The sequence below is a fragment of the Vulpes lagopus genome, chromosome 4, assembly GCF_018345385.1.
Source record: "Vulpes lagopus strain Blue_001 chromosome 4, ASM1834538v1, whole genome shotgun sequence".
Classification (NCBI taxonomy): domain Eukaryota; kingdom Metazoa; phylum Chordata; class Mammalia; order Carnivora; family Canidae; genus Vulpes; species Vulpes lagopus.
The window spans coordinates 61,327,898-61,616,255 of NC_054827.1; the positions used below are offsets into that span (position 1 = coordinate 61,327,898).

At 37.7% G+C, this 288,358-nt stretch overlaps 3 protein-coding genes across 14 annotated transcripts; 1 reads left to right on the forward strand and 2 right to left on the reverse strand.

The window, feature by feature from the left end:
- Positions 1-97,813: 97,813 nt before the first annotated feature.
- On the reverse strand, positions 97,814-120,626 carry SLC25A46 (solute carrier family 25 member 46). The gene is made up of 8 exons (XM_041751996.1): positions 120,209-120,626; positions 116,933-116,975; positions 115,570-115,627; positions 113,159-113,236; positions 112,603-112,703; positions 105,383-105,439; positions 104,029-104,086; positions 97,814-101,757 (listed from the first exon to the last, which is right to left on the reverse strand). Exons 1-8 carry the CDS (start codon positions 120,495-120,497, stop codon positions 101,179-101,181), a joined length of 1,263 nt encoding a protein of 420 aa, XP_041607930.1. The 5' UTR covers positions 120,498-120,626; the 3' UTR covers positions 97,814-101,178.
- A 73-nt stretch (positions 120,627-120,699) lies between these two features.
- Positions 120,700-231,923, forward strand: TMEM232 (transmembrane protein 232). 12 transcript variants are annotated; one of them, XM_041751984.1, is made up of 18 exons: positions 120,700-120,813; positions 122,472-122,711; positions 123,918-124,100; positions 124,624-124,748; positions 126,565-126,645; positions 129,266-129,429; positions 143,370-143,505; positions 156,921-157,032; positions 158,439-158,544; positions 160,956-161,113; positions 165,362-165,461; positions 169,095-169,261; positions 176,884-177,038; positions 187,180-187,303; positions 188,454-188,706; positions 214,544-214,722; positions 220,002-220,079; positions 231,573-231,923. In XM_041751984.1, the coding sequence occupies exons 7-18, from the start codon at positions 143,387-143,389 to the stop codon at positions 231,819-231,821; spliced, it is 1,800 nt and encodes a 599-aa protein (XP_041607918.1). In that variant the 5' UTR covers positions 120,700-120,813; positions 122,472-122,711; positions 123,918-124,100; positions 124,624-124,748; positions 126,565-126,645; positions 129,266-129,429; positions 143,370-143,386; the 3' UTR covers positions 231,822-231,923. The 12 variants fall into 12 exon arrangements, with proteins under 12 accessions (XP_041607918.1, XP_041607919.1, XP_041607921.1 ...); XM_041751985.1 differs by lacking the exon at positions 120,700-120,813 and having other exon boundaries at positions 121,921-122,711; positions 129,225-129,429; XM_041751987.1 differs by lacking the exon at positions 120,700-120,813 and having other exon boundaries at positions 121,921-122,711; positions 129,269-129,429.
- Positions 231,924-255,845: 23,922 nt separating this feature from the next.
- On the reverse strand, positions 255,846-258,789 carry LOC121489235 (protein SDA1 homolog). The gene has a single exon (XM_041751982.1). It carries the CDS (start codon positions 258,705-258,707, stop codon positions 256,644-256,646), a length of 2,064 nt encoding a protein of 687 aa, XP_041607916.1. The 5' UTR covers positions 258,708-258,789; the 3' UTR covers positions 255,846-256,643.
- Positions 258,790-288,358: the final 29,569 nt, after the last annotated feature.

The following is a 288,358-nucleotide window of genomic DNA, read 5'->3' on the forward strand; positions in this document are numbered from 1 at the left end:
TGGGTACCATTTTGGAGGGTGTGGTGAGAACATTTAAGATCTACTTTCTTAGCCAATTTCAAGTACAGAATAGACTATTAGTAACTATATTCACTGTACTGTACATTAGATTCCTAGAATTTATTCATCCTATAGCTGAAGCTTTGTACCCTTTGACCACTATCTCCATTTCCCCCACCCCCTAGCCCCAGGCAGCTGCTATTCTATCCTCCGGTTCTGGGTTGAAGATCTTAAATTCCACATATAAGCGAGACCACACAGTATGTATCTTACTCTGTCTGGCTTATTTCGCTTGGCATAGCTTCTTAAAGATTTATTCATGTTGTCACAAATGAAAGGATTTATTTCTCTCTCTCTCTTTTTAAATATTTATTTATTTGAGAGAGAGTGAGCACAAGTGGGAGGAGGGGCAGAGGGTGAGAGACAAGCAGGCTCCCCACTGAGTGGAGAGCCCAATGTGGAGCCCAATCCCAGGATCTTGAGATCAAGAACTGAACCAAAGTCACCTGGGTGCCACAGGATTGCTTTTTTCTTAATGACTTAGTAATTTCCCTGTGTTTGTGTGTATGCGTGTGTGCATGTATATATTTAAATACAATTACGAATTTATATACACATATAAATATGCCACATTTTCTTTATCCATCTTCTGATGGATAAACTTGGGTCATTTCTGTATCTTGGCTATCGTGAATAATACTGCAGTGGACATGGCACTGCAGACATATCTGAGATCCTGATTTCATTTTCTTTGGATATATATCCACTAGTGGGACAGCTGGATTATATGGTAATTCCATTTTTAACTTTTTGAGTAAGTTCCATACTGTTTTCCATACTGGCTGTACTAATTTGTATTCCCACCAACAGTATACAGGGGCTTGCTTTTCTCCACATCCTACCCAACACTTATTGCTTATCTTTTTGATAATAGCTATCCTAACAGTTATGAGGTGATATCTCATTGTTATTTTGGTTAGCATTTCCCTGATGATTAATGATAATGAGCACCTTTTCATGTACCTGTTGGCCCTTTGTATGTCTTCTTTGAAAAAATGTCTATTCAGACCCTTTGTCCATGTTTTGATCAGGTTTTCAGGCCCTTTGTCCATGTTTTGATCAGGTTATAGTCTTTTCCTATAAAGTTGTAAGAATTCCTTATATTTTTTGAATATTAACCCCTTATCAGATATATTCTTTGTAGATATTTTCTCTTATTCCATTGGTTGCCTTTTCATTTTGTTGATCGTTTACTTTGCTGTACATATTTGTTTATTTATTGCTTTATTTATTTTTAAGTAGGCTCCATGCCCAAGATGAGGTTCAAACTCACAACTGTGAGATGAAGACCTGAGCTGAGATTAAGAGTCTGATGCTTAACTGACTGAGCCACCCAGGCACATGTGTATGAAAATACCCATGGAATTTTAATAAGGATTGCACGGAATTTTTAGATAAGTTTGGGTAGTATGGACACTTTCACAATATTAATTCTTCTAATCCAAGAGTTTTTATTTATTTATTTGTGTCTTTAGTTTTTTTCTCACTGTATTATAATTTTCACTGTATGGATTTTCACCAGCTTGGTTAAATTTATTCTTTTGTTTGTTGGTTGTTTTTTTAAAAATATTTATTTATTTATTTGAGAGAGAGAGAGAAATAGAGGGAGAGCAGTGGGGAGGGGCAGAGGGAGAGGGAGAGAAAGTCCCAGGCAGATTCAGCGCACAGAGCCTGACATGGGGCTCCATATTAAGACCCTAAGATCACAACCTGAGCTGAAACCCAGAGTTGGTTGCTTAACTGACTGAGCCACCAGGTGCCTTTTGGTTAAACAGATTCTTAAGTTATTTAATTCTTTTCGATGCTATTATTGTTAATGTATAGAAATGCAAATGACTTCTGTACTTTGATTTTGTATCCTACAACTTCACTGAATTCATTTATTAGTTTGAACAGTTTCTTGGTGGAATCTTTAGGGCTTCCTATGTATAAGGTTATGTCAGCTTGAAACAGAGAAAATTTAACTTCTTTCTTTTCCACTTTTTTTTTCTTTTAGATTTTATTTCCTTTTCTTGCTTAATTGCTCTGGCCAGGCCTGCCTGCACTATGTTGAATAAAAGTGTTATGAGCAGTCACTTTTGTCTTATTCCTGACCTTAGAAGTAAAACTCACATTTTCACCATTCAGGATGATAATAGCTGTGAACTTATCATATATGGCCTTTATTATGTTGGGATACATTCCTTCTACTTATGATTTATTAGAATTTTTATCATGAGTTATGTTGAATTTTGCCAAATGCATCTTCTGCATTTATTGAACTGATCATATAATTTTTTTAAAAAAAGTTTTTATTTAGTCATGAGAGACACAGAGAGAGAGGCAGAGACACAAGCAGAGGGAGAATCAGGCTCCCTGTGGGGAGCCCAATGTGGGACTCGATCTCAGGACACTGGGATCACGACGTGAGCTGAAGGCACACTCAACCACTGAGCCGCCCAGGCATCCTTGATCATGTAATTTTTATCCTTCATTTTGTTAAAGTGTTGTGTTGTATTTATTGATTTGCATATGTCAAATCATCTTTACATCCCAGAAATAAATCCCAATTAGTCATGATTTATACACCTTTCAACATGTTTTTGAATGTGTCTTATTAGTATTTTCTTGTGGATTTTGCACCAAAGATAATGGCCTGTAATTTTTTTTCTTGTAGGACCCTTATCTGGCTTTGGTGTAAGGCCTTGGCTGGCCCTGTAAAATAAGTTTAGAAATATTCCTTCCTCTTCAATTTTTTGGAAGAGTTTGAAAGGAAGCAGGATTAATTCTTTAAATGTTTGGTAGCTTTTACTTATGAACCCATTTGGTCTGAGGCTTTTTGTTGTTGTTGGGAGGTTTTGATTACTGCTTTAATTTTTTTACTCATTATTTTTTCAGATTTTCTATTTCCTTGTGATTCAGTCTTTGTAGGCTCTATGTTTCTAGGAATTTATTCGTTGCTTCTAGATTATCCAATTTGTTGGCTTATATTTGTTCATAGTAGACTCTAATAATCTTTTGTTCGACTTTGCCAAAATGCTAGTTATTCAAATAGACAAGTCATACATATTCAACTACTCATTTGAAAAAAAAAATCACTGTGTTGTCCACAGGGGTTAACACTGGCATGCATGCAGAGTGATTTGGGTTCAAATCCCACTTGTGCTCTCTACTAGTTATAAGCCTAGATAAATTATTTTACTACTCTGAGCCTCGTTTTATTGAGAAAAGTAGTAAGAATTCTTTTTAAAGCGTATGCAGACAAATACCAAAAATGTAATTGTTAGTTAAAAAGCCTTGGAGTTAGATCCTACATAAACTCATTATTTAATTTGGTCACTGTGGAAATTTCAAATGGAGAAAAGTGGGCAAAGGAGGAGGAATGCCATTGTTGAGAAGCAAGAATTCCTGTCTCCTTCAAGGTCCTTCCAGCTGGACTGAGAATTAAATGAACATGACACAGATTAACAGGAGAAAATTAAATTTAATGGTATTTATGTACAGGGAATCCACAAAGACTTGGAAATTTCAAAGACGGTCAGGAAAATGAAGTGTGTAAGTCACGCTGAATGAAGGGGAAGGGTGCAGCGGTCTGAGAAATTGAAGAGAAGGAATGCAATTCACAGGGCAGGAAGAAGAAGAGCAGATGTTTGGTAATTAGACTGTTGCCTCGCCAAACATGCATGATTCAGGTGAAATTAATCTCTGGTAATAATCTTTATTCTGGAAAGACCCCTAATTAGATTCTTCTGTGTGGTGACGGGAGAGGCAGAAGTTTCTCTTGACCCCTCTGGGTCTCAATTACCTTCATCTCAACATCATCTTCAAGCCAAATGGCCCATCTTGGGGCAGCCCGCTCTTGGCCCCCACACTATCACTTCCACGGAGGCATGCCAGAGGGTGACCAGGAGTCTTGCGAGAATGTTGTAGTTTTACCTTGGAGCTCACTCTCCTCTAGGACTTTAGGGCTTTTAGGCACAGACAGTGAACTTTATAGGAGCATCCCATGAAGAACAGGCTAAAGCAGCTCACAGGAGACTGATCCTTTACAATATTTAAAAAAGATTTATACTTGGTAATGCATATTCTTTTCCAGAGTCTGGAATGCTTACATTAACATAAGGTATTTCTCTTAAAAGGTTCAAAGTTTTAATCTTGGCATCCATCTCTTAAAGGCAAGTACAGTGTTATGTGATTCCTTCAAGGAATTTATTGAATATCTCCAGGAACTCCACAGGGAAAGCAACTCATGCAGCAGCATATGCCTGTACCTGCCTCCTCAGACCCACTTTAAACAGTTGCTCTTTCCTCTATAATTTATACATGGCTTGGGTGAACCCACGTAGTCATGTATGACTTTGTCCAAACTGAGATAAGTCTAAATTCCTTAGAATCTTCTTTCACAGGGCCTAGAGCACTGCAGCTACTCATGGCATAGAACAGAGGTGGGTAGATTTAATTAAGGGGGAGGGGGCAGTGTTCACATACCTTCGTTTATTTAGAGCAGATGAGCTCCCTCCAAAGTCAGTATAGGAGAAAGCCAATTTCAGAGGCATTTGCATGGTTGCATCACTACAAAACACTTTTCAAGCAGAGTCTCTTGATTCAGTCTGAATGTAGGAACTTTTCAGTATTTGTATTTCATATATTAAGTATTCCTGAGTCAGATCCATACATTACCCAAATATCTTAACTATATGTTTCTGATGGACAAGTACTATTATGGGAAGTCTAACCCTCGTAGATATAATAGTTTAAAATATTTTTTCTCTTGTACGTATCATTTATGTAAAAATGATAATGGATAGCTAATCCCTCCAAGAACAAGTCTTTTTCAGATGTTTACAGACTGTTATTCAAAAGTTAAGAATTCTTAATTCAAGTGGAGTCACATACATTAATAGTCTTCATGTTTGACAGCAACATAGGCAAGGTGAGTGAGTGGAGAGAGGAGAAAAGCCAAGGGAAAATCAGATCTGAGACTCTAATTTGAGAACAGCTGCTCCTGGGAAACAGTTAAAGTTTCAAAAATTAAAAATTTATCTAATATGTAAATTCATCTGACGGTCCAGGATAAATGAACAGACGCCCTATCTCTCTAATTTTGAGGTCCATTCAGAGCTTCCTTAAGTAGATTTTTGACTCTACTCAGCTTGAGTAGACTGACCCACAGGGTCGCATATGGTAAGAAGATTAGGAAAGAAGGCAGATACTGTATGTATTAAGGGGCTAATGATGTTAGTTCTTTTGCTCTTGTCTCAGCTCATACATAGAGGGGGAAAACTGAATGCACACAATGTACGAGACCTGGAGACAATTACTAAATAAAACCACTGGGTCTTATTAATTAATTAACTGGCTCATTCCTAAATGAAGTCTTTCCTAAAAGTGGCCCATTCTAAGAGATGATTTAATATGTGGCTGATGATATGAGGGTGTCTCTTGCCTTTAATCTAAAATACAAACTATTGCCAAAAGCTTTAAAAAAATGATCACAGCTACTTCAGTAGTAAACAATTACAACAGAGCCCCAGAATTATGCAGGAGACAACATCTCTGAGTAACTAGTGTTTATTTTTTATGCCTCTTGTCAGACATATTTTTGTGATGGAGCTGACTTTATGCCTTGTTATTCTATCCCATGATCACCCAGTTCTCACTTTTCCAATTTAACAAGCAACCTAGGAAAGAAAATAAACTAATAGGCCAGCAAAAGCCTTTCAGGATTCTACCTTTTTGTGTGTGTGTGTGTGTGTGACTGTCTAGATTCACATTCTAGTCTATCAATCATTCACTCACACCACAAATATCTACCAAAGGCTATCTAATAAATAAGCCAGGCACTTTCTAGGTCTTAAAGATGGTACCAAAGGTGAAAGACAGTATCTTTCCTTTAGGAAGCTCAAACTTTATCCAAAATAGTACTACACAAAACAATATGCTGTGAAGGGCCATGGGAACACAAAGAGCAAGGAAAAAAAGTGAATTCACTTTGAAAAGTGCTGAAAGATTCCATAGGAGGTGAAACCTAATTGGGTTTTGAAGGATAAATATTTGCAAAGAGAGAAGAATGGGGGAGAAAGCCATAGAGGAGAAGCCAGGTTGTCTGTGTGGGTGATGGGTATGAGTTTTGTGTGGTCAGTTAGGTGTGTTTGTGAAATACATGGGTTTGGCTGGAAGTGTCAGTAAGTCATATATGTGCCATGGTAAGGAGATTGGGGATCTTCCTGATGGCAAACTAGCATGAATTTTTAATTGAGAAAGAAATATTATCCGATTTAGATTTTTTTCTTAAAAGATTTTACTTATTTATTCATGAGAGACACAGAGAGAGGGGCAGGGTCACGGACAGAGGAAGAAGTAGGCTCCCTGCGGGGAGCCTGATATGGGACTCGATCCCAGAACCCTGGGATCACACCCTGAGCCAAAGGCAGACGCTCAATCCGTGAGCCACCCGGGTGTCCCAGATTCGGATTTTAAAAAGATTAAGTTTGGAGAATACGTAGACAGGTTTCCAGTTAGGAGACACTTGCCTGAGGGAAGCCAGTTAGGAAATTATTTTAATAGTTTAGTTGAGAGGTAAGGAGTTGAATCAAAGGAATAAGAATAAGGAAACAAAGGAGAATTAAGGAGTTTGGATTTATGAATCACTTCCTTAGAGCTCAGTCAGACAGAATTTGTAAAGTTGATAACAATCAAAATTGTTGTTTATGGTGATTCCCTTAGTATATACAAACAAATAATGTCCTGTTCGGCAGTTTGCATTCTCCACTGTGCAGATAAATAAGAACAAGCCTAAAACAATCTTTTAAATTGAATCTTAGTTTATTTTCAAGCAAATTTGGCCATTATTCCTAAAAAGTGTTTTGTTGGTTTGTTTGATGTTTTTTCATTTAAATTCAACTAATTAACATGTATTATTGGTTTCAGAGGTAGAGGTTGGTGATTTATCATTTTTTTTTTAGATTTTTATTTGTTTATTCATGAGAGACAGAGAGAGAGAGAGAGAGAGAGAGAGAGAGAGAGAGAGAGAGAAACACAGGCAGAAAGAGAAGTAGGCTTCATGCAGTGACCCCGATGTGGGACTCGATCCCAGGCCCCTGGGATCACGCCCTGGGTGGAAGGGAGATGCTCAACCCCTGAGCCACCCAGGCATCCCTCATCAGTCTTATATAACACCCAGTGCTCATCACATCACATGCCCTCCATAATGTCCATCCCCCAGTTACCCCATCCCTCCCACCCCTCCAGTGACCCTCAGTTTGTTTCCTAGAGTTAAGAATCTCTTATGGTTTGTCTCCCTCTCTGATTTTCTCTTCATTTATTTTTTCCTCTCTTCCCCTAGGATTTCCTGTTTTGTTTCTTAATATCCACATATAAGTGAAATCATATGATAACTACTTTTCTCTGATTGACTCATTTGGCTTAGCATGTGAAGTGTTTTTGTTTCCTTGTTTTTCTGTTTACTCTTGTAAGCATGCTTGCTACTCTAGAGCTCTGTGAGGTTTAAGCTACTGGTAAAACTGTGTCCAAGAAAAAGGCTGGAGCTATTAGAATATATGTTTTTTAAATGGTTAGCTGTACACAAAAGAAAATTTTTAGTATGCTGGAACTGATCTATATGGTACTCTAAGCATTTGTCATATAGGGAAGGATACATTTTCCCTTTTTTTTTGTGTAGGTTCTTTGGCTGGCCTGATAATTAAATTGACATAAGACAGATTAACAGGAGAAAAATCATTTAATTCTGTACATATGGGAGCCCATAACAATGTGAGACTTGAAAAAGTTTAACCAACACAAACAAAGCAGGCAGCTTTTAAATCTTTTAGACAAAGAAACAACAAATTTGTGAAGAATTGATAAGACAAAGAGATTTGGGCTTGGGGTAGTAAATTAGTGAAGTATCAAGTTTTGTTTATATAGCCTTTTTGGCCCTAAATACCCTGTCTCTGGTGGTAAGGATGTCTTCAACCATCTTGGAACAGAGAGGGTACATTTCATGTGGGAGATTTATTTCCTACTTTCAGAGAACAAAGGAAGTCAGAGTATTTCTTGCATAGGCTGTTTCTTAAGAAACTTTAACTCAAAATAATCAGTATGCCTAAATGGCATATTCTGGGGAGGTGTATTCTGCTCCCCTTTAGTCCCACTTTTGAAATTTTAAGAAGTTTCATAATTTAGAAGCTGAACTGGTAGTGGTGCCTGGCTGAATCTGTGGAGCTTGTAGCTCTTGAACTCTTGAGTTCTGTGTTCGAGCTCCACATCGGGTGTAGAGATTATCTAAATAGATAAATTCATTAAAACAAACAAAACTAATTGTTTTCTTTTAAAAGAAGCTGATTTGGTAGATTGATCCATTATTTCACAGATTTAATCTCTTAGTCATGAAAATGAAGTTTTATTAAACAGCTGTATCTCATTTTAGGAGGTGGTGATGCACCTGGGATCCCAAAGTTAGATCTATATTGTATAAGAAGTCAGGTACCCTAAAAAAAAAAAAAAAAAAAAGAAGTCAGGTACCCAAAAGAAAAACAATGGTTAACGATTGAAGCAAATTACAAACCAGTTTCTGAGCCCAGGTGGCAACTAATCAAGAAGATTTCTAGGTGTTAGGGTCAAAGCATCTTTTGCAGTCCGAACATCTCTAATGATGCCACTGAGTGTTCAGGTAAACTTTCTGAGTAGCAACAGGCACAAACATCATCTAAACACAAGTTATTGTGGTGATTTCCCTAAAGGTTATATAAAGTCATTCACACTCAGTTTGCAGGGCTTCTGGGAAAAGGGCAGTTTTTGTTCTTAGTGATTTCAAGTCAAAGCGGCAGAAAATTGGAAATGTTAGTTTGGGAAAGTTGTAGCCAAATATTGGAGGAAGTTACAAGAATTCAGGATATGTTAGTTTTCAGGTAGGAAATAAAAACTCAAAGACAATTAACAGCACTAGAATCTGATAACCAAAAGAGTATGCTATAGGTTTCTTTTGAAACAAAATTTCTCTCTACGTTTACCACCATTTCTATCAGAAATAATCAAAGCAAGACTAATTTGTTTGCAAAATAAGTCTAATCTTGCTCAACTTGGCCTGGTTATTTACATAGGTTATATTTACATATACTATACAATGGTTATTTACATTGCACTTACAATCGCAAGAATAGCAATTGGCAATGTAGGCTCTTTTATATTTGCTTTGCTGGAATTTTTCATAACGAATCTCAGGCTGAACTTTTAAAAGACACTTGAGGCTAGGAAACCAAGCCAAGGACTTACCATCAGACTTTGCCTGCAATACTTAGAGATTTGGGTAAATTGCTCTCCTCTTGAGATTCCCCAAATAGCTTGGGGTTTTTGAGTTTGTCAGGAAGTGATCTTCCTTGCTCACCTGGTAAGGTTGTCTGGAACCCTGTAAACTAGGGGCTTTATCTGTTCCATAAAGTCAACCTTAGTTATTCTTCTTTTTTTTAACCTTAGTTCTTTAAAGCTGTCTAGTTATATCTGATTCCTGCACATCATTCTCAAATACGACATTACAGTCAAAGCCTTGGTAATATAACTAATGTTTCAATTGTGTCCTGTTAAAAGGAGAACAGGTTCTTATTGAGTTCATGCAAATAACTACAGTGTCATGAAGATAAGAATATTCACTAAGAGTTTCTGAATTCTGAAAGGATCAGGCAAGGACAAAAAGATAAATGTTTCTTTTTTTGTTCACAAAAGTTTATTTTACCAAATTTCTGATAGCTTAAGAGAACTTGGAAAAGCAAAGCATGAAAGAACCAGTTATGTTTCAAATAAAAATACCATAAAAATTACTATTATCCTAGTCAGTTCCTTTAGTACCAGGTAATTAATTTTTGTTATTTTTATTTTATGAAACCATCAGTTTCTCCATTAGAGTTCTGTAAATTCTTACTCAGTTAAGATCATGGTATGATCTGGAAGTTACTAGAAACTTGTGCTTGTTAGGGTCCTTTCCTTGAATCTCTCGTGATGAAATACTTTTGCAAAAGCATCAGAATAAAATAATAACTTCCATAAATTGCAAAAAGGCTTAAAACTGGTTGTGGTTAAAGATCTGACTAGAGTTCATTATTAACAAAGAAATTTAGTTGTTTCTATGACACTGTAATTACAACTGATAACATTTTACCAGGATATTTCAGAATTTTTTGTAATTATTACAACATATATTAATAACATGTATCCACACAAATATAATCTAAAAAGGTTTAGTATTACTTCTTTGACAATACTTCCTTGTAATTTAACATATCAAATAAGCCAAATTAATTTACAATCTCTTTTTATAAGGAGAGAACTAATCTTTTGAGATGCTCCAGGGATGCTCTGAAAAATCCCAAATTTCTTCCAGGTCAAAAAACTTAATTCAGAATTCGATTTTGGAAAATTTGTCAAAAATACCAAAAAGTTTGGACACTAGAATATAGAAGGATTAAAGATCATTACAAACAATCCTTAACTATCTATTTAACCAAAGTAAAAAGGGATTTTAACAACAAATACAGAAGGTTACATAATTTTAAGCAAAGCTTTGCTCAGGCTGTTACGACAATTAAGTAATCAACAACCTGATACAGACAACATGAAGCACAGGAAATTATTATAGTTAAATATAAGGTCTTTGGTTTCTAGGCAGATTACTTAAAAGGTGAGGAAAAACTTTTCATAATATTTCATCAAGAGCAGATCAATAGTCCAAGAAATCTTTTTCTTTTTTAACAGATTTAGCAGAAAATTACATTATCAAACTATTAATATTAAAGCTTATTTTTTAGGACTTTATTCATTTATTTATTTGAGAGAGAGTGAATGAGAGAGAGAACACGAATGGGAGAAGGGGCAGGGGGAGAGGGAGAAGCAGACTCCCTGCCGACCAAGGAGCCTGATATGGGGCTCAATCCCAGGACCCGGGTCATGCTGAGCTAAAGGCAGATGCTTAACTGACTGAGCCACCCAGGGACCCCTATAGCTTATTTTTAAAAACTCTTATAACTATTCAGTGTTTAGCCAACTTGACTGCACAAGGTAAAATTCTCTGTCTTCAGCTTTCTATATATATTTAGTTTGTCCTTCATTTTCTTCCTTCCCATTCTGAAATAATTGCTTTTACTCTAGGACAAATTTATTTTCTTTTCCTTAGCAAAAGCACATCTCCATACCTTTTCTTTTCTTTTTGAACTCAAAAACTCCCATCTTATTGCTAGCAGTTTTAATTACATGTATTAATTAGAATTTTTAAACTTCAGAAACCTTAATTTCTAGTAAAACTAAGAAGTATTTGTGAACTGTTACATTGGCAAATTTATGAATGCAGCTCATAATTTCTAGAAATATAAGCTTCCTCATAATGCAGTCTTTCAGTATAGCACAGGACATGTTTACTGACAGACCCAAATATATTAGGTTCTTGGTAATAAGCCAAAAGCCTATGTTCAATAATTAATGTTTCAGTATTTTGTCTTATCAGGAAATTATCTAGATATTTAATAAATATCCACCATTTAACTTAACTTAGTAAAGGTCTAAGGCCTCAAGTTACAAAAAATATTTGGGAAACATAATTGTTGTTGAAAAGTTTATAAACTTTTATTCCACTTACTGTATTTGTATGCTTGCTTTAAATACATTTACATTATACATGAAAGCTTCATGAGACTTTGGAAAATGTCAGCCACCATCCCAGGCTATTTTTCTTGCTGACAAAGAGAGAACATGAGTTTATTTGATTAGTAACCCCAGGTATTATATTTAATGAATTATATTTAATGCTGATAACTCTGAAGACATGCCTATTTTAATTATTTTTTTAAGAGATTTATTTTTTTAAATTTTTATTTATTTATGATAGTTACACAGAGAGAGGGAGAGAGAGAGAGAGAGAGAGAGAGAGGCAGAGACACAGGCAGAGGGATAAGCAGGCTCCATGCACCGAGAGCCCGACGTGGGATTCGATCCCGGATCTCCAGGATTGGGCCCTGGGCCAAAGAGAGGCACCAAACTGCTGCACCACCCAGGGATCCCATGCCTATTTTAATTAAACCAACAAACTTATTATCATTATTTTTAAAATATGTTATTTATTTATTTATGAGAGCCAGAGAGAGAGAGAGAGAGGCAGAGACACAGGCAGAGGGAGAAGCAGGCTCCATGCAGGGAGCGCAATGTAGGACTCAATATTGGAACCCCTGGGTCATGCCCTGGGCTGAAGGCAGATGTTAAACCTATGAGCCACCCAGGGATCCCAAACCAATAAACTTAAATCAGCTTTTATTTATCACAGATTATCCCAGATCATGTGAACTTGAAAACATCTGAGTTAGTTTGTGTATTTCTGAGTTTTAGGAATACTTTATTCATAAGCACTTACTTTTAAGCCATTTGTATAGAATTCTTTATTAAATTAATTTTGCCAATACCATCTGGAAAATGAAAATGAAAAATATCATATCTGTAATCTACATACATAGACATACAGAAACACACCGACACGGCCAGAATTGTATAGCTCTCATTCTAAAATTTTAGCTGTGAAGCAGTTACAATCATATAAAACTCACTAGTTTATAATAGCTGTTGAATTCAAATTGTATCTCTGTGAGATAGAACAAGTTAAATAAGGTTCCCCCCTCAAATGGCTAAAGATTTTTAGTAATGTTTGTGGAGTAGACTTTTAAGATTTGTATTTGTCCTTGACAAGGAATTTTGTGGAGGGTGTAGCCTCGAGTATGGGCAAGGGAAGTTTATAGATGTTGGGATTTTACAAAGCATCTTTCCTCTTTCTATTTTCTTCAGTCTCAGGTGACTGGGCTATGGTTTAGTTATCTTCTGGATGTTTACGTTTTAAAGACATGGTAAGATTTTCATCCTCAAGAGACAGAGAAAGAATGTAAGTTTTCTCCTAGAAGTTTTGGAATATATTTGTCTGTTATTAGAAGTCTAGGATGATGACTATTTACATTTTTCCTTCTTTTTCTTAAGTGCGGGATGATTATACTTCCAATGTTCTGATTTTTTAAAAATAATGATATCTGCAAATGTCTGAAAGGCAAATAGGAAAGGGTCTGAGTGGACTTTGAGTTGCTTTCATTGTCATGCTTTTATTTCTCTAAAGCTTCAAATTGCAAATCAAGAATTGTTGATTTTTAATGCCCTTTTCTTTCATTTCTGCAGTCTATCTTAAAGAATTGTGTAACTGCTTCCATTATCATGCTTGGAGTTTGACTATCCAAACATACTATTTTGAATTTGCCTTTTTATATCAGGGAGAAAATTTCCCAGCAAGGCAGAAATTAAAAGATTCCTATGTCCTAGATCTCCAGGGTTTAGGGTAATAAGCCTCTGAAAGGTCTGTAAAAGCGTTCAGTAAAGGCCTTCCGATGTTCTCCTTTCTGAGTGCACAGATCAACCTTAGACCAGTTCACCTTAGGGCAGGAAGCCAATATATAGTCTTGCTTCTATTAGCTCCTAAACATCAGTGTCCAAGCTGATTCATTTCCTGACTATTTGGAGGAGAGCCTGCAAGAAATTCTGGTTATCTGTTTCATCTGAGCCATCCAGCTTGTGTGTTAACTACGTCATAACCATTGGTGGGGAGAACATCCCTCAGCAGCCAATCAATATCCCCGTGAGTGGAGTTGTGAAGAGCCTCTAAGATTTTTAATTCCTTTCTCAGTTTGGTAGGATCTTCTGAAAGTGGAGATAAAAGAACTTCATAATTTAAAAGACCTGTTGCTGTTCAAGGGGCATGAATTCTTTGCCGGCGGGAGTAGGTGAGCAGAGAAGGCAGGACACGTTCACAAAGGACATGGCACAGGAAGGCCTGACACTGGCACAGCCTGATTGTAGGGCCTGCGAAGTGAGCCTGGTCGTCCATCCTGGGCGCTTCTGCTACATTCACTTGCTGGCTTTCAGCATTTACACGAATAACTTGTACACCCTGGCCTTAGGGAGCACCCTGGAGTGCTGTCTATGAATCATGTAGGGAAAGGGAGGTTAAAATAGGCAATTGGGTGTTTAAGGCATTTTCTGAAGAAGGTGGAGGAGTTTTTGAAGTTAAAGGAATTTGTTGAGGAGATTGGGCCAGATTTTAAGGAGGGGGATTTATGTTGAACATAGACTTTATTTTTTCTAAGTCTAATTTCTTTCCTTTCATCTTGTGAAGGGAGTCCCTAGGGCTAGCCATTATACTCCTTCGTATCCACTTTTTAATTTTGTCTTTCCATGGGTAGCAATAAGATCATTATTAATTATTTAAGAAGAGAGCTCCATTTTTCCCCCTAAGTATAGAAGATTTTCTGATTCAGAGAATCCTTCTTCTGGTCATTAATGAATAGGATTTTCTGTTCATTTCAGTAGTGACTCAAACTAGTAGGCTCTTCTATGGCTTAACCAAGGATGCAAGGAGTGTCCCCAAAGAGGATGCAAAAGGTAAATCCCTCACAAGATCCAGAGAGTTAGCCCAAGAAAACAAATACCTATAAAGACCTTGAGTGTCACAGGTGGTTAGAATGAAAATGGGCTCTGTGTTTCCCATGGAACCATGAGATGCCTCCAGTCACAGGTGTCTATTTGTGACACAGGCAGGTGCTATTGGAATGGAACTTTCTCAGTACTAACAAGGCAATGAATGTTGAGACATTGAAGGCTCATTATGGACTGGGAACCCCATGACAAATTTCCCTGAGAGCGGGATGCCTGGGTGGCTCAGCTGTTGGGCACCTGCCTTTGGCTCATGTTGTGATCCTGGATTCCTGGATGTGGGAGTCCCACATCGGGCTCCCCACAGGGATCCTGCTTCTCCCTCTGCCACTTCTCTCTCTGCCTCTATCTCTTAGTCTGTGTCTCTCATGAATAAATACATAAATCTTTAAAAAAAATTTTCCCTGAGAACTGCATGGCCAAGCACTGAGAATGCTGTTTGCAGCCTCGTGTCTTAGAATGCCAGTCTATTCACCTAGACACCACACGCAAGCTGGCACTTGCATCTTCTGTCTCTGGACCGGAGAGAATATTTCCATTGGCTACGAAGCTGAGCAAGCTGAGAGGAAAACTTCATTCAGTCTTTACACCGGTGACCCACCGCAAAATTTGTCTAAATAGATGCTGCTCTGTGAGAACTGTGAACTCACCAGTTCGCGAGGCTGGCTTGACTAACAGGCTTATAGGACCCATGCCTATGTTCTACCCTATGGTTTTCCTCTTTATGACAAATGACACAAGAAATAGAGACAAAGGAAAACAATGACCATCTCTGGGAAGAAAGAAATCAATAGAAAACAGGACAGAATTTTTTTTTTTTTTTCTGTGTAGTACAAGCTACATTCTCTGGTCTAGAGATCATGTAAAACTTCTCCCATGGGACACTTTCATGGACTTTTCCAGAATTCACAGCTAAGCTCATTAAATTGCAGTTCCCTTGACCAGGGCAGACAAATTTCATTCTGGGTAGACACGTTCAACTCCTTCCAGATCCCCGAGCTGTTTGGTGTTCACCTCCACCTTCCTAATGCTTGCATCTCTAGGAAGGCATTTTAAACAGGACTCAACTCTAGGCATAAACCTAGCCCAAATGCTAACACTGTGCTGCAGCTTTCTTCTGGAAGGCCCCCATGTACCGTGGGAAACATTCCTTTGCTGCCATTCCATTATCTATTGCTGTGTAACAAATTATGCCAAAATTCAGGGGCTTAAAACAACAACTATTTTATTATACCTCATGATATTTCATACCAGGAGTTTGAGAGAGGCTCAACTGGCCATTTTATGGGCTCCATGTGGCATTGGTGGAAGTCACTTAGTGGTATTTAGCTAGAGGATGGACTGATCCAAGACCTAAGTGTTCGGTGCTTTCATTGGGATTGGTTGGGAAGTTGGTGGTTGTCCAGAGTGGATACCCAGGGCTTCTCCAGCATGGCGGTCTCAGGGTATTTGAACCTATTACGTGGTACTTCAGGGATCCCAGAGAGAATTTTCTAAAAGAGAGAAAGTGGACCAGAAATTGGCATTGAGAGTCATTTCCACTGTATTTTTTTGTCAAAGAGTCACAGAGCTTATCAAAACTCAAGGGGGAAGGAATAGACCCCCTATAAAAAGTCTATTTAAAGAAATTATGATCCTCTTTGGCTGCCATAGCCCCTGACAAATTCTGGGAGTACAGGGCTAAACTCCAGGCTATTAGTTCCATTTTGCCACCAGAGTCCTTTTTAGTTTTCTCTTTCAAGAGCCAGGCACCTGTATGCTACATCTTCCAGCTACACAAGACATATTTCAAAACTCTCTACAGGATCCTACAGAAGCCCCCACCATAGAACTTCAGGTAGGAGTGGGGGCCCAGATAGTAGCTGGCACTAAAAAAGAATCTACTTACCAGTTTTCTTTTTCCACACTCTGGTGTCTCCTCATAGTCTTGATCTGGTCAAGGGTTACAGGAGTTGTGCAATGATTCTGATACATTTCCGTTGCACAGTTTGCATGTGGGGATCTGTCTCATACTGACTTTGAAGTATGACAGGTAATGTGTCAGCACCTTGGTTGAAACTAGGCATGGAGAGTTCCATTCTAACATTTTGTCATACCATATAAAGTTAGAGCAGACTAGGAGGAGTTCAGTGGCCAGAAGAGTTTCTGTTTTGGACAGCCACCTAGACAGAAAGGGATGTTGGCCCAGTTTGCTGCAAGAATGCCAAGAAAGAGAAGCCCTACGGTCCCTAGGACATGGAGGAGGAAGGGACTTGAACCTTCCTCTCTTGTGTCATCTGTGGCTTGAAAGTAGGGTGGTGGAGATATCCTACAGTCCATAGGATAGGGCGGCAGTGGGAGCTTGATCACTGCCTTGACCCGAGAGGTAGATTGAGTCTGGAAAGGCAGTGGTTCTGTGAGTTGTTCGGAATGAAGGTGAGGTGCTGGGGTGGGAATGGGCAGGCTGCTAGGAAGAATGCACACGGGAGCCTCAGCCAAGTGAACTTGGACCTGTTTTAGAAGGGTGTTTGACCATCACTGGAACCACAGCATAACCGGAAAGGTGAGAAAGGATGGAGAGAAAACGGATCTATCTGAAGTCCTTACGGAGAACAGTGTTTATGGTGGAAAGTGATATTTCATACATTGTTTAGGAGTGAGACCCCTAACGACCTGCTCAAGTCACAACAGATGTTTGCTTAGGTGACTTCTAAGTCTTGTGGGCTTAACCTACTGCAGGGTTTTTATATTAGGGAATGAAGTATCCAAATAGGCATCAGAGCTGAATCAAGGAAAGGGTTTCTTCTCTAGAAAATGTTTATGTTCACATAGTGACTTCCTTCCAAAAGAAAAAATATGAAAAGAAGGAGAAAGAGTAATTTTACAGTGAAGAAATCTGACAAATACTATCTCAGCCAGGTGATCATTGATAATGTCACCTAGACAGCGTGTATCTTTGATATAATGTGATGAGAATGGCATTTCATTCTGCCATTCTGTGATCTTACTTCCAAGAACACATGTTCCTGTCTAATCATGAGAAAAACATAAGAAAAACCCCCAAAGGAGGGACATTTTACAAAATAATTGGCCAAATTGTTAAGGTCATTAAAAATAAGTAGTCTGAGAAAATGTCACAGCCTAAGGAGACGTGATGACTAAATGTAATAATGGTATCCTGGACCCTAGAACAGAAAAAAGATCTTAGGTAAAAATAAGGAAAGATGAATATAGTAAGGACTGCAGCTAATAATAATATATCAACATAGTTTATTAGTCATAACAAATGTACCTTCCTGATATTAGATATTAGTAGGAGAAACTGGGTGCAGGGTATATGGGATCCCTCTGTACTATTTTTGAAATGTTTCCATAAATTTCAAAGTGTTTAAAAAATAGTCTATTAAAAATGTGTGCAAGTGTAGCACTTGCAAATATAAATATTAAACAGATATTAAAAGAGACCTAGATTATCAGTCTGCTTCTCACTTGCTTGCACGGATGTCCATGACAATTCTTTTTTTTTTTTTCTTCTCTCTATCCCCTCTTGCAGGCCCTGAATATTTTTCCTGAACTGCTGATCTCCCCTTCTGATTAAAGTCTTTGCCTCTTTTTCTTCTCCTTCCTGATCTTAAACCCAAGAGTCACTTCATAATTTAGTCTTTCTTTAGTAGTCAGTATTCTTGTTTCTATCATTGTTCTCTGTATAAATGATATTCTTCTGGGCATTTAATGACTCTCAGGATCTGGCCTGAAAGTTCTTCCGAGCACATTTCTGTCATTCCGTACATGAACCAATGTGCTAGTTCAATGATTTTCAGGCTTTAAAATATTTTTAGTGAATAATGCCTTGTTTTCTCCAAATAAAATTGTATGTAGAAACTCAAGTTACAAATGGGATAAAGATAATGTCATGGGAGGGCTTAGGTTGAGAGATAACCTATACAGCCCACCTGCCTCAAGATCTCTTGGCGATCATCTGCTTACCCCATTTCTGGGTCAGTGGACTCTCCCTGGTCCTAGGGCACTGAGCACCCCCAGCTTCTTGACTGATTTTACATCCTTGTTTCTGCCGGTGGCACAGCCTCAAAGGTCTTCCCTCTGTCTGATCTTCCATGGTTTGGTCCTGTTAAGATGATTCTCTTTATTCAAATACCACCTCTTCCATTATGACTTCTTGTTTTGCCCAGCCAGAAGTTCTGTGTCACTCCCAGGTTCTTGGCGTGTAATGCATACTGGTCTGTGTCCGATGTACTTGACTATACTGTCTTCCTCATTAGTCTGTAAGCGCCCTAAGGGCAGGACCTGTGGTTTTCTTACCTGTGTATTCCTCACAGCAGGTGGGGAGATGCCTGTGCTTAGTAGACTTGGCTAGTGGTCACTGAACTAGATGAGTGGATAGAATGGATGCCTTTGACTTTGGCTTGGACTCATAGTTCTGCTTTTGAACTTAGCCTGTCCCCCAACTTTGATACGTGTTTGCTCGTTTTCCACTCATGCATCAGACAAGTCAATTTTCCAGCCCCTTATGACTTAGACCTATGGAGAAATGTATATTGAGAATCTTTAGACTGTGTCCCCCCTACTCCTTGTCCCACACTCTTCACCCAAAGCCTTGTCCAGTGCCTGGGACATCATTCAACATATGCTTGTTGAATCATTGAATACCTGTGAATGATTTTAGGAAAAGAACAGTTATTTTTTAAAATCAAAGCTGACTGTGTTCTTCGCCTCTTTTGCTGTAGAGACTCAGCTGCAGCGACTTCACAGCGGTCTGTGGAATGAGATGTCACGGATTCCGAAAGTGATCTATGACACACCCCAGATTCAGATCTGGGGCTGCCTGCTTGGATTTACAACTCAGCATTCCTGTCTGTGCAAACCTCTGTTTACACTGTGTTATTTAGCTTGGTTTTCCCCTTGAATACTATTCTTGAAAATGATTTACAAATATTTATTCTCAATAAAAATATTGGAGAGGAGTACAGAGTGTGACTATTCCCAGACCCTGCAATCCTCTACAGATGGCCCTAAATATAACCAAAGTGCAGATAATAGCAGGTGGCTGAGTGAGTGGTAGATTTTTTAATGGTGATGGCTTGAGAGTAAGGAAGGTTAAGTAACATTTTTGGCTTGAGCAGCTACCTTACAATCAAATAAAGATTACAGCCTGAATTTCCAAACTTTTTTGACCAGTTTTTCCTGTTACAACTTGAAGAACAAAATGCACTATCACACACACCCACACCCCACACACAAACACATTGGAAATACTAATTTCTTGGTTTAAAGTTATAAATACTTTAACTTTAAAATATTCAAATATTGAACAGTATGCAAAATATACTGAAAAAAATGAGAGCATTTGCCTTCTTTTCCCTACCTTTATTTGTGCTCTCATGCTTAATTTTTCTCTCAGGAGGTAGCCACACTTTCAAGTTTGTAGTCACTTTTCAATCAATTTTTAGTAAGTCCCTGAGCTGTTGACTGAGCTTTAGAGTATAGAAATTTGGAGACTATTATTCCAAACCATAAGGTCATTTTAATCAAGTTGAGCTGCCATAACAAAATTCCATAGACTGGGTGGTTTAAACAACAGAACTTTATGTCCTAACAGTTCTGGAGGCTGGAAGTCTGAGATCAGGGTGCCAGCATGGTCAGATTCTAGTAGGAACTCTCTGCGGAGGGCTCTCTTTTTGGTTTGTAGATGGCTTTTATTTTGAGCAGGACAATTTTCTCATAGTACTGAATGTCTTCTCCCTCATTCCACCCATTTGTCTTTTTTCTTTTTTACTGTCTCTAAGCCACAGTTTTATATTTGTTAAATAGGAAAAACAATATATACTTTTCAAAAAAATGTAATTTAAAAGTGAAATGAGAAAACGGATATAAGGTCACTTTATTAACTGCAAAGTATTGCACATTAAGTAACTTAAAGTAACCATAATGGGGGTGCCTGGCGGGCTCAGTTGAGAGAGCACATGACCCTTGATCTCGAGGTTATGAGTTTGAGCCCCATTCTGGGTGTAGAGATTACTTGAAAAAATAAACAAAATCTTTAAAAAAGTATACTGGAGGGGTGCCTGGGTGGCTCAGTTGGTTAAGCATCCGACTCTTGATCTCAGCTCAGGCCTTGATCTCAGGGTCATGAGTTCAAGCTCCACGTTGGGCTCCACACAGGGCACGGAACCTACTTCAAATAAAGTAACCACAATAAAGCAACTATTATATCTATACTTATTGGCTATAATAACAAGTATAATGCAGAAAAGCTAACCAACTATCTTATTTTGAGATCTTCCTAAGTAAACCACATTTCCTTCATTCATTGTGTGTGTTTTAAACGTCTTGCCAAAGTTTAAGTAGGAAGATTTCCTGATGTTGGAGACATGTTTATCTTGGAAAGTTTGTGCCCACAGAAAAAGTGACACAATATTCCTGGCATCATTTTGCCTTCTTCACACTGTGAGCCCAACATGGGGATTAATCGCAGTAAGAAATTGTGAGTCTCACAAGAAACACGGAAAAAAAATCAATAAGGAAAGCAAAAATCTGCTACCTCTGTGCACATACATTGTTAATGCCAAATTCTTGCTTTTGATACTATAATTATGAACAATGGAAATAGTGGGAGAATTGGGTAAAGGTTACATTGCAAATAATTGTGGATCTATAATTATATCAAAACAAAAGGGTAAAATAAAGTTCAATTACCTCAGAAAGGAAAGAGGCTAGAGGAAAAAAAAAGAGCTGGGAAACACATCATTGATAAGTAGCGTAAAAGTAGAGGCAAGGAGGTAATTGGCTGTTGCATTTTTAAAGGACTTGCACCGCCATCAGGGTAAACAGGTGGCATCAGAGAGAGGTGCGGAGAGATGAGCTGTAGTTTGCAAAGCCATTTGGCTCTCACTCACATGTGGGATTCAAGGGGACACTACCAAACAGACTCTTTTTTCTTTTAATAATAAGTTTATTTTTTATTGGTGTTCAATTTGCCAACATACAGAATAACACCCAGTGCTCATTAAGGAAGATTAGGCAAATATCACCGACAGGCGAGGTGGGATCACAAGGTGAAGGTTTGGGTGGAGAACTGATGTCAATACCATTCTCCCTGGAAAGGGCAAAAACGTTGATTCTCTTGGGTTGTGCCTTTTCTTGTTTCCATCTGACTGTTCCTCTCTGTTCCTCTAATCATGCTGAAGCCAAAGAAGAAGCAAAGAGGGAGCAATTAAACTAGCTAGAGGGAAAGTTATCTCCACAGATCATTACTACTGATTTAGGAAGGGCAAGTTCATGTTGATGAAATTCTCAACATCACAGGCTGGAGGCAGCTTTTCCTTTATATTCCCAATGTACCAACTGTCTCTCTGTTTTATGGCCTGAAGAATATTTTGTCTTCTATTCTGGTTATTTTCTATTCTCTCCCCGAGTAAAATATAAACTCTTTAAAGGACTTTTTTTCCCCCAAGACATTTAGAATGCTTTCATCTTTCTGGTTAATACCACTTGTATTAGTAACCACAACAGTGTTATTTTTGGCATCTCACATTAAACTAGTCTGTGAAAATTCATTTCTTAAAGGATCGAAGTGAGACGAGAAGGACAGGAGACACAAGAATATTAGGTTTTAAATATGTTTTATATATAAATATATATGTAATATATATAAATATATTTAAATATATCTAAAAGCTCAAAAATCAAAACTGAACTCTGCTTCTTTGCAGCAAAAGTAGCACAAACTTCAATATTTTGGCTTTGATCCCATGTCTCATCAGCATACTGGGTTGGGAATTGGTGAAGAAAAAGATTTTGTATGTCCAAAGTGCTCTTGCCTTGATAATTCATTTGAGTATTAAGTGATGCGCACATGTCCTCTCATACTGTCATTGAATCCAGGACATATGTGCTAAAGGCATTTCTCCCAACTACGCAGGAGCATTCAGCTTGAGCATCAAACCGTACTCTTGCAGTGACTCAGCTGAGGGTTGCCCGATTGAGCAAAAAAAGGGAAGCTCCTCTGCCAGTGCTCCTGCGTGACCAGTACACCAGACTCACTGGACACTTTCACTAATAGTGGAAGGAATGTACCAGTTGATAACATTAGCGTTTTCAATATCCAGCTCTCTGGCAGTTACTGAAGTATTTAAGAGGACTGGACACTTTCCCATTGAAAATCCCCAAGAGGTTTCTCTTTCTCTTTCTCTCTCTCTCTCTCTATCCCAGATCATCATCAGTAGCAGAAGTTTCTATTTTTTTTCTTGAAAAAAAAAAAGTTGCAATAAAATCTGCTTTCTTCTTAGCTTCAGCAAAGACAATAGTTCTTTCATCACCTACGTTTTACAGAATTTCTGCAAGTTTGCCTCTGTTTTGGTACTAGCTAAGTTGGAGAACGGTCTGCTGATCATCTCTGTGTGCTCTGCCCCAACTTGTGCAGCAGCCACGGATAATTCAACTTTCAAAACTCCCCAGCCAGACTTTGAATTTCCTCTGGAAAAAAAATTGCATAGAGCATAAGGGTTTGATGTTCTTTTAATGGCATTCCAAGGCAGAAGATAAACTTCTTCATTTCTGGTCCAAAATCCATATCTAGCATGCAGACAGTTTCATCTAAAATCAAATATTTCAGTTATCTGAGGCCAAGTTTTTCTTTGTGTTATCCATTAGTCTCTCAGGAGTAGCACATAACACATCATAGCCTTGTAGTATCTGAGAGAAAGGAAGAGGATATCATTCTTGTTTGGGCACTGTAAGGAAACTGATACAGTTTATTTATTTATTTATTTATTTATTTATTTATTTATATTTTATTTATTTATTTATTTATTTATTTATTTATTTATTTATTTATTTATTTTTAATTTATTATTTGAGAGAGAGAGACAGAGAGGAAGAGACCCATGGAAGAAACCCATGCAAGAGACCATGGGTGGAGGAAGGAGCAGAGGGAGGGGATATGCAGACTCTCCACTGGGCAGGGAGGCCAACGTGGGGCTCGATCCCAGGACCCCGAGATCATTACCTGAGCCAAAGGCAGACACTTAACCAACTGAGCCACCCAGGCGCCCTGATAGAATTCTTGGTTTTATCTTTGTACATTCACAGAGATAGGGATTATTACTTTCACTTGTATACAGTGAGACAGAGGCTCAGAGAGGTTAGAAAACTTATAAGTGGGAGAGGCAGGGTTCCAACTGAGCTCTGTTTGATTTAAAAGTTCACATATCTTCCGTTACGCTGAGTCCTCTACATTCTAGAGTTATCTGGGACTTCATTAGTTTGCACAAAAATTTCTTGACTTGATGGAGAGATGAATGAATCGATCATTGAAAGAAACCATCTGAAATTTTATGAACAATGTTAATCTGAGAAATAGAAATGCCACGGCACTCTGCATTTCTAAGTGGCCCCATCTCTTTGCATTTGCTCCAATCTTCCTATGAAGTGAAAAGAGAACCAGTGTGCTCCAGTATATCTACAATTAGGACAGACTTCAGCCAAAATTGGAAGGCAAGTGAAGTGAGACTTAGATGCTCTTCTTTCTCTCCACTTGGTGGCTCCTGCTTAGTACTGTCAATGTAGTCACTCACAGACCGGAGTCTGGGCCAACCTCCAGAATCATCTCTCATTTACTTGGTTCTCCAGTCCTAGCTGCTGATGGAGCTAAGAGGAGTCAGCTTACCGGAGAATTCACATGAGGGAGTTTAGTTCATGGAATTTGGAACCAAATAGACTAGTTTCAAAAATAACATATGTCCTCCACTTATTAGTTCTGTCACTTTGGGTAGGCGACTTAACCAATCAGTCTAAAACTTTTTTAAAAATTGATTTTATTTATTTATTTGAGAGAGAGAAGGAAAAAAAAAAAAAAAGAGAGAGCATGAGCAGGGAAGAGAGGGAGAAAGCAGGATCGTGACCTGAGCCAAAGGTAGACACTTAACCTTCTGAGCCACCTACACACCCCAGTCCAAAAGTTTGGAATACAGAAATTTCCTCATGAGGCTGCTATGAGGATTAGTGATGTAGATAAAAGGTGAGGCTCAGATATCTATCAAGATATAGCTACTTTTCATAGTTTGTAGATGGATTTTTGGTAACTATCAGGCCTTCTCTACCACCACCTTGTAAATAAAGGGCAAGCTCCCATGAACGTGATGAAGTTTTGGAATATAGGTGAGGTCTGGAGCTGATGACCAAGAAAGAATTCTTGAGACATCTTTGGTGCAAAATAGTGGTTTTATTAAAGCACCAGGACAGGACCTGTGGGCAGGGAGAGTGGCTGCCCTGGGCCTTTATGAGAGTGGCTGATTATATACCCAAGAGTTGGGGGAAGTAAACAAAAGGGAGATTTCAAAAGGATTTTCACATGCTAAGGAGGAAGATACTGGAGGCCTTGCCATTGTCAAGTTAAAGATTGTTTTTCCCTCCAGCTTTTGACAGGATGAGCACTGGATGTCTTACTACATGTTGGCAAATTGAACTTCAATTTAAAAAAAAAGGCAACTGGAGGCTTCCTGAAGAATTTCATATTCATCCCACCCTGGGTGGGGTCCTTTGTGGGATATCAGCTGTGCTTTGTCCTCAGCTAGCCCTGCTCCCTCATCAAAAGTGTTGGGACACAGTTCTCCGTGAAACTCTCATGTTTCTGCAAAATTTGCAAGTAGAACTAATCGGTCTTTCATTCTAGATTAACCTTGTACAGATATTTGTAGAGTGAGAGCCTTAGAAGATGGAATTAGCCTTTCCTTGTAGAGCCAAGTAAAGGTTTGCTTGTTTGTTGTCCAGCATAATAAAGATGTTCCCCTCTGGGGCAAACATTGGCAGGTTTGTTCCCAGCTCATGAACAGATTCAGGTTCTCTGGGCTCAGAGTTCTACTCCATGCTCTGCATGCACCCGGGCCCTCTCAGCCTCAACACCATGGGACTCAGGAAGCAAGGAAAACCAACTCGCGGTGCTTGCTGTGCTGTGATTAGCGAAGTCTCTTGTCTCTACTGCAGGATTCTCTCGTCTTCTGCCAACATGAGTGTGTGACAGACTAACTTGTCAGGTGAGAGTAGATAAAAATTCACATCCTTTACAGTTCTTGACAAAAAGCATGTGAAAACACAGAAATGTGCTATTGTCAGCCTAGATGAGCTCAGAAATCTCTTCTGACTGGGGGGGGGGGCAGGGCGGGGGGAGAGGGGTAGGGGGAGGAGGCTGAAGGAAACTACCCTGGAGAGGTGATACCTGATGTTACTTGAAAACGAGTACTTGAAACACGAGTACAAGCTGGATGAGTGAAGAAGGCTAAGAGACGTGACGAATTCCGGGCAAAAGAAATAGGATACAGATGTGCATGTTTGTGGGAAATTGGAATGTTAGAGCTTGGATCGTAAGGGGCTGGACTTGGCTGGAGGATCTACAAAGCAGTTTGGGAATATGCTGAGAAAAGAAGGAAGAAAAACTGATTTCTAGATTTTCTGCTCTACTAAGAGTCTCATGTGAATAGTCTTATTTTACTAATACCACTACTTTCTTGGGTAGGTGTTACCAGCCCTAATAAAGAAATTAAGGCTCTGAGAATTTGAATAATTTCTATAAGATTGAAAAGCTAATAAACACGAGAACAATGGTATAAAACCAATGTTCTTTCCGTACCATCTTCAGTCTGGTGAAGGATTTTTAAATTTTTATTCTGGAGGTAACATCAGGAACCATCAGTCTTTTTACATTTTGTTGTTGTTGTTATTTTCTTTTTCCCTTGGATAAGGATCGTCTGGCAAGTATAAGAGTGGTTATGAGATCATTGTGGTGATCCACTTGAGCATTTTTAAGGGGCCTGAATTGGGTAATGAAAATCATGATGGAGAGGAGAGAATAATTCATGAAGTTTGGAAGTATAGTGTATTATAAAGGTGAAATGATTAAAGAGAAGAGCAGAAGTTTATAGCTTGGATGACTAGATGATTTCAATAAACTGGACTGGTTGATTTGGTGGAGGAACTTTGAGGGACAACATTATGAATTAAATTTATAAAATATATAATATGGCAAAGAGTGAACTTCTGATGGTGAAGTTTCAGGCAGTTTTTGCTTTGTGGAAGTTAAATTTTGAAATTAAAGATGTTCAGTTTTTCATGGAGTTGACAAATTATTTTTTCATTGGCAATTACAACATAATAATTAAAAAATTTAAATTCTACAAATATGAGACAGCATATTGCAGAAATAGTTTCTAGTAAGAAACATGAACACACACAAAAGAATGTTTAAGTATGGGAATGTTAATTTGCCCATTCTACTTTTTACTGTACTTCATTAAGAGTCTTTTTTTCTTTTTAGACTTCTTTATTCATTTAAGGGGGCAGGGAGAGCAAGCAGGAGAGCACAAGCAGTGGGAAAGGGAGAAGGAGAGGGAGGAGCAGACTCCCCAGTGAGCTGGAAGCCTGACCTGAGGCTCGATCCCAGGACCTAGAGATCACGACCTGAGCCAAAGGCAGACGCTCAACCATCTGAGCCACCCAGGTACCTGTAAAAGTCCTATTAGTAATATGGGGCACATGGAATGGTCAGTTGGTTAAGCACCTGACTCTACTTTTGCTCTCTTTCTTAAAAAAGTCATATTAGTAATATTATTTCAGATTTTTACTGAAATAACAGTCTCTCTTCCTGACTAAACAGTTTTGGCTCAAAACAGTTGGCAGAGTCCTCCTTTTCTATACTTTCTGATCAGCTCTTTCTGAGACCCCCTCCAAAAACTGATTCCTTAAAAATATTTGAAGGGTGGCGCATGCCCAGGAAAAAAGACTAAAATTTCTCTAACTTTGGTGGTTGACTTTACTTATTCTTTTCACTAATTTTTAAGAAGAAAGCCTGAATGATTCATACCATCTATGGATTTAAATGGGTTTCTCCTATTACTCAAAAGAGATGTAGCTTTCTTTTGAAAATGAAAAAAAAAAAGAATATTTCCTTTGCAAAACTTTTTGTTGAGCAAAAAGATTGTGTATATGCACACAGCAAGTTTCAGATCATTGTTTAGTCAGAGCTCCAGTTAACTGGCTGATTCACCACCAGCACCAATGCCAGGATCATTTTTCTCTCTTAATGATGAGGACAACCAGCTAAATGTAAACCCGTGTTCATTCATCCAGGTATGAACCTAGTAACATTCATTCTTCTTAAGTTTTTCATGCAGAAGCACACACATGCACAGAAACCAGAGGAGAAGGGTAATAGTAGTGAAAAGGGAGCAGTTATAGGATGGAAATAACTTGAAGGGGTGATCATAGGGTAAGCACGTACCAACTTTCATAAATATAACCAGATAATTCTCCAAAGGGTTTTTATCAACTTATATTCCTGTCATCAAGATATGGGAATCTGTTTCTTCACATACTTACTGATACTTATTATTTGATATGTTAGTTTTTGTAAATTCTGATTGATGTGGAATAGAATTTCAATGTGGTAGTGATTTTTATGACTGTGTTTGAACACTTAAAAAAATCTTCCTTGGTCATTTGGCTTCCCTTTATTGTGAATTATATTCATACACTCTGATCATTTTCTTTAGACTGCTTGCTTTTCATTTTATTTTTTTTAAATGTACTGTAATACTAATTATTTGTTGGTTATATATATTTAAATATCTTGTTATAGTCAATGGCTTGGTTTTTTATTTATTTATTTTTTATTTATTTATGATAGTCATCAGAGAGAGAGAGAGAGGCAGAGACATAGGCAGAGGGAGAAGCAGGCTCCATGCACCGGGAGCCCGACGTGGGATTCGATCCCCCGTCTCCAGGATCGCGCCCTGGGCCAAAGGCAGGCGCCAAACCACTGCGCCACCCAGGGATCCCAATGGCTTGGTTTTTTTGTTTTGTTTCGTTTTCTGTTTTGTATTAGAGAGGGAGAGAAAGAGAGAGGAGTGAGGATGGGCAGAGGGAGGGAGAGAATCTTAAGCAGGCTGACATGAGGCTTAATCTCATGAGCCTGAGCTGAAATCAAAAGTTGGCTGCTTAACCAACTGAGTCCTACCCAGGCATCCCATGGCTTGCTTTTTTGTTTTATTTATGGTATTGTTTGTCATATAGAAATCTCAAATTTTATTGATCTTTTTTATGATTTGGAGATTTTTAAAAAATGGATATATAATTGACATAACAGTGTGTGAGTTTAAGGTGTACAATATGTTGATTTGCTACATTTACATATTACAATATGATTCCCCCCATCACGTTAGCTAACACCTCCATGACATATCAGACATAGTTATTTTTTCTTTTTTGTGGTGAACACATTTAAAATCTAGCCTTTTAGCAACTTCAAACTATAACCACAATGCTGTACATCAGGTCTCCAAACTTATTCAGCTTCTACTACAACATTCCCCCAATTCCTCCACACTTCAGCCCCTGCTAACTACCATCATACTCTCTGTTTCTATGAATTCGGCCTTTTTTAGATTTCACACATAAATGAGATCATTCAGTATTTTTCTTTCTTTGACTTATTTCACTTAGCATAATGCCCTTAAGGTTTATCCTTGTTGCAAATGGCAGGATTTCTTTTTTCCTCGTGGCTAAATAATATTCTCTCTCTCTCTCTCTCTCTCTCACACACACACACACACACACACACACACACACATATAATAGTTTATCCATTCATCCATTGATGGGCACTTAGGTTGTTTCCATATCTCGGCTATTGTGAATAATGCTGCAGTGAATATGGGGGTGCATATATCTTTCTGATAGCCTGTTTTCACTTCCTTTGGGTATATAGCTAGAAGTGGGATTGTGGAATCATATGATCATTCTATTTTTAGTTTTTTAAGAAGCCCCCATACTGTTTTGTATAGTGGCTGTTTTCTGTAGTGGTTCAGTTTACATTCCCCAAATTCAACAGCACATACACCATGACCAAGTGGGATTTATCTCTGCAATGCAAAGATAGTTCAACATATGCAAATCAATAAATGTGATACACTGCATTAATTGAAAGACAAAAATTATATGACCATATCAATAGATGCAGAAAAAGACAAAATATGACATCCTTTCATTATAAAACCTTCAAAAAATTGGGTATAAAAGAATGTGCTTCAACACAGTAAAAGCCTTATATGACAAACCCACAGCTATATTGTACTAATGGTGAAAGGTTGAAAGCTTTTCCTCTGAGATCAGGACAAGAGAGGGGAACCTACTATCACCCCTCATATTCGATATAGTATTGGAAGTCCTAGCTAGATCAATTAGGCAAGTTAGGGAAATAAAAGGGATCCAAATCATAAAGAAAGAAGTAAAATTGTCTTTATTTGCAGATGATATGATCTTCTATGTAGGAAATCCTGAAGGTCAACCAAAAACTGTTGGGACTAATCAACGAATTCAGTAAAGTTTGAGTCTTACTTTTAAAATTCCTACTTATAGTTCCTAAAAATAATCTGATATATTTCCCTTTTTGGTTTTCTTTTTTCTTTTGTTTTTCCCAATGTGAGGCTTGAACTCATGACCCTGACACCAAGACCTGTTCTGAGAACAAGTGTCAGACACTCAACCAAGCCACCAAGGCGCTCCTTTCTTTTTGGTTTTGAATATTCTATTCTTTTTTTTTTTTTTCTTTTTTTTTTTAAATTTTATTTATTTATGATAGGCACACAGTGAGAGAGAGAGAAGCAGAGACATAGGCAGAGGGAGAAGCAGGCTCCATGCACCGGGAGCCCGACGTGGGATTCGATCCCGGGTCTCCAGGATCGCGCCCCGGGCCAAAGGCAGGCGCCAAACCGCTGCGCCACCCAGGGATCCCTGAATATTCTATTCTTTTAATCTATTTTTGTGAATGGTATAAAGTGGGAATCTAATTATTTCCCATAAATTCATGTTATATCTCATTGAACTTCAGTGCTATTTCATTTACAAAATTCTTATATCTATTATAAGAATATTCTTATATACATAATATGTATCTTTCTATTGGCTGTCTATTTTGATCTATTTGTCTACCTTGCATCAAAACTATTTAAATTAATATGACTTTATAATATAACTTGATATCCAATAGGAAACATTATTTTCTTATACTCTTTTTACTCAGAATTGTTCTGATTATTCATGATGCTTAAACCATCCCATATCAAATTTAGAATTATTTTATGTTCTACAAAAATAATATTTGATTAAAATGAAAGATAAATTTAGTGAAAGTTTCTATCATTACGATATTGAGTCTTCTCATTTATAAACATATCTCTCATTTGTTTATTTTATTCTTTTTTTATATTCCAATACATTTTCAGATGCCATATCTACATTTAAATGATTTGCTTCAGTTATTTTCAGTTAGATTTCTCTCATAAGTGTGCTATATATGATTAAGAAGACTATATTATTTAATTGCTGGTTTAGAGGAACCTATTTTTGTACATTGACGTGGTATATAAGAATGTTACTGAGTACATCCTTTAAGTGAAATAGTTTGACTTAGATTCTTTTCTGAGCCATTTTTAATGCTTTTAATAATCTTACTATGTCTTCACAGAGCTTCTATAGTTCTTATTTTAGCAGTTTACAGAGAGAATGTTGACTTTATAAGGAAGTATTTGCATTTTTCACCTACTATGTGTGTATATTTTTATGATTCATACACTTCATTGTCCTTTCCTTTGACATGTGCCTTCTTCCCTTTTCCTTGCTGGTTCCTTTCTTGTTCATAGTCATGTTAAAATGTCATCCATTCTTAATAGATCAATTATCTGTTGAAGGATAGTGTGAAGGAGGTGCTAAAGGATTGAGTAAGTCAACATACTTGAATTTTTTTTAATACTTTTATGGACAGTACTATCTTATGGGTATATCTACACTCTCAAAGATCAGGTATTCTTTCTGGCTGATAGTGAATTCTTATATCTTAAGAGTTCTTCTATGGAGTTTTGCATTTGTTTCTAAAATAATCAGCTGAAGAATGGAATGCATTTCGGTTGCATTCTCAACATTTCCACATTGAAAGTCTACTTTTTGCAAAGATGGCAACACCTTTATGTATATCTTGCTTCTGCCCTTCTTTGGAGTCAAATTGGACTCAACAATGCACTTTCAGGTTTCCTACCCTCCCAAATCTTGACTTTCCAAACAAGAGATAATTAGTCCAGTCCCTTAGAATGTAAAACTTATTTTCAGAGGACTGTGTGCCCAAGGCCTAGAGAGATTAAATTCTCCTTGTTGCTTTCTCTCCAATTTTCACTGCTATCAGCAGCTCTCTGCATAGTTTGATTTCACTAATTTCTTTTGTTTAAGTTAGTCTTGCTTTCTGATTTTTCGTTATAGCTGTTTTTATTAGCATTTAGTGAGGATACTGAGGTGTTAATTTCATTAATAGATAGTTTTTAACTGGAAGTCAGGAATGTTTCCTTTAAGAAATTATGAAGTCGTTATGGAGTTAATATTGTATATATGTCCTTTCTAAGTTGTTACTTTAAGAGGAATATCTTTATATTAGTATAATTAAATACTAAAATTTGCTTCATTTTTCACAAATAATAAGCCTCTATTTTGATGGTGAAATATTTTGGGGGGTTCAGTGTAACTACGTGGTCATTTCCACTATCTATAAATGTATAATACTCTTGCCTCCACATGTATAACTTACTTTTTATAAATTTGAAATATATAAATATTAAGAAAATTGAAGGTGAGGTATAAATCTACTAATGAGAAAAAAATCCTTAGATTGCATTGTGGTAAGCATTTTTAGAAATTTCTATTTGCTCTCTTCTATTTTTTTCTAAGCAAATGGCTCTTTTTATAGATTGAATGATTTTATGTATTTATTTGATACATAGAGAAAGAGAGCATGAGCAGGGGGGAGGGGAAGGGAGAGGGAGAGGGAGAAGCAGATTTCCCACTGAGCAGGGAGCCCAACACGGAGCTCGATCCTAGGACCCTGAGATGACCTGAGCCAAAGGCAGATGCTTAGCTGACTGAGCCACCCAGGTGCCCCATATACTTCCTTTTTTAAAAATTTTCCATTTCAAGCCCAGTTAGTTAATCTACGATGTAATATCAGTTTCAGGTGTACAATTTAGTGATGCAACACTTGCATACAACACCTGTTGCTCATCACAGTAAGTGCCCTCTTAATACCCATAACCTATTTAACCCACTTACCCGCTCCACCACCACCCCCCATCCGTAACTATCAGTTTGTTCTCTATGGTTAAGAGTCTCTTTCCTTGGTTTGCCTCTATTTTTCCCCCCATGATTGTTTTGTTTTGTTTTGTTTTTTGTTTTGTTTTATGTGGAAGCTCAAGTATTGTGCAGCCCTGAAGGAAACTGTTGGGTTGGGGAACAGATTCAGGTGTGGTATGAGGTAGGACTAGGTCTTCTTGTAACCCTGGGCATGTGACATTCTTAGATATTCAGGGACTTCATAACATTTGTAACCTTGGAGATCCTTGTGCTCCCTAATCTCCTTTACCGTGAATAAAATTCAGTTTTTCCTTTCATATAGGTGTATCCTTACGTGGAAGCAATCACCGCAAGAGATTATAGTGATAGCTTATAATTTTTGCGACATTTACTAGGTGCCAAGGACTCTTGCTAAGTGTTTTATGTGCATTTTCTCACTAGGGGAATACAATGAAATATATAACGTAAGTGAACATTTTATTTTCATTTTGCCAGTTAAGAAGCTAGTGCTTAAAGAGGTGAAATAATATGGATAGTAAACAATAGATTTTAAACACCTACCCATTTCAGTCAGTCTAAAAAATACATTTAACCACTTTATTATTTTGCTTTATTTTTATTTTATTTTATATATATATTTTTATTTTGCTTTAATATGAGGGGAAAATGCTGAAGGCAACGTGAGGAAGAAAGCTCTTTTTCTCAGTGCTCATGAAGACATGCCTCAAGCACGTTACCAATTTTTAAAGTGAAGTATCTGATATAGTAATTTAAGAAAACACATTCTTGCATCATTATTATCTGTTGAATGTGTTTATATCATGATACTATGTTCAGTGTGCTATCACCCACTTACTCCTATTGTTGAAAGTAACAGTAAATTGTTGATGATTCAAATAAGCACGTGGCAGGAAATGAAGAATGCACAAAACAAACCATCACAGATACTGTAATTGTGAGTAAAATTTTAAAAACAAAACACTCATTGTAATATTTTTTCTGACTTGATTACGTTGAACAGTTATGTAAAATCTATATCACTCACTATATACTAAGATAAAATTGCTGTGTTTTCAGTTATTCTTTCCTGATCTTTTTTTTTCGTTTTCCTGCCCTACTCATATTAATGAGTAACGTATTTACTCAAAATGAACAGTTACTAAAAAATGAGCCATATTTCAAATTACTGCTTCCTTTTTTTCCATTTCTGATCTGTTTTGCTTTTCTTCACATACTTATGTGTATGAGTAAGCTGACACTGCTGTTTTTTAAGCTGCTGCCTCTTTGTCCTTGTCTACTTTTCAGTTAAAATTCACAGAAATATAGAGGAAAGCAATAATAACTTGGAGGATATTGTGAAACATGGAAATGTGGAGAATTATGTAGTTTATTTCACTTTGTTCCATAATAGATTTAAGAGGACTTTCGGAAATACATGAGGAATATGAACATTAGCGATCAACAACAGAATCAAGAAGACACTATGAAAAATGCTATAATGAGGGAAAAAAATATAGGAAATAGGAGAGGGAGAGCAAAAAACATAGAAGATAAAATATAAAGATCTCATATATATTTAATTGAAGTCCAAGAGGTATAGAAGAAAAGGTATAGAAGAAATGGTATAGAAGAGGCACTATTTAAAGAGATAATGATTGTTGTTGAATTCCTAATAATGATAGAAGATATCAATATGCAAATTCAGAGGCCAAAAATACAAAGCAAAGCAAATAAAAAGAAATCACACCTAGAAATATAATGTGCAATTGCTGAAAGCAAAAAATAGAAAAATCTCATAAACAGCCAGAGAAGTAAGATGGGCTACTTCAAATGAGTAAATGTAACATTAAAGATGGGTTTCACTGTTGACTCAGGTCATCTGCTTTAGAGTGACAAAGAACATGATAAGACAAATAAGTTCCCTCAGCATGGGCTCATTGCCATATTTCAGTTGCTGAATGCTTTCTAGAGTAAATATCCATTCCAATGAGAGCAAGGTACTGTCCCCCCCTCCCTTTTTTTATGATGACAATGATCTGATGTAATTAATCTACTTTGAGTTAGAGTTGGCTACCTGAGAATTTTACACAAAATTTGGAAGACAAAAGTGAAGCAGCAGCCATTACTTTCTGAGGGTCATCAGATCTGGCAGCTAGCCGTGCCTGATTCCCTAAATTCTCTTGCCAGACCCAAATTATCTAATTAAGACAGTTCTTCAGGAGGGTTGACTCAGCTCCTTAATGAGCTTTCTCTGACCCACTAATAGACCTTTCTCCAATCGCCTATGATTGCCTTGGGGAATAAATCATTTATTCTATGATATTCATAGTGGTTTTGTTTTGTGGTTAAAACTTTACTAACACAGAGAAAAGGTACAAATTAGAAATATCATGGGATGCCTGGGTGGCTCAGCAGTTGAGCATCTGCCTTTGGCTCAGGGTGTGACCTCAGAATCCTAGGGTCAAGTTCTACATGGGGCTCCCTGCATGGAGCCTGCTTCTCCCTCTGCCTGTGTCTCTGCCTCTCTCTCTCTCTCTCTTTCTCTCTTTCTCTCTCTCAATCTTTCTCTCTCTCTCTCTGTGTCTCTCATGAATAAATAAATAAAATCTTAAAAAAACAAATTAGAAATATCATGAATAAATAAAGGGATATCACTGCAGAAATTTAAAAAAGGTAATAAATTATATAAACAACTTTCAGCCAAAATATTTGAAAACTAAGATGAATTGGGCATAGTTCTTGAGAAACAACTATGAAAACTGATACAATATGAAATATACAATCTAAATAGCTCTATACCTATTTTTGAAAAATTGAATTCAATGGAGAAGAAAGAAAGTAATTGAATTCAAAACCAATAATCGTACTCAGAAGTAACTTCCAGGTTCAGATAGTTTTACTGGTGAATTCTATCACATAATAACAATTTTATATAAATATTAAGGAAAAAATATTAACAAGCTTACACAAATATAGAGGGAGAAATAACAATTTAAACTCTCAAAAGATAAGCAAGGCTTCAAGACATGTATATTTGATTTTAATATCAATTATTAATAGTTAATATTAATACATATGCACACATATATGTACATGTGTGTAACTATCAATCTAACTATAGATATATGAAACAATCACAACTTTACAGAATAGAAAAGAGAAAAAAGAAGAATTTTTTCCCCTGAATTATTTCAGAGTAAGATGCAGACCCAATGCCTCATTGACACTTCAGGCTGCTGACCAACAAAGTTGGCAATTAAAGGAGACCCCATGCAAGCAGAGGCAATTGACATTGAAATATTGATCCTGAAATAGAAGTACTTTTACACAATGAGAATGAGGAAGAATATGTTTTGTGGCTACATAATCTGCTTGAATTCCTCTTCATACTGTCTTGCCCAATTTTGATGGTAAATGGACTGGTGCCATAGCCATAGCCTGAGAAGGGTATTAAGACCAGAAACTTTGACACCTCAATTAAGATGGATAAGATGAACAGAAACTTTTTCTGATGACTCAAAGAAAGAGCATTTGAAAGGTAAATGAGATAAAATTTGACAATAGAAGTAAGTGCTATTTGTCTCATATAATAAGCAAATGGAATTAATTGATCCAAAAATTACTATAGATAGGAAATACCCATCAACTAAAATGTCTTGATAAATTTAGAAACAGAAGATGTGGCTTCTTAAAAGAATCAAGGATACACCTCTTTAAAAATCGCCATTGAGAAAGACATCCTTGCCTTGGGGATTACTGTTGACCACAGATCATTTGATTTGAATGTCCATTGGATCTGAATCATACTTTAGTTTTTATATTCTTAAGCACTTACATAAAATCAGATTAAATGTTCTAATCAGACAATTTTTACAGTAGTGATGTAATGACTTGGTGCTTAAACCTTTAATTCCAGATGTACTTGTATAATCATCACTCCCTTAATGCCAGTAATTGAAAAGATTTGCCAAGTTTTTCCTTATATGGCATTCTATTCCTTGTACACTGTGAAATTTATGCCAGCTCAACCAAACAATTTATGACATCTTAATTGTGTAGACAGAATTGTTGGAGAGTTTTTCTCACATGCAGCAACAGGTTGTAAGTAGTAGTTTATGTTTTTTGCATGGCAATAATTTGTATTCTTTGGCACTACAAAGCTAAGTGCCAATAAGAAGGTCAAAGGACTTAGGTGCTACAAAGAAGTTTCGGTTACTAGTTAATGATATCATCATGCTGGCAAGATGATAGGATGCTTCCAAGAAACGTTTTTCTGAAGGAAACTTTAGAGTTCTAATGCTATATTTTGTCTGATAGTCTGACATCATTGGAACCTCTTTATGGTACAATTTCTAGCTCATCTGAAGTTTGTTATGAGACATAATTATTAAAAATCATGTCCTAATATGTATTATAGGGAAATAAACTAGAATCTAAGACTGATACTGCATGTCACTGCAACAATTCTGCTTCTAGACCCCCAACACTTGAATATCAGTTAAATTTAAAAGATATCCAAATTTCTAAAACTTTATTAATATACTAAACATTTAGAACTGTAACATTTAGTGAGATTGGTATCATAATCATCCTCATCCTCATCATAATTAGCTGTTATTTATTGTGTACTCATCATATTCTAGGCATTGCTTTAAGTAATTACTTTTTTTACCTCCTACAATCATCTCAATAGATTTATGACTTAGGTATCATCATTATCATCATCATCATCATCATCATCCCCATTTTAAAGATGAGGGTACTGAGGTCGGAGCTGTTAAGTAATTTGCCTAAGGATACACAGCTAGTAATAGCAAAGCTGGAATTCAAAATCAGACATTTTATATATTTGCAAATGACATATCTGATAAAGGGATTGTATCCAAAATATGTAAAGAACTCATAAAACTCAACACCCCAAAACAACCCAATTTAAAAATGGGCAGAAGACATGACCCGACATTTCTCCAAAGAAGACATACAGATGGTCAATAGACACATGAAAAGATGCTCATTGCCACTTATCATCAGGGAAATACAGATCAGAACTACAATGAGGTATCACCTCACACCTGTCCGAATGGCTAACATCAAAAACAACAATAGGTGCTGGCAAAGATGTGGAGAAAAAGGAACACTCCTGTACTGTTGGTGGGAATACAAACTGGTGTAGCCACTATGGAAAACAGTATGGAGGGTCTTCAAAAAGATAAAAGTAGGACTACCCTATGACCCAGCAATAGTACTACTGGGTATTTACTCAAGGAATACAAAGATATTAATATATGCACCCCTATGTTTATAGCAGGATTATTTACAATAGCAAGATATAGAAGCAATAAAAGTGTCCATCGACTGATGAACAGATAAACAGGGTGTGTGTGTGTGTGTGTGTGTGTGTGTGTGTATGGAATGTTATTGGCCATAAAAGAAAATGAAACCTTTCCATTTGCAACAACATGGATGGAGCCAGAGGGTATAATGCTAAGTGAAATAAGCCCCTCAGAGAAACAGAAATACCATATGATTTCACGCACATGTGGAATTTAAGAAACAAAACAAAAGAACAAAGGGGAAAAGAGAGAGACACACCAAGAAAGACTTTTTTTTTTTTTTTAGATTTATTTATTTGAGAGAGAGTGTGGGGAGGGGCAAAGGGAGAGAGTAAGCAGACTCCCTGCTGATGCTGGCTGAATCTCAGGACCCTGAAATCTTGACCTGAGCTGAACCCAAAAGTCAGTTGCTTAACTGACTGAGCCACTCAGGAGCCCCAACAGACTTTTAACTATAGAGAAAACACTGGTGGTTACCAGAAGAAGGTGGGTGGGGCGATGAGTTAGTTAGTGGTCATCACAAGTGCACCAGCTGATGTATGGAAGTGTAGAATCACTATATTGTACACCTGAAACTAATAATTACACTGTAGTTAACTAACTGGAATTTAAATTAAACGTAAAGAAAACAAAGTTAGAAAAACACACCAAAAATCAGACATTTTTAGTATATGGATTCAGGAGCTTTAATAACTCTCAGCAGAACTCACAGTAAAATCTTCATTTTTTAAATTATATTCAGTATTCTTTTCTATTATCACTATTTTTCCATTATATTATTACATGTCATAGTGTTTGACTCTCAATATTAGTTTTTACCTTTGTCTTTACTGTGGAAAAGTTGGAGTCAGGCACTTGTCTTCTTACACGACAAATTGAATTATCCAATTGCTTAAAGATATTATATTTTTGTTGGGGGATACAGCTGTAATTTATGTTTAAAATTAATTTGTTTAAGGAAGAAGGACAGTAAGGATCATTTATAGAACTTTTATGTTATCTTAAGCAAATAAGAGTTGAAATTTCTGAGACTAGGGAGATGTAGCCTGAATTTCATAACTTAGATCAAAATTTATCTAATCAAGTTACTTCATTCCCATATTACTCTTACAGATCAATTTTAAGTCCCTTACAGCTCTTTGAAAGGGCCCAGTTAACTGAAAGATCAACCAATAATTTTAACAAATTTCAGTCAGATTTACTTGGCTGGTATTAAAAAAAAAAGTCCAAATGACTTCTTTTCCATAATCAGGTAAAATAATGCATTTTATACTGTATCCTATTAAGCAATCATATGTTCAATTTTGGTTCAAATCTACACTCCTACTGGTTTCATGCAGAGGACAGTGAAGATCTCTGGGATGATATAGCCATAACACTGAAGGCCCCTACCATGAATGGAGGGAAATCACCTCACATTTGAATGGTATAAGCAAAAAAACTAACTTCTAATTTACTATGCCACTGAATAAAATAATAATTAAAACTATAGGAGTAGGGAAAATTAAGTGAAAATCAGTATAAATGAGCTAAAGTATTCCATCATTCCCAAGAGAAAGTCAATAGATATTGGTTCTTTTTTGAAAGATTTAATTTATTTATTTGACAGAGAGAGAGAGCACAAGCAGGGGGAGCAGGAGACAGAGAAGCAGGTGCCCCACTGTGCAGGGAGCCTGTCTGGAGGCTTCATCCCAGGACCCTGGGATCATGACTTGAGCTGAAAGCAGATGCTTAACCAACTGAGCCAATATCTAGCGCCCCTAGATATTGTTAAAAATTGAATAAATGAAGTAATGGAGGCATAACTATCTAAGGTATAAATTTGATGACAATCACCAGGAAAACAAACTAGAAACAAATGTCCCTAAGACAACAGCACTATCTCCCTGTTCTGAATTTTAGTGCCTTACTCTCTAACTGCCACATTCTAATTCTGTAGTTCACTTCCTTCCAGTAGCTTCACTCTAGAGATTCTTTGACAATCCCTATCTCTAATCAGATGTAAGAAAATGGAGAGTTTTATAACTATCCAATGCACGTGATGTATTCAGCCATTAGAATGAGTCATTCAGGAGTGGTGTTATTTTCTCTATGTCAAGTTTGTTTGAAATTTCTGGAAATTGCCACAGTGTTTTTTTACCTTTCTCCACATATGTCTTAGTCTAACTTAAAAAAGGTAGAGTTGTTAAGCTCCTGTTGGTAAAGTGTAATAAGGCAGATAAAAAATCTATTAATAAACGTGGTTCAACCTAGGGATAAAGGTATTAAACACATACATACACAGACAGTGGATTTACTGCTGGATTTTTGTTTTCATCAGGCCTTATATGATTTCATCTATGTTCTTTCAAAATATAGATATTTCAGATATTTATCATGTTCTTATTTTATAAAAATATCTGAAGCCATATCATTCTATTCCTAAAATGATTAAAAGTGGATATGTCTTGAAAGCAGGACTGAAGACTGATAATATGGTAGGAGTTGAAAATAAAAAATAAGTTTTGTGTCCAATTATACTTCTGACATTTACTACAGGTGTGATTTTAGACAAATTATTTAATATCTCTTAACTGTAGTTTATTGAAAATATAATAACTACCTCATAGCTCTCTAAAATATATTATGTTCTAGGCACATGGGGAATAAAATAAACCCCCATTCATTTTAGAAAAATATGTATTTCAAGCAGTCTAAGCAGAACAGTAATGTCCCATTTGATGAATCACATTTAAAAAAAGACTTTTACTTATTTAATTGAGACAGAAAGAGAGCGCGAGCAAGCAAGCAAGCAAACATGGGGGGCAGCAAAGGGAGAGGGAGAAGCAGACTCCCCACTGAGCAGGGAGCCTCAGGGACTTGAACTCAGGACCCCAGAATCATGACTTGAGTTGAAGGCAGATGCTTAACCCAATGAGCCACCCGCTTGGGTGCCACCCCAATGAATCAAATTTTATAGTTCTATAATATACGTGTGCACAAAATCATTGGTATATATGTACAAATTTATATATAATCATAAAATATCATCTATATTCATACTCTTCTATCTACTTTTCACTACTCTTTAATAATCTTACTCTATTTCAAAACCACTTTGTCTTTAAGTAGAGGAAATCTTTTAATTACTGTTTTTTAAAAATGGAATTTTTAAAGGGGAAACTTACTACTACTTTCCTAAAGACCTGTTTTAATTATGAATAGTAGAAACAAGATTGGAATCATGATTTCCTGACTTCTAACTCAGCACTTTTTATAAAGTTTGTGTATTATTATAAGTATTAGTAATCATGATTTTAGTTTGGCTTTTGCCCAAAAGGTAAATATCACTATGGTGTTGTAATTGAAACCATGATAATGTATGGAAGTACATTTTCAGGGAGAATGTATTAAATGCACTAAAAAGAAGACTTGAATCACGATCCTCAGAAAGACCAGCACTTAAAGGAAAGACAGAACAGGATGCAAATAGAGAAGAAATGGCCAAAGAGAGAGGAAGCAAATCGAGGGAGCGAATGTAATGTCATAGAGGGCAAAGGATAGGAATTTTTTAATTTTATATTATTATTTTATTTTATTTTATTATTTTTTTGAGAGACAGCAGGGGTGGGAGGGAGTAGAGTATACGGAGAGGCAGACAAGGGAATCTTAAGCAGGCTCCACACCCAGCGCAGAGCCTATCACACCGCTCAGTCTCACAACCCTGAGATCATGACTGCCAAAATTAAGAGTCAGACACTTAATTGACTGAGCCACCCAGGTGCCCTAGGAATCTTTCATCTAAACAAACAACCAAAAAAACAAAACAAAACAAAACAAAACAAAACAAAAACGAATAAATAAAGTAATCTAAAGGGTTCGATTACATTAAAAGAAAATGTGCATTGGGATTAGGAACAAAGAAAAATCACTGGTGTTTCAGGCATGAGAAATTTCTATGGGGTGGCAGGACCAGAAGGTAAACTGTCGTGGACTGAAAAGTGATTTTAAGTGGAGGTGGAATCATTGTTGCAGACTTTGATTTGCAAAGAAAGGAGAATGGCGGGGAAGTAGCTGCGGAGGTTGTAGGGCCATGGGGAAATTTGTTTTTTAGCTTTTGGTTTAAGATCATAGAAACTTAAAAATGTTTTTAATATCAATGAGAACAAACCATTGAAGTGGAAAAATTTGAAGATATAGGAAAAAAATAACAGTGTAGACGAAGGAGGTCTCTAAGTGAGGGGGTGTCCAGAATGTCGTTGTCAGTGCACCTAATATAGATGGATAATATTTCCCCAAACAGGAGAGAAGGGAGAAAGGATGGTATGGATGTAACTGTGTAGATTTTGTGGGGGAGGGAGTTTGTATAAGATGGATTTTATTAATTTTGAGAAATATTTGGGAAGTTTAAAGGGATTAAAGATTTGACTCAAACGGAGACCACAGAAAATAGAAACAACAGCAATAATAACTAATAACTGATAAACCTAGGAGAATTCTCAGATAGCATTAAGAATTGAACTATAATTGGAGAATATTAATTTGTAGTGCCATTTAAAACTACACAGTTTTGTATTTTTTTACAGTAGTAATAAACAAATGAGTAGTTGGTATAGAATCAAAATCTTAAAAAAAAAGAAAAGAAAAAGTACAAACTGCCTATTGACATGTGCAAACAGGTATGCAATTCAGATAAATTGTGAGGCTTTCAAAAATACCTCTATACCATCTGGTACGGAAAGTTCACTTAAGCAGCAGGTTTACTCATGTTAGACGTGTTCCAAGCTATCAGAATTTCATTTATATAACCATTCTGAAGAACTGAACTGGAAACTTAAATCTGTCGTTACCAAATTGGTTCCAAAATCACATGAAAACCTGTGAAAAGAAAACCTGTCTTTTCTTCAAATAAGATATGAATTCTGTAAGTGCCCCAATAAAATTCCAATAGCACACTTTGCTTTGCAAACAGAGGTTCCTAAGGCCATGAACCACACAGATTACTCAGGTTTGCTCCTTAATGCTTTGACATATACTACAATGTTCTGAAAGTTTGGCTTAAACACAAATGCTGTTTTCAAAATTTAACACAGCATTTGACACCATTTTAGCATTTTCACGTTTTAACACAATTGATCACTCCCTTTTTGCAACTTTTTCTTTCACTTGCCTTCTCAGGTGACAACCTATCCTGGATTTCCAGTTTAGTTCTTCCCCTTTTCCCTTTCTGTTTGATTCTGCTTATCTTCCTGTCTTCTAAATTCTGAGATTCTTCTCTATATTTAATCCCTAGATGAACTCGCCCAATCTTATGTCTGTAAATATTGTCTATTTGATTACTCCCCAATTTATGCCATTAGCCTAGACTTCTCTTTTGAACTCCAGACTTATATACCCAGTTATCTACTTGACTCTTTGTATATAAATCTGATAGGCACCTAAAACTTCACTAAAAACTAGCTCTTGATTCCTTCATCTAGCACTACCAAAAAAAGCTACTCAAAGTAGCTTTAACCACAGATTTCCTCATCTTAGTAAATAGCAATTTTATTCTTCCAGGTTTCTTGGGCCCCAAGGTCTTTGAGACTTCCAAGGCTGTGTGCTTTGTCTCCCACTCTCATCTCATCAGTCAACACATCCTGATAACTAGGCCCGTGTCATATTCATTCACTTCTTTTTTTTTTAATAATAAATTTATTTTTTATTGGTGTTCAATTTGCCAACATATTCTAACACCCAGTGCTCATCCTGTCAAGTGCCCACCTCAGTGCCCGCCACCCAGTCACCCCAAACCCCCACCCGCCTCCCCTTCCACCACCCCTAGTTCATTTCCCAGAGTTAGGAGTCTCTCATGTTCTGTCTCCCTCTCTGATATTTCCCACTTATTTTTTTCTCCTTTCCCCTTTATTCCCTTTCACTATTATTTATATTCCCCAAACGAATGAGACCATATAATGTTTGTCCTTCTCTGATTGACTTACTTCACTCAGCATAATACCCTCCAGTTCCATCCACGTCGAAGCAAATGGTGGGTATTTGTCGTTTCTAATGGCTGAGGAATATTCCATTGTATACATAAACCACATCTTCTTTATCCATTCATCCTTCGATGGACACTGGGCTCCTTCCACAGTTTGGCTATTGTGGACATTGCTGCTAGAAACATCGGAGTGCAGGTGTCCCAGCGTGTCACTGCATCTGTATCTTTGGGGTAAATCCCCAGCAGTGCAATTGCTGGGTCGTAGGGCAGGTCTATTTTTAACTCTTTGAGGAACCTCCACACAGTTTTCCAGAGTGGCTGCACCAGTTCACATTCCCACCAACAGTGCAAGAGGGTTCCCTTTTCTCCGCATCCTCTCCAACATTTGTTGTTTCCTGCCTTGTTAATTTTCCCCATCCTCACTGGTGTGAGGTGGTATCTCATTGTGATTTTGATTTGTATTTCCCTGATGGCAAGTGATGCGGAGCATTTTCTCATGTGCTTGTTGGCTACGTTTATGTCTTCCTCTGTGAGATTTCTGTTCATGTCTTTTGCCCATTTCATGATTGGATTGTTTGTTTCTTTGCTGTTGAGTTTATTAAGTTCTTTCTAGATCTTGGAAACTTGCCCTTTATCTGATACATCATTTGCAAATATCTTCTCCTGACTGTAGGTTGTCCTTTAGTTTTGTTGACTGTATCCTTTGCTGTGCAAAAGCTGCTTATCCTGATGAAGTCCCAATATTCATTCACTTCTCACTACCTCCACTGATACCATTCAAGCTCAGATCTAAGAGGTTCTTTCCAATCTTTGTTGTTACACATAAAGCTATAATCAGATATTCTTGGACAAATATCTTTGTCTATATTATGATGGTGTTTCTCTAGGGTGGATAGCTAGTAGGGCAAATACTTTATGCTTAGTCATATGGAATGGGTGTTTTATTTAATAGATGTGGTATGATTGCCCTTTAGAGGATTTGTAGCAATTTACATATTTTCCAAGGGAATGTTGAAATCACTTCCTTGTCTTTTGGGATGGGTGAAAGCAGAATAGGTGTTGGGAAGGATTGTTGGAGTGGAACAGAAGACCATTGTTCTTCAGCAAGTAAAAATTACTGGTTATAAAAAATAAAATTATTGTTGTCAGAAATGGAGAAAGGATCTATTTTCAGGTTGTTTAAATCAGAGGTATTTCTAAGATCTATTTAAATTTTAGAAGTATTTGGATATACATTGTTTATTTTTTCAATCTATATCTGATATTGTGGGTTAAAAAAATAACCCAGAAATCATTGGCTCCTTCACTTATGTTTCATTATATAGGCAAGTTTTGTGGCCAAATTGAATGTGCATTTTTTTTCTGTGTATAAATTTAAAATCATTGACAGTACATTGCTAACCTATCTATCAGTAAGGGAAAAAGAGGATGTTAGAAGTTAATTTAGTGTAGGCATAATCATCAGTCATCCTCCTAACCATAAATTTATAACTTACTTATTTTAATTGTTTCCTTACAAAGGTGATATTACCAATGGTCATCTCAACCCCCAGGGAATGTATTTAGTATTGTAAGGGACTTAATATTGTAGGTAATTATATGCAGGAGTATACTCTGAAAAGTTCTGGCTTAGAAGTAAGGATGTGTTTGTGAAGTGAATGTGTTTTTGCTAGTGAGGGAAAATGTTTAGTATGAACATAGAATACCTCAGTCCTCTCAGGAAAATATTATTAATCAGGGAGTAAGCCTTTCAGAAGTGGGGAAACTGAGTATCAAAGACTTCCATCAGATTTAAATAAAGATGACTACAGGGTCAGGCCCATGTACTAAGCTGAGAGTCAACCCAGGCCATCACATCAATAACACAATATATTCTTCTCCTCCTTCAGATTCAATGAGTAGAAATTTTCTGAATAGGTTGCAAAATGTGTAGAGGGGAGCAAATGAGAGATGGCTAAGAAGTGGGTGAGGGGTGTGGGTGGGAATAAAAAGAGCAGTTTGGATTTTTCCAAGTTTCATACATTCCAAATATTTATCATATTATATTATTTCATATCATACTATATTATATGCAGTGGGTGTAGATTTCCATTTGGATCAAATATGAAGACTGCAAAAAACAGACTTTAGGTTGCCCAAGGAGAAGTAACTAGACCACCTCAATTAGCTCTGCACTGGGCAGGGACTTAGCTATGATAAAACAACTTAGAGACTATTGCAAGTTTGAACCAGACTGAAACCAAATGGCAAAAAGGGAACCATGAACCCTTCTATACCACTGTCTCCAGGTACATGAGTTCCAAACCAGTCATGGGGCATTTTATGAAGTGTGATGTCCCAGATAAAGCAAAGCAAAACTCACCTGTATGTAAGCAAATGTAGGTGATTCTGCAGCAGTCTTGTGGTCCTGAAGTTAGGGAGTCCTCCTTGCTTCATAAACCTCTTCTCAGAGCCAAACAGATCCCTAGCCATGCGTTGGATTAATCCAGGGAAATTGCAAACAGGATAGTGCCAAAGGTCTCCGAGAAGAGAAAAAGTAAATGCGTAGAGTATAAAGAATGGATTGCTTCTGGTAGCAAAATGGGCACCACTTCAGGTGCCTCACAGAGCATCTGGAATACTGCACTTAATGAAACTGCTGTTTGCCTGTTCATATCATTGCCAGTATCCTCTCATCTATCCTTTCTACAGTGCAGCTTTCACTTTAGTTTTTAGTTTTTCACTTTAGCTTCACCATGGAGACTAGTTTTCTTTCCTTTCACCAGCAGGAATCACTAAGCAGAGAACCCTGGAAGAGATATGAATCAATCTGTTGGCACTGACTTGAAAAACTAGATGGCTAAAGTAGTATTAATATTAGGTGATTTTTCTGGACAAGTGGACTTCATTCAGAGATATCATATTCCAGACCTTTGACAGGGTTGATGAATCTTACCCACCTCTGTGCATCCACAGGAACTATTTACTGTTGGTGTGCCATTTTTTTTATAATCCACTTTATTTCCTCCTTTAATTTTTTTATCTGATTCTTTCTGTCTATAAATTATAAGCCATGTCTGATTCATCTTTGTATCCAGGATGGAACTGATAGAGTCTTCCTCAGAGATAAGTTGTGCAGCAACCACACAACTAAGCATTCAGATACCCTGGGTTTTTGTATTAATCCTTTATCTAACAAGCCAGTCAGTGTTGGGAAGATATCTCCACTTCTTCATACTATATATATATATATTTTTTTTTTTACCTGTAAGATGAAGAGGTTGGACTATATGATTTAAAATTTTTCTTTCAATTCTGCATTCTAAGATTCAATTCCTGAAAAATAAATGTTTTTGGACCAATTGGTGCTTTACCATGCATTAGGCGACAGTAATTTGTCTGCATCCATATGTGATATTATCCTTTATTCTCCTTCAATGTAATAGAAAATGCTAGTCAAAAATAGAAAGAGATATCATTCAAATAAGTATGAATCATAAAACATTTCTTTAGAAAAAAGGATCTGAGACTTTGAAGAAGACACAGAGAAAATCTCATCTAATATCTTCATGCTACAGATGTGAAAACTGAGTCAAGAGGAAGAAGGTAAAATATCTGAGATTATGCCACTAGAGGATTGTAGAGCCCTGAGAGAACCCAGGAGAACCTACTCTCCATCCATTACTTATTTCATCATCCAATATTTGTGGCGTATTTTTGTAGGCAGCAAGGTTTCTAAAGGATTTTGGAAACAAAGAGTAGCTTATCAGGAATTGCTCTTTTTTTCCCCTGTCTTATTAAATATGACTCCTCCTGCTAAGAAAACCATAAACTGTTCATTTCTCTTATATTGTTTCTCACTGGTTCCCTGGCATACACTTGGCTAGAGATGTGGTTAGTTTAGCAACAGCCTGGATATCAATAATTTGACTGCCAGCAGAGCATTTGTAACAATCTCTTTGAAAAGAGTCTAGTTCTTTCTTCTCTGGAATCAGGAAGGAGCATGACTTCTTGGCAGGAGAATTAATTCAGGTGTGGTGCTGCAAGCTGATGCCTGGTTTGCTCTGGGCCCATTTGGAACTGTCATGATAAGAAAAGTCTTCAACACAGCATTGGGGAGTGCTCAGGGTCAGATGCATCACCTTGCTCTCCACTCCACTCCCTACCTGCCAGAGAATGCCATGATTAGAGCATTGGCAGAATGGAAAGAACCTGGAGGAAAATAATGGAGGAGCTGCTGTGATCCCCTCTTGGCAAGACTGGATATGTAATGATGTGTGGCTCTGATCTTTGTTTCCAAGTGGATTTGGAAGGCATATTTGGATGAGGTGAATCCCAAAGTCTTTGTGGCCCTTGGGCCTTCTGCTGAGAGCTAAGCTGTGCATGCACACAAGACTCCATAAAGTCTAGCAGAATGGCTAATGTTTAGGCAGAGAGCTTAAAGTCATGCAATGCTGATAAAGTCTGAGTATTCAATCAGTCAGAGCAGAGAGACCTCACTAAGTTCATTGAGCATTCAACTGAGACCTTATTAGTCTGCTTGGGCTGTTATAACAAAATAGTACATGCTAGAGGCTTAACCAAAGTAAATTGACTTTCTTACAGTTCTGGAAGCTGAAGTATAAGCTCAGTGTGCCTGCAGCATTGGTTTCTGGTGAAAACTCTTCCTAACTTGTAGATGACTGACCTTTTTTGCTGTATATTCACAAGATCTTTCTTCTGTATGGATGCAACCCTGTGTTTCTCCTTCTTCTTATAATAACACTATACCTATTAGATTAGGGCCTCACCATTATGACCTCATCTAACCTTAATTACCTCCTTAAAGTCTATCTCTCCAAGCCATATTAGGGGCTAGGGCTTTGACATGTAAATTTTGGGGAGGACACAATTCAGTCCACAACAAGATCCCAAAATAGTTGTGCTATAAGAACTACATGCCAAAAGCTGAGATTAATAGAAACAGGATGACTTGCCAATACTTTTACCACTTGCCACATCTAAACCAACACTGTTTATGGAAGAAATCAATCCACACTCCCTATGATGTATTCTCACAGTATGTGTAGTACAATAAAAATTACTGTACATGGCAAGTACCAGGAAAATGGATCCCGTAACCAAGATTAAGTAGATGCAATTAAGATGTCTTTAATGTTGAAATTAGCACACAGAAATTTCAAAAAAGTAATAATGCCTTTAAGAATCTAATATACGAAGTTATGGAATCCTAGCAGAGAAATTATAACAACAAAAAATAAATGGAAAATTTAAAAACAAGAATTATAATATCTAAATGAAACTATCATATCACCCATCTTACTGGGTGGACTTAAAAGAAGTTTACATATTATAGATAAGGATCAGTGAACTTTAAATAAGTCAGTAGAAATTATCTAACCCAAATAGCAAAGAAAAAAAATTAAGAGCCTCAGTGACCTTTTGAAACAATATTAAACTATTTATCTAGGTGTAATTTGAATTACATAAAAAGAAGAGATAGAAAAATAAGGCAAAAAATATTGAAGAAATAATGGCCCCAAAGTTCTCAAATATGCTGACAAACACTAACTTAACAATCCAAGAAACTCAGCAAACACCAACCAGAATAAATGCACCACACTAAAAAACTACAAAACATTATGGAGATAAATCAAAGAGGTTCCAAATAAATGGAAAGATATACCATGTTCATGGAAAGTTCGTTTGTGAAGAGGTCAATTCTTCAAAACCTATCAATCAGTTGAACATAACCCCAATAGAAATCTTATCAATCAGGTTTTTGTGGAAGTTGGCAAGTTGTTTTTAAAATGTGTATGGAAATGCATAGGAATTAGAATAGTCAAATTGATCTTGTGAAAGAATAAGAAATTTTGATGATTTACAATATCTGCAATCAAGAGTTACTATGAAGGTTCAGTAATCAAGACACTGTGATTTTGGCAAAAGAAAAGGTAAAGAGCTCAATGGAATAGAATCCAGAGTCCAGATAAATAGAGTTAATTGACTTTTGGCAGAGATGCCAATGACATTTCATATGGAAAGGAAATCTTTTCAGCACATCATGCTGGAATAACTAGATGACTGTAAAATTTTTTTTAGAAGTTAATATTGACTTCTATTTTATAGCATATTTAAATATTTATTTTGGAAGTATCATGGACCTAAATGTAAAGCCAAAAATGCAGAACTTGTAGCAAAAATAAAGAGTATTTTCACAACTTTAGAGTGGTCAAAGCAGGAGATAAAAAAGAAAAATAGGCGTGCCTAGGTGGCTCAGTTGGTTGAGCACCTGACTCTTGGTTTCAACTCAGGTCATGATCTTGTGGATCATGGGATGGAGCCCTGTGCCAGGCTCCATTCTCAGCAGGGAGTCTACTTGAGGATTCTCTCCCCCTGCCCCTCCAACTTTCTTTCTCTCTCTCAAATAAATAAATAAATAAATAAATAAATAAATAAATAAATCTTTAAAAAAAGAAAAGAAAAATAGATAAAATTTGGCTTCTTCACATTAAAAAAGTATCTCTCATCAAAAGACACTCTTAAGCAAGTGAGAAGTCCTAGGAGAAAGTATTCATAATAAATATATTTGATGAGGGTCTTTTATTCAAACTGCATAAGGTACTGTTACAACTTGTAAAAATAAGACAAACAGCTCAATTTAAAGAATCAGCACAATTCTTTTTTTAAAAAAAGATTTTATTTATTTGTTCATGAGAGACACAGAGGCAGAGACATATGTAGAGGGAGAAGCAGGCTCCCTGCAGGGAGCCCGATGTGAGATTCTATCCCAGGACCCCAGGATCATGATCTGAGCCAAAGGCAGACACTCAACCCTGAGCCACCCAGGTGTTCCCCAAATCAGGAAAATTCTTGAACAGATACTTCATAAAATTGATATTTAAAAAACCAGTAAGTACTTAAAAAGGTTCTTAATAGTCGTCAAGGATATGAAAATTAAAGCCACAATGAGATGCCATTGTATACCCACTAGAATGGCTATAGTGAAAAATGAAAAACAACAAAAGACTTGGCCAAAGAAAAAATTTACCAAATATTGGCAAGAACATAGATCCCTGAAATCCTTATATTATTAGAACCAAACAATTCTTCCTAGGTATTAACTCAAAATAAATATAGGTTTTAAAATATTTGTACAAAAATATTCATAGCAACTTTATTCAAATAGTCCTCACTTGGAGAATGGATAAACTAATTGCACTATAATCATTGTAATAGAATATTCTCCAGCAATAAAAAGAATAAACTAATACATGCAACATGGAAAAGTAATGAAAATGCTATGTTAAGGGAAACACAGAGACACAAAAGAGGACAGAATGTTTCAATCTATATGCTTGCAAAACTATGGTGATAAAAGATTACACTGGTTGCCTCTATAAATTGGAGAATTTGCCTAGAGGAGAGCATGAGAAAACTGTCTGGAATGAAGGAAATGTCATATACCTTTACTAGGATGTTGGTTACTCAGGTGTATATATTTGTTAAAATTCACTGAATTGTAAAATTATGATTATTCCACTACATGAATTTTATCTTAATGAAAATAAAATCATAGGGGGTGCTGCTCATCTCAAAGTTTTGAAAGTATGACTATGCAGGAAAATTTCTTAGTAATATTATTTTGATATCATCAATCCCCAAGGAATAATGTCCTATGACACCTGTCTTTCCCAGTCATATTTTTCTAGTCACTATAGGATTTATCTCACTGTTTCTGCTTTGTTGAGTCAAATCATGGGTGATTCCAAGTGATTCATATATTTGTATTTTTGTAACGACTAGATTTTTCATGATGTACAGCTTGATTGAGATAAGACAACTAGTTTTGATCTGTGTTTTGATCCTACAACTAGTTTTGCAATGAACATTATATTTGGTTTTATTAATTTATACTTTTGTTTCTATAAAATAGATTCCAGACTACTTGCAATATTTTACTTACTTTCCATATTCTTAATACTCATTCAAACTCCTTGAAGGTGGGGGCGCTTGGGTGGTTCAGTCAGTTAAACATCTGACTTCAGCTTAGGTCCTGATCTCAGGGTCCTGGGATAGAGGCCTGTGTTGGGCTCCCCACCAAGCAGGGAGTCTGCTTGCCTCTCCTTCTGCCCCTTCCCCTGCTTGTGCTCTATATCTTAAACAAAATCTTAAAAAGAAAACCAAAAATCTCCTCCATGAAGGTTGACCCATGTCTGTTAGTAAACTGTTGAAACCATAAAGATTTGCACAATACATAGTGCATAGTAGATTCTCATTGTTTCCTGTATGACCGAATAAATGAATAGATTATGTATTTGTGTATTTATTTGGCCACAAGGTTTAAAGCTGATGGGCAGCCCGGGTGACTCAGTGGCTTAGCACCGCCTTCAGCCCAGGACGTGATCCTACAGACCCAGGATCAAGTCCTATGTCAGGCTCCCTGCATGGAGCCTGCCTCTCCCTCTGCCTGTCTCTCTCATGAATAAATAAATAAAATCTTTAAAAAAAATAAATAAGTAGCAGCTGATTAGCTAGCTAGTCCAGTCCATTTAATTTTTTTTACTCAGAAACCTGAGTAAAAGCTGTAGTTTAATCAGTTTAGAGACAGAAGCTAAGCTTTGACTATGTGATTTAAGGGAATTACAATCATCTTAAAATCAGGATTTTGGAGCCTCAGTGTCCATCGAAAGATGAATGGCTAAAGAAGATGTGGTTTATGTATACAATGGAATATTCCTCAGCCATTAGAAATGACAAATACCCACCATTTGCTTCAACATGGATGGAACTGGAGGGTATTATGCTGAATGAAATGAGTCAATCAGAGAAGGACAAACATTATATGGTCTCATTCATTGGGGGAATATAAATAATAGTGAAAGGGAATAGAGGGAAGGGAGAAGAAATGGGTAGGAAATATCAGAAAGGGAGACAGAACATAAAGACTCCTAACTCGGGGAAACGAACTAGGGGTGGTGGAAGGGGAGGAGGGTAGGGGGTGGGGGTGACGGGGTGACGGGCACTGAGGGGGGCACTTGATGGGATGAGCACTGGGTGTTATTCTGTATGTTGGCAAATTGAACACCAATAAAAAATAAATTTATTATTTAAAAAAATCAGGATTTTTTTTCAGTTTAATTCAGTTTTAAAAGGAAGCATCTGAATTCTTGAACAAGGTAGCTTGAACAAACAGGAGAGTGTTTCTTTTTTGTGTGTATAGCTCAACCAGAAATGACAAGGAAGAGATGACTCCTGAAATGTGACAAAGGCGTAACCTCAGGGAAAGTTTAATTCAAGGTACCTTTGGTAGAAGTCGCAATATTCTTGTGAATGTATTTGATTTTCCCTGAAATTTTGTAATCCTGAAGTGTGTGTGCATATGCACACACGTACACATGCCTTCTCCTACTCTGTCAGTAACACCAAGAAAGTAGTGCACACAATTAATATTTTGTTAAATTAAACAATAAGCTGGAGATGGGAGTAGTGGGAAAATCACAAATGCTGGCATGGAAGCTCCTGAAGAGAGAGACAGTGGAGACTCTATGCTCCTCTCTATTAAGGGAATCTTGAATAACTAAAATAAAAAGCCAGGGACAACCAGCCTGTTGGTAAAGATTTAAGACTCAGAATCCACATCTGGGGGCGCCTGGGTGGCTCCATTGGTTAACCGTCTGCCTTCACCTCAGGTCATAATGTTAGGGTCCTGGGGTCAAGCCTGGTGTTGGGGAGTCTGCTTTTTCCTTTCCCTTTTCAGCTTGCCCCTTCCCCCTGCTGTGCTCTCGCTTGCTATGTCTCTCTCAAATGAATAAATACTTAAAAAAAAAAAAAAAGAAAGAAAGAATCCAGATCTGTTGAATGCCAATCAAGGATATGAGCTTCCAAATTTTAAATGATTGAGCCTGATTAATCAAGACTGCAAGTTTGAATATTATGCTATTCACCAACATGTCTTTGTATTCAGTACATTTATTTATTTATTTTTAAAGATTTTATTTATTTACTCATAAGAGGCACACACAGAGAGGCAGAGACACAGGCAGAGAGAGAAGCAGACTCCCCGTGGGGAGCCTGATATGGGACTTGATCCCAGGACCCTGGGGGCACGACCTGAGCCCAAGGCAGACGCTCAACCACTGAGCCATCCAAGTGTCCTGTATTCAGTACATTTTAAGACAATAAAGGGCAACAAAGACTAATTCTATGAGTTGAGAATAGAAGGATGAATATTGATTTGCTTTTCTATTCTCTCCTCTTCCTTAGGAAAAAGAATTCATACTTGCCCTTTAGCACATGACTATCTGCTTGAGTCATAAAATATGGGCTCAAGGCCATTTAGGTAACTTTTCCTGAGGATTTTACCTCACTAGAATGTTGCTGGCTTTTGAGTTATTTTGTTCAATGTTTTTCTTCTGAATATTGGAGATTACTTTTTAATTAAATTCGACTTCTCAACTATAATATAGCATTGGCTTTCTTCATGCGAACCCCAGTGTATTAGTTTGCAAGGGCCACCATATTAAAGTACCACAGACTGGATGATTTAAACAACAAATATATTTTCTTGCAATTCTGGTTGACTAAAAGTCTGAGATCAAGGAGAAACAGGGTTGGTTTCCTCTAAGGCCTCCCTCCTTGGCTTAGAGGCAACAGTCCTCTCCCTGTGTCTTCACATGGTCTAACCTCTATGTGTGTCTGTGTCTTAATCTCCTTGTTTCATGAGGACATTGGTCAGGCTAGAGTAGAGCCCACCTATACGACCTCTTTTTAACTTAGTTACACATTTAAGGACACTGTCTTCAAACACAATCACATTCTGGGGTACTGGGAACTTTAACACAAGAATTTTGGGACAATGTGGGACGCCTGGGTGGCTCAGCAGTTAAGTGTCTGCCTTTGGCTCAGGGTGTGACCCTGGGGTCCCAGGATCGAGTCCCACACTGGGCTCCCTGCAAGAAGCCTGCTTCTCCCTGTGCCTGTGTCTCTGCCTCTCTCTGTGTCTCTCATGAATAAATAAATAAAATCTTAAAAAAATAAAAGAATTTTGGGACAATGCATTTCAACCTATAACAACTAGTGTGTTGTACCACCACCAGCACTGATAACGGTGCAGGTCTTTACTATAGTCTTGATGAAGACTGGCTCACTGTGGACCATGTTGACAGTCTTCTTAGTGTAAGTATAGAAAAACCAGCCAAATCCAGACTCAGAGTTTATATTTTTGTTCCTTTTACTGTATCTTGGGATGGTGAAGGGCAAGGAGAGGAGACAATACTAAAGTTGGAATCAGCTAATGAGTGTTTCAGTCTATACTTTTGTGCTATGATACAACTTCTTCTTATCATTGATCTTATAGTTTTTGGTGTTTTTTTAAAAAGATGTTTGAAAACATGTTTGATGTTGGGTGTTCATTGGAATAAAATACAGATACTTTTTTTTCTTTAAAAATATTCACCTAACAAACAGACCTCTTACTTGCTCCATCTTTCTGCATTTTGCCCATCTTTTATTTTTTAAAGAATTATTTATTTATTTGAGAGGGAGAGCATGAGTGGGGGCGGGCAGAGGGAAAGGGAGAGAGAGAATCTCAAGCAGACTCTCCACTGAGCATGGAGCCCAAGCTGGGGCTTGATCCCACCACCCTGAGATCATGACCTGAGCCGAAATCAGGAGTCAGATGCCTAACTGGCTGAGCCACCCAGGCGCCCCTTTTAAAACTTCCTTAATGAATGAAGGAATGCAGGTGTGACTTGAGTCATTTTCTTGACCAGAGCAAATATAAAGCCATGTTCCGAGATAAGCTTCAAAAGATACAGTATGTCTGCTTTATCATCAGGACAGAAAGAAACCTAAAATACTTATAAACTTTCTTTGTTTAATTTTGTCTCCTCTTCTTGAAACCATCAAGGGAGCAATCTAAAACATTATTATCTAAATGGAATTCCTTCTTGTATGAAGTTACTCTCCTTAATCAGCCTTCCAACTCTGCCAGACTATCCCTGAAGATAATGTTCATTCTTCATAGAAATGCAAGTGGAGTTTTTAGGAGATTGCTCTGAAAGCCAAATTCTAGATCACGTCAAGAGCAATAACACGGTGCCCATAGGTGTTACAGAACATTTGGAAAGGGAGAGATTCACCCATGAATATCAATTAAAGCAAGATTTTGTAGAAGATGTTTGGCTTAAATATACTTTAAAGGATTTGGGTAAATTAATCCCAAAATTTGGAATCCCCCCAAGGTCTGGTTACAACAAAGAATGAGATGTGCATGTGTTATGTCTCCTCAATTTTATTTAGTTAATGTTTGAAATTTGTGGCTTCTCATCTTTAGAGTACTCTGCCCCTTTCAGAGCATGGTCTATGGAGCCAGCTCCTAGTTTTAGTCGTCCCTCTGGCATCCTAAAGTGGAACTGACAGCAACACATGCCTGGTGCGGTTGTTATGAAAGTTAAATGAGTTAATGTGTGGTGATTAGATAGTTGCCTGGCAATATAATAATTATATTATTAATATTATTATTACTTGATAACTCACAAGAATTAGAGTTTTTTTAGTCCTCTGTTCATCTAGTTAACCACTTTTTCCATAATCTAAATCCAATATGACAAAAAGATATGACTTGGTTACTTTCCTTCACTCTGCATTTTTTTGGTTTTACTCTGGTGAAGTTACCTTGTTATGTATTTTGTTCATCTTGTCTTCAAGTCTAGTAGCTTCTAGATCACGCTTGTTCCTACTATCATATATGCCTGCACTGCAAGTGGCTGAAAGATATTTATTCTCAGGATTGGGCTGGCAAATTTAGTCTTATTTCAACTTTAGTAGAGACGATTTCTAAATTTCTAATAATTTCTGTGTGCATATGTGTGTGTACATATCTGTGTGTTTGTTTCATATCTGAACAAGACTAAACCAAAATCTGTTTATCACTAATAATATCCTACCTGGGATTATAAAAAAGATACTCAAAAGAGTAATTGTCTCTCCTGGACCTTGTTTCAAATCATAAGCTCAGTGATTTTTAATAATAATTTGACGAGACTAATTGATCTTCCACATAGATATTTATAGTCTCAAAACTTAATTTATGACAATAAATAGATATTATAATGCTTTTAATAACTAAACTCTCATGTCATCATTAGCACAGTAACATCATTTCCAAAGTGTAATGAGTCACAAATGAGCTTTATGTAAAAAGAGAAATTTAAATTTTATATATCCATCTTTAACTTAAAGCACTTTGGGATGAAAGTGTTCAAGATCTCCATGCAGAAAGTTTCAAAATGTTGCTGAGAGAAGTTCAAGAACACCTAAAAAACTGGAGAACTCTGTCATGATTATGAATTAGATGATTAATATTAAAATGTCAGTTTTTCTTAAAATAATCTACAAATACTGTGGAATTTCAATGAATAATCTCAGGAGCTTTTTTTCTTGGTGGAAATTGATGAACTAATTCTAAATTCATTGTGGAAATACAAAGGACCTAGAATCCAAAAATATCTAAAAAAATAAGAGCAAATTTGAGGACTTAACTGGCAGATGTCAGGTTTTACTATAAATCACAGCAATTAAGACATTGATATAGGAATAAACACAATATCAAAGAAAGCAAAGGGTCTTAAAACAGATCCACACATATACATATATGATCTGATTTATAGCAAAGATACTACTCCTATTCAGGGGGGGAAAGAGTTTTTTGTATTTATTAATTTTTTAAAATGTTATTTATTTATTTGAGAGAGAATAAGAGAGATCACAGAAGGAGAAGGTGAGGGAGAAGCTGACTATCCACTGAATGGAGCACCAAATGCAGGGCTCAGTCCCAGAACCTGAGCTGAAGGCAGATGCTTAACTGACTGAACCACCCAGGCACCCTGAAAAGACAGTTTTTAAAATAATGGTGCTGGATCAATCAGATATCATACAGAAAAAGTTTAACCTTATTTTTATTTAATACCATACATGAAAATTAGTAATTGTTTTAATCAGCTCAGGCTGTCATAATGAAAAAATACAAACTGGGTGATTTAAACAACATTAATTTATTTTCTCACAGTTCTGGAGGCTGGGTAAGATCAGTGAACATGAGCCCTTTGCTGAACTTCTTTTGTAGTGAAGTGAGTTCTTGATCAGAAACAATGCTGTGTGAAATACCATGATGGTGAGTAAGACATTTTATAAGATTATGGATAGTAGTTTTGGCAGAGGCATTGCATGTGGGGAAAGTAAATCCATGTGCGAATGGAAGTGGTCTGGAATAATAACCCTGCCACCAGGTAGCTGGCTCGTCCCCTGTAGAAATGATGTCATATCAGGAACTCAGAGTTGGTTTCTGCTGCTGGCCGATTGGGCACTCTGAGGTGGCCATAGCCAAGTCTTCCTTGGGGAATGGAAGTCCGTGTTGCTGAACCCTGCATAAGCTTCCTCCCTGCCACCATGGCCACTTTATTTATCAGCCCATTGAAAGATGACAGGAGTGGTTGGGTGGTTGGGGAGAGAGGCTGTCTGGCATCTACAGAATGAGTCATTCTATCCACTTGATTATTATTAACTTCCTCTGCTGAGGCCACCTTTTGGTGAACATTCACATGGGACACAGATATCCTCACATTTTCTGTCCATTCAGAGAGGTCTGTAAACATCTATCTTCTCCAAATAGATTGGAAACCAATATTCCAATCATGCTCCTTCCAAGTTTCTGAACATCCAGCTATGAATCAGCATTTAATTGCACATCTGGCCATTTTATGCAAGAAACCCACTTTATATATAAAGACTCAAATAGACTAAAAGAAAAGCTATGGAGAAAAGATGTAACACGCTAATGTTAATCAAAAGAAAGCTGGAGTAGCTAACTTAATTTCAGCGTTCATAGCAGACTTCAGAGCAAGGAAAATTGTCAGTGACCAACAGGTATGTTACATGATGATGTAGGATTTGCTTCTCTAGAAAACACAACAATCTTTAATGTGTATGTGTTTAACAATAGAGCATCAAAATATGTGATCCAACAGCTAATAAAACAACAGGAATGAATAGATCAATGTACTAGCATAATTAGAGACTTCAACATCTCTTTATTATTAGTTACAGAACCAAGGATGCCTGGGGGGCTCAGCAGTTGAACAAGTGCCTTCAGCTCGGATGGTGATCCCGGGGTCCTGGGATCGAGTCTCGTGTCGGGCTCCTTGCAAGGAGCCTGCTTCTCCCTCTGCCCGTGTCTCTGCCTCTCTCTCTCTCTCTCTCTGTGTCTCTCATGAAAAAATAAAGTATGAAAAAAAAATTACAGAACTAGTAGGCAGAAAATCAGTAAGGACATTGTTGAACTAAACAACACCATCAACCGGATCTAATTGATATTTATAGAATACTTCAGAGAACACCAGAAAGATACACAGTTTTCTCAAGCTCAGATGGAATATTCACTGAGGTAGTTCACATTCTGTGCCATAAAACACGTTTTAACAAATTAAAAAGAGTAGCGATCATGTAAAAGGGAGCATTTATTAAACATATAAGGACGTTATTGGGAATTTCAAAATAATCTGGGAATGATCTCTACCCTTGAAAATCTTAAAAGTTTAGCATATTTATGCATTATATGTTTGTATTAGAGATACCTGTTTAATGCCTATTATGTGTTAGGCATTCTTCTAGACCCTGATGATATAATGGTGAACAAGAAAGAAATAGTCTTTCTTACATAGAACTTCCATACTGGGGGATCCCTGGGTGGCGCAGCGGTTTGGCGCCTGCCTTTGGCCTAGGGCGTGATCCTGGAGACCCAGGATCGAATCCCACGTCGGGCTCCTGGTGCATGGAGCCTGCTTCTCCCTCTGCCTGTGTCTCTGAGACTCTCTCTCTCTGTGACTATCATAAATAAATAAAAATTAAAAAAAAATCTTTAAAAAGAACTTCCATACTGGTAGGAAATAAGGGCAAGTAAACGGGCAATAGGATGATACATTTTATAAGGTGAACAGTGATACAAAGGAGAGGCATTTAACTCAAACTAGGGATTCAGAGAAGGCTTCCTGAAAGCAGTGTTATTTAACTTAATATCAGAAGCATGGATATGAGTTTATCTAGGTAAAAAGTAGGAAGAGATGCCAACAATAACCCTGGAAAAGACATATGTCAAAGCTAAGTGGCACATGGTATGTTTGAGGAACTGAAAAATTTTTAAACAGTTGGATCATAGAATTGAAAGTTGATCAGAGATAAAAATGGAGGCAAGCTGGGATGGAACTGTGGAAAGTTTTGTAAACTCTGATAAGACTAAACTTTTTCTTAAGTGCAATGAGAAGCCACTGAAGAATCTGAAGCAGGAGAGAGATATGATCATATTTGTATTCTAGGAAAGATATTCTGGGTGGAATATGAAAGATGGATTAGAGGAAAGTACAATCATGAGCAGGGAGGACATCAGTATTTATGCTTTGGCAATATCTAGTCTTAATGAGAAATGGTCATGGTCTAATCAAGGGAAGTGGGAAAGATAGAAAGCAGTGAACAGATTATGTATAGGAATCCTTGAGTATATAATTTCTAGATTAATAAGGATAATTTGGTTTCTAGCAAATGACTGAATTTCTGTTGGAAGTCACTGGGGGAAAAAAAGAAGTCACTGGGAAAGAGTGATTTTGCATAAGATGGCAAGAATCTTATTTTTTTCTATGTTGAGTTTTACGTGCTTATAGGAAATCCATAAATATTGAGTGGACCATTGAATGAAACCTCGTACTCTTGAATGAAGCTCAGGAAAGAAAAAAGAGGGAGATAAGCCAATTTGGAATCATTAGTCTATTTGGTAGAATAGAAATCATAGAAGTGGATGAGATTATTGAATATAAATGTATAGAAGAAGAGAAGAGGGCTAGTATAGAATCCTTAGGAACACCAACATTTTGCAGAAAATCAGAAGACCTCACAAAAACGATTGAATACAAGATGCCAGAATGGCAGCTAGAAACCAGAAAGAGTTGTATCTTCAGAAGCAAGAGGAGGAAGTCTTCCAAAAGGGAATATGAGGTTAACAGAATCAAATGTAGCAAAGGTCAATATTGAAAAATTACTTGGATTTACTATCAATTTGCTTTATCTGATCATAGCATTTTGGTGGCATTGCAGGGGTTGAAGCCAGACTGTTACAGGTTTCTAAATGGAGGGGGGAAAATAAGTACCTACAGGAAATGTAGGAAGTTTGCTTCTAAAGAGGTAAATTGATGGAGAGGGATAGGCTAGTAGCTGAAGGATGACAGGGAAGCTAGGGAAGTTTTCTGTTTAATAGTTTTAAGATAAGTAACAGAGTATATTTAAATCCTGGTTAGAAGGTGTCTGTAGAGGGAAACAGTGAATTTTAAGAGTGAGAAGTGATCCTCAAGTAGCTGGAAGAGGATGATATCTATAAAACAAATAAACAAGTTAGGTTTAAGCAAGATTAAATAATTCTTTCATTTGAAATGTTAAATGAGCATGAAAATATTTTTTGCAGGTTTCATAACAGAAATTGTTATATTTTTACTTTATAAATTAAATAAGCAGGGTTGTTGGCCCAAGACCTATGAAGATGATAAAGTCAAAGATTGAGTAGGGTAGAGATTTTAAATAGTAACTGTGAAGAATGAGAGGAAAAAATCCTTCAGAGGTAAATTGAGGATTGTGGTTTATGTTAAAGATATGGGTGGGACACCTGGGTGGCTCAGCAGTTGAGCATCTGCCTTCAGCCCAGGGCATGATCCCAGGATCCGGGATCGAGTCCTACATCGGGCTCCAAGTGAGGAGCCTGCTTCTCTTTCTGCCTGTATTTCTGCCTCTCATGAATAAATAAATAAAATCTTAATTTAAAAAAGGTATGGGCAAAGTATATCACATGAATTTATAGTTTTACCTACCTGTATGGTTGTATGGTCATGTATTATGGACTGAATATCTGAGTTTCCCCCCAAGTCCATGTGTTGGAGCCCTATGGGAGATCGGGCCACTAAAGAGGTGATTAAGGTTAAATCATGTCCTCCAAAAAGAGGAAGGGACTCAGAGATCACCCTGTTTGCCATGTGAGAGCACATGAGAAGGTGGCTATCTGCAAGCTAGAAAGAGAGCCCTCATCAGAAATTAGTCCCGCTAGACCTTGATCTAGGACATCCAGCATCCTGAACTGTGAGAAAATTAGTGTTGTTTAAGATACCCAGTCCACAATATTTTGTTAGGTCAGCCTGAATAGACTAGTGCATCTTATGACAATTCTATAAAATTCTGTCCCTTAGATGTAGGAGTGGACAAAGGAGATTCTTACCTGGATCCTGAGCTGTGATGCAGCCTGACTGGTGCAACAAAAAGATATCATAGAGGTATTTGAGATTGTTAGCAAAAAATTTACATGCCATTGAATGTTTAGATTCTCAGCTCTCTGTACTGGCATGAAGATTTTTTTAACCTAAACAATTATAAATGAATCTTACCTAAATTTTTTTGGCTGACAGTATATACCTCTCAAAAAAACAGTTGTCAAAAAAAAAAAAAAAAAAAAAAAACAGTTGTCATAAATGTCCTAGAGAGGAACCTAGTTATTAGTACCAGGATGAGAGACTGCATACATAAACATTTTCACAAGTGGTGATACCTTTCATTTATTCCCCCAAAGCCCAGTTGTTTTTCCTAAATGTCCCTTTTTTTGATTTCCTCTATTAAGCTGGTAAATAAACCCCTAGTTCTAGATGTTCAGAAAACCACTTCTTTTATGCTCTTCTATATGCATATGAATAAATGTTGTCTTTTCTTCTGTTAATCTGTCTCTTGTTAGTTAATTCCCAGGCACCCATCCATTACAACCTAAGGTAGTAAAGGAAAAATTTTCATCTAACAAAAATTATCCTGAAAAGGAAATGAAAGAAAAATGGAAGAAGCAAGTTTGTAGATAGTGAAAAAGTCAGTATATAACATCTAACTCACAAGATTGCTTTGAAAATTAAATTAATTTATGAATTAATTTAAAAATATGTTTTTAAAACATGTAAAGTAGTGCCTGACACGTACTATGTATCCAAGAAATGTTATTAATGTATGGGTCACAGATCTCTAATTCTCTGTGAGTGAGATGCTACTTTTTCCATTCTGTATGTAGATGAGGGAATTAAGGGCCCTAAACACTAACCAGCTTGCACAAAGTTATATGTATTGTAAGTGATAGGGATGGGATTTAGACCAGGAAATCTGGCTCTGGAGACTATGCCATTAACTACTGGTGGTATGCCATCACCCACTCTCTACGGAGAAATAAAAAGTAAAAAACCTGGAGGAATAGGGATTCGCAGTAAGAGGGAGATGTCTGAATTAATGATTTCAAAAATGGAGCAGTTGTCAAAAAGTACAAGGGACGCGGCTAGACCTTGGGATGAGTTCAGCCTCCACCTCTTACCAGTTCTCATACAGCCTTGGGGAAAGGCCCTCTTGTACAGAGCTGCCCTTGAAAGGCAGAAGTAAAAGCTATTCTAGGGAAATTTTTCCCCTTATACTGTGCAAACTCCATTTCCTGTAAGCATTACCATTGATCAACCCTGCTTTTTAGAAGCATCCTCATTTTGTAAGCATGGCTACATTTAATAAAGAAGTTTTATCTAAGAGCATATATTGCTTTGATTGCATTTCCATTCGGGTTATCACTTTACCAAGGCGGCATAGAAAATCCTTATGTTCTCTTCCTGCCCTCATTGCTCTATTTCTGTAGGTACAATGTGAAGCTCCAACTTGTGTTGATGTCTCTCCTGTTTACACGTTTATTGTTGATTTAAAAGTCTGTGCATTTAAATGAGCTCTTTCTTGATTACTAGAAAAATTGCTGACTGAAGTCATGGAAATATTTTTGATTTGAAAGAATTAATTATTGAATAATCATTTACTGAGGGCTTGCATCACTTTTGGCAACGTGGTATGTATTATAAGCAATAAGAGGCAGTCCAAGACATCATTCCAAACCAAATGAGATGTACAACTTGAGGCGACGAGATTGATTTGAAAAATGAGTGAATAGGAATGTAACTCAGCTAATAAAATGCTCAGAAGCACTGTACAAAAATGAAGAGAAACCCTCACATACAACATGTATTTACCTTTCCCTATATGATAGGGACTCTTTGCTCCGTTAAAAATGGTTATAGTTCTCAAAACGTCATACTATGTACCTCCCTAAAGGTTTGTACAAGAGATTGTTCTTGCCTAAAGTGCCTTCTCTAGTCTGTCATCTGGCTTATATTCACCCTTCAAAACCCAGCTGCGTCACTTCTTCCTGAAGCCCTCCTCAGGGTGCTGGGTTGGCTTAGGAACTGCCAACTTTCCTTTGCACATGTTATGTGTACTTTACTTTGTAGTAGTGTGCATTTTCCTCTGAAATAGAGAAGAAGGAAAGAAATATGAACACAGATATGAACATTCGTGGAGAGTGTGTGATAAAATAATGGAGTTAGCAATGAGAAAGCTTTGATTTTCTCTGAGTAGAAGGGAGCTAGTTCATTTATTTAAGGAAAGGGGTCATAACACTTTCTAGGTACAAGAAACTCTTCTAGAAGCTTTCATTCCATTAATACATTTAATCAGTACAATACTCCTATGACTCATACAGTCCCTGTAATGATATTAGTAACTATCACCAACCCTATTCTACAGATGAGGGATTTTATTTTATTTTTTAATTTAATTTTATTTTTTTAGATGAGGGATTTTAGACCGAGTTTATGCGGATGCTCATTGTCAGGGTCACTGAGTTAGTAAGTTCTAGAACCCGGATGCAAATTCAGGAAATAAACCTCCAGAGACCCATACTTTATGACCTGTAAAGCATAGTGAAGACTTAGAACTGTTGCAAAAAGAAAGAGATGAAAGCCTCAGAAGATTGTTGAATGGCTTTAATGTGTGGCTAAGGCCATAAGCAAATAGTGACAGGCTTCATGTTGTCTTCTGAAGACCTTGATTCCCCACGTGTAGTATCAAAGGATGTATATGTCTGGAGATTGGCATGTGCAGTGGAAAAAATAAAGTAAGAGAATGAAGGTGGTAAAAGTGTGGTTAGGAGGGTCATAAGCCAAGCTAAGCAGGCCAGTGCTGAGGACTGAGGGTATCTGGGAAGTGCAACGTGGCAGACGGAATACACTTGTTTATCTCTGCTCCCTCCCACGAACTGCTAACAGAAATAAGAAGATATGACCCTACAGAGATTAAAAGAAGGAGATACAGCTGAAAAGGAAATGCCAAGAATTTTGGAAGATGAAAAATGAGAGTGGACCTGAGCAGAACCGGGTAAAACCATACTTGAACCGTAGGATGGGGAGGAAGCCAACGAGGAGTAAACCCATTCTCACTGCTGGATTCCCTAATTGAGAAGATGGAGGGGGCACTAGTGAACTCTCACATGGTTCTAGATAATAGGATTGTCAGTGATTTTTTTTTTCAAAATTTCTATAATTATCGAGCGTCCAGGCGGCTCAGTCGGTTAAGCATCTGCCTTTCGCTAAGGTCGTGATCTCAGAGTCAGGGAATCGGGCCCCACGTCAGCCTTCTTGCTCAATGGGGAGTCTGCTTCTCCCTCTACCCCTACCCCTGCTCATGCTCTCTCTCTCAAATAAATAAATAAATAAATAAATAAATAAATAAATAAAATCTTTAATAAAATCTCTATAACTATCAATTATTATTGAAGGGAAAAAAATTTCTAAAACAAGATTTCAGGTACAGGACAGTTCTAGAAGGTGGCAAAGTCCAGGTAGTACTGATGAGAGTAGAGTATGGAATAGAGACAAAGCCCCTTATTACTTGACTATATCAGGGAATTTTGACCCCAGGTTATATGATGGATTGTCAACACGCATATTGAAATCGACCAAGATGGTGCTAGAAGTGCAAACTTGGGAGAAAGCAAGCCTGGTGGGTGGAGGAGGGAAAGGCAACTGAGATTTAGGGGAGGGCTGTGGAAACAAAAACACACGAGCCATCACTTGCATTATTTCTGTACTATCTTTACATTTTGCATAATGAAAAATTCACTATTTAACAAAAGGAGCAACGGCATTCCTAAACCCTGTGAAGACCTAGCCTGCAAGCTGTCTCCTTGGCATTTTCTGCAAACACTTATCAAATTTTTTTGAGCATTCAAAATTTTAAGTATTTTTAAGCAAAGAGCCTGAAATGCAGCATTCGACGCTCTATGTGCACCTCAGACTGCCTCATGCTGGCCTTTCCAGGGCAGAAACTCTGAAATGGTGGTTTCATTCCTTTGTTTTGTGATGTTTCATCTTTATCAGGAAAAGTAAAAGCGGGCGGGAAGGTGAAACAGTCAGTTTCTAAGTGTGCAAGCCAACCGTACCCACTCATACACGGAGCTGCAGGACACTTGACTGAGAATAAACATGTTTGTTTTCACTTGATCACTCATCCTTGAGCTTTCGTGGTCTCTGAGCAACTCAAGGAGAAACGCACACCTCCCAAACCTGAGATTCAAGGAACTTGCTTCACCCTGATTGCCTCAGGTTTTACACGTTTTCATCCTTCCACACTCTTACGCCTTCCACTTTCACTAGGGGCACCTCCTCGTTGGGCCCATCGTGACTTACCCCCCTCTCCACTTAGGGGCTTTTAGTGTGAGCCATCTTCTGTGTGTGTCACTGATGCTTTAAGCTATAGTTCAGCTAACAAGAATGTATTAACTATATGCTGTTTTCAGCACCATGCTAGACACTGAGAGGATTGTCAGTTTTAATAATTCAGATAATGCAAAACAAGAGGATGGAGAGGTAAAGAGAAATAGAAATATTTAGAGGTAAAAGCGAATGTCATGCTGCTCATTCTATTAGGGATTAACTGAAATGTTTGGTCTTTCTGCAAGCTACTAAATCAGTAGGGTATTAAAACAAATGATGCGAAGTCTATGCACTTAGTCAATATGTATAGCTTCCTCAACTTGATCTGTTCTCATTCATACATCTATCTCTACTTTCGTCACAGAATGTAACTTTACTTACATTATGAAATATGTGTGGTTGGAATGGCTCTCATTGAATTAGCAGAGAATTTTAGCTTAAAAAAGTGGCTAAGGCAAAACTTCTCTTTTCCCTTTTTATTTTCTTAAATAAGCTAGTTTGTAATTCTGTTACCTTATCTATTGAATAGAGCCATCTGTTATTATTTTTAATTTATTTTGACAGATTGTTTTTGCCTTTTTCCTCAGGTTAGTAATGATGATTACTAATCATTACTAATGATGATTAGTAATTTTGGCATCTACTTGATCAATTGACCCTGAATATGAGGAAACCTCAAGCCAAACTTTTAGGGCCAATGTTTAAGTTTCAGAAATACTGGTAATTCTGAATGGCAGTTTTTTGAAATGTATGCAAAACCTTGTTAAGAGATGTTATGGGGATGTTTGCACAACTATAAAAAGTTACTAAAATGGTTGAAGTCTTAAAAACAAATGTTTCTCTTTAAGCTAGATGGGGCAAGATTCACAGCTTAGGTCCTGTGGGTCAGTGAGCATCATGGTATTTATAAAATCGCTGAAGATTAGGGATCCCTGGGTGGCTTAGTGGTTAAGTGCCTGCCTTCGGCCCAGAGCATGACCCCGGGGTGCTGGGATTGAGTCCCATGACAAGCTCTCTGCATGGAGCCTGCTTCTCCCTCTGCCTGTGTCTCTGCCTCTCTGTGTGTGTGTGTGTCTCTCATGAATAAATACATAAAATCTTTTAAAAAAATTGCTGAAGATTCCATGAGCTTAATCAAAGTGTGCTTTCCCAGTTATACTTTAGCTTTGTTTCAAATCTTTGTCTCATTTCCCTTAGTGTGTAACTGCAAGACATCTCAAGAACTAGAATCTTATACAAAACACTTGATAAAAACTCTTTTTTGCATTAATCCTGAGTGTAAAAATAAAGAATAAAGCAAAACACCTTGAAAGGAAAATAAGAAAAAAAAATAAAGATGTTGTGTATCCATTAAGAAAGCAAAGGGACAATTCCACTCAAGGAAGTATTAAAGGGCAGAAGTTAATGAGCACACAGCCTGAACAGGACTGGGTTGAGAAGGGTCTGGAAGTGAAAAGCAATAATTCAACTTCGGTTGTTGGCTTTTGCAATGAAGTGACATCACTTAAGGGACACGTGAAAATCACCATTTGCTTCAACGTGGATGGAACTGGAGGGTATTATGCTGAGTGAAGTAAGTCAATCGGAGAAGGACAAACATGGTATGTTCTCATTCATTTGGGGAATATAAATAATAGTGAAAGGGAATATAAGGGAAGGGAGAAGAAATGTTGGGAAATATCAGAAAGGGAGACAGAACATAGAGACTCCTAACTCTGGAAAATGAACTAGGGGTGGTGGAAGGGGAGGAGGGCGGGGGGTGGGAGTGAATGGGTGACGGGCACTGGGGGTTATTCTGTATGTTGGTAAATTGAACACCAATAAAAAATAAATTAAAAAAAAAAAGAAAGAAAGTCAGAATGGTCACTTTTTCCTGGGAACTGCATTTTAGCCGACTGGGTAAGTCAGAAATGTGTGCCTATATTCACAGCTGTAATCACTCAGCTGCTCTCCAACGTCACATAAAAGAAAAAACCTCACTTGTTATATCCAGGCTTGTTTTGAGGGTGGGTGATCCCTTGCCGTCTTTGGACAGGACGCCATTATTTGCCCTTTCACTCCGCATTATGAATGTCAGAAGCTCGAATACTTCATAGGAGCTTTAGGGAGACCTATCCGAGGCCCTTAGAATACTCTCGTAGGGCTAGCAGGCAAGAAGGTCATGTCCTTTTAATTTTTCCTTGAAGTTACTCTTGAGCGATTTCTAAGTTTAACAGAATCAGAAATGGAACTTAAATCCGACCTCCTGAATTAGATTCACCCCTCAGCTTATATTCTGGTTTTTTATATACTTTACATATTCTGTGGATTCATCACATTCCCCCTTTTATCATGGTTATCTTTCGCCACAGGAAATGGGGATTGGTGTATGTTTTAAGGCATTTTACTTTGAAATAATTAAGGCTAAATTGAAGTTGTAAAAATAGCAGAGTCTTGTGCATCCTTCCCCCAGCTTCCCCAGGCCTCTTACACAAGTGTGGTACAATATCAAAACTAGGAAGGTAACATTGGTATATCTCTGTTAAATGGACGATAGATCTTACCAATTTTTATCATTTTCTATAACTCCAGTCATTGTGTGTGTTTATGATTATAGTTCTATGCAGTTTTCTTATGCCTCTCTATGCATGTAACTACAGCAATCAAGGTACAGACTGTTCCATTACCACAAAAGGACTCCCTCATGTTTTGCTCTCATCCACCTCCCACCCCTCCAAGTCCCAGTTCCTTGGCAACTACTAAAATGTTTCCCACGTCTATGGTTTGCCTAAAGATATTGATCATTTTTCCTGTGCTTACTTGCCATCCATATTATCCCTTTGATGACATATCCATTCATGTATTTTGTCTACTTCATAATAGGTTATTTGTAGTTCTTTTTTTTCTGTTGAGTTTTGAGAGTATTTTACATAGTCTAGGTATATAAAAATATATTTGGGTATATAGTTTGCAAATATTTCTTCCTGGATCTATCATTTGTCTTTTCATCCTCTTAATAGTCTTTCACAGGGCAAAAGTGTGAGAAAGTGGTTTTGAGAAAATCCAACTTATTATTTTCTATTGGGGATCATGCATTTAATTCATGTCTGACAAATCTCAATCCTCAATCCCAAAGATGTTCTATGTTTTCATCTAAAAGCTTCATAGTTTTACATTTATTTTTATTTTTTCCTAACTTTTTAAAATTTGTTCATTTGAGAGAGAGAGTGTGTGAAGGTAAAAGCACAAGCAAGGGGGAGGGTCAGAGGGAAAGGGAGAAGCAGACTCCCTGATGAATGGGAAGCCTGATGTGGGGCTCTGATCCCAGGATGCCAGGATCATGACCTGAGCCAAAGGCAGATGCTTAACCAACTGAGCCACCTAGGCGCCTCTTCTATTTTTTTTAAAGGTTCTATCTATCTACCTATCATCTATCTATCTATCTATCTATCTATCTATCTATCTATCTATCTATTATTTAGAGATTAAGAGCAGGGGGGAGAGGCAGAGGAAGAGAGGGAGAGAGAACCTTAAGCAGACTGTGCTGTGTGGGGAGCCCTATGCAGAGGAGTTGAATACAATTTTTCTACCCTAAGGTTTTTCAGTATCACAATATTAGTATCTAAATAGACTATGATAAGTTAATAGTGAACACTGTAATCCATACAGAAATTATCCTTAATAATTTATACAAAGATGTTTAATTAACTTGTCACTAGAGGAAACAAAATGGTTCGTAAATAGCAAAAAAGTAACAAAAACCAGATAGTAACAATAGGAAAAAATAGCAATATGGTAAAGTCAAATATATCAATATATGTATTAAATGTAAATATAATTATACTTTACATTTATAAATATTAATGTATTTTATAAATAAAAAGCAGAGATTGACACCAATAAAAAGGCAGAGATTGATAGGCTACATTAAAAAATATCAACAACCAAGTGTATGTTTTCTATAATGTACATACTTTAAATATAATGACACAGAAATGAAAAGCAAAAGTTAAAAAACCATACCACGTAAACAGTAATCATAAATCAGCTGGTACGGCTGTATCTATATCAGTCAAAGAAGACTTCAAAATAAAGGGAATTACTAGAGATAAAAAAAAAATTATAGTGATAAGTGGGTCTCTTAGGAAGACATAAAAATCCTAAGTTAGTAGGAACCTAATAAAAAGCTCCAAAACTAAAAATAGAAGAAAGTTTTTTCAATATGATTGTTGATTTTTTATGAATGTTTAAAAGTAATTCAGTGGAGGAAGGATAGTCTTTTTAATAAATGGTGCTGGAACAATTGGACATCCATAGACAAAAATACCTTCACTTAAATTTAATACATAAACATGAATTCCAAATGGATCATGGATTTAAATTTAAAACATAAGGGCACCTGAGTCGCTCAGGAGGTTAAGTGACTGACTCTTGATTTTGATCAGGTCATGATCTCAGGGTGGTGAGATCCAGCCCAATCCCAATTTTCTATATTATTTAAAAGATGAATGCATAAAATAGTCATTATAGACTGATGCTAAAGGTTTTACAAACCTACGTTAATGGACACACAATGTATAAATATAATTTGTTAACAGTTGAACGGGGGTGGGAGAGGGAGCTGTCTTATTTCCTGATTCTTTCCTGAAAACTAGTCAGCTTACAGTTTATCCTGTATCTTGAGTTTCTTCCCATTACCTTTCACCACAACATCTACTGTTGGGCCTTTAGTCAGAACCTCTCTAAATTCTCTTGCAAATGAAGTTATTTCCTTTCGGAAGAGATTAGGAATTAGCTATTTTATAACCTGCTTCTCCACCCAGAGAAATTTCTTGTATTTCATTTATTTATTTTTTACATTTTTTAATTTGAATTCAATTTGCCAACATATAGTCTAACACCCAGTGCTCATCCCGTCAAGTGTCCCCCTCAGTGCCCATCACCCAGTCACCCCATCCCCCGCCTCCCCTTCCACTACCCTTTGTGTGTTTCCCAGAGTTAGCAGTCTCTCATGGTTTGTCTCCCTCTCTAATTTTCCCCACTCTCTTCCCCTGCTTTGCCCTATAATCCCTTTCACTATTTCTTATATTCCACGTATGAGTGAGACCACATGTCCTTCTGCAATTGACCTAAACTTCACTCAGCATCATACCCGCCAGAGAAATTTCTGAGCCAGAGATCTGGAACTGGGTGTGAGGACAATGGCAGCTTCTTTCTGAGTGACACCCTCACTCTAAGAGCTAAGTGCGTGGTGTTAGGAGAGAAAGCAGCCTCGTGTCATTTTGGTTTGCCTCTCCTGGTGTGGAACCAACACTGCATGAGCTGAAGCAAGGCTAATTGGAGCCCAATTCTCAGGATGCTCTGTCATTGGTAGAGCTTCCATGCCACAGGTGGAGGCAGATGGAAGAAGGGAGCTCCCACCACTCAACTGCCCTCCCCAAGGACTTAGCCTCAGCAACTGGCTGTTCCTGAAAGACAAGTTATTATTTACATAAAATATAAGACTATATTATGGGATTTATATATGAAAAGTAAAAGAAACAAAAACAGCACATAGGGGCACCTGAGTGGCTCAACAGTTGAGCGTCTGCCTCTGGCTCAGAGCCTGATCCCGGGGTCCTGGGATCGAGTCCCACATCAGGCTCCCCGCAGGAAGCCTGCTTCTCCCTCTGCCTGTGTCTCTGCCTCTCTTTCTTAATGAATGAATAAATAAATAAAATCTTAAAATAATATGGAAAATAAAAACAGGTGTTACAAACTGAAGAATATATTAGTACTGGCTTTAAATTGATCTGTGTAGTTGCCTTTATCAATGTTCTTTATGTCCTCATGTGGCTTTAAGTTATTGTCTAGTGATCTTTCATTTCAGATTGAGGGATTTCCTTTAGCATTTCTTGTAGGTCAGGTCTACAAGCAAAGAACTCTCTTAACTTTTGTTTCCGGAGATGCCTTAATTTGTCCTTCATTTTTGAAGGGTAGTTTTTCCAGATATGGAATTCTTCCTTCATGGGTTTTTTTTTTTTTTAATGACTTTAAATAAATCATCTCACTGTCTTTAGCCTTCATGGTTTCTGATGAGAGGTTTGTTGGTAATTCATTAAGAGTGCCTTATACATGACCAGTCACTTCTCTCTTGATAGTTTTGATATTTCCTGTTTTTCTTTCTATTTTTATTTTTATTTTTATTTTTTATTTTTATTTATTTTTATTTTTAAAAATTTTTTTTTATTCAAATAAGTCTCAATTTTAATAAGATCCTCTACATACACATTTGCTACTAAAAATTGAAATAGCACATCAAGAAAATTACAATTTCTGAAAACCAGAAAAATCTACCTTATGCACACCCTCCCCTAATTATACTCTAACCAAACCACCCCAAGTTTTCTGTGTATTCCTTCTGCACAAGTTACTTGGCTTCCGATTTTTTGATGTTAGGTTTTATCTTAATGACTTTAGGCTTCCCAAACACTTAGGTACACTCAACCTAGTAGTGCTTCCTTAGGTCAAATTGAAAAGTGGACATAAACTGAAACCATTCAAATGCAAACTACAGGAACTGAAGTCATTCAAATGAAAACTACAGGAATCCTCACAAACTAATATCGAACTGGAATAGATACAAGACAGTTTATATCATAGATTATTAAAATATTACAATTTGTCTTAACATAGAACAGCTTTCCCGAGCTGCTGCATAATCTCACCAAGAAGATGAGAATAAATACCACTCTCTCAGTTTTTAAAGAATTTATTTATTTTATTTGGGAGAGAGAGACCATGAACAGGAGGAGGGGCAGAGAGCGAGGGAGAAGCAGACTCCCTGATGAGCAGGAAGCCTGATGTGGGGCTCTGATTCCAGTATCCCGGGATCACAACCTGAGCCGAAGGCAGATGCTTAACTAACTGAATAACCCAGGCACCCCACTCTCTCAGTTTTTTGCAGCTTGACTCTGAGCTTGATCACTCCTTTATCACTAAGGTAGCTTAAAACAGCCTTAGCTGTCATCTCCTGGTTGAACAGTGCCTAGAATCTACATGTCTGCCAGAGATGCAAGCCTAGGGTTCTCTCCTGTCTTCTCTGATCATGTGTCTGGTTCTGGATACTACATCTACCCCAGGGAATGAGATGACCATTCTGAACCAGTGTTCCTTAAGCAACTTTATTCTGAGCCCTCCCCCTCCGCCCCCCACATTTTGGATCTGTCTGCTACTAGTCCTGTGCACTGAGTTCCTATTTCTAGATAGGTCTTTAATGACCTTTCCAATCTTTTCTTTCTTCTTTCTTTCTTTCTTTCTTTCTTTCTTTCTTTCTTTCTTTCTTTCTTTCTGTTTTGTTTTTGTTTTTTTCAGAGAGAGAGAGAGAGAGAGAGCATGTGCAGGAGGAGAGACAGAGGGAGAGAGAGAATCTTAAACAGGCTCCACACCCAGCACATAGCCCAATGTGGGGCTCAATCTCACAACCCTGAGACCATAATCTAAACTGAAATTAAGAGGTGGATGCTTAACCAACTGAGCAACCCAGGTTGCCCCTCTAGTCTTTTCTATGAAAATTGGTCTACTCATGTTTTCCACAACTAGAGTTAATTTTATTTATATTTTACCTGGAAAATATATATTTCTTCTTAGGTTTTCAAATTTGTTTCAGTACAGTTGCATGTAGTATTCTCTTAGAATTATTATCTTTCCTGTATCCATAGTTATATCTTCTGATCCCCAATATTGCTTATTTTTGTGCTTTTGTTTGCTCTCTGCTTCTATCCTTTCACCTTCTTTCATTCCCCCTCTTTCCCTCTCTCTTATTTACATGAAAGTTTAAGAGAGGATTTATTTATCTCTTTTTCTCTTTTTTTAAATTTTTATATTTAATACATTTCAGCTTTGTTCTTTTCCTTTATTCCAAGTTTTCAATTGTTTTTATTTTCATATGTTTCTGATTTTTACTGGTATTTCTTAATAAAAGCATTTAAAGACATGTTTTAAACTTTCTTTGGCACAATTTTCATTGTGTCCAAAGATCCTACTATGAAATTTTTTTATTGCTTTCTAGATAGTTTATGATTTTTCTTTTAAAATCCTTTAAGAGTTATCTGGGAATGTGTTTCCAAATTCAGAGGTATTGTTTTTAATATTAGTTTCTAATTTTTAGATTACAGTCAGAGAATGTGAATTTTAAGAATATGTTAAAGTTTCTTTTTGGCCTGTAAAGTACATGTGCAATTTATGTAAATATTCAATTAATTAAAAATCTATAATGTCCCTTAAATCTTATGCATCTGCATATGCATGTATTGCGTATTACATGAGGTTATATAGCTCTCCTGAGACAAGGTCATTGACTGTATGTATTATGCTGTTCCCGTAGTTTGTTTTTTCTTTAAACCAGGAATAAGGGGATTTGCATATTCTAATACACTACATCTATAGTTCAAAGTCTTCCTCTAAAATTTCATTTTTAACATCTCACTTTAAAAGATTTTGTATATTCATATGCTATGTTTTTGAGCCATAGAAGTAATAACTGCTTATCTTTATAAATTGTGTCTTATCATATGATACTCATTTGTATTTTGTTTCATTCTTTTAATATAAATTTTAAATAGTGATTTTTCACTATTGATATTTTCATTCTGGATGGGTTTTTTTGTTTTGCTTGGATTCAACTGGCATTTCTTTGCCTATCCCCTTAATTTCTAACCCATCTTTACCACTGTATTTTATGGGTGTGTGTGTGTTTTATAAAAAACATATAGCTTTTATCTTAGTAGCCAATTTGACTATCTTTTTTTCTCCTGTTTGGGGAAAATGGCCTATTTACCCTCAGTATTAAGGAGTCATGCTTATTCATTCCATCTAATGGATGATATTTTGAATTTATTTCATATTAGTCTTTTCTCTGTTTGCAAGTTCCATTTTTTTGCTAGTTTGATCAAATTGGTTTTTTTTTCATTTATTCCTCATGCTTTTGAAAGTTCTACTTCACTCCTTTGTTCTGCTAATGTCTACTTTCCTTCTCCCCACTCTCATGATCATATTCATTTCTTTAATAGCATTTGAATATAAAATACAGATACATTCTCCCACAACCCAAACTATCCTCCTTCTTTCTTTCTCCTTTTTCTTTTTTTTAAAGATTTTTATCTATTTATGAGAGACACAGAGAGAAAGAGGCAGATAACATAAGCAGAGGGCAGAAGCAGGCTCCATGCAGGGAGCCCAATGTGGGACCCGATCCCTGGACTCCAGGATCAGGCCCTGAGCTGAAGGCAGATGCTCAACCACTGAGCAACCCAGCCATCCTCCCCTTATTTCTTTACAACCTAAATAGGATGAGAGATCTGTAAAATATTTTTACTCTCCACCACTCCTTTACCTTCCCATCCCCACCTCAGTCCACTGAATGTCTTTCTTCTCCCTCCACCCTCATTCTCAATTTCTACATTTTGCCAAAGTAGTTTAGAATTTTTTATTCTAGGCTGTTTGGAGCTACACCAGGATTTTCCTTACATAATTTTTCTTCCAACTCAAGATTCCAAAGCATTTATACCTAACAGTTTATTCTTGTTAGGGTCCTTTTTTGGACCAAAATACCTGTCCACACTAGTCTTTTCACTTAGACTTCAAAGTAGAGGGGAAGTGAGTTTCATTTAAGCCACATATTCTCGGTACCATTATTTGTAAAATGTTTTTAAAATGTATTGTTTCATAGTATATATCCTTTCTATTTTTCTCAGTTCTTACCACTATTTAACATGTTTATATTGAAGTGATTTATCTTACTTATTCACTTTCTCACACTGCTGGAAGGGCTTCATATAAGACCCATTAGGGCAGAGATTTTTGTCTAAATTGTTCACTGCTGTATCCCTAACACCTGCCACCATACCTGGCACATAGTGGGAACTCAATAACTACTGTTTGAATAAATGAATGAAGTAATTGGATGTGTTTCAAAGTGTAGATATAATTTTTTTCTTTTGCTTTTACATGTTGTGTTTTTAAAATAAACATATTAATCTAATTTTGAGAAATAAAAGTAAACTTTTTTCTTCGCTCATCCCCTCTTCCCTCTCTCTCCTTTGTGTTTTCTTTCTTTTTTCCTTCCTTCCTTCCTTCTCCTTTAATGGAATATACCAGGCTTCCAACATCAGATCTAGATCTGAGGCTAGGATTTATTGTTTATTATCTGAATGGTTTTAGGGAAATCACTTAACTTCCCTAAAACTTAATTTTATCTTAAAAAGTAGGGATGATAAAAAGTGCTTTCCCCGTACTACAAGGTGGGAATGCATACCAAATACAATACACATAAAAGACCTTTATAATTAGACAGTGGTCATGCATGCTGCTAAATATCTCATACTGATTGGAAATTTCTTTTGTCACAAGTTGGTGAGAATCATAGGGACAGTCTAAGTATATACTACTTAAGGGATAAAGAAGAGATGTTGGGTTTATGGAGTGATTGGCATTTGCTTTTCCTTCTGCCCAGATTGTTCTTTCCCGGATATTCATAAGGCTCACTCTCTTACTTCAAACTGGACCCTGTTCAAATGTCTCTTCTGAGAGGACTTTCTTGTTTCTTTGTTTGTTTTTGTTTGTTTTTAAGTAGGCTCCCCACACAGCATGGAACCCAACATGGGGTTTGAACTCACAACCCTGAGATTGAGACCTGAGCTGAGATCAAGTTAGATGCTTAACAGACAGTCACCGAGGTGCCCCCAGCAGACTCTTAACACAGACTTTCTTAACACAAAAGTATCTTCTGGTCAATTTCTATCACTTTGCCCTGCTTTCTGATAATACTTACTAAAAATATGTAACCATTTTTTATTGCCTTCTTCATTCACTTTAACATAAACTCCACGACAGCAAATATTTTACTGTTTACTCACTTGTATTCCGAATGCCTACTGCCCAACATGTGGGGACCCCTTAATAATTACTAATCAAATGAGTAAGTTTACCAACTTTCATTTTTGAAAAAACGATCACTAGATAATTAATAAGTTTAATTTCTCTAAGTTATCCAAATAACTTATTTATTTTTGCCAAGATATGTAGGAAAAAGAGAACCAATAATTTTTAAGAAAACAGAATTCCTGGAAAATTGAACTTCCGTGTTAGGAAATTAAAAAAAATAAATGTTTACTGAATGCATATATGCTGCTTTATACATTCATGCACTTTTATTATTTTCAATAGAATCAATTGTCCAAAGTGAAAATTATTTCAAATTTGCATCTTTGTAAGATAGTACATATCTGTATATATTTTGTCATACCACATGTCATGAAGATTAATTGTTTTTCAGATTTTAGCCATTCTCAGATCACGTTTATAATTTTTGGCCATAGCCACATACCTGTCACATGTAATTTTAATTTTCATTAATCCTACTTAAACCACCTCTCTCTACTATTTTTAACTTATTCTCATCTTTAGTACTAATACTTGTGAAATTTCAAGTTTATTATAATTTTTAAACATATAGTAAGCTAAATATATGATTATTAAAATAAAAAGCTCATCTATGTATGCCCAAATTATGCCCAGTGCAGTAGAATTGGTGACAGAGTGACAGAGCATTGGGCAATGGATTATAGCAGCAGGTGAACATCGTGCATCAGTGATACTCTCTAAGGCTTGATTTATTCATGTGAAAAGGGAGAGGATTAAATGGATGAGCTCTCAGTTCTTGGTGTTCCTCTTATAGTCTTTGTACTGAGTGATGACTGGATCCAGGATGACTTCCCAGGAAAGACTGAAGCTTGTTTCCTGGCACCCCAACTCATACATGAGTAAGGAAATGACTCCATGGGCCATTTCTGAACGCTTACATCCTTTATAATGAAAAAGTAGGGGCTTTATTATGGAATTCCAACCGGATCACCCAAGTATGAGGGACATCTGGACATGTAAAATGAAACACAAATACAAAGCAATGAACTGTTATTCCTACAACATACCTCATTTCTCTGGAAATTTTCTTATACTTTTTGGGAAGGTTGAATGATCTGGTTGAGCATTTTCCCTTTTTTTTCCCCTCCATATTGGAACCACCTGATTTTAGTAAAGTGTTCTCAACTAGAATTTTCCTGAGGATCATATCCGTATCCAGCGGCCAACAAAGGGCATTTCACATGCAACAAAAGCTGTGCTAAATGCCATCGGGATGCAGACACTGTTTCTAAGACTTTTTTAAAATTTTTTTTATTTATTTATGATAGTCACAGAGAGAGAGAGAGAGAGAGAGAGGCAGAGACACAGGCAGAGGGAGAAGCAGGCTCCATGCACTGGGAGGCCGACGTGGGGTTCGATCCCGGGTCTCCAGGATCGCGCCCTGGGCCAAAGGCAGGCGCTAAACCACTGCGCCACCCAGGGATCCCTGTTTCTAAGACTTTTGATGTACTAGGGGAGACATGGCCACCCACAAGTACCTCGCAATCATTTCAAAGACCTTGATAGGAATAATAGTATTGAAGCCACATATTTGCATACCCTTTTTATTTGATATATTATGTAAACTGATATATTACTAGTTGATATATATATCTTTCTATTTTTACAAATGCTAATTAATTTTTTGCAACAATTCTGCGTGGAAATGCAGCTATCATTGACCTCTTTTGTAATTTAAGATTTTACAAAGGAATAATGGAAGGCCCAAAATAACTATGGAGAAATTTGGTTCTCATTGCTGCCCTTATGTCCTGTAGACATAATTACCTTTTATTTCTACAAAAACAATAAAATATAAAATATGAAAATAGAACTATATTGATAGGGAAAATAGTAGAGAAGTATTTGAAATAAAACTGTGCTAGGAATCCTAGTTACCTGGTTGTATGGTTGCTACTCAGAGGATGGGCAAGTGAGATTTGTGCTTCCAACAGTCTCTTAGTTTCCTAATCAATTAATTGAGCCATTTTGTTTATGAGTTTCAGAACTCTAATTCAAACTAGTTTATGCAAATAATAAGAATGAAAATAATTTATTAAGTTACATAACAGAGAAGCCCATGGGTAGAGCTGGTCAAGCAGGTTATGTCCTGGCATTCAAATATTATTTTCAGCATTCTCTCTCTCTCTCTCTCTCTCTCTCTCTCTCTCTCTCTCTGTGTGTGTGTGTGTGTGTCTTTCTATTTATTTATCCCTCCCTCTCACACGCACACACACATTCTCATAAATGGGCCATTCCATGTACTGCCACCAGCAGCTAAAGATTACATAGTCCTTTATCTTTAACAAGGCCATCAGAGAGACAGTTAATCTTTTTTAACACCTAGATACATATCCAGATAAAATTCCTGGAATTCCGTTGCTTGGATCAACATAGAATCTGTGCAACATAGAACATAGTGTAACTCCTTGAACAAAAGAGTCGGTAGGTGTCATCTGTCTTCACCTCAGCCACGTGCACTGAAACTAGGGTGAGGGAAGTGTCCCCAAAAGAAGGCTTTCACCAGAAAAAAGGGGAGATGTGTGCTGTCAGGTAAGACCACAAAACATCCTTCTGTCAGTCACGGAGGGTTGGTAGCCTGTCCTCAAGCAGTTCCAACTCCGAAGGGAGATCCCAAACCTCAGGAAGTGCTGAGTAGACCACAGAAAATGACAGAGGCTACACAGCACCATATCCTATAACTTAGAATTCTTATCTTCCTATCTTTGAGCTTAGTTCCACTCTATGAGTGCCCAAGGGGCGCGCTCTGTGCGGATCCTGCTCCAGCCGCCCCTGGAAGTAGGGTAGAGAGAGAGCAGGAAACAGGCACCAAAGGGAACAAGGACAAGTGTCCTTCAAGGTAGAATAAGTTGATGCTGCCCAGAGTTTAGTGATGGAGCTCCCTGGCAGCAGGGACCCTTTAGGGAGGAGCCCTTGCAGATGGGAGCAGCTGTTGGGAGCCGGTGCCAGGAGCCACTGCCAAGAGTGACTGCCAGAAGGGGCTGCTGGGAAGCCGCTGTGGGAGCAGAGAGGATTGGCACTGGTCTCAGCCACTGGAAGGAACCACAGAGGTCTAGCAGGAGAGTGTCTCTTTGTCTAATGACCGCGTGTGCATAGCCCTATCTGTACTGCCGTGTAGGTACAGACCTCAGTAGACTGCGTGTTTCTATGTATTCCATTCCACGTAGGTCAGCTGGGTTCCTTTCATTGCTTATGTAGCTAATACTTATGTATGTCCCTTTCTGCAACAGAAGAAATAAAAAGAAAAAAAATGAACTTTGTACCTCTGTGGTGGTTGCCATCTAGTGGAGCAAAGCAGTGTGTAAATAACTGGAATACCATGGAACAGAAGTAGTTATGCAATAGTGTCTGGGGAGGCCCAGGGGGAAAAGCTGCCTGTGCCTGAAGGACTTAGGTAAGGCCCTACCGAAGAGGAGGCATCTCATGTGGGTCTTACTGAGGAGAAGCCCAGAAATTCTAGCAAGAGTACACACTTGCTGTAAGAAATGGAAACCAGACTTCCCATTTCAAGGTGTCAACTAAGGAAAGATGGTTGTGTATATCACAACTTAAATGAAGAAGTAAAGTAGCTAGCTCTCAAAGGTGTATAGGTTAAGTGCCAGGTGGATATTTTGGAGCATATATTTCATGGAATAAGAGAATATTTCTAATGTCTGACATGTACTTCATATCACACAGTTTCCTTCCAAAGAATATGATCTATTCTTAGATAATATGAATTAAAATTAATAAACATAACTGATTTAATCTTTTACTTTTCTAGACCCTATTCCTTCTCACTCATGATCATTTTTCTAGATTTCTTCTCCAGAAGCAGGAAAAACATGGTCTTACTGCTTGCTGCATTGTTATCATTTAACAAGCTATTATTAAATAGTAAAAGATCTTCAGCATTCGATGAAAATTATGTTATCGGCACTATACTATTGTAACTTACAGCTATTAAGTTATTTTATCCTCTTTAAATACTATAAGGATTGTAGTATTAATAATCCCATCTTATAATAGAGACTGAGGTTTCTCGACTTTCACCAAGTATCATGATGGGCGACCAAGGCTACCACCCTAGTCAGGACCTTTAATTTCAGGTGACTTCAACACTAAAGTCAAACAAATTAAGATCAGGGAAAAACAATTGCTTTAAGGATGTTTGCCTTCAGACCACTATTTTAATCCTTAGCTTGAGAAGAATAATTTCATCCTCCCAAATATGTTTCCTCTTTTATAAAGTGATGTCAAATGCCTCAAAATTATGATGTTTCATGCTTTCTTTAGCCCAAATATCTACAGACAAGACTGCAACTAAGGTTTGTGAAGTAATATTTTTAGTGACTCACAAATCAACATAGATCTCAGATACTCAAATACCAACTTATCCTGCAGCGGAACAGGTGTATTCTTGAATGCGAAAGCCAGGCCATCTTGGTTGTTAGCTTATAAGCTTTTTCAACTGCTTTTTAAATACCAAAAAAACCCTCTGGAAACAAAATCCATCTCAGTCTTAACTGCTTTTATTAACATGTAATAAAATTAAACACCGTACAATCTCACTTACATGTGAGAAATTTAAAAAAAAAAAAAACCCCAAACCTATAGAAAAAGAGATCACATTTGTGGTTACCGGTGGCAGGGGGTGGTAAGAGGGGGAGTCAGATGAAAATGGTCAAAAAGTCCAACCTCTCAGTCATGAGATAAATAAGTACCAGGGATGTCTAGTACAGCATGATGATGATAGTTAACACCACTGTATTGCATTTTTTTTACTGGAGTTCAATTTGCCAACATATAGCATAACACCCGGTGCTCATCCCATCATGTGCCCCCCTCAGTGCCCATCACCCAGTCACCCCCACCCCCTGCCCACCTCCCTTTTTGAAAGTTGTGAAGAGAGTAGATCCTAAGAGTTTTCATCACAAGGACAAAGTCTTTTTCTTCTTTTTCTTTTTTTTGTATCTATATGAGATGATGGGTGTTAACTAAACTTACTTTACCAAGTAGCTGATATATGAAGACCTGACAGGAGGCCTGCCTAAAAGGTTATAGTCTCTACATATTATGACAGTTTATCTGGTTTAATAAAGTATCTCATAAAATAATGGCACAAATGGTGTAACAGCGGGTTGCTCTTATTCCAACTCCCACTCTTGAACTGGGTTTTAGAGCTTAGAGTTAAAGTCTTGAATGCTTTCCAGCTTCCTTATTTAATCAACCCTCAACCAACTGTTGGATAGGAATGGTAAGCTGAGGCAGAGTAGTCTAGCAACAAGGATCGTGGGAGGAGAACTCTGGAAGGTGGAGGTCCTCTCCAGATTTGGCTGACTTGCTGTATGGTATTGTTCAGAGAGTCTCTCTGAAACTATCAGATTCCTACATTACCCCCTGTACCCCAAATGAGTGTGAGACTAAAGTAAGATGATTAAAGTAAAAGGACATTGCAGTTATAAGGTGTTCATTTTTTCTTTTTTCTGAATGGCCATAAGTAACTGCAATTTTCCCTTCTTTCTTGATCAGTGTAGGGTTCTCTAAAAAAGTATTGTAAAATCACTAATGGTATTAATGATCAGTTGCTGTGTAACACATCACCATAACTACAACCGCCTATTATTTCACATCTTTCTCCAGTTATGTTATTAGCAAAGTCCTCAGGTACTGTGTACCTTGATATAGACTAAAGCAAGAGTTATCACAAGTGACTAAGTAGGCCATTACGAACCACGGAAGCCCAAATTAAATGTATCCCCTTGTTTGCCAACCACTGATAAGATAAACAGCAAGGGAGTTAGTACGCTCTGTTATCATTAATTAGGTCTATCCAAGCTCTGCTGCTCATTGGCACCACCTCCAGCCTTTTGCACTTCAGGCTGGTGCACTTGGAGTTGGGAGAGTGTTGGTAGAGAGAAGAATAAACACCTGTAAAACAAACCCACATCTACCTGAAGGATGCCCAAGAGGTGATTTGCTTTTAAGTAAATTATGTTCTTGAACTATATAGAGTTTATCAGTCCAAATCCCAAATTAGAGCTCCAATGAACTCTGACCTCCTGGTGCTCCTAAGGTTGGGTTTCAGAGAAGCCAATTGTACAGTTCTGGCTTCTAAAGCTATTTAAGGAGCTCCTTGTGTCCATACAGCCAAACAGACGTATCTACTGAGACTGGATATGTGAATTCTTTGTAGGAGTCCTTTCTGGCAATTGACCTTTTGATAGCTTGGAAACTTTGTCAGCACATAATAATGAAGTTTCCTTCCTTGACTAAACTGCAAATATGAGGGATCCCTGGGTGGCGCAGTGGTTTGGCGCTTGCCTTTGGCCCAGGGCGCGATCCTGGAGACCCGGGATCGAATCCCACATCAGGCTCCCGGTGCATGGAGCCTGCTTCTCCCTATGCCTATGTCTCTGCCTCTCTCTCTCTCTCTCTGTGACTATCATAAATAAATAAAAATTAAAAAAAATAAAAATAAAAAAAAATAAACTGCAAATATGGGATAGAGCAGATAATGAAGATAAAAATGATAGTGTTCCTATGTACATTTGGAAATCGTGCTTCATTTCCTGTGGGTCAGTCTCTGATAGCAAAGTTCTGTGAGGTTTCATAGTATCTAATAAGTGGAAAATCCTCCAAGATTCTCACAATAAGTTGACTGACAGTGCTAGTTTTGCTGCTTTGAGTTTTCTTTTCCTTTTATTTTTTTCTAGAAGGTATTTCAATAGGAAATTGGGAGAGGCTGCCTTATAAATGTCTTCTTCAATCAGCAAAGCATATTTAAAAGAAGTACCCCTCGAATGACCCCTCTGACCACAGAAACAAAGGTAACTATGAAAGCCTCTGCCTGAGGAGAGAGACCAAAGAAACAAAACCAAACAGACACTTGGAGAAACTAGCAGAGAGAAAATGGCTGCAGGGTGATTTTGCACCTACGACAAGTACTAGCCCATGAGATAATATACACGAATCAGATTTTACTGCCACAGTGCGATGAAGACATGGCTGTAATTGGAGAAGAAAATAAAAAAGGAAACAAGAGACAAGAAGAAGAGAAAAGTCATAATTTTTAGGACCGACAGTCACATCAGCAGGACACAAACTGTAATGAAAACAAAAGGAAATGGACTCATTGACAGCAGAAGGAGGTCATCAAACATTTACAGGTACCCGATGGAGCAAAGAAATGGGCTAAGATGCGGAGGGGTCCAAAACCATCAAGATCTACTTTCTTCTGGCAACTACATTTCATAGAACACTTCCTGTGCGCCACAACCTACACACTCTTCATAAACATTTTCAGCATTTTTGTTTATTTGGTATTATTATTTTCACTTGATCAAAGAGGAAACTGAAGCTCAAAGTGTTTAATATTGTCAAGGACATAACGGTGTTAAAGGATATAGTTGGAATTCAATGAGTAGGTTTAATTCTAAAATCCATTTCCTTTCCAATATACCATGCAAATCCTCAGTCGGGAATCGAACAAGTTACCAATATTACAAGAGGTGATCATGGGAATAGCTGGAAGGAAAGAGGGAAAAAAACTAACATGAATAGGGTACCTTATCACGGGCAACACCAGTGTTAGCATATATGGCTTTTGGTATTATCGTCTCCTTACTGAGGCATCGTCAACAATTGATAGTTGTAATGATCATGCCAAACCATCAGAAACTCAGTTTTGCTTTATCTACTCGAATTCCTTAGAATAAAGTATAAGATACATTTATAACTTCCTATAGAATTTCACTTTCCCACCATCCCACCTACAAACATATCTAAGTTTGTGGCCTTCCCTACTTCTTTTCTCACATATCCAAGGAAAAGTTTCTTTCCACATTAATTAGCTAATTCAATAAATATTTACTGAGTCCATGCTATGGTCTATGCCGGATTCCAGGGAGAAAATGAAGAGAAAGGAAGACAAGATTCCTGTCCATATGGACTCCCATTCTAGGAGGGATTGTTAACAAACAGATTATATATATTATATAATATAAATGATAGAATGTAAATGGTAGTCATATCTATTTTGTGTATATTTTATATATATTTAGATTTAGATTATTATTTATATCACCTGATATTTATGATACTTACATATTTAAATTCTAGTTTAAGTGGAAACAATACATTAAATTAGACTAAGCATTCACTCCTGGGTGAACCAAAGAGCCAGGCCTAGAGGACGAGCAGCGAGAGCTAACACACCAGCCACAGGCACTGAGGCTTTAGCAGTGGTCCTAATGTGCCACCAATGGACACAGACACTGTAGTTTACAGCAGTGCTACTCTTTTGTCATCACTGCTCCTGAAAAGCAGAATGTTTTGGTTATATCCTCACCTAAAGATGGATTTCATGGTAATCTTTCATTTTCTGATCTGACATTTCCCATGGGCACGTTGACTACAAAGTCTAGGTCACACGTATCTGCCTTGGACGCAAGAGATCCTAGAAAGGTGAGTTCTGGTTTCCATCTTGGAGAGATGGGATTCAGAATGTGGGACATTCCACAAATACAAGAAGGCTGTCAGAAGCCAAGAGCACTGTGTAGAAAAATACGCCCAGCTGTGGCAGGCACTCTGAGTGGCCTCCCCAGTTTCCAATCTCCTCCTTTTCCTTAGTAACAGAACTCTTGCTAACTAGACTCAGAGTGTCCGTGTGCCCAACCAACAGTACTTCCTGCTTCCCCAAATTCCTTACAATACGGAGTCACCATTTGACACATTTGGAACCGATGAGTAATAGGGAAAGTCTTTGAGAGATTTTAGGAAAAACATTTCCTTTTTTTTTTTTTTTTTTTTTTTTATACAGATGACGCCTCTGTTCATTTTTCTCTTCTTTTTGAAGCCATGGCCTCAGCTAGACATGGGATCGCTGAGTTACATAGGAAACGCTTATCTATTTTTTGTTAGATACTGACAAATTCTATTCGGAAAGGGTTGTGCCAGTTGGACTATCTACCAGAAATGCACCAGACTGTCTGTTTCCTCATTACACAGCACAAGATGCCACACCTTTTACATTTTCTTTATCTTAAAAAGTTAAGTGAAAAACAGTATCTGTGTAGTTTTATGTATCTGTAACTATGAGTGAAGATGAAAATTTTATCCCATACTTAAAGGCCATTCTTATGTCTTTTTTTGGAAAGATTTTATTTATTTATTTATTTATTTATTTATTTATTTATTTATTTATTTATTTTTAATTTATTTATTTTTATTCATTCATTCATTCATTCATTCATTCATTTGAGAGATTGAGAGAGAAGGAGCCTGTAAGCAGAAGAGTAGAGGGGGAGGAGATAATCTCCAGCAGACTCACCACTGAGCCCCGAGCCCGACTTGGGGCTCGATGGATCTCACAAGCCTCAGACCACAACCTGAACCCAAAGCAAGAGTTGGATGCTTAACCAACTGAACCACCCAGGCGCCCCATTCTTATATCTTTTTAATGCATTTTCTGCACTATATCTTTTGCCATGTTTCTATTAGGTGTTTTTGTTTTTTGCTTTATTCCATCCATATTTTAAAAATATTTTATTTATTGATTTAGAGAAAGAAAGAGAAAGAGCAGGAGCATGGGGAAGGGCAGAGGAGAGGGAGAGAATCTCAAGCAGGCTGCACTGTGTGCACAGGCTGCTGTAGGGCTTAATCTCACCACCTTGAGATAAATGACCTGAGATAAAATCAAGAGTTGGTCACTTAACTGGCTGAGCCACCCCATTTCATCCATTTTTAAGAGTCTTTCATATATTTGAGATAACAACTTTCTGTTGCAAATATTTTCTTCTGGTGTCAGTTGTCTTTTGAATGTGTTTATGGGTTTTTTTTGTTTGTTTGCTATGTAGGTTTAAACTTTTTTATTTAGTCACATTTATTAACCTTAAATTGTATGGTCTGGATTTTCAGTCATAGTTAGAAAGCCTTTCACACACCCAGGTTATAAAGAAATTCACGAATTTTATTTTATTTTATTTTATTTTATTTTATTTTATTTATTTTTTTTTAGTGCTTGTACTATTTGATTTTTCCTTTTTTATATTTCGATTTTTGATTCACTTAGAATTTATTCTTGAGAAGCTTTGAGTTATGTATTTAACTTTGTCTTTTTCCAAGCAGCAAAACTATTGTTCAGCACATTTTATTTAGAGTATCTTCCCCTCCCCCTCGCCATTCCCACCCCACAGTGATTTGTGATGCCGCTTTTATCATGTGCCAATTTTTCATATGTACTTGGATCTATTTCTGGACTTTATATATTCTGTTTGTCTATTACTTCTCTGGTCCTACGTTATTTTAATTACAGAGATATTACAATATATTATAATATATAATTATATATAATTATAATATAAGACAACGTGTCCCTCAGAGTTTTCCAACTCAGTTTTGTCTTGGCCTGCAAATTTGTTTTCTTCACATGAACTCTCGTATTAACTGTCTAGCTCCATAAAATCTTATAGGTATTTTTATTGGGACTGCATCAGCTTTAGAAATCATTTAGGAAGAATTGACATCTTTGCAATGTTGAGTCATCCTATCCAAGAATAGAAAGCTTTCCATTTCTTCAAATATACTTTTGTATCTTTCAGGAGTGGTTTAAAATTTTTCCTTAACCTATATGGATTTTGCATATTTTTTGTTAATTTTGTTCTTAAATATTTAATCTTCTTTGTTGCTATTGAAAGAGGGATTTTTCTCCCTGCCACTGTATCCTATTATTTGAATATATAAAGGTAATTACTTTCTGTATATTAATTTTTATTGAACTGAATACCTAACTAAAATTTTTAAGTTTTATTATTGATATGTTAGGGTTTTCTAGGCAAACAAAAATTTCATCTGCAAATAAGGATAGCTTTAGATCTTTAAAATCAGTTTTTATGTCTCCAATTGATTTCTCTTGGCTATTTGTACTGGCTAATAACAGCAAGCAGTACAAGGTAAAATGGGGTCAAGATTGTGGACATTTGTGCTTTGTTCTTAATTTGAGTGGAAATATGCCTATGGTTTATTTATTAAGTTTAACTTGGGTTTATATATTTAATCATGTTAGAGAATATCTAGCAAGCTCTTTTTTCTTGATTTTTTTTTTGTTAGAAATGGCTGTTGGATTTTTGTCAAAGGATTTTTCAACTTGTATGGAGATAATTGCATGTTTTATTCCTTAGACCTATTAATATGGTGTATTATGTTAATAGTTTTTAATACTGAACAATCCTGCATTCATGTAATAAGTTCCACTTCATCATGGCATGTTACTTCTTTAATGTGATATTGTAGCCTCTGCTAATACTTTATTAAATATTGTGTCAATATTCATAAGGGATATTGGTTTGTAATTTTCTTTGTACTGTAAGATTCAGTTATATCTGCTACATAAAAAAAAAATCAGGGAGTTTTCCTTCACTTTTAGTGCTCTGGAACAATTTATGGGGCATTGTGACTACCTCTGGTCTTTAAGCATTTCTTAGAATTGTCCTGTGAAACCATCTGGCCTGTGCGTCTGTGGGATAGCTTCTTCATAACCTTTTCAATATCTTCTACTAAAATTAGTCTAAGTTTCCATTTTCAAACTGTGCTGCTTTTGTTAATCGGTATTTTGCTAGTTATTCAGTTTAGGTAGGTTTTCAAATATATTTGCATAAAGCTCTGCAAAGTGGCCTCTTCTACTTTCTAAAATTTTCTCCATATCACTGTACTCCTCTTCTTATTTTGTAAATTTGTGCTTCACCTATTGTTTTTTGATCAAATTTTCTTGTGCTTTGTCTATTTTGTTAATCTTTTCAGAATTCTATGTAATCTATTTCTTTTCTCTACCTCACTAATTCTGCTTTATCTAAATTATTATTTCCCTTTAATGCTTTCTTTTTGTTTACTTTTTTTAAAACTTAGGATTTAATTTTAATTCTTTGATTTAATTGATAAAAGTATATGGTACTGTGAATTTTCCTCTGATCACTGTTTTAAGTATATCCCATAGATTTTGATATTTAGTATTTTGTTATCATGATTTCAGATTTTATTTCCTCTTTTACCCGGAGCTAGTAAGTAGATAATTTTATTAAGTTTAGGAGAAATAGTCTTAAAATTTTTAAAAATAATTTCTAGTTTTATTGCATGATGTTTAGAAAATGTTATTAATAATATTTCTACATTATAGAATTTATTGATGTTGACTTTGTAACCTAAATATGATCAATATTTTGTAAACATCCAGTCAATATATTTTGTTCCAATGGTATACGTAGAAGATCTATTCTGTAGTGTTAGGATATAACATTTGATATATATCCATAAAATCTACATAATTGCTTATGTTGTTTAGATCTTTAACATCAGTATTTATAAAAAAACCCCCAAAAAACAAAAAAACATCAGTATTTATTTTTGTCCACTTTATTTGTAGTACACTGAGAATGACGTGTTAAAACTCGATATCATTAGCTTATATCTGTTTTTTTGCATTTTGACTACACTTTTGATTATTTTTTGTTTTTATAAAGGTGATCTCTGTTATTTGTTGCATAAATATTTATAAATGCCATATATTTTTGTGATTTTTGACTCAAAAATTCAATGTGCCCTTCTATGCATGAGTTTATTCTGGTATAAACAGATAAGAAGAAAAAATTACTCTTATAACTTTACAGTTAATAAATTTAAAAAGAAATATAGGGCAGCCTGGGTGGCTTGGCGGTTTAGCGCTGCTTTCAGCCCAGGGTGTGGTCCTGGGGTCCCAGGATCGAGTCCCACATCGAGGTCCCCGCAGGGAGCCTGCTTCTCCCTCTGCCTGTGTCTCTGCCTCCCTCTCTGTGTCTCTCATGAATAAATAAATAGAATCCTTAAAAAAAATAAAAAAAAGGAAATATAGAAACAGAGAATCGCACTGGGCACATATCACAGTACAAATTTTTTCAGGCAGGATACACCAATGAATATTAAAATTAGTGGGTAAAAATTTCAGAGTAAATAGAATTTGCATAGTTTAAAGCTATCGCTTTCAAGATATTTATATTAAATACAAAAGAAATATAGTGACTTTACAGAGGAAAGACTCAGCAGACCCCATCTTGATCGAGTAATTAAGGTTAACATGACCAGTAATAAGACGTGGTGACATAAATCCCTTGATAAGAAGAAAGGCACAGTACCATTTTTATGGGATTCTTGCCTAAAACTCACAACCTCATTTCAATTATGAGAAAACATAAGGCCAGTCCAAATTAATGGACAAGTTAGAAAATAACTGACCAGTACTCTTCAAAAGTGTTAAGATCATGAAAGAAAAAAACAAACAAACAGAATTTTTTACAACTAAATGCATTATGAGACCCTGGAGGATAGTATCCTGGAACAGTGAAAGGACACTAGTGGAAAAAATGGTAGGATTCAAATACAGTCTGTAGTTTAATTAATATCTTTCCAATATTAATTATCTTTGTTAATTTTGCCATGGTCATATAAAATTTTATTATTAAGAGAAAGCATTTTGAGGGATAAAAGGCAACTATTTTTATGTTTTTTTTAATTAAGAGATTTTTAAACAATAGCTTTAGATTTACGAAAAACATGCGCACGTGGTACAAAGTTTCCCCTGCTAAGTTGCACTAGTGTGGTACATTTGTTATAATTAATGAACTGAAATGGATGCATTGCTATTAACTAAAGTCCATCCTTTACATTAACGTTTGTTCTTTGTGTCACACAGCCTGTGGGTGTCGACGAATACGTGCTGTAATACACTCCCCATGACGCTGTCATACAGAATAACTCCACGGCCCTAAAAGTCCCCTGTTCTCACCTATTCATCCCTCCCTCTCTTCTTTATTCCCCATCCCCTGGAAGCCACTGATCCTTCTAGGGTCTCTGCAGTTTTGCCTTTTGAGGATGTCATCGAGTGGCAGTCATAGAGTACGTGGCCTGTCAGACTGGTCTCTTCCACTTATCAATAAACATTTAAGTCTCCTCCTGTCTTTCTGTGTCTCAGTGGCTCCCTTCCCCTTTTGTCACTGAATCATATCCCGCTCTATAGATGCATCTCAGTCTGTTTATCCATTCACTTATTGAACGACCTTTCCATTGCTTCCAATTTTTGGCAATTATAAGTGAAGCCACTATAAACGTTAGTGTGCAGGTATTTGCGCGGACGTGAGTTTTCATCTCAGTTGGATAAACACCTAGCAGCTTGATTCCTCGACTGTATGGCATAAGTGTGTTCAGCTGTGTAAGAAACCTGCCAAACCTTCTTCCGAGTGGCTGTGCCATTTCGCATCCCCACCAGCAATGAATGAGAGTTCCTGTTGCTTTCTATCCTCACCAGCATTTGGTACCGTCAGTGACTTGGATGTTAGCTCTTCTAGTAGTGGCGCAGTACTTACTATCTTTCTGGTTCAGTCTGCAATCTCTAATGACATGTGGTGTTCTGCATCTTTTTATATGCTTTTTTGCCATCCGCATATTTTTTTCTGGTGAGACTTCTATGGATCGGTCCAGATCTTTTGCCCAATTATTAGTTGCTTTTACTGTTTTACTTTTAATTACTTTTAACGGAGTTATTTTCTTTATTATCGAGTTGCCATTGGTGTGCCAATGTTCTTTGTGTATTTTAGAGATACAAGTCATAATCAGATACATGTTTAACATATTTTCTTCTAGTCTGTGGCTTGTTTTTTTATCATGTCTTTTGAAAGTGAATATTGAAATAAAGAGCATAAATGAGTAGAATTATGAAATGCTGCCTTCTTTGGCTGTACTGTGTACATAGATATGTGTCACTGTAAATATTCCAATTTTATTTTAAGTGGGATTTGATATTTTTACAGAACCATCATCAAGAGTATTTTGGTTACCTTTGGAAGGAACTTCATTTAGCTTCAGGGTGTAATTCAAGAAAAGGCTACATCCAAAGTTATATACAGGCAATTTTTCTATTTACTTTCCCCCTTGGTTATAAAAGACTGGGAATGATGTCAATGTTATGGACTTTTCAGTAGCAATTATGGCAAATGTTGAAACTGAGAATGAACCTCTTCTAGTATCCAAAGCTTGATGATGCCAAGTTTCTCTTTCCCACAAAATCCAGGCCATGTTTTCTCTCTGGCTCAGAATGACTTCAGCTAGCCCAAAGCAGTCACCTGCTTACTAGTTGCAGCACATCACAGGTCTATTTTTAAATAAATAAAATGTACTTGGGCCATACATTTCCATTGTTGGATGCAGGAGTCTTGTGACTACATCAGTAATTTAGAGCAGTTGACCTGGGACACCTGGGGGGGTTTAGTGGTTGAGCATCTGCCTTCCTCTCAGGGCGTGACACCAGGGTCCTGGGATGGAGTCCCGCGTCGGGCTCCCCGCAGGGAGCCTGCTTATCCCTCGATCTGTGTCTCTGCCTCTCTCTGGGTCTCTCATGAATAAATAAATACAATCTTTAAAATAAAAAATAAAGCTGTTGACCTATCAAACATGTATTTTCCTTGGGCACTGGGTGCTACAGGGAGGGGTGGGAAGTTTCCCCTCCTCAGTACATCAGATCAGATGAACAAGGTTTCATAACAGCCGAATACAGGCTTTGTTCAGCACTCTTTATACTTTTGTTTAAAGTTGGGTTCCAGTAAATCTGATTTGGGGGTAAAGAAATTCTCTAAGTAGCCTTAAAAGTCAAGGTTTGAGGCTCTGAGCCATTCCTCAAGAGAGATCTGTAGATAGGCTCTAGTCTCAGAGTTTGGACTTCAGGCTGGCAGTTCTCAGAGTCCTGAGCTCATTTCCTAGATAACGAGAATTTGAGATTATCGAAAGGGCGTCTTCTACACTGTAAATTATGAGCTTAATAAGCTACTTGTTTATAGTAAATATAGCTTATATATTTTAATACCTAGGTGTGCCAAGAAATGTTCTAGGTGCTGGCGTGGAATGGAGTGGTGAATTTTTTTCAAATCTTAAGAAGGCCGTTTAGGAGGTAGTATGAGTAAAAGTCTATAATTAGGCTGCTGGAGGTTCTGCTACGTCAGGTGCTTGCTACGTATGAGACTTTCACCATCATAAATTTTTCTAAGCTTCTGTTTTCTTTATTTAAAATGGGATAACAGGGGTGCTAGGCTTGCTCAGCGCTTACAGCATGTGACTCTTGATCCCAGGGTCATGAGTTTGTGCCCAACACTGGGTTGGCACATTACATTTTAATGGCAGATTACATTTTAAAAACGAGATAATAATATATAGTAATATTAATTATATTATTAATATGATATTAATATAATTATAGAATGTTAATGATTAAAAGTATAATATTAAAATTATGGGTAATGTTTATATAATAATATATAAAATAAAATGAAGGCAATAACCCTCATGAGGTCTCAGTAGATATTAACTAATGTTTCTAAAATTTACAAATAATAAATATTTGTCAAGCATTTAGTACAGTGTGTGGCACACATCTGAAGAGGAGCACAATATGTCCTCTAAAATATACCACATTGGCATATTGATTATTTTGAATTATTTAATTTATTTATTTGCTTGTTTATTTATTTATTTTTGGTTATTTTGAATTACAATTACTTAATAAACAGCCAGTGCAGAAAGGACACTCTGGCCCTCCTTTGTGCCCTGTGGGCAGGAAATAGATCTCCCATGTGAAAGCACCCACCAGGAGGGTAGAAGGCATCATTATCACCAGAGATAGGGCATTTAGGGCCAAGAGATGTATATAAACAAACCTTGATACTTCTTCACTAATTTACTAGCCCAAGCACAAATGTCTTTGTCTTGTCAATTCTTCACAAATTTATTGTTTTCTTGTCTGAAAGGTACAAAAGATGCCTGCTTTGGTAATTTTTTTGAGTCTCGTATTTGTACGGGCTCCTATACATACAAAGTTAAATTTGTTTTCTTCCTGTTAATCTGTCTCATGTCAATTGAATTGTTAGACCAGCCAAAGAATCTAGAAGGAAAGAGGGGAAAGCTCTTCTCCCCCTACATATCCAACACTCAACAAAATTGAGCCTTTATTATGATGGAGGTTACAGTCTTGTTGAAACAGTTCCTGGTGCATGTGATGGTGCCTCATTCTCCGCGTCTCTCCTGCTGCCTCAGTGCCCTTAGCATGTACTACATCCTCAAGGAACATCGGCTCTTGGGGTGCCTTAGGATTTGAGTCAGGAATCCCAGAGACAATTAGGATTTGTGCAGGTAAGATGAGAGGATACAATCTTGGTGGAGCAGAAAGCAAGCAAAGATGCAAAGACAGGAATGAGAGCAGCCCAAGTGCCGAGGTAACTGTGGTTCAAGTAGCTGCTGCTCCTGCAGAGGCAGGGAGAGGTTTGAGAAAGCCCTGGAAGACATGGCAAGGCCCTGGGAGGGCATGGCCACCTGGATGGGTGGTTAACGAAAGCAACTGAGCAAAGAAGCAATGTCAATAAGAGGATAATTATAAAGAGTAAAGCTACAGGGAAAATCTACTACTCATTAGCGAGATAATGAGGACTTTAACTCCAGAGGCTGAAAGGAGATGGGAAAGGGGAACACTTTCAGTACTGCAGGTTATTTACAGACACTATTTCATTTAAACTTCAGTGAGACAGGCCTTATTTTCATTTCACAGGGGAGGAAACTGAGGCTTGGAGAGATTATTAGTATGCCACAGATACAGAATTCAAAGCCAAGTGATCCAGGCTCTAAGGCATGCTCTTGTTGATGGACTTTGATAATTGATTGACTGTGAAATATCTGGGGAGTAATTGAAGATGATTTCAACTGGTTGCGTATGTTTGGGAAGATGCTGACATTATTAGAGAGGAGGGAACCAGTTTGCAAAAGATAATGAATTTAGTTCTTATTATATTGAATGCGGGTGGGGAACACAAGTGCCGAAGTGCATGAAATAATTAGAGATGTGGGTTTGCAGTTTAGAAGACAAATCGAGGCTGAAGATGAATGTTGAGAAGTCAATTGAAACAATGGTAGCACATTATGTCCTTGTCACAAAAAAGTAAAGCCTTAGAACAGTCAGAAAAATTCTAAGGTGAGGATTAGAAAAATTGGAGCCAGGGACAGGGACAAAAATGGAAGGAAAAAGGTAACAAATGAGATAAGGAATGTGCAAGTCATATATATATTTTTTGAAAGTAGAATCTATCAAGGGCCACAGAGTTCAGAGTTTCAGGTGAATGTTTGCATAGGTAACGTGTAGCTAGAACGGAGGGAGATGGTGAGTGGAAGAGGCAGGTGACATAGGAGAAAAAGACTAGTATGGGATTGGGAAGATCTGGGTTATGGCACCAGCTCCGTTATTCTGTGACGTTAGTAAAGTCACTGAACACCTCCAGGACTCAATTTATACATTTGTAAAATGAGAGCTTGAGTCAAGATGATTCCCAAAGGTCACTCTTAGCATCGAAATTCTAACTAAAAAGGAGTGTTTCAGAATATTTAGACAAGGCTTGGTGCACCATTTTGTAGGTTCATTTGTTCATTCAACATCTCCTACGTCTGTGTAATTCCCTATGTCTATGTCTATGTCCATGTCTATGTCTATGTCTATGTCTATGTCTATGTCTATGTGTAGTGAGAGTGGGGAGAAAACATTGTGTCTAGGATAAAGTCAAAGAGTTTAAGAAATGCTCACATACAACTACAAGGTAGAAAGTCTCTATGTCACAGAGTTAAGAGGCTATGGAAGCTCAGAGAGAAAGGGAGATGTTTTTAACCTAAGAGGGGTGGGACATGGTGAGGACTTGGGGGGATCTCCCAAGACCTCTTCCATTGTAGAGCCAGGACAGATTAAGCTGAGAAGCAGTTCATCAATTAGTGAGAACAGTGGTGTCCCCTGGTCCTTCAGTTGGAGGTCACCATTCAAAGCAAGGTGAACTTTGGCCTGGGAACCCGCCGAGGATGGCAAGAATTGGGCAAGTCCTGGGCCAAATCCTCGCTCTTCTAACTATGCATGATGTCGGTTGGACAAAGCTCTTAACCTCCCAGCCACAGTTCCTGCGTCTGTAAAATGAGGATACTATTTAGACCTACTTTATAAGGTTGCTGTAGGGAATTTGCGAGAGAACACATGTGAGTTATTAATGATCTGGCCGTTATAGTAAGTTCTCGAATATGTTAGCTATTGTTCTTTCCCTGAAGAGCAGATATCGTTCCCCTGAGAGGCTTGTTCTGGTGGGCCTCAACTAGATACAAGACGAGGTTGGACTTCTGGCTTCAGCTGGCTGCTGGGCTTTGGGGGCGGCTGTGTGCTGGGGCACCCCTTTAACACGCGGCCAGCCGTTCACAGCTGCACCTCCCCCTCCCTTCCTGCTTGCACTTGCCCTACAGATGAGCCAGTGGGGAAAGCTGAAGGTCCCCTCAGTTCTTTTTCTGCGCATGTCCCGGCCCGAGCATGTGTGTGGCTCTCTAAATTCCCTGGTCCACGTGATGACTTTGCAGTGCCCGGATCCCCCAAAGCACCTCCCTCTGGCTTCGGACAACCTCTTGTACGCTCAGCTCAGCCGTAATTCCTTGCCCTGAGGTGGCTGAGGCTTTTCTGGTCACCTTACAATGTTTTCAAGCCAGGCCTCCCGTCTTCTCTGGCCTGGACAGAGCTCCAGGTCGGGAAAACAGATGTGCACCCTGCATTCGTCCCGCAGGAGCCCCCTCCAGAGGTTAGTTCACACAAACACTATGACTTGCAAGTAACTTCTCTGTTTCTTCCAGAACTAAGATCGTGTCCCACAGTGGTCCATGGGCTCCGCGGATGCCAGGAGCGCAGCGAGGATGATAACAGGGCGGAGGTGGCCTACAGTAAGTTGTTGCCTTTTTCTCGATTCTGCATTCACTTGGTTGCCCTAAACTTGTTTTTCTGGAGTTCTGACAAAGTTGGTTCTCACTGTCTGGTTTTTTTCTAAGTTTCTATGGAGGGAAGGAAGTTTAGAATTGCTTACTTGCCATCTTGCGGTCATCACTCCTCTAGTTACGTAACACTGGACAAGTCACAACTTCCCTGTATCTTTTTTCCCTAAACAAAATTCAGAAAATGCCTGAGGGCTGTTGTAAGGATCAAATATGGAAACGTGGAGGACTTTCACAAAACGCAACGCATATGAAACCTTATTTTAGAAAACCAGAGGACTGGTTTTGTGAACCACATCACAGTTACATCACGAGGCCATTTTTAAATGGTGGAGAAAAAAAAAGTTTTACTTATTTTTCGTGATCTTCATTTCTGATGTTCTTTTTTCAGAAGCCTGAGTTATTCTCTAGCATCAGTAAGAGAAAAATACTGGTTTTATTTCAACATTTTATTGAACCTTTTCATAATACACAATTTGCTGAAAACATTTAAAATACTGGACAAAAACAACTTAAAAACACAAACACAGACAAACACCTCTTCTAGCTGAGGTAATATTGTGTAAGACTCACTGTATCACAAGTTTTTTTTTTTTACTCTGCTATACAACTTGATATTAATGATACTCAATGACTCAAAGGAAAGACATTACGCATCCAGTTTATATCAGAGCAAGAGAAATGTGCAATTATTTGAAAGAGAAGAGAAAGGAGAAATGCCAAAGCCTCACTCAAATTCTAATGCGATGTCAATTGCTACCAAGAGGATTTTACTTATTATTATTGAAAATAATTAATTCAAATATGTCTTTTTAAGGGTGGGCCGAATAGTCTTTCATGTGCCAAAAGATCAAGGAAGCAAACTGAGGGCGATCCACAAAAGCCAGGGCAGTGTGTTTTATTCTGTGAGCAGATACATGGATACAGATTCAAATATTGAAGCATTGGGGCCCAGTAGGTAAAGTGAATGCTTTGTGCACTTGTAACAAAGCCAGTGCTCAAAGGACAGCTGTAAGTAGTCAGGCGTGTTGGCAAAAGTGAGATTTCTTCAAGCTCCAGTTGTTTCTGAAAACACTGGCTCGGTTATCAAATCCACCAAACCTCAGCCATTTGGGAATCAGTTTGTTTTCACTGTTTCATATTTGTAAATCTAGTGCTGGGAGTTTGGAGGCTTCAAAAAATTAAAAACCTAGGGGTTATTTTTCGATGGCCCGTCAAATAGAGAAGGGGAAGAGATTTATATGCAAATGTACTCAATTAATAAATTCACTTAAGATACTAAGTATTTTCCAGGTTTTTCAGTTTTTAACTCAATTGCTTTCATACCATTTGACTCAGATGAAAGAAATCCTATATGGAAAGCAAGCATCATCACACTTCAGGTACACGGCCAAAATCTGGCTTAAGAGGACCACTGAGCCTGTGGCACATTTTAATAGAATTTTATTCATATTACTATTTATCATACTGAACTAAAAATTATTCTGAGCTATTATCATCTTTAAAAATGTAGCCAATGGATATATGACTTTGGCACGTGTATGCTAAGGAAACAGAACAATTTTTAAGTGGGAGTGTGTGCCTAATGTGTATTATATTTGTTCCTTTCTAAATTCATGTAAGTGTATTTGGCCAGCATTTAAGTTCTTGAATTTAAATGATTTTTATATTTCAACTAATTTGGAATGGCAATAAAGAATAATTAGTATTTTACTTGCCACATTCCATATTTAATATTAATTTGTATTGTTTACAAAGAGACAGAAGATCAACTTCACTTGTGTGTGGTTCGGTCTGTCTTGTAATGATTGAGACAGATTTATATAACTGAATGTTTAGACTAATTTTTGCCAAATAATCTTGAAATAATCTCATTTTTAACTACATGATGGATTTCATGGGTCTTTATTAGTAAATACTTAATTTCAGATTGTTCTTCTAGAAATTTCCTGAAACTTGAAATTTTCTGAAGTTTACTGTTATTTGAAACCATCGTTGATTATAATAAAAATGATTGGAAGTTGGACAGATTACATACATCTAAAAATTTACTTAGCAGTTCAACAGTATTGAAAACAATTTAAGTGTCATAGGCAGGGCAAAGTAAACCATAACTGAAAAATTAACCATAAAATACAACATGTGATCAGTGGCGTTTATTTTCCCCTCTTGGAGGAATTTAAAAATGGAAAATGTACGTGACTGATTTTTAAAAAACCATACACATAGCACACAAGATCGTAGGCAGAGTCGCTACTTACATACTGTTCGACACTTTTTGGGGTATCGTTTTCTGGTCCTAAAACTACTAATCATAAAAAACTGCTTCACTGACGTTTAGCAAGTAAATCTCAGTTCTGGGTTGGACACCAGTGCAAAATCCCTGCACATCAGTGCATTAAGTGGTTTGCAGTAAAACTGTGGCCACTCACGTGAGGAAAGGCAACTCTAAAATGTTTAATGATGATCAGTCAAATGCTTATTATTTTATTATACAAAGAACCGCACCCACCAGCTTCAGTTCAGGAACAGGCAGCACTATTTTTTTTTTTTTTGAAAAACTGATAATATTTTTGCTTATTATTTGTTGAGCTTTACTTCTTTTCCTCATCCACAAAAAGCAGGGACAAGCTTCCTTTAAGGTTTTCATTTTTTCTTCATTATTCATACAAATGAGTTTAAATAAAAGTGGTAAGGATAAACTTGCTTTTCCCTTTGTGTGCATCTAGTTTGGAGAATGAAACTGCAAAACAAAAACTAGAAGGAAGTGGAAACTGAAGCCATTATTTAATGGGGACCATACAGAAGGCAAAGAGGCACACTTTCCCACGTGAATTTTAATTGTGTCTCCTCTAAGATAGTCATTCAGAAACATAAGGCAAGTGACATCCTTTCAGTACACAATGTATAAATGTGCAAACAGTAATAGTTGTCATGATTATTTTCTATTCTCTCTCTTGGGAGTGGCTCTAAAACAGCCTGATGATCCTGATCTCTAGGTAAGCAAATCAAACTTTATAAACCTATGATGAATTTTCAGTTGCTGGCATTGAAACGCTGGGTTTGGATATGGATAAGTACACAGTTTGCCTTGAACCTCTCGGCTACCTTGTCTTTTAATGTTTTATTCTGATATTCAAGCAGAAAGTACATGAGTTCATTCTATGAAATAAGCTAATCTAAGAGTGGGGGATTTGCAGACATGAAGGAAGTTCCAAGTTACATGTGTGTGCATAAATGGCTTTATATAATAAATATAACAGCCATTGAAAAGTTATACAGGAACTATGCAATTTAAAACTCTTCAAGTCCTGCATACATGTGGCCCAATCTAACCTCCTCATCTTTATCACCGAGGACGTGGCTTACTTAAAGTGTACTGATACTGTACACTATATTAAGGATGACATCGCAATACCAATCTAGAAGGTGAAATAAACTTCTAATAAGTATTAAAGCCAGATGGAATAAATTCAGGCTCTGTGAAATTTTGTTTTATATTTGCTGACAAATTTTTCCTTCTGCCCAGGATCACTCTTAGTTTAGCATGAGTGCTACACTAGCTAGAATTCAATTCGTGAGTGTTACTTTCATTGAGTTTCCAAATTTGGAATACTTTTCATCCAAAATATATACCTATGCCTTTTAAAAAATGAAGAGTCAATATAATCAGCATGGGCTTTTTCTACCAGTTTTGCTTTCTAATCCACTTTTCCCCCAGTATTTCAACTTTTATCCCTCATAATTTCATAACAAAGTATCCAGATTATGTCTTTTAGACTAACCAGGAACTTAAACCTCAAACGCTATTTTGAAGAAGGGTGGAGTAAATAATTTTGGTAATCTGTAGAACAGCTGCATGCAGTGTGTACTGTATTATAACAGCACCAAACCCCTTATAAAAACCAAGCACTCCTTCTTCCTGCCTTATAGTATTGATACAGTCTCTCATTCCCTCGTACTGTGTGTTAATTGGAAGCACTTCATAGCCAAGGTCTGTATTGTCAATGATTGTGCGTGTTCCTTGAATGTGAAGGCGGTGCAAAACTGTTTCCAATGGGTAAAGTATAACATCAGAGCAAAGACTGGCAGCAAAGTTAGCAATCAGTTCTGGAAAATAAGCATCCAACATACTCTGCACCGGGCTAGTGGTCTCAGCTAGATGGCTACTATAAGTCTTTCTCTTTAGAATCAGTAGGACAAACTTCTGAATGACTGAGCTGATGATGTAATGAAGAACCCCATGCAGCACCGTAGGGAAGATCAAGGAAAGAAGTGGGAGCAGTCGTTTGCTATGAGGCACTCCAAGGCCAATCACTCTTCCAATTCCTTCTCTTATACATTCCAAAATTCCAGTGTTATCTCGAATTATCTCACTCTGAAATAAAAAATGATGAAACGAGTAAAAGTTAACACTTGCTTACTGTGCCATGAGAAAGAACTCTTTTGGTCCATTTTAAATCCTAATTTATGACCACAGAGGAAAAATATCAATGGCTGGCAAACCTCAAGTATTATATAGGCATTAGATTCTTTTTTCAAGTGAAATTTCCTAACAGCAGTGAGGCTGGGAGCTATTCTTATTGGGAAGGAAAACGGGGGAGGAGATGTGGACACGCCATACCTGGCTTCCCTGTCGTCAAAAAGCTCCTCAGAACTCATTTTTGAAAAGCAACAGCTACTGGACACCCGAAGAAGCCGTGGAGTGCTTCGAGTTCTTAGGTACAGGTTTAAACTCTCCCTCCACTACTTAATCTAGGGAAGTTACTTCTCCTAAGAACCAGTTTATTGTTCTATAAAAAGAGGATTAGTCTGACCTACTATTTAGGCATAGGATTGCTGGGAGTATTACATGAAAACAGGCCTGGCTTCCTGAGGCATTCACTCAGTGCTAGTCATCATTAGGTACAACGTCTCTGTCTTTTTACAACTGACATTAGGAAATATGAGTCAACACATATTCTTGATCGGCAAAAGGATGTAAGCACTGTAACTTGAGAACAATGGTGTGAGTGTACAGAATGACTTTAAAATGCAGGAACTAGATCACAGATTTTTAATGAAGACACAGACTAGTAACCTCATATTTAAGAGCTTCAGGAGATGTTCAACAGGAGATGTCTCTATATATGTGTGTGTATTTTTCAGGAGAAAAAGTGTTCTTGGTAATGTGAGCTTCCCAGAAGAGGGAAAAATACCAATAAACATGAATGAAGTAGGAAGCACGCAGCTAATGTTGTAAGCTGAGCGTGCGCTAAAGGAAGGATGAGAATGACTGCCTGTCAGTGGGGAAAAGCAGACAGATCTCGTGGACTTGCTGCAGTTACAACTAAGAAAGCATAGTTTTGAGTCTCTGGGTGCAGACATCAATAGTACCATGAACAGGAAAGGAGAAGAGGCTTAAAAGGAAGTTAATTTTCAGGGTAATAAGATGAGAGTGTTTACAGCAGTTGAGTTTAAGGGGAAGAGTATTTAATTCCTGTAGAGACTAGAATTAAAATGATTCACAAGAGGAATGAGTTGTCCAGGATGGTGAATATAGGATAAAAAGCAGAGCAGGCCAAGGATTACACCTTGGAGGAGAGCAGAAAAGATGGCAAAGACCTTATTAAAAGGAGAGGAAGATGCTCAAAAGATAAAAACTCTAAGAAGTAAAAGAAAGACTTCCAGAAAGTAGACAAAAGGAGTCAAAAGGAGACAGCAGGTGGAACCTGGACAAGGGAAAACAGGGACTGGACACTGGGTAAAAAACTTCCAAACTAACCAACAGTGAGCTGGGCACTTTAAATAGTAAGTGAACAGTCAACGTTAAGGCCAGAAAATTAACTAAGTGGAAAAGAGTAATTAGAAAAGCAAAGGCAGATCCAGGAAGGTTTTTACAGAGAGGAAACGTATCCATACTGAAGACAAGAAAGAAGCTATAGAGGACCTAGTGTTGGAGACAAAAGATAGGGGGTGTACAGTTAATTGGACTTTGTGTATATGTGAAGTTCAAGTACCTTCATCTTAGTTTGGAGGGTAGGGATCTACAGGAAGAAGTAAATGAATACAATATGCTGGAAGTGCCATCAAGTGGCTGGAAATGGTAAGACACTGTACAATGCTGAAAAGAGCACTTTAGCCTTGTAGTTAAGTACTCAACACACCATGGCACCAAATTCTCCTTAAAAGGCACATTTAAAAAGCATGGGGTTAGTAGGCTACCATGGGACTACCTGCTCACCATCAGGATGATTACCCAGCATGTTTTATGCTCTGGTAATTAGTAATCCATTGTCTGGGGATAAGCCATACACATTTGCATTGAAGTTGTACATACTGGTCTTAAAAAGTTGAAAAAAAACCAACCCTATAGATTCTTTGTATTCAGTACAAGCTCTCAGCTGTGTTCTCAGTTCAATAAAGAGTACAGCTGCCTATGGAAGGGATGAAAAGAATTAGAACTAGAAGTATGAAGTCAGTTTGCAACGGAAAGATACAGCAGTTTGTCTACTATATGATCGTTGGGATATGTGTGGTATCTGGGAAAGAAATATTTTATAAGTATGCTGTCTTACATTTTTTTGGTATACAATCAGATCTTGTATAAACAATATATTGACTATTCCAAAAAATATTAACTAAAAAATGGCAATAAAAAGTAGCTCACCTGTACTGTTTCAATTAGACTTGCTGAATAAAAAGGCATTGCCACCACGTAAGTCAGGCTGCAGAAATTAAAACACAGTTATCAGTATACTGAAACATGCTTACACTAAATATTTATTTATTTATTTATTTATTTATTTATTTATTTATTTATTTATTGCTTACACTAAATTTTTAATATTGACTTCAATATATCAACAAAATTCATATTCAAGCCTGAATAAGTTTTAAGTTTTCACTTATTAATATTTATAGCCTAGGACTAAAGAGACCTGTATCATTAAGATGCCTTATTCAACAGTTAGTGTAAAAATGTAAGTATTAACAATAACACAGGGAAAGGCTTCAAAGAAAACAGATTTTATTTTAGAGCAGTAAAATGTGGGGTTGTTTATGATTCATTGTCCAACCTGCACGTAGCTAATGTAGCCTTGTTGTCTACCTACACAGAGCTAACACAGCCTATCAATCTGATACTTAAAAGTTAGGATGAGGGATCCATTCCATTATTTGCCTTTTTAGTGACATGTGAACAAGTATACTGTTCTGCTATTATCCTATGGACTCTCATTATCCATTCCCAGATTTCCCACCCAGCAGGACTAAGCCAGTCTTCAATGGTGAGTGAAGTCCCCTTTTATTATTAAGAAACAATATTGTACAGCTTTGCAAAGTTGTTTCCTAACGCCACTATTTAGACATAAATGTAATATTACAACTTTGCAAGCCTGCAAAATATAGTTATTTAAAATAATATCAAGGTGGGACTTACCTAACCCTATGGGCCAGGTCCTGGCAAGTAGTAGTTTTCAAGGTGAATGGAACATCACTAAGTAATAATGTGCTGGAATGTCCCCCAGAGGGAGCCAGCAAGCTTGGGGGATTTCCAATTCACAATCTTCAAAAAAAATTAAGAAGTGAAGAGTAAAATTCTAATCTATAAAAATGTCAGCGTTGTAAAATCATGAAGTGTTTTTAGGACTACATTTTAAGGACACTAAGGTTTGAGTTTGCTCATCACTATACAAATTAATTTTTGTCTCTGTTTAATTATAGAATAATAATTATTTTTCTGACAGTTTGGGTTAAATAAGTTGAAGACCTTTGCTAACTTCCTAAGAAGACAGAAAAATTAGGTTGTGATTTCAGCCTTTCAAACTAGAAAGATTGATTTTAAAGGTAATATAGATTTCAGGATTTTATTCCTCAATTCAATGTTACTTGTCTTTTGAAGTTCTAGTCCCACAAATATTTTATTGCCCTAATTTTCTTCATTGTATTAAGATTTTTTTCCAGTTCTAATGCTATAGAAATTAATGCAAATTTTCAATGTATGTGCCACTTTTGATACTTACGATTTCAGCAGAAGGTGTTCTCCTATTTGTTTAGGATTCCATTTATGTGAAATCTCCCTAAAAAAGAAATTTCGATGAAACAAAAACCATGTTATTTACATCTTGAATTAGCCCAACTTTCAAAAAGGTAATCAATTGATAGTAATTTAAAAATATATATATATATGGAGGAGAGAGATACTCTAATGATGAACATTTTCCTTTCTGGGTCACGCTTCAAACAATTATGGTGGTTTAAAAAGTAAAAAACATACTAAGTGTTTTTCTATGTGCCAAAAGGAGGGGCTGACAGAGGAGGAAGAGCTACCACTGATTATAAAAAACTTAAAGGAGGAACACGAAAACTTCAAGAAGATATAAAAATGACAGGTTGAGAAAGAAAGAATAGTTGCAGGGTGGGGAGAGGGAAACAAGCAATAGGATAAAGGAAGAAAAAGCTTTAAAAAATAAGAAAGAATTTAAAGACAAAACAAAATGAACTATAATGCAGACTGAATGACACATGACATTTGTGTAGCACCAAATTTGTCAAGCGCCTTTCCTTATTATGATGACATTAATCTTGGGACTTTTATTATATCATCTTTTTGTCCACCTACTATAATGCCAGGCATGGTGCAAAGTGCTTTGCATGACTTACTTCTAACCCTCACAATGACCTTGTTATCCCCGTTTCACAGGTGAGGAAATAGGCTCAGAGAGGGTTCATAACTCAGCCAAAGCCATACAAATAGTTAATGGTGGAACTGAGTTCTAAACACTGGTCTCAGGAAGCCTGGGTGGCTCAGTGATGGAGTATCTGCCTTTGGCTCAGGTTGTGATCTTGGGGTCCTGGGATTGAGTCCCGCAAAGGCCTCCCCGCCGGAAGCCTGCTTATCCCTCTGCCTGTGTCTCTGTTTCTGTGTGTCTCTCATGAATAAATAAACAAAATCTTTATATAAAATAAAATAAATTTAAAAAAAAGAATAAAATAAAATAAACCCTGGTCTCTAGGACTTGGAAGTCCGCACACTCTCTGCCTGCACTGCCTCTCATCCCATTTGATACAGGAAGATATCCTGTGAGGTCAGCAGAGCAGGTGTCGTCCAATTTGTTTTACTTATGAGAGAAGGGAAGGTTGGAAGACCCACAGGGAGATGTTCAAGGTGACAGGCAGGGCGCCAGGTCTGGAGCCAAGGTCTCCCACTGTGTGCTCCTGGCTATTTAGGTCACCCTCAGAAACCAGAAAACAGAGAAGAAAAAGAAGAGAGGCAAGCTGCAAAAAACACAAGAGGAGAAAGCTGTACCAAGAGGAAAGTCAAAAAGGAGAAAAGAGTATGGAGAGAGAGCAAAAGTAAATGAGAAAGCAGAATAAACTGGGAAGGCAGAGAGAGGGCGGGGGGGGGGGGGGGGAGAACAGCAGAGAGAGGCAAGTGTGAAATAAATGAAGTGTGAAATAAAGAGAACTGCCACCAGCTCCCGTCATGAAACTGGCACCCACGGCACCATGGCCACAGCAGGGAGCTGAGGAAACCGCTTCTATCTGGAATGAGAGAATATGACCAACCGAAGGATGTAGGGAATACTTTTATATTCAAAAGGTATAGGAAATAATCACTAATAAGCCCTCTAAAAACCAACTCCATACAATTACAATTGGTGGTGTGCAGACTTTCTGAGAATGAAAGATCTGCAGAGAAACTTTTAGAAAACAGACTGACCACCTCTGATCAATAAAACATAGAGAGCCTTCTGGATTGCATTCTGATTAAGGTAATACTAAAGTGACCGGTATTTTAGGCCTGAACAACCCCAGGAAAATATAGCTGAAATAACCATGAAGGATTTGGATGAAAAATATTAAAAAGGTTAGGCTTTCCTTATTTTTTTAATAATATTTTATTTATTTATTCATGGGAGACACAGACAGAGAGACAGGGAGAGACACAGGCAGAGGGAGAAGCAGGCTCCATGCAGGGAGCCTGACGTGGGACTGGATCCCAGGATCCCAGGGTCACACCCTGAGCCGAAGGCAGAAGCTCAGCCGTTGAGCCACCTGGATGTCCCATCGCTTTCCATTTTTTTTTCTACTGATTCTAAAACAGTAGATACTACATGGTTTATAAATCATCTGGTACTGCTCCTATCTTACCTGGCTTCAGAGAGTATTATCACAGGGTATTAGGACACTGCTTTTAAGGATGAAACCAGCATTAACATTAGAGATAGATGGGTCTGCGATCAGTATTCCTGTAAGGACAGGGCTACTTCGCCTTGGAATACAATACTAATTACTACTGCCAACTCTTAATAAGATTTTTAAAAGTGGGAAAAATGAACTTTAGAATCAAGTATAAAATCATGAGAACTCTCCTCCTTGTATCTCTACCTGTGGATAAAACGTATTGTCATAACTCTAGAAATTTAAATCGGCGCACTGAAATGCTTAGGAAAGACAGTAGTATAAAATTCCACTTGTGAATAAACCTCTTCATATTTCGTTATCAAATACCAAAAGATGGGTAAATATACTCAAGGCACTATTTTCACAAGTGAAACCTGCCCTTGAAGAAGAGCAACAAAGTTAAGAGACATGACTTGCTTTTTCTTAAAATAGTTCTCTATTTGACAGATTGATATACATGCTTCCATGCATAATCAATACACAAAGGCAATGGAGTTTTAGAGAACTCTATTTTTAAAGGCCTTACCTATCATTCTCTCTCATTTTCACTTGCTCGGGTAGCTGCCCTCCTCAAAAAAATCTTCCCTCGACCAAACCCATCCTCAGGCCACGTCTCTTCATCTTTGCTCTGCACAGCCAACTTGCCAACTTGCTCTTTCCATGTCCTGACGTCCCATTCATCTTGAGGCCACTCCAAATTGGCTTTTACCCACCCCGTTATTCTACAAAGACAGCTCTTGTCAAGGTCCCCATCATCTCTGTGCCACTAAATCTAACGGACATTTTTAAGTCTGAGGGTCACAGGAGGGGACGTGGACAGGGCGATGGCTTAGTAGGTGCTGGGTACTAAGGAGGGCGCTTGTGAGGAGCACTGGGTGCTGGATATACCTGTGCTGGATATACCTTATTTGCCCCTTTGACAGCCATCAGGCCCTTGGGGCTTTTTTTTTTTTTTTTAATATATTAGATATTTATTAGAAGATGCTATTTTTGGAACATAAGGCAACTACTTTGTTTAATGACATGTGACTTCACCCCCCCCCATCACTCTTGCATTGTTCCAGTATTTGTCCACTTGATGTTTTGTAAGATGCTCATATCATCACTCATTGTTTCCATTCGTCTGAAATTTGGGTCAGGCTTGGCTGCACAGCTTTGGCTCAGGACCCTCGTGAGTGATTTCAGAAGGAAGATCTTGAAAGCATCTTTATCACTTGTCTGGCACCTGAATTGGGAAGCCTTGAACAGCTGGGACTCCTTGGATATAGTCTTACTTTACATAGTTTCTCCATGTGGTGACTCTACAATGGCACCTTTAGGATAACCGAGCTTCTTACATACCAATTCAGGGCTCCCACAGGTATGTCTCCAGAGAAAGCAGATGGAAGCCATTCCATCTGCTTCTTGAAGCCGTCTCTGCCCCTGTATTCCCCTATTCTGTATGCTTCTGGGTTTTGCTCCTTCCCTCTAGTCTCTACACTTGACTCCTTTGCAGCAGGATTTTCTTGACCCAGCCACCTATTCTAGGGTTCCTAAAGGCTCAGGCCCTCTTACATGTTATGGTCCTTCCTGAGGCAATGTTAACCAAGATGGTGCTTCCAACACCTCCGAAACAAATCCACTAGCTCCAGTTTAGATTTCTCTGTATGTCAACCATGTGGATCATTTGTCTCCTGACAACTCCACCTGGATATGGCAAAGCATCTAAAAATGAACTTGTCCAAAATCAAGCTAATGATCTTCTTCCCTTAATAAGACTCTTCATGTTCCCTACTCAGTAACTGTTAATCAGAAAGAAAACCTACTAAATTGGAGAAAGATTTCATTGTGCTTAAAACAGAGTATGTTCAAAGTCAGAGAATTCAGGGAGTGGTGAGGAGAAACTCTACGTGTTTATATTGGTACAACCACAAATGTGAGATGTGTCGTCAAATGAAGTTGGAGGTCAACCATACTGGTTTTGTGAGAGACTGAAATACATAGGGTAGCCTTGGGTACAGGTGCGCCTTACGTTAATATGAGAAATGACCCGTAAAGTAAAGGGTACACAGAGTCTCACTTACTCCACCTGGGAGATCTGAGGAAGGACTGGAAGGACCTGGGCACTAGATAAAGAAAGATGATCCTGGGTTACCTACTTTTTTTTTTTTTTTTTTTTTTTTTTTAAGTGGTGATAGCACAAAACTCTAAACTTAGTGACTTCATGGGCACTACAAACTTGCTCTTTTTTCTCTCAGATGTGATCAAAATGAATATAAAAATCTAAATCGTGGGGAATCCATACTGTCTCACCTGCTTTACTTAGTAATCACTGTGCAATTTAGGAGCCTCAGCCTAGGACACCCCCAAGCTCATTCTCCTCTGTGAATCGCTTTGGGTTGCTGCTTTGCTGCCTTGTGTGCTATGTATTTGCTTTCCCCCAAGAAAGGTCAATCCTGACCAAAAACTGAATTAAAAAACAAAAAAGTTTACACTATACTTCAGACAATGGCTTTACTCAACATCAATTATATAAGCCAAATCCTAGACGTCTTCCAGGACAGCTCGTCCTATCACCTACCATCCCTAGCCCATCACTGAGGACCATCAGTTTTACTTAAATACATTTCAAGAGTATCCTCTCGGGTCCATCTCAGGGGATGCCACCCTGGTCCTAGCTACCATTGCTGGTCACCTAGAACACTGTGGTAGCATACGAGCACGTGTCCTCCTATCCACTGTGGTCCCCCAGCAATCTTCTCACCTCCATTTATAATGACCCCTGAAAAACATGAACCTGATCATATCACTGATCTCTTCTTAAAACTCTTCAGTATCTTTAAAGTGGCCCACAAGGCCGTACAGAAACCCGGCTCTCACCTGTCTCTTAGCATTGTCACATGCTCTCCTCCTTGCTCTCTGAGCTTCAGCCCTATGAGCTTTCTCTCAGCAACACCGTCTTCACACACACACAGGCTGGTCCGAGCCTCCTAATCACCACTCAGGTGTCAGCTCAAGTATTATCTCATTAGGGACACCGTTCCTAACCCTTTAATAATCTCACAAAACCTTTTCTTTTCCCTCTGGGGACAAATCCCAATTTGTAATTATTTATTCATTAATAGGATTATTTCACTGAATGTATGTCCCTTACACTGGATTCTAAGCTTCATGGTCACAGGTGTCTTTTGTTTCTTCTCTTCACTGTATACCTGATTTCCAGAACAGGACCTAGCACATAGTAGGTATTCAGGAAATATCAGCTAAGTAAATAAATCCATTAATAAGTGGGATTTATCTGAAATACTATCCAAGTAGAATGCAACAAAGATAGCCTTTTGTTTCTTCTTTAATAAGATCCAAAACGACCAAGAGAAAATACATCCCCACACAACTGCCATATCTCTAGGTCTATAGAGTAAGAAAGTCAGATAATAAAATTTAATGCAATGCTCACCCTTCTTTCACCTAATGACGTTATATTCTATTTCAGAGAGAAAACAGACTCACAAGCAAGTTTCCCTAATTTCTCTTCTGTCTCCCTCCAGACATATGTACAATTCTAATTCTCTTCTCTTGGCTTTTAGGACACTGTCATCCTAGGTTACTGCGATGCTTGATGGGTTTTGTGAGTATCTCTTACAACTGCCCCCAACTACCCCTCCTACCACACACACATCCACATATACACATGGCACGCACATGTGTCTTCACACGTCACTAAGGATACTGTCCTTGGTCCGCTTCCTGTCATTTAGGGTACACTTTCTCCTGAGGAAAATTCATCCATCCTAATGCTTCAATAGCTACTTTTATGCCACAACATTCAAAGCTATGCTTCCAGCCTCAAGTTTTTTCTAAGACCCCAATCCATGGTGCCAACTACATATTACACATGTCCTCCTAGGAGTCCTGAAGGAACCGCAAACTTCATCAAGTTAAATTTCGTATCTTCTTTCCCACTCCAACTTCTTCATGTTATTCTCCAACTTGATTCCAGTCTAAAAATCTATCACCACTGAAAATTCTCTCCCATCCCCTGATCCCTAATCTATCACCAATTATCTATTAGACTTTCTGTTCTATCCCACACTTCAGACCCCTCTCAGTCTGGCCTAGATTACTATAACAGTTCTCCACAAGTCTCTAGCTACACCAATCCACTTTTTTACTTAATACTGCCACTTGAGTAAATCCTTGATCAAAGAACCCATATACTGAAACTAACACCTTAGATTCCAAACTCATAGAAAATAAAGCCAGAGTCCCTTACAAAGGCATAGCCAGGCTTCCATCTAGCATCTCAGACTCTTTTCCTATTATTCCACTCCATAAATGCCCACTATTCTAAGCACAGGACATTTATTACCCAGACCTTCCAACTTCCGTAAGATTGGGCATGCTGTCACTTCTACTTGAAATGTTCTCCTTCTCTGCCACGTTAATTTCTACTCATAATTCAAGATACAGCTCAGGTTTCAGTTTTTTCTTGAAACCCTTGCCAATAACTTAATGCAAAGTGTCCTCTGGGCACTGAAAAGGGTTTAATTATAGCACTAATCACGATATACTATAACTTGCTTACATGTGTCTCCTTCACCCAAGTGGCTACTTAAACACTAAGAACTGCTCACATACTCATGTTTGCTCCTTCGCAGAGAGTTGCTGAAACTTAGCAGCAGGAGCTCAAAGACCTATCTCAATAGATACTAGATGAGGATGCATCTTCTTTATCACATACTGATTTAATAAGATATAACTAATTTTAGGGATGCCAGGGTGGCTCAGTGGTGGAGCGTCTGCCTTCGGCTCAGGGCGTGATCCCGGGATCTGGGATCGAGTCCCACGTCAGGCTCTCTGCATGGAGCCTGCTTCTCCCTCTGCCTGTGTCTCTGCCTCTCTCATGAATAGATAAATTTTAAAAATTAAAAAAAAAAGATATGACTAATTTTAGTTTCTGTTTTTTCTCTTTAGCTACTTCAGGCAAGTTTTCAAATTCAAGGTTTTTTTTTAGAAACTATCATATTTTGTCAAAATTTAATATGAAGCTAATATTGAAAAGATGACAAAAAGATACCTTGGTAAAGGTGTGAATTCACTTATTATTCCCTCTGCTCCAAGTGTGACTCCCTGGACAATAAACGTACTTCCCATTCCTTTCCAAAGGGCCCTCGGTCCCTAAAATGAACAAAATATATTGTTATTTCTGTTAATGCCTAAATAAGAAACATAAAATGTCTTAATAAAATTTGATATTGAATATTTACTGATATTTTCCAATAAAGCATTATTCTAAGACATTTTAGTAGAGAAATACAACTATATTAATTCCTATCATTTTAATATTTGTTGAGTGGTCTATGTTTAGGCCAATACGAATATTATAATTAACTAAACCTCTAATATTCCTTAAATAGCCCTAATATTTAATTAATTTTGGCAAACATATGAATTCACTGATCATTCGGTGACATCGAAAGATTTCATTACCATTTTACATTAATTTTAGAACAAAAGTTAAAATATTTTTATTAACTAAATTAAAAGGAATTATTCTTGCTTTAATTATTACTAAGACCAAACGGTACTCACATTACAAATAATTTTAATAGAACCTAGAGACTAATTCTCACCTGAGTTTTATTGAAGCTGTACATAATATTGATCACTGTAAATGGAGTGAGATGGTAATGCCGGGCATGATAATTAACCTATAAAAATGATATTATATCATAATTATTTTTGTTATTATTTTGTCAAGAAATAACAAGGCCATGAAAGACATACAATGGAGTCACAGCATAAACAAAAGTTCAATTCTAAATTCATCAGGAATTACTCATAAACAAAATTACTACTATTAAAAGTACATTTAAATAACATTAAAAGTATGATACCTGTGGTTATACGTATATGCAACACAGAAAATCAATGAATATATACAGTAATTTAGAATATATAATAAAGAAGGCAATGCCATTTGATATTTGTTTCCATAAACACTGGAATTACCTTCGGTGTAGCAAAACATTCATGCCATTTAACACACAGGAACCACTGAAGAACTCAGGAAACAGTAGATTCATGTCTTCCAATATTAAGCATTTTTCACATAAGCCATATACAATTGGTAAATTATGAAATCAGTAAAGGGGTAAGGACCAATACTTATTAAGTAAAATAACAAGAAAGAAAGAATCAGAATGCATCACACATTCTAATGCCATTATTTCATAAAACATTTAAGTTACTCATATAGATATATACAGCGGATTACAATGTGATCTTGTCGGATTGTAAAATATACGTCTGAAATCCACTGTGCTAGGGTCTATACACTGTCCATGCTGTTAAAAGGACTTTTTTTTTTTTTTTGGTGCTAAGCATGAACAGCTTAATTTGTAATTATTTACATATTTTCTGACTCAGTTTTCAAAGAAGATTAAGTTAGATTATGGGAGCTTCTACCGCAGTGCTGTCCACTTAACCCCTGGGGGCTTTCATGGGATCTACAAGTTTAAAATTATTTTCTTAGTGATACTAAGGCATCATATAAAAGTCTTTTTTATTGTGTTGACTTTTTCAATAATAGCGCAAAACAATGGCAGCTAACGTTGCTAACTCCTTAGCACGAATCAAGGTAGTTGGCAGCAAACTGTATTTTTGTACATACTTATTCTTCATCCCACTCACTTGGAAGGAGGAAAAAGCCACTTTCACTTAAGAATGTCCTTGGTAAAACAGTAATACATAATTTTATCAAATCTTGATTCTTAAAAAAAAAATCTCAATTCTTAAGTATACATCTTTCTGATTAATATTCTATGTGTTGCATAATGAAGTAAGATGGCTGTTATGAGAAAAAGCACTTGTCTGATGGAGCTGCAAGCTGAACTAGCCACTTTTTTATGGAATACCATTTCTTCTGCAAAAACTGACTGCCAGACTATAGTTATTAACACTTGAGCCTGGGTGGCTCAGTTGGCTAAATGTCTGAGTCCAGGTTTTCGCTCAGGTCATGATCTCATGGGTCACGGGATTGGGCTGTACATTGGACTCTACACTCAGCAGGGAGTCCGTTTGAGATTCTCGGTCTGCCTCTCCCCTTACTCTATGTTGAAAAGAAATAAATCTTTAAAAAAAAGTAAAAATGAAAATGAATAAAGTGAGCCTGTTGATTAAAAAAAACTGGCACTATATGCTGTCAATGATAAATCTGACTTTATAAGCAAAAATTAGAATTCTGAAAAAACTGCATCTACCATCAAGAACTTACCAATACTAAAACACTTTTCTGGTGGGATTGGTAGTAAATTAATGACATTTAAAAAAATATTGTATAACCAAATGTCTTAACATTTAAAAGATCTACAGAACTCAGTAAATCAGTATTTTTCAAATAATCAACACATGATATTATAGAATCATACATGGATAAAAAAATCCATTCAACATACAGTATAGGTCAACAGATTTAATGTAACAGAGTACAAAAAATTAGCTTACATGGCTTGAATATCTCATTGCAAGGAACTTTTAATATATGATTACTTAATAAGTTTTGGTGTAGTAACAAAGAAGAAAATCTGCCAATTTTCTGAAAAAGATAGAAAATACTCTATTTTCAAATACAAATGTGTATAAAGTTAGACCTTCTTCTTTCAAAACCAATTTTTACAACTTAAAAGAGTTTTCAAAACCAAAAAGTTTGAGACTGACATATTGTAGATTCTGATAAATTTCACAAGGACTAATGGTTACATAGTTTTAGCCATTTATCTGAGTTGTCTTTTATTTATTTATTTATTTTTAATTTTTATTTATTTACGATAGTCACACACAGAGAGAGGCAGAGACACAGGCAGAGAGAGAAGCAGGCTCCATGCACCGGGAGCCCGATGTGGGATTCGATCCCGGGTCCCCAGGATCGTGCCCTGGGCCAAAGGCAGGCGCCAAACCGCTGTGCCATCCAGGGATCCCCCTGAGTTGTCTTTTAAATCAGAGTCAGGGTCATGGTTTAGAAGATCACAGAAAGTACATTTACCTGACATTGGCGGCGTAGAACAATGCAAGGATGGGCCAGTACATTTTCGGTAAAGAGACTATAAAAGAATAATTTATATATATGTAAAAAACACGTATGAAATAATTTTTATAGTTTTTTGTGTGTATATATAAAAAATAACCAAACCTTAAATTACAATTATATATATATCTAAAATTACTCTTGAAGAATCACGCATTATTGTTTCCTATTCTAAAAAAAAAAAAAAGTCTAGATGTGTTTGCAAATCATTCCACTAATAACAAAATTCAATATGAAAAGAATGCCAGAAATGCAAATATAGTAAGCAGGGGAAATAAAATAAAACAGTAGAATATATAGTCTAAAGATGAAATTACATCTCCATCTATCTGATATGGGAAACTCCTTTCCTAGACAACTTAAACGCTCCTTTCCATTTATTTTAGAAGATGTCCTATGAACAAAGTTCCCATCAGAAAAGTCATCTATTTTTCATAAACCCCCTTCTATAAGTTTTAGTTTTGGTGTACACTGCATTTAAGTTATAGGGATTTTAATGACTGCTAATTGGCTACTACTTTGGGTATCAGATAGTTCTAAAAGCATTCCCTACAAAATAATTACAACTGTGGGCTTACATACTGACAGCGACAGTGCATAGCCATGCGCACATCCATGTACATAAATAATACATCAAGTGAACAACAGTTTTATGTATAAACAGTGAGGCTAAAGAAAAATTAATTCTAGCAGAAGGAAAACTTTAATACACAATTTTGTTCTTATTTACATTAATACTCTCAGGTTTAATTATGCAAATAAGATAATCTTTTCTTGATTATAATTTTAAAACAATGAGTTACCCTGGCATGCAGTGTAACCTTTTGTGCAATTCTGATGCATTCGAAATAATATTCACTAAAGATCACATAATCAAGATAGGAGGTTTTTCTTCCACAGAATGATCATTAAAAATAATTAAAAAAAATAACTTCATTAGATGCTGATCATAAGCAAAACCTAGACTCTATGTTGTTAAATATAATATTTAGAATGTTTAGGAAAAGATTCGATGCACAACTACTTTCTCTTGGAAGAGAAGATTAGATCAGATTTTTTGGATAGACACATGAAAGTCACATAATATGACTTAACAAAATTATTTTGTGATCATAAAATTGAATGACTATTCTCTACTGTACTTGAAAAAAATCAAGTTATAAATTTTAAATAAGTTTTTCTGCAAAATATTATTTGACATTTAATCTACTGCTCCAAAGACTCAAATCTAAAGGAAGCAATATTAATCATTTAATATTTTACTTTAAAACATTCTGAATAAAACACATTGAATTAAAAATCTTTAGAAAAAAAACGTTACCTTGCAAGGCCAATACCAAATCCAGCAAATCTATTCAACTGCTCTAAAACAGAAGAAATAAGATTACTCATAACCAATATTGAGGTTCACTGTAAAACATTTTTTTCCTTTAATTAACACGATATTTATTTAAGTTCCAGGTCCCGAAGTTAAATTCTCATACAGGCCAGGGAAGTTGTGGGAAGTTGCAAGGCAGAGCTGCTCTCCAGCTCCAATTCACGGTCGACATGTGGGACTGCAGGCCCAAGATTTCTAAACTGTTATTTTTCTAAAAAGATAAGTCATTTTTACATAATATCTTCCAATTTTAAAATACTGGAACTATTTTAAAAAGTATTCAAACACTGTGTGAGCCAAATCAAACATGTCTGCAAGTAGAACCTAAGGATTACCAGTTTTCAACTTCTAACTACAATTTATATTTCTTTCTATAGAAGGCTCTGACTGTCCTATACTAACAACTTGACCTCCCATCTTGTAAAATAAGTCATTTGCTGTTTTGGTGGAAAGCATCTATGTTAAGTGACGGTCACAAGCAAGATACCTCAAAATTATTAAATGGAAGGAGTACTTAGGGTAATCAAAATGGTTGAATAAGGCTCTCTTCCTCTGTCTCAAACGTTTTAAATATTTTGAGAATAACTGCTTAGTTGGATCTCTGTGAGAGGCCAGGTGTTAGTGCCGATGGCATTTCTACTGTCTGATTAGGGGAGTTTATAGCTGGAAACATTTCTATCATCTGCCAAAACACAACAAAATTTCTCCTTGGCTAAAAATCTCAAAATCGTGATTGTGAAATACCGCAACCTTGGGGGACCAGACATTATACATTTCTACTATAATACAGTATTTATATCATTATACCATACGCTATTTCCTTTCGGTCAGAATATGGCCATGTAAACAGGTGTCTGGGGAAACTATTTTGTTAACTCTTGCTTTGGAAAATGCACAGGCCAGATAAAAGCTTCTTCTGTCAATTAACATGCTTTCCTCCTTTCAGCTTTTCCCTTTTTGAGTGTACAGATCATAGTATTAACAGAAAATGCCTCATTTTAACCGTGTAAGTCATAAAAAGATAAAAATCAGCTTTGCTGCCTAAGAAAGTAACTGTGTGCACGAGCATTTTGAATTATTTAATAACTTTCCTGGACTCCTTTTGGAACCTTACAGAAAGAAAAGCTGACAGGGTGGAAAAGCAAAGTGCCTGACACTAAGTTACACATCCTCTTCCACATCCTCGTTTGCTCCTATGTGATATTTAAAGTCTACGTCTCCCAGTTGACTCAAATCAAATAAAAATCACTGTACTTCCAAGTTAAAATGAAGAACGAACATGTCTAGAATATACTTAATATTGAATAGTCGAGTCTAATGACTTCAAAATGGGAAGAGGCAGTGATTATTTCCATTTTATGAATTTTAAAAAGTTGAGAGTGTTTAGACGACAGCGTTGCAATGAAAACCCAGGCCTCCTGACGTCCCAGGGCGAATAACTACGCCTTGATTCCAAAGTCTTGAAATTGTTTACTCTTTGGTGGTGTTTCTAGGTGAGAAATAGGAAAGCAGGGGATGGGAACACGGAGGGGGCGTGTGAGAGTCTAGGAAACAGACACAATTGCTAAGACTAAGAGAAAAGGAAGGAACCGGGTAGGTCCGGCTTACTAAGCCTCCACCACAGCTCATGAGCACCTGGCGCTGTGAATGACTCTTCTCTCCACCTCAAGGGCTCCAGACGCCAAGAAAAGGCCTCCGCTTCCCAGGGAGGCAGAGCCGGGCTCGCAGCAGGGCTGCCGAGGCTGACTCTCCAGCACAGATGCACAGATGCAGAGCTCGGCAGCAGGTCGAAGCAGCGGAGCACAGGGAACCAGGTATCGCTCACGTTCCCCAGGAAGCAGCAGGTAGCCCGATCTCCTCCCTCCGGATGGAGGCCCGGGGACCTCCCACCACCAGCCGCCTTGACAGCACCCCGGAGGAGAGGGCTGTGGGTGGGGCGGGGAGGAAGCGGCGCGGCAGGGAAGGGAGGGAAGGGACGACGGAGGGGAGGACGGAGGGGGGACAGAGGGATGGAGGGGCGGAGGAGGGGGAGGGGGCACAGGAGATGGAGGGGGAACGGGAGGGGATGAGAGAGGGAGAGGGGACAGGGAACGTGATGGGAGAAGGGACGGAGGGGGGACGAGAAGGGGGTGGAGGGGGAAAGGGGAGGGTCGGTAGACCGACTGGGGGGTGGGTGGGAGAGAGACGGAGGGGCTGGACAAGGGAGGACGGGGGGATGGAGGGGGACGGGGCAGGGGAGGAGGCGGAGGAGGGGGACGGGGGGCTACAGGAGATGGGAGGGGGAACAGGAGGGGATGAGACAGGGAGGGGAGAACAGGGAACGGGATGGGAGAAAGCACGGAGGGGATACGGGGGAAGGGGACGGAGGGGGAAAGGGGAGGGTCGGGAGAGGGGACGGGAGAGGGATGAGGAGTGGGATAGGGGACGGGGAGGGGATGGAGAAGGACGGGAGAGGGGATGGGAGGGGACGGAGGAACGGGGGGCGGAGGAGGGGGGACAGAGAATGGGAGGGGGGACGAGGGGAGGGACGGGAGGTGGGGACAGGGAACAGGATGGGGGAAGGGACGGAGAACAGGGGGGACTGGGAGGAGACGGAGGGGGAAAGGGGAGGGTCGGGAGAGGTGAAGGGGAAGGGGGGGTGGGACAGGAGACGGGAGGAGGGGATGGAGGGGGATGGGAGGGGTGTCAGGAGATGGGATGGGGGACGGGGGGAGGGACGGGAGGTGGGGACGGAGGACAGGGGGGACTGGGAGGGGACGGAGGGGGAAAGGGGCGGTCGGGAGAGGTGAAGGGGAAGGGGGGGTGGGACAGGAGACGGGAGGAGGGGATGGAGGGGGACGGGAGGGGTGTCAGGAGATGAGATGGGGGACGGGGGGAGAAAGGGGAGGGTCGGGAAAGGGGACGGGAGAGGGACGGGGGGTGGAGGGGGATGGGGGGACGGGAGGGGGGACCAGGGGACGGGAGGGGACGGGGCGAAGGGACCGGAGGGGATGAGGGCGAACTGGAGGGAGAGGGGACGGGAGGGAATGGGCGGGAACAGGAGAGGACACAGGAGGGGACGGCCGGACGGACGGGGGCAGAGGGCGTAGGAGGCGGGACCGACGGTCGGCGCCCCGCTGCGGTGTGCAGGCTGCGAGCCGGGCTCCCCCCCGCCCCGCGGCCCTCACCGCTGCTTCCCCTCCCCTCCCCCCTCTCTCCCCCTCCCCCCGCGGCCCTCACCGCTGCTCCGCCCTGGCGCCCCGCCGCCGCCGCCGCCGCCGCCTCCGGGACACGGCTGTTCCGGGCCGTCGAGCGGCGTGGAGGGCCCGGGCGCGCCGTAGGGCGGGCTCCGGTCGGCCCAGTGCAGGTTGCGGCTCCCGGGGATGTCCGGGGGGCTGGTCACCCAGTGGGTCGGGTCGGACGCCGAGCCGAACGGCCGCGCGGGGAAGGCGCCGCCCACAGCCTGCTCGTCCCGGGCCCCGCCCCGGTAGCCCAAGCCGTCGAAGCCATCCGGGCGCCGCGGGTGCATCGCGAGCCGGCAGGGTGACGCCGCCCCCGAGCCGCCGCTGGGGCCCCGCGACCTCGGGCCACACCGCGCCGCCGCCGCGTCCGGGGAAATCTGACAACCGGAAGTCACGGTGCCCACCCGGAAGTGCGCCGGCCACGTGACCGCGGCGTCTTCCGGCGCTCGCGAGACGGGGTTGCCTGGGAGACGCGGCGGGAGCTTAGGGCGTAGCCGCCGGGCCGGGGCTGCTCGCGGGGGGCGGCGGAGGGGCCGCGGGCCTGGGGGGCGGGTGCCGACGAGCTGCCGGAGGCCCGGGCCGCCTGGAAGCAGGCTGCGCACGGTCCGCGGAGGCACGGGACGCGCCGGTGCCGCTGACTCCGGGCCGGCCTGGCCGCCGACGCCCACACGGGGAGCGCGCAGGGGGCGCGCAGGGGACGCGCGGGGGAGCGCGCAGGGAGCTCTGCGCTCTCAGGGAATGTGCAGGGGGCGCGCGGGGAGGGCGCAGGAGGTGCGCGGGTAGCTCTCGGGGCACGCAGGGAGTTCGGTGGGAGCGCGCAGGGGGCTCAGGGAGCGCGCAGGGAGTTCGCAGGGGGCGTGCAGGGAGTGCGCAGGGGGCGTGCAGGGGGCGCGCGGGGAGTTCGCAGGGAGCGCGCAGGGGGCATGCAGGGAGTGCGCAGGCGGCGCGCAGGGAGTTCGCAGGGGGCGTGCAGGGAGTTCGCAGGGGGCGTGCAGGGAGTGCGCAGGGGGCGTGCAGGGGGCGCGCGGGGAGTTCGCAGGGAGCGCGCAGGGGGCGTGCAGGGGGCGCGCAGGGAGTGCGCAGGGGGCGCGCAGGGAGCGCGCAGGGGGCGCGCGGGGAGTTCGCAGGGGGCGTGCGGGGAGTGCGCAGGGGGCGCGCGGGGAGTGCGCAGGGGGCGCGCAGGGAGTGCGCAGGGGGCGTGCAGGGGGCGCGCGGGGAGTTCGCAGGGAGCGCGCAGGGGGCGTGCAGGGGGCGCGCAGGGAGTGCGCAGGGGAGTTCCAAGGGAGCGCAGGGAGTGCGCAGGGGGCGTGCAGGGGGCGCGCGGGGAGTTCCCAGGGAGCGCGCAGGGGGCATGCAGGGAGTGCGCAGGGGGCGCGCAGGGGGCGTGCAGGGAGTGCGCAGGGGGCGTGCAGGGGGCGCGTGGGGAGTTCGCAGGGAGCGCGCAGGGGGCGTGCAGGGGGTGTGCCGGGGCGCGCGGGGAGTTCGCAGGGGGCGCGCAGGGAGTTCGCAGGGGGCGTGCAGGGAGTGCGCAGGGGGCGCGCGGGGAGTTCGCAGGGGGCATGCAGGGGGCGTGCAGGGAGTACGCAGGGGGCGTGCAGGGGGCGCGCGGGGAGTTCGCAGGGGGCGTGCAGGGAGCGCGCAGGGAGTGCGCAGGGGGTGTGCAGGGGGCGCGCGGGGAGTTCGCAGGGAGTGCGCAGGTGGTGTGCAGGGGGCATGCAGGGAGTGCACAGGGGGTGTGCAGAGGGCGCGCGGGAGTTCGCAGCGGCGTGCAGGGGGCGCGCTGGGAGTTCGCAGGGAACATGCAGGAGGCGCGAGGGACGTGCGGGGAGCTCTCAGGGGGCGTGCAGGGAGCGCGCAGGGGGCGTACAGGGGGCGCGCGGGGAGTTCGCAGGGAGCGCGCGAGGGGCGTGCAGGGAGCGCGCAGGGGGCGTGCAGGGGGCGCGCGGGGAGTTCGCAGGGAGCTCAGGGAGCGCCCAGGGGGTGTGCAGCGGGCTCGCAGGGAGCTTGCAGGGGGCGCGCAGGAGTGCGCAGGCGTTAGCTTTGTGGGCTGTTGGCCTCCGTGCAGCCCCGCCCCGCGTCCTGCCCGTTGGGTGGCTGCCGGTAGGGTGGCCGTGGAGGCCTAGGTGGAGGGAACCCGTTCCCGTCCGCTCCACCGGCACAAACTGCTCGCCGGACGGGGGAATCGGGCATGTTGCTTCCCGAAGGCCACAATACAGTTGCAAACGGGTTTCTTTCTTTTTTTCCGGGTGCATCTAAATCAGTCCGTGTATGTAAAGCCCAATGATCCTGTTGAAGATCGAGGCCCGCGGGAGACAACTGGGAGGCCCTGTGAGCGGAGCCCCCCACTACCCCGACGCCACCCTTTCCTGCAAATGGTGCCTCCACCGCCTGGGCTGCTAGGCGGCCTGGCTCTTGGGCGAGGCGCGCCCAGGGCTGCCCAGGAGCGCAGGAGCCTAGACCGAACTACTGGGCGACTAACTTCTAACCAGTTTTGCCCCCTGGTGAGGCAAAGTGTATCTCTGTTCCTTACAAGCGATTGAATTAAAGATGCCACAGGCCCAGGTCCAAAACTTTTAAAAGGAGAAGGAGGAAAAGGCAGCTGTGTGTGTGTGTGCGCGCACTTTTAATAAAAATAACATTTCACAATTTCACATCCCATATCAATGAAGAAAGGATACAGTAGTAGAAGGAGAGCTGGGCAGCCTGTTGAGGGGAGGGAGCAAGAACAGCCCCCTTCACAGCTCACCCCGCAGAAATTCCAGCTGCGATATATATTTTTCCCTTTATTTTTGGAAAGATTGAATATTGGGAGAAAATAGGTGATTATTTTTCAGTCAATTGACAAACTTTCTAAGAATGACAGCAAGGTCCAAAACCACATAGGGAAGGACTAATCAAGTTGAGCATATAAAATTCTCTATGCAAGTTAAAAAAGGAAAAACCACAAACTGGGGAAGATTACGTTTTAACACGATAAAGACGATAAGTCACTTTATTGAACAAAAGCTCTTAGCCACGAGTAAGGGTGTATCGGTAGAAATATAAGCAAAGAACAAGAAGAGGCAAGTCATAAAGAAAGAAACACAAGTGCGTAATAATTCTATGAAGAAATGTCTGTCCTCCGGTGATTGAGGAAAGGTTAATGACTATCTTTCCCCCATTTAAAGGACAATGTATAAAAGGGAAAATACACTTTGTCATGCAATGTGAGAAGAAAGTAGCTGTGATTCATGGAGTAGCATAAAATATAGCAACTCTTTCTTGGAGGGCTGTTTGGCAATAGTCTAAAAAGCCATGAAAATGATGCTCTTTTGACTCTTCAATCTTAGGAAACAAAAATAAGGTTTACTATATGTTTACTTGTGCACATGTTCATGATATAACTGCTCATAGTAAGAAAAATTGTCAGGATACTAAATATTAGTCATCCATTAATTATTAAAATGATTCATCCATCTTTTTTTTTAAGCAAAGTGTATTTATTGGGCACCTATTCTGTGTACAGTTACCGTTCTCAGCAATGAAGTTTAGAATAATAAGCCAAAGTCTTTGCATCGTTGGAACTCTCGTTCCAGTTGGGAGATAACAGATAACAATATCATGTCAAATGATGAAACAAACATATAAGGCAACGTCAAATAATGACACGTATATATTTAATAAAATTGGGCGAGACACAGCAAAACAGTGTTGTTTTTCTTTCCCAGGTTTTCGGTTTCCTGGGCTTTTCAGTCTCCCACAGCAAACTGCAGGCAGGAAGCAGGTGGCCCTCCCCAAGCACAGTCAGAAGAGCAGCAGGAGCCTGACGCTGTCACAAGGCCTGTGTCCCTTGTCTCACTGGATCGCAGCATCAGGGCATTTTCTCATCTTGCGTCTTCACAACAAGAAGGGTGGGTACCGGACAGTAGGATATTTTGAGAGAGTCCACATTCACAAAGCTTTTATTATGGCCTGTTGTCATAATTGTTTGATTTTATTATTAATTATTGCTGCTAATCTCTTGCTGCGCCTAATTTATATATGAAACTTTGTCCTAAGAACATGGCATATGTGGGGTGTGCTACCCTCGCAGGATTGGCATCCCTGAAGGGCCCAGGGCTCAGGAAGCTGCTGTCCAGACTTGGAGGTGCAGCTATTTCAGGCCTAACTGGGTTTGACTGGGCCGGAGGATTCACTTCCAAGATATCTCCCTCAGCTAATGGTGGAGAGAGTGCCTCCCTTTATTGCTGGTTTGCTGTCAGGAAGTCTTAGTTCCTTGTCACGTGGAGCTCCCCATAGGACTGTTTTTTGTTTTTGTTTTTGTTTTTAGCTTAGGAGGGGAGGTTGTGGGGAGGCGGGCAGAGGAGCAGGGGGTGGATCTTAAGCGGGCTCCACACCCAGCACAGAGCCTGACTCCAGGGCTTGCTCTCACAGCCCTGCCTATCGACCTGGGCCCAAATCCGGCGACCCAGGCCCCTCTCTCCACAGATCTCTGGCTCATCCTCCCTGGGCACATGGTGAGAGACACAGCAAGGAGGACTCTACATTGTCTTTATGATGTAAGTCCACCTCCTTACTCCCCTTACATTCAGGTCTCTAGAAGCGAGTTACTAAACCCAGCTCCACACTCCAGTGGAAATAATCTGACTCCATCTTCTGCAGGATGGATGATTGAACAACTCGTGTCATGTTTTCAAAGAACTACAGTTATTAAACTACACAGCAATGAATGGCTAGAGGATGTTGAAAGCATCAAAAATTAAAAATCAGGAAAAACTTCACAAAATATATTATTCATAGATATGGATTTTTTTTTTTTTTACTTTTTCCCTTATTAAATAGGTTTGAAGGATTGATTAAATTGCATTGGAAAGAATCATATGATGGAAATATTTATAATCACAAAATAGTTTAGTAAGTATTTTTAAAAGTCCAGTCGCTATTCAGTTAGATTTAAGTTGAAATACAAACGAAGAATAGCAGATTATTTTGATGGGCTTCAAGAATCGGCACAAAATGATTCGACCTGCTAAACAAAAGTACAAAAGAAGCAGATCATTCATTTATACTGATATTTTACTCAGAAATTCATACATGGAATGAATTTAGCTCACCAGGCCAAACAAAATCATCTGCATTTTTATGTAGGAATTCACCCGGCAATATTCTTAAGCACTACTATGGACAAGTCCCTTTGTTAGGTACTATGATGCAGCTGTATATTTTCTCAAGGATGGAATTTGAAGATAATGAAAATATTTATTTCAAATATTTATGTGGACCAAGAAAAAGTTTTCACTATAAGTTTTATTTTTTTTATTTATTTTTATTTTTTTATTTTTTTTCACTATAAGTTTTAATATGTAGTAAGCCATACCCTTGTATCCTTGCTTCTCTTTTCATAATTTTCTTGACTAATTCCCATTATTCTTCCAAATGAACTTTTTTTTTTTAATTTTTATTTATTTATGATAGTCACACAGAGAGAAAGAGAGAGGCAAAGACATAGGCAGAGGGAGAAGCAGGCTCCATGCACCGGGAGCCCGATGTGGGATTTGATCCGGGTCTCCAGGATCGCGCCCTGGGCCAAAGGCAGGCGCTAAACCACTGCGCCACCCAGGGAATCCACTCCCATTCTTTTAAAACACAAAAACGCGTGCTTTGGATTTGAGGTGTACTCACATAAATTTATATGGTAACTCTAAGAGGTTAGACTCTTTTTTAAATATTCTATGAAATATTTCCTTTTGTGATGCATGCTTTTCTATTTGCTGAGGTCTATATTTATGCCACCAAGTGTTCACTTCCAAAAACATGTTAAATACTTGTATTTTTTGAGATCCATCTTTTAGTGTATGGTATGAATTGAAAATCTAACTGAATTCCTCTACCTAACAATAGTGTAATATCTTTGTTTTACAATTCTTTATGAAAATTGAGAACTGTCCCCACTTTTTTCTCACACTTCTGTATTTTTATTTGGATTACAAAAGCTATAAACATATCTCTTTAAAATTTTTTTGTCATTTCATTTTGTGACCAAAGGAACATTAATCATTTAGTATATCTGGTCTCAGAGCTCAACGTCAGTTCTTTCTGGTCACAACTTTTGCATTTTTGATTAATGTCTAAGTGATGTCTTCTTTGAGTGTTTTAGTAGTTTCACCTTAAAGTGTAGGAGGAGTAGGAGAAGAATTTGGATTCTCCCTTATATAAACATGTCCTTTAGCTGTCTTCCCTGTAGAATTCATGACTAACTATGCATGCTCTGCAGAATCAACTGATTTTTATTTTGAAGAGTTTTTAATCCAAAATTTTATTGTGAATAATCCATTTAACAGTTTGTATTTTTAATGCTTCTCATATTTTTCCTAGATCTCAGGAAATAGAAAAAAAAATCCACCAAGCTATGTTTGAGTATGGCAGTCTTCCCATATTAATTTTATTTGGAATATGGTAAGCACTCCTTTTTTTTTTCTTATTGCACCCATCCCCCATCCACCTCCCCTCTGGTAACCATCAGTTTATTCTCTATTATTTAAGAGTCTACTATTTTTTGTCTCTTTTCTCCTTTGTTTATTTGTTTTGTTTCTTAAATGCCATGTATGAGTGAAATCACATGGTATTTGTCTTTCTCTGACTGGCATATTTCACTACATTATATGCTCTAGATCCATCTATATTGTTGCATCTGGCAAGATGTCATTTTTTATGGCTGAGTAATATTCCATTATATAAAAATAATGATATACATATCACACCTTCTTTGTCCATCCATTTATTGATGGACACTTGGTCTGCTTCCATATTTGGGCTGTTGTAAATACTGCTGCAATAAACAGGAGTACATATATCTTTTCAAATTGGTGTTTGCATATTCTTTGGGTAAATATAACCAATAGTGGAATTACTGGATCATAGGGTAATATAATGCTTGATAGTTTGAGGAAACTCCATACTGTTTCCCACATTGGCTGTACCAATTTGTGTTCCCACTGATAGTGCACAAAGGTTGCTTTTTCTCCCCATCCTTGCCAACGCTACTTATTTCTTATGTTCTTGATTTTAGCCACTATGACGGGTGTTGAGGTGATATCTCATGGTGGTTTTGATTTGCATTTCCTTGATGATGAATGATGTTGAGCATCTTTTCATGTGTCTGTTGGTCATCCAGATGTCTTTGGAGAAATGCCTGTTCATATCTTTTGTCATTTTTAATTGGATTGTTTGTTTTTTGAATGTTTTGATACTAACCCTTTATTGGATATGTCATTTGGATATATCTTCTCCCACTCAGCAGGAGAAGAATTTGGATTCTCCCTTATATAAACATGTCCTTTAGCTGTCTTCCCTGTAGAATTCATGACTAACTATGCATGCTCTGCAGAATCAACTGATTTTTAAATTTGAAGAGTTTTCAATCCAGTCTTTTAGTTTTATTGATTGTTTCCTTTGCTGTGCAGATTTTTATTTTGATGAAGTCCCAACAGTTTATGTTGCTTTTGTTTCCTTGTCACATATCTACAAAAATGTTGCTATGGCTGGAATAGGATAAGCACTCTTGATGTTCTGTCTTAAATATATGCATTTTTTTGATCAAAGAGGTTTTCCCCCAGCTATTCTTTATTATTATTTATATCTTTGTTCTCTCTTTTTGGAACTCATTCTAAGTGGGTTGGCACTCTAAGATTTGCTTTCTAAGATATATCTTTTATAGTGTTCATCAATTTCACTTTTATTCTTACTCTCAACTTACTGATCTAGGAAGAATGTGTTTCAGAAAAACCTGGGATCTGATATTGTAATTTCTGCTTTTTTAAATTTTATCATTTTTTAGAATTAGCTATTTTTTTAAAGAGTATTATTATTTTTAGAACAGTTTTAGGTTCATAGCAAAATTAAGAGGAAGGTACAGAGATCTCCCATACACTCCCTGGCCCCACACATGCATAGCCTCATTATCAACATCCTCAACCAGAATAGTAATTTGTTACAGTTGATGGACTTCCACGAACACATCATAATCACCCAGAATCTGTAGTTTATATTAAAGTTCACTCTTGGGCAGCCTGAGTGGCTCAGCAGTTTAGCACCACCTTTGGCCCCTGTCATGATCCTAGAGACCAAGGATAGAGTCCCAGGTCAGGTTCCCTGCATGGAGCCTGCTTCTCCCTCTGCCTGTGTCTCTGCCTCTCTCTCTCTCTCTCTCTCTCTCTCTCTCTCTCTCTCTCTGTGTGTCTCATGAATAAATAAATAAAATCTTTAAAAATAAATAAATAAAGTTCACTCTTGGTGTTATACGTTCTGTGGCTTTGGGCCAATAATTTCTGTCTTAAATATCAAAATGTGCTGAAAAAAATGGGAAGACTTATTTGGTACTTATTATGAACAGAAATAATTCAAGATGGATGTATTTCACGTTTCCGTTAGTTAAATTCTCTTTTGAAGTTCTCAAATTTTTAAAGCAGTTATTTCACCAGGATAATACCTGCACATTAGCTTTGAATTTAATCAGAATTGCTCTTCCATATTGTTTCTATTTTTCCATGTGTTTCCATTGAAATATTTGTGACATTCATAGAATATTTGAAGTTCCTCGCCCAATGGTAGATAGGAATATTATAAGGATTTAAATTAATTTTATTGGATCCTATTTTTTAAAAGGAGGCATTCTTTTGTGTTTAAATTTGGCCTCTTGTGCTTAGTACATACGGAACATCTTTGTTTACCCACTCTCCTAAATGCAGAGGACATTGGCAGGTGTAGATGGCCTATGTCAAAGGAGCTTAGAGACAGCAATTTGATGAGAAGACATAACTCCCCTATATAGCAATCGTGTTGAATCATGTTGTCTTTATTTTTAAACTTTAGTTGGAGGTGGGGGCAGGCAAGGTTTTGGAGGAAGCCTTTAGAGGTTGAGGAGCCACTAACGCACCCCCAGGCCTCTTCTTGCTGGAGCTCCTGGCTGCATACGCAAAGCAAGGGCAGTGTTTACAGTGAATCCTAACTGCACGCTTTGTGATTGCATTTTAAAGCTAATAAAGGCCTTTCACACATCATCGCATCTATTCCTCAGAAGCTGAACACAAACGTAATGAAGGAGGGGAGAGAACGTGGACTTGGATTCAAGGGTCCTGATTGGCCAAGCCCTGGGGCTCACGGAGCAACCTTCGGACTCTGAGAGTGACTCACACAGCGTCCTTAGCAACCAGCCTCCAGGCTGCGCCCTTGGGAACCTGGGTGAGTCCCCTTGGATCTGAGGCCCGGGCAGCCACATCCCCACCAAGGCCGCAGTTGGGAGCCTCCTGGAGGACTGCATAGCTCGGCTGTTGGCAGGATCCTCTGCTACCCTGGCCCCCACCTCCAGCGAGCATGGCTGGGAGCCCCCGGGGGCAGGAATCAGCCCCAGGGCCGTGGAAAGGGCCCTGGCCTCCTGGCTGGGGAGACCAGAGGGGGTGTGATGACTTAATTATTGCCATTAGTGAGGGAGACGCTTGTTATTTTCTCTGGGCTGGATTCGCTTGTCCTCCCCACAACCTTTAATTCAGAGCCCTCCTTGCCTTGCTGGATGGCCTTCCAAGTCTTTCTGTTCTTGGTGAAATTATCCCCACCTCTGGCCTCGCCTCTCCCCTCCCCACCCCCTGCCTTTTTTTGGTATGCAGACTCTTGTACTTCAAAAGAGAAAGTTCAAATTTTGGGGAAGTGTGTGACTCTGTGTGTATGGGGGGGGGTGAGGGGGGGTGCACCTTGAGGATGTGGAATAAAAAGATTTTTTAAAGGTAATCTTGAGAAAAAAATGTAAGCTACTGATTAGGAAAAATCTACATGTATGTGTGGGGTAAAGTGATGGTGGTAGGATCACCTTATTTACCTTATCTCAACAATTTGTCTGAATGGACTCTATCTTTTTGGTGGTCTTTGATCAAATTATTATTTTTAAGAAAGATTTATTGATTTATTTGAGAGAGAGTGAGAGAGAGGATGTGTGAGTGAGGGGAGGGGCAGAGGAGGAGAATCTCGGAATGGGTTCCCCAGTGAGCACAGGAGGCCAATGGCCCCTCTGCCCACCACCCCTGCTGGCAATCGCCAGACCTCACCGCCCTAGATCATGACCTGAGCGGAAACCAAGAGTCAGAAGCTCAAGTGACTGAGCCACCCAGGTGCCCCCAATTAAATTCTCTTTTGGCCTTTAAGATTATAGCCTAAATCTTGCATTCTGTACTCATGTTACCTACCCAAAGGCTTAATATAATTTTAGTATTATCTGGTTCTCAGAAACTGTCTTTCAAAGTATACCTTTCCAACACCATTTTAATCAGAGCTTAAAAAAATACCACTAGTGCTGAATGTTAAAAACTCTTTTTTTTTTTCTTTTAAATTTTGGGTTTATGCCAGGTTGCAGATGAACTGCCAAGCACTCAGCTAGCTTGCTGGAGACATTTTAAGAGCTGAAACGTATCTCTCCAACGTGTAAATATTTTTGTTTTGCCTCCTCACATAAATATTTAGATTTAAGGTAGCAGATTTTTATTTCAGTAAGAACTATTCTGTATGAACCTTTATGATCTTAGTGACTAATGCTCTTTTCTTATTGAACATCTGATTCATTATCAGAAGCATTCGCTACCATGATTATTTTGGTAAGTGTTAATTTCTTGAAGTTCATTGTCCATCCAGAGCTTCTAGTAAAGGGCATGGTCACAAGTGCTTAGTAAATAGTTTAGTGCTGTCCGTTAGAATTTCACAAAATGTGTCACGCACATGACTCTAGGAGACAGTGTTCTAAAGGTTTCTCCTGGTCAAGTGTAGGAAAAATTATACATTATACTGCTTGCTCAGGGAGATTTGCAGTGCACAGGGACATATTAACCACTCCTAGAGAGGGTGTGCAAACCTAATTTAATTTTGTTTAGTGCAGTATTTCCCAAACTTCTTTCGCAACAAAAAGCTTTTAGGAGGTAATTGCATCCCAAGAACCTGTGTTCCAAAAAATGTATTTGGGAATTATTATTCTAAACTAAAAACTGTACTCTTTATTTTTGTTTGTATTTCCATTAAAACAACTAGATTATTTTTTTATGTAAAACTATATTTGTAGACATCATGATGGTGTATATAGAAGTGTTAAATAATTCATTAACAAATGATTAAGTCTAATAAAAAGTTCAGCAAGGTTGCAGCATAAAGACTACTATACAAAAATCACATGCAAGAGAATGAAGTTGGAACCCTTATCTTACCTACATACAGAAATTAACTCAAATAGATCAAAGACATAAATATAAGAGTTAAGAAAAACCTTTAGAAGAAAACAAAGGTATAAATCTTTGTGACCCTGATTTAGGAAATGATCTTTTGGCTATAACAAAAGCACACACAATCAAAGCAAAAATAGCTGATGTGTCATCAAAATTATAAGCCCTAGTGCTTCAAAGGACACCATCAACAAAGTGAAAAGGCAACCTACAGAATGGGAGATAATTTTGGGGAATCATACATTTGATAAAGGATTTGTATCTAGAAGATATAAGAAACAATTGCAATTTTATAAATTAATAAAAATGTTAAAAAAAAGACAACCCAATTAAAAATGGGCAAAGGATCTGAATAGACATTTCTTTAAAGGAGACGTACAAATGGCTAGTAAGCACATGAGAAAATGTTCAATATCATTAGCCATCAGGAAAATTCAAATAAAACATTTTCATAACGATATTTGAAAAAAAAAACTGGATATTTGTAATTAAAAAGACAAGTTTGAGGGTACCTCGCTGGCTCAGTCAGAGGAGCATGTGACTGTTGATCTTGGGATTATGAGTTTGAGCCGACACTGGTTGTTATAGAGATAACGTAAATAATTGAACTTAAAAAGTAATAATAAAAAGACAAGTGTTGGTGAGTATGTGGAGAAATTAGACTCCTGACACAGTCCTGGTGAGAATGTAAAATAATGCAGCACTTTGGAAAACAATCTGGTAGTTCCTCAAATGGTTAAACCATGTGGAGTTACCACATGGTCCAGTATTTTTATTCCTTGCATTTACTCAAGAGAATTGGAAATATATGTACACAGATAAACTTGTAAATAATATTAATGGAATCACTAAGACTGAACTCATTCAGATCCTCTTGGATTCTTGGATCTCTGTGTCAGCAAGTCCACAATTAAGACAAGTTTATACTTATATTTACAGGATATAAAATTTTATGGCAATGTGTGTTTATCACTAATGTTACATTGTATCAGGAGTGGGAAGAAATATTGAACAAACACCGAAAACATTACTTTTTACAAGAAGTCCAGGAGAGGATACAGAGAGCAGTTGTTGAGAAGAATGAACTTGACAGTTTTCCTCCAGTACAGGTTGCTGTAATGGCTTCAGTGAGCACCTGGTACAGCGGTCATTTAGCTCCTAGGTCACTCAACTACTTCTCTGGCTATTCAGACTTCTTTGCTTGCTTAGTGATGCATAGACAAATCATGTATATCCTTCAAATACTGTGGACATTGAGGTTTTCTAATTACTGCCAAGTTCATTCTACATTAGTACCCTAAGAACTGCCAATCCCAGTGCTTAGCGTCCTTAACACCTGCCACCTTCCTTTCCCCAGCCATGGTTAATTTCTTCCGGAACATAGAAGCAGTACAGAACTCTTTCATCAGGTTCAGAACTAAGGTTTTCAGCAGATATCACCTTAGAAAATTCAACAATGTAATTTTCAGCAGAAATTTTTGCATGCAAGGGCGCCTGGGTGGTTCAGCTGGTTGAGCACCCAGCTCTTGGCTCAGATCATGATCTCAGGGTTGTAAGATGGAGTCCTGCATCAGGCTCCAAGCGCAGCAGGGAGTCTACTGGAGATTCTCTCTCTCCCTCTCTTTTACTCCTCCTCTTGCCCATGCTCTCTCTCTCTCAAATAAATAAATCTTAAAAAAATTTTTTTTCATGCAGATATTTTTATACCATGAAGCTTTTTACATTTCTGTAGTCTGTCTTCTGGATATTGTTATGTTCAGTGTTTGTTTTCTAATGGTCAAGTCTATCTTATTGAGCCACAAATCAGTCATTTCCCCTATTTGGAAAGCTTAACATCATTTTATATGTTTTATATGTTTATTAGTCATTTGCTTTCACTCTTCATAGTCTTGTTTATTTTATTATTATTATTTTTTGCTCTCTCAATCCAAAATATGTCATCCTTCAGGGACATTGTTCCATTATTTTTTTTTAAAAGATTTTATTTATTTGAAAGAATGCGCACAAGCAGGGGGAGCTGAAGTCAGACACTTAACTGACTGAGTCACCCAGGCCCCCTTCTGTTATTCCTTTGATTCCTGTTTCTTCTCTCACGATTCTTTTGCTCCTTCAGGAATGGAGATTTTGATTTATGCTTATTTTACATTCCTAAAAGAACAATTAAAGACCACCATATTAATTCATAGTTTGTTAGTTAAGTACTTTCAATTTTTAAGTACTGCTCATTAAGTAAAGATATTTACATTGTTTTTACTCAGGGCCAAAATAGGGAATCCTGTTAAGAGACAGACAGGTGGGGCAGCCTGGGTGGCTCAGCTTACTGCTGCCTTCAGCCCAGGGTGTGATCCTGGAGACCCAGGATGAGTCCCACATCAGGCTCCCTGCATGGAGCCTGCTTCTCCCTCTGCCTGTGTCTCTGCCTCTCTCCCTGTGTGTGTCTCTCATGAATAAATAAATAAAATATTTTTAAAAAGAGACAAGACAGGTGGAAAGCATATATTATTCATATTTAAATAGAAATTTAACTATTTTCTAGATCTTGGCATGTATTTATAGAATATCATATTGACCCCATATTTTTCTTGGGCAGTTTTTCCCTCCTAAAATTACCTGGAGTCCTATCATGGAATTCAGCATCTTGAAATGTGTTAATGTTGGTTTATAGGCCCATATTTTTCCCCTCGATTATAATTTCTTAAGGAAGAGACCATATTTTAATTATCTTTCAAACACAGGAAGCTTAGACATCATTACCGCTTTTATTTTCATAAAAACTGAACCAAATTGAATTCCCTAAATGGCAACCACTTACAATGAATAATGTGAGTATTGTTTGACAGTGCTAAATATAAAATGTTCTAAAATATTCTCTTATCTCTCGCTTATATGTAAGTCCGTGTGTGTGTGTGTGTGTGTGTGTGTGTGTGTGTAGTTTTCTTTATTTCATCTTGTATGTTGAATGTTGCAAATGAATAAAAAGTACTGGCATAGAACATAAACCCAATAAAAGAATCCATGGACAATTGCATCCATTTTTACAATTCCTTCACAGACCATTGATCACATAAGTAGTTTGTATCAAAGCCAAATGGCTTTCCCTGTGGTGAATATCAACCTAAATAAAGAGGTAAACTGAGGCAAGCTTGAATTGCCAGAAATTGAATTTATTTAGGAATAGCAGAGGAATTGCAATTTGGGAAACACAAACTATAATAAACTAGAGATGGATTGGTTGAAGGTTTTGGGCAGGCTATATTAAAGGGAAAGGAGTGCAGAGAAGAGGGAAGTCTAGCCAGAGGCCGAGCGGTCAGTTCATTGGCTTGAGGATGGGGAAGGATTCTTGGTGGATGTTTATTAGTTGGAAAATAATTTCACATATTCTGAAAGCCAGGCATTCACAGGGGAATCGGTCTCTCATTTCTTGCATTTCATTTTCCTTAGGGCCTATGTGTCTCCATTCCGTATCCTCTGGTTCCATTTTAGATTGAAATCCTTTCACAGTGAGTAAAAGAGATTTAAGACAGGTCAGTCAGAACAAGACTTTATTATGTAAGTGCCAGGGCATTTTAATTTTCCTGAATCAATGAGTAAATAAGTGATTGATGAGTGATGCATGAGTGTAGTAGCTCCTGTTTAAACTTCACTGGTACTTTTTAGTTCATTTTCATCATTGTCCAAGGCTTTGTAAATCATCTGCAAATACTTTAACCACTTCAGTTTCCAGTATTTTGAATATTCCTATTCATACTAATTGTGAATACTTATATTGCTTGCTACTACAAAGTTAAAATACATGTGCTAGTGATGAATCATAGTCAATGGACTTAATGTATTGCACGGAATATTTCTGTAATTTTTAGGATTGACTATGTGCACTCCAAGCCTCTGTTCTGCTTGACTGGTTAGATATTCAGTCCTAGTTTTGCTCAGTGTTGCCCCTGCCCTGGGGTTATACAAGATCCTAGGTTCTTATGTATCATGAGAGCATTGGAGAGTCACCGTGGGGCACTGGAGCAATTGTCACATCTATGTGGTCCTCTATTTGGGCCACAATGAGGCCAGGAGAAGATTTTTATGCTTCTTGTTATGCTGTGGGGTCTAATCTCTCAAGATGTCGTACCCAGATGTTTCTTCCATGGTACCGTCACCTCCAGGGGATGCTGCTACAAGGTGGGAGATGGCTCTCTGAATGACCTCTGTCACCTTCCAGGAAACATCTCTCTCCACAATCCCCAAAGCTTTTTTCCCTTTTTACAGGGCACCCAGTGTCATCTCTTCAGTGAGGTTAATTTTTTGTTTTTGCTTTTTAAAGATGGTATGGAGCCAAAGAGTGAAGGCAGTTTTAGCTTTCTGCTTTGGAGAAATTCGGCAGTAAAGAAAGAATATATCTATATATCTATATATCTATATCTATATCTATATCCTTAGAATAGAGAAGTACAAACCAAAAGGGAGAGTTCTTAAAATATATAAAGCCATCGTACTTAAGAGGCACCCATGATACTCCATCACTCCTACTTCTCTTTTACAAACTGAACATTTTTAATCTTTTCACCATTTCCAAAAGGGACATGGTTTTACATCTCCTCACTTTTCCCCTCATGCCATTTGTTAAAATAGATCAATTGTTTGTTTCTGATATAAGTGAAAGGACCCCAGAGTGGAGGAGATAATCCAATTCCCATCATATTTTACACAAAATGTCTGTAATTAAGATTTGTAACTGATACATATAATTTAATTTTGCAATTGCAAATGAATGATTAGCTATTTAAAAAACATAGTCAATGTCAATATAATCCATATACTCAAACTTTATGCTCCAGCAATCTAAACATTCCTTAGTCTGAGTTTGGATTCTTATGGCTGGTGGTAGGGCTATACTAAAGAGTTTTAAACAGAAGAGGAGATCTGGGGAAAGAGGGAAACGATCAGGAGATTTATATTTTGAGAAGTTACTCTGGCGACCTTGTAAAAGATGAGGCTAGAGGAAGATAAGAAGTTATTGTATTAGTCTAGGACAAGGTAATGGCATCCTGATTTAGGAGAATGGCAGAAAGGATTAGAAGGAGCCTTGATTAACAGAGCTCCTTAGAAAATGGGAATCAATACAACGCAGCGACACATAGTGCCTCCCCATTGGTTTGATGCTACACAAGCCAGTGAAAAACCCAAGCAAGGTGAGGTCTGACAATGACCTTGAAAGGAAGATTCAGATGTAGCCTTGGTTTCTTGTGAGTGTGAAGCTGCCAAACGGATCCCAAATTGTCTAGCTCTGGGGTTAAAAGAATGTTTAACATCAGAGATGTACCCTCTATCTTGTCTGAGCCATTGTCATTTTTACTTCTGTTTTATGTCAGTAAATTTAATTCTAATACAGTATATTCTCTTTCAATCTTATTTTTATGGAGGTAGAATTTGCATGTGGTGAAATACGTGAATCTTCCTTGTATGATGAGTATTCTGGGGATCTATTTCTGATCTAACCACTCTAAAACTTAGTGGCTCAAATATTTTTTTTTAAAAATCCACCTCCCATGGTCCTGGAGTTGATCATATACAACTGGGTAACTCATTTGGGATCTGTCCTGTGATTTCAGTTGGAAGTCAGTGGGGGCTCTAGTAATCCAAAGGCATGGCTGGGTTGGACATGCAAAATGACTCACTCATATGCCAGTTGCTACTTGCTGTCGCCCGGGAGCCAGGCTGGGAACTCAGCTGGAGCTGTCGACCAGAGGGCTCCTGTGCATGCCTTCCATGGGCCGTGGGCCTCTCAGCATGGTGGCTTGACTCTGAGAGAACATGCATGGGAGACCTCGAAGGAAGCAGCAAGGCTTTTTTTATGGCCTGGCTTCGTTGTGCCAACGTGTCACTTTGGCCACATCCTGTCCGTCCAGCAAGTCACTAAGTCAGGCCCAGATCCACGGGGAGAGTAAATTAGACTCCTCTCTTGTGAGGGAGCGACAGGCCCACACTGCACGGCAACCTGTGGGATGGGAGATACTGCTGTGTCATTTTGAAAATAATGTGATCTGCGACCTTGAGTCCTGATACCTATTTCCACTCACATCAGCTCCTCCAAGATCTCCTCTTCCTGTCCGTACCTTCCGTTCAATCTCCAGCCCCGAGTCTCTGTGCCCCCCCCACACCATCACCACCCAGCAGTTTGGCCTGTTGTTAAACTTCATGTGTGTGGAACCACGCGGCGTGTACGCTTTTGTGTTTGGCTTCGCTCACTCTGTGTATTTTTGGTGCCTGTAGCAGTAGTTGGCTTTGTAGAACCGAGAAGAATAGTACTGTGTATGTTTTTCTATGCAATGTTTTTATTATCATTTAGTTCTAAGCATTTTGAAGTTCCATTGTTATATCCTCTTTGATCTGGAGGTAACTTCGATTTTGGTTTTCTGTGTCTCACTATATAGAGGGTTAATTGATCTTTTTATTCTAATATGCTAACTTGTTCATGTTTTGATGCCAGGAAATATAATCTACTTACATACATCACTTACTTTTTGTACTACAGTAAGACTTGCTCTCTAGGCTAGAATGTGATCAAGTTTTAGAAATTATACTTGTGTGCTTGGGAAGAATGCATATTCTTTGATTAAACGCATAATTCGATTTGGTGTGTATGGCATATTAATTATGTTGTTTAAATCTTTTGTACTTTGGCTGATTTTCTTTTTTTGTTGCCTACTTATTAGTAGGTAGGAAAGTGTGACTCAAACTACTTGTTACTAATTTATTTTCTCAGAGCCATGTTGTCTATGTCTTTCTCCACCGATGTACATACCAGTTCTCAATGGCCTTTCAGCACCCCAGCACTTAGCTCAGGGCCTTTCCCCTATAATTTCTTGGATTTCAAATTTCTTATTCCTATAAGGTTGTTTTTAAAGACAGGAGCCAAAAGCTTGTGTTAATTAGTCATCTTTACTGGCATTGAATCCCATACCACTACTTTTTTTATACTGTTTATTCACAAATCTTTTTTAAATTGGATGTAATCTATTTTTTTTGTATTTGCAGATTCTTCTGAGATTCTTATGTATTTTTCAAATCAATATACTAGCCCTCTTTTCCCACATTTTTATCTTTTTTTTTTCTTTTTCTTATATTTTTTGGCTAGAGCTGCCTATAAAATATTGACTTAAGTAGTAAGAATATGAATATCCTTTGTATTGTTCTTGGCTTTTCAGATAGAGCTTCTAAAATTTTGTTGTTAATTATCATGTTTCTCTTAGTTTTTCTTAGGTACCTTTAATCAAATTAATTTAATCAAATTAAGGAAAACTGATATCCCTAGCTTGCAGTTTTGTTTGTTTTGTTTTTTAATAATCATGAATGAAAACTGAATTTAATTGAATTAATCTTTGGTGTATATAAAAATATCTCCTACTTTTGTAAGTCCATTAATGTTATGGTCCAGGATAATAGATTTTTATAATATTAAATCATCTATGCTCTTCTAGACTAATTCTTCTCAGTTATAATGAATTAGTTTTTACTGACATTACTGGATTTGGTTTCCTTGTGCTTTAGAATTTTTGCAGCTATGTTAATAGGCAAGATTTTTCTATAAATTAATTTTCCCATACTGATCCAAATCCTGTAACTTTAAGTGATTTAAAATTTATCTTTTTTGCATAGGGTCTGCTAAGATTGTTGAAACTCTAAAAAGACATAAAAATAATAAAATTATGGAAAACTTTAGGAAGGTGTTCTGGGAAGAAAGAATGAGCATAAGAATAAAAGGAAATGACAAACTAATTTAAATAATTATATTAGCAGTTTTAAAAGCAGTTTTTGTTAAAGTGTTCTGTTTATTCTTTTGGTTATAATATTAGGTATTATGTCTGTTTTGGAGTTGATTAAATGATTAGAGAGAAGGATACATATCATGTCATATTTATTTGTCTGTATGATATATATGGTGGCCTTAATTAATTAAATGCCAAGAAGAAATTAAGTCTATGTAAGTGTGAATCTTAAAAAAATTTTTTTTAAAATTTTTATTTATTTATGATAGTCTCACACACAGAGAGAGAGAGAGGCAGAGACATAGGCAGAGGGAGAAGCAGGCTCCATGCACCGGGAGCCCGATGTGGGATTCGATCCCGGGTCTCCAGGATCGCGCCCTGGGCCAAAGGCAGGCGCTAAACCACTGAGCCACCCAGGGATCCCCTTAAAAAAATTTTTTATAGAAAGCTTCAATCATACAGGAAAGTTGGGAGATTAGTAAATGAGTCCCCTTTTACTTTTAACTCAGATTTAATAATTATCAGTTAAGTTCATACATTGTGGTGTATTAATTATATAATATTTTTATGTCTAAAGTATTTATTAATGCACTTATATGATTAATTAGAAGAGTATTATATAAAGAACAAATAGTAATGAGTATTACTCTTCACTTGGAAAGTAATGACCCATTCACAAGAGACACTATTATTATTATTATTATTTTGGACAACTAAGGTTTTCATTTTAATTTTCCATTTCAGCTAATCATGAATATTTAAAGGAATACATTTGCTGTCTTTATGAAGGCATCAGTGAATAGTATATTAGTCTCTCCCGTGGTTGCTGTAACAAATCACCACAAACTTGGCGTAAAACTCATTTTCTCACAATTCTGGAAGCCAGAAGTCCTAAGTCAGTGTCAGGAGGCATAAGGCCAGGTGTTAGCAGAGCTGCGCTTCTCCCTGGGACTCTGCCCCGTGGCTGCCAGCACTCCTTCACTTGTGGCCACATCACCTTAAACTGCTAGAAGCCCTATTTGTAGATGAGGAACCTGGGGTAGCTGACAGTGAAGTGGTTTGCACAGGTGTAACCTGCGCTGGAGCCAGAATTTAAAGCGAGCCGTTGACTCCTGCACTCGCACGGTTCCCTGGTTCCCGCTGCCCACACAGGAGGGTAAGGAGGGGCCCTCACAGAATATGGAGACAAGCCACAGGGAAAGTGTCATGACACATGAAAACAGGGGACATTTATTTCTAGGAGGGATACTACAGCAGGACCAGGTGAGATCAGGACTGAAGAGCTCTTACTGGTATTATTTAACTGGAAATCATCATCAGCCTTGGGACAGCAGAGACTAGATTCCAGATACTGGATGTTCTGCACTGGAATAAATTTAAGGGTAGATATAATTTAATTTAAAAATCGTATCTGATGTAAGTTAAAGGTAAAATTACACCGTCTTCTTTCCCACTTCACATAGATATGCAGGGTAAATCTGTGGAATTTGTTTAAATTATTGAAAACTATCCCTGGAAAGTGATAGAAAAGATGTGAGTTACTGAAGACCATCCTTAGTGGAGTGTTGTATAAATCAAGAAAATTAGAATGAAGAGGTAGTTGCTAGAGATAAGAATGATTTTTTTTTTTTTACCTTGCACTTCAGTATTTGAGATAAGACTTTGTTTAAAGAGGAGAGTAATCCAATCTGTAAGATCATTTTTATTCACTTAAGATTTTGTTTTCATTTCAATCCACAAATTCCGTCATCACCATGTGTTTTGGGTACTATGGAGAATTCAAGGGTACTTAAATCCTAAAGATCTATTTAACTTATAAAAAAGCTTATTTTAGATTAACATAGAAGAAAGACGATATGACCCCCCAGTGTATTTTATTAGTTAAAATTGTTGTTTTGTTTTGTTTTTTTTGCTGAGACTAAAGGAAACAGCAACCAAATAATCTCAATTTTCTCAAAAGAAAAGATGAAAAAAAATTAAAAAAAAGAAAAGATGAATGTCTTCAAAAATGTTTCCCAATAAGATGTTAGAATTAAATCCTCAGTGGGGTAAATAAAGAAAACAAGGTTTAAAATGACTCTCCCCCCCCCCAAAGATATCTCAAACTAGAGAATCTAAAAATGTTATCAACTTTAACAAAAACAATTTTAACTAATAAAATATACTGGGCAGTCATACTGTCTTTCTTCTATATCACAGTGCTATTCAAATAGTATTTAAATTACAAAGTATTGTTGGTTAAGCACTGGCGCTGTTACTTTCAAGATTGGTTCTCCCAAGATAAAGCAGAATAGAGAGCGAGCCTGTAGAAACTTCTACAGCAATTTGACATTTTCTACACATCGTAGCCTCATCAACAGGGTATTGTGGAACTTCATGTTGAGCAGATGGTGCAAATTCTTACCACCAGTACCAGCAGATGTGCAGGGTCTTTGGAAAATAGCTTCAATGATTAGTTCAAACAATTTGTCTCTAACCATGAAATTTCAAAAAATATGATTGACTGTAGTCGATCCTATATGATATTGTCACCAAGTGGCTGGGAGCTCTAGGTCAGTACGTCTAACACATGCACACAAAGACCAGTTTACTTTCCACTCCATTTCCCTTCAACTATTTTTCTTCCTAGATGGCCTCTATTTTTTCTTTTTTATTCTTTTGGAATTAAATTTTTAAAAGTAATTTATTTCAGGGTATGCCTTAAAATTAGAGCCACTCTAAATGACATCCTTATATATAGCCCAGTATATAGCTGCCGACTTAAAAATAGCTTTGCTTTATATTCTAATGGATATAGATTATTAGAAGCAGACCTTGCTATAACCAATAGCAATAGATAATAATGTTTTATGTTCATAATCCATTTTGTGCTGGATATTTTACAATCGCCCTTCCAGATCCATTTTCCATCCTTCTCCACTCGGCCTTACATCTTCTCTGGCTTCTAGTTTGGCTCAGCTAATGGGAAGCACAGGCAGGTGATTGGAGTCGGGGGCAGGAGAGTGAAATCAAAGTTCCTGCTCTCCAGGCTCCCTCTCAGCAGGCGACCTCATGTGGGCTGCAGGTCAGACCAAATGCCAAAGTGTTTTTTTGTTTTGTTTTGTTTTGTTTTGTTTTTTAATTAAGCACCACTCTCCTACAGCTATTCTTTCTGAGTGCCTCTTTCCTGTGGTTCCAAGAGTGGCAAGTTCACCCCCTTCTTCCAGACCCTAAGAACGGCACCATCTCCGGGTTTTATTTTATTGTATTTTTTTAAAAAATAACTCTGCCCATCTCTTCGAGTCTCTTTATTCAGTTACTCCATTTGACTGTACTGTCAACTCCCTGCCAGAACCTTGACTAATGATCAGTTTTAAAAAATTACCTAGCTTAAAAACGAAGTGAAAAAATAATTCAATGTAAATTTGACTACCTATTTCATTACTTCACTCTGCTACTTAAATACTGCACTAAATAAAAATAGCGTCTTCTAGTTTTGGTCTTACACTCATAAAATGTATTCAAGTGTACTCGAAAAGGAAAATAAATCTGGATGTGAGAACAAGCTGAGAAAGCATAATCTAACTGGTAAAAAGAAGACAAAAAAAATTGACAAGTAATTTTAAAAAAGAGAAAGCAAAAATAAAAATAAAAAAGAGTAAGCATAGTAATCTAATGATGATCACGAGCTCCTACATGCATACAAACTTTAGCTTCATATGTGCCATGCCCTATTCTAAGCAATCTACATATATTGACCTATTTATTTCTTATAGAAACTCTGTAAAGAGGTACTATTTCCACAGTACAAGTGGGGAAACTGAGGCACAGAATAATTAAGTAAATCAGTTTGATTGTATCCTCTTAACTACTATGTCATGATGTTTTTCCAATGGTTTTGCGATGAAACAGCTAAAGTATAATAAACGCTAAATATTATATGAAAGTATAAGTTTTTAATAGTAACATAATAGAAAGAGCATGGATTTTCAGTTCAAAGTGGGGTTAGACTCCTGCATCTAACATTTTAAATTTAAATTTAAATTCTTCCTTACTATAATTTCTTCCTTAAGCCTGATTTTCCTTCTTGCCACCCCTTTCCCCATGAATCAGGAATTTGCATGTAATGTATTATTTGGTACTGTAAGTACATTTGTATTCTAACATAAAATTTAATATTTTTCTTTAGGTTTATGATCTGTGAATATGCCTGTTAACAAATCACCTACGACCAATAAATTAGGAGTGATATCTTCCTCTTATCATGAAAAACTCTTGAGGCTTAATTTTCAAAATTTAAGGAAAAGAAGGAATAAGAAATCAAAGTAAGTTTGAAAAAACTTTTTGAATTATTAAACTAGCAGACCCATATACATTATAGAATTTAGAAAGTACAGAATATTATGAACAATTTCTTTAAAATCACAAATAGTTCTATAAGGTTTACTATTTTCAAATAAATAAATTCATAATTTACAATGATCATATATTTCTAAAATTTTGAATTCTATACTTTTTGTTTGAAATATGCATTTTTCTTATAATCAGATATGTCTATTAAGTTGCTATAATAATCTGTGAAATGCATAAGATAAAGTATTTCATAACTACTGTATTGTGGATCACTTTAGTTATTTTTGTGTCCTTTGCTATTTCAAATTAAGCCAAAATAGAATGTCTTTCTGCATTTCAAATTATTTTCTTGGGATAAAGTTTCTAAAATGAAGTTACTAGATCAAAGTTTGTTGATAATTTAAAAATTGTGTGTGACTTTACGAAATTTTTAAGAACTTAAAAATGAGAATTATAGAATATGTAATGGTGACATTTGGTTACATTTGTTTCAAATATTTTTCTTTGATAAAGATTAGATCAACATATAAGCTTGAAGCTCTTTGATGACCTGCCCTCCCACCTAAAATAATTGTGGTATATATCATTTCAGTTTATTTTTCCACTTTGATATGCATGAATATGAAATTGCCTTTTCCATATAAATATCAGTGTAATTATGCCTAACTCATTTATCTGTGATTTGATTTTTTAAAAAAGTCAGTGTTAGATTTTTAATTCAGTCCATGCCGATAATTATGTTTTATTATTGATAATTATGTCTTCACCCATTTTAATTGCTGTGCATCTTTTGTTAGGTTTATTTCCATGTATTTGGTATTTTTTATACTAGAATGTGTTTTATGCATATATTTTTTAATAGATTTTTTTCTAGCTATTTCCAGAAGAGAGAAATACAGTTGATTTTAAACATTGATTTTACATGCAGTTATACTGCTATCAATTGTAAACATGCTTATCTCCATCCGGATTTATTTATTTATTTATTATTTATTTATTTATTTTTTGTAAGTAATTTGGCTTTATTATTGCATTCAATTTTTTTATAATAAATTTATTTTTTATTGGTGTTCACTTTGCCAACATACAGAATAACACCCAGTGCTCATCCCCTCAAGTGCCCCCCTCAGTGCCCATCACCCATTCACCCCCACCCCCCGCCCTCCTCCCCTTCCACCACCCCTAGTTCGTTTCCCAGTTAGGAGTCTTTATGTTCTGTCTCCCTTTCTGATATTTCCCACATATTTCTTCTCCCTTCTCTTCTATTCCCTTTCACTATTATTTATATTCCCCAAATGAATGAGAACATACACTGCTTGTCCTTCTCTGATTGACTTATTTCACTCAGCATAATAGCCTCCAGTTCCATCCACATTGAAGCAAATGGTGGGTATTTGTCGTTTCTAATGGCTGAGTAATATTCCATTGTATACATAAACCACATCTTCTTTATCCACTCATCTTTCTATGGACACCAAGGCTCCTTCCAAAGTTTGGCTATTGTGGACATTGCTGCTAGAAACATTGGGGTGCAGGTGTCCCGGCGTTTCATTGCATTTGAATCTTTGGGGTAAATCCCCAACAGTGCAATTGCTGGGTCGTAGGGCAGGTCTATTTTTAACTCTTTGAGGAACCTCCACACAGTTTTCCAGAGTGGCTGCACCAGTTCACATTCCCACCAACAGTGTAAGAGGGTTCCCCTTTCTCCACATCCTCTCCAACATTTGTGGTTTCCTGCCTTGTTAATGTTCCCCATTCTGACTGGTGTGAGGTGGGATCTCATTGTGGTTTTGATTTGTATTTCCCTAATGGCAAGTATGAACCCTGAACTTTATGGTCAACTAATACTCGATAAAGGAGGAAAGACTATCCACTGGAAGAAAGACAGTCTCTTCAATAAATGGTGCTGGGAAAATTGGACATCCACATGCAGAAGAATGAAACTAGACCACTCTCTTGCACCATACACAAAGATAAAGTCAAAGTGGATGAAAGATCTAAATGTGAGACAAGATTCCATCAAAATCCTAGAGGAGAACACAGGCAACACCCTTTTTGAACTCAGCCACAGTAACTTCTTGCAAGATACATCCACAAAGGCAAAAGAAACAAAAGCAAAAATGAACTATGGGGACTTCATCAAGATACGAAGCTTTTGCACAGCAAAGGATACAGTCAGCCAAACTCAAAGACAACCTACAGAATGAGAGAAGATTTTTGCAATGATGTATCAGATAAAGGGCTAGTATCTAAGATCTAGAAAGAACTTATTCAACTCAACACCAAAGAAACAAACAATCCAATCATGAAATGGGCAAAAGACATGAAGAGAAATCTCACAGAGGAAGACATAGACATGGCCAACATGCACATGAGAAAATGCTCTGCATCACTTGCCATCAGGGAAATACAAATCCATCTGGATTTAAAAAGAATATTCTGAACATTTTATGATTAAATATAATTGCTGTCCTAAACCTTATAATAGTAATTTAATTCTAATTTTTGATAGGGATCCCTGGTTGGCGCAGTGGTTTGGCGCCTGCCTTTGGCCCAGGGCGCGATCCTGGAGACCCGGGATCGAATCCCACTTCGGGCTCCTGGTGCATGGAGCCTGCTTCTCCCTCTGCCTATGTCTCTGCCTCTCTCTCTCTGTGACTGTCATAAATGAATAAAAAAATAAAATAAGTTTCCTCTTTAAAAAAAAATTCCACTAGACCTCATTACTAATTTAAGCAATTAATTTTCCTTTACATTTTACTTACTGTATCATTTCTCTTGCTTTCCATTCCTTTTTGCTTCTTACACCTTGTTTTTCTTTTTTTTTTTTAATTTTTATTTATTTATGATAGTCATAGAGAGAGAGAGAGAGGCAGAGACACAGGCGGAGGGAGAAGCAGGCTCCATGCACCGGGAGCCTGATGTGGGATTCGATCCCGGGTCTCCAGGATCGCGCCCTGGGCCAAAGGCAGGCGCCAAACCGCTGCGCCACCCAGGGATCCCCACCTTGTTTTTCTTTTGCCAGATAAACCACTTCTAAAATTTTCCTTTGTGAGATTTTGTTGCTGAGAAAATCTGGTTTTGTTATTCTGAATATTTTTTATTTTATTTTTATTCTTAAAAGAAATTTAAAACTGAATATGGAATTATCTTTGGTCTGTTATCACTTTTATTCCTTTCTTTCTCCTCAGCAAATAGCTGTCATTCTACTCATAGCTTCCATTATTGCTGTGGAGAAGCTAGGTGAAATTTTGATGCCATTTCTGTAATATTAATCTGTATTCCTCCACCTTGGGTGCTTTCAAAAATTTCTCATTGTCTTGCATTTTCTGCAGTTTTACTATGATATGTCAGAATGTAATTTTAAGAAATTATTCTGCTTAGGTCTCTCAAACCTTTTAAATCTGTGGACTATATGATTCCTGAAAAGTCATTCGATATTGTTTCTTCAGAAACTACTTTGACAACTCATTTTCTCTTTTCACTCCTTCTGGGAATCTTGAATAAATGTGTATTAAATCATCTCATTGTATATTTGACCTTTTACTCTTTCGTCTCCATTTTCCTTTTTTTTTTGGTCTGTACTTTGATTAATTTATTCTGATTTGTGATATTTTCCGTGTGACTACTTCTCTTGTTACCAAATTTACACACTGAGTTTTAAAATCTGCCTGACATGTACATCGGCCTGGAGACTGATCTTGACAACACGCACACACACACACACACACACTTTTTTCCTTTTCTTTCTCCTTTTCTGCTGAGCACCACGGCAGCCTTCTCTACAGCTCCCTGGGGTTGGGGAGAAGGAATTGCGATTATTTCTGATTGCTTTTACCTCAGGCATCTAGTCAGACAACATGGAGGGAACCCAAGTTTCCCACACCTTGAAAATCCTGGCTTTTGCTTACTGCACGGTCAACATACCTGGTCTTGTCTCCATGCCCCCTGGTACCAGGGGAAACCAGATTCTGTTTCTGTCACCAGCTGTTTGAGATGAAGCAGAGACCCATCTCGAATGAAGGGACATAACCTTTGTTTTACTTCTTAGGTGTCACATGAATTGTCATATGCCTCATATTGTGTTTGCTTCACTTATTCTTCCTTAGAAACATGGGTTTTTGTAAGCCTCATGTGGATTCTGTTAGAGATACAGGTAGAGCTCCCCGTAAATCCCTCAAGTGAGGTATTGAAGTCTATTCTGAACCAAAGAGAAAATCACACAATCTTTCAGTGGATTACTGGTTCAGAGTATACTATTTTGTCACAATTTTCTTTTATGATGAAGATTATTTTATTGTGCATAGTCTGTTTTTCTTCTTCTTTTTATTTTTTTAATAATAAAAATTTTTTTTAATCGGTGTTCAATTTGCCAACATAGAGAATAACACTCAGTGCTCATCCCGTCAAGTGCCCCCCTCAGTGCCCGTCACCCATTCACCCCCACCTCCCTCCCTCCTCCCCTTCCACCACCCCTAGTTCGTTTCCCAGAGTTAGGAGTCTTTATGTTCTGTCTCCCTTTCTGATATTTCCCACACATTTCTTCTCCCTTCCCTTATATTCCCTTTCACTATTATTTATATTCCCCAAATGAATGAGAACATATAATGTTTGTCCTTCTCCGATTGACTTATTTCTACCTCATCTCAGAGATGGAGAAGACCAGAAGATTTTGAAGACTTACATCAAATATATACATTTATTTGAGCTGACTGGAAAGAATGAAAGGGAATGTAAGGCTTGCATTAGGAAGATTTAGTCAAGATATTAGATTATTTTACATCATTCTCACAGAAGCTGCTTATTTTTTTTACATCTGGGAGGCTGTATTCTTTAAAGTTTCCTAAAATGTTAATAAACCTGAAATTTTTCCTTTTTATTAATGTTTTTGACACTTTTATGGTTTGTAAAATGTACTCCAAAATACATGCTCTAAATATTTTAAAATGCTGTATGTGTACATATCTGTATAATATTACTGATTTTTGACAAACATACATTTATAATACAATATTGCTTTCTAGTATGCACTGTAAATATGTGCTATCAGCAGCAAGGAGACACTTTTCTAGATGTACAGTTACATTCTTATCATTTGTTCATTTTATCTATAATGTGTTTTTCATTTGTTTGAATTATTATAAGCCTTTAGAAAGTAAAATTCTAAATGGTTAAGACCTTGTAATCAGATCTGTTAATTTTAGCTAAGACATCTATATTGTGGCATTTGAGGATGACAGTGGGTGATTTAGCCAAAAATATGGTGACTTAGGATCTGGATGGCCATAAAGAGCATGAACACATGCAGTTATGTATTAAATGTAGCTTCCTTTAGAATGTAGTACCCCAAATGAGAGATCAGTAGCTCCTGATGAGAACATCTGTACAAAGTATGTAGAGTCTTAACAAAATCATAGAAACCACAGTCCTCTTATACTTGGGCTTATACCACTGTCTTAGCCCAAGTCTCTAGAAGGTGGAATATTAGAAGAGGATTAAAATTCTAATATTTTATTTGGGGTATGCAAAGTCAATGCACTAAAGGTGAAAAAAAAAAAAAAAGGAAAATGAGGTGGGAAACCTTGATACATTACTACCTAGAGCACTAAATCACAACTTGCCACAGTGAAATATAGCAGACATGTCCATACTTGGCATAATGGGACTTATTAAGACATTTTTCAAGAAGCCACATCTCACAGTAGTCCATGGAATGGAGAAAAGAAGAGGACTGTTCATCTCATCTGTTCCTTTTTGTCTAGTATTTTCCTTGGTCAGGATACACCTCATACATGCTAACTCATCCATACTTCTAGTTTGTGTCATCCAGCATGTGGCTCCCCACCCCCCCACCCCAGTGTAGAAAGGGAGTGGAATCTCACTGTTTGGGCCATGAAGATCAAGTGAATCTGAGACTCTGCACAATATTTATGGACAATACAGGCACGAATCAAGGAGACCTTACGAACTTTGTATTTTGCAGAATGTTTTCAGATATCAGATTTTTCCTATCCCTAAACTCAACTCAGTATCAGTAATTCACTAGTGAAACTACTCTCTCTCTAAAAAAATATTTATTTATGGGGGAGAGAGAGAGAGAGAGAGAGAGAGAGAGAGAGAGAGAGAACAAGTGGCGGGAGGGGCAGAGGGAAAGATAATCCAAATCAGACTGCGCTGAGTGTGGAGCCCCACATGGGGCTCAGTCTCACGACCCTGAGATCTGAACTTGGGCCAAAACCAAGAGTCAGCCACTTAGCCAATTGAGCCACCCAGGCACCCTGTGATTTCCACTTTCTGAACATTAACTCTTTTTTTTTTTTTAAAGATTTTATTTATTTATTCATGATAGACAGAGAGAGAGAGAGAGAGGCAGAGGGAGAAGCAGGCTCCACGCAGGGAGCCCAAATGAATGAGAACATATAATGTTCTGTCACCAGCTGACAGCGATCCCGGGTCTCCAGGATTGCGCCCTGGGCCAAAGGCCGGCACCAAACCGCTGAGCCACCCAGGGATCCCCTGAACATTAACTCTAATGACCTCTTTGTCCATAGTCTTGATATTCCTGTAGATACGTGTTTTTGGTCATGCTCTTTATATCTTCATTCTGTTCTTTGGTATCTCAGTCTTAGAATTGCTTGTTTGCATGGAACAGACGCATGTTCAAATTAACTCAAGTGAAAGAAAAATATAATGGAAGGATATGAGGCTGTCTTGTGGAACCTGAGAGCAGAAGGCATAGCCAGGCCTCATTTATTCATTCAGGACTCATTATGTTCTCTGATTGATATTGGAGATGAAATGGTCAACCTGACAGATGTAGTCCACATTTACTAGACCTTAAACATGAAAAGGGTCGGGGCTTTGGCTATACATTAGTAAGTTATCCAACAAATGTTGATTGGATGCTGCGATGGTGAGCAAGTAGCCTTCTGCACTGGGGTGCTTTGTTGTCTTGAATGACCTCTCAGCAAAAGCCACCTCTTGGTTTTACATGACGATTCAGCTCTAACATCAATTAATTAAAATATCAGCTAATTATTCAGAATCCCTGAGAGAAGACTAGATTGCTAGCTTGATTTAGATGTCTGCCTCATCTATAGTCAGGGAGGTAGAGTCATCTAGTCCTAGTATAGAAGTTGGACCCTTTGGTTCAGTAGGGAATATGAGTGATGAACAATTCTCAGAGAAGGAATTTACAACCCAAATTATATGCATATTTGAAATCCAAATATGATTCCCCAAATCTCCTCCTATTATTTTTATTGTTTCTTCCCTCCCTCTTGCCTCTATTTGTGCAATATGTCCCAAGATCTCCCTTGACCATTTTTTTCCTCCGTACCCTTCCTCTTGAAATTTTGTGGCTGTATCACTGATAGTAAGCAAATCTGAAATCTTTATTTCCAAATCCTATCCACTTCCTAATGCCTGCCTCACAAGTCTGTTGGATTATAGACCTCTCCACTTGGATGCCTCATAGGTAAATGATAGTCAGTTGTCCAGAACAGCATGGATCATCTGCCCCATTTCTCTATCTTATTGTCTTGATGTCAACTCTCTACCTCTAATCTTGCAGGCTCAAAACCTCCAGATTATTTTATGTCTACCCTCACAATTTTTCTCATATCCTATTAGTCTTCAAGCCTTATTGATTTAGCTTCCACCAATCTCTTGTATTCATTTCCTCTTCCTTATTTGTACTGTGCAAACTGCAGTTCAGACATTTATTACTTCTTACCTAAATAGTTGAAATAATTGCCTAGTGGTTTACTAAGAGTCATTCCTCACTTAAAACCATTCAATAGAGGCACCTGGGGGTGTTCAGTTGTTTGAGCGTCTGCCTTCAGCTCAGGTCATGATCCTGGGGTCTTGAGATCGAGTCCCACATCGGGCTCCCTGCTCTGCAGGAGCCTGCTTCTTCCTCTCCCTCTGCTCTTCCCTCTTGTGTGTGCTCATGCTATTTCCCTCTCCCTCTCAAATAAATAAAAAATCTTAAAAAAAACCCATTCAGTATATGACTTTCAGTTTAATCATTCTGCAGTACAGTGTACTCTTAACTCTTCTGCACGATAATTCCTCATTATTTTTCAAATAAAATTCAGAAGTCTTTGCATAATATAGAATTGGTGGTCACTGCAACTAAGAATATCTAAAATAGCAATGCCACTTAAATAAAATAAAGGTTCTTTCTCTGAATGTAGTCAGTCCAGAGCTGGTGATGTGATCTGGGACCTAAGTTCCATTTAACTGGCTGCTCTGCTGCACATGGCTCACATGTAAGGCTACCTCATGTGTGTAGCGGGGCTGCTGAAGCTCCAGCTCTCACAGTCATGCTTCATGCAGCAGAATAGAGGAAGGGTAGATGGGCTTCTCTTTTTTTAGTAAACTTCCCAGAACTACTATCTGAATTTTGCTTACATTTCCTGGCTGAGACATAGACAGGCATTCCTAACTACAAGAAAGAATATTTTCATGAGAAAAGGAGAAGAATAGACACTGATGTAGGCAGCCATAAATCTCTGCCACAGACCACCATTCAATGCCATTTATGTTTGTTCTCAACCCAGAAGTTCTGTCTTCATTTCCTATCTTGATTTTAAGCATTTTGTCTGTCTATGCCGAGTCCAAATAATTTGTTTTCTCTTGTATTAGGGTAAATTTGAAATGACTATAGAAAGACGCTTCTAATTTCAGTGGCTTATATATGATAGAAATGTATTTATGTGATGTAAGAAGTCAATGGGTACAGGCTGACAAGACAGCTCTGCTTTTGGGGTCAGTGAAAAACCCAGGCTCGTCATTATCTCACAGGGTGTTGTGCTCATCTGCCTAATCGAAGCTGATTCGGCACCACATGTGTGCTCCAGTCCACAGGAAGGAGGAAAAAGTATGATCCTAGGGAAGATGGTGTGTCTTGAAGTTAGAGGTGGCCTGAGATTCGCTTATATCACATTTGCTCCCATCCCACTAGCTTGGCCATGTGCCCCCATCTAGCTGCCAGAAGGACTGGGAGATCTAGAGTAGCGAGGTGACCGTGTGCCAAAGAAAAGGCAGAGAAAGAATTTTGAAAGGACAGCTGCCAGTCCGCCGCCTTCCAGTTCCTCACTATTCAGGTTACAGCTCAAGCGCCATTTCTGCCAAGAAGCTTTTCCTGATCTTTAACCCCAAACGGTAATGCTTATAAACAACAGTTACCCAGCACTGGATGTGTACTGGGAATCAGACTTTGTGTTCTGGTTCGATACTTCTCAGAATTCTACAGGATTTTGTCCTCATTTCCACAGATGAAAAATGATGGTTTACACAGATTATAAGTGATTAAGCAAAGACTGTATGACTAGGAACCATTGGAATTATAATTTCTACTTCTAATCTCCCACAGGATTTCATTACCTTTTTTTTTTTTTAAGATTTAATTTATTCACGAGAGACACACACAGAGGCAGAGACCCAGGCAGAGGGAGAAGCAGGCCCCCTGTGGGGAGCCCCATGCGGGACTCGATCCTGGGACCCGAAGGCAGAGGCTCAACCGCTGAGCCCCCAGGCGTCCCTCATTTCTTTTTTTAATATACCTTTTTGTTGCATCTCACTTCCCTCCCAGATTGGGAACCTTCTGAGGCTGAGGCTGACATTGTATATAGCAAAATATCTGTGCGTAAGAGTCTTCCCTTAAATATTAACTGAACCAAATGAGTTCTCAGCTAAAAATAAAAATAAAAATAAAAATAAATAAATAAATAAAATTCTACTAAATAGTTTAGGTCGGGTATTCATGCAAAGTGTATTTTCTTTATATGTAAAATTAGAATGATGCTCTTTATGTACCGTGTGTTCCACAGGCCTGCACTTATATACTTATAACACATTACATTTATCTTTGAGGAAAGTAGAATGTGTGAAGAAATTGGAATGTGGGAAGCTAAACCATATTTTCTTTTCAAATGCCTGTATTAATCTTTCAAGTGTCTTTTTTGCTGTCTAGGTGTTTTTGTATATCATTATATAATAATTGGTGTGACAACTTCAGTTTATTTGTGATGGGCTAGACATGGTTTAAATAGCTATATTTATTTCCCACTAAGTATTTACTGACATGAGCTATGGGAGACCAATTAAGGGACTCAATATCTACACAGAAAGCTGAAAGACATTCACTTCCCATATTTTCAAGGATTCATTATAGGCTACAAACCATTCTGAAAGATAATTGACAAAACTAAAATTATTCATAAAATCTACCCTAAGCATAATATAGAAGTCAAATCCTATATTATCTCCACCCCAAGACTTTATTTCACTTTGGCAATAAAATGATGTAAATGCTTTCTATAAGCCCACAAGTAGCTCATGAAAGTTCCTGTTACCCTACATCCTTTCAAATTCCTGGCGTTGCCGTTATTTTCGATGTTAGTCATTCCAGTCGAGGTACAGGAACCTCTCACTGTAGTTTAAGTTTTGATTTCCCTACTTATGATGTCAATCATCCATCACATATGCGCTGGCCATGTGGATGTCTTCTTTTGTGAACTGCCTGTTTGAGTTTCTTCTCCAAGTTTCCATTGTTTGAGAGTTCTTTATATATTCTGGATACGAGCCCTTTGTTAGTGATATGTGTGGAAAATATGTTCTATCACTTGAAGTTTTGCTTTTCATTCTCTCATGATTTTTAAATATAAATATATTTATAAGCAGAGGTGCTAATTAAAATATTTAAATGTCAATATAGTACGGGAATTGCTAAATCTGAATCATGTGTACCTGTTGAATAGGCCATGTCCAAGGGTCTTTAAAAATTACAGCCTCAGTTAGGGTGGACAAAATTATACAAGAAGTCATGGGAAATGTCAATCCATAAAGGACTTGCTGCCTTTGCTGTCACATCGTATTACCACATGTTAGCATCAGTTGAATTTGAGGAATGTCTGATAAATTTAATGAAGACAGAATGCTACAGTGTTGTATACGTGTTCCCACTTACTTAAAGGTAAGCATTTATAGGCAAGCTTATGTTTGTGAGCACTCGGAAGAGCACACAAGGATGCACACTAAACCATTAATTGTGGCTATTTCTGGCGGGTAGAACTGGAGGCAGTCTGTTGGGAGGAAGTCTGTTGACGTTTCCTTATGCATCCCCTACATGCTCGGTTTGTTATAAACAGCACTGTAATGTTAATAGTTTAAAAAATATAATTTCTAATGAAATTTATTAAAAAAGTAAATGGATAAAGGGGCGCCTTCTTGTAATTCCCATAGTCCTTTGAACAGATGCGAAGATCAAAACTATTTGGGACTCTTCATGAGGATCCAAGGTACATCATCCTGGATGACGGTTGAGAAAGTTTTCCGTCAACCTTCCCCTTATCTATCTAAGCAGGTACCTCCCAGAGCGAGTGTGGGACAGAGAACGAAATCAAGAATGAAGTTACTCATTTCAGAATGTCCAGTTCCAGCAGTGTTTGTGCGTGCTGACACCTCAACGCTCCCTCTATTCTACTATAAGCTCCATGAGAGCAGAGCTTTCTATTTCATCCAAATATCCCCACTTCCAGGCCTATTAGGAGATGATCAATAAATGGTTATTGAATGGTGACTGACTAAATGCCCATTCTGGGATGGCAGTTAAAGAGTTGGTTATTTCATGATTGTTCTTTACTGGGTTCTAGTTTACAGGACACTGTGCCACTGCCTCTGCTTATTCTGTGATCCAGAGGCACCGTCATTACTTTAACGTACATCTGTCTCAATAGGACTGCGACTTATGCAGGGGCAAAAGTCTGATTTTTGTTCATGTATTTTTTCCTTGTTTCTCACATAAATTCTGAATGTATAGTAAGTTGTTAAAAAAATGTGTTTTATTCCTCCAGACCACTCCTACCAATAGCATGAGGCCAACAGTTATTTGACCACACAAATAAACAACTTATTGCTTCTACTACCCATTCACTATCCCTCTAACGTCGCTTTTGATTCCACATCCCTCTTAAATCCTGTAGAATATTATTATAATCACTCTGCTCATTCTCTTGCATACACCCTCAACTTACTTTTCTCACTTCTCTTTGAAGTGCTTGTCTACTCTCTCTGCACTTTCCCCAGGAGTTCCTTCCCATTTGTAAGGCTTTAAATACAACATGTGTATCTAATGACTCAAAAATGAATCCAAAATTGATGCATCTAGCCTGAACTTTCCCTCCTGAAATTCAAACTCATATATCTGACTGCCTATCCTATGTCTCCACTGGGATGGCTATGGCTGTCTCAACCATAATATGTCCAATAGTGACCTCATTCTCTACCCTTATCCCAAATCTGCTTCTCTTAACAATCTTCCCCATCTCAGAAAATCCCAATTCCATCCTTCGGTTACTCAGTTAAATCATGACTCCTTTTTTTTCCTTTCCTCTCATGCCTAATTTCTAATTTTTTGGGCAGTCTTGTTGGAGCTAACATCAAAATATACCCATTATCCAAACTCTTCTTTTTACTGACGTTGCTATCATCTTGATCTAAGCCACTGTTAGACTCACCTAAGTGTACATGTGTCTCCTGCCTTGCTACCTCCCACCTTTCCACACTCCAACTCTCAATAGACATTGGAATGATCCTATTAAAACTTAAATTTAAATCATGCCACTCCTTTTATCAAAACCCTGCAATAATTTCCCATCTTGTCCAGAGTTAATCTGGCTACTTGTCACCTCTCTGGCCTTCCCACATACACCTTTCCTCCTTTGTTTATTTTACTGCAGCCATAGTTGGACTGATTTCACTTGCATGGAGGGAACAAAACTTTAGCTAAATTGAACCAACACTGATATATGTGAGGAGATAAATCAGCCTGCAGCATAATGGAGCTGTGCTGGTTTTTACCTTTGAAGAAGGCATATACCAACAAGACTTCTGGCAACCATTTCAGAAACCTTTTTTTTCAGAGACTACAAAATTCTTTGACATCATGCGAACTATGTTTCGCAATTCAAGAGTATGATTAGATCAATCTAGGAAGCCTATATATGTATTCTTATATAAATACATACATATATAAGAATAATTTTACTGATTACTCTGTGTGTATATGAAACATTTTTATTAAGGTAAAGTACTTTTTAAAAAGAAAAGAGGGTAGCCTGGGTGGCTCAGCGGTTTAGCACCTGCCTTCAGCCAGGGGCGTGATCCTGGAGATCCAGGATCGGGTCCCACGTCGGGCTCCCTGCACGGAACCTGCTTCTCCCTCTGTCTGTGTCTCTCCCTCTCTCTCTCTCTGTGTCTCTCGTGAATAAATAAATAAATAATTTAAAAAAATAAAAAGAAAACAGTTGCACTTAGTTGCTGGAAGTTAATTAAAATTTGGGAAATGTTAACTATAATTATTGATTTGTTTTTGGTTTAGTCCATCATTTTCAATCACAAAAGAATTCATCGTTAGATTCAACCAAACCGAAAATCCAAAAGAGAAAGAAGAATTGTTGGACCTAGCTAGAAAAAACATTCTCAGGTGCAAGGTAAATAGTACACTATTTGATTATTCAGTATATGGACTTTCTAGTCTAGTCAGGTGGGTGGTTACATGTTCTAAAATATCAAAAATAAAAAGAAATACCCTTTTTAGATTATTAAGTATCATTAAAGATATTAATGCAAAGTAAAAAGTAAAGTTAAAGCTTATAAGCAAATAATTCAACATCAAATGGCTTTTTTGCTGAAGATTCTCCATAAATTATTGAGGGATACAGCTGTTGACACTAGTCCAAGAACTCACCATAAAATGTGAAAGGCTGGCAAATAAACTTGTGATTATGATAACTCCACTTTTTCCTAAAAAAGGGTTGATGGATATACCATAATGTCCCAAAGAAGAAAGGAAGCTTCCCTAAACCTTCATGATACATGCACAGTATACTCTATTCTTTCTCCATAAGAAACTATTCCCCTAACTTAGAAAATACATTCTTTAAGAGAATGCTATTAGTTTCCAAACTTTCAAACACATGTCAAAACAGAACAGGAAGTGAAATAAGTAAGTCCTTGTTTTGCTTTTCTTACATTAGATCCAGTTTATGTTAGACAGAGAAATAATATACTAATGTACTATATATACTAATATACTTATATGTGGTACAAATATATATATATAGTATATTTATATATACCTATGGTACAAATATACCATATTACCAAAATATATACCAAAATATTCATGAAATAAAAGTCATGCAAAACTGGAGCATAAATTAAGCCATCTTATTTGTTGTGCTGGGATTATTTCCCAGTGTTTTAGTTTACTGTTGCTCATATATTTTAAATTTTTGAAAAAAAATTAATTAAAAAAAGAATATTCTTCTGGCAAGTATGCATGCTGGGAGGTGCTAGCAGGTACATTCATCAGTGAGCTTCTGTCCAAATGGCCAACTGCTCCCTGGGGAAGCCCCAGGAGTGGGCCCATTAAGGGAAGAGTGGCAATCTTTGGCACCAATAATGCATGCTCATTAATTTCACACCATTCACAGTGAAGTAGCCAGAGTTTTCCAGTAAGTTGGCATTAAGCTAATTTCAGTTGAATCACATTCAATATACTTTTCCTTCTAGAATCAGAGATGCATTCTCTAGGTGGGAAATGAAATGGAAATAATCCCTTGAAAGTGAAGAGTAAAAATTATTTGTAGCAAATAATTATATAATTCAGAATATTAACATTCTTTATACTTTAGCACTAATACATTGACATAAAATGTCAAAAAATAAAGTAATACAAGCAAAAATATAAAGTTTAATATAACCCTGGCTATAGAGCACAGCCTCATAGGGTGACTTTCAGAATATAAATAAGGGATAACCAAAATAAATAAGCAAATAAATTTGTAAGAAACTATACATTTTGGTTTGCCTTTTTCATGTTTCCCCATAACAGAGAAAACTGGGTCTCAAAACGTTAGGCTCTGGAAAGCATGTGCATCTTCCTACTGCGTGGATGGAAGTAATGTATCTCGCTCAGTGCAAAGGAGAAATCCAAGATGGTATGTACTCTTCCTAAGCTCTTCTCAGTTTCCCTGAGTGTTCTCTAGATTAGCAGAAAAGGTGTAACTTGTGACCTTTAATATTTAGAAATTGTGCAGCAGCCAAGGAAAATTTGCCTTTCTCTATAGAAATATCTTGTAATATTTCACTGTGAAAGCTCCTTTTGTAATTTTGAATTTATGAATTTGACTGCTCAACTTTTTAACTACAAAATTGTTTTAAACTTTTGTTCAGCACAGTCTTCATTGCTTTTTTCTAAAATTAGTAACTAATTAAAAAGTAATATAAAGTGTCATTGAAGTGATTTTTAATTACAATAGGCACTATATACATTTGGAGAAACTTGTTTTGGAATTTTATAAGTCTTACTCATAAAACGTTAACCAAATGGTCCTTTGTTTTTCACTTATTTCAAACAGCCATTTTACTCATTACCTTTCCATTTATCACTTCTCATTTATATGTCTCCTTCCAAAGCATCATCCAACCACTCTCAAAAAGAAATTAAAAAACATTATTTTTAAGGAGGTAAAATTTCTTCTATAATTATCCTGATTTTTATGTGTATGCGTTTTAAAATGAGATTTAGAATGTTAACCATATGAGGTCAGAGAGTATTGCCCCATGTAAATTGAGTTTTATAGGGCTGTCTGGGAGGTTTCAAGCAACAGGAAGAGTAAGAACATTTTGTATTTGACTTGAGTTTATGGCACTTTTATCACAGTGCTATCCACAGCTTGACCTCTATTAAATGTTTGAATGATATTGAAGTAAACATCCCTGGCTTATCAACAACCAGAATCTACTTGCTTTTTTTGTCCATTAAACCTGTTTTGTTCAGGTGTCTGGCGGTGGTCATGTGGTTCAGAAGGGAACTGAGCCTCCCAGCCTGGGTGCAGCGTGGGGGGGATGGGAGGGGCAATGAGGCTGGTTGATCTAAACTAATCATGGGAATTCCCTCTTGCTTGCAAGTGATTGGATTAGGAGTGGTCACAGGACCTGGTTCTACCCAGAGATGTAAAAATAGATCTATTTGGAGTACTTTTTGTTGAATTGCTTTTGGAAAGAAAGTACCTCTTCCCACCTCTGGGAAGAAAGCACCTCTTCCTTCCCTATACCTTTTGATTCCTTTCTAAATGGCTTGGTAAGAAAAAGATGCCTGGAGCTTGTGTGGTCATCACAGTCACCATGTACATCAGAACTAGAAGATGAAAAAAAAAATGCATACAGAGGGCAGTTAGGGGAGTGCCAGCCCTACGGTCTTTCCACCTATGATCTTGTGAAATAATAAACATACTCACTTTGAAGATATTTCTTTGCATTTCCTGTTACACATAGCCAAAGGCTTTTCACTTACCAAGATATTGAACTCCAAATAAAACCCCTAAATATGAATTCTTCTTACCAGCTCCCCAACTGAAAACCCTCCACATCTGTGTCTTGCGTCTCTCTCCCCCGCCACCCTCCCTCTCTCATCTGCTGCTCATTCTATAGTCCTCCCTCCATGCAGCAGTGATCATACTAAAGCTTAAATCATTTCCAGTGTCTTCTGATTACACTTAAAATAAGCCCCGACTATGTCTGACTTGATTCCTACCTGCCTTCCCTACTTATTCATTATGCTCAGCCATATTGGTCTGCTTCCTATTCCTTGGATGTGTCAGGGCTTTTCCTTCCTCAAGTCCCTGCATTTGCTGTTCTTTTCAGATATTTCATGACAGCTCTTTTCAAAATCTTTGCAATAACTTGAGGTGTAATTTTCTCTAGGGCCTTAGCTCTATATTCTTCCTCTTTCATCTCCCCTGGGGCCTAGATCGTCTGTCTTGATTTTCTAGTTTTCCACTCTGCTCTTTATAGCACTTGTCTTTAGTGCTTTCTTTTGTCATCCAGTTCTGCCCCTTTGCCCCTTCATTATTTGTCTGGTCTGGTGATCTATTTTGTGTTGGCTGGAACATCTGGAGCTCCTTGTGCATTTCTCTCTCTCTCTCTCTTCTATCTCTAGCTCTGTAGTCTCTCCAGTTTAGTGACTTCTGAGTAATTAGATTTTTTACATGGCAGCTAAGTGTCTTTCTTACACTAGCCAGAGCTTTCCTACATTAGCCAGAGCTGGTGTCTTGAGAAAGAGATCCAAGTGGCTCAAGTGGTGTATTGACTTTTCTGATCTAGTGTTTTATTGATTAAAACAGTCACAAGACCTACTCAAGTTCAAGGGGGAAGGGGTGTGGACTTCACTTTTTGATGGGAGGAGTGTCAAAGAATTTGTAAATATTTAACCTTTTAAATTTTTAATATTTTAAAACCATAATCTGGTTTTGGTGACAGCAAATAGTTAATTGTAAGGCTTAATTATAGCATGTAGACAAAAGCATGATCTATAAATTGTGAAGTTTCTACCTTTTTAATATTTCAGAAGCTTTAAATATGCTTTATGCTTCCCTGGACTATGCTTCCTTTGATTATGAGCATCTGCCTACCTTATTTTTTGTTGCGGAATCAGTTTTATATAGACTCTGTTGTGATGCATTCCAAAAGACATACTTATATTCAGTTGAAATAAAGCTGACAAAGGTATGTTGTAAAATATTTTTAATATGTTTTAATTACTACACATACTACATGTAGTCATATGACCCCTGTTTTACGATCTAAACAGGACATTTGGTTTTATTATGGAATATTCTCTTGTTTGGTAGTTTATGTTAATCTTCTTTAAATGTGGATAATACATTATTACCTAACATCCAAATGGAGATAGTTTGAGAAAATATAACTTCACCATCTAAGAAAATAATATTTAATTGAAATCAAGTTAGTATTTATGTATGCATATGTGTAACTTTTGTCCTATTTTAAGGATTTTTAAATGCCATTTTCCATTTAAAAATGCTGACAATAACCTTAGCTAGTTGCCCAGTTTGAGAAGAGTTATTCTCTCAGTATTCTGTGGCATTTAAAGCCATAAGATGGGAAACTATCTTCATGAGGTTCATGTTTTACAAGGTCTTGGATGTCATTTGTTTCTGTTCCCTGTGATGATTATGGTTGCCTGTGGCAAAATTTATTATGAATAAAAAAAATAGGTTATGTAGTAGTTTTATTTCAAAGAAAATATAAAGCTAGAAGAAAAATGTAAAAACATAGATATTTTTAGGATATGCATATTTTAATAATTATTTGCAAAAATTATTAAGTATTATTTGCAAAAAGAATTTCTTACTCAATTTCACTATGTAGTGTTAGAAAGTTACCATGGAAATGTCCATAAGTCAACCAGGGCGTTTTTGGAAGATACTATATTTTAGTCCTTAGAAATCAAGCCTGGATCCTCTCTGACATGTTTGGGGGTAAAAGATTTCTGGTGACCAGGCGTGGTTCACAGAGCACGTAATAGAAACGGAGCGTGCAAAGAACTGAGGCTTTGCATAGGAGGATGGGAGTAGAAAGACAAGATGTTACCATGATGACTTTTTCTTCTGTCTTTTTCCTCTGTTTCCCAAACTATTCATTATGAAGATATAGAAAAGATTATACAATTATTATAGAGATTGAAAAAGTATCTACATCTCTATATATTTTCTAATGAATAAAGAATGAAAGGAGAAACAAGCAAAGCTGGCTTTTCTCCCCTTTTCATTTTCTTTATTTTTTTTAATTTTTTTTTTAATTTTTTTTTTATTTATTTATGATAGTCACACACAGAGAGAGAGAGAGGCAGAGACACAGGCGGAGGGAGAAGCAGGCTCCATGCACCGGGAGCCTGATGTGGGATTCGATCCCGGGTCTCCAGGATCGCGCCCTGGGCCAAAGGCAGGCGCCAAACCGCTGCGCCACCCAGGGATCCCTTCTTTTCATTTTCTTTAGTGGCCATTTTCCATTCATTGCCTTTTATATTTTTGCTACCAATAAATGCTATAAAATACAGCTTTAGCCATTGTACAAATCACTTATAATTTATATATACTACATCATTTATTTATTTAAAGATTTATTCATTTATTTTAGAAAGAGAGAGAGAGAGAGAGAGAGAGAGAGCACACAAGTGGAGAGGAGGAGCAGAGGAAGAGGGAGAGAGAATCTCAATCAGCTTCCCCACTAAACATGGAGCCTGACATGGGTCTTGATCCCACAACCCTGAAATCATGACCTAAGCCAAAACCAAGAGTCAGATGCTTAAAACTGACTGGACCACCCAGGCACCCGATTACTATGTCATTTATTTTTTAAAAGATTCCTATATCTTTTTATCTGACAGTTTAAACAATTTGCACACATAACACCTGTGAATACTTACACAGAACTTAACTTGCACAACACCTTGCACAGTGATCAGTGCTTTAGATGTATCAGACATAATTAACTTATTCAATCCTTATAACAAACCTAAAAAGTAGGTGCTATTATTGGCCATTATTTTACAGACCAAGGCATATAAATGAATTATTCAAGGTTTCTCAGCAGAGAAGATTTTGAAACTGAGTCCAGTGGACTCTCAGCCATAATACTACACATTTATTTTGGCTCTCAGATTTACTACTTTTAAAGTCTACTTCTTATTGTTCTAGAAAATATAAATTAGCTAGGGGAAGTAAGCATGCTCTATAAGTACCTTTGATTTCAGGCAAGAAGCCATTTCAGTTATCCTCCTTGACTTTGTAGAATTTTCATTATGTATCTGATAGTCAGTTGGAAGCTTTGGTTTTGATCTTTTCTTCAGTATGCTACACTGAAAGGTATTGCCAGGGAAGCATCACCCACCTTCATGGGCGCCATTTTGTTGATAAAGCTCAGCAGAAGAGCCAGAAATACTGAATTCCCTACTATTATTTACTTTCACATTTTGTGTGCATTCTTTCCTCATTATTTACCTGAGTGTAGAATCATCTTAAGTATTAAAGTCTACTTACTGAAGTGTAGAGAATAATATATAAGAAACAATAGTTCAATGTATTTTAGAGAGAAATATAAAGTGTTCTTCAAGCTTCTATAAAAAAAACACGGAGCACATAACCAACTATTAAATATAACACATAATAAATGTTATTTAGCATTTTTATTTCACAATTAGATAATAGAAACAGAGAAATGAAGAGAATAAGCCATAGAAAGAGAAGGAAAGAAGGGAGAGTAAGAATAAAGGAAGGAAAGATAGAGTGAAGAGACATCTAAAAGCAGAGATTCTGTCTAGGAGGCACAGCTCAAGCTGTCAAGCTGCAGAAAGAATATGTGCAAAAATGAGACGTGAGGAAAGATGCACAGAAGGTCCCAGAATATTTTAGAGATACAGACAGGCAGATTTTTAAATAAAAATTTAGCTTTTCAGAATATTATAGATGAAAACTGCTTTCCAAGCATGGTTATAACTAAGGATAGCCTCTGGGTCAGGTCAAACAACCAAATTGGGGTAAATACAGTGATCATTCAAACATCTGTTTTTCATATATTTTTCTATTTTGTATGATATTACAAATTTTTGAACATGAATTTTCCTTTCAGTATCTATCTAATTCCTTGCAAATTATTCCCCTTTGGTTAATTTTTCATTCATTGTCTATAACAATGAGTATTTCTTATTTTAATACTCTCACTTAGAATATTGCAGTATTCTTTTAAGTGATCTGACAATTTCCTCTTTCCATCTAACTTCAGTCTCTTAGAGAAGCACAATACTATATCAAAGTGGTCTGTATGAAGAGTTCCCTTGGATATACTTTATAAATGTTTTTTAAATTTTATTTAAGTCTGTAAATGGTGTATATTTATAATTTATGGATATATTTATAAATATTGATGGTGCATTCATAGAATTTATTTCACCAACAGAATTTTATGATGAAAGTACTTGGGAAACACTGCTGTAATAGAGAGTTCATGCCTTTTGGTGCAACACAGTCTTGGGTTCAAAGTCCAATCATGTCACTTATTTGTTAAATGATCTTGGTTGAATCAGAGACTTGGTAGAATGATCTTTTTTATTTTATTATTATTTTTTACGTATGGATCTGACAATAGCCTGCATTGTTGTTAAGAGGATTTGGACTACATGTATCTTGATAGTGATATTGTTTTGTTTTGTTTCCACAATCTTATGATTTAGCAACTTAAGAATTTCTGTTCCATTTATTTCTATGGTTTGTGGGGTTTTGTCCCATTTTCTGTGAAAACTTGCATATCATGAATTTGCAGATATTCCACTTTCTGTATTCTATGTAAAATAAACTTGCTATATACATGGAACTTCACGGAGGTAAGATACTAGTGTTTATTTATTTATTTAGTAGTGTTCATAAGGGAATTGGGATCTTAGTGTAGCCTAGTATACTGAGGAAGAATGTTTCTCAAAACCATCTAAATCAATGTTTTTAAAAATGTTTTGACTGAGACGTTTGCATTGCAAACCAAAACATGCATAATATACACTGATTTGTAAACTGAAACAAGGAACTGTGCAATGCACTATGAAATTTTCTTTTCTCTTTCATTTTGTTTAAAAATCCACTCTCAAATGATTTCATGACTCACTTAAGGGGCATGACTTGCAATTTGAGAAATACTGTTCTATAGGACACAGAACAGAATAGCATTCAGTATTGGTCATTATATATAATGTAGAGATGATTTATAAAAGTCTCTTGGCTGAACCAGTATTTCAACCTTGATATAAATGTTTTAAAGTTATTTCAAAAGCGCATGAACTCAAGAGAGTTTGAAATTGTTTCATCAAAAGGAAATGTAATAATAAAATGGTTTAGTTTCCTTATAGTTTCTAAACATTTATTGATGCAACACAAATATACTTTTTTCTTTTTCTTTTGACAGATTGGCTATTTGGTCTTCTTACGACTTTTTATATATTTCCTGCATGGTCACCTAGAAAGTTTTAAACAGCATTTACTTAGGCTTCAACCATATTTATACGGTAGACTCTCTTTTATTTTCTGCGCTTATAAATGTTTTATGTTATAGTTCGAGAAGCTTAGACTATCACTATAAAGAACATAAGCTGTATTTTATTTTTCATGAAAAGTAAGAGGTACAGTATTGTTGAACACAGTTTCTGGGCCAGACTACATGGGTTTTACTTTTAACTTTCCTACTTAACTAAGTGCATGACCTTGTCTGTGACTCAGTTTCCTCATCTGTAATAGAATCTACCTTTCTAGATTTCAAGAAAGTTTTATATTTTAGTATGGTAACACTAGTGACAGTGTAGATGCTGAACTGGAGTAAGGAGAATGTGAAGCAGGGTGTCAGTTAGCTATGACTGTAGTTGGGCAGGAGATGTTAAAGATTATAAACTTTTAAAATGAGAAGGAGATAGAGTAAAATAGTTTTGAAAAATATTTAAAAGAAAAAAGGCACTGAATTTGGTGATCAATTGGATCTAGTCTATATATAAGGGGAAATGAAGAATTCAGGAGGAATCTTTAAATTTAACATAGTGACAAATAGGATCAAGATAATGGTACTTTAATCTTTTTTTAAATTTTTTTTATTTATTTATGATAGTCACACACACACAGAGAGAGAGAGAGGCAGAGACACAGGCAGAGGGAGAAGCAGGCTCCATGCACGGTGGGCCCGACGTGGGATTCGATCCCGGGTCTCCAGGATCGCGCCTTGGGCCAAAGGCAGGCGCCAAACCGCTGCACCACCCAGGGATCCCGATAATGGTACTTTAAATTGAAAAAATTTTGGAGAAACATTGGACATATTGGATTTTGAAGATCACTCAGTTGGAAATACAGATTTGGAAGTAGGGAAATAAACGAAGACTGGGATTCACTTATATCATAGATATTAATGCAGATGATTTGCCAGTCATCCACGTTAATATGGCTGAAATAACCTCAGAGTGAAAGATGTTTCAGGGGAGAAATTAGTTCTAGGAAAAGGCTTAGAGAACATAAACATTTAATAGATTATTGGAGTGCCATATATCAGGAAAGGGAAGTAAGAGAATAGTGACACAGAAATCAAAAGAGGGGAGGTTCAAGGTCAGCATTATCCAGAGCTATAAAAATATGAAATAGTAGAAGGTCTAAAAGTTGATGGGTTTCTGTAAGCAGAAAGTCATTGTTGATCTTGGGAGCATTCCCAGGGGAGATGGGGAAGCAAAACTCAGACTGGAGGTAAACAAAGGGTGAAGGGAAGGTTTAAGCATAAGACAGAGATGGTGAACTATTACAAAGAACTAAGCTATAAAGAGAAGGAGAAATATGCCAATAGTTTGAATGAAAAAACAAAATAAAAAAAGAGTTTCACATCTCCCTTTCCAATTCAGATGCCTTTTATTATTATTTTTTCTTGCCTAATTATCCTGGTTAGGACTTGCAGTACTTTGTTGAATAAGGTAGGTGAGAGTGGGCATCCTCGTCTTGTTCCTCATTTTGGAGGAAAAGCTGTCCACTCCTCACCTTTGACCATGATGTTAGCAGTAGACTAGTAGTACACGGCCTTTATTATGTTGAGTTACACTCCCTCTATGCCTGCTTCATTGTGAGTTCTTTTCACCATAAATGGATGTTGAATTTTGTCACATACGTTTTCTACATTGATTAAGATCATTGTATGATTTTTAATTTTCATTTTGGTAATGTGGTGTATCACATTGACTGATTTGGGGATGTTAAACCCTCCTTGTGTCTCTGGAATAAATCCCACTTAGTCATGGTATAATTTTAATATGTAGTCATTAAATATATCATTTTAATCATTTTAATATGTTGCTGAATTTGGTTTGCTGGTATTTTGTTGAGGATTTTGAATCTATATTCATCAGGGATATTGGCCTATAATTTTCTTTTCTTGTGGCATCCTTGTATGATTTTGATAGGGTAATGCTGGCCTTGTAAAATAAGTTTAAAAGTTCCCTCCTCCTATATTTTGTACGAGTTTGAGAAGGATTGGTACTCTCTTTGAATATTTGGTAGAATTCATCAGTGAGGCTCTATGGTTCTGGACTTTTGTTTGTTGAGAGGTTTTTCATTACTGATTCAGTCTCCTTACTAATAATCACTCTGTTCATATTTTTTATTTCATCTTGATTCAGTCTTGGTAGGTTGTATATTCCTAGTATTTTGTCCATTTCTTAATTTATTTGAGTCCTCTTTTTTCTGTTGGTGAGACTAGCTAGACTAGGCTTATCAATTTATCTTTTCAAAAACTTTTTTTTTTTAGTTTTAAATAAACTTTTTAGTTTAATTGATTGAATTAATAAAAGATCAGAGGATCCCTGGGTTGCTCAGTGGTTTAACGCCTGCCTTCGGCCCAGGGCGTGATCCTGGAGACCCGGGATCGAGTCCCACATCGGGCTTCCTGCAGGGAGCTTGCTTCTCCCTCTGCCTGTGTCTCTGCCTCTTTCTGTGTCTTTCATGAATAAATAAATAAAATCTTAAAAAAAAAAAGGTCAAAGAGGAAAAGATTAGTATGTTGTAGGGTAAGAGATAAAAGGACTCAAGATATAAGAAAGGGAATATTTGGTGGAAAAATCATGGAGGAGGGAATAGGCGGTAACAGTGGAAGTGTTTTGGAGACTGACCAATAAATTTCACCACTACTACAAATTCTGACGGGTATGAAACCCAGACAGGCCTGGAGACTTAGCAGAATAAGAATTTATGTCTATCGTATCACTTGTTTTGATTTCTTCATACATTATAATCCTCTTTTTTACTCTTTACTGTGTTCAGCATGAGTCATCAAATAATCAGATGATAGTGGCAAATAAATTTTGAAAAATGATTTGAATAAAACCTCAAGATCTCACATTAGCTTGCTATTGTAGATCTATCCCAAGAAAACCAATAAGCTTGTTTCATATAAGGATAAAATCCCCAGATTTTGCCCCTTCAATCAAATACTGTTAAACACAGCCTTACTTATGCTACATTTCTGTCTTTAGCAACAGAGTAATTTTTACCTGCAATAGCAGGAAGCAATTGCTACCTATCCATATAGCCATCCAGTAGAAGAGTAGTTACTACTAATTTTCCAATGTCAGAATATTGAAACTCAGAAATTATCTAAAAGTGTACAAAAAGAACAGAATACAGATAGTTCTGTTAGATATGATATAGTGTTATGTTGAATGACATAATTGTTGCTATACTTAAAATATATTTAAAAAAACAACAGCAATAACATCCTGAAAAGGAATAAAACTGGAGAATGTAGGGTTAAAAATGATGATTTGTTTGTAGGATTGCAGTTTCAAAGTATCCATTTATGAATAGACTATGTTATAAGTTGATTTATTTTCGCCTGAAAGTTTCCAAGCATTGTTGTACAGTAACTATACTTAATTGGGCATTCGATCATTATGCAATTGCTGTTCGGAATTATATAAACTCTTAACTATCTACCTTGTAGTTTTTTATTATGCCACCAGGGGTCACACATAACATTATAAATCTTGAATAGATGGGGACACGGATAGCAGTTTCAGCATCTAAGAACTGAATTTAATTATATTTTAGTAACTAAAAGACAAATGAAACACAATGCAAGATATTAATGAGATGTTTATCATAAATTATTTTTCTTACAATAGCACTTTCTTCCTCTGGAGAGTCATATTACAAGTATCCAAACATCTTTTCAAATGTGCAATTCATTTTGAAAACCATGGAGATTATATGCAAAAGAGGGCTCTTTCCTGGGTCAGTTTTTAGCCCTGTGGAAAACAAGAAAAGCTATAAGAACGTAGATTCTGAGATGGTGAGTATATCCTAGTCCATAATGAATCAGGTAATATTACTATGATGAAATAATTGTGCTTGGCCAATACATGTAACATCCTTGAAGTTGAGTTTAGGTGGTGGGGGGGAGGGCGAGAGGAGTGAACAGCAAAAACACTAAACCATATGTACATTTCCTGGACAGTAGTAAATAGGATTAGGAGTGGAGCATCAATATGTGCCACTACTACTTTAAATAGAGCAACGCCATACTACCTTTTTCCTTATAGATTCCATCTCAGCTATTTAATTAATTGGAAATTGCAACGCAATTTAGATTAACTTACAAATGAGGATTTTAAGATAATTACGTTTGTATTAAAGGAAAGTACATAAAGTAGAGGCAATTAATGAGAGCAATTTTAATACTGGAAGCTTCTATAATTCATATATAATAACATTTAAAATGCTATTAAAATCAACTAAAATGTTTTTAAATGGTTCAGAATTGAGGAAATAAAATAATCATTAGTATATGAAAAATTTTCTTTTAGTTTCTAACTTGGACATTAGTGATCAACATTAGAGAAAACTGTCCAGTCATGTAATTCCTTGCTATGTAATAAAATATGTATCATGGGAACAGAGCTACAATGAGCCATAAAACACTGAAACCTTGATTCTTTTATTACTTTATTTTTCATTATATATACTTATTATTTTATAGTTTATGGACAGAAAATTTGTTTTTCTAATAATTTCTTAAAAAGGAAAACATAGTGGGGTGCCTGTGTGGCTTAGTTGGTTAAGCATCCAACTCTAGGTTTTGGCTCAGGTAACAATTTCAGGGTTGTGGGATCAAGCCCCTGTGCTGGGCTCCACACACAGCTTAAAGTCTGCTTGAGATTCTCTATCTCCCTCTCCCTCTCCCAATCTCCCCGATCACGTGTTCTCTCTCTAAAATATATAAACACATAAACAAATCTTTAGGAAAAAAAGGAAAACATATGTCTAACATAAGGGAAGTTGAAACAGAAAAATTTAAGATTCCTTTTTCAAATAGTTGTATTATGAGTTGCCTCACAGTTTTCCATGCTTCTCTTGGGAAACCAACTAAACCAACTAAAATATAAGTACTTAAGGAAACACATTTAACCACATCTATTTGTGATCATTAAAGGCTTTTGTGTTTTCTCTTTGTCTCATTATTTGGTGAATCACTGACATAAAGTGACATATGCTAAATAATTTGTTTTTTTTTTTTTTTTTTTTTTTTTTTAAATTTTATTTATTTATGATAGTCACACACAGAGAGAGAGAGAGAGAGAGAGGCAGAGACACAGGCAGAGGGAGAAGCAGGCTCCATGCATCGGGAGCCCGATGTGGGATTCGATCCCGGGTCTCCAGGATCGCGCCCTGGGCCAAAGGCAGGCGCCAAACCGCTGCGCCACCCAGGGATCCCCATGCTAAATAATTTGAACCTTTCAGGTATAATTACTAACGAGCACCAATTGCTTCATGCACAAAGGGATCTTGTTTTTAAGTTTAAAGACTACTTTAACAATAAATTTATAATCTAAGATGTTAAACAATGGTAAGGACATTGATCATGAGGAAGAAAGATCTGCTTAGCAACTGACTATATGATTTAGAGGTCCATTGAACTCTCTACATCCCCATTTGCTTATCTTTAAAAAAGACATCATCACCACCACCACCATCGTCATCATCATAATCATCATATTCACCCTAACTAGTCTATAAGATAGTGGTGAAGATTGCAAAAAAAGCATGTACCTTGTAAATTATTAAGTGCCATGAAAATTTAAACAATGATTATTGAACATTATATTTAGGAACTCACTTTAACTTAGGCAGTTAAAATATGATTTTCCTCTAAGGACATGATTATGCTGACTAAATAATTATGTTTTACTATGTAGTTAATTGTGCTTAATGTAGTGACTTGAGTGTTTTTGCTTAAAAAAATAAGATATTGTGAAATCTTGACAATACGAGTGTTCTGGTTATGAAGCAGGCAACCTTCAATGTTGATTCTGCTTATATTTAAGAATCTAAATGTTCGACAAATCAGGAAAGAATATCCACTGGAAAATAAAAGTATCTTCAACAAGTGGTATTGTGAAAATGAACAATGAAGCTGGACCACTTTCTTACACCATACACAAAAATAAACTCAAAATGGATGAAAGACCTAAATGTGAGACAGGAATCCATCAAAATCCTGGAGGAAAACACAGGCAGCTAACTCTTGGACGTCGGCCACAATAACTTGTTGCTAGACATTTGTCTGTAGGGAAAGGAAACAAAAGCAAAAATGAACTATTGGGACTTTATCAAGATAAAAAACTTTTGCACAGCAAAGGAAACAGTCAACAAAACTAAAAGACAACCTACAGAATGGGAGAAGATATTTGCAAATGACTTATCAGATGAAGGGCTAGTATCCAAAGTCTAAAGAACTTATCAAACTCAACACCCGAAAAACAAAAACCCAGTCAAGAAATGGGCAGAAGACATGAACAGACATTTCTCCAAAGACATACAAATGGTCAACAGACACGTTAAAAAATGCTCAACGTCACTCAGCATCAGGGAAATGCAAATCAAAGCCACAATGAGATACCATCTCCCACCAGTCAGAATGGCTAAAATGAACAAGTCAAGAAGCAACAGATGTTGGAGGAGGAAGGGGAACCCTCTTACACTATTGGTGGGAATGTGAACTGGTGCTGCCACTCTGGAAAACAGTATGGCGGTTCCTCAGGAAGTTAAAAAGAGAACTACCTATGACCCAGCAATTGCACTACTAATTGAAGGAGTACGTGCACCCCAATGCCTACAGAAGCAATGTCCACAATAGCCAAACTATGGGAAGAGCCCACATATCCATCAACAGATGAATGGATAAAGAAGATGTGGCATATATAGATAATGAAATATTACTCAGTCATCAAAAAGAATGAAATCTTGCCATTTGTAATGACATGGATGGAACTAGAGAGTATTATGCTAGGAGAAATAAGTCAGTCAGAGAAAGAAAAATACCATATGATCTCACTCATATGTGGAATTTAAGAAACAAAACAGATGAACAGATGGGAAGAGAAGACAAAATAAAATAAGATGAAAACAGAGAGGGAGACAAACCATATGAGACTCTGAACAAACTGAGGGCTCCTGAAGGGGTGGTGGTGAGGGGGGATAGAGCAAAGGGGCAGTGGGCATTAAGGAGGGTACTTGAAGTAATGAACACAGGGTGTTGTATGCAACTGATGAACCTCTAAAACTAATAATACAACATATGCTAATTAAATTAAATTTAAATAAAAAATTAAAAAAAGAAAGATGCTATCTAAAAAATGTATGTATCTGCTTAGGGGCACCTGGGTGGCTCAGTTTAAGTGTCTGCCTCTTGGTTTCAGCTCAGATCATGATCTTAGAGGCTTGAGACTGGGTTCCAAGTTGGGCTCTGCACTCAGCATGGAGTCTGCTTGTCCCTTTTCCCTCTGCACCTCCCCTCACTCTTGCACTCTCTCAAATAAATGAATTTTTAAAAATTAAAAAAAAAGAATGTTTTTGCCTAGAGTGGAACAAGTCATTAGTCTCTGTGCCTTTTTCTGCAAAGAACAAAGAGCATAATTTCAATGTTTTCTAAGTTCTATTTCAGCTCTATACCTGCAATTTTGTGAAGGTATTAGAACAGATTGTAGCTTATTAGATTTATTGGTTTCCTTTTTCTCCTCTCATTCCCACACAATATAAAGAATTTGAAAGGTAGGGTAGCTTCAGTGCTACTAAAATTTCTGGTTCAGCTAACTAATTTAGTGCTTGATTACATATTTGAGCATTGTTCTCCATTTTCAGCCCAACTTCTTCAGGATAGCGTGGTCTGAGCCAGCCTTTCCAGGTGAGTACTTACCATTCAATACCCGTCTCTCTCACCTACTAGAAGAAGACAGGAGGAATCTGAGAGGAAAATAGGAATATAAATAATACATCTGTATTCATCCCCCTCCTCCTTTTTTTGTTATTGACATGCCATAGTAGAGGATTTGTGGGTTAGTTTCTACAGCCCATCATTCTCCAATAATGCTAAAAGGTCCATGACAGCATTTTTTGGCCACTGCAAAATGTTTTGTTTTTAATGTATTAATCGGCATTAGAGCAAAAGCCTAAGCATTTTGTTTTCCAAGTGCTGCCATAATATTGCTGAAAAAAATAATTCTGTGGGATTTACGTATTAGGATACACACAATTTGGGTGTTGGTTCTCTTTAAGCATAGGAAATTTCCTTTCCCTGCCGCTAGAACCCATTTCTCCTTCTAATATCCTTTTAAGCTGATCCAGACGCGAGGTTTCCATTGGCTTTGACAAATGGTGCGCTTTAATTAGCTCTGTGGCTTTCAGAGCCAGAACACTGGACTGAGTTTTCCATTCTGTCTGTTGCTCACTAGCAGAGCTGAATTTGCTGAGTACAGTTGTCACCTGATAATAAAAACATAGTTTTTTTGGAGATAGTAGATTAAAACTCAAGTGAAATCCAGTAGACCCTTTACTAAATAGCTGCATCTGTCCTAAAGGACAAATAGTTTTCTGAAAACTAGGAAATACACAGAGTTTACATTCAAATGTGGTTAGCAATCTCATCCTCTAATGCTTTAAGTACTTGGGAAGCCAAAGGCATTATCCAAATTTGGGACATTTTGCACTATACTGCAGTTGTACGTGGTTACTAGGAATTGGCTTAGACTGAGACACAGGTCCTTTAAAATTAAGAGTATTATCTGATGATTCATGTCCTATTATCTAAGTAGCACATTTGTGTTGAGAGCTCCTATCCTGGCAATCTCAACCATCCCCACTATGATGGGGGGATCAAAAGCTATCTCTGAACAGCAAAAATACAGCTCATCCTTCAGAATTCATTTCTGCTATAGAAGAGAGCCCGGTCTGACATTCAGAGCTTGTGCACTCAAATTTGCATAAAATCCAAGCTGATGTGGTTATCTGAAATTTCAGCCAACACTAGATGAACAGCACTTCTGTAGGTGGACTTCTCAAAGTAGGTGTTGTACAAGCTGCAACTGATAGCTTGTTGGAGGATGTAAGCGAGAGGATATGGCCACTGGTTGATCCATGAGCTGGACCTGGGCAATCTGAGCCTCCTCCTTGGGATGCACATTCTGCTCACGTTTCCCACAGCTGGAGCCATTTTTAAGGATGCAGCCTTGAGAGAACAATGTGTTCTTGAGACCATCTGGGTGGTATAAGTGACGGAACCCCATTAAGGCCTCCTTATAAATATTAAGCTACAGGTGGGTCCAGAGATTTGCTTGTCTTGCAACCTCCTAACACAAGCTTCCTAAGTAAGTTCCCTGGCTTATTAGACCTATCACCTACCAATCTGGAATGGCCTGTCTCTGTCTTGGCCTCTGTGTGGACAGCAAGACAGGGAGATGAAAGACCTATAAAAAGTGGTCATAAAGCCAAGAAAAAAAGGAAAAAGGGAAGAGAGAAAGGGAAGGAAGGAGAGAGGGAGGGAGGGTGGGAAGGGGGTAAAAAGAAAAGGTTCTCAGGAGTCATTTAATGCTCTGCTCAGTGTTTTTCAATCTGTGTTAAAAGGTCCCTTTCAACTTTTTTTTTTTTTTTAAGATTTTATTTACTTATTTGAGAGAGAGAGAATGCACAAATAAGGGGAGGGAGAGGGACAAGTAGACTCCTCCCTGAGCATGGAGCCTGACTCTGGGCTTGATCTCATGACGGTGATATCATGACTTGAGCCAAAATCAAGAGTTGGAGCTTAAATGACTGAGCCATCAGTGCCCTCATCCTACATTATTTTATTTTATTTTTTAGATTTTATTTATTTGACAGAGCCCGCGCACAAGTAGGTGGATTGGCAGGCAGAGGGAGATGGAGAAGCAGGCTCCCCGCTGAACAGAAAGCCTGCCATGGGGCTCATTCCCAGGACCCTGGGATCATGACCCCAGCCAAAGACAGACGATCTACTGAGTCATGCAGGCACCCCGTACACTATTTTAAATATAAAGCTTTTCTATGGAATATTCTAACATTCTAAACATCGGCTTGTTTTCATTTGCCTTTCTGAGTGAGTGTTCCCCACAATCAGTAGCCTTGTGCACAGACTTTATCTTCCTCATGACTTTTATCTCCAGCATCTGAGTTCCCAACATAATCAGTACACATCTGTGGGACTTAACTAAATAGTTTACTAGAAACTTTAAGATTTATGTATGAATTTCTGGCCTTTCAACTTAAGAATACTTACCATGAAAATTATCTTTAAATTGTAGATATGATGTTGTTTATATAATAAATGAGAATTATAAAGCCTTTTGGAGTCTCTTTAAGTGTTTCTTTTGAGCATAAAAGAATGAAATATCATCTGATATTAAGTACCTATCACAAGATGTGTGTTTGAATCTGTATTGTTGGCAAAAATTCAATGAGAGTGCTATGCTATCAGTATCTAACAATAAAATCAGGTTTCTTTATACCAGTTACTTTACTAGACCAATTAAATCTAAGAAACTGTTAGCACGCCAAGAAAAAACAGATAACAGCCTATTTTTTCCCTGAGTTTGTAGACTTTTAAAACAGTTACTTAGCACACATTGACCTTGTCCAGCTAGGCATGTATATTTAGCCCTTAAAGTAGAAATACACATTTTAAAACGCGATTTACTGTGTGATCCTTTTTCAAACTTTTCCCTCTACCCTCCTCCTTGGGTGTCAGGAAGAACTAAGTCGTATAGGGTCTAAGAAGCACAATTATTCGAATGATTGTCCTGTAGAGGATAGAGGATTTTATCTTACTGTGGAACTGATGTCATTGAACAGACGGGACCCATGTGAAAATCAATGAAGACCTTAGGTTCAAGTTAACAAATGAAGCAAAATTTGCTTCCCCGAAATAGGCCTCTTTGGCATAGGGATATTTTAGGCTGATTATTTTTAAGAAATCACAGACACAGGAGAAGCTGTGAAAACTGAGTAAAAGTTACCCTTTTTGTAAGAGATATTTACATTTTTAAGAGAAGTCTGCATTTGTGCGGGTGTCTCCCCCTCTGGACGAGGAAGAGAAGGATGACTCTGAGTCTCTAGAAACTCTTAATCAGTGGAGAAGGCGATGATAAATCTGCATATCAACCTTACCCTTGTTTACTGTAGGCTTTTCCTGTTAACCATCCATAACTGCCCAAATCCCCTTTTTGTCTTTAGCTAGACATGTTACAGACAATGGTGGCCTGGGCCATTTTTAAAAGTATTCCTGGGTCTCCCCCATGTGTACAGGAGGTATACATGTTATTAATCTTCTCTTTGGTTTTCTCCCGTTAATCTATGTTTTTATTACAGGGGATACAGAGGCTTTAACCAAGAACCTGAAGGGTAGATGGAAAATTATCTTTTCCTCCTCCACACTATATATACTTACAAAATATATACTTGAGTAAATTGCTCTGTTTGGTGTAACATGAAGTTTAAGAAAATAATGCATTTCCATTTGAACATTTAAAATTTATTTTCATGTTTATTCAAGTCAAATAACTCTTTCCCAGATATATTCTTATGTTGTTGTTTATTTATTTATTTTTTATTTTTATGTTTTAATTCCAGGAACACTTGCAGGTTAATCAGGGAGGATATAAAGTTAACCACCTGCTCTGGCACTGTGTGGCTGCCTGGTCTTGTGTTCAGAAGAATAGTCCTCAGTTGAATAAGGTGCTGGAACATCTCATCTTTCATAAAATGCAGCTTCAAAAGAAATGCTGGTAAGAGGGATTCTATAAATCCAAAGTAATTCATGGAAAAATCTTTGTGTTTAAATGTTAAATAACCTTTGTATTTAAATGTTAATCACACCTTAGTTGACTATGAAAATAATTTATAATCTCAGTTCCAAATGCAAGTGCAATTTATATATTTTGTATTAGTTCATTTCATCAATAAATTGTTCCTATCTCATTTTTTTTGCTAGCTTGCATGCATGTATTGCATAATTTATCTTTGGCAAATGAAATTTGTTATTGATAAGAAGTGCATCCCCCCCGTTAAAAATATCATTTATTTTTTTAAGTTGCTAAACAACAACAGTGAGGTACTAGTTTGTTATCCTTGCAGGAAGTATACTGAGAGTCTGTTTCTTTATGCCTTACTTGGAAAGTATAACAAAAATAAATCTTGACTGGTAAGTGTTCATTTCCTCCTGTACACATATTAATTTGAGAAGGAAAAAGAAATCTTAAATTACTATGAAAGAGGACATGGGTTCAATGGAGGAGAGAAGAATTTTAAAGGAGTATTTCTGAGGAAAGTGATCAGAGGAGATAGCCCTTTTCAATATTTGGGGACATTCAGAGTTTTGAATTCCTTCTCCAGTGCCAATGGTAATAATAATAACAACAACAATAACAGTGATGTGTCATGCTATAGCCAAGTTGCAAATTCAATCCTCATATAGTTTTCTTAAAACTAGTTCCTGTTTTTAAGCCTCTGGCTGCCCACTCTATACCAAAGGTCTTCATGTATGTAAATTCTAAGAGTCTGGAGAGTTCCTTATAAAGGAAAGTTATTTTTCTACTTTCGTTTGGAAGTTTTTGGAATTCTAGATCAAGTAAAGATTTCTGGAAGGTGGCTTAGAGTTTGCTTAATTTCCTAGAAATAGACTAGTTCAGATGATGTTTCATCAAGAACTTAAATCTGTCTTGTCCTGTGATGAGAGACATCTACTCAATATTGCAGTTAACAAAGATTGTGATTCCTTTATGTTTTAGAACTAAGGATAATATCTTTAAATAAGAAAATTACAATGCAAATAGAATACGATTTTAATAAATAATAATATAGAGCTGATAAATATAACAAATATTAGGGATCCTCACTGGTACAAAGTAGGTTATTCTGAAAGCCATGGTGGTTCTTTCAGACCACTCGTACCTTAGAAAATAAGTAGGGGATTCACATATACAATTTAGTTTCAAAAGGGTCTAGAACTATTTTAGCTCTTGGAAGACTAACTTGATTTAAAAAATAAGAGAAATTACATTTTAACATAAAAATATGTATTTCACGACTGTCAAGTTTATTTTCAAAGCACTCTAATAATTACCAAATAAACGAGTTTAAGGAACTACCAAGATAGTAAAAGTGGAAAAGAATAGCTAATTCCAAAAGTCAAGGAATTGTTTTTTTAACCAACTTTCAGTTTGACTGGACTCCGTCAACATTGATTCAATTTGTTAACGATTTGTCTTGTTAAATCAACTAACCACAGGCCCCAGTTGGTGTTCACTTAGACCAAGTTCCCAGACTGGTGCATAATACAGACTCGAATTGCAGTTTCAACCTTCCCCTGAAATTTAGTCTTTAAAAGGTTAGCTAGGAATTTTTCAGTCTGCACCAATGAGCCTGCTACTTGGGCCCTCTCTGTCTCCCTAGATGCAGCCTTGCCTGGAACAATGCTTTTCTTTTGCAAATAACTTTCTTGCCCCAGTGACCCTCCCTCTATCAAAAGCTTCCAACTCCTTGGAGCTCCTCTCTACTTGCTCTGGGTGCTGCTTGATTGATGAATCACTTAATAAATCCATGGGACTACAAACTTAGTTGCTTGACTTTTGCTACTTAACGATCTTTAAGGTAGTTGTTTTTTATACTTCGTGTTTTACATATTCGGGGCCACTGGAGATCATGCATAACTTTGCAAACGGAGAAACGGGGGCCATGTTTGTTATGCTTACTAGTGAGCGGAATGAGATTTTTAGGGTCGCAGTATAGCCTGCTTCAGTACGTCATCCCTCTATCATTCTGGCTGCACGAGTAAGGAGATGACCATTTTGAGGCATCTTGTCACTAAATCCGGACTTCTGTTCTGGGAAGACATGGTGGAAATTAAGTGAGGGAGGGGATAGCAGTGTTTGGACAATGCTGAATGAATAGAGGGGTAAGCTGAAAAAATTGTGAAACACAGTGACTGTTTAAAATCAAAAGGAAAAGACAATTGTTTAAAAAAAAAACCTGCCAAATAATTTTGATTCTGTCTCTTATACTGTTTTTTTAAATGATGGCCGTTTTATTTTTAAAAAGTGATGACTCTAGTAAACAAAAATAATCCATTGGCATTAAAAGATTAACGTTCAAGTTAGCAATTTGCCTAACTTCTGCTAGTCAATTTTTCTGTTGTAATGCTAATATTATACCAAATTCTAAAGAATTAAGTTTCTTCTTACAAAGTATTTATTTATGTAATAGCCTATACAGCCATCAAGAAGTCATTATTCCAGATAAAGCAAAACAAACTGTGATGTAATTATGAAAATCAAACCAGAAATGCTTTCCATTTCTGGGGAAACTTGAATATTGATCTTACATACTCCTAAGATTGGGTACGTGTAAAGAATTAAGAAAATGAACAATGTATTTAGAATGAGATAGAAATATTGGGGCGCAGGCTTTGATCGTAAATTAAGACTTTGCCAGGATTTGCGGGACCTAATAGCCCTGGAGTCATGACACTTGGAAGATAAATTTGGTGTAGTACTTGAAATTCAATGCCAAAGACCATTAAGAGGAGTAACCTGAACAATTTTGTTTTCTGTGAGTATCAGTAAAGTTACCATGATGATGAATCAATGTTCAGAGATTTAAAATGCAGAGGGGAGACCATTCAACTGATGGATCAGAAGATCTTTGATTCATAGTGGCAAAAGTTGCGTGTGCCCAGACGAGTGAGTGGTTTTCATCTGCCCATTTCTGATGTTCTCCATCAGTAAATAATTCATCACGTAGGTCCCTGCCTTGCTTTTCATAACTCCCTTTATGAAGATTTTACCGTAGCAAAGGATCCATGAAAGGACCCAGGAGAGGCATCACAGTTAGAGCGACCTCTGCTCACCAGCCGATGGTGCAGAAACCCCGCAGAGGAAATGCACTAAAGACAATAGATTATAAAACTGGGTGAAGAAGTGGGGGGGGGGGAATGGCCTACATGACCCCCCCCCCCGCTATCCTGCACCAGCCTTTATCTGGGAAGGTTAGCTGCCCCGAGCTGCAGATCAGCAGCCTGCTGTAAGGCAGATTTCCATTTAATATGGTTAAATTTTCTATGAGGCATCCTCCTCTCAATGCTCCACCCTGCAGTTTGGCCTTTTATAAACTGCCCCATTTGCTCGGGGAAGATAGCTCGAGCCAGTGCAAAAGGCTTTCTAATCTAACAGGAAAATAATGAATTGTGTTTGTAATTGAATTATTAGCCAATGAAGACTGCTGAGAAATGCAGCATGGCATTTCAGGAAAGCCGTATAACATATAAAATTATATCTCCCAAAGCAAAATAGCTGATTTAATGCACCCCGTGAATGTATTCCAAAAAAAAAAGCTTGACAATTTGAAATTATGTAGACGTGCAAGTGGTTTCCGGAGGTATAGTATTTGGGTTTGCATTGAAACGAAGGGGCCAAGCGTCGCCTGCTTTGTGTGGCAGCAGGGCCCTCCGTTGTGCCTCAGTCGCTGATGGCCACGTGGCCGGCCCGGTGGGCGCCAAGCACAGCAACAGGCTCAGTCAGGCCCGGCGTGCAGGTGCAGGTGGCAGCCCGGTCCTCACTCTGCACATCCCTTTACTGCATTTTTAAGCACACCTCTGATCCCCTGGCTAAGTTGCCCACATTGGCTACCTGGGGGTGAACGTGCGGCCAGGCCTTGGTCCGCACGTCAAGGTGCCGCCGCAGGAACCCATTCGACCTCAGGTCACAAGGCCTGGGTTCCAGTACTCTCACCTGCGGCGAGTCTCATTTTGGTTAAGTCCCTTATCCCCTGTGAGCAGATCGGCTGGCAGGCAGGCAGAGGCAGCTGCCATTTCGGAGAGCCTTAGGGAGGTGGAGGGGATGAGCTCTGAGGGCCCCTTGCACCCTCGGGGGCTCTCCTAGCACCCCATGTCCTACTGAGTCACAGCTGATTTGTCTTTTCTTCTGCCTACTGACACGTGGCCTCCTCCCCGAGCTGCTGCCCTTCAGGCTGTCCCTCAGCTCTCCACCGGCTCTGTCGCACCCTGGTGTAGGCCTCCACTGTCCCCGGCGGGACTCCTGGAGCTCTTGAACTGGCCTCCTTGCCCACGTCCTCCCTTCAATGATCTGACCTCCTCTGGCCTCCTTGCCCACGTCCTCCCCTCAATGATCTGTCCTCCTCTGCTCCCAGGGTTACAACCTCGACGTGATTACACCACTCTCCGGCCAAAAATCAGTTTGTATGAACTATTTTGACAGGACATCAGGGCCTCCTAAGTTGCCATGATCCAAAAAAAAAAAAAAAAAAAAAAAAACCAAGAGGAGCAAAAACATCCTGAAAGGTCCTATCACTGCGATTAATTACTCCCCAGGAACCAAGCGGATGAAGTACCTGCGAGGACTGCAGGGGGGGGGGCGGGGGGTGACCATCGGTGGCCCACCTGAGCCTCCCTGGCTTGTCCCACGTGCCAGCCCTGCGGCTCCGAGAATGACGCTGGGCCAGCGGGAGGAGCCCGCCTGCAGACCACCAGGCCCACGAGGCCTTCGTCTCTGAGTGCCAGCACCCGGCCCCGGCAGGCGAGAGGCATCCTGCTCATCAGTCTCCCTAAATGGTCAACATCAGGAAGCAAGTTCCGCGGGGCCTTGGTCAGGTGCAGTGCGGACCGAGATTCATTCACTTAGCTCAACCTTTCCTTCCGAGACTGTTAATATAACCTGGAGTTTCTGATAAACATAAAGGTCAGATCACTAGGGAACGTGTTCTGTCCCCTCCGGAAAGGATGAGTTCATGGATCTATATTTAATTTGTAAGGGTCATATCTTCTGGGTCATATTTATGAAATTCTTTTGACTTATTAAACTTTACCTTGTCTTCCCCCCTCACTGTCCTCCTGTTACCACCGGGATTTCCCACTCAGAAACTGTGAAGTACTGTTCGTTTCTTGGTTGGTTTGGGTGCACTCAACCAGGCATGGACACGTGGACCAGGACAGCCCCGCATCGGGCGCGGCCTTGCTGACACACAGCTGTGGCCCGAGCGTAGCATTCGTCACTGTTCTTCCCCACGAAAAGCCGAATGTTCCTTCTGTCTGGAAACAAACTCCCGTGCTCACAGTTTTATTTTTTCTAATCCCCACTTTAAATCTCCAAATGTTGCTGTGTCATTTCCTAACTTACAGTTATGATTAGGTGTTCAAAGCCAGTCGACTTCTTCTTTTTTTTTTTTCTATTTTATTCTCAATTCAGAATTTTTAATTTAATTTTTAAGGAGCGTCTTTGTGATTTGGCAGCCAGGATGTGAAAGGCATCGCCTTCGGGCTCACTGGCCGCCTCAGGACGTTGCTGGGCCCAATCCTTCCTGCGCCCAGCAGGGCCTGCCCTGTGAGGCTGTGCACAGGCCTGGCTCTGTGGGCCCCGTGGGCCCCGTGGGTTCCGGAGGCCTCCCCCCGCCGAATGCTCATCGTGCAGGTGCTCAGTGGGCAGCTCCTCTGCCTGCTGGGATCATACATTACCCCGCAGTGGACCAGCCGTATACACCCGCCTAAAGTTTATATTTAATTTTTGGCTTCTCATCATTCATTGGAAAGGTTTTCTTTTTCCATTTTCTTCAGAACTTTAAAATCTTTAAAGCCTTTTTTTTTTTTTTTTTTGATAGTACTACACATTTTTTACCCCCTTGGCTCTATGTTTCCTTGGTTGTTTCTTTAAAAAAAAAAAAAGATTTTATTTACTTATTGAGAGAGAGAGAGAGAGAGAGAGAGAGAGAGCACTCCAGCAGGGGGAGGGCAGAGGGCTCCCTTCCAGGCAACTTTTGCAGTAACTTCCTCCTTGTGCATTTGAATTATATGTTTTTATTTTAATCTCTTCGCAATCTCTTGGTTTCTGACCACACTTCCTTTCATGTCGGGATCAAGGTTCTTGATGTTCTTTTCCCCTTCCTTGGCTTTATGGAAAGGTGCTTAAGAGTCTTCTAAAAATAAAAAATGTCTTCTGGTGCCTGTAAAGGATCATTTTCAGAGCCACGATCCTCCTCCCTGAGCATTCAGACTGCTAGTCCCCTTCGCCCTTGCTTTAATATCCCCCATTTCCTATTTTACTTACCTCATTACCTAGGAGAAATCTGTAAAAACTTGGTATTTTAAAACAAGAGGTTTGTATTCGCAGCCTCCATCACAGAATTGCTAAATGCAGCAACACTCAACACGCAGGTCCTCAGGGACCTTCCTGCATTCTTCCTACATTTTGGTATTTTGCTTTCGAGGAGAAGGTGCCCTGCAGAGTTCCCATCACAGTGTTCCCCTGCTCCCACCTCCTGCACACACATTGCCACCGCCTGGTTTTCTACCCTTTTCATCATCTGGAAGTTGCCAGATGAGAGAGACAAGGATGAAGCACAGAAACAATTCTCTGGCTCCTTAAAAAAACAGCCTTCCAAAGTAAGGGACTGGCTTTCCTTTTCTGGATCTGGGAAAAACCCTGTAGATGGTAGGGATCTCTTTTTATCCTTTTAACCTTCCTTGGGGCAAGCCAGGCTGCTGTGGCAGCCAGTGTGTACTCCTTGTTGCTGTTCTTAATCCAGCTCCATTCTGGAAATTCCCATTTTCCATTCTGGAAATTCTTCTGGAAATTCCCTAGGAGGTGCTGCTCTTAGTGACATCTCTCTCGTTTTTAGGGTTATGTGGATTTTTGACGTTCTCAGTGTTTTCCAAGGTATCTACTGAAAGGTTGAGAGAACCCTTGTAAGGATTGTGACTTGGAGACATTTTCATTCCATCTTTCAAAACTGGAATTTTGTCATTGAAGAAGCGATAGAGAGGAGTAAAGAGAACCTAGGAAAATGTCTTGAATGCTGATGCTCCTAACCTTTTTATAAGGGTGTGTGTGGACGGCTAGATAGGTCGGTAGCTTTTTATAAAGCCTCCTGTTACTATATTTTAGCCAATCTATCTACATATTTATTTATTTGAAATATTTTAGCTGGCTCATATTAGTGCAGAAGGAACACTGGGCTGGAGTAAGGCTAGCTGAGGTATTTACCAGTGTGCGGTGAGTCATATTAGTTTTAAAAGTGAGAAAAAAATTAAAGGTAGAATGAATCAAGTAACTATGCTATTTTGGGTGAGCCAGTAAACCTCTGCCTTAGTTTCTTTATTTATAAAATTAGGGGAAATTTTATAATATTTATCTATCATAAATATGAATTTATCATATTTTTAATTACTTTATACATGTTTAATTCATAGCACTGTCAAACCAGGTCAGTCTACTAATAATTGAGACTTGGTGCACTGCAGTGGGTTCACAGAGAAGCTAGTGCAAAATTCCTAAACCTCATCAACATTGAATTCTTTGTGCATTGATTTTAAGTTTTGAATTTTAACCAACTCCAATTTGTAAGTATCGGTGTTTCTATGCTATTTTTGGCAAAGGTATTTACACTTACAGAAAACTTTGCATTCAATAGCATTGACTGAAAATAGTGTGTTTGTGTTGAAACACTTTTCTACTATAGGTGGCTGACACTCATGGATCTTTTCTCATCCTTATTTTAGTGCGAGTGCCTGCCCTACATTAGTTAATATTTTCTTGACTTAAAAGAGAACAAAAGAACCAAAATCGTAGGACAGTGAGGTATATTCAGGGGCAAGGAATTTTTGTAAACTCAGAGGCTATCCTCTCCTTTGCTTGACCTTCTTGTGAAGTGGGGTGAGGAGTACTCAGAGAATGACTCACTGGCTGTTCACCTTGGAGGGTGTCTGGACCTCAGTCACTCTTGGAATTCACAGAGAAAAGTTACCAAACTCATAGCTTTCGACTTTGAAGGAACAGTCTTTCTGCAGTTCGATTCAGGTCAACGTTTTGAACCTAGCCATTTCACAGAGTATTTTATTTAAATCTTATAATCGTCTCTGAGAAGTAGGTTTTGCTGTATTTACTTATAGATGATTAGATTAAGACTGAGGTAGACTATGCAAATTGCCCTACGTCCTATACCTAATCAGTGGCAGAGCTACAGTTCCATCTGTAGTTTTTGACTCCAAGATCATGTTGGTAAGCCTCATGTTGAATCTATCAGTCAGGATTCAGTTCTGCACGTAACAGTAACCTAACTACAACTGCATTACCAGGTAGGGCTTTAATTACTGCACGTAACAAGCAGTGCACTACTGATATGCAGATTCTTAAGAAAATCAAGACCCACACTCCTAGCTTCCTTTTCTTCCACTGGTAGTGTTGGACATGCACCCTCAAAGTTGCAAGACATCTGGTCTACCATTTGGCACCATGTATGTTTTCCAAGGGGCAGGGAAAGGATGAGCAAAGGGGAGAAAAAAAATCACCTGTTATCTAAATTTAATCTTTTTCTTAATCAGAAAAATGATAGTTTACCCGGAAGCCTTTCATAATAGGCTTCTGTTTGTATCTCTCATTGACTAAATCTACAGTTGTGGCTATTCCAAGCTTCAAGGGAATGTGGGGATTCATTTTTTAAGTCAAATCAATTAAGATGTAATTTACATATAATAAAATTCTTATATTTTATGTATACAGATCTATGACTTTTGACAAATGCATACACTTGTGTAATCACAATCAAGATACAGAGTATTTCCATTTTGAGGAGCAATGTTAACTGAGCATTTGCCATCTTGAACAAAACTGAGGTTTAGTTCTGAGAGGAAGGAAGGAGCAGACAATATTAGGTAGGCAATAGGCAGCATTGTCAGATTAAGGTTAATTTTTTTTTAGGTGAAATTAACATAAAACATTGTGTTTGTTTCAGGTGTACAACATAATGATTTGATGTTTGTATATATTGTGAAATGATCACCACGATAGGTTTAGTTTCTATGTACGTAAATAATGGCTTGGAAAAAGGAGTACAGGAAATACCCATAGGTGAGAGAAGGCTTTAGTTATCATTAACCTCGTTTAAGACAGGAACCTGGATAAATCTCCCAGATCTGTTTATGTCTCAGTTTTCTAATATTTAAAAAAAAAAAAAAGATTTCAAAGAGGTCTTGAATATGTCAAAAAATTGGTTCAATGAGTGAGATAATTCATGTGAAAGCACATTGAGATCTTTAAAGCTCTATTCAAATATAAAGAATTGTCTTTTTTGCCCAGGATTAGAGGTGGTTCCTTTTGAAAATGATAATGAACTTGACTTACTGGCCTGAAATATCACAGTTGTGAAATTCAAATATAGTTGTAAAATATGGTAACTCTTTATCAATGGCTTATAAATCAAGGCAATATGCAGTTGTAGGTAGAGGCAATTTTACATTTGCATTCTTACCAAGTCTCTTTCAAACTGTATCTCTTTCACTTGGGTCAAAATAACACTAAATGTGTAATTTCCTGAAACTATCAAATATATGTACATTTATGACTAATAAATTCTTGTGTGATTTCCCAGTTATACAATATTCTGAGTGATAAATCTTGATAGTCTTCTTTTCAAACTGAAATATGGGTTTTGAGAAATTACACTTTTTATAAAATGAATCTGAACTTTTGGAGTGTTTAGGAAGACCATTTTACAGTTTGTTGTTGTTGTTGTTTTAAAGGAAAACACTCTTGAAATTCACCTCTTAGGTGCATTGGGGAACACTGTAGAACCAGAGCCCTTGATTGCTTGTTATACAGGATCTATGAAGAAATGTGATCTTTTGTAGTATTTATTGTTCCCAAAGTTTTGACAGAACATGTATCTGAATGCAAGTATCTTGTCAAACTGTGGCTCTTTCTTGTAGACTTAAATCACAACCAGTGTCGACCAATACTGGTCTTTATTAAAAGTAAATGTATCTGGTAATCTGAGATATTCATTAACTCTGGCCATCTTTTTCATTAAAAATTATTTATTATTATTTTAATTAAAGTCTTTGTTGTTTTATTCACAAATTCCTAGGTTGGATTCAATACTGGCTTTTTTGGTCCTTGGGGAGGCTGCCAAATTAAACATGGCCTGCTTGAAAGCTTTAATGGAACTAATGAGAGATTTTCTTTTAAGCATTATGTCTGTTCAAAATCAGGTAACAATATATCATTAATTTAGGTGTTTTAAAAGACTTGAGAAATTTTATTTTTGCCACTACTTAAACTGTATATCATATCAAGGCTTATAATGAGAATAACCTTGTAATAAAAATTTTAATTAAATATAAAAGTAAATGCACATTTGCTGTATATCCCAGTATGGATAGATAGATAGATGTTAGATAGAGATGTAGAGATATGAAGGTAGATAATAGACACACACACACACATATACGTGAGAGGGACTTTGAATTTTATTTACAAACTTGAGATCATAGAGTCATATATGGTTTAGCTCCCTATGATTTAAAACATATCATGAAAACATTTTTCATTATAATTATATATTATTAAAATTTATATTTTGGTGTACATGAGATAATTTAACCATTTCTTCATTGTTGAACATTGAGTTTGTTTCTAATTATTCATAGTTAATTGCAAATAATGTTGAACTGGTATTCTCAAACATAAAATTTTTATCTGTGTTTATGACTGTTACTTCAGAATAGATGCATAAAATTAAATTGCATAGTCTATTAAATAATAGACTATGAACTTTCTTTTAATATTTGTAGATAGATCTCCAGATTTCTATGCAGAAGATAAAACTGTCTTGCTTTCCTATGAAAAATATATTCAGTGCCACACACAATTGAATTTTATATAAAAAGATTATTTTATAATATAATAATTATAATAATAATTATATTATTTATATTATAATAATATAATAATAAGAATATACAATATAATACTATTTTGGTATTATATTATAATACCAAATACAATAATAATATAATAACAATATTATAATATTAATAATATAATAATAATATTATATAATATAATACCATTTTGGTATCTCATTGGATTAATTTTTGTTCTATTGATTACTAAGGAAATTGAAAAGTTATTCTTTATACTCCTTTTAGCTATTTGTATTTTTTATCCTTTGAGCTAGATTTTATGCAATCTACCCCCAGAAAATCTGTTTTTTAATGAGTACATTTTAGAAATATTCATTGATATGGTCCTTTAACAACTCTATAGAATTTGAAGGTATTTATCATCACAAGTACAATATACAGTTTTAATTATGACAGAATGTACTTTGATTATCTAATAACTATTTTCTCCTTTTAGGAAGAAAGCTGCAAGGTAGATAATTTTTCCTGGGCCTGGAATGTAGTCTACATATATACAACAATTCTTGCAGAAATTTGCTTGTATGCGACCACTTCTAATTTGCGAAAAACTGCTTTTATTGGTTTCTGTGTCTGTAAAAGTTCACAAAAAAATATTTTGCTCATTGATAAATCAGAAGAACCACCAGAATTGAAGGAAACAAGTATTTTAGGTCTTTTGGAATATTTCTCTTCAAGAATGTCAGATAATTGTAAGTAAATTATTTCTCAACTTGTTGAGAAATATTTCTTAAATGTCTCTGTCTACATATGGCAATAAGCCTTTTATTATATTTTATCTTTTGTTTTTATTTACTTTTATTTATTTTTTAACATACAATGTTGTATTAGTTTCAGGTATATAATATAGTGACTCAATAATGCCATACATCACCCAGCACTTATCACAAGTGCCCTCCTAAGTCCCACCACTTTCTTAACCTATCCCCCTACCCATCTCCCCTCTGGTTACCATCAGTTTGTTCACTTTAGCTAAGAGTCTGTTTTGTGATTTGTCTCTCTCTCTCTCTGTTTCCTTTGCTCATTTTTCATTTTTTTTTTGTTTCTTAAATTCCACATATGAATGAAATCACATGGTATTTGTCTTTCTCGGACTTATTTCGGTTAGCATTATACTCTCTAGTTCCATCCATGTCATTGCAAATGGCAAGATTTCATTCTTTTTGTGGCTGAATAATATTTCATTGTGTATATTTACTGCATCATCTTCTTTGAATAGGAAAGTTCATCTATTGATGGACACTTGGGCTGCTTTCATAACTTAGCTATTGTAAATAATGCTGCTAGAAACACATGGGTGCATGTGTCCACTTGAATTAATGTTTTTGTATTTTGGGGGTAAGTACCCAGTGCAATTGCTGGATTGTGGGGTAGTTTTATTTTTAACTTTTTGAGGAACCTCCATACTGTCTTCCACACTGACTACATCAGTTTGCATTCCCACCAATGGTGAACAAAGGTTCATTTTTCTCACCAACACCTGTTTCCTGTGTTGTTGATTTTAGCCATCCCAACAGATGTGAGGTGACATCTCATTGTGGTTTTAATTTGCATTTCCCTGATGATGGGTGATGTTGAGCATCTTTTCATGTATCTGTTGGCCATCTGGATGTCTTCTTTGGAGACATGTCTGTTCATGTCATCTGCCCACTTTTTTCATTGGATTATTTGTTTTTTTGGGTGTTGAGTTGTATAAATTCTTTATGTATTTTGGATACTAGCTCTTTATCAGATATGTCATTTGCAAATACCTTCTCCCATTTTGTAGATGGCCTTTTGGTTTTGTTCATTATTTTCTTTGCTGTGCAAAAGTTTTATTTATATATAATATATAATATATATATATATATATATATATATATATATATATATATTCCCAATAGTTTACTTTTGCTTTTATTTCCCCTTGGTCAGGAGACATATCTAGAAAAATAAATATTGCCATGGCCAATGTCAGAGACAGTACTGCCTTTGTTTTCTTTTTGGATTTCTATGGGTATAGGTCTTCTTTAGGTCTTTTATCAATTTTGAATTCATTTTTGTGTATGGTGTAAGGAAGTGGCCCAGTTTCATTCTCCTGCATGGGGCTGCCCAGTTTTCCCAACACCATTTGTTGAAGAGACTTTTTTCCATTGTATATTATTTCCTGCTTTGTTGAAGATTAGTTGTGGACTTATTTCTGGTTTTCTGTTCCATTGATCTATGTGTCTATTTTTGTGCCAGTACCATAGTGTTTTTGATTATTACAGCTTTGTAAAATAACTTGAAGTCTGGAAACGTGATGCCTCCAGCTTTGCTTTGCTTTGCTTTTTCAAGATGGTTTTAGCTACTTGTGGTCTTTAATGGTTCTATATAAATTTTAGGATTTTTTTTGTTGTTGTTCTAGTTCTGTGAAAAATGCTGCTGGTATTTTGATAGGGATTGCGTTAAATGTGTGGATTGCTTTGGGTAGTATAGACATTTTAACAATATTTGTTTTTCCAGCCCATGGGCATGGAATGTCTTTCCATTTTATTTATTTATTTATTTATTTATTTATTTATTTATTTATGATAGAGAGAGAGAGAGAGAGAGAGAGGCAGAGACACAGGCAGAGGGAGAAGCAGGCTCCATGCACCGGGAGCCCGACATGGGATTCGATCCCAGGTCTTGAGGATCGCGCCCTGGGCCAAAGGCAGGCGCTAAACCGCTGCGCCACCCAGGGATCCCTGTCTTTCCATTTCTTTGTGACTACTGAATTCATTTACCAGTTCTAATAGTTTTTTGATGTAGTTTTTAGGGTTTTCTATATACAGTATCATGTCATCTGTAAATAGTGAAAGTTTTACTTCTTCCTTACCATTTGGGATGCCTTTTATTTCTTCTTGTTGTCTGATTGCTATGCCTGAGACTTCCAGTATGACGCAGAATAAAAGTGCTGAGACTGGACATCCTTGTCTTGTTCCCAACTTCAGGGGGAAAGCTCTCAGGGGGAAACCATTGAATATGATATTCATTGTGGGCTTTTCATATGTGGCTTTTATTATGTTATAGCAATAAGCCTTTTACAGAAAGTTAACATTTTGAAGTGGGCAACAATTTTAAATTTATTAGGACTTTTTACAAATGTAGAAAGAATATTCCATAACATGGAAATTTTTAATTGACAATATTTTTTTTTATTTTTTTTTAATTGACAATATTAAAACAACTTAAATATAAAGTGTATTCAGGGGATCCCTGGGTGGCGCAGCGGTTTGGCGCCTGCCTTTGGCCCAGGGCGCGATCCTGGAGACCCGGGATCGAATCCCACGTCGGGCTCCCGGTGCATGGAGCCTGCTTCTCCCTCTGCCTGTGTCTCTGTCTCTCTCTCTCTCTCTCTCTCTCTCTCTCTCTCTGTGACTATCATAAATAAATAAAAATTTAAGAAAAAAAAAAAAAGAAAAAAAAAATAAAGTGTATTCAGTTTGTTTATGATTCACATTATATTCCTGGAAAACAAAGATAACCGTAGGAAAATTTAGGAAATGTATATAAATTTTTTTTTTCATTCTTTTCCCCATAAGGACTTCTCTATCAATCTTCTCTATTTTCTCTAGGCATCTACTGTTTGTCTTGTTCTCTTCTCATTCAGAGGATTTCTCTTCAATTACTCAAATATTGTAGTACATTTTTCACATCTGACATTTTATACTCCATCAAAGTATACCTGTCTTATGTCTCAAGATTAGAGGCCATTTTGATATTATTTAAGGCAACTATTAGGATAAAATACTTCTATTTTTAAAAGAGTACTATATATTGGGACAACTGGGTGGCTCAATGGTTGAGTGTCTGCCTTTGGCTCAGGTTGTGATCCCAGGGTCTTAGGCTCTAATCCCGCATCAAGCTCCCCTCAGGGAGCCTGCTTCTCCCTCTGCCTGTGTCTCTGCCTCTTTCTGTGTTTCTCATGAATAAGTAAATAAAATCTTTAAAAAAATAAAATTAAATTAAAAAAGTACTATAGGGACAATATTAATTCAAAAGTTTCCTTTTAGGATTACTAGACATTTTCTTTATGAATATTATGGCAATCTATATATTATTATAGTATATTGTGTAGATGACTCTAACTTCCGTTAAATTATGAGACAATTGAGACTGAATCATGTCTGAAATATATTTGTATTAATCCAGCATCTGGAACATAGCAGTACCTAGCACATAATAGTTAACTATATGGGTAGTAAATAATAGTGGATTCATTATGCAATTAAATCACCGAATTTCAAATATAATTGTAAGATTTTAAAAGTATGGAAGGAGGCAGCATATAGTTTCTTTCTTTAGAACCATAATTCAGGGGATATAGCTCAGTGGTAGAGCATTTGACTGCAGAACCTTAAATCACTGGTTTGGCATAAATTATGTATAAATATAACTTTAAATAGTAAGAACTTAGTAGGAGATACTAATCTCAGTTTTAAAAAAACTTGCTTGATATTTTGAAATAACTTTTAATACACTTTTGGTTTATACAATAACTTGGAACCTGTCATTTCTGAGTGTAATTTGCTTGTCCTTCCTTTTCCCACTTTATAGGAAGATTATTTTTTATTTGTTTCAATTTTTTAAGATTGTTAATTTTGAATAGATTCTTAGTCTTTAGCATACAAATCAGTATATATATTTCTTCCATTTTTATAGTATTGATAAAGTGAAAAGGTATTCACCTCTTTTGCTGTTCACACTGTTAAGGATTCAAAATGACCAGAAATCTTCCTCAATATATGATTTTAAAACTGCCACTGAACAGATTTGTCTACAAATTTTAGGTTTCCAATTTTTTTTTGTCTAGCTGTGTAGAATTATTTATTTCTGTTTTCTTTAACTGTTCTCTTCAGTGATGAGTCCAGTAGACATTTCTCCATGGGGAGGATATCTATTCCCATCAGCCTCTTGGCTTCCTGCTGGCCATGACCCCTGACCACTGGCATAATCTCATGACGGGTTGTGTTTTTTTGTGGATACTCAAAATTTTTTCCTCCTTAGCAGTCTGATTTTTTTTTTTCTCTAGCCAGTTGATGATTTCATTGCATTCACTGCTAATTGCTGATCTTCTTTGAAGTTTCTCATCTTCTCCTGAATAATTTATTTTAATGGTACAGATACAGAATTTGGGTGAGTTCGTGGAAGAGATTTTTTGTCTTTCTGCTTATCACCTATAGGTTTATATTGTTCGGCTTCCTAGACAACACACCCCAAATTGTCCTAGCTCAAATGTTATTCTCTTTCCCTATAATTGTTTCTCTGTCAACAGCAGACCTGTTGAGAATTTCACTGACATTTATGTGAGTTTTCTTCCTTCCAAGCAATGCACACATTATAGAAATCTGTGAGCTTGAACTTGTCAAACATATATTCATCCTTGGTCATTGTTTTCTCATCTTTATAAATCTGAATGAGCATACTTCTTTCTGCTTGATGTGAAATCAGTACCAAAGAAAAAGCAGGGCATCTAAAAAACAGCAAATTCTGAATATTTTCATATGTGACCATAGGTGAGATAGCCATCTGGATTCATAAATGATATTTCATTCAGGTTGATACTTTTGTTTAATTTCTGGTAATTGATTAAATCTTATAGGAGCTTCTGAATCTCATTGTACCAACCAACAATTTATAGATCACAGAGTGTTTCCTACAGATCACATGGTATCATTATTTTGTTCTTCAACTGGTATTATAATAGAGCAGTAGAGAGCTCTAACAAACTGAATTCTGGTTGGAGTTGACCTTTGTATATTCACAAATGATGCTGACACAATGGATGGTTCTTTTGCTTTCATTGTTGTCCTTTTTATGCTTATACTTAAAGTCAGCAATGAGATAAATAACCAGTATTTTGTCAATATTTTCTCAATCCAAGTGGACAAATAGGTTTCTGGTTGTGCAATATATTTAAAGATTTGATCTGCAATAAAGAGGATACACGTATCAAAATTGCCTCCCCTACAATCAAAAGTCTATGACATCAAACTTATTGTACAAGCCAAAGATAGTATAAGTAAGATTTGTCTCATTAATGATTCTGAATAATTTGAAGCCCTCAATACTTACAGCATCTTTGTGGTTTCTTGTGGGAAATGTTTGAAGTACGTTGATTATCTGATGACTGTTTTGTTAAAGACATGTTGTCAAGAATGAGAAAATTTTCTTCATCTTTGTCAGAATCAAAGAACGTATAACCTCTGGACATAAATTTTTAGTCTCCTCTTCATGTTCACACTGGATTTTTGGCTTTCCTGTATCAGTCATTACCATGGAAAAACATTACTTAACATGACTGTACAAATGCCTAGTCGAATATTTTAACTGTCAAATAATAGGTTTTAAAAACTGTTGATGTGATTCATTATAACTTGATTCTTGTAGCATCCCTGATTGATTTTTCCACATGGGGAAAATGATTTTGTCTTGGTTGCCCTGTATGCATGATCATTGATAATGATCACCAGTTTTACAAGATTACGGAAAAGAGCTCCAAAAGTAGTATCATCTGTGCGGGTGTTGTCAACATGATTATGGGGGAAGATAAGTTTGTCTTTTTGGAAGGTGATTTAAAGAACTTGGAGCTGTTGCTATATTTAATTGAAAATGATTTTTTTCCTTCAAGTAAGTGAATTTTTGGTTTAGAGTGAGAGAACCAGTCTGAAGTCACACAGATTTGTGTTTCAATTCTACAACTTATATCTTGGAATCCTAGGTCAAATGATTTAATTTTCCTGACTTATTTCTTTACCTGATAATTATTAAAAGACTGCCATTCAAATCATAGGACTTTTTGTGAGAAAAAGCTATGGAAACATATAAACACCTGGCATAGCACCTCATGCATAGTAAAGGTCTAATAAATGTTAATAGATGTTATGGTTGTTAATGTGGTTGTTAATGTTGTTATAATGAGAAAATGTCAGTGAGGAAGGATTTTTTTTTTCCTAACACTATGTACACTTTATTACTATGTACTATTACTATGTACTATGTAATATTACTATGTACACCTTATATCCTGGGGATCCTATTTTATTTATATATAAAGATATAAAAATATTTTTTTTGAAAAATATTTTCTAAATGGTATATGTAATATATAAATAGTCTTTTTAAGAATGAGTCAAATAGTGTTCTTATGGACTATTTTTATATAAAGGCTTTAATGTGAAAAAACACTTAAAATCATACTTTTGTGATGGCAGTGTTATGGAAAGCTAAAGTAATAATTTTCGTGAAGATACTTTCCTGGTGATTTGATCTGATATGGGAGCAGAACTTAAAGAATCTAGAAAAATGGATGACTACTCAGCATGTTCCGTTTTCATTTTGAGATTTTGTGTCAAACAAGCTTTTCACAGAGTCAGACATCTATTAATTCTAGAGTGAGGTCTCTGGCCAGTCACTAAAGTGCTGCCTTTTAGTGTTTTTTGATTGAACAGAAATTTCTATGTATGCTTATAAATACCAATTTTGTATTTAACATTTGCTACTATGGACTTAATTGTGTCCCCCCAAATTCATTTGTTAAAACTATAACCTTCCATGTAACTGTATTTGGAGATGAGGTAATGATGGTAGGGCTTGACATGTCTGAATTAGTAGTGTCCTTATACGAAAAGACACTAGAGATCTCACTGTCTCCTATGTGAGGACACAGTGAGACAGCAGCCATCTAAAAGCCAGGAAAAGAGCTCACACCATAAATAGAATCCACTGGCAACTTGATCTTGGAAATCCTAGCCTCCAGAACTGTGAGAAAATACATAAGTTTCTTATGTTTAAGACTCTTAGTCCATGGTATTTTGTTAATGCAGCCCAAGAAGACTAATATGCCTCCCCATGGGTATTGTGGTATAGGAAGGTCTGCATGTGCTCAAATGCCAAAACAAAAAGTTTTGTAGCATGTTCTCTATTTTTTACGTATTTTAATTTCTTAAAAATATTTTATTTATTTATTCATGGGAGACACAGAGAGAGACAGAGAAGACACAGGCAGAGGGAGAAGCAGGCTCCCTGCGGGGAGCCCGATGCAGGACTTGATCCCGGGACCTTGGGGTCACACCCTGAGCTGAAGGCAGATGGTCAAGTGCTGAGCCACCCAGGCACCCATTATTTTCATTTGTTTATTTACTTAACTCTCTTTCTACTTATTTATAAATTTTTAATTCCAATTAGTTAACATACTGTTATATTAGTTTCAGGTGTGAGATACAGTGGTAGCATAGTCTCTAAATGAGACAATTTTGAGCTGGAAAAACATGACGGGGGGACGCCTGAGTGGCTCAGCAGTTTAGAGTCTGCCTTCGGCTCAGGGTGTGATCCCAGAGTCCTGGAATCGAGTCCCACATCGGGCTCCCTACAGGGAGAATGCTTCTCCCTCTGCCTGTGTGTCTCTGCCTCTCTCTGTGTCTCCCATGAATAAATAAATAAAATCTTAAAAAAAAAAGAAAAACATGAGGGAAGATGATAAAAATGTATTTAAATGCACAGAATTTTTGCTTGACCTCTGTTGAAATTCCAATTTTGAGAAACATTTTGCTTGATGGGTCATAAAGGATGATAATAGTTAACATTTATTGAGTTCTTACTATATGTCAGGCACTAGTCTAGGCTAATTCATTAACCATTACAACAAGAGTATGCCTAGATACTGATATTATCCTCTTTCAAAGACAAGAAAACTGATGTACTAGGAGTTTATTTGTCCAGGAAAATATAGTTAGTAAACAGTACATCTGAGACAACCTAGGCAGCTGGCGTCAGAGTCTATACCAACTATCTCCCTATGCTGAACTAACTAGATTAGTTGACCTACTGAATGAAAATTAAAAAAATTTACCTATTTGCATTTTGAAGAATGCAAAAAAGATGACTGAGAAATTCTGACCGTCATTATCCTATAGCACTGTTTGTAAAAGCATTTTCATAGACTTTGTATCACATGCAGTCCTTTTTTGTAAAGTAAATTCTTGGGCCTTGTTCTAGAATTTTGGTTCAAAAATCCTAAAAGTGGAGTGTAGGAATCTGTGTTATTAAGCCTAGAAAAGACCTAGCCTATAAATTTAGCTGTTAAGCACGCTGGTAAAATGCTGTTCTAATCCTAGAGGAAAATATCTTTCTCACTTGTTCTTGCAGACCTTTACACATCCAATCAGAGAGCATTTATATATAGCTTTACAAAGAGGGAAACATAGTTTGTGTTGTACACTGTATTTGAAATGCCATCTTCTATGCTCCTACATTGTTTTTCAGAATGTTAGAATGATGGGCTTTTAAGCAAGTCTTGATTATCTGGAATCTGTGTTATGAAATTAACTCCTGAAAATGGGATTTTCTGTGAGCAAGCTCCAGCGGCTGATTTAGTGTGCCTTGTACAGGAAATGTGTAGAGAGTGATAGAATCAGTTATATCATAGAATAGTAAAAATCTTGTTGATCATATTGTCTTCATCCAATGCACATATCCCTCCTAGACCCACTGGCAAATAGTCCACAGTCACATTCTGCTTAAAAGCCAACAGGGGTATGAAACTCCCTCTCTCCTAATCAGGTCATTCTACTTTTAAACACTATGAAAGATTCTTCCTTATATTAAAATGAAATCTATTTTTCTAACTTTGTTTTAAGTTTTCTCTTCTAGAGACAATAAGAAAAGAAAAACTTCTTCTGTTTCCCATATGCAAGCCCTTCAAATATTCGATGACAATTGCATTGGTTCTCTCTCTCCACCTCTGTACTTTGCCATCATCTCCCGTCTCTGCTTAGTGCCAAGCTCCTGTGCTAACTTCTCCTAATACATGAAAAACATATTTTCAGTGTGGTTTATAATTAGCTTCTTAAGATTGCTGGAAGGCTGTAATGTTGTTAAACTTTGAATTGGTAATAATTTGATCCCGCGTTATAATCTGATGTGAAGACACATGAGACCTAAGTATTTTTTCGTTCATTGTGGTCTCTGAATGAGAAAAGTAAATAGGACATTCTTCCTTTTTCTTTCTTTTGTTGAGAATTACTTTCTTAACCTGGTTCTGCAATGATTTAGTGAATGAAATATACACCACAGTTGTAAAATAATGTATGCTACATTTTCATTCATTTTATCTTAGGAAAAAAACATTAGCACAGAGCAATAACTCCTTTTTAAAAAGCAAATGAAAGTCAATTGGAATCTTAGAACCAATTTAAACATTTAATGGGACCCTATTAAATCTTCAATATGCCTTTTATCTTGGTGAAGGTTATTCAGAAAAATATTCAGTAACGAGATTGTGTTTAGTATACATGGGGAATATTTAACTCCTTTAAAAATCCACATTCATGTTAGTGATAGAATTCAAGCAATCCTCATAATTCACAATTCTTTGTTTTGGCAAATCTAGAAGTATAGTATCCCTGAGTGTTATATATACATATATTTTTTCTATTTATATAAATCATATGTATTATTTATAAATTTTATATATATTATTATTTTATATAATTTATTATTTTATATAATAATATATATAAATGTGGAAGTTAACCAAATGTATCTATTTGTCATTTTCTTTTTTTAAAAAATTATTTTATTGTGGGAGGAGCACCTTACATTAAATCTATCTTCTTAAAAGCCTAAGCGTATAATACATCACTGTTGACAGTGGGTACAGTGTTGTGCAATAGATTTCTAAAGCTTATTCATCTTACTTGATTGAAACTTTGTGTTCATTGGTTGGTGACTCAACTTTCTCCTCTCCTTCATTTTCTGGAAACCACACTCTGATTACACTCTTTGATTTTATGAATATGACTACATTAGCTACCTCATATGGGTGAGGCCGTGCAGCATCTGTCTTTCTGTGACTGTCCTATTTCTCTCAGCATGATGTCTTCAAGGTTCATCCGTGGTGCTGCATATGACCAAATCAGCTTCATTTTTAAGGCTTAGCAGTATTCTGTTGTGGATGCACACTGCATTTTCTTCATCCACTGGCTCTATTGTAATTTTAGTTATAAGATTACAAAAGTGATTTAAAAAACTTTTTGCAATAATCTTCTTTTAGCTATTCCAGGACAGATTCTATTACTTCTTACCGCCCAATGTAGGATGTGTATTTGGAGATTTATTGTTGGTCTATTCTCAGGTATGCTATCTCTAGGTTTAGTCTGTATCTTTTAGAAAACACAGTTGTATTTTAAAAATGAAGAAGAGGGGATCCCTGGGTGGTGCAGCGGTTTAGCGCCTGCCTTTGGCTCAGGGAGTGATCCTGGATACCCGGAATCGAATCCCACGTTGGGCTCCCTATGCATGGAGCCTGCTTCTCCCTCTGCCTATGTCTCTGCCTCCCTCTCTCTCTTTCTCTCTGTGTGACTATCGTAAATAAAAATTTTTTAAAAAATGAAGAAGAATTCAGAAATCATCAATCTATAAAATCTACATGCCCTGCCTTCTTTTGGATGTACTTGTAGGTCTATAACTCACCTTGCTTGGTATATCATTCTTTATTTCTTTCTGTTGTCCTTTTAAATCAAATATAATTTTCAAAAGAGATACACCTCACAATTTCTCTAAAAGCCCTATGCAGCTGAAATAATCTGTCAGCTTGTTCATATAGGTGGCATGTGCCACTTAATGCAGCCAAATATCACTCACTGAAAATGAATTAAACCCTACCCTGAAAAAATTATCAATTCTGTCAACCTTCTGAGACAAAAAAAAAAAAAAAAAGCAGAATATTTGGTTGATGCCATGATGCTGAAAACATAAAATGTACCTGTTTGATTTTTATTTGTATGGAACTACAGAGAAAAAATAGATAACCAGTTGTTCTTAAGGAACAAATAGATAACCCAGTCCAACGGAATAAGGATTTTAGATATTTTTTCTCTCTGCCCCTCATATTTCTATGTGCTACCTGCTGTGAACATATGAGATAAACATGTGGAACAGAAAAGCCAATTTACTAACTTTTACAAGTCTTAACATGAAACCTTTAATCTTCTGTAATACCTCAACTCCTTGCTTAAATGCAACCTCATATTTCTCTGAACTTGTTTTGTGTCTATGCGATGGACTTAACCAAATTGTAGCTTGCACTTTTAATAATTGTTTTATATCTCTTTGTTAATTAAGAGTAGAGTTTGGCTACGTGTAGTAAAAAAAGTACATTACATTAAACAAAATGAAAATTCATTTCTCTCCCACATAAAATATACCCAGAAATAGGCAGTCTAAGGTTGGTTTTGGGAGCTTAAGAGGTTCTCAGGGAGGCAGGTCCATTTTCTTTTGCTATTCTGAAGGTGCAGAAGGAAAGAATAATCATTTTCTGCTGAATCTTCTTAATAGAAAGTACCACATAGCATTATTGCTGTAAATCCATTGGCTTAAATATAATCATATGGCCACATCTAAGTAGAGTTTGTTTTGTTTTTTAAGTATCAATCAGCCAAGCCTAAAGTAGTGTTTCATATTACTAAAAGGAAGAAAGGGAGAATGGATATTATGAAGTAACTTACAATCTGTACAAAGCTTATTTTACCAAATTTTGTTCTCTCTTGGTCAGGGAATATGTTTTAGCTTTTATTGCTCCACCCTACATTACCTAATGCATTGCCTTGTTCAGAGTAACCTCTCAATAAACAAGTGTCAAATACGTGAATGGATGAAGGAAAGGAAATGGATGCTGTACTGAGATTTGATGAGATGATATTTCCAATTCAAAATGGTCATCAAATATCATCTTTATACATTGCATGTATAAGTACTCTATTTATTCTCATTTTTTTTCCAGAAATGTTTAGCATAAGTTCTGTTCAATTCACAAGAGAAGAGTTGTCCATTTGTTTGCTCATTACAATGTGAATGTGCATTATGTGTATCATTCTATATTAATGACTCATGGAGCATCAAAGTCACTTAAAAACAACTTTGGATAAACATGGCTATGATGTGGTTATGGAAAGTGGGCTCAAACTGTAGCATGAGGGTCTATTTTGTTTAAATCTGAATTTGTTGAAAGGAAGAAGATGCTGGTGGGGATGGTGAGTGCTAAATAAACATGAAAAGTTAAGAAGCCATTATGGAAATGAGCTGATCAGAAATGGATCCTTAGGGAAAAAAGAAATGGATCCTTCGTCCTGGAACCTAAGTTTGATATATACAATACTAAATGCATTGGGTTTCAGGATGAATCTATATTTCTCTTTAAATATTGGACGTTTTTGGTAGCACTTGACAAAACTTGCATGTTAGGAAAATTCATTTGGACATCAGAATATCTAGACTTGCTAAGTAAATAATTCTACTCCTATCTTGAACATTGGACTTCTATTAGTTCTTTGGAGGCAGGGCTTGTTGTGATATTATGGATTGCTACTTCAAAAATGTCATCAATTTATCTGCACAAAAGTCTTCAATTTCCTGATGAGCACAGGTTTATTTGCAGAGAAACTAATGACATTTAATTTTCAGGGCTTTTCACCACATAGGACTCTTCTAATATCCTATGAAGGACAGTAAGAATATCTCTTCATAGAAAAATGTCTTTTTTAGAATTGGGAAAAATAAAAAGTTTTTATAGTTTTTGAAAAAGATGGCTTCAAGATTATATGTGTTTTACCTCTTATAAAATCTAAATCTGCCTCGTAGGTTGAAGTAACTTAAATACTAGCAACTCATAACCACCCTGCATATTAATATTAACATTTACATCCAGTAAACATTCTATCAAGTTTATGTCTATTGAATTAAATTTAGTATCTGCCAGCCTCTTAGGTAACTAGAAAAACCATTCAATGTGTTGAGGATAATTATAGTTAGCAAAAACAATTGTAAGTAGAGTTGAAGAATAAAGTTATTATTAAATTATTTTTGAATGATAATGAATATATCTTTTCCTCTTGAATGCATTAGTGTGGTTGCTAGTCCCAAATCTTGTCATTACAAAATGATTTATTCTGGGTATCCTCACAACTAGCTTTTAGGGAAAAGTAATAAAAAGTATATTAATACAGAAGAATATACTGAGCTTTTTTTTTTTTTTTACTTTTTATACAACTTTTATTTTCAATTATAATTTGGAAGAGCTCTTGACTTGTTGTCACAGGCCAGTGTTATCTTTATATACCTGCATGCACGTACATATCTAGCGTTGCATGTATGATTAGAATGTGCTGGGCAGATTAAACTCATAATATTATAATTTAGGAAAAATTTTGGGAATAATTTCGATAAATCAAAATGTGTTCTCTCCCAATTCCTAAACTTGGCGATGAGAGTATTAAAAATAGACCACTCTCTCTTATGAATGCATGCACATGTACAAATCTTAAGTAAAATGCTAACAGGCCAAATCCAGCAGTGTGTTAAAGGAATAATATACTATATTTATACTGTTCATTCTAAGAACCCAAGGAGAGATCAATATTACAAAATTTAAATATCTTCTTACTAAGTGGAAACAGCATGAAGTCTCTTTTAACAAGCAGACCAGGGCACAGCTACTTAAAACTCACCACACTCTGGCTGAGGTCCAAATGCTCCCCACTGCAGGCAAAGAGAAACTCTGCAAAGGACTGACCAAAACAGAGCAGCAGAGTACACACAGCACACACCAGAGACACTTCCTGAAGCACCAGACCCTGGACAGTGTATGACCTCTTCTCCATAAAACCATTAATCAGGAGCGGGAAACATAACAGGCTTTCCTAACACACAGAAGAAGACACAGACCTAGACAATATGCAGTATATGTTCACTAACTGGAATTTAAATAAAAACTTAAAAAAAATAAAAAGAATGTTTTGGATGTAAACAAAATCTTGGTATACATTTAAACGTGTGTGTGTGAGAGAAAGAAAGGATAGTGAAATTGGATGTGAGGACGTATATGGTGTCTATCCTGGCATTTGATAAAGTGGGAAAGAATGGATTATCAATGATTTTTGTCTTGACAATTAGTTATATATTTGATTTTTTAACAGTTAAGTACCATGCATTATAACCACACAGTAAATTTTAAAAAATAATTTCCATATGAATTAAAACCTTTAACTAGAAGAAAATATGGCATAGTACCTTTACAAGTTAAGCAGGAAAGGGTTTCATGAACAAAACAGAAAAATAAAAAATCATGAAAGACATGATTGGAAGATAACTACAGAAAAATGTAAGATCCATGCAGGAAAAAATGAGAGTTAAAATACATGCGAAAGTTGAGAACTATTGTACGCACACATATATGTATAAATGATATAATAATGATAAACGGCCGTATCACTGGCATTACTATCGCCAGCCTCAGCTCTCAGTGTGGCTTCAGAACTTGTCAGGTGGCCACAGGTGGACCAGGACTAAACCTGCATCTGACCTGCCTTTCTTTCTCTCCACTGGCCCCTCGGCCCTTACATGTCACAGGTTCGGCACCAAGTCTATAGCGTGGAACTCCAGATAGTTTCCCAAAGCTACGACCTTTCTCTGAGAAGAGTCCAGTGTGAAAAGAGGTGTTCAAATCTCTAGGATGCAGCAGGATCCTTTGCTCTTTCTTCTTTATATTAGAACTTCATCGGGGGAGGGAGCGGGAGGGAGTTAGGACAGTTGCCAGGCAGCTGGCCCTGGACTGGGTGTCAGAGACCGTGGGGATGGGGTGAGGAAGGGCTACAGGCACTAGTCTTTCCCTTTGGCTGAGCTGCCATCGGTGCCCTTGGGGGCAGAAGACAGTAGTTTCAGTTGAGAATGTGTCAGAAGAGCTGAAAACTGTTAAGTATGAGGTGAAGGAAGAAGAGTCTCTGTGGTCAAACACTTCTTGGATAGGAGCTGTGTTTTGGGATCTAAGATTACCTTAGACCCAATAAATATAGAAAAGTGAACCATTTTCTTCTCTGTCACTCCTGCCTGAGCAATTAAAACTTAATCTGTATTGATTGTAGACAATAGTCATTGATTTTAGAAGCAAGACCTCATTTTCTAAGTTTGCATGAGGATCATCATAAAGCACAAATAACCAGGATAAAGGGTTGCCATTATTTTGGAAAGTTAAGTGTTGCTACGCTTTTCTGGAAGTTTTGCTCTCATCCTACAAGTGAATCTTAATCTAGCTCTGTACACGTTTAGAGGATTCCTAACATCTCATTCTGTTTATTCTCTATTTTGATTGCTACTATTCCTCTGTTTGGGGGGCAGGCTAAAACAACACACTGGACTTTCCACTCAAAAGCCTTTGACCATGTAAAAGCCTTTACTTATTCAAATAAAGGAGCTGAAAATCCCATAGGAACATTCCTCACATTTTTGAGGCATAAATACAAAGATATATCACATTTGAGCCAAAGGTCTCAAATCTGTCTGTGGCTGAACCTAGTGAAAAAAGGACTAGAAATCATGTGAGATTTTAAGAAAACATTAGTCATATTAAGGTCTATTACAATATGCCATTTTAGAAATCAATTTTTATAATAATACCTTTTTATAATATCTTAGCAGAGAAGAAAAAGAATAAGATACATGTTGGCTTTCTATTCAAATTAATTTAGAGTCTAATGTATATACGCTAATGAAAATAACTCAATTAGATACTTGTGACTTCCTTTGTTATACCAGCCAGAATTATATTAAGATCCTCCAGAGCACTTCTGATTTTCTTTCTTCTTCTTTTTTTTTTTTTTTTTGTCATTTAACTTGGTCCAGAGATGCTCTTTACCCTTCACATCTATCAAAAGTAACCTGATAATATGTTCAGGGGTACAGAAGTCTCTCATCTAATACAGTATTCCTCTGTTTGACCCAGATGTTTCCTACTGTTTTGAGTGAACAGTTACTTCAAATTTTTTAAAGATTTTATTTATTTATTTGAGAGACAGCAAGAGAGAGAGAGCAAGAGAGAGAGAGCAAGTACACGGGCTGGGGGAGAGGCAGAGGCAGAGGGAGAAGCAGATTCCCCCCCAGTGGGAGCCCTGCATGGAGGAGCCTGACAAAGCTTGATCCCCAGACCCTGGGATCATGACCTGATGGAAAGTCAGACATTTTGGGGTATCTGGGGGGCTCAGTGGTTGAACATCTGCCTTAGGCTTAGGGTGTGACCCCAGAGTCCCAGGATAGAGTCCCACATAGGGGTCCCCGCAGAGGGCCTGCTTCTCCCTCTGCCTGTGTCTCTGCCTCTCTCTCTCTGTGTCTCTCACAATAACTAAATTTAAAAATCTTAAAAACAGAAAACACAGCCCCAGACGTTTAACCAACTGAGCCACAAGGCACCCCAAAAGTTGTTTTAATTTCTAAAGGCTTTCTTAGTAGTACTTACAGGAAGGAAAAATAGAAGTCCCCCAAATAGGGTGAAGGTTGAGAAATTTAGTAAGAAGAGGAGGGAAAACAGCACCAAACTGGCTCGGTTGTAGATGAATACATGTGCTATACGTGCACTGGACTAGACTTGGTGTCAGAAATTTGGAGTGTCGGAAGTTTAGGATGAGTCTCAGCTCAGCTGTCATGTTCTGCATAATGTTAGGCAGTTTGTTATATCTTTCAGAATCTTAGTTTCTTCAAGATTATGGATCTCAAAAGAAATGTTGCATGTACCGTGCTTGTAAAAGTAATTATTCCTTTTTCCTAATTTCCAAAAGAATCTTTGTTATTTTGTTTTCCTTTTTCTTTGTTACCCCTTGGATACAAAAACCTGTGAGGATTAACTATTTCCATAGAGACCGTCCAAAAATCTTGGTGGCATTATTTAGTTTAATGAAATTTAAAAGAAGTCCAAAAATCAGACGTCTGATATTTATTTTTATTTTTTAATTATTTTTTTATTGGAGTTCAATTTGCCAATATATAGTATATCACTCAGTGCCCATCCCATTACCCAGTCACCCCTACCCCCCGCCCACCTCCCCTTCCATGACCCCTTGTTCGTTTCCCAGAGTTAGGAGTCTCTCATGTTCTGTCTCCCTCTCTGATATTTCCCACTCATTTTCTCTCCTTTCCCCTTTATTCCCTTTCACTATTTTTTATATTCCCCAAATGAATGAGACCATATAATGTTTGTCCTTCTCTGACTTATTTCACTCAGCATCATACCATCCAGTTCCATCCACGTCGAAGCAAATGGTGAGTATTCATCCTTTCTAATGGCTGAGGAATATTCCATTGTATACATAGACCACATCTTTATCCATTCATCTTTCGATGGACACTGAGGCTCCTTCCACAGTTTGGCTCTTGTGGACATTGCTGCTATGAACATCGGGGTGCAGGTGTCCCGGTGTTTCATTGCATCTGTATCTTTGGGGTAAATCCCCAGCAGTGCAATTGCTGGGTCATAGGGCAGATCTATTTTTAACTCTTTGAGGAACCTCCACACAGTTTTCCAGAGTGGTTGCACCAGTTCACATTCCCACCAACAGTGCAAGAGGGTTCCCCTTTCTCCGCATCCTCTCCAACACTTGTTTCCTGTCATGTTAATTTTCCCTGTTCTCACTGGGGTGAGGTGGAATCTCATTGTGGTTTTGATGTATATTTCCCTGACGGCCAGTGATGCGGAGCATTTTCTCATGTGCATGTTGGCCATGTCTGTGTCTTCCTCTGTGAGATTTCTCTTCATGTCTTTTGCCCATTTCATGATTGGATTGTTTGTTTCTTTGCTGTTGAGTTTAATAAGTTCTTTTTTTTTTTTTTTAAATTTTTTTTTATTAATTTATGATAGTCACAGAGGGAGAGAGAGAGGCAGAGACACAGGCAGAGGGCGAAGCAGGCTCCATGCACCGGGAGCCTGATGTGGGACTCGATCTTGGGTCTCCAGGATCGCGCCCTGGGCCAAAGGCAGGCGCCAAACCGCTGCGCCACCCAGGGATCCCTAATAAGTTCTTTATAGATCTTGGATACTCGCCCTTTATCTGATAGGTCATTTGCAAATATCTTCTCCCATTCTGTAGGTTGTCCTTTACTTTTGTTGACTGTTTCTTTTGCTGTGTAGAAGCTTTTATCTTGATGAAGTCCCAATAGTTCATTTTTGCTTTTGTTTCCTTTGCCTTCATAGGTGGATCTTGCAAGAAGTTGCTGTGGCCAAGTTCAAAAAGGGTGTTTCCTGTGTTCTCCTCTAGGATTTTGATGGATTCTTGTCTCACATTTAGATCTTTCATCCATTTTGAGTTTATCTTTGTGTATGGTGCAAGAGAGTGGTCCAGTTTCATTCTTCTGCATGTGGATGTCCAATTTTCCCAGCACCATTTATTGAAGAGACTGTCTTTCGTCCAATGGATAGTCTTTCCTCCTTTATCGAATATTAGTTGACCATAAAGTTCAGGGTCCACTTCTGGATTCTCTATTCTGTTCCATTGATCTATGTGTCTGTTTTTGTGCCAGTACCACACTGTCTTGATGTTCACAGCTTTGTAGTACAACCTGAAATCTGGCATTGTGATGCCCCCAGCTCTTGTTTTCTTTTTTAATATTCCCTTGGCTATTCGGGGTCTTTTCTGATTCCACACAAATATTAAGATGATTTGTTCCAACTCTCTGAAGAAAGTCCATGGTATTTTGATAGGGATTGCATTAAATGTGTAAGTTGCCCTGGGTAGTGATATTTCTTTAATTTATTTATAAGATTAACAGTTGTTCTTGAGAAGCAATGAACTGCTTTCTTCTTTGGTTCCCATTATAGCTCTAGAAGATAATTATTTTTAATACACAGATGTCCATACCTGACTATGGCAAAAAAAAAAATCATAAAAGTTAAGCAAGGCAAGTTCTATGCATTTCCTTAAATTTTTGTATTCACTGTGGCATCTGACTTGCCATCATGTTTCAGTTAACTGCTCCATGCCAATATAGGAATCAGCTGACTTTTGCTTTTTTGCTTTTTGTTTTCCATATTATCTCAACAAACACTGACTAAATTAGTAATACTTTGATTCTTTTCAGTAATTCTTTGATTCTCTTTGATTCTGTTGGGTATTTGCTTAATATGTGTAAGGATCAAATATGATGATATATACAAAATAACTCTATCAATATTTAATATGTATATAGACAAAGATAATTATTACTATAGTAGAATTCTGAAAATAAAGAGTACCCTAGAATTCCTGTTTATTCTACTAGTCATCCAAAATATACCCCCCTCTAATGTCTGTCATTATTTCTTGTGAAATTCAAGAGTCCGTAAGACAACTCTCACTGAAATCACCTATGAGCTTGAGTATCCCCAAGATAACCCTCAGGTTTGCTGATTTGTTAGAAGAACTACCCGAACTCAACAAAGCCGTTTTACTCATGGTTATAGTTTATTACAGTAAAAGGATAAAGATCAAAGTTAGCCAAGGAAAAGGTGAATAAAGCAGAGTCGAGGACAGGTGCACAGTCTATTGTCCTTTCCCAGTGGAATGGGGCAGAGATCATTTACTTCTCCTTGCAAAGACATATGACAGTTTGCAGAGAGTATTGCCAACTATGCAAGGTCATCAAGTTTTAGTATTGAGAATTTTTATTGGGGTTCAGTCACGTTACACATGGTGGACCCCAGTCTCTGGTCCTTCCAGAGGCCAAATTGATGCCATGGCCTAAGGATACCAGGTAAACAAAGACATTCTCGTCAGACAGGACATTCTGACGCCTCCGCATCACCTCCCAGAAAGCAAGGGCGACGGCCAGCGCCCCCCTTGGACATTGTTGACTCTTTACTGTATGACTCTTGGGTCTGTGGTCATCACTTTGCTTCTAGGCTGCTGCGAAAACTGAAAGTCTCTCCCTGTTTCCCTTGTACTCCCTAAAATCCATTTTCCATAAAGAAGCCAGAAAGACTGTTAAAACATAAAGCAGGTCAGTTCCCTTCCTTGTTTAAAATGCTGTGTTAACTTTTCATTGCACGAAGCATAAATTCCAAACTCCTTTTCATGCCTACAAATTGGCCGTAATAATTCAGCGTGTGCCTCTGCGCTCACAGATGCTGCAATTCCCCCAGCTTCTTGGATGATTAACTTTTAAAAAATCCATCATATCTTACCTTGGATACTATGTCTTCAGGTGGCCTTTCTCTCATTGTGTCTGTAGTGGCTTTCTTCTCTAGTTGTTGTCGCACACATTACCACCTTCTATTATTTCCCTAACACTCATTATGAACTGATACTACACTATTTACTTTTTTAGTATCTGTCATTTTCTACTAGAATAAAGTGTCCTGGGAGCAGTAACGTCATCTTTTTCTTCGGCACAGTGGAACAGCTGTTGGCGCATAGCATCGACTTCAGTAAATATTTGTTAAATGGCTGGCTTGCTGACTGGTTCTTGTCCATTGATTTCTTGGCGTGGATCTATTTCCTTTCCTTTATGTAGCATTTCACAAAGACTATGTTTTAAACAACATCTTACACTCAGGTTACCTTTTAGTGGTACATTTGATTCTGCCAAATTATATTTGTCAAAATTGTAAAGGCCGTATTCATTTATACTCATTCATGTTACACATTCACTGAATTTTTGGAACCTAAATATCTAGACTGGCAATTAAAGGCTTCTATGGAGTTCAAATACTAAAATAAAGCATTGCTGCAGAGAAAGGATCATGATATGGGTTTTCAAACAGCATAGTTTCTTGTTTCTTTTTTCTTTTATTATTTTTTAAGATTTTATTTATTTATTTATGAGAGACCCAGGCAGAGGGAGAAGCAGGCTTCCTGTGGGGAGCCCGATGTGGGACTCGATCCCAGGACCTCGGGGTCACACCCTGAGCTGAAGGCGGATGCTCAACTGCTGAGCCTCCTAGGCATCCCCCAAATAGCAGACTTTCTTAATGAGTTTTCAAGATTTATTAAGAATTTTGTTTGGTTCAGCCTTGCTATTTCCTAGGGTGCTGTCTGCTTAGCTGCATATTCTCTCAGGATATTTAAAGTAACATCTTTAATAGCTGCCACAGGGTCACTCAAAGCAGAACAGAAGAGGGCCTTATTCTTTAGCTGGGTCCCTAGATGAGGAGTTTCAGAGCAGGAATGCTTCTTAGCAAGTGTCTAGACATGCATATTAGACTGCAGTCTGCCTTTTATGACAGTTGTAACATTCCATATGTCTTTTTTTTTTTTTAATTTTACTTATTTATTTGACAGAGCGGGAGAGAAAGAACACAGGCAGGGGGAGTGGGAGAAAGAGGGGAGGGGAGAAGCAGGCTCCTGAACAGAGAGCCCGACCTGGAGCTGCATCTCATGACCTTGGGATCATGACCTGAGCAGAAGGCTTAACGGACTGAACCACCCAGGCCCCCCTTCATCTGTCTTAACAAGTTTTTTTTTTCACTGTCAGTCAAGTGGATGCAGTAGATTTTCCCTACAAATATTATTTGTAAGCAGTAATTCACTGTAATCAACAGGTGAACAGCTCACTTTAAAAATCATCAATGGCATTTTAAGAGTTTATTGAGTTTTGAGAACTCAGGTTACCAGAATATATCTTATGCATTAATCACTGGTCTTGTGGATTCTAAAAAAACCCCCAAATTTAGTTCAATTAGCCAACTATTACAGGCTTATAAAATATATTTGCCTATATATAACCAATAATAACCAATAATTTAAAATAACCAATAATTTAAAATAAATGAAGGTGGTTTATATGTACTTTGGTCAACCCTTCTTATTAATGTAGAGTTGGGAGTCTATAAACAAATACATAGACAGGTTAAAATTCACAGTATGTTTTATTTATCATATTGTTATTCAAAGCTGATTTTTTTATTCTTGAGGTTCACAATTCCAGAATTATTAATTTAAAAACTCAAAATTGTTTTGTTATATTGGTTTCAAGACTTACTTTTCTGATAGACTCACAAATTCATAATTTCACTTAAATTTTAGCTATGTTTTTTTTTTTAGCTATGTTTTTACAATAAGCTATAGGCCTCTGAAAATTAGATCCTGCTCACACTCGATCATGCCACATTTTCCAAATATTATTTTTCTCCTTTCTCCCCAAACTGGCTTCTCTACAGTAGTGTCTTTTCTACAGCTGATTTCGTTATTATTTCAAGTTCCTTAGCTTAAAAAATGTTCTTTTCCTTTCCACTTCATGCTTTTCTCTTCCTCCATAGCTAAGAAATATTAGATCTTTTTCACACTGTCTTGTTTTTGTCCTTTACTTTCCAAGCTCCTGTTGCTCATCACAGTAAAGACCTAAAGTACCTGATATAATTCCCTCATTGGTTTCCCAGTTTATTGCTTGAATACTATTTTGCTCAAATATCTATGACCAACCTGACCCCCCTTTTATCTTTAGTTATTTTACCTTATCCATTTTTTAAAAGTCATTCTGTGCCCAACTGGGGGTTCTAACTCACAACCTTGTTATCAAGAGTTGCATGTCCTACCGACTGAGCCAGCCAGGAGCTCCAACAAGTCCTTTTTCTTTTTTTAAGTGAACTCTATGCCCAACTTGGGGCTTGAACTCACAACCCAAGAATTGCATACTCCGCTGACTGAGCCAGCCAGGCGCCCCTAATCCACCTCAATTTGAGATCCTCACTGTCATCCTCTACCTCCTCTCTCCTTATCGCTACCTCTCTACTGGGAGTCAGTGGCCCTTTGCCAAAGAAATGAGGAGGGCACAGCTCCTGTGATGCCCCAAAGCAGATAGGACTACTTCCAAGCCATGGTTGAGCAGGGCAGAAACCTGCTTATGGAATCACGTCTGCATCTGCAGATCTTAGGCCTGATACCCGGGGTGCAAATGGGTATGGCCCCCACCACTCCCCTGAACACGCTCCTGCCAGGTCCAGGGGTGGGTTCCTGGGTGAGAAGAGCTACCTCTGGACCACGGTAGAGTGAGGCTGGAGCCAGGTCCCCAACGGGCAAGGGTCCTCCTGGCTCATACCTGCCAACAGGTATTCCCCCCGGGGTCTGGGACTGCCTTCTCAGTCTCGGGTTCCACTGGGGTTTCCCAACCTCTTCCTTGGATGCCAAGGTCCCGAGAAGGCACTTTTAGTTTTGGATGGCTGCCCAATGGTTGTTTCCACGAGGGGACGAGGGCTGGGGGCTTCCCTTTCTATCATGTTGCTGACATCAGTTCATGCGTATGACTTCGAATACTGCAGCATGCCTGCTGTAATTTGTAGTTTTTATGGGGGAAAATTACATTTTCAAAAGAATGGGCCTCTCACCTGTAGCCTTGTATTTACAGTTTATACCATCTCTTTCAAAGTGTCATAGAAAGGATGAAAGATGCCGGAAGTTAGGAAGCTGGACACTTGCCTTCCTCTTCCCACTATTTATTTATTTATTTATTTATTTATTTATTTATTTATTTATTTATTTATGATAGTCACAGAGAGAGAGAGAGGCGGAGACACAGGCAGAGGGAGAAGCAGGCTCCATGCACCGGGAGCCCGATGTGGGATTCCATCCCGGGTCTCCAGGATCGCGCCCCGGGCCAAAGGCAGGCGCTAAACCGCTGCGCCACCCAGGGATCCCTCCTCCCACTTTTATTTTATTTTTTTTATTTTTATTTTTTTTTATGATAGTCATACAGAGAGAGAGAGAGAGAGAGAGAGAGAGGCAGAGACGCAGGCAGAGGGAGAAGCAGGCTCCATGCACCGGGAGCCTGACGTGGGATTCGATCCCGGGTCTCCAGGATCGCGCCCTGGGCCAAAGGCAGGCGCCAAACCGCTGCGCCACCCAGGGATCCCCCTCCTCCCACTTTTAAATGTGTACTTTCCCATGAGGGGGTAGAAGGGAAGAAAGGCACTTGTCCGAATGGGAAAGGCTGTACTGCGTGGGATAGGATTAGGCCCACCGCCACCTGGCTCGTCCCTCTTGGGCTGTGTGATGCTCGGGCCCTTCCCACCCAGGGGAAGGTCATCTGTCCCTTCCACTCTAATAGGATCTTCATGGCAGGACTGTGGTGAGGACGAGAATGAGGGCATGCAGCAGGAAGGCCCTCATTGGTTATAATTCTAATAATAATCATTATTACTGGGTCATAAAAATCTATATGGAATTAGGAAAAGTTAAAGATTTTGACTTTTTCATGTTGTACTTATATGTTTATTCAAGAAGAGCACTGACGAGCTCCAGCATCATATAGGCTATCAGCAGGATTTAGGGGACAGTACAAGACAGAATTTAATGGACTCTGAAACCCTTCCATCTTCCCTCCTGAACCTTCTCTTCCTCTTGTTTTTCTCACACGTACTTGGTACTCTCACGTTGCTCTTTGGCTAACTTCAGTTCATATCCCCTTTGAGACCTGCCATATTATTTTATTCTCCACTTTTATCCCATTAGTACGTAAGTTAGAATTCTCTTTTCCTGAAGAGTGTTGCCTGGCGATGTACCTCCTAGGTAAGAAGTAAGAAATAGTTAAGGTAAAGAGTAAAGAGGAACTTCTTCCTCCTTTCTGTATGGGAGAAGTGTATTTCAAGAGTGGACCTTTCTTAAATTTCTTGTTAAGATTTTATTTATTTGAGATACAGAGAGAGAGAGAGAGAGAGAGAGAGAGAGAGCAAGCCCTGGCACTTGAGCAAGTAGGCAGAGAGGCAAGAAGCAGAGAGAGAAGCGGGGAGCCCCACAGCTGGACAGGCCCTTGATCCCAGGACCCTGAGATCCTGACCTGAGCTGAGCGCAGACGCTTAACTGACTGAGCCAACGAGGTGCCCTATGGAGGATCCGGGGGAAGAGGAACAGCAAGACGAGATCAGAGAGGGAGCCAAGCCCTCAGAGACTCAATCACAGGAAACAAACTGAGGGTGGCTGGAGGGGAGGCGGGGGAGGGGGCGTCACTGGGGGCAGCATGTGATGCGCTGAGCACCGGCTCTTATAGAAGACTGATGAATCACCCACCTCTGCCTCTGAAACCAGTAATACGTTGTATGTTAATAATTAAATTTAAATAAAAATTTTAAAAACTGGACCTTGATAATTTATATAAATTACTAATTGGTGTATAAGTCTTAGAAGGAGGAGTGTCTTAGACTTTTAAAAATCTCTTCTGGATTCATTGTTCCCTTTTCCTCCATTTCAGTTGATTTATGTCTCTATTATCAAAAAAAATTCTTCCAGCGTATAATTATATCGGCAGTTTTTGTCTGCTTTTCACATTATTTTCAAGGCTTTCTTCTTGGTTCAAATGCCATAGTTTCATAGAGCTTGATCATTTTTATAAAAGGCAGTGATTTTTCTCCTGTTCTCTAATTCATTATAAAAATTCACCATGGTGGTCTAGGTGTTCATATTGCCTTGAAAAAATGCCTCTTTCCTTGAATCTCAAAGTTGTTTTTTTTTTTAAATACATAGTTCCTGATTTACCTGTCCAACTTTTAAATTTATGAGGTGCGATATTAGTTAGTTGCAGATCTTCTCTCATGGCTGGAAATTTTAAGATACTCTGTGAATCTTTTAAAATGAAAGGAGTAAGAGCTGTGAAGAGTAAAACAAATTCCAAAGCTCAGAATTTCAGACTTTAAAATATCAGCAAAATCAAGTGTTTTTTTTTTTTTTCTCTTTCACAAAACTGTGCTTTTTCTAAGGTGAATAAAGTGATGTTTTTCCCAAAGAATATATCTTTTCCAAACAGGTGATCAAGTGATATGGATTGGATACTACGGCTTAATGTATAACCTGGTGAAAATGTCATGGGAACTTCGGGGAGATGATGATCAGGATGGATTTAGAAACAAAATATGGCAAACAGTACGGAGAACAAAGGATCAGGAGAAAGATGGGCGAATCCACAATGCCATAAACATAGCTCAGGTGAGCTCAACGCCCAGGCATCACGTCGGACTTGTGTGGTTGGAAGCGCTTGTCCTCTCTTTCTGGGGGCCAGGGAAGGCCTGTGCTCGGGGAGGGTCAGCGACTCACAGCTGAGAGCAGGTGTTTAAAATTTAATACTGAAAAAAATAATAATCTTTTTTTTTTTAATTTTTATTTATTTATGATAGTCACAGAGAGAGAGAGAGAGAGAGAGAGGCAGAGACACAGACAGAGGGAGAAGCAGGCTCCATGCACCGGGAGCCTGATGTGGGATTCGATCCCCGGTCTCCAGGATCGCGCCCTGGGCCAAAGGCAGGCGCCAAACCTCTGCGCCACCCAGGGATCCCTGAAAAAAATAATAATAAGATAAATTTAATACTGATCTCCGTTTAGCTAAAGATAGGAGGGTCGGCAGTCCTCTGAGAAGCTTGAAGAGAGGGGGTGCTTTGGGGGAAGAGTAATGGTCCTGCTTTGGGTTTGTGCCTGAGAGACATATTAGGTATGCAAAGTTCCAGTTCGGGTCTATGCCGAAATTTTCCAGCTTGCTTTTTAGTGGTGAATTAATCCACTCTCCAAGTGTCTCAATTTGGATGATAAATTATTTGGTTATCTTGCTTGTAGGGTTTTCCTTCCAGCATTAGATAATATAAATCGCCATTCTAGATTCACTTACCACGACTCTTTTTCTCTACAGTTAAATATGTATTTTACAAGTTCTTGGTTTTTCTAGTTCTGGCTGAATGACTCCATATATTGTTTTTCCTCACGTTCAAAGAAAACCATTGTGAAATTAGCTATCCATTCTTCATGAAATGCAAATGTGATTTTTTCCAGAATGCTTTATCCATATGGTATCCTATGATATTTTAAAACTCTCACCAGTTTTTTTATTTTTTAAAAATTTTTCTATGTCTTATTTGGAGCTAGGTTAATTTGTTTGTTATCCTAAAGAAGACTTTTTTTTCCCTGTCACTGAAGTTTCTGGCTCTTTCTAGCTTTCACAGGCACAATTATCCCAACACTCTTAATATCCTGCTTTCTAATAATAATTAGAGATGTGAATTAATGTTAGCAAGTAAGAAGAGTAAATAATGAATTCAGTCTGCCTAATGGATTGCCAATGCATATGGGCGGGCCATTATTGCGACAGAGTGTCGACACTCTAGATTCTTAATAGAACCTTAAACTCCTTGATTTTTAATCATAAATCTGATTTGGAGTAATAATCTTTATGGAGGACTCTCTAAAAACATGCATTCCTTTTCTCTAGACATCTAATATTTTTTTATAGAGAAAGACAATTCAAGAGCTCTCCACTTGAACTACATTGGTTTAGATGCCACGGGCTTGAGTTTATGCAAACATGCCTCAGTTTTATTCTTGGTTGTGGACAGAACATGGAAAGAAAAAGAAAAAAAATAATTACTATTGTATCTATTAGGGTGATGACCACTATATCACCCAGTATCCCTTTTGTTGTGATGTAAGAAATAAATCTTCCTTATTTTCATGTGATCTCTGAACCTTACTTTGTATAAGCTGCTCAATAAAGTCTTAAAAATATGAGAGTCAAATCTTAGCTAGTTTCTAAATAGACGTAGAGGACAAAATGTATTCCTCTCAGCGAGTCATTTTATTTTCTCCTTTTTTCCCTTTTCTGTGAATTTTCAATCATTCATATTATTTTCTGGTTTTGCATCTATCTTTGTAGATCGCCACTTCACATCTCAGGCGGATTGTATACTGTGACCAAATAAATAAGCCAAATCAAATTTGCCATTTCTATAATTAGAATTCTATTCATGGGCCTGTTTTCAGGGCCAAACATCATTTGGTATAGGATAGTTTCTTTCTTCAAAATTTTAGGAAATACCTATAGATAGTTACATTTGAAATACGTAAGTCAGTTAATCAGACATAGAAAATATTTTTTAGCTACTAGGTCCAAGGAAAAACTCATTAATCAAGCAGTCAGGTCTGAAGAGACCTAGATGTGCTAGCTCTAGATGTGCTAATTAGTTTTTAATGCTTAGTGGGAAGACTTCTAAGGATGCTTTCATTCATTTTAAATAGTAAATGTGTGGGAAGGCAAGTTTTCCTCAGGAAAAAACATCTAAACTGTAAATTTCTTTTTTGTTTTTAAAGATTTTTTTTTATTGATTTATTTGAGAGAAAGAGCACACGGGAGAGGGAGGAAGGGCAGAGGGAGAGGAAGAAACAGACTCCCGCCTGAGCAGGGAGCCCAATCCCAGGACCCCAGGATCATGACCTGCGCCAAAGCAGACATTTAACTGACCGACTGAGCCACCCAGGGGCCCTTAAACTAGAAATTTCTAGAGGCAGCTGAATTAGTTTAAATATAGTACATATTTAACATAAGAAATACACTTATTTGCATTAGATAGATTAATTAAAAGATAAAATTCACTCTGGATCTGTATTAACTAAAAGATAGAGACATTGAGATTATTAAGTAACAAAATATGTAATTTATGAGTATAAATGATAGAGTGCCTAGCCACTGACTTTGAAATATCACTTAATTTAGTTTGAATTCCCTTATTTAATATTATAATACTACAGTATATACACTACGAAATTATATAAAAATTTCCACCAAATTCAGTAGAAAATGTGAAATAAATATGTACATATTGTGTCCTAGATCTATTTTGCTATGCTGAATTCCATGGAAGACACAAGGGAGTCCAAAAAATGACCTTTACACAATAATTTTTACTGTCTCATTCAGACGACAGAAGATTCAGAAGATGGAATATTATAGGGGCACCTGGGGGGCTCAGTCGGTTAAGCGTCTGCCTTCAGCTCAGGCCATGATCTCAGGGTTCTGGGGTCGAGTCCGTGTGGGCAGCCTCCCTCTCCTCGGCCCCTCCCTCTCCTTGTGCTCTCTCTCTCTTCTCTCAAATTAATACATAAAATCTTTTTTTAAAAAAAGAAGATGGGATATTATGTATATGGCCAGTCCCCTCAAAGTTCATGGCACACAGTGGGAGTTCAGGTAAATGTTTGGTCTCCGACTTTTTCCTTATATGAATGAGGAATATGTTGTTGTCATCTTTAAGTAGTACTTGAGCCGGAAACCTAAATGATGAGTCACGTTAAGTGACTCAAGGGAGCGGGGTCAGGGAGCGCGTCCCTTAGATAAGGAAAAGTTGTGAGTGGAGCAGAAATAAAAACACTGTAAGAAAAAGCCATTGGTTTTCTTCCTAGTTGAAGAAAAAGCTTTGGGTTGGGCAGTAGTAGGCATTACATTTGAAAGTTACGTCTGGGTTACTAAGTTTGTGTCTTAGGAACTTAGAAATGGATTCATAAAAATAGAGATGCTAAGTAAAACAATTAGTTTTGGGAGAAAATTTTTCTGATTGAATTTTAATAGGTGGGTACTTTGTGTATAGGTGAATCATGTATACACTTTCTTCTATCTTTTTAAAATAATGAGTTCCCGCTTTGGAACTTTTGATTCATTGTCAGAGTAATTGTCCCCAGTTTATTCATGACTCCCTATATTCATATCCTTGACGTGATTCCTTCTATACCCAAAACCTTGGCTTGACCACTTGACTTGATTGGAGTAATAAGGCAATACCAATGTTACCCAAGCGGAGATTTTACCTTTTTTACTTACAATATATTTATCTATGTTTAAGATTTTATTTGAGAGAAATAAAGTGAGAGAGAGAGAGAGAGCATAAGCCAGGGGATGCAGCAGGGTGAGGGGGAGAAGCAGACTTCCCACTGAGCTGGAGGTGAGGCTGGATCCCAGGACCCAGGGTCACGACCTGAGCCCAAGGCAAACACTCAGCCAGCTGAGCCACCCAGGTGCCCCCAAATGGAGATTTGGAAAATGCTTATGTATTAGGGCCTGCGCTCCCTTATTCTCTTGGAACACTGTGACTGCCCTGTGAACAAACCCAAGTTACCCAGTTGGAAGATGAGAGACAACACGGCACAGAGACAAGCCGTCATGGTTGACCCATGGCCCCCGCCCAAGATTCACCAGCTCCTCATGGATCAAACAGCTGCCTACAGGCACATGAATGAGCCCCCCTAAGGCCAGAGGAACCGTTCGGCTGTGCCCCCCTTGAATTGTTGACCTGTGCAACTGTGGGCTAAATCAATAGTTGTGCTAAACCACTTAAGTTTTAGGGTGACTTTTTGTTTTTGTTTTTGGCATAGTAAGAGAGTTGCAAAAGTGAGATTTTAGTCTGCTGAATTATTCAATATAAATGTTTTGTTTCTTTCACCTTTGTCATTTTTTAAAAGGCATTGGCAGTAATAGATTTGTTGAGCATTTACTGTGCGCCATGTGCTAAGTACTTTACATGCATGAATTATTTAATTCTCATAAAAACCATATGTTATTTGTATTTTCATGCTCTTGATTTTACAGATAAGGAATTTGAAACTTTAAATAAGGACATTTAAACTTTTCGAAAGGTGAAGCAACTTGTCCAGGAATACTGTCGGAAATTACATTAACATTTGATGAGGATGTAATAACATTTTTAATATTGTCCTATTTGCTATGATAATATTTTGCTTAAAATTTTGCATCCATATTGCGCACCTGGGTGGCTCAGTCAGTTAAGTGTCTGTCTGCCGTTGGCTCAGGTCATGATCTTGGGGTCCTGGGATCAAGCCCTGCATCAGGCTCTCTGTTCATTGGGGAGTCAGCTTCTCCCTCTCCCTCTCTCTCCTTCAAATAAATAAATAATAAAAATTTTTTTTTAAAAAGAAGATTCTGCATCCATGCTAATGAACACAATTGTTTCATATTTTTTTTTCTTACAATATTTTCTATAAGGTTTGCATCAAAGTTATGCTGGATTTATGGAATGAATTGGGAAGTGATTCTCTATTTTTTCCTAATTCCCTGGAAGAATTTTGTAGTATGGTCACAATTTCTTCCTTAAAAATTCTGTAGTATTGACACAAGAAGCCATTTGTCATGGATACTTACGGAAAGGTTAACATCCTTTCCATAAGTTCACTGATCAGTCCTTTGATCATCCTTTTTTTTTTTTTTTCTTTTCAGAGAGAGAGAGCAGCAGGGGAGAGGCAGAGGGAAAGGGAGAGAGAATCTTAAGCAGGCTGCACACACCCACAGCCCTGGAGCCCAGTGCAAGGCTCGATCTCAGGGACCTGAGCTCAAGAGTCCACTTAACCAACTGAGCCACCCAGGTACCCTGTGGAGTATTTTTACAGATGTATACCTTCCTAGACTTTAATTTTCCTTCCCTTGTTTTTTTTCCCCCTAGGAATTTCATCTACGATATTTTATGAAGTTGCTCACAATATCTTTCTATGATACCTCAGTGTATTTAGGATCTGACACGGTATTCTCTTCTTCATTCCTGACTCTTATTATTTTTGCTTCTGTTGTCCTTTTTAATCTATCATGCTAAGGGTTTAATCAACTTCTTTGTCTTTTAAAAGACAGCTCAATCAGTTAGGTATCGGACTCTTGATTTTGGCTTGGGTCATGATCTCAGGGTTGTGAGATGGAGCCCCGTCCAGTTCTGTGCTGAGCATGGAGTCTGCTCCAGAGTCTCTCTTCTTCCTCTGCCCCTCCCTCTACTCGTGCACATGCGCACTCGCTAAAATAAAGAAATCTTAAAAAAAAATAATTTGATTCTCTTGATACTGATATTCTCTATTGTTTTTCTAATCTCTTTAATATCTAATATTAGATTTATATTTCTTTCTACTAATTTCCTTGCATTCAATTTGTTGCTCCTTTTCCAAAATTACTGAACTGTATTCCTTGTCACTGACTTGTAGCATTTTTCTAATCTACGATTTTAATACTATTAATTTCTCTCTATTTTTTTAAAATTTTTTTATTTTAATTTTTATTTATTTATGATAGTCACAGAGAGAGAGAGAGGCAGAGACACAGGCAGAGGGAGAAGCAGGCTCCATGCACCGGGAGCCCGACGTGGGATTCGATCCTGGGTCTCCAGGATCGCGCCCTGGGCCAAAGGCAGGCGCCAAACGGCTGCGCCACCCAGGGATCCCTCTCTCTAACTATTAATACTATTATTTAATACTATTAATTTCTTCTCTAACACATTAACTTAGATGTATCCTGAAAGTTATGAAAAGTAATATTTTAATTATCATCCAATTCAAAAGAGTTTCTAACTTCTACTATTATTTCTATTTAAGCCACAGCTTACCCAAGTTCATGACTTAATATCCACACATATGGAAGTTTTGCTGTTATGTTTACAATTTTGATTTCTAGTTCAATTCTACTGTGTTCAGTGATGATGCTCTCATTATTATAAAATGTTCTTCTTTATAACAAGTGTACCTTTTGGTTATGAGTATAATCATATTAGCTTTCTTTCATGAGGAGTCTTTTGATCAGTGTTTGCATATTTATTCCCATCTTTTTATTTCAAGCTCTCTGAATCCTTATATGTTTAGCTCTTTGGAGAAGCAGTATTTTTTTTTATATTATTTATGATAGTCACACAGGGACAGTGAGAGAGAGAGAGGCAGAGACACAGGCAGAGGGAGAAGTAGGCTCTATGCACCGGGAGCCCAACGTGGGATTCGATCCCGGGTCTCCAGGATCGCGCCCTGGACCAAAGGCAGGTGCTAAACCGCTGCGCCACCCAGGGATCCCGGAGAAGCAGTATTTTTTAACCCAAAGATTATGGTCTTTAAATTTTGACCCTTATTGTATTTACATTTAAAATCATTATAGTATATTTGTGTTTATTTCTGTAGATTGTCATTTACCATTCTATTTGTACATCCTTTCCTTTTTCAAGTCTCATTTTGTGCCTCTTTTGGGAAGATTTTTTTATTATACAATTTCATCCCACCCCTTCTATCTATCTGTGATTACACCTTTTTCTTGTTACCCAAGATGTTACAAAGTGAATTCTTGTGTTATTGAAGTCTAATATAAATAAATTTAATATTTTCCTAGGCCTTAGACTCTTAAAATATTTTAACTCCATTTATTATTTTTTTTACTTAGATAATCTTCCTGTTGAAATTTTAATTGTGTGTGTATATGGATGTTGTTTGTGTGTGTATGTGTAGGTTTATAGATATCAATATATTATTATTTTAAGCTCAATATTCTTTAAATTTACCCACATATTTACATGTTTCTCTCCTTACTCTTTCTTCTTAAATCTCAGACCTTTTGCATGGAATTATTTTTCTTCTGCTCAAAGAAAACCCTTTCATATTCTTTTAGTATCTCCTGGTGGCTAACTCTGTCAATTTTCATTTACTTGTAAAGGTTTTTATTCAGTTTTATTGGCTAAGAATTCGGTGTTGGTATAGATAAGACAAAAAGCTAAGTGTCTAATCAGTTGCTCTGTTTATTCTTCTTCCAGGCAATGGGGTTCCTTGCATCATTTTTAGGACTTTAGTCATAAAGGTTTTTTTTTTTTTTCAGTTTATTATTAGTTCGTACCATTCTAATGTTAAATTGCATATTAACATATTCACAGTCGTTTAGGGAATAATAGTGGCTAAACTAACTCCTTTAAATTCCCCACACCTAATTATTCAAAGGACCAAGGTGATTAGCATCTATGCAGGTCTCAGTTTCTCTCTGTGTGGTCTCTGTGCTCTGTTCTTGTGTTACTCTGATGTGTGATCTTCTTTCCTAAATTCCACAGCTGATCTTTATTTCCCTTCATGCTTAATTTCTCTGACGAAAATAATATTGTCAGAGATCATTTATTTCAGATTTTATTTATTTCAGATTTTAAAAGCTGCCTTTTTAAGGAAGTTAATTGTGATACTGTAGAATAAGTTAAATAACTAAACAGATACCTGAATAAGACGAGAGCAAAATGATTTTAAAAGAATGAGCACATTCGATCTATAGATGTAATGCGTTACAGCAAATATGTTGATTGTATTAAAATCGTGCTTTCTTATCTGGAATAGTCTGAACACTTTCTATATAACTGATCTTTGAAGTATATTTAATTTTACAGTACAACATGAGCATGATAAAATCAAGGTTTCCTTTTTTTTCCTTCTTTGACACTACATCGGCAACACGTATTTACAGTAATAAAACTACAAAGGTTATTTATACCTAAACATTTTTAGTTTTCCTTAATAATTTACTAATTTCCAAATTCCACTGAACCACTTATATTACTAGCCTCTGATACTTCTTTAGGCAATGGGTTCTATGGTATAAAATGGGCAGAAGCTTTCTTTTATTTCTTTTACAAGTGGTTAAAACTCCAAGAGTTTTTTTTTTTTAACTCTAAGAGTTTTAACTTTAATAATAACTTAATAACTTTAATAACTCATGAGGTGCTCCCTCTCTGCTCAGTGTGAATAGAGGATACCCAAAAGAACAAAAACCGATGAAGGCTTGTGTCTCACATGCTTCCATCTAAAATCAAATATGTAGTCTACTCTTATTTCAGTTAATGCAAATGACTGTGTTTATAGGATAACCTTCATTTATTCTTTTCTTCCTAACACCTTGTTGCCAGAACCTTCACTCACATGAGGTAATCATCACATCACCGACACAGAGTGAAACATAGCCTTAATTATAAATCATCATACATTACAGTGGGAAGGATTTTTTTTCAGAAGGATTGAATATGCCTCCATGTTGATGGAATTAAGCAGAAATTTTCTTATTATACTTTAAACATAAATATGCAATTCATATGATAAACTATTGAATTTAATGAATAAAATTTTGTACTTAATACCTCAATTTATCTAATCCCTGGCAAATCTTTTACTGACTCTATTATGGAATCCTTCATGTCTTGCATGCTTTTTTTAATCCATGATAGCATTCTATCACCTATAATTCGGGTTTTATCTGTTCATGAAATTTGATGCTTAATGGAGGTTACAGGAGAGGTGAAATATTTAATAGCATGTTTGAAATGAAAAACAATTCTAAATAGATCCCTAAACATGAGCCCTTCATCTGACAAATTCAATATAAACCCAACTGTTGCCTGAGTACTTGGGAAAGAAATCAAAAACCGTCATATACTCATAGTGGCATAATAAACAAATGTTAATTGATGTGCTTTGTTTGAAATACTTCCAGGGAGACTTGCAATGAGCAAGGCTCTTCTGTACAGGCAATTCAGCAGCATATGTTGGCACATCTAGGAAAAGTCATCATGTATAAATGCTTTCTTCCATCTGGTATATGACCTAAAATATCAAAAAGAAAGATGTACAGCTAAAATGAATATGTGACTTTACTCGGAGTACCTTTGACTCTTCAAGTAACGCACTTCGTGGTTCACATTTCATGGTGGGATCTTTAAACTAAAATTTATTTTTATTCTTAATGATATTCCCATACTCCTAAGGCACTCTATAAAGCAGCAAAATAGAACAAACAACACTATTAGCCTCTATTCTCTCAGTATCTACCTCTCTCCTCCTCCACATATGGCTCTTTTTTGACATAAATGGAAACTCTGAGTGTAGAAAGGGAGATGTATTTTTGGAAGAGTACAGTCTCTTAAACACCGATAGAAGTATAATGTAACAGATACACTGTTTTAAGAGAACAAAACTATTTGTAGAACTTACAGTGCGCCAGGCTCCCTATGCTAAGTGTTTTACGTATATTAACTCATCTATACCCTGTAAGTCTCCCACCGCCACCGTCACCCACACAGATGGGAGTGTCTGAGCCTAAACACATTAAATAAGTGGCTAGGGGTGGATACCTCAACGAGTGAGCTTACCCAAAGGCTCTGCTATTTCCACTCTGCTGCGTCCTCGCTCCAAGATTAAATATGAACAAGGCACTAATATTTATTGAAGACTTTTTGTCTATCAGATACCGTGCTAGAAAATATATTCAGTTTTGTGTTTAACCTTTTTAATAAGACTATAAAGGAGAATATTTTGATCATCCCGTTTTAGGAATAAGGAAGCATGCTCAGAGACGTTAAATAACTTGTGCAAAAATCACACAACTGGAGAGACAGATATTCCCCTCTTAGCCCTTTTCTTAATCTACTACATCAGTTCTTCTTAGACTTTAAGACATATAGGACTGGGGCCTAAAATTGGATTTCTTCTTCTTCTTCTTTTTTTTTAGAAGGAAAGAAAAAAAATTTTTTTTTTTTTTAAGATTTATTTGTGAAAGGCACACAGAGAGAGGCAGAGACACAGAGGAAGAACAGTTTCCCAGCGGGGGGGGGGGGGGGGCAAGGAGGACTCGATCCCGGGACCCCGGGGTCACAACCTGTGCCCAAGGCAGACGCTCAACCACTGAGCCACCCAGGTGCCCCTGAAATTCTGTATTTCTAACATGCTCCCAAGTAGTGATGTGTGATGATGATCTAAGGATCACTATTTTAATAGGAGTTTCTCATGCTGTCCTCGGTTGTGAGATTTTGTAGCTCTTGTAGGAAATGATCTTTTGGGTCTACCAGTGACTCACTTCTATTTAAATTTTGAAATTTAAAGAATAAAACTGTCATTTTTTTCCTGCAAACAAGTTGAATCTTCCCAGCTCTAGGATCACTTGAGGAGACGTAGAGACACAACAGAGAGAGATAAGAGAAACAGAATTTGCTGTAAACTCTGTTGCAATGGCTGCCACCCTGTTACTTTCTTTTTTATTCTTTCATATCAAACAGAGTGTGAACTAGCTTACATGTTAATGTGTTTGTTACATTTCCTGAATTATTGATAGAAAATTAAAAACTCTGGAGAGGCTCTTATTTATTTACTTGCCATTTGCTACTACAACATAATGCCTTGGAGAATTTCCCTTTGTGCTGATTTGTTCATCTTCTTGCTAACCTACATGAATGTTGGTTTTTTGTTTGTTTTCTGTTTTTTGTTTTTTACCACCATTATGCCCGATACAAAAACAGCAGGGTGGGCATCTCTCCTCAACACGGCTAGAATATGTGTGTGAGAGAAATATTCTTTAACACCACTTCCCCAATTTTAATACTAGATTAGTAAAGTTAACATAAAAATTTAGCAATAGGCTTTTCTTAGTAAAAAATGTCAAGTTTCAATAATACCATAAGGAAAATTCTGAATTTTAAAGCCTACATTGGCATTGCTAAAAGATAGGGACAAAAATGATAAAAATGTAAGTAATGAATAATGTCAATAAATGGAGTTTGAGGTCATGTTTTACTGGTAGGCTAAGCCGTAGTAAATTCATGAATTTGGAATTTAATGTAAGGAATGGTCATTAATATGTTGTCTACTTCCAAGAAGTATAGATATATATTTATGTGTAGTTGGCCTTTGAGTCTCTGGATTATAACATTAGAATAATGGCTTTAAGAGAAGGAAGACTCTTTAAAAAAGAGATGACTATGGTAGTCTAATCATGATTCTGTTTCACAAATTTGCTAATAATGTAAAATCTAACAAAACTGTTTTCAGCCTTGCAGAGAGGCTGTAGCGAGTCTTCTCTGGGGCGACCTGCAAAGGCCGCAGCATTGGTGCTCTTAGTCTCAAGGAATTCCTCACAGAAACGGGTACTTGAGCTTCCCTCCACCTGTTAAGTTAACCCTCGCAAAACTCTGAGAGTGGTTATTATTGTCTCCATATCACGATTGGAAAACGTGACGGAACTGAACTAAACACAACACAGGCCTAGAGAGGTACCGTCTCCCGAAGTTTGCGTTCTCAACTAATCAAGGGAAAAGCCACAGCTGGTTTCAGATCCATTTGCAAAGTTCATATGATTTGCTGGTTCTTCCTCCAGGAAAGCAAACAAAATCTTTTCTAGATACGGCAAATATGCATTTGACTGATATTTGAGACTATTTCCCTTAGTTGAAGGCCTTGAACACTGATGGGGGAGAGAACTTGGCCTGGGCTTTCCATCAGTGAACCAGGAGATGCAGAAATGCCTTCATTTTGCTTCTTGGAAGAACTGGCGTCTGGATCTACAACTTATCTGTTAGGGGGAAGGAAGAAAGCAACGAGTAGCCAGAGGAGTCATGATGACAACACCGTCAGCGTCCTGTAATGTCCTGTGATGCAGGGTAACGTTGCATCTGGAAACACTGTGTTTTACCAGAAATTTACCAAAAATTATATTTGTTGGTTTATTCATTTACTCACATTTATTGATCCATCGCTCTTTTTTAAAAAAGATTTTATTTATTTCAGAGAGAGCTAGAGAACTTGAGAGAGAGTGAGCACGAGCAGGAGTAGGGGTGGTGGGGGAAGGGGCAGAGGGAGAAGGAGAAGCAGATTCTCCCACAGACCAGGGAGCCAGAGGCGGGGCTCTGTCCTGGGACCCTGAGATCATGACCCGAGCCAAAGGCAGGTCTTTAACCAGCTGAGCCACCCAGGTGCCCCTCATCCATCACTCTTACAATGGAAGAAGAGCTCATAGCAATGTACTTGTATAATACTACACATTATTATTGGTTTCGAAGTACATCTTCTTATAAAAAATTGAGCCGGGAAGGTAAGCGGGATAAATTGTATGGGTCCTGACCACCTTGCCTGCGCCAACCTGGCCTGGAGGTTGTCCATGCACCTGGCATCTGATGAGACTGCCCCATGGGTGCAAGTAGGAGGGGAGCCTGGGCATAGCTTTGGGGGCCAGATGCAGCCCGGGGCTGCTGCTTCTGGTGCGGCTCCTGCTCAAGCAGATTTATTCAAATCAAGCAACTGTTGTGATGCTTTCCAGTACCTCCTCCCGAATCTAGCTGCTCGCAGTCAACAGCCTATGTCTTTATGGTCTTATTATCTATCCTGGATATCTGGTCTTAGGAGGCTCAAGCCAACACCCATTTATAGGGTAGGCCTCCTTTATCAGCGGCTTCTCCGTCAGGGGTTTTAGTTACCTGTGGCCACCTGGGGTCTGGAAGCAGCTGATGCTCCCAACCAATCATGTAAATGCTGTCACCACACCTGCGTCCTTCACCTCCCTGCTCATCATGTAGGCGTTTTAACATCTCACATCATCTCATGAAGAACGGTGACTACGAGAGAGACATTTTGAGAGACAAAGAGAGGCCACATTCACTTATCTTTTATTGTGGAATTGTTATAATTGTTCCATTTTGTTATTGTTAACTTTTTATCTTTACTGTGCCTAATTTGTAATTTAAACCTGATTATAGGGAAAAACATAATACATATTGGGTTCCGTACTATCATGGTTTCAGGCATCCACTGAGGGTCTTGGAACGCATCCCTATGGATGAGGGGGGTTCTTTTTTCTAAATCCAATCCAGGGCACCTGGCTCAGCAGTTGAGCGCCTGCCTTGGGCTCACGGCATGACCCCCGGGGCCCTGGGATCGAGTTCCACATCGGATTCCCTGCATGGAGCCTGCTTCTCCCTCGGCCCGTGTCTCTACCTCTGTCTCTGTGTCTCTCATGAATAAATAACAATCTTTAAAAAAGATTTAAAAAATAAATTCTATCCAGATGGTGTGTAGACCTCCAGTGCAAGGAGGAAGAAACAGGTGTTCATTGAATCTGCTAATTCCATACCTTATTTTATTGACACAGAAAATGTGGAGGATCCCAAAATTGAATGGTTTGGAGAGCAGGTGAAGCGTTTGACTAAATGGTGAATCCCAATATTAAATCTGCTGGAGTTGCAAGTTTGTACTTGCAACAATGAACAATGAAGGGAAACGACATCCAAAATTAGTGAAGATGATTTTCTTAAATGTGGTTTAAGAAGTACAGGCACCTAGAATCTTACCTTAAAAATGAGAGTAGATTTTGTCTTCTCTAGAGAGAAAGGATGAGATGGGGAAGAGAATCAGGTTTCATTTGGTTCGGTAGGGCCGTAAGAGAACACACAAAGCTTGTAAGCTTCTATAGATGGTACGTTGGCAGGTGCGCCCAGGTGTGGCCGTGATGCCCTGATGCTTCAGCCGGGCGCATTTAAGGCCAAGATGCTCTGGATGCAGCTTTACGTTGTTAGGCTCTCACTGTTTCTCGAGAACTGAACTCTTGGCTTTCAGGCTCTGGATTAGACGTCGCATTGGCCTTTTTTCTGTAGTAACTGCCGTGTACCAGACAATAGGGATGGACTAAGTCTACCTCAAATCCAAGCATAATGGGTTAACTTTGCTTTAATCTTTATCACCTCTTTCTTTCCTTTCTTTCCTTTCTTTCCTCTTTCTTTTTTGTGCGGAGACCCGGGATCGATACCACCATTTCCTGGGCAACAAAAGCGTCCGGTTCATGTAGATAAAATGATTCCAAAAAAGTGCACTGACCTCCACTAATTTCAAAATGCTCTTTATTTCTGCATATGCTGAATACTTTTTACAATTTAGAAGATGATCTGTTTTGAAGGTAAAATCGACTCGCCTTGAAATTAAAAAGGCAAATATGTGAATCAAACGGTAAGTCAACTATCTGGGAAGTGAAGCATGGAATAATTTTTGTGCTTTTTTTGTAAACACTTTTTGAAGAAACTCTATGAATCAGAATAGCCTCATTTGGAACGCTTTCTGTTATCAGTCAATATTTTTAGATAGTTAGAGCCTGGCCCTAAGCCTAACGCGGGCTGAATTCTGGAAAGTTAAGTCTTTCACAGCTGCCTCGAGGCACAGAAACCTTTTAAAAATAGATATTCCTTAAAGTCTTTTGTTCCCATGGTTGCACACTGATGCTTACGTGTTCCAGTGTCTACTATCTCCGCGGTAGTCTTGATAACTAAGGTCATTTTTTTTAATCGTTAGCCATCTCCCCAGGAACCCACATTCAGCAGATCTTCAGCTACTGAGTGTGTGATTGAACCTGACCTTTTGTTTCCTACCTGAACGTCGTGCATCTATTTTGGGTTATATATTGTGTTTGGGTATTTATGCCTTTATTCACAGTAACTTCTTATGTTCTGGAATGGATTTGTATTGAACACAAACTGTAAATAAAACGAAATGGCTAAAAACCTGCAGGGACTGTAATTACCTTTTAACAGCTAAACCTGCAGGCTTTGAGGCATTAATTTCCTCAAAGTCACAGCAGCTATGAAGTGTCCTATACAGTTTCATTTCTTCACATTGAATGCTCTGTGATTTCAACCTAGTAAATAATCAAGATATGCAATAACTGGGAATAGTTTAAAATAATTGTTCTTTTGACTATATACTATAAACCTACATGTTTTTTGCATTTTACTCTTTCCCACCCCCAGAGCTTTCACAGTCCTCCCCACTTACTTACCTGCCTATTGCTATTTTTTTCATTGCTTTAACCCTTCATATTTTTTCAGTTTTTATCATGAGTTTGCTCTCATTTTTCCCCCACTATAATTTTGTCTAAATAATGCAATAGTCAGTTGTCAAACAGTAATTTGATTGAGCCACACCTGTTCTTGGAATCTTAAAGTTTAAGTTGGATGTTCATATGCAGAAAAACATTTTCTGTTCCTTAATTTTCTAACCATATGATCAAGAGGCACACAAAAAAGTGAAACTTGAGTGATTGGTATAAACTGCCTGAAGATGGGTAATATTGAATAGAAAAACGTAAAGATCTTAATGAAAGGGGACAGCATCCAATTTATTTACAAGAGAGAGTTCCTAACATGAACATATTGTGAACATTAAAAAAAAAAATGTGACACTTGAGCTTTTGGAACTTACATCTTCATTGATCACTACCAATTCTAGCAGGAAATAACATGCCTGTAGCCATTTCAAGAGAAGATGTAATGAAAAATAAGTCCTGATGGGGTGCCTGGGTGGCTCTGTTCCTTAAGCATCTGCCTTCGGGTCACGTCATGATCTCAGGGTCCTGGGGTCGAGTCCTGCATCGGGCTCCCTGCTCAGGGGGGAACCTGCCTCTCCCCCTTCCTCTGCTCCTCTCCCCCACTTGAACCACCATGCTCTCTCTCACTCACTCTCTTCTCTCAAATAATTTAAAAAATCAGTCATGGACATTGAAGATAAAAGAAATTTCAGAAAATAGCTCTTTCCTACAAAATTACTTAAATATTGAGGAATTTTTTTGTTAGTTTTTTTTTTTAAGATTAGAACATATTAAATTTAAGTCTGAGTCTTAGAACATCTTCAATGTGAGCCAAATACAAAGCCGCCCCCCCCCTTTTTTTTTTGCTTAGCACAAGTTGTGTTCAATAGACATTTTTTGGCTTCAAAGTTTAGATGATGCACAGAGAAATTTTGATTTAATGAAACCTGTACATTACTTCAACCAATTGCTTAATTTCCTAATAAATACTCTAAGTATGAAATTCATATGTGAGAACCATACAAATTTAAAATAGAAATTATATAATTAAGGGGTGCCTGGGTGGCACAGTCCAACCAGGTACAGTCTGACTCTTGGTTTCGGCTCAGGTGTGAGATGAAGCCTGGCAGTGGGCCTTGTGCTTAGTGCGAAGTCTGCTTGGGATTCTCTTTCCCTCTGTTCCCCCCCTTTTTTTCTCCCCCTACTAGTGCTTTCTCTCTCCCTCAATAAATTTCCTTTTTAAAAAGGATTTTAAAGTTTTTGAAATTTCAAGATGAGTTTTGTTCAGGCTTAATTGTTTATTTCATTAAAAACTTATAATTTTGGGGAATCTGCTTTTTTCCTTATAAAGGTTATTTTTATTTAGCAAGAAGAATGCAACATTAGTGCCTGCCTTCGGCCCAGGGCCTGATTCTGGAGTCCTGGAATCGAGTCCTGCATTGGGCTCCCTGCATGGAGCCTGCTTATGTCTCTTCTCTCTCTCTCTCCTTCTCTGTGTCTCTCATTAATAAATAAATAAAATCTTTAAAAAATGCAACATTAGAGAAGATGAATATACATTTATCTTTTATTTAAAAATCTATCATTTTCCCTCTCATCTATTTATTTCAACTGATTCCTTTTTCTTTTCTTTCAACAGGCTGAGTTAAATGACCCAACTGACCCCTTCACTAATCATAGTACAAAAGTCTCATCAAATGTTGGGGATGAAATTTTCTCTAAATATATAGGCTGGAGAATTGCCAGCGCTCTTTCCAAACTGTTCTTCTCTTCTGCCGATGCCCATCTTCTTCCTTTGAAAGGACCATCGAAAAAACAGGATTCGGTGAAATATCTGAAAAAGAAGGATTCCGTGAAGAAGAGAGTTCTACGTGTTACTGTAAGGTAAAGTGAAGCATTATTCAAAATAGTCCTGTTACATTACTCAGCAATTAGAAACGACAAATACCCACCATTTGCTTCAACGTGGATGGAACTAGAGGGTATTATGCTGAGTGAAATAAGTCAATCGGAGAAGGACAAATAGTGTATGTTCTTATTCATTTGGGGAATATAAATAATAGTGAAAGGGAATATAAAGAAGGGAAAAGAAATGTTGGGAAATATCAGGAAGGGAGACAGAACATAAAGACTCCTAACCCTGGGAAATGAACTAGGGGTGGTGGAAGGGGAGGAGGGCGGGTGTTGGAGGGGAATGGGTGACGGGCACTGAGGGGGACACTTGACGGGATGAGCACTGGGTGTTTTTCTGTATGTTGGTTAATTGAACACCAATAAAAATTAATTTAAAAAAAAATAGTCCTGTTATTCTAATACCCTGCATTTCAAAGTCACACAAATTATAAATAATCCTATGCCACGTTATTTAACTCAGTTTCTCTTTTCCAATTCGAATCTTGGCTTCAACAACTTGTAGCTCTTGTAGCATAGGCAAGCACTCTCTTCTAAGCAACTATTTCCTTGTGTTTAAGAATAAAGAAATATATATATGTGTATATATATATTGTATATAATAAATATAATCAACAATGTTCTAATATGGTGAAAGCCTCCCTCCAGTTACCAACCTTCATTTGCCCAGTCTACCCCTATCTGTCCCTACCATTAATTGCTTGTGTATCCTTCAGGGTCTATAAAGTAAAAACAAAATAAATTATAAGAATATTTTACATTTTCTCCCCATTTTTACATGAAAGTTAGCATACTAAATATACCATGTGGCATCTTACATTTTTTATTTAACTTCATTTCTTAGATTTTTTTTCATGCCAGTATATAGAGAATTTTCTCATCATTTTTTTAATCTGTTACAATGTTTTTCTTAGTATGGATGTACCATAGTTTATTTAATCAGTAACTGATTAAATCGGCTTCCTATTGGCCTGCATCTGGGTTGTTTTAGATTGTCTACTACTATGTACTATCACAGAATTTAACCTTCAGTCATCTGTCTTTTTATACATGTGGAAGAGTGCCTGTGGGATAAATTCTTGGAAGTGTGATTTCTGAATATGCTTTTATAATTTTGGTAGATATTTCCAAATTGTCTTTCAGAGGAATTGTGCACATTTATATCCCCACCAGCAATATCTGGGAGTACTTGTTTCTCTAGTCTTTCCAATAGGGGCTGTTGACAAACTTTTGGGCTTTGATAATCTGAAAAGTGAAATGTGGTTTCTAAATATAGTTTTCTTAAGGTGAGTGGTTTAAATAACTTTCATTTGTTAAGAGCCTTTGTTTATATGGGAATCAACTCTTTATTCCTTTTGCCCATTTTTCTATTGAGTTTGTATCTTTTTTACTTAGCTTTGCAAGTATTTACTAATCTAAAAGAATTAAAAGAATTTCAGTAATTTGGAATATCTACTCATTCAAGGTTTGGTACCTAATGCCTCTTCTTAGGGTAGCTCTTTGTCAAATTTTTCTATTTTTAAATGGCTATTGGCAAGGCCGATTCAGCCAGAATGCACAGTAGAGCTAAATTCAGTTATTACTGTTTGAGATCCATGCCATTAAAACACCTGGAGTATCAATCCTGAACGTCATTCTCTTTAGATATTTCTCTATCTTCTTTAGTCAATTTTAGCAGATTATGCTCTTTGAATATTACCTCATTTGTCAGAATTTATTTGGCCACAAGACCAAAGTAGTATATTAAGATTCTTCTGTTTCTGTTTATTTTCTTCCTCAACCAATTCTCATTTGTGTATTTGCATTTTGTCCCTTTTATTCTTCTTAATTAGTGTTTTATTCATTTTATTTTATTTTCCCAATGAACCAGCTTTTTTTTTTTTTTTTTGAACCAGCTTTTAGATTCAAACTCAGCATTGTCTAACTCATTACTTGTGCTCCAAAATTATGAGACTTTTGCTACCCAAAGGCAGACTCTATTGGATGTATAATAACTGGATGAAATAAGGCCAGTGGGCAGGCTTGGCTTTTGTATACATAAACGGTCCACAGAAAAATAGACAAATGTTTGAGAGGAGTTCTGACATAGTCTTGAGCATTTTTTCCGGAATTCTAAAATCAGTGAGGAGGACATATACATTTGAATTGAAGGATCTTACAGCCTGGACTTTGGGAGTCTCGTTGAAAGAAATAAATATCATAAAAATATTCTTCAGCATATACTATATTTGTTAGGTTGCAATATATCAAAGTACAATGAAAATGCCAGCTTCAAATATCAGGGGTATTGAGATTTACTTTAGGATCCCCGAATGTATTCCGTACATTCTCAAGAACCAAAGACCTGGGAGAAAATCCATCTGGGACCAGAGAGGGGACCTTGAACAAGTGACTTTGGCTTCTCATTATGGTCAGTTAAAGAAAAAGATAGAAAACTAGAAAAACAGAAGAAACTGGATATTGATAAGAGAAGATAAAGGAAATAGGGGAAAGGGTCAATAAAATAGTAAAAGAATAAAAGGCAGATGGAGATGAATGGTTCCTGCTGGGACACAAAGGAAAAGCAGAGAGAGAGAGAAGAGGAGACATGTTGGCAAGTAGCTCAGCGGGTCAAGCCTCTGACTCTTGGTTTTGGCTCAGGGCTGGGCCTCCAGGGTGTGGGATCCAGCCCGGTGTGAATGACTGTGCTCCAGATCCTCTCTCTCGTGCGTGCACATCCTCTCTCCCTCTCTCAAATCAATCAACCAATCTTAAGCCCCAAAAGAGAGAAATAGGTGTTATGAGCAGCAGGAAAGATGAGAGACCGACTGAGAAGAGGTCTGCTAGAGCCAGTTACCAATGGGGCAATGTGGGCGAGGGTTGGGGGGGGAGGCGAATATGCAAAGGCAGAGGAAAATGAGACAAAAGAGTAGTGGGGTGAGGTTATGACTCACAGTCCTGTAGGTTTTGAAGGATTGGTGACTTAAGCTTCCCATCAGAGCCTACAGTCCACTGATGACCATCATTCATCATTAATCTTGAAAAAATGATTTTTCATTTTTTGAGATCCATGCCATTAAAATAACTGGAGTGTCGGGGGGCAAGGAGCCCCCCCACAAATAGCCCCCCCACAGGATGGGTAGGGGGACAGGGAACTTGGGAGAATAGGGTTCATTATTGCCCTGGAGCCCTAAAGTGTACTTATTTTGGTGTGAAAATCTGAAAATTTACTATTAAGGAGAAAATGGAGCTTCCTTACTGATGAAGCATCAGCTATATCTCATGACCTATAATTTTTTTCCAGAAATATTTTTCTTCACTTGTGTTTTCAGCCTGTTTCTTTGAAACCAAGAATTCAGCCTTTTGTATGTTGATAAACAGATATTTTACTCTGAGTGATTTGCAGATCTGACTTCTTTCCTTTTTGAAAAATTTCAAAAGGAAATTCATTGTTTTTCTACTTTATATTGTCTTTTTTTGGGGCAGGGGTTTACTTTAAGTTAGTGGGGCATGCTATTGGATGCATGTTTTTTTGTACCTCAGCATTAAAAAAAACAATCATTGTGGTTCTCTTACTATATCCTAAAACGGCAGCCAAAAAACCAGGCATATAATTCTTCTACTTCAAAGCATAGTATTTTCCTTTTCTGTTATTAAAAATACCATAAATTTACCTTAAGGCTAAGAATTGAGAACTCTGAAGGCCAAATTTTCAAAAACCAGTTCCCACATCTACTGTTTGCTTCTGAAGTTTCTCATAAACATATTTTCTAAGCTTAGGCCTTGAATCCCTGTAAACTGACAAATAACTGATTTTTGCACATCTGCAAAGACTGGTAAAGTTCTGACCTGAAACTTTGTCTCTGATGCTGCTTAGTTGGCTCACAAGTTTTGCATCTGGAGACTTCAGGACGCCGGCCAGAGGGAGAGCCCAGGTGCTCCTGGCAAAAGCGCGCTGAGAGCACCTGTGGCCGTTCAGGCGGGAAGTGCCAGCTGCCCAGGCCCCGGGGGTGGAGGGGGGACTCCACCAGCTGAAGCACTCGTAGGCCCCCTACTTCTAGCTAGCTGGTTGCCAGGCAAGTCAAGATGAATCTCTGAGGTCGTAGTTGAACAATCCTGTTTATTTTGTCCTTTTTGTAGATTTTACAGACCTATAAAATATCTCCATTTTTATATGCATGGAATCTGAGAGGCTAAGTAATTTGCTCAAGGACCCAACGACCTTTAAGTGTAGGGGTTGGAACTTGGGTACCTCCTGACTTCTGAGTCTACAGTGCTGCTTTCTTTCCCCTCGTGGGAAATTTATCTGATGGCAAAGCCTTGAGCAGTTAAAAAAAAATTTAAAAAGATTTTTATGTTTATTTTTTTCAATTACCGTCTCTTGATTTTCAAAACTTCATTTTGATTAAGGGACTTTTTTTTTTTTCTGCGCTCTGCATCTCTCTAGTTATTATTAGGAAATCTATGTGAAGGTGGAGGCACTTTTAGAAAGATGGTATTTTTTTTTTCCCTCCACTGGCTTTAGTGAAAATCATAGTGACTTACTAGAGAGTGCATCCTCCTTGATGTGGAGTGCATATATATGAAGAGAGGGAGATTAAAATAATAAAAAAAAAAAGAGCTGTAAAAAATTCCTAAATGTCTTAAATCTTCCTACTTCTAGTTCACGAAAGGAAAAAAGGAATCTGTATCTCCTTCACAAAACATCAAATATGTTTGTTTATAGTTGCTTTCTGATTAATTTAGATTAAGTAATTTAACTTCTCTGAGCCTTCAGCTTCTAATCTTTGAATTGTAAAAACTGTTTATCTTCTCAGGTTTGTCTTGAAGTTACAAGGAAAACCTCTAGATAAAGAGCCTGGATACATTAGTTCCTTTTCCCTCTGTTCTATAATTTAGTAGATTTTCTAAAAAGGTTTTTTTTTTTTTTCTTTATAATATAATATTTAATTCTTAGGAAAATTATGATAAATAATAACTGGAAGATTTACATGGTGGTGCCTATATATTATTAAGCTATGAATTGCTGCTAGCAACTTTTCAAAGAGCGCTTACAGTTTCACGATGATTCCCTTTTTGGTTCTGTTTTGTTTCCCTTCTTGTTTCTAGTTTTAGAATGAAAACACAGTTGACAGTGGTTCTGTGTCATACATGCATTTTGAAGGTATGGTGTCAAGATCCATTATGGAAGAGTAAAGTTTGGAAATGTTGATAGTTAGCATGGCTTAACCATAATTTTCAGTTTAAGAGAGGAAAAAGTGCCTGAACAGGTCTTCAGAGATGAGCTCCTGATCCTTGAGGCTTTGTGATTTAATTATTAAAAAATTGGTTAGATCATCAGCTCCCATCAGTCATTTAAAGGGCTAAGACTTCTAGAGACCTAAGGGGTGTGAGAAGTGAACTCCAGCCCCCAGTGACAGAAACGTGCTTCGCCCCCTCCCCACCCCATCCCCAGCATGCGACTACAGTTGACCTGCAGTCTTGCCTGAGAGATCAGTCAGTCCTCACCTAGCTGTACTGTTCCCTGTCCTCTCCTGCCTTTCCACTGGAGCCTTGGTCTGTACAGGGATGGCGTCATTGGGGTTATAGCTTGAGCTGCCACTTCACTGTAGTGTCTTTATATGTAGATGACAGGTGTCTGGCTTCAATACATCATCAACCCCAAGAGTTTTCCATTCATAGTATCATGATGGGAAGGTAGGATCTTAAAAATGGCACAGGTGAGGTGTAAAAAAGATCCAGTTTCAAATGCAGGTCAACTAGAGTCAAAATGATAGCCTTATGGGAAGACAAAGTTGTGTGACAGAAAACAAAAATAAAATCTGTTTTTGTTTTCTTTTGTGTTTTGTTTGGCTTATCATGTGAATTGTGTTCTTTTTTTATTTTTAAAGATTTTATTTATTTATTTTTATATTTATTTTTATATATTTTTATTTATTTATATTTATATTTATATATTTATATTTATATTTATATATTTTTATTTATTTATTTTTATTTTTATTTATTTTTATTTATTTATTCTTATTTATTTATTTATTTACGACACAGAGACAGAGAGGCAGAGACCCAGGCAGAGAGAGAAGCACGCTCCATGTAGGGAGCCTGACGTGGGACTCGATCCCAGGTCTCCACAATCACGCTCTGGGCCAAGGGCAGGTGCTAAACCACTGAGCCACCCAGGGATCCCCTGTGTTCTTTTTTAAAAAATAAACTTGGCATGTAACATTGGATAAGTTTAAGATGTACAGGTATTACTTTGATACACTTTATAAATTGTAATATTGCCAACAGAGTGATATTTGGCACATAATTATAGTAGGATATTATTGTCTCTATTCATTATACTGGGCGTTATAGCCGATGGCTTACTTGCTTCTCATTCCAAGTATGGACCTGTAAGATCATCACTCTTCCGGTTCTATCACCTGTTAACTACCATTTTACTTTGCTTCGTACAGGTTTGACTTTTTAGATTTCACTTAACAAGGAATATATAGTATGTCTTTCTCTGACTTACCTTGCTTAGTATAATGTGCTTGTGGTCTGTCCATGTTGTCACAAATGGGAGGATATTCTCCTGAATAATGTTCTATTGTGTATTGATACCACGTCTTTTTTATATATTCATCCATTGGTGGACATTTGGGGTGTTTCCATATCTGGGCTATTGTGAGTAATGCTTCAGTAAACACAGGAGTGCATGTATTTCTTTGAAATCCTATTTACATTCCCTTTGGATACATTATCAGAGTTAGAGTTGCTGGATTGATTTTATGGTAGACCTATTTTCGATTTTTTTGAGAAATCTCCATATTGTTTTCTATAATGGTTGGACCTGTTTACATCCCCACCAACAATGTATAATGGTTTCTTTTTCACCACATCCTTGTCAACACCTGTTGTCTTGATGATAGGCATTCTAACAGGGTGAAGTGATATCTCATTGTGGTTTGGGTTTGCATTTTCCTATTTAGTCATGCTGAGCCCTTTTTCATGTGTCTGTTGATCATTTTGATGTCCTCTTTGGAGAAATGTCTCTTTAGTTCTTTTGCCCATTTTAAAAATTGATTTTTTTTTTTTTTTTTGCTACTGAGTTGACTGAGCTCTTCATATATTTTGGGAATTAACTCCTTATTCAATATATGCTTTGCAAAAAATTTCTCCCATTCTCTACCTTGTCTCTTTTCATTAAGTTAATTCTTTTGCAGTTGAGAAGTGTTTAAGTCTAATGTCGTCCAGGTTGTTGAATTTTTCTTTTGTTGTGTGGGCTTTTCGTGTCATTCCCCCCAAAGTATTGCCAAGACCAGTATCAGTGAGCTTCTTCCCTGTGTTTTCTTCTAGGAGTTTATGGTATAAAGTCTTATGTTTTAAGTTTCTGATCGATTTTGAGTTAAATTTTTGTGTGAATCGTGTGAGATAAGGGTCCAGTTTCATTATTCTGCCTGCATTTCTCCAGTTTCCCAGCACCATGTATTGAGACTTTCCTTTCCCCACTGGATATTCGTGGCTCCCTTGTGGAACACTACTTGACCACATATGCTGAGGTTTAATTCTGGGCTCTCTATTCTGTTCTGTTGGTTGATGTCTCATTTTTGTGCCAGTACCAACCTGTTGTATTACTATGGGTTTGTAGTACATTGGAAATATAGAAACATGGTATCTCTTTCTTTTTTCTCAGGTTTGCTTTGGCTATTAGGGGACTTAAGTGGTTCCACTTAAATTTTAGAATTGTGTCTCGTATTTTTGTGTGTAGTATACCTTGGGTATTTTCATGGGAATTGCATTGAATCTGTAGTTGACTTTGAGCAGTATGGGCATTTTAACAGTATTAATTCTTCTGATCCATGAACATGGATATCTTTCCATTTGTTTGTGTCTTCAATTTCAGCAAAGTTTCATAGTTTTCATCGTATGGACCTCTCACTTCTTTGGCTCGGTTTATCCCTAAGTATTTTGTTGTTTTTGATGCTGTTGTGAGTGGTATTGTTTTGTTTCTTTTTCAGAGACTTTATTAGTGTAAAAGAATACAGTTGATTTCTGTATGTTAATTTCTGTATCTTACTACTGTATGGAAATGATTAATTCCAGCATTTTTTTGACTGACTCTTTGGGATTTCCTACATATAGGATCATATATAGGAACAACAATTCTGCTTTTCCCCTTCTAGTTTGGATGTCTTGTATCTCTTTACTTTGCCTAATTGCTTTAGCTAGGAATTCTAGTTCTTTACTGAATAGTGGGAGTGAACATCTTTGCCTTTTTTCTCCTCTCAGGGAAAATGTTTTCAATTTTTATCCATTGACTATAATGTTAGCTGTAGGTTCGTCTTATATGGCTTTAGTTATGTTGAGGTATATTCATTCTATACCCACTCTCTTAAGGGTTTTTATCATGAAAAGATGTTGTTTTGTCAAATGCATTTCCTTGGTCATCCTTGAGATGATTGTGTAATTTTTATCTTTCATTTTTTTAATGTGATGAATTACATTTATTGATTGGCATCTGTTGAACAATCCTTGCTTCCAGGGATAACTCTTTTGGTCATGGTGTATAATCCTTTCAGTGTGTTCTTGAATTTGGTTTGCTAATATTTTGTTGAGAATTCTTGTATCTATATTCATCATGGATATTGGTCTGTAGCTTTCCTTTCTTATAGTATCCAGTCTGGTTTTGTTAAAGTAGTGCTGGCCATGTAGAAGAAGTTTAGAGGTGTTCCCTTCTCCTTGATATTTTGGAAGAGTTGGGGAGGATTGGTATTCCTTAAGTGTTTGGTAGAATTATGTAGTGAAGCCATCTGGCCCTGGAGTTTTCTGTGTTGGGAGTGTTTTGATTACTCAAATGTCTTTGCTTATTACTGGTCTGCTCAGATTTTCTATTCCTGATTCAGTCTTGGTACATTTTGTGTTTCTAGAAATGTACTCATTTCTTCTAGGTTATATAATTTGTTGGCATGTAATTGTTCATGGTGCAGTCTCATGATTCCATGTATTTCTGTAATGTCAGTTGTAATGTCTTCTCTCATTTCTAATTTTGAGTCCTCTCCTCCCCCTCCCACCTCCGACCCTTTAAAGTTAGTCTGGATAAGGTTTGTTAATTTTGTCAATCTTTTTAAAGAACCAGGCCTTAGCTTTATTGATCTTTTCTACGTTTAGGTTTGGTTTGGTTTGGTTTGGTTTCAGTTCTCCCATTTATTTCTGCACTGATCCTTGATATTTCCTTTCCTATGTTTGGGCTTACTTTGTTCTTCTTTTTTTTTTTTTCTAGTTTCCTGAAGTATAAAGTTTGGTTGTGTATTTAAGATTCTTCTAAGTTCTTAGTTTGTGCATTTATTACCATAAACTTTCCTTTTAGAACTTTTTGCAGTATTTGATATGTTGCGTTTTCATTTATTTTGATATAATTTGTTTTATTTTGCTTTTGATTTACTCATTGACCCAATGGTTGTTTAGAAGTGTGTTGTTTAGTTTTCACACATTTGTAGATCTACTCACTTTTCTCTTATTTTTGATGTCTTGTTTCATACCATCATAGAGAAGATGATAGGACTTCAATCTTCTTAAATTTGCTAAGATTTGTTTTGTGGCCTATTTCATGTCCAATTGAGAAGAATGTGTATTCTGCTGCTGGATGGAATGTTCTGTAGATGTCTACTGAGTTCATTTGTTCTAAAGTATGATTCAATTCTAACATTTTGGGTTTTTTTTGTCTGTATTATCTATCGATTGCTGATAGTAATGTATTCAAGTCCTCTACAATTATTGTATTGTCCATTTCACCCTTAAAGTCTGTTATTAGTTCCTTAATATATTTTGGTGCTTGGGTGTTGGGAGAGGTGTATATGTCTATGACATATCTTCTTGATATATTGATCCCTTTATCATTATACTATGACCTTTTTTGTTGTTACCCTTTTTGGCTTCAAGGCTATTTTTTTTTAAAGATTTTATTTATATATTCATGAGAGAGAGAGAGAGAGAGAGAGAGAGAGGGAGAGAGAGAGAGAGAAGCAGGCTCCATGCAGGGAGCCCGATGTGGGACTAGATCCCGGGACTCCAGAATCACCCCTTGGGCCAAAGGCAGGCGCTAAACCGCTGGGCCACCCAGGCTGCCTTGCTATTTTGACTTTATCAGCCTTTGTTTTGTTTCTGTTTGCTTGGAGTATTGTCTACCATGCTTTCACCCTGAGCCTATGTGTGTCTTTAGAGTTGAAATCTCTTGCAGGCAGCTTATAGTTGGCTTTTGTTTTGTTTTGTTTTGTTTTTAATCTAGCCAGCCACTCTGTGCCTTTTGATTGGTGAGTTCAGTCTATTTACATTTAGGGGGATATTGATATGGAAGTATTTAATGCTGCCATTTTGTCTTTTGCCTTCTGGTTATTTTGTTTCCCCATGGTTTCTTTTTCCTTCTCTGCCTTCCTTTGTAAATTGGTGGTTTTCCATGGTGATTTGCTCAGTATGTCCCCCCCCCCCCTTTTTTATGTTTCATGTGTCTGCCATAGATTTTTGCTTTGTGGTTACCATGAAGTTTACATAAAGCATCTCAAACAAAACAGTCTTTTTCAGAGCACCTGGGTGGTTCAGTCGATTAGGCATCTGACTCCTGATCTCAGATCAGGTCTTGATCTCATGGTCCTGAGTTTAGGACCTGCATTGGAGGCACAGCATGGAGCCTACTTAAAAAAAAAAAAAGTCCTTTTTCGCTGATAGCAACTTGTCTTTATTCACATATAAAAGTTACATCTTTTTCTCTTCCCATTTAGTATTTTTGATGTCACAAATTATCTCTTTTTATGCTGTGATTTCATTACCAAGTTGTAGTAGTAGCTAAAGTTATTTTTTTTTAATGTCTTCTAGACTTTACTTTCTTTTTTTTTTTAATTAATTTTTATTGGTGTTCAATTTACCAACATACAGAAAAACACCCAGTGCTCATCCCGTCAAGTGTCCACCTCAGTGCCCGTCACCCATTCCCCTCCAACACCCGCCCTCCTCCCCTTCCACCACCCCTAGTTCATTTCCCCAAGTTAGGAGTCTTTATGTTCCGTCTCCCTTTCTGATATTTCCCAAAATTTCTTTTCCCTTCCTTTATATTCCCTTTCACTATTATTCATATTCCCCAAATGAATGAGAACATACACTGTTTGTCCTTCTCCGATTGACTTATTTCACTCAGCATAATACCCTCCAGTTCCATCCACGTTGAAGCAAATGGTGGGTATTTGTCGTTTCTAATTGCTGAGTAATATTCCATTGTATACATAAACCACATCTTCTTTATCCATTCATCTTTCGATGGACACTGAGGCTCCTTCCACAGTTTGGCTATTGTGGCCATTGCTGATAGAAACATCTGGGTGCAGGTGTCCCGACGTTTCATTGCATCTGAATCTTTGGGGTAAATCCCCAACAGTGCAATTGCTGGGTCGTAGGGCAGGTCTATTTTTAACTCTTTGAGGAACCTCCACACAGTTTTCCAGAGTGGCTGCACCAGCTAAAGTTATTTTTAATGCCCTTTTCCTTTAACCTACATGCAATAGTTGAGTTTAATATACTATTCTTAAAAAGTTATAATATTCTTATTCTTTTTATCACCTTAATCAGAGTTTTTCATACTTTTGTCTTTTTGTATCCATTTGAAGAACTCCTTGGAATGTTTAAGGCAGGTCTAGTTGTGGTAAGCTTTTCTTGTCAGGAAAAAACTTCCTTCTTTCCATCTGAAGGATAACTACTGGAGAGAATTTTCTTGGCTGGTGATTTTTATCTTCAATATTTTGGATATGTCGTTCTACTCTCTCTTGGCCTATAGAGTTTCTGCTGAGAAATCTGTTAATAGCTTAATGGGGGTGTCTGTATGTTACTGTCTTTTCTCTTCATTGTCTCTGAAATTCTTTTTTGAATCATTGACTTTTGATGGTTTTAATAAAGTGTTTCTTGGAGAAGGTCTTTCTATGTTGAGAAGATAAGATGTTCTTTTAGCTTTATGAACTTGTGTATGTCAAGTTGCTTTCTCTGATATGGGAAGTTCTCAGCTATTATTTCTTTAAATATTCTCTCTGCTTCCCCTCTATCTCCTTCTGGTATACCCATTATTCTTAAGTTGGCATTTGTAATGGAGTCACATAGTTCTTAGAGGGTTCACGTTAAAAAAATCTTAGTTCTTTTTCTTCTTCCACCTGAATCATTTCTGTATTTCTATCCTCAAGCTTACTAATTCTCTCTTCCGTATGATCTGCTCTATTTCCAGTGCATTCTAATGCATTCTTCATTTCATTTATTAGGTTTTTTAGTTCTAGAATTTCTGCTTGGTTCTTTTGTAGAATTTTAATTTCTTTGGTAAAGTGTTCCTTCTGTTTGTTAATTTTATTCTGAGATCATTGTATTGCCTTTCTGAGTTTTCTTATAGCTTATTGAATTTCTTTATAATGGCTTGTTTAAATTCTTTATCAGTCAGATTGCAATATTCCATGCATTTTTGGGTTCAGTTGCTGGAAAATTGTTTTCTTCTTGTGATACCATATCACTGTGACTTTTTCATTGTGTTTGATGAGAAATGCTTCTGTCCCTGCATTTGAAGTGGTGAGCACCTTTCTTGTTTAAGCAAGGTTTTGTTTACTTTGGTTTTATTAGTTCAACAGGTTGATAGTTAAGAGCCTTCCTTTGTTTTCCAGAAGATGGTGCTATAGTACAATTTTTTTGTCTCTCTTGCCAACTAAGATTGGGAGTGGTACGCATGGGAGGAAAAAGAAGAGGGTTGGTGGCAGGAGTCAGAAGGAGGGTGTACCCTCAGTACTTGGGCCTTTGAGTTTGCCCAGAGTCTGGTAGGGGGATTCTCAGTTCAGGGGGTGCAAGAGGTGTGTGAATGGTCCTTTTGCCTCCCAGGGAAGACAGCAGAAGATGCTTTCCCTCCATAGTCTTTGCCTACTTCCCTTTCCTTTCTTTCCCTCTGGCACTGAGGTCTCCCTTAGAGACAGCAACTGGTTTCTTCAACTGCGGTGCCTATGGCTGGGCAGTCTCCCACTTGCCACTTCCATCCATTACCTCCTCTGTTAGACAAGTTGAGGTGGCTTACTCTACACCCTCCGCTGTTTTCTCTGTTGTCACTGCCTCTGCTGTTGTGCACAACACTGCCACTTCCCTCTGCCACCTCCTCCACAGTCCAATCCACACACTTTTGAGTTCACAGATGGATAGATCCCTTGGGTGTCCTGGTATGCTGTGTACATCCCCCCGGTTATTGATGCCTAATTAGTTGTAAATCAAAGGGGAGAGAAAAAAAGAGGAATAACTCACAGACCCATGGTGCTGATGTCAGCACTTAACTCTTTCAGAAAAAAAGGACACTGTGCAGCTTGTGATGAAATGCATTTGCAGTGGTTGACAACTGAGTATTACCCACTTAATTAGAATGTAAATTTTGGTATGGCATTAATCAGATCAGGATAGTCTCTCCACTTTGTAGTTGGGAATTGCACCCACAAAATTTTTTTATGTATTCATTTATTCAATAATTATTTATTGAATGACTAATATAGGTCAAATACTATGAAAGAATATATCTCAGACAAAATCATGGGTAAAAATAGTTATACTCCTTCCCGGTGGAACTTAAAAGCAAGTGTAGCAGTTAAATGTTAATTAAAATCACACATATGTGTTAAGTCTTTATAATGGTTAAGTGCTATGAAGAATTACTCGGTGCTATAAATAAGTGCCTTGAGGGAGAGGTACATGGTATTATGAAGACTTGGAGCTGGGACAGGAGATCAGGGAAGGAAGGTGAATGTACAAAGTCCCCTTGGTGAAAGGGATTATCAAGCATCTAAAGAGCTAAAAGAACACTGGTGTGGCTGGGTCACTGAGACCATGGGTGACTGATGCTGGAGAGATGGTCAGAGTTTTCAGCTTTCTCTTAGAGCCAAAGAAGGCATTAAATGTTTTCTTAAAGTGGAGTGAGGAGTGGATGGCTTAAGGGTGTTTGTGTGTGTGTGTGTGTGTGTGTGTGTGTGTGTGTGTGTTTGAGCTGTGGCGTGATCATAGGTGTGAAATACTGTAGCTAAGTGATATTGGGCAAATCATTTAACTTCTCTAAACCTAAATGTCTTTCTCTATAAAATTAGGTAATAATAGCAGCTTTCTTATTGGGTAACTATGAAAAGGTCAATTAAAAGTGCTTATTACAGTGTCTGGCACAAGGAAAGCACAAAAATGATCATTATTATATGAAATATATGGTAGTATAATTATAAACATAAGAAAATATATGATACACTATTGATCAATATTGCTCAGTATGATTACGTCATAACCATTTTCACTATTGCTGTTGGTGGCTTTGTTATACAGGGAAAGAGCATAGGATGCTGTTGTGTATAACCTGCACTATGTTGGTGGCAATAGAAATGGATAGGAGGTAGATGGGTCTGCATGATATTTGGAAGAAAAAGCAGCATAATTTGAGGATGATTAGAGATGAAAAAGTGACACGAGTGAGGAGACGGAAATGTCTCTTTCAGGTTGAGGAACTAATCCAATAATGGTGCCATTCACTGAGACGAGGAATGGTGGGGGAGATCAAGGTGTAGCTGGGGATAGGGGAAGACTGTGTTTGGTTTAGACATGTTGAATTTGAAGTAGTGCTTTTGAGTTATTCAAGTGGAGATATCCTGTAGGCAGTGAATTTCATTTCTGTAATTCAGAGAAGCTGAGCTGAGTCATAGAATGAAGGTGTTGACTGAGTCATGGGCATAAGCAACACTGCGTTGGTAAAGAACATTAAATGAGAGGAGAGGCAAGGCTAGGGTGGAATTTTGAGGATTACCACCATTAATGTCTGAAAAAATGATAATGAAAGCAAAATAAACAAACCAAACCTTAAGTACAGTTGAAGAGGAAGGAGAAAATCCAGGAGGACTTATAACAACTTAAAAAAAACATTTGTGGGTGGTTGTGATAACTGTAAAGCATGGTACAGTAATGCTTTTTAAAAATTTTAAGCATATGGAGATGTTGATATCAAGGACATATAATGAAACTTTCTTAAAGAATCTACCCAAATAGTGCTAGAACTTCCTTGAGTATCTTTGAGCAGCACTTTGTGTTCGCTGTACAAAAAATGTAAGTGTAAGTGAAAAAAAAACATTGCAAAGAATTGTACGTGAAGCATACTATCAAAGAACCTGCAGTATCTACCTAATGAAAACCCATTAATTGCCCAACCAGTGCATCAAGCTTTCCAAGTTTGTAGGAAAGATCCATTAGTCAGGAAGGGCAGTAGTATGTAGATGGCTCATAATATACGTGTATCTATGTACTCACAGCAGTAATGAATTTCTATCCTCTAATCAAACATTTGTACACATCAAGAAACCCCAAGATCGGTACCAGAACACCAAAAAATTATAGAGATAGATTGTCACATAGAAGCAAAATGCAACTGGCCCTTCTGGTTACTTCACAGGGGTACAGGCTTTTTAAAAGTGTTCCTTTAAAAAAAAAAAGAATAATAAAAGTGTTCCTAGTCCTTCCAATTATTTTTAAGGTAATACTTGCTAATGAGATATTTATATCATTAGCGAGGGCACAGTAGGTCTCCTCTATCATTTTATCCAATAAGCAAGGCACAGAATGTATATTTAGGGGATTAATTCCTCTCCACAAGCACTTTTAGAACCAGTACTTCACAGCCTCCACTTTCACTTGAGAAAGTAAAAGTTTCTCCGCCCTAACAAGTTAACCGGATTTTGTGAAAATGTTCATGGTGAGAGCTGCAGTGAAATGGGGGTCATCCCCAAACAGGCTTCAGGTGTTGTGCACTATGGAGCCTGGTGGAGAAAAGCAAGGCAGAAAGGGAGCATATGCTGGAAGAAGCCAATCAGGAAAGTAGGAGACAGTACCATGAATGTATGAAAGTTGTGGGACACTTGTTTCTGCATGTCTTCATTATCCCCAAACTATTTTGCTGTCCCATTTCTAGGATTTGTGCATTCTTTATAAGTTTGTTATGTGCTGCCAATATATCTTCCCTAAATCTTAATTCTCACACTCTATGCCTTTTTATTTTTTCTTTCATCTTCTACCTCCCTCTTAAAAGGGTACATCTACACCCAACACTAATCAAGCCTCTATCTTTAATAAATTGTCACATCCATTTATCATTCTGAACAGCTTCCACTTTCAACGCCAACACTGTCACCGCAATATAAGATCAGTAATTACTAAGCATCCATCATATCTGAAGTGATATGTCACTAAATTCTTGGCTGTTCACAATAGTTCACTAACTTGAGTCTTGTCAAGCTGGAACTAACCTCGAGTCGTCCCCTTTCTGGTCCGTCCCTCCCCCCCCTACATAAAGCTATTCAAAGGAAAGAGCCTCTCTTTAGCATTGTAATCTTACTAAACCATTTACATGAGCAAACCAATATTGTCACACAGAAGTCTAAGCACAGCTGGCTGACAAATCAACCACCTATTAGCATACTAATATCAAGCAAGGAGAGCTGTGATAAGTGAATTGTACCAAAAGAAAAAAAAGTCACATCGAATAATTTCAGCAGCTTTTCTTGCTGAGCTATAAATAGCACGTATTACAGTGATTTTTCAGGAGTCTGTCTCCAAAGGGCAAGCATTGAAAAAAGAATGTAACATACTCCTCCTCCTGAATTCCCAAATGCCCATGCATCTTTTTCCTATAATGGTCCCTTTCTATCCATGGATAAGATAGAGGAGGAAGGACAATCCATGGTGAATTCCATTTGGCTCTCGGGACACCTTCCCTGATGGAAGCAGCGTATCTGACGGGTAGGGGGGGCCTGAAGGGGACCTAAGCCGTGGGCAGAGGCCGGGCAGGCAGCCCCACTCTGGGAGCCTGGGCCAGTGCGTCTCTGCCGCTAGTCTGTGTAGCAGCCTCCCAGGAAGTTCCATCAGGGGTGAACTGGATTGGCCCAGGCTGAAGTTTCCAGTCTGTCCAGCATCCCACCAGGTAGTGGCGGCAGGTAGAGGTACAGGAGGGGATGGAGCCAGGCAGATGCGGGCAGGAGCGGGCGAAACAACTGGGCGACCTGCAAGACCCTCTGCTTCACTGGGGAAGGGCTTCCAGCATCTCTCTCTCCATCCTAATTGTCCTCAGTCCTCACGGAGCACCTGCTGTCACGCAGTCTTAAGCACAGCTGGCCAAAGAATCAGTGGCACGCCGGGCCTACAGATAATAGGTGGGGAGAGTTTATGGCAAATGCATTTATATAAAAATTATATAAAATTTTATATAAATGTTTATATTTTTATATAAACTTTATATAAAAATTTATGTAAAATTATTTTTATATAAATAACAATTTGTAAGCTCCCTTTCCCCCCTCTCTTGTTAAATTCCTTATTCTACTCTATTAATAAGCTCAATGTTATTAAAGTCTCTAAATTTTGGATGCTACAACATCCAGAAAGCTGCTGACACTGCACATGAGTCCAGATTGGAGCAGTGAGTAGTAGGACTCTACGTTCTTCGCCCCCTGGCTGAGGAAGCAGTCACTTTAGCGCTGTATTTTAGAGTATTATTGCCACTAGGTCAGATTCTATCCAGGAGTGAGACAAAGCGATAGGCCCGAGGTAGTGGTAATTGGGCTGCAAGATATGAGAAAGAAAAATATAATTGCATATATAAAATATACATACAATAGCAAATATATAAAATAATTGCATACATAAAAATTGCATATATTTATATAAATATATATAAAAATACAATTGCATATATAAATGTATATATTTAAATATAAATATAACCCTATATATTTAGTACTTAAGAATGTACTTAAATTGGAGCACTGAAGTTTGCAAAAAGGCATTTTCTCCCTTTTCTTCCCATACTCAGGGATGCATCTAATCCAATGGTGACTCAATGGGGTTTCCAGTCATCAGAGATGGAAATTATTCAGTCAGTGTTCATATGCTGTGTTGCCGAGCTCGCCTCCCTGTCAGAGAGCCATTCCGTATCGTTCACCTTTAATTGTGGCTATATATTACCGCATGACTGAGAACGGGAGAAGAGGGAAGTTAATTTGATTGATGTAGACAGCCCAAGTGGGCATTTCAGGCCCCTAAAATTCCCTTTAGGACTTCAATGATCCTTTTTGGCTGTCTCAGTGCATCACAGCAGTGGGATAATTGCCATATTTTCCCTCTCTTTTGTGGACAAACCAACTTCAATGCTGTTTTCTCAGCCTACTTGCATTTATATTATTGGGGACTCAAAAGATGAGGGGTAAAACGGACCATAAAATACATTAATATGTTCAAGTTTCAGTAGATTTAAAAAATAACTAGATTTAATCTGAAGGAAAATAGGCTTGCACCAAACAAACAGAATCAAAAATAGAAAAAATCCCAGACAAAAAAAGTAAACAAAACACCACCACCACCACAATGTAAGGTTGGTGGAAAGAAGTTAGGTCAATTTAATACCCACTGGCATTTTTAAGGTGTGATTGAAAATAAGCTTCTAGTCTTTTCATATTGCGGGGACTGCAAAAGATTACTGTGTTGGCACTGCCTTGGAAAAAAAAACAAACAGGTTGCTATTAGTAATAGAAAACTATGTTAATTATATTAGAGTTTAAAAACCAAATAAAAACCCCAGGTTACTATTAGGGAATCAATGGGGGTGAAAGTATTTCAGAACAATAAATATCCTCTGTGTTTTAGTGATGGGGAAATTCAAGGAATTAGATGTGCAGGTCTGATTCGGGCTTGCAAGTAGGCAGCATGATGGCACCAATCAGGCCCCTCCACCTCTCATTCTTTTCTCCCTCATTACCACTCCCCTCTCCCTGGTCAACACATTTAAGTGGAATAACCATAAAAGCAAAAACTGAAACAAAAAAACCCCAGGAAATCAAGAAAGGAGAATAGGTTAATTCTAATTCTCTGAGGCCAGGCATCCTGTTTGAGAACATCCAAAGGTCCCGCAGACCTACTTCGGCCAACCACGACCAGCGTAAACAATTTGGGGTAACAGGCTGTGTTGCTTTGCCTCTTCTGCTCGGCTAACCTCATGCCCACTGCAAAGACTTTTCAGCTAGGAACTAGGAAGTTCACGTCGACCTATGAGGAGGCTAAGCAGGCAAAGCTCTCATCAGTTTCAAGAGCCATTCCCATGGAAGAGCCACAGGGGTTATTTGGTCCAGTGCTCTTCCTGTATTTGAGGAACCTAAGATTTCACAAGGTTAACTGACTTTCCCAAGATCACTCAGAAGATAAGGAATAAGGCAGCAAATCTGGGATGAGAACTCAAGATTTCCTCATTCCCAGGATGGTTTTGGAAAACTCCTGTAATTTTCATAGAGATGTAGCAACACTCTAATAGTTGAAATAGACCTTTTTCAAAAGGACAGTTATCAATTAAAATTTTCCTGACTTTCTTGAACTAAAATCTTTAGGAATTCTTGTATGAAAATAAATGCCCAGTCATCGTTACTGTGGCAATTTTTTTATATTATCTTTGAGCTCCAGCTATCCTCTCCTGTAGCCCAGCCTCAGCATCTCTCATGGAAAGCCCAACATTTTAAACTTACAGGGAACCACTTTCCTCTGCTCAAGCAGATTTATTAAAATATATCTTACATGTGTTTTTTTTATTGTATTCTTTAGCTCTAAATCTCAAAGGAGAGTTTTAATAGAGGATAGTAAAATATTCACATTATAAGATGAAGACTAGTACCAGAACTTACAGTAATTAGAATGACACTCTCTAAAGTGACCATTATAACTAAAGATAGACAAATAGCTATTTTCATCTATAGCTGCACATATACAACTTGTGTAAGGTTTATAGACTGCATGATTGATTCAGGCTTGTAAGCTGTCAAGATCTTCCAAGGGATACATGGTATGACTTGCAAGCAACAAACAGGGAGAAGAAAGGAAAAAAGGTGAAGGATCAATTATCCAATGCTCTTATACAATTTTAAGGGTCAGTTTCTTGGGTATAGAAGTCAAGGTCATCCATCATTTTCCTTTAAAAAAAAAAATTCACACAGCTCCCTTTAATGCTCAGGCATTTGACAACCACACGGATAAGTGTTTTGGAACTAGAAGATAAGGTGAAGGGAAAACATTTGCTATGAATTCAGCAAAATTTAAGGTTTGCTCTGTATTTTTGTTCAGGGCTAGAAAAATGAGCTAATAGCTAAGAACAAAGAAGAGAGGAACAAAGATAGAGAAGAACAAAGATCTTGGCCAAATTTATCCCACAGAATTTCAATCTATGCAAACCTGAGTAAACTCGGATCTGGGTGCATATAAGTAGACTCTTCTGGATAAAAAGTAAAATAGATCAAGTTAGTGACGTTCAAACTGATGAGTATTTTTATGTTCGCCTCTTGGTCTTGTACTCAGGTGTACAATCACCGACATGTTGCTTTCACTTAGACTGTCTTGTAAGCATCTCAAATTTAACGTACCAAATTTTTTCCCTTTCCCTTCTGTCCCAACCTGCCTATTCCATCAATTCTCAGTAAATGGAAAACTCATCCTTTTGTTAATTCAGGCTTTGAAACCATCTTTGGCTCTAAATTCACTCGTGTTGTATACTCAGTCTGTCAGATAACCCTGTAGTCTTTAAGATATTTCCAAGGTCTTTCATTCACTACTTCTGCTGTTTCCACTTGATTAAAAAAGAAACCAAAAACAAAAAAAACCCAGATTGATGTTTGGGACCGGATAGTCTATCTTGGACTTCTTTTTAAGTCTTGCAATATGGGTAAAAGTGGTAGGAAGTCGAACAGAGCTGAAATCTCTTCTGTAGACCAGATGCAGTGCTAAGTACTGGAGGTAGAGTGGTGACCTAGACAAAAGTGCTGCTTACCTTCACGAAGTTCATGATCTAAGATAGCAGACTGATAAAATAATCTGTGATTATCTCAGTTTGTTTATTGATTTAAGAACCATGAGTGAAATCAGCTACGGGATAAGATTGGAAGTAATTGGGGGAGTAGGAGAGATCTCTGTGAGTGGAGATTTGTATTTTTATTTTTATTTTTTGGGCAGAGACCTGCTGGAGGAGAAGGAGCATGCCTTGTGGGAGAGAATATAAGACTGAGGGAACAGTGAGTGTGAAGCCCAGGGAAAGGAAAGCACTCACCCACCACTTAACGAAAATGGTGTTCAGTGTGGTAGCAGGGTAATGAGTGAGGTGAGGGGGGAGCAGGTGACGTTGTCACTGAAGCCAGACCTTAGAGGCTGTCAATCCAGATAAGGAATCCTGGTTTAGTTCTCTTGCAAAAGCAAGTCACTGGAAGGTTTTAACCAGAGGTGTAACAGAGCCAATTTACCTTTTAAAGAGAACAGATTATGGTCTGAAGGTGAAGGCTGAATTAAATTGGCATTGCTCTTATTCCTTTTATCCCCTTTTAAAGATTTAAACTCGACTTGAAAATGACCTAGGTTTATGTTAAATGCCTGTTGAAAATTTGTTTGGTAGGACTCATCCTTCCCAATCATTGAAATTCCCATTTTCATCTACAGCTCTATTAACTGGCCATAGTTTCAACACCTAAAACTGCAAAAATTCGCTGGTAAACCATTTTTGGCCTGATGAAGGCAATATTTATTTGATCAACTCACTCAATGGGATTGGCATAATAAGAATAGAATAGCACTTATGAAATGATACTGATATTTTTAAATTATGATCTTAAAGATCAGACTTTTAAGGTTGGTCTTTAATTTTAGATGTTTTGCTTTAATGGAGATGTTTGTATGTATTTAACTTGCCTAAAAATCATACACATACATAACATAAATACACACAGTCCATAGGGAGTTTATAGCAAAAACAAAATAAAACGTACACACTCACAAATTTAGAAGTTCTGTTTTAGTGACCATTTCTGTTATTTTATACTTAAGAAATTTGCTGTCCCAACAATGGCAATAATATGCATTTCTCTGGTAGTCATCTCTTTTCCTGTTAGCATAAAATTTCAAGCAATAAGCAAGGAAAATTCCAATTTTGATAGTGATTTTAATTATAACACTTATCACCTATTGCATGCACTTTTTATACTTTAGCTTCTGAGATTTTCTCCTAGGTATAGCTCCTGGCTATAATTCAACACCGATCTATTTGACACTAAACAAAACTTTACTTCCCTACAATATATTTTCAATACAGATGAGACCTACACAAATTAGCTAAATATGCTAGAGCCCTTTCCCACTTCTGATGGTGCTTGTTTTCTACAACCACCTCTTGTGTTAGCATTTGTTAGTATCAACCAATGATTTTTGAGATGTTAATTTACAATGTCTTAAGGGTTTTTTCTTCCAACAGTTAATGAAAATTTCATAGAGGTCACTTGAAGGCCTGAAAGCCATTGACCCTACAGAATGAATTTTTAATGGGGGACATTCCAGGAACATAGCCAAGTCATGTGGGGGCTATTTGGGATCTGGAACGGGCCTTTCTTTCCTTAAATTACATCTACTGCTGCGTTCATCCTAAGGCCACACCTGCCTGAGATAAATTTGTCTCATGGAAAGTTATCCTGTAACTTTGTAAGGTAGGCACTCAAAAGTTTTTGTCCTTGGTTGTACTTAAAATGTCATCATAATTTCCTCTTAAGGGTTATGTAACATTATCATAAGGATAAAGAAGTATAATGATTAATTATAGTAAGATTAATTAGTATTTACATTCTACTTTTCTCTTGCAATTCCTTTAGAAACATAAGCTAATTAATAGATTAGATGCTGATATTTTGTCTTCAAAGAGTTTAGTGCTTTAGATTATGATTCATGTCAAGCTCAAGTGCTTCTTCAGCATTTTTTTTTTAGTGCAGTGTATGGTATAACAGAAGGCAGGTATTTTTCTTTCCTCTTCCACGGTAAGCTGGTAAAAGGTATTTGGACCGCTTATCACACCCATTTGTGCTTGCAGGTGTTCTAGAAACAGTGGGGAGAAAGTCGCTTTCTTTGGAGAAAAGTTTAGTGGGATATTAACATGTACGTGTATTACAGAAATAAAATGCATATTCCTATAAACAGGTGAAGAAGGACTTTTTGCTTTCAAACTGCACCATTCTGCACCTTGTATTGTGACCAGTTTATGAGAATTTAGAAGAGTGTTCAGAATTCTTTGCAGAGCGAAACAACCACTTAAATGCCTAGAAAGCCCTGTACTTCCACAGCACCATGAGTCTGCATATCTCACCCCGAGTCAGCTGTCCTCGGCTCTCCGTGCCGGGTGTTCCCTTGCCTTTAATCCTGCCTTAGCTTTGTGGCTATTTGGTGTCATTATCCCACAGTATTTTGGTTTTTGTTTTTCTTAGATTATTGTCCATTTTCTCATTACTTTCTTTCTATTTACCTTGGGTATACTTGGTCTCCTTTTTTAGCTTTATAAGTTAGAAACTTAGGTCATTCATTTAAAAACTTGTATTTTTTATAAGATATCTTCAGAGCTACAAATTTCCCTCTAATCTCTGCTTTGAGATGTTATATTTTCATTTTAACTCAGTGCAAAATATTTTCTCGTTATTCTTGTGATTTCTTCTTCGAGTCATGGTTATTTAGAATTATGCCTTTTAATTTCAAAATATGTGGAGGCTTATAGATAACATTTATTCATATAAAATTTTATTCCACTGTTATTAGAGTGAAATTCAATTTTTAAAAATTTGATGAAATGTTTTTAACACTCAAACATTTGATCTATATTGATAAATGCACTCCATGTGTTCTTGAAAATAGCATGCATTTTGCAGTTGTATGTAATATGTAAAATGTCAAATTAGCTCAAAGTGGTTGGTAGTATAAATAAAATCTGTACCATTACTACTTTTTACAATTTTTTTTATAGCTGAATCTGTTAGAGTATGGTGTAAAAACTCCAATTTTGATGATAAATTTTGATTATATCACCTTTTTATCCTGTAGAGTTTGTTTTTTGTTTATTGAATTTCTTCTATTAAGTATACATACATTTATTACTTTAATGTTTCCTGAGGAATTTTTTTTTTTTTTCTGAGATTAGGAACCTTTTATTGAGATAAAGCAAACAGCAAGCTAAAAATACTAGAGCATGAAGACAGGCTGAGGAAACCAATCTGATTTCTTATTCCTTTATGGTGGCCCAAATGACGAACTAAAGACACTCTAAGATTCCTATTTATACTTAAGGCAATTTAAAAAGCGAGGTCTTAGCCAAAAAGCCTGTACCTGGCATTCAAAAAAATATGTACACTTTTTTGGATGGACTAAATTAGACCTAAATTGGCGACATAAAATCTGTACAGCAGGGACCTGTTTTTTAGCAGGTAAGCCTATATACAAGTAAGAATCTCTTACTCTTGTAACATTGTCCTGTTGAGAAAATGTTTAACTCTTATGCCCTGTAGAAGCCTCTGTGACCCCAGAGAAGCACAGACCTATCTTTACTAGAGAACTATTTACACTGCACATAAATACACATACAATACACATCCGCCCCCTCTAATTTGCCAAATAGGCTGTGAATGCCTTCTGTGAGGGGTGATGGCTCATTCATTTTTATATCTACAGTGACATTTAGTAGGCATCCAACAATATTTTTCTTTGCATGAATGCTAAACAAAAATGCTTTTACAACACCACTACTGGTTACATTCCAAACATTCCCATTACCCAACTCCAAAACAGAAATACTAAATTGCTACCAAATTTACTGTGTTTTTCACAATATGGTACCTTCAGGACTTTTTAATGTAAACATGCTTGATAACTAATTTTCAAAATAATGATACAAATTTAGCATTCTTCTTGGAATGGAAGACTTGCTCGGAGGTTACTTCATTCTTTTTCTCTTTTTCAAAAGTGCATCTCGTAGTGCCAGCTGCTTTTCTCGGAAGGAACGCTTGTTTTTTGACCGGACGTTATAGCTATATCGCATCATCATAAAGTTCTTCTGTTTTTTCTTCTCTTTATTTGTGGAACTGGAAAATGGGTTCATTTTGGTTTTCTTCCTCACAAATTCTTTTCGGTCTGTCTTTCCAGCCACTGCTGTTGCTAGTCTTGTCTCCTTGTCAGATTTTGGCTTTTTATGAAGGCGTTCAATGTCCCGAAGAGAAAGTAACTCACCCCTGGGCTCCTCATCACTATCTATTTCAATATATTTCCTCTTCTGGGCTTTCCCTGGGGTAGCGTCGAGTTCTTTCCTCATTTGGGCTATGCGGATTTTCTGGAAGTCTTCCTGAGTTAGAACTCGGCTCGTGCTAATGGCTGCAGCTTTGGCTTTCCGCTCCTCCATGGGCATCCTGTTGAGCTTCTTGAATATTTCTTGCTGCTCTTCATCAGAAGAATGATGCACATCAACCCACTCACCATCAGCATCTGCCTCCTCACTGAGACTGGTACTTTCCCACCCATCTTCAACATTTTCAGCATTCTCTTCTTTTCCAACTTCTAGAACTTCTGCTCCTGGAATGTAATCTTTAGCATCTAATTCTTCATATTCTTGCACTCTTGCTTCTATGGAGGCCTCTGTAGGCTTGCCCCGGAATTTCTTCTGCAACATCTTAGGATTCAGTGTTCGGAAGAGCTGAATCAAAGTTCTAGCAGACATCATCACATTCTTATCTCTGTGTGTTTTATACTGAGCTAGGTCTTGGAGAAGTTCTTCAGTCATGGCTAGAGGACATCGAGCTGTTATCTCTTTTATAGCATTAATTCCTACTGTCATGACCTCCCCAGAATTCTTGTCGGTGACAAAATTGTTGGCCACAGTCATTAGCACTGACTGAATGATCTCTGGGGGTACTAAGTGATGAGATGCTTGGGCAGCAAACAGAAGGATCTTTGTTACTTCTCTTTGGTGGGGCTGCAGAAATCTTTGTACGAAGGGATAGAAGTTGAAGAGAAAAAGCTCATGAATGCCCACCAATCTGGAGATGAGGTTCATGAGCATCATTTTCACCTCAAACCTCTCCGTAGAGCTCTCTAGTTGTTTTAATAATTTTTCTGCAAAATCTTGGGGATCATGAATCAGATGAATAGCTGAAAAGTTAAACACCTCTGGTTTCTTCTTCTTTTTTTGTTTCTTGAGCACTTTCATAGCCTTTTCCAACCTTTTCTTGTTTTTGGAGCTTTTCTTCCCCGTGGCATATTGCACTAGGAGGTCTCTTGCTGTTGGTCCTTCATCCTCGGATTCTGAGTCGCTGTCCTGTTTCTCCTCTTCATCTTTCCCAAGGAAAAATGTCAAAGCAGCAACTAATATCTTGGTGACCTTAGAGAAACATGCAGTTGTGATCACACTGACAGTTTTGGCATCATTCCAGATGTTTCTTCTGTAGAGTTCAATCATCACATCCAAAGATATCTTGGCCGCAGTTGCATTGCTATCTCTTAACATGGTGTACATGAAATTCTGCAACACAATATTCACTTTATTGTTCTTGTGTTTTGCATTTATATTCTTGATATCAGTGACAATATGTGTGTATAAAGTCTTTCGCAGAAGCTTATCATGGCAACGCAGAAGTTCAAAGAAAAGTTCTAGCAAACTTGATGGATTGATGAGATTCTTATTTCTCAGCAAGATCAAAGCTTTGCAAAATGTCATTCGAAGATCTGGATCCAAGACAGTGTGATTGTAGGAGAGAAGATCTTTCAGCTCTTGGGGAAAGTTACTTAAATGTTCTGGGTGGCAGTGACCAATCTGTGCCATAAACATCACTAGCTCTGCCAGTTCTTTGCTAGGTTTATTTGGTTGTAATTTAAAAATCTCCACATTGGATTCGTAGTGATTATACTGCTGTAGAAACTCCTCGACGTAAGCTGGCGGATCCCGCTTGATCAGATTCTGTAACTGTGGCAGGTTGCTGGGCAGCTTGTTATTGTTTCTGTTAGACATGTTGGTTGCTGAGTGGCTCGCAAGAAGCGGTCTGAAGAAGCACCTCACCGCTAGCAAGGCCTTTCCTGAGGAATTGATCCAATATCCCTCTTTACTTCTGGTTAATCTGCCTCACCTACAAATCTACATGGTCTGTTATTAATATTTTCACACCATTTTTTAAAATGTTTACTTTTTTATGATATATTTTTCTATATTTTTCTCCACTCATTTTTCTTTCAATTTACCTATTTTTTTATTTAAAATATGTTGTAGATAGCATATGGTTAGGTCTTTTTTAAAAATCTAGTTTGCATTTAATTGGAATCTTTCACTTAAATTTTTAATTTTTAAAAAATTTTCCAATTCAATATTTTTTTCTTTCATAATAAAAGGTTTCTAAAAAATTTTATTTTAATTCCAGTGAAGTTGACACAGTGTTATATTAGCTTCAGGTGTATGCTATAGTGATTCACTGATGCCATACACGCCCCCATGCTCATCACAAGAGGACCCCTTGACCTCCCATGGCCTATTTCACCCATCTCTCTCCCACTCCACCCCGTAACCATCAATTTGTTCTCTAGGTTAGAGTCTGTTTCTTAGTTTCTCTCTCTTGGTCTCTTTCTTCTTCATTGCTCCTGTAAACTTTTTAAAAAGATTATTTATTTATTCAATAGAGAAAGAAAGCACAAGTGGGGGTGAGGGGCAGAAGGAGAGGGAAAGCAGGAAGCAGACCTGCTGCTGAGCACCAAGCCTGACTTGGCCCTGGATCCCAGGACCTTGAGATCATGACACACTGAGATCAGACACTTAACTGACTGAGCCACCCTGGTGCCCCTTTGCTTCTGTAAATTTAACATAAATATTGCTGTGGTTGAATTTTCTGTTATTAGTTTCTATTTGTTTCCCATATGTTGTGTCTCTTCCTCCCTTTCTGTTCCTCCTTTCCTGCTTTTATTTTGGGTTATTTGAATATGTTTTACTATTCCATTTTATATTACCCAATGGCCTTTTTTTGGTCATATTTTTATATTATTTGATGGTGTTTAAGGTATTATAATATCCATCTTTAACATATCTTTAGTATTGTATCACTTCATATAAAATGTTAAGAACATTGTTGAAACTCTGGATTCTGGTAATTTCCTGTGAAGAGTTTTGATTTTGTTAGTGCTAGCAGTTTGCCGGCTGATCACATTACACTTGTGGAGCTTTGGTTTTCCTTTTATTCTCAGGGTCTTTTACATTGTAGCCTTTAATCCTAAGAAACATTCCTTAGTCTTGAAACTTCTTTACTCCTGAGGTGTGTGGGCTTTTTGAAGTTTAATGGCCAGCTAACAGTTTTTGCCAACTTCTTTAGATTTAGCAGTGTGCAAATTCCAAATTCTCTCTTGCAGTGGTCAGCCTAAATTTCTGCTTAGCTCTTCAGCCTTAAGCTCTTAACTTTCCACTCTGCTCTTCAGAATCTCTTCCAAATGAGTACAGTTCATGGGCTGTCCAAGAATTAAAGGGAGTTTGTATACAGATTTTCAGGCTTCCATCCTTTATGGAATCCTGCTTTCTGGAATTTCCCCTGTTAATTTCCACCACAATGGCAGCCTCAAACTCCATCCTCCGACACCTGAAGATTTTGCTCAAGTATTAGCTATTCTGGATCTGGGAAGACTGGTGTCCTTCAAGAAACGGGCAGTTGTGTTCTCATTCTTTTGAGAGTTCAACTCCCTTCAGTTTGCCAACTTTTGATTGCTCTCCAGTGCCTTTAAGTAGTTGGTTTTCATATTTTATCTAGAGTTAATGACTATCATCTCTGGGAGGATAACTAAAATTACACCACTTTGTAATGCCAAGAAGAGGAATTGGAAAATGACTTTTGAAAAATTATATCAAGGCTCCCTTAAGAAAACAGCCGAGGAAGATTCTGAGCCACACAGGGCTTAGCAAGTCATATGATCTAAATATATACAAACTCTGTGCAGTGACATGATCAACCTGCATTCATTCATTCACTCATTCATTCATTTTCAACCTGCTTATTTTTTAAAGTCAATTCTATCATTGGTTTCTTCATGCTTAGGTTGAATCCAGTGATGCAGTTACAGGGACACGGTTTATTGATGAAAACAGACAGTATTGTTTTCTTCTTGCTTTAATATAAAATTCATTTTATAAGATCAGGGAGTATAAAAGCTTCCAAATTTTGGTGATTCCTTACTTTATATATACTCTATATAATTTCCCATGTGTATTTCAAAGGCCCTAACTTAGGTTTTATAAAATAGATGCATTTAAGCTGTTATCTGACACTGAAAGTACTCACTCTCTTCACTTGTTTTCTAACTGTCCTCCATTCTCATGCCCTCTACCTTGGGTGATATGACTTTGTATCTAGGGGTTCCATACTCAACAAACTAATGCCTGCAGGCCTAGGCAAACAACATAAATGTGTAAAGCAGGCCAGCACGGGGGACATGAGAGAGTTCTGGGAAATGAGGTAAAGAAAACATGCATTATATAAAAGGCCAACCTTACCAGCTTTTGGCATATAGGGATCTACGGGCCTTGTTACCAGATATTCCACTTCTAAGAGAAGCTGAAGATAAGGATTTCTTTGTGAGATATCCTTATTAATAAAATACCTTTCAGGTCAAATCAAACATATTTGATTAATGTCTTAATCAAGCTCCTACAACAGAATACCATGGACTTGGTGGCTTAAACAACAAACATTTCTTTCTCATAGTTCTGGAGGCCGGGAGGTTCAGGATCAGGGTGTTGGCAGATTCAGTGTCTAGTGAGTCCTGATTCCTGGTTTATAGCCAGACAGGTTCTGGCTGTGTTCTCACGTGGCACCAAGGGCAAGGTTGCTCTGTAGGACCTTTTTTTTTTTTTTTTTTTTTTAAATAAAGGTATGGATCTCATTCATGAGGGCTCTGTCCTTACTACTTACCTACGTCCCAAAGGCCCCATCTCTGAAGACCATCACACTGAGGACACGGTTTCAACGTAAGACTTTGAGTTTGTAGCAGTCAGCATACAGAAGTCTTGTCTCTTTAATTGCCTACATGTTTCCTCTGTTGGCTTGTCTTCCATTTGCTTATTCTCCCCCATTCATTTGGAATGCTCCCCCATGCAAATCTACCAAGTCCTATTTTCTATGCATGCAATTTAAGTTTTGCATCCTCATAAAGCTACTGAGCGTCTTCCAGTCTTCATTGTTCATCTTCTCCTTCTGTGAAATCTACAATATTTATAGTCTTAGAAAACATTTTATGGCTTAATTTTACTGCCTTTGTACACTGTGAATTGTGTTTCAGTTCCCAGGGTCTTTTCTTTATTTCTCCCATAGGTTTTCAATTTTATTAATTTATGGTTGGTGTTGATACATAAGGCTTTTTTGAAACGGGAGGGAAAGGGAAATTATAGGATTATTGATTTGGAGATCATAGATAAATCCAGGCAAGCCCTTTATTTGGTAAATGAGGAAACTAAGGCCCAGTAAGTTAAATGATTTACCAATGAGCAACCAGAAAGGTGATGGCCAGATCCCAGTACTCCAAACCTCCTGTTTCTCTTTCCATCAAAGACCTAGCACTGAGTAGATTTAGGATGAGGTATCTTACATTTAGTATCAAAAGATGGACTTATCCTGTTTCTTCCTGCATGTTCTTTTTCCTTAAGATATCTGAGTGACAGAGTCAGATTCTTTAGAGTCAAAGAGATAATGTAAAATATCTTTCCCCTCGATTTGAGAATATCTGATGGCCTCATCCAATCACTTAAGTTTGGTAATGGAGAAGATTATAAATCAGCCTAACTCTGTTGTTCATAAGATTTTGATTTTTATAGTGTCTATTTCCCTTTATGAGCCTTACAGACAAGGAAGTATGCTGATTGTGAAAGAACAGAATTTGTCCTCTAATCTGAACTACCTATTTTCTCATAAATTCTTAAAGAGAACTAAATTTTATTAAGAACACTGTAGCATTGCTATAATGAATCTATATTCTACTCTGGTATGCATTTGCCTTCTGAACACAGTCATTATACCACACGATGGCATCCTAAATCAATTTCTATAAACGCAACACTGAAGTAAAAAACATAAGGCTTTACATTTCTGAAACCTATGCTTTTTTAATCCAAAAATCTAGATGAGTAACATTATTTATGAGCTTCAATTCATTAAAATTATTTGCAGCTTCTTTGTTCAGACTTGATATGAAGAAAGTAGCAATTGTTTTTATGAAATAAAACTGCATTCACTATCATTTTAAATTGTTAAAGAGCTTAACGATTCTATACTACAAGTAAATTTAATATACTCACATAATTTTTAGCATGCAAGACTGAAAATCTTCTTATAATGGACTACAGAATAGAACTACCAAAGTGATTACAGAAGTTTTAAATAAAACCTCTAAATTTCCAATAATTTGTGAGTAGAATTTTTTGTCCTAATTTTGTGCTTTGAATGCAATTTAACTAAGAAATCACAGCCTTAAATTACAAAAACCATATCTAACTTGAAAAATAATGCAAACAGGGTGTCTCCTCTTCATGAAATATTTAAATTGTTACACCTTGCCGGTATTGTATTTATAGCTCAGTGGTTCTTTACCAGCAAAGGGAGCATGAGTTTGTTCTCATTTTTATTTAACAAATATTTATTCCCTTTAATTGATACTTAATAATTGCTTCATTACTCTTCCAAAAAGACCAGATCACTTTCATTTTGGTTCTAGCAAATATAAAAGTTACAAATGTGGCATTAAGTTAATGACATTAATTCTGTTTATTCTCATAGTTCAGCAATGTCTATATTTATTTCCTGGAGTTAAATAGAATATTTTATTCAATTTTATTTTACATTTGTTACTAAAATGGTTATACTAGTATATAGTATGGTATATATATGATTACCCTATTATATATATGATTATATATATATATATATATATATATATATATATATATATATATATACATATATACCTCTTGCCTCTGTCTAGATTTTTGGATAAGAAAATTATGATTTTTCACATCTTGCACTTTTATTATTTACTCTATTTTAATTTCAACATTTCTTCATACAAGTAAGGCATTTGGGCTAAATGGAATTTGTTTTTATTTAGTCAACATGTTTATTTTTATTTTGTTTTTTCAACCAAGTGAGATAGTTTCTGTGACATAATTATTTGATGTGTATACTTTGTTACATATAGAATTATCTGGAATCTTTAAAATCCTATGTCAAAGCCCTATCTCAGTCCAATTAAATAAAACTCTCTAAAGGTTGAATCCAGATGTCATTATTTTAAAAAATCCTTTAGAGGATTCCAATATGAATCCAAGTTTGAGAACCACTGGAAAGGTAGGAGAATGTTGACATTGTGTAAGGATAAGACTAATCTAGTGAAACCATAGGTCTTTTGCTTTTCAAAGAACTTCTGATTTCTCTACCTTTTCTTTTTTTTTTTTTCTCTACCTTTTCTAAGCTTCAATTCACAATATGTAATATTTGATATATGAGAAATATATGCAATGTAAATATGTTATAAAGTTTAATTAAAATAAATACCGATCAGCCTACCATATTACTTCAGTATTAAAAATTGTAATGTGTGCTAAGTTCTTATTCACAGTCTCATTTACCTGCTTGAGTTCATAGGAAATCACTATCCTGAATTTTGTGTTTATCTTTCATTTGTTTTTTGTGAAAATGTTTATAACACGTATATTCTATGACTAGCTTATTATCTAGTTTAGCTTTGTTTTAGGCTTTATTAAAAAGTTTCTAATTGGAAGGAGGAGTTCAGATGGCAGTGTAGGAGGACCTTATGTTTGCCTCTTCCCTTGAACATAGGTAATGATCAAGTCATTCTGAGCACCCAGGAAATCGAACTGAGGACTGAGAGAACAAACTGCACAACTAGGGGGAGAAAAGAGGCCACACTGTGGAAGGTATGAGGTGTGGAGACCTAATTTTGGGTAAAAAGAATTATGGGTGCTGCAGAGAGGAGGGAGTCCTGATCATTGAGAGAGGAGAGAGAGAAAGAGAGAAGAGAGATAAAGCAGCACACTGGGGATTTCACAAGAAAAACACTTGCCGAAAACCATGGACTGGGAAAAAGAGTGGCTGATTATCCCACGTTTTTACAATCAGTGGAGCTGAAAGTCTAAAGTTTTAGAAGTCTGCGCCAATGCCAGGGTTGAGACTGGTAGATGTAGTAGTGCTCTTCTGGAAAAGGTGAGCAGAGGCCCAGAAGCAAACCGTAAGCTTTGAGTATCCCCTGGGTTGTGCTGGGACAGTTCCCCTTTTTGGAGTGCATTTGGGAGGGAGAGAACTGCTTCTCTGGGGGCAAAAGAGCCAGTGGGCATCATTGAGCTGCCTCACTCGTTAGTATAGGAGAAGAGGCAGCTGCTGAGGGTGGCTAACCTGGGGGCCAGCTTTTTGCTACACCTGAACATAAGCTCCAAGCCCCTGTACATCCATAGGACTACCCTTCTGGGATAAACCAACACCAGTAACGGCCCAGAGAGAGCCTCCCCCAGAGGATCAGGGTGGGTCCATGCCATGCTGGGTCCCTAAAATTTGGAGTTTTGAAACCGAGTCAGCATGCATGAGATTAAAAGAAAAAATAGGAGCACTGTGCTGCCAGATGGGCAGATGGGTCAGACACAGGCAGGGTGAAGCAGAAATCCGAGGGATGTCTGGGACAAATGAGGAGACATTATTCCCTTCCCTCTTCTGTGAAGGCTCCCTGAATAGCAGCAGGCCCAAATTCCCCCCTCTGGGGACAACACACAGAGACCTGGCAGGCCAGAGAGAGCAGTGTGGTATGTTCCACCTGCGGAATGGGAAAACTATGCAGCCAGGAATTCTTTCTCCAGCAAGACCATCATTCAGAGTAGAAGGAGAGATAAAGAGTTTCCCAGACAAACAAAAATTAAAGGAGTTCCTGGCAGCTACCCAGTCCTGCAAAGAATATTAAAGGGGACTTGGAGTGGGAAAGACCAAGAGCAACAAAGACTCGAAAGGAACAGAGAACATCTCCAGAAACATCGACTTTGCAGATAATACAATAGCACGAAATTCATTTCTATCAGTAATCACTCTGAATGTAAATGCTCCAATCAAAAGACAGAGGGCATCAGAGTGGATAAAAAAATAAGATCCATCTATATGCTGCTTGCAAGAGACTCATATTAGACCTAAAGACTCCTGCAGGTTGAAAGTGAAAGGATGGAGAAGCATTTAACCGGCTATTGGACATCAAAAGAAAGCTGGAGGTGCCATCCTTCTACCAGAAAAACTAGATTTTAAACCAAAGACTGTCACAGAGATGAGGAAGGGCACTGGATCATAGTAAAGGGGTCTATCCAACAAGAAGATCTAACAATTGTAAATATGTGTGCCCCAACGTGGGGGCACCCAAACTTATAAATCAATTAATAGCAAACTCATCAATAACATTACGATAACACCCCACTTCCTGCAATGGACAGATCATCTATGCAGAAAATCTACAAGGAAACCATGGCTTTGAATGACACGTGGGACCAGATGGACTTCACAGATAGATTCAGAACATCCCCCCCCCTCCCCAAAGCAGCAGAGTACACATTCTTCTCTAGTGCACATGGGCCATTCTCCACAATAGATCACAGACTGGGTCACAAATCTGGCCTCCACAAGTACAAAGTGATTGAGATCATTCTGTGCATATTTTCAGACTGCAATGCCATGTACTTGAAGTCAGCCACAAGAAAACATTTGGGAAGACCACAAATACATGGAGGTTAAAGAACATCCTATTAAAGAAATGAGTGGGTCAACCAGGAAATTAAAGAAGAACTAAAAAAATGCACAAAAACAAATGAAAATGAAAACACGATGGTCCAGAACCTTTGGGATGCAGCAAAAGTGGTCACAGCAGAGAAGCACACGGCAATACAGGCTGCCCCAAGAAGCAAGAAACGACTCAGAACACAACCTAACCTCACACCTAGAGGAGCTAGAAATGTACTACCTTATATCCAAAGGCCCAGAGCTACTATCATCCTCAATGTGGAGAAACAGAGCTTTTGCTCTGCAGTCAGAAATGAGACAGGGAGTCCACTCTCACCACTGTTAACATCGTACTGGAAGTCTCGGCCTCAGCGATCAGACAACAAAAAGAAATATAAGGCATCCAAAATCAGCAAGGGAGAAGTCAAACTTAACAGTATTCACAGACAACCAGACAACCTGACACTCTGTAGAAAATCTGAGAGACTCCGTTAGAAAATTGCTAGAATGATACACAAATTCGGCAAAATCACAGGATATAAGATCAGTGCACAGAAATCTGGTTTACACCAATAATGAAGCAGCAGAAAGAGAAAGGAAGGAATCAATCCCATTTACAACTGAACCAAAAGCCATGAGATACCTAGGAAGAAACCTAACCAAAGAGGTAAAAGATCTATAGTCTGCGAACTATGGAACACTGAAGAAAGCATTTGAAGATGACACAAAGAAATGGCAAACTTCCCATGCCCATGGACTGGAAGAACAAGTATTGTTAAAATTCTATACCACCCAAAGCAATCTACACACTTCATGCAATTCCTGTCAAAATACGACCAGCACTGTTCACAGAGCTAGAACACCCAATCCTGAAACTTGTATGGAACTACAAAAGACCCCAAATAGCCAAAGCCATCTTGAAAAAGAAAGCTAAAACCGGAGCATCACGATGCCGCGTTTCAAGCTGTGTTACAGAGCTGTAGTGATCAAGGCAGGGTGGTCTTGGCACAAAAAGAGACACGTAGATCAATGGGAGAAAATACAGAACCTAGAAAGGGACCCACAACTGTATGCTCAATTAGTCTTTGACAAAGCAGGGAGGAATATGCAATGGAAAAAAGACAGTGTCTTCAACACATGATGTTGGGAAAGCTGGACAGCAGCATGCAGAACGAAGAATGAGACTGGACCACTCCCTTACGTCATACACAAAGATAAATTGAAAATGGGTGAAGGATCTACATGTGACACAGGAAACCATCAAAATCCTAGTGAGGAACACAGGCAGCAGCCTCTTTGACCTTAGCCATAGCATCTTCTTACTCTTGGGATTTCATCAAGATAAAAAGCTCCACAGGGAAGGAAACAACAAAACTAAAAGGCAGCCTATGGAACGAGAGAAGATATTTGCAAGTGACACATTTGATAACAGGTTAGTATCCAAAATCTATAAGAAGTCATCAAACTGAACTCCCCAAAAATAAATGCTCCAATTAAAAAATGGTCAGAAGATATGAATAGATGTTTTTCCAAAAGACATCCAGATGGCCCTCAGACACATGAAAAGATGCTCAACATCTCTCATCAGGGAAATACAAAAACAAATACAAAACTACAGTGAGATATCACCTCACTCCAGTCAGAAGGGTGGCTCCTTCAGCCCCGGGGGCTCATGCTAGTGAAAGGGTGCCCCTACACTGGAGACAACTATCAGATGCAGCTGATTCCTGTCCAGAAAGTCCTGGATCCTCCATTTCCATCTTACTACCAGTGCTTCAGCATTTTACCTTCAGCTTTGTAGACTCGGTGACAAAGTGGGCACTCAGGGGACTGGTGTATCTGCACTGTAGTGCATCCGTCTGCCAGCCTGCTGGAACACTGTCCTGTATGATAACCTGTCCTGTTGCCAGGCGAAGAAGAAACTCTAACATCAATTTTCACAACCATACTGCTAGCATTTCTAGCAAGGGTCCCATGATTCTACTCCGAGCCACTAAAGAATCAGAAAAGCTCCATAAATACTCAAGTTTTCCTGTGGACTCTCAAACTCTGTGGATGGCAGGCCTTTCTGGGACCTTAAACGTTGGAGCCTTGTTAGTGTCCTACTTAGCTATCAGGAAATGGAGATGTATTATTCCAGTTGTGTTAATAAAACCAGACTGTACTAATAAAAATTTTTTTTTGTTGCTAATTATTAGCAACAGAGGAAACCATAGATGTTGGGAGGACATGGAGAAAGAGGAGCCCTCCTACCACTGTTGTTGGGGATGGAAACTGGTGCAGCCTGTATGGAAAAATGGTATGGAGCGTCCTCAAAAGTTAAAAGTAGAGGGACGCCTGGGTGGCTCAGCAGTGGAGTGCCTGTCTTCAGCCCAGGCCATGACCCCGGGGTCCCGGGATCGAGTCCCACATTGAGCTCCCCTCAGGGAGCCTGCTTCTCCTTCTGCCTGTGTCTCTGCCTCTCTCTGTGACTCTCATGAATAAGCAAATAAAATCTTAAAAAAAAAAAAAAAACTACCCTACAATCCAGCAATTGCAGTGCTGGTATTTATCCAAAGGATATAAAAATATTTCAAAGGGGCACATCCACCCCGATGTTTATAGCAGCATTATCAACCATAGCAAAATCATGGGAAGAACCCAAATGTCCATCAAGTGATGAATGGATAAAGAAGATGAATGGAAAAAGTTATAGAAAATGGAATATTATCCAGCCACAAAAAAGTATGAAATCTTGCCGTTTCCAGTGACATTAATGGAGCTAGAGTGTATTTTGCTAAGTGAAATAAGTCAGACAATGACAAATTCTATATGATTTCATTTACATATGGAATTTAGAAGCAAACAGATGACCATAAGAGGGAAACTGAGACAGAAACAAACTATAAGAGATGCTTACCTATAGAACAAACTAAGGGTTGTTGGATGGGATGTGGGGAGGGGATGGGCTGAATGGGGGATGGGGATTCAGGAGGGCATTGGGTTGAGCATCGGGTGTTATATATAAGTTAAGAATCACTAAATTCTACTTCTGAAACCACTTTTACACTATTTGTTAACTGACTAGAATTTAAATAAAATTTTGAAAAAAGAATCCTTGCTATATGTAGTATTTGGGATTCCTTACCCTTTTTATTCAGTTAGTATTATGGTAAGAGACCTCGTAAGAGACCTCTCATGCTATGGCCCCTCTCATGGAGCCATAGTAATTCAATTATTTTCAGAGGTAAAATTTTTCATTGTGGCAATATGCAATAATCTATTTTTCAGCGCTTCTGTGAATGGATCTTCAGGACTTCCTTTAAATTTTTGTTATTGCAAATGGAATTGCTATGAACATTTTCATGCAGATCCTGGTGTATGTATGATACCATTTTCCTAGGCTACAGCTAGGGGTGGGATTTCTGGATCATAGGATATGTCTATGCAGACCATTAAAGAACATGCTGATTCCCTCCCTGTCCCTTAGACGGTTGTGTTGATTGAATGCTCACCAGCAGTTGTAAGACTTTCCACTGCTTCACAGTCTCCCCAACACTTACTGCTCTCAGAGTTCTTTATTTTGGGAAATCCAGTGGGTAAAACAATAGTTCACTGTAGTGATTTCTAGTCAGTTGAATATATTTTTATATATTTATTTCCCTATTGGATAGCTTCTTCTGAAATGGCTGTTCTTGTCATTTACTCATTTATCTTTTGGTTTATTCATTTTGCTGATTTCAGTTTGCCTTTCCACACTCGTTAGACTATTTTATGATGGATGTAAGTTATTTTCAATGAGGTTGAATTTACTCCTTATTCAAATAGTTTGTCCAGTTCTAAAAATCCTTCCCGACATCTATATCATAAAAAATATGTTTTTGTATCTAGTCCCAAAGTTGTGAAATTGCCTCTCATATTAAGGTCATTAAAGAATTTGTGATTATGGTTTAAGATAGGAAGCTAGGGGTTTCCCCCAAATAGTTAGCCAATAGTCCTATACTGTTTATTGAAAACTGTTTTGTTCACACTATCAGGTATGTTCTATATGTTATATATTTCCCATATATACAATGGACTTAATATGGGCTTTCAGATATGTCCCATTTGTGAATTTATTCATCATCTTGTTAAAATCATGCCACTTTAGTTATTTGCTACAAATTGATAGTGAGTCTTCACATTTTATAAGACAGTTTCTTTCACTTCTTTGCTTTTTTTTTTTTAAACTATTGAACCTGTATAAATTTCAGAATTAGATTGACATGTTTTTTGAACAAATTTTTTTATGGATTTTGTCTAAAATTGCACTGAGCTTATCGAAAAATTTTAGGAATTTACTCCTTTATGACACTAAGTTTCTACTCTATGAACATAGCATAGCTTTTCATTTAGTGATTTTCAAATAAGTTCAATAAAGTTTTTTAAATTTCATAATAAATATTCATGTTTTGTTGGATTTATTTCCAGATTTTTTTTGCTCTTATGATCTTTTTCAAACTTTCATTACAAAACATTTAAAATATGTAGAAATAAAGGTCCATGCATAAAATTAGAACAGATGTCTTTATCAAATACTTAGGAGTTATTTATTGGTAACAGATCTCTGCTAAAAGATAACAGATATCAAGTGCATATTATTTATATAAGAAAAAATGATATGTAGTAATCTTCTAACTTAAAGTATAAAACAAGTATAAATCAGAGAAGCAGGCATTTCAAGCCATTCGCTTACTTGCCAGCACTGATCAGTCTTTAATACTACAGAGAGCACAATTATTAATGTATATGTTATTGTGAAATGAATTGATATTTATTTTACAAATACAAGTAGAAAATGGAATATTTTATTTCAGTAGATGCCTTTATAGATGATGATGGAGAGTTGACTTTTAACCTTACTCTCTACATCTCTTTCTTATACAGAATAGGAGCTCCTTTCATTTTTTATTTTATTTTTAAATTTTTTTAAAAAAGATTTTATTTATTTATTCATGAGACACACAGAGAGAGGCAGACACCCAGACAGAGGGAGAAGCAAGCTACCTGTGGGGAGCCAGATGTGGCACTCGATCCCAGGACCCCATGGTCACGCCCTGAGCCAAAGGCAGACACTCAACCGCTGAGCTGCCCAGGCACCCCAGGAACTCCTCTTAAAGCTCTCTGCCAAAAAAATAAAAAATAATAAAAAATAAAGGTCTCTGCCAGTTTTCAAAATCTTGGATCATGCTCCAGAGAACCAGCTGAAGTAGAGTCCCCATCATTATCAAAGGAAATGAGGGAAAAATAAATCCCATTGTAATAAAAGTATTATAAGTTTTTGGGGAAAAGTGGGCATCTGGAAGAATTTCTTCCCCTTAATTCTTTTAGAAAACAGGTAGACAACAACAAAAATCCTCAAATCTTTTACTTAGCTGTGGTCAGTGGCTTAATACAAACTCTAACTGTTCATCCTTTTCACAATCTCTAACTATTTTGGGGGAAAATATCTTTTAATTCTTCATACTGGTGCGGTGAATTGCTCAGAGGCTTGAATATGGATATAAAAAAAAAGATGATGAAAGTTACTGTTAGACTAATCTAGTAAGAGCTGAGTATTAAAAAAGAAATAGTAATTCATTCCTTAATCTCTGGAGATGATTTCTTTCATGTAGAATGTAGATGTTTCCCTTTTCTTCCATTGCTATTTATTTAAGGAACACTGAAGTAGACTGTGCTTACTTAACTTTAACTTCCAATTTTTATTTCTATAGGATGTAAAACAAGTTGTAAATGTCACTGAGAACTAAAAGAAAAAGAATGCAGAAATAAGACTAGCCATTTTAAGGATGAATGTTTAAGATGTGAAAAGGAACTAGTATATTAATTGCACAGATTTAAAGGAAAACTAAGAATTATCTATTCTTCCTCTCAGTTGAAAAAAATCATACATTTTAAATATTATATTGAATTTGATATATGTATAATACATGCTTAATACAAATTGGTATGAAGTTAAGTGAGTCCTTTACTAAAAAAAATTGGATTTTAGGATATAGCCCTTGACTATACACAGAAAGTCAGTTGTATTTGCTAGTGCCTTGGCAGATACTGACACAATCGTATTTTGAAAATAATGCATTTAATGAATAACTACTACACAACAGAGATTATTAAGTAAAAGCTAGTGGACAACTGGAAAAATCCCAAATCTGCCTGGACAGTAGACCAACCATAGTATAGTCATCAGATGTTACATAATGAACATGAATGGATTATATTTACATATAAATTATGTACTATAATAAATTATTACATATAAATTATGTACTATAAACTATAATACAAACTTATTATAAAATAAGTTTGAGCTAAAGAATCAAGATGCAAAAAAAATGGTATACCTCATAATGCCACTTACATAAAGTTTAAAAAGAATCATAACTGGTTTGAAGTATTGTAATGTAGAAAGGACCAGTGACTGGAAAGAGGGCACAAAGGGCCTTTTGTTACTTTGGCAATATTTTATTTCTTGATGTGGGTGTTGTTTAATATAATGCAGAGCGCATTCAGCTAGTGGTAATATATCAAGTTGTACACTTATACAATATTTTCTCTATAATAATTTAATTGGGTCTACATGGAGAAAAATATCTAGGATATATAGCTAAAAGAAATCTTCCTACCTCCATTATGACTTACACCTAAATATATTTTGACAGGAGCAGCTGGAGTTTAAAAAAAAATTAGTGAAATAAATACCTCAGATTATTTAAGACATTAATTGCTGTAACTCGTGAGTTCTTCTTGGATATTTTAGAAGAAAAGGGGAGTCATAAAATTATATAGACTGGCCATGGTATATTGGAACTAGCCAACCATTTTTTAAAAATTTGTATCATGGGCATGTAGACCTAACCGTAAATTCACGGACACTTGAAGTCTCAAACAAGGATACCAATCCATGGGTTTTTACTACCTTATTCTTAAACCACAAAGAAGTAGTCAAAAAAAAAAAAAAATCAATGTCTCCATTTGCTCTTAATCAAAACAGTTCTACTTCTTCTGTAACAATAGAAGTTCTACTTCTTCAGACAAAACGCTGCTTAGCATTTCATGAGCTAGCTGAATTGTAATTGCAGCAGTGGTCTAACACAAACAAGGCAACTTTGGCAAGTAAAAGCTCCATAAACTAAACACGTCTCCTTATGATATCAGCATCTTGAAAATTGTGTTAACTCCCTTTGCTGTGCATCGACTTTCAATTTCGATGTCCACAAATGAATTTTCATAGTTTCTTATTCTATCTCCCACTTTTCATTTTAACACTCTGAATCTTATTTTGTATAATTTACCCTGTATCTGTTTCTATATATATACATGCAAAATGTGGTAGAAAACTGAAGTCAGTTTCTGGATAATCCAAGCCAAAAAATGGCCCCAGTTGCCTAGATATTTCAGATGAAGTTGTGTTTCTCTTAGTTGGAGTTATAAGGATAATTATTGCAATTCTGTATTTTACATGCATAGGCAAATCCTTAGAATTCAGAGTGCAGAAAAGTGCTGAGGGCAGTGATTTCAAAATGAAAGGAAGGAATCTATTTAAAGTAGAGTAAGAATTTGAATTTATGGTTATTATTTTGGCTTAAAGTTAGAAAACATGCTCTTCTTAATATTTCATTAACATTTTAGTGATCAGATTGATTTTCATAGTATGTAAATTAAAGTGGGCACCATATAGCAGCAAAACTGGATCAGTGTTGATGATTAACACGGGGAAAAAAATCATAGCATGGGATATAGTCAGCTTTGCTGTGAATATATAATAAAAAATGCAGTTCTTGCCAGGAGATTCGGTGGCTGAGACATGTCACATGATAATGCTATTCAGAATGTAATAATGAATGCCTTTCCACTATAATAACACCTATTCTAATCCTCTCATTCTAAACTGAACATAAATATAAAGGATATTAAGAATATTTGAAACGTCAATGAAATAAAATGTTGTCACAGGATAATGGTCTCCTGCTGCTTCATAAAATACCAAGCCAAAGGCAAGACTTACATTTTCAGAGTAGAAGACATTAATCCCGTGACAGTGTTTTATTGCAGTGATTGTATTTCTATTATACAAAATGAGCATGTAGATTTAATCAATGCATTTGATATATGTTGATGTAGTAAATTGACAGTGGCTTATCATCATTATGAAATTGTATTCTTGTAGGCAGTTTATTAGTGAAAATACAGATGTTTTAGGATATTCAACTTTCAAGTTGAGGGGCAACAGAGGTTTCTGACTAGCTGGAGGTTGGTTTTCCTTAAGAAGTAATAGTTAACAACTGAAGGACAGTATGATTGACATACTCGAAGAAGTTTATGTAATAGTCTTGTTAATATTATTCCATATTTTAATGTGCTGACAGGCAAAACATAATAAATGTCATTATTTGAGCAGAAAACCACAACAACACAAAGTTGAACTCATTCTCAAAGTGCTTTACCGAGGTATTTACTAAACTAGTTTTGTCACTTTGAGTGATTGGTGAGTAACAGTGATACCATTAAGACTATAGCATCAGTCCATATTTCTAAATACTCCTATAATACAAAAATTAAAAACAAAACAAAAAAATAAAACAAAGACCCATTGTGTAAGATAGCTTTTGACTTCTTATGGAAGCTCGACCATCTAAGCCAAACCAACCATTATTTCAAGGGGAAAATGGAAACTCATAGCTTGCTTTCTATTGTAGAAATACTTTAATGCCAAGGTAGTTGGATGTTTTCTATTGAATGTATTTAGAATATTGTGTTTCATTTATATTTACTCTTTAACATCTGAAAATAGGCCTCGGGTTTGCTTTTCAAGCTTTTCAATTTTTTAAATGGACTGGTACAAAGGCAGGTCTGATTTCCCATACCTTCTTGTCCTATTTGTTGATTATCTTAAAATAAGTGAATTTTGTATTTCTGAGACCATCTGTGTTATCATCCTTTGTTTCTTGGTGCTGTATACAAGGCCAAAAATCTGAAAATTAAAAGTTCAGTCTTCACTATACAAGAAATAAGGTAACTGAAAAAGCTATTTTTCTAAAAATGCAAATCATCAAGCATATATATCCTACAGGCCATTCAGGAAAAATCAGAAGGAATAACATCTGGAAAATGCTGGCCGAGTTGAGCTAGTCTCCCATAACGCTTGTCATACTCTTGTCATTAAGTTGTTCATTATAACATGGGCCTTCCACTGTCTGATTATTTCTTTTTATGAAAAGAAGACCTAGAGTCATTATTACTATTTCTTCTTTATTAATCACAAATAAATCTTTAGGGTAATTTTGTTAGGATTCCATTTTTTATCATCACATACTATATTAGTTTGCTATGTCTTCCATTAAAAAAAAAAAAAAAAGAAGTACCACAGACTGGGGCAGTTCTAGAGGCTAAAAGTCCAAGACCAAGTGTCAGCAAGGTATGGTTGCTCCTGAAATATCCGTTTTTGGGTTGCAGATGGCTGCCTTCTCTTTGGAACCTCACATACACGTGGACTTCTCTCTGTGCAAGGGCGTTCCTGACGTCTTGTTGTATTTCGCAGTTTCCTCTTTTTATAAAGATGCCAGTCAGATGGGACCAGGATTTATCTATATGACCTCTTTTAATCTTATCCTTTTAAAGGCCCTTTGTCCAATTATATTCACATTCTGAGAAACTGCAAGTTAGAACTTTAACACAGGAGTTTTAGGAGACATAGTTCAGCTTATAACACATACTAATAAGATATCCTTTGAATTTTAATATCATGCATTAAAAAACCTGAAGCATTAAGTGAAAATAGGATCCCAACACCAGCTATAAAGTTAGCGATAAAGCCATAACAATATATGATCTTCAAAAAAACATAAAAAAGAATTCTTTGTTGAAAGGATTGTCACATTTATTCTTCTAAATCTTTGAGCAGAACACCAAATGTATCATTGTACTGTAATTTTACACTGATAAAGATTTATCTGTGTATTGAATTCCCCTTCTACTCTATGTCTTATTTTTCCTATGAGGAGTAAGTTCTTTGAGATGAGAGACTATGATTTATATAAGTATATATTGCACTTCACACCTAGCACAGGACCTGGGCACTCTATAAATATCAGGGGAGTAAATAGACAATTGGATGGATGCACAGATGGGTGGATGGGTGGATGATATTTTTTGCATGTCACTTATTAATTTAAGGTTGTGATTTAGGTATTTTGTACCCAGGCTTATGGCTGATGAGAAAAAAACTCTCAATCATAGCAGAAGGTACGTCAGGAATATTATCCTTTAGTGTATGCATAAAACTAGCTCTTAAAATATGACCACCAAACAGATTTAAGAAAGATTTTATTGCATGGCCACCAGCCAAAGACACTGAGCAGAAAATAGAAAGGAAATGAAATTATACTGTCTTGAAATCCAGGTGGGGTTTTAAACATCCATCTAGTTGCCAGTCTGTCTCTGAATTAGAGGCAGAGGTAGAGCTGTGAACACTTAACATATGTGTAGCTCCAACCAGACCGTAAATCCTCAGTAGTCTGGGGGGCAAGCTGGGAGAGGTGTTTCCATTAATTCATTTTCTCCACCATTGTTCCTTGAGCACAAATTTATATGCCGTCTTTAGGGACTTTTCCTCTCATCACCAGGAAATACCTGTATCTTAAGCTTAACAAGAGAATTAAAAAAATATGTATATTATGGAAAAATGAGGAAACATAGGTAAACAAAAAGACACAAGGAAAGCAACAGTCATTGTAATTCTACTTCCTGGTGGCAACTACTGATAACATTCATTGAATAGACATCCTAACCTGGACGTATCCTCAGGTGTGTGTGTGTGTGTTAAATCCACATGGACACAGAAACGAGCCTGTTCCTGCCTCAGTGGGCTCGGGTCGCCAGGAGGATGTGCAGGGGCCGCAGGGACGCAGGTGCTCGGTAAGCCATTGTGTCCCCTCTCCAGGCCGTCTCAGGTGTGATCGCAGGTGGCCTCGGGGCACTGCTGACTACTCCTCCTCTAGCCCAAGGGGGCCTCTTCTGGTGCAGACTGCTCTCTGTGCTGTGTCGCCTTGCAGCCGAGCAAGGTGCCCCGTGCACGTCGGGCTGTCCGGGGGACAGGTGGCTCTTGTGGAACAGCCTGTACATTGCCATGCCAGAGGAAACGCCCAAGGGCTTCTCACAGTGGGGATGTGGCCGTGCCACCTGCAGCAGATGGAGTGGGTGGGCCATGGGGGGCAGTCAGCGTGGCCACAGGAGCCCTGACTCCCAGGAACCTCCTGGAGGTGGCCAGTGGGTGGGAGGCAGGCCCAGGTGGGCTTGGGTGTCGGTGCCTTGGCGCTCGTTGTGCTGCTGCTGCACCCCGGGGAGACCAGAAGTCCCGGCAGCCGGGAACGGAGCTCTCAGAGCAGGAGATGTGGCTTGTGTCCTCTGTCCTCAGCACGGGTTCCAAGCCGGGAGGAGGACGGAGATGTTACTGTGACCTCAAGTCGGTCCCCTGCGCGCGAGTGCATGTTCCAAGTACTGAAACTAGAGAGTGACCGCAGTCACTAAACAGTTGCTCTAAATGATCATTCAACAACACCACAGGAAGCAGGGCCGCGCGTAACCACTTGAATGAGCGGTTTTGCATTCTTTGGAAAAAAAGATACACAGTAGCGCCATTACTGCAACCGAGGGCTGCTCTATTTTTAGTTCTCTGAGGAACCTCCCAACTGTCTTCCACAGTGACCGCACCAGTTTGCGTTTCTACTACATGAGGGTTCTCATTTCTCTACATCGTCCCCAACACTTTGCTTTTTGTGCTTTTGATTTGAGCCATTTTGAAGGTGTGAGGTCATAGCTGAGCCATTTTGAAGGTGTGAAGTCATAGCTCATTCTGGTTTTGATTTATATTTCTCTGATGATGAGTGATGTTGAGCATGTTTCCATGAGCCTGTTGACATTTGTAGGTGTTCTTTGGAGAAACGTCTCTGCGTATCTTCTGCCTATTTTTTAAAAATTTTATTATTATATATATATATATATATTATTGGAATTCAATTTGCCAACATATAGCATAACACCCAGTGCTCATTCCGACAAGTCCCCCCCTCAGTGCCCATCACCCAGTCACCCCAACCTCCCACCCACCTCCCTTTCCACCACCCCTTGTTCATTTCCCAGAGTTAGGAGTCTCTCATGTTTTGTCACCCTCATTGATATTTTTAAGTGGATTATTTGATTTGGGGGTGTTGAGTTGTATAAGCTCTTTAAATATTTTGAATACTAACCCTTTATTGGTTATATTGTTTACAGGTATCTTCTCCCATTTAGTGTGTTGTCTTTAGCTTTGTTGTTTCCTTTGCTGTGCAAAAGCTTTTTGTTGTGATGTATTCCCAATAGTTTGTTTTTGCTTTTGTTTCCCTTGCTTGGGATCCCTGGGTGGCGCAGTGGTTTGGCGCCTGCCTTTGGCCCAGGGCGCGATCCTGGAAACCCGGGATCGAGTCCCACGTCGGGCTCCCGGTGCATGGAGCCTGCTTCTCCCTCTGCCTATGTCTCTGCCTCTCTATCTCTTTCTGTGACAATCATAAGTAAATAAATAAGAAAAAAAAAAGATTGTTTCCCTTGCTTTAGGAGATAAATCTTAAAAAATGTTGCTATGGCAAATGTCAGAGAAATTGCTGCCTACCCTTTCTTTTAGGATTTTTATGGTTTATGTCTCACATTTAGGTCCTTAATCCGTTTTATTTTTGTGTGTGTTGTAAAAGTGGTCCAGTTTCTTCTTTTGCATGAAGCTGTCCAGTTCTCCCAGCACCATTTCTTGAAGAGACTTTTTTCTCCTCGCATATTCTGGCCTTCATTGTCAAAGATGAATTGACCATATAATTATGGGTTTATTTCTGGGCTCTCTATTCTATTGATCTATGTATCTATGTTGTGCCAGTACCATACTGTTGTGAGTACTCCAGCTTTGTAATATAACTTAAAGTCTGGAATTCCAGGGGATCCCTGGGTGGCGCAGTGGTTTGGCGCTTGCCTTTGGCCCAGGGCGCGATCCTGGAGACCCGGGATCGAGTCCCACGTCGGGCTCCCGGTGCATGGAGCCTGCTTCTCCCTCTGCCTGTGTCTCTGCCTCTCTCTCTGTCTCTCTGTGACTATCATAAATAAATAAAAATTAAAAAAAAAAGTCTGGAATTCCAATACCACCAGTTTTGTTTTTTTCTTTTTCAAGATGGCTTTGGCTATTCAGGGTCTTTTGTGGTTCCATATAAATTTTCTTATTAACTTTTAATGTGTTACTAACTCTTGAGGATATTTTCCAATTTTAAAGTGAAAAGTACTACATAATGTTGGTTGTAATTATACATTTTTAAAAATTACATGTCTCTGGTAATTACTGATTTGCAGGTGCAGTGTTTTGCTAATTTACCTGCCATAGTATTTTTATTTACTAATTTTATTGGCCCACAGCTTCCTTCTATTGCCCTTTTTTTAAAAAAGATAGTCTAAATTTATTTCTAATTGAGTCGCAACTCTTTTGATTTATTAAGAATTTTTAAAACTTTAAAATGTTGGTATTATGTTCTCCAGGTTATCATTTATATTTAAATTTATTTTTTGTTGTCTTAGCCATACACACATTTTGTCTAATTTTCAGTTTTTCTCTAGTCCAATGAGTCAGTATTATCACATATGTTTTTCTGTCTTTGGTGTCAAACTTAGAATGGTCTTCTTACCTTCATATGGCCTATATTTTATACTTAAGTCTTACATTTAAATATAACTGAAAATATAAAAATTGTCAAATAATAAAAATAATAGAACACACAAGGGTGGGTATTTAAAAGAGGTGGGCTCTTTCCACATTTTCTTCACTTTGCTCATATTCGTTTTTTTCTTTGTCTTTTTATTGATAAAAGAAATTATAGTTGCAAGTACATTTTCTTACTTCCATCCATGTATCTTCCCTCTCTTTTTAGAAGAAATCACTATCCTAAGATTTCTGGGTGTCATTTGTGTCCAGGTGTCTATACATGTCCTAGATATATCAATAAGCAATTTACTTGCTTTGTTCCAATGTTTTAAATTTTTATTAACATTCTAATATTTATTTGCAACATATCTTTTTACTCAAAATTGTAGTTCTGAAATTCTTATCTTTTTACTCAAAATTGTAGTTCTGAAATTATCTAATGTGCCAGTTATTTTTTTCCCCAACATTATGTATTTTAGAACTACCTATGCTAATGGTTATAGATCTAGTTTGCTGCTGTATACAAACCTCAGATCATCTGTTGTGCTACCAATGGACAATTAGGTAATTCCAATTTTTTAAATATCTCATTTCTAGTGTTAGAATGAATATTCTAGGTCATGTTTCTTTGGGAACATGAGTAAGAGTTTCCAAGAGAGACACACCCAGAAGAGAACTGTTGAGTCATACAGGTGTGCATATTAAACTTTGCTTGTTATTGCCAATTGTTCTCTGAAGTGATTGTTTAATTTACAGAGCATGTGTAAGAATTCCTGATAATTCAAATTCTTGACAAAACTTAGAGATTTAAATTTCTTCACTAGTATGTGAAAGAGCATCCCATTGTTGCTTTGATTTGCATTATCTTCTCTGGTTGTACATTTCTTAATATGTTGATGGGCATTTTGAATCCTCTTTCATGAAATATCTGACCATATCCTGTGCTACATTTTCTACTGTTGTTTGAATTTTTCTCATTAATTTGATTTCTTAAATTTAAGTGTTGCCCAGATTTTTCCCAAAATAGAAGCTTTCTTTTAATTTTCTTTAAATGTGTTTTGAGGTATAAAAGTTGCATACTGTTTTCAATTTACATTTTTAAGTATTCTGCATTTGTGTATCTTGCTTAAGAAATTCTTCCCTTTCTTGTTATCCTAAACTATTCTCCCTTATTTTCTTGAGAAATCTCCACAGTTTTGTTCTTCACATTTTGGTCTTTAGCCCACCTGGTTAAAACACTTTATTTTTGTGTATAGTAAAAAATAGGAATCTGTTACCAATTCCCATTCTGGAACACGAATTGTCTGGGTATACTTTTATTGAATAGTCTACTCTTTCAACAAATGTGTAATGTTATGTCATCTACCATACACATCTTGTGTTTCTCTACTTGGTCCTTTGTCTTTATGTTTCTGTCCCAATTACTCACTGCTTTAATGATTATAGCTCTCTAATGAGTCTTTGATGATGACAGGGCAAATCTTCCTTTCTAGTTTCTCAAGTATAATATGGTCTTATCTATTCTGAATCCTTTATTTTTTATAGATTTTGGGTTGAATTTGTCCAATTCTATACAGTCTTGTTAAAACTTTTATTTGAATTGTAATGAGTTTATAGATCATTTGGGAATGTTGTAATCTCCATGATAGGTCTCCATTTATTTAGATCTTTCGTTCCTTCATCAAATTATATAAATTTCTTGAAAAACCTCTAATTGGATACTGCATAAACTACTGAGCACTGTACATCTTACTACAGTTGATAGTTTTTGGATTCCTTTGTATTTCTATGTATAGATTTTATCACATGCATATAATATTATTTATATGCTTATTCCTTCTTTTAATATCTTGACTAGGATGTCTGTAATCTTGAAAAGAAGTGATAATGAGCATCTTTGACATTTTTCTCTGAATCAAAAGAGATTTCTCTAAAGTCACACTATTAAGTGTATTTTTTTTTTTTTTGCTGCAGTTTTGGAGAGGTATATTTTTCTAAGTTAAAGAAGTCCCCCTTGGAGCACCTGCTTTTCAGCTTGAGTTATGATCCCGGGGTCCTGGGATCGAGTCCTGCATCACGTTCCCTGCTCAGTGGGGAGTCTGCTTCTCCCTTTGCCCTTGCCTCTCCCCCCTGTTCATGCTGCTCCCCCCCTCCCTCAAATGAATAAATCTTGTAAAAAAAATAAGTCCCCCTTTAATTCACAGAGTTTTAAGATGCATTTATCTTGGGACTGAATCATTTTTTTTTCATCTATTGAGATAAAATAATAATTTTTCCCTCTAACCTTATAAATGTTATAAATTAAATAGAAAAATCTTAAATGTTAAACTCTCCTTGCATTATTGATCTATTCTACCTCATTTTTTATCAATATTGCCAACACTGCTTTTTATGATTTATTGGAATTTTTAGCATCTTTTTTGCATTCTGTTTTCTCAGTATCTCTATATTTTCTTTTTTTCAGTATGCTTTAACCAAGTAGTATTTTGGGATTTTATTTTATATTTTTCCAATCTCAGCATCTATTTCTTTTTAGGGTCAAGTGAATAGGTTTCCTTTCTCATTGCTTACTTTTTGAAAGCCATATTGTTTAAGTGTGATTGTTAAGTGATTTTTTTTTAATGGGGGGAGGTGAGGGGCAGAGGGAGAGGGAGAGAAAGAATCCCAGGCAGGCTTCACGCCCAGTGTGGAGGCTAACGTGAAGCTGAGATCATGACCTGAGACAAAAATGAGGGTCTAATGCTCAACTGACTGAGCCACCCAGGTGTCCCTTTTTTAGTTTTTAATATTTAAATTTTTTTTTCTGGGTGGCCCCGGTGGCTTAGAGGTTTAGTGCCACCTTTGGCCCGGGGTGTGATCCTGGAGACCCAGGATCGAGTCCCACATTGGGTTCCCTGCATGGAGCCTGCTTCTTCCTCTGCCTGTGTCTCTGCCCACCCTCCCCTCTGTGTCTCTCATGAGTAAATAAATAAAATCTTAAAAAAATATTTTTCTTTTTTAAAACATAATTAAAAGTACAGGTTTTTATTGCCAAGAGGATTAAATATTTAAAATAATTCCTGCTAAATAGTAAGTGTTCGAAAAATGGCAGCTATTTTAGGTAGGTATCTGTTACCTCTTCAATTTGCCCTTTATTCTATTGAAAAAAAATTCAATTGTTTTGGGGCAGCTGGGTGGCTCAGTGAGTTAAGAATCTGCCTTAGCTCAGGTCATGATCTCCATGTCCTGGGATTGAGCCCCGCATCAGACTCAGCAGGGAGTCTGCTTTTCTCTCTCTCTCTCTCTCTCTCTCTCTGCCCCTCCACACTGCTCATTCTCTCTCTCTTTCTCTCAAACAAATAAATGAAATCTCTAAAAAATAAAAATTCAATTGTTTTAAAAATGTTCCTCCAGAAATATTCTTTGTATTTTTTTTTTTTTAGAATAACCTGGCTGTTTAGATTCAGGGTCATGTTATTCATTTTTTTTTTGAATGCAATTTTTTAAGAGCAGTTTTAAATTCACAGAAAACCTGAGTAGAAATGTTATTGATTTTTAAGTCTTAATTTTCAGGGTGTCTGAGTGGCACACTTGGTTGAACATGTGACTCATGGTTTTCGCTTAGGTCATGATCTCAGGATTGAAATGGAGCCCTGTGTCAGGGCTTGAGTTTCTGTCTACCTCTCCCTCTGTGCCGCCCCCCCCCCCCCCAACCACACACTCTCTCTCACTCAAACAAAACAAGTCTTTAAATAATCTTATTTTTCTATCTAAATAATATTTTTAACATTCTGTATTGACTTATTCAAGTACATTAAAATTATTTAAAATTAACTCTAGGCTTTATAAGAATTTTTTTAAAGATTTTATTTATTTATTCATGAGACACACACACACACAGAGAGAGAGAGAGAGAGAGAGAGAGAGAGAGAGAGAGAGGGGCAGGGACACAGGCAGAGGGAGAAGCAGGCTTCACGCAGGGAGCCCGAGGCAGGACTCGATCCCGGGACTCCAGGATCATGCTCTGGGCCGAAGGCAGACGCTCAACCACTGAGCCACCCACGGATCCCCATGAATTTTATTTTTCACATAATTTCAGTCTGAAGATGGATGTTGATCCTGGCTAAGTCTTTTCTCTTTTTTATTCTCCACTTTTTAAGTATGACCCAAATCTTGACTTTTCAGTACTGGAGCTTCCTTAGCTACAAGAGATTTAAAACTTTGTCTTTGGTCTTAACTACTAATCGCATCAGCTGTGTTCTTCAGCTGTAAACCAAATGGAAGGAGAACAATGAATAGAAAAACAAAGGGAAGGTCTTTACCATCTGAAGCTAAGAAACTTATATTTCTCAAATAAACAGTAGAAGTCAATAAGATGTGCATTTTCCTCTTCAGATCTTCTCTTTGACACTACATTCAGTTCAGTGGCACTCTTGAGAGTTCTGCTGACAAAATATATTTGAATACACTGATGTTTCTCCTCTCCACTGTTAATCTCTAAGTCCAAGCCACCATCATCTTTCACCTTGATTATTATAGTGATTTCTCCACTTCCAGTTTTGACCCTCTTGAAACCAATCTGTGCTTTACTATTGGACTAATAGTTTACCTCCCTGAGTGAATGATTTTACCTAGGAGGTATCTCTTTATTCTAAGTAGAGAAGTAGAGGGAATCTTGACGTATGATTGATCTCTACAAGGGTAATAAGAACCACTGCATCCAATGACAAAATTGCCCTCATTTACCTTGTGTCCTGAGTAATGTCTATTTCAGTAGTAATTCTTGGAGTTCACGAAGTGTTCTTGGATATCTCACCCTACATTATTTTCCCAACTCAGAAATGTTACAGCACTTAGCGTTTGCCCCAAAGTTTAGACCTAAAATTGTTATTTTACCTGGTTTGTATGCTGATAATTTTATTACCTCATATTTATTATTACTTCCCTCTTTTTAAAAAAAGATTTATTTATTTATTCATGAGAGATAGAGAAAGGCAGGGACACAGGAAGAGGGTGAAGCAGGCCCCATGCAGGGAGCCCAAAGTGGGACTCGATCCCAGATTCTAGGATCATGTCCTGAGTCAAAGGCAAATGCTCAACCACTGAGCCACCGAGGGATCCCTACATCCCTTAGTTTAAAATTAGTTTTCCTTCATTATCTCTTTCCTCTTTTATTTAACTTAGTGTCTACCTTTATGTTCTAATGTTAGATTGTAAACCTATTGAGAATTAGGATAATATATTTTATTCCTGTGTTTTCTGTATTCATCTGATAATAAATGTTCAACGAGCATTCTAATTGATTTATTGATAGGGCTAAAATGGAACTCCTGGGTCAAATAATTCCTTTAAGGATATAAGTAATCATAATTTGAGGTACCTTATATTATTTTGAAAAAGTAGGGGACATAACACATTGGAGCAAATATGTTTGAAAGAGTGAGCCACTGAATCATGATTTGAGTCTTTACAGGAATGAAAAATGTTTTTCCCAATGCCTTTGATTAAATTTAATGGATGGTCCTAGAGCAACTCAATTAGGTTAACATGTCTGGCAAAATAAAATAGTCAATTTGATAGTTAAATATAGACCCTGGTTCTGACATTAAAATCAATACTGAATAAGCCTACATTTTTCTCATTACTCTCCTTCAAATTTAAAGAGATTATAGTTTAAAAAATAATTTTCACTTTAAGGGTCAATTGTTCAGGTTAAATTCATTAGCAACATACGTTATGAGGCAGCTGTGATATAGCATTAATGACACTTTAATTGTTATTGAAAAACTTTAGCTCCAGTTTTTTTTTTTAATTTTTATTTATTTATGATAGTCACAGAGAGAGAGAGAGAGAGAGAGAGAGAGAGGCAGAGACATAGGCAGAGGGAGAAGCAGGCTCCATGCACCAGGATCCTGACGTGGGATTCAATCCCGGGTCTCCAGGATTGCGCCCTGGGCCAAAAGCAGGTGCTAAACCGCTGCGCCACCCAGGGATCCCTAGCTCCAGTTTTTGTTCACAACTAGCTATGTGAATTTAAGCAATGGACCCACCAGAGGCTCCGTTTCTGAATATGAAATTGGAATAATTTTGTCTGCCTTCTGAGTTTCATGAGATTATAAGGATTAAAGGAAATAGTGCCTATGAAAGCATTTCTACACTTAACAGCATTTCTAGAGAAAAATAATTCTTTATCTCAAGAGCTAATTTCATTTTAATAATTTCAAATTATTATTTTAGACTATAAAAAAGTCATGTCCTGAAATGTATTTTATAAATAAAAACACCTTTATTCTAACTAAGAAACTCGCTTTCATGCATCCCTTGATCTGCTAACTAGGCCTTCTGACAACAAGATAAAATAAATAATTTAATTACAACAAAAACTATGACAATGTCTCTCTTTGCTCCAGGTAAGGCTGTGAAAGAGCTCATGTTAGATTTTCTACATAGATTATAACCTCATGAAAGGTCAGTATCCTATTATATTTGGATAATAGTTTTGCATAGAGGGGACTGAATGCAGCCAGATGAGATGTGGCTATGGAGGCAGTGGCCTCTTGAACTTCTGTTCTGAGTACCCTGTCCCTTGTGGTGAATAGTCTTTATAAACAAGATCCCAAATACAATGTTTGTTACAACAAAAGAAACTCAACAATTGCTTGCTGTGGTTCCAGTGAGGAAGGTGAAATAATGACAGAGAGAATGTAGTTGATGGGCTCACATCTGTCACCTTGGCTCGCACTGACCTCTGTCTACACTTTAGGATCACTCGTGATCATTGGGGCAGGCCACAAACAGCCTTTCTGTGGTTTCTCCCTCAAATGGCCATTTTTATAGTCACTCCAGCATTCTTTTGATTAATGTTAACATGTTGTATGATTAGTGTTAGCATGGAATATGGTTTTCTGTTCTACTTTCAACCAACTTGTAGGTAGGCGTGTGTGTCTTATGGCAGATTTTACTTTAGTCTTTCTTTAGCCAATCTGTCAATCCTTTACCATTAAATTGGGATGTTCAGACTATATACATCAAACATAATTATTAATATGATTTGGTTTAATTTTACTGTCTTTCTCTTTTTTCTATTTATCCAGTTCTATGCTTTTGTCCTTATTTTTGAATTAGTTTGGAATTAACTGAGCATTTTATGATGCATTTTATCTCCTTTGTTGGTGTATTAGGTATAGCTCTTTGCTGTGTTAATTTAGGTGGTTGCTAGATGGGTCACGGTATACATCTGTAGCTCATCAGAGTCAACTTCCCAGTGCTGTTGTAATACTTGATCTATCATATAAGAACACTATACTTTTATCTCTCCCCTCCTGGCCTCTGTGCTATTCTTGTCATGAATTTTACTTCTGCCTAGATTGCAAATCATACAATAGATGCTATAATTTTTACTGTAAATAGTAAATACAACAAAAGATAGAAATATAATCACTGCTTTCTGCATTTTTAGCCACTAAGGTGGGATAATGAAAGGAAGGAAAAATATAATTAGAGATGGACTGTTTCTGCTCCTGTATGAGCACCAAGGATTGTTTTCTCTTTTTTTCCCCCCAAAGGTTCTTTTTCCAGTCCCTGGTAGTTCTCTCAAATGTATATGTTGATCACTACTCAGCTGAGTGGGGCCTTCTAGAGATCTCCAGGGCTCCCTCTCTATTAAGCTCTCCAGCAACTTGCCCTGCAAACTAGCTGCTTTGGCCTCCTTTTATAGCCACCTCCATTTCTTCAATGCAGGCAACTGATGAGTCCTGGCTGGATTCTCCCTCCCTACACCCTAGTTTGATGACTTTGCCTGGATGGCAGGTTAGTATAATGGGGCCTTTTTTTTTAAAATTAATTTTTATTGGTGTTCAATTTACCAACATACAGAAAAACACCCAGTGCTCATCCCGTCAAGTGTCCACCTCAGTGCCCGTCACCCATTCCCCTCCAACACCCGCCCTCCTCCCCTTCCACCACCCCTAGTTCATTTCCCCGAGTTAGGAGTCTTTATGTTCTGTCTCCCTTCCTGATATTTCCCAACATTTCTTCTCCCTTCCTTTATATTCCCTTTCACTATTATTTATATTCCCCAAATGAATGAGAACATACACTGCTTGTCCTTCTCTGATTGACTTATTTCACTCAGCATAATACCCTCCAGTTCCATCCACGTTGAAGCAAATG

Coding starts and splice junctions, on each gene's coding strand:
- SLC25A46 (XM_041751996.1), bottom strand. CDS start 120,497: ATGCACCCGCGGCGCCCGGATGGCTTCGACGGCTTGGGCTACCGGGGC. Junction 113,237..115,569: donor TTCTACGCCGCCAATGTCAG/GTAAATGTACTT, acceptor TCATTTTTATAG/GTTAATTATCATGCCCGGCA. Junction 101,758..104,028: donor GTCTAATTGAAACAGTACAG/GTGAGCTACTTT, acceptor TTTTTATTTCAG/AGTGAGATAATTCGAGATAA.
- TMEM232 (XM_041751984.1), top strand. CDS start 143,387: ATGCCTGTTAACAAATCACCTACGACCAATAAATTAGGAGTGATATCT. Junction 188,707..214,543: donor TTCAAGAATGTCAGATAATT/GTAAGTAAATTA, acceptor TTTTCCAAACAG/GTGATCAAGTGATATGGATT. Junction 220,080..231,572: donor TGTATTTAGGATCTGACACG/GTATTCTCTTCT, acceptor TTCTTTCAACAG/GCTGAGTTAAATGACCCAAC.
- LOC121489235 (XM_041751982.1), bottom strand. CDS start 258,707: ATGTCTAACAGAAACAATAACAAGCTGCCCAGCAACCTGCCACAGTTA.